The sequence below is a fragment of the Trichosurus vulpecula genome, chromosome 1 (genome assembly GCF_011100635.1).
Source record: "Trichosurus vulpecula isolate mTriVul1 chromosome 1, mTriVul1.pri, whole genome shotgun sequence".
Classification (NCBI taxonomy): domain Eukaryota; kingdom Metazoa; phylum Chordata; class Mammalia; order Diprotodontia; family Phalangeridae; genus Trichosurus; species Trichosurus vulpecula.
In genome coordinates this window covers 164053518-164341875 of record NC_050573.1, presented here as the reverse complement: position 1 = coordinate 164341875, position 288358 = coordinate 164053518, and the positions used below count along the sequence as shown (strand labels likewise).

The window sequence follows — 288358 nt, the reverse complement described above, 5'->3', positions numbered from 1 at the left end:
TGGCCAAATTGACTAAATAGTTGGGCTTTGCTCTGACAGTCACTCTTCTATTCAAGACTGTCACTGAGCTCCTGAATAAAATATATTCCCTGAGCCTGGCATTCAAGGCCCTCCACATTCTATGTCTAAATTATACCTTTTGGGGGGAAAATGTTACTGATAACTTTTATTTTATATCACAGTTGTTTCAAACCCTCCCTTCCTCCCTTTTGAAAAAGAAAATTAAATATTCACTCTAGTGACTATATCTGACAATGTATACAGTATTCTACTGCAGGACTCGTCCCTTGCTCCATGCCATGAAGATGAAATATATTTATTTCATTATTTATTCTTTGGGACTTTCCCTGGTTCTTTAATTATTCTAAGTTCAACTTCCTTTGAGTCACCTTTTGGCTTGCATTGTTGTAGTCATTGTGTACAGTATACCCTTAGCGCTCTCTCTCTCTCTCCCCCTCCCTCCCTCCTTCCCTCCCATTTAGCATCCCTGCATACAAATAAGATCCTAGTCTCAGAGGGACCTCAGAGACCGTCCGATCCAAACCCCAAACTCTTCTTTTACAGATGAGGTAACTGAGGCCCAGAGAAGTGATTAGTCAGTGTCACACAGGTAGCAAGTATATGAGGTAGAAATTTAATTTGGAGTCTTCTGACTCCAGGGTGAGAGTTCTTTCCATACTATTCTTGTGTTTTTCTCCAAATTCCTCATATTTGACATTTTTCACCATATAATTACATTAATGTAGTTTTATCAGAGATTCCACCAATTGATGGGACACCTGCTTTGTTTCCAATTCATTGCTAATGCCAGAAGTACAACTCTGGGTATTTGGGTTCATCTTGGACCTGCATTTCTGTCTTTGACTTCCTTGTAGTGAGATTGCTGTATCAGAGGGTCTAATCCTTCCAGATTTGCCTTCTGCTCTTCCCTTTCATGTGCCAAATGTTGCAGCCTAACTAGATTACTCTCTATGATCTTTAGACCTTTGTTCACATTGTCTCACATACCTGGAATGAACTGTGGAATCCTGGGTCTAGTGAGACTATAGTTCACGGGAGTGGGAGGAAGAACAGAGTTTTACTAGGTTAAGTTTAATAAATTTTTGTTGAATTGAAGTGATATGAATCAATATGTCAACATGACAGGACAACTAAAAACACTAACATGAGGCTTTATATAAAGGTACAGTTTGATCCTGCCATATGTCTGTTTTGGGATGCCATATTTTAAGAACTCTAATGAACTAGAAAGTGTCAGGAATGGGGCAAGTAGGAAGATAAACGATTTTGAAATCATAATATATGACATTCTATTGAAAGACCTGATGCCTTAGCCTGTATTACAGAAGCTTTAGGAAGGACACGATAGCTGCCTTTAAATTCCATGTGGAAGACACTTTGGGCTTGTTCTCAGCCCCAGAGTGTAGAACTAGAAGTAGTAGGTAGAAGTTGTCTAGGGGAAGATTTAAGCTTGATGTCAAGAGACTTTTCTAATAATTAGAAAGAATATTTGTAAATCACTTAGCACAGTGTCTAGCCCACAGTAGGTACCATATAAATGCATATTCCCTTCTCTACCCAAAAGTGGGGTGGACTTACTTCTCAGTAGGAGATGGGTTCACCATTGGTCATCAGTTGGAGTATGAATGGCTATCTACCACAGAGAACATGGATTGATTTCTATTCAAGTATGAGGTTGGATTGAATGATCTCTAAGTTCCCTACATATTCTGAGATTCCTTGATTCTGAGATCCTGTGTCTTTCTGTCCTTACCTCTATTATCTGAAGGGCCATATTAGTTGGTCCTTATCCTTCTTTTGAAGGATATGGCAATTTAAGTTAGATCTTAAAGGAAAGAAAGGACATATTTCAGTAGAGAAATAAGAGGACATTTAAGGAAAGAGTTAGGGGATAATCTTGGCCTTTCTTCCTTGCAGGCCCAACTCAAGGCTAATCTACTCCATGAAGCTCTCTCTAAATTCTGGCCTCCTCCAGCTGAAAATGACTCTTTCTTTTTTAGATTTCTTGTAGCATTTTGTCTGGACTCATTTACACTTATTATACTCTCCCATGTGTTGTATTTATTTATATATATGCCTTTTTCCCCTACAATATTGTAAACTTCTTTAGAACAAGGTCTGAAAAATCTCCTTGTATCACTCATGCCTGGCACAGAACCTGGTACAAAAGAAGTGACTAATAAATATTTGTTTAATTGTTGTTGAATTATGTGGGCACAGTTTTAATATTAAATCAGTGTGAAATAAACATTTAATAAAATAATAATCCCTCTACTTAAAATTCACTTATTCAGATATGTATTTAGTAATCATGTATTTTGTACATGGAATAATAATAGTTATGATCTATATTTTTTAAGAAGTGGAAGATTTTATCCCTACCCTCAAGAATCTTGCAATCTACATGTGGATGTAAAATTCACAGAGGTATACAGATGCAACTAGAAAACAAGAGTAAATGCATTGTAGAGACAACATCCCCATTATATTCTATTCTGGTCAGACCACACCTAGAATATTGTGCAGATTTCTGGACACTCCTTTTTAGAAGGGATATTCACAAACTAGAGCAGATCAAAGGAATTTCTCCAAATCCATATCTGCATTGCCTTTAACTGAATGTATACGTGTGTACATGTAAGTGCATGTGTGTGTTCATGTACCTGTATGCACAGGTGCATGTATGTTGGTGGGGTGGGGGGGACAGCGGGGCTGAGTGTGGCAAACATAACACCATAAAATGATACTACCTTGGGTCAATATCAAAACACCACTCTACTCAAGTTGGTTGTTTTTCTGACCCTAGAGTAGACGAACATCTTTGGTTTTTGACCTCAAACCATGTTTTCCTACCTCACCCTCACATTGGGTATCTTTTGGAAGGCCAAATTCCTGACTTTGAACTTTCTATTTTGTTACTAATTGCCCTGTGGGTTCTCCAGCTTCTGATGTACCCAGGTAATTCTATACCTATATCATCTGGGTTTGTTGACTCTCCTTATACCCCAGATTGAAACTTGAATAACTGCTCACTAATCCCCTACTGTGCTTGCCCTCTCCCCATTGCTGTTGAACACTATAAGGATGGTAAAGGGACTTGAAATAATGTCACATAGGGATTGAAGGAATTAGTCATTTTTAGGCTAGAGGAAAAAAGACCTTAGGGTAAACATAATTACCAACTTTAACAAAATGACGTGTCAAGAAGAGGATGGATTCCAGAGGCCAGATTTACAGAGAAAGAGTTTTTGTTTCACTATAACGAAGAACTTCCTAAATTACAATTGCCCCAAAACAGAATGGGTAGGGTAGTAAGTTTCTCATCAATGGAGGTATTCAAGTGAAGGCTGGGTGACCACTTGTTGCATGTGTGTCATAAAAGGGATCATAAAATTATAGATTTAGAGCTAGAAGGCTGTTGAGTTCAACCTTTACATTTTACAGAGGGGAAGCTAAAGCCCAGAACAATTAAGAGATAGCTAGCAAGTTTCTAAGGCAGGATTTGAAACCAGGTCTTCTGACTAGAAGTTCAATACATTTTCCAGAACACCATGTTACCTCATTCTGGTTCAGGTATGGGCTGAACCAGATGGCCTCTAATGTTTCCTACAACCCTGAGATGCTATGATTAATTCTTTAATGTGAATATAAAGTATTTACATATGGAGAAGATAGATGGAAGCCAGATTATAGGAGCAATGAACGGGGAAGGAATGCAGGCTAAGGTCTACCTTTTGATGATGCTTAAGCCAGGGAATTAGGCAGAATATGAAGCCATGGTTCAAAGGGACAGCAGGGTCAGATGTAGCATTTGCCTGTTTGATTAATAACAGAGGAGGCCTCAGAGTATTTAAGAAAAAAGGAAAGTGCTCTTGATGGGAATAGAAAGACTGAAAACACTGGAGAAAGAGGGGCTAAGTGCCAGAGCAAGGCCCCTCATGACATGGGAAGGGATGGGGTCCAGACCACAGGTAGATGCGTTAGTTTGAAAGAGAAATGGGAGGTTTCATCCATCGAGAAATCAGGGAAGGATCTACATACAGGAAGATGTGGGATGATCATGAGCCATTCCCTCCTATAATATTTCTTTCAGTGTTTCCCCTTAACCTGTCAATGGAAAATAATTATTTTAATTTTTCATTATGTTTTTTGGAATGAGTAAATGGGAATTTCCATAAAGGCTCAATCTTAGAGGCATTTGGATGGTCCTTGGAATACAGAAGAGGTGTTTTTATCTGATTATCCTCTGTGGGAGTTTCCCCAGTCCTGACACTGTCACAAGAAGTCTGATTTGTTAGTCTCCTAAAATAATTGAAACAAGTCTGAGGGTTAAAAGAAAAACACTGACAGTAAGAAACATAAAAATAAAGGCCGTAAGGTTTAAATTAAAACTATGATCCATGGTCCCTAACAATATCTACATGCTTGCCAAACCTCATAGAAAGCCTTTTGCAAAAACTCAATTTATTAGGCTTTAAAAAAAATTAAAGCAAAGATGTAGGGATTTTTAGCTCCGAGTTTATGAATAAACTCACATATTACTTTTTTAATGCACTGTGTGTTAACCCTGGGTATATAGGAAACCAGGAGCACAAATGTGGAATCCATCTCTCCTTCTCTCTCTCTCTCTTTCTCTCTCTCTCTCTCTCTCTCTCTCTCTCTCTCTCTCTCTCTCTCTCTTTCTCTCTCTCTCTCCCTCTCTCTCTCTCTCTATCTCCTTGGCTTTCTCTTTCACTTTCTATTTGGCAAACCCAACACAGCCTGCTCTTGGGAAATCTCCTTCAGACTGGCTGCAGCACAAGATAAGCTCTAGGTATTTATACTGGGAAAAAGTACCGGATTTTGACTCAGAGACTGGACTTTGCCATCAACAATCTGTGTTACCTTGGACAAATCACTTCACCTCTCTAGAATTCTATTTCCTCCTCTATAAAGAGAAGGTATTAAATTAGATGACCTCTAACCTCTCTTCCAGAATTAGCTCTATGATCTTACCTCCTTCCTTCCTGGGCCAGAATTTCTATGTATCTGTCAGGGTTGTTAAAGCACTGTACAAATGTGAATTATTTTTTTGTAGATCTCTGTAGGACTTTGCAGATAATAAGAGATTCCAATGTGCTTATTATCTGTTGACTACAAAAAGGTATTCACTTTGGTAAAGCAAAGTACTACCTTCCAAGCAGATATCTTCCATACATACATCAAAATCAAACAAGATTTCTGGAAAGATAACAAGAGAAATAATTTGCTTGATGACCCTCTGATTATTAATATCAAGTGAGACTTTTTTTTGTAAAGGAGACCATATACTTACCAAAGCTGGCTGCTGATGTTAAGGAGAATGTCTGATATAGAGTCCAAACCAAAGAGGGATTCCTTATAGATAGTGAGGTCTTTCAGATTCATCTGTTTACAGAAGACATTATATTGATTGCATCAAATTTTGAGATGTTATAGAGTTTCCTAAATGATATCCACACAGAAAAAACAAAGTGGATGAAGAATGCCTATTGTCCAGACTATAATGCACTATTGGATAGACAGCTTATAGAACTTATCCACCAGTATACATATATTCAACAGCCACATTGCAAATGGACAATAAGCTAGGGCCAGAACTGTGTAGGGCTTTAACCAATATTTTTAGCAGCAATTTTCCTTTAGCATTGTTATATAGCTATGAAGCATGGAGTGCTACCATTAGGAAAAATCGTATTTGATGACCATATACATGGCAATGGAGAGATTGCTTGTATGGTGGGGGACTATTAGGCTGCAACATTATAAACCAGGAATTGTGGGAAAAAATATAAAGAGATATTATTAGAGAAATGCATGACCAAAGAGAAAAGAAAAGAAAAGAAAAGAGAAGAAAAGAGAAGAAAAGAAAAAAAAAGATGGGCCAGTCATAACTAAGAATAAGTGATAATTTGTAGACAGCCTGCATCCTCCACTTGTCTCCATTCTGTGTCAGGACAAATTGAAAAAGAAATGCTGGGTGGACTCCTAGGAAGAATTTATGGATGGATGTGGTTAAGAGTCTCAGGCAGGGGTGTGCTAGAGCCAGCTTAATCTGGCTCATGAGAGTCAATTGTTCAATTTTCAATATGAGTATTTATACCACAGAAATAAAAAAGAAATTCTACAAATCAGGGCTTGATATATTGTTTTGCTGATTGCCTAAATTTGAGGAAATGTTGTAGAAAATCTTAATAATTCAGATCTAACTTAAAAGTATGTCATGAGAACATCCCTCCCCCCAACCCAGGCCAGTTGTTAAACATTTACTGGCACAGCATTGGTCTCAGGTTTTGATTGTTGTCATTTAAGCCTTGCATTCATGATGGTCTAGGCCAGGCCAATTGATTTGTTGCAGTTTCTTTGACCAGATCAATGATGGTGTGCCTTGGTCATCCCTGCTCAATATAGGAAATTGCCAGGGGAATATTCCAATGTGAGCCAACCAGTGGCTGTCCCAGTAGATCAGCAACTTGAAATAGAAAGACTTTAGGCAGAATTTTCCAACTCTCATGCCCGCACCTTCCAACCCATATGCAATCTCTGTAGACATCTTCACAAGCAATACTGAAGCAGCACTTAGAAGATGCAGGCATCCGTGAGTGGAGCCCACAGAATGCTTCCATGTCAAAATCTTTTTCCATCCCCACATCCCTTAATGATGCAGCTTTGGCTCAAATGAAGAGTGAGGTACAGCTCCTAACTCAGAAGGCTGTCATGGAGTTATAGGGTGGGAATCCATTTCCCCATCCTTTGGCATAGTTTGTGTCCCTGGATGGAAGATCCAATGTTCATGTTAGACAGTCATGCATTGATCTCCAAAGTGCTAAAAGGAAGGTTACCAGTTTAGATTCTAGCATTGATATGAACAAACCAAAATCTGCCCAAAAAGGAAAAGGAGACCACTAAACCCTTCAACAAGGCCACTCACCTGTGCATCAGCAGAAAGAACAGTGTCCTGGCCTACGCACAACTAACGTATCTGGACGACATGGACCAAAACAGCAGCGAGTATGGAACCACAGTGTATACTCCAGAGGACAGTGCCCTGATATGCCTGTTGGATGGGGCTGGTCAGAGGTCCAACTGCCCAGTCCACAAGAGGAATAATCAAATGAAGAGCAAACTGTGGAAACCCCACCCAAGCCATTAGCCAGTCCCAAACAGGGAAGCTCTGCCCACAAGGAAGACAAAGATGATGATAGTGATGAAGATGACCTAGGAGAAGACAAGAAATACCCATGGCAAAAGTGAGAAGAAATACCAATGATGGCTTTTAACATAAAGTGAGCTGTTGCAGATCCAGTTTTCTATGGAGTATAAATTGCCAGATAGGGGCAGCTAGGTGGCTTAGTGAGTACAGCACCGGCTCTGGAGTCAGGAGGACCTGAGTTCAGATTCAGCCTCAGACACTTGAAACACTTACTAGCTGTGTGACCTTGGGCAAGTCACTTAACTCCAATTGCCCTGCCTTCCCCCTCTGATAATAAATAAATAAATAAATTGCCAGATATTCTTTCTATGAAAGTGCTTACTTGTTCATGGAAAAGAACAAAACACACACACACACACACACACACACACACACACACACAATGGCAAATGTGGACAGTGGACTTGGATTGCATTATGGTTTGCTATGTAAATGTAGAAAAGAATTAAAGTTATTATCAGGGGAAAAAAATCTTATTTTAATGGATATCTCCAGTGACATGCCTGAAAGGAGGTTTTGAACGTTATCCCAAATACTTGATACTGAGTGTTCATCAACCAGGGCATTGGAAGGGAAGCAAACATATTGATAGGAATAATGATATCATTTCCCTCTCAGAAAATGGGACTAGATGGGAATATTTTGCATTTCTTGAATAGATTTTATCATGTTAATATTACTATGAAGCATTTGTTAAAATTTTTTGGGAAAAAACCTATGACATTGATGCACATAGCATTATCTAATCTCTCCCTCATTCCTGGTTAATGCTTTTGCCACACTCTGAAATTATTTTGTATTTACTTTGAATATATTTTGTATTTCTTTAATTGTATGTTTGCTATTTCTTTCCAGTAGAACATAAAGCACTTGAGGACACTAACTTTTTTTGTTCTTCTATCCCCAATGTCTAGCACAGAGCCTGGCATATGGTATGGGGCTTGATAAAGGCTTTGGAAACCAAATTGAATGATGGTTCTTATGTTTGTAAACACTCATTTAAGTGCAAAACTGTAGTTACTTCTCAAATCAGGCTATGCGTGGGAAATGGTTAGCTTGATTTAAGCCACATATAATTCTCAGCTTTAGCGCTGGCTGTCTCTGGCCACATTGTGATTCATTGCCTCCAAAGTTTTCATATTTTAACTCTCCATGGAGAGATTAACAAACCTGCTGATGATAAGTAAATGTCCTCTTTTTTATCTCCTCACTTGGGCCAGCTGCACATCTGTCAAATGATCGCCAAATAACTGTGGCCAAATACTCCTAAGAAAGTGAGTCTCAGTACCTATTGTGCTTTGTTCCTATAATATCTTTTTAAAGGCTGCTTATTTTTAAAAATCCATTTTAGCTATTAGTCAGGTGTCTGTTCTTTGCCTTCTCACAGCTTACTTACCTCTTTGGGTTTAGCAATATTTGTGGGAACAGCATGATTATGGGGAAAGCCTTTTGCTTTCCAATGATTTGTGATGACAAGACAACAGGTGTTGTGTGGGAAGACAGTCCCGCTTGTGCTATCTTCCTGTTACTCCTTCAGAGTCTGCTCGTGACTTGGATTCAATGCTCTTGGCTCAGTCCCTCTCCTTGAAAGTTTCTACTATTTGACTGTAGACACTAAAAATCACAACCTCTGTAGCATTCATTATTGTTCAATTATTTTCAGTCACGCCTGACTCTCCATGACCCCATTTGGGGTTTTCTTGGCAAAGACACTGGAATGGTTTTGTCATTTCCTTCTCCAGCTCATTTTATAGGTGAGGAAACTGAGGCAAACAAGGTTAAATGACTTTCCTTGCATCACATAGCTACCAAGTGTCTGAAGCCAGATTTGAACTCACAAAGATGAATCTTCCTCACTCCACGCCTGGCAGTCTGTCCACTGTGCCACCTAGCTTCCTCTTCATATCATAGCAAAACCAAACCAAACTAAAAAAGAATGATCTTTAAAATAACAAGCATTGTTCTATCAAGAAAGCATCAAAAGACAAGTTGCACGAAGTTCAGCTAACCAAATTGTTCTCTCAATGCACCATATTGGCATATACCAGATCCTCAATCCTAGGTAGCTAGGACAAGTAACCTTCTGCTTTTACCCCCAAGTAAGGCCTAATTACACAGAACTAGGGGCAAGAAAGGACATAGGGTCAGTGTGTAATACTTGCCACAGTGAACACAGATGAGATGTGTCAAGATAACTTGGTCGTTGCACTACTCCATGTACAAAGTACTAAGAGATCATCATGCTGGGTCCCCTTGTGGCTCACTAGAAAAGTCTGTCATCAACCACATCCTCTGTCCTAGATAGATATATTCTTATACCAAGGCCCTGGATAAGCTTTACTGTGGGAAATTAAATTCCCCTAGGTGTCAACAGGCCATGGTGGGATCAGGTAGGCCACCAGGGAAGCTTCCTCTTGTAGCTAATGCCTCCTCATCTGTCACATCTTCACCATGGTTTGGGGGCTGTTTTTTTTGTTGAAATCCTACCTCTATGGTCTCATTCACTTAGAGTCCATGTGGGAGCCACATCATCAGGTACTATGTCCCTTACAGCAATAAGGATGGTGGTTAGTTAAGAATATTTTACATTTGTACCCATCCACCCACACATTTTCCTTGCAGACATTATCCATCTTAATACCTGGGAGATCTGAAGGCTAACAGAATATAAACAGAATTATTATTCCTTTCATGTCACAGATGAAGAAACCGAGGAATGAGCAGATAAATGTTTTATGAAGTCTTCTGTAGAACTACACTGCTTTGAGTGAGGGGGACCTAAAGAATTCTATAAAGCAGGTTTCCTCTCTGAATAACAGCTGGCTTTACGTAGTTAGCATTGATTTAGCACTTCAAGGTCCGCTACAAACATTATCTCGATCTATCCTTGCAATAGTCCTAAGAGGTAGGTGCTACTATACTCATTTTTCAGATAGGGAAACTGAGGCATTATTGGAGGTTAAGGGACCTTCCCAGAGTCACAGAGTTAATGTGTGAGACAACATTTGAAATCAGATTTTCCTGACTCTGAGTCCAGCACCATCAACTTCTCTGCCTGTGGAGGGACAATACAGTTGACCCAAATTAAACCAGAGCATTTTAGAGCTAATGGATTATAGAGACCACCTCATATAAGATAGAAATAAACTATGAATTCCTTGCTGCCAAGCATACCAAGCCAAATGTTCTACTTAATTACTTGAATTTTGCTTCTGCAAAATTTGCAAATGTAGTGGTAATAGATATGGGAGAGGTTAATTCCTGAGGTGCTGATACAGGGTTGTGGTGTGTCCTTCACTCTTGAAGAGGATAACCTCAAATGGGGTCGTGAAAAGTCGGACACAACTGAAAAACAATTGAACAACATAGAATGATATGATGACTGTGATTTTTAGTGCCCACAGTCAAATGGCAGAAGCTTTCAAGGATAGGGACTGAGCCAAGAGCCTTGAATACAAGTCATGAGCAGACTCTGAAGGGGTAACAGGCACATAGCACAAGATACCAGGAAGGCGATGCCATGACTTTCAAGTGAATTGGATTTAAGTGAGGGAGGACTGTGCTACGGCAAGATATAGATCAGGACAGCTGGAGATGGCCCCCTGGTACAGGGGCATTTCATCTAAGTAACTAAAATATATGGCAGAAGAAGAACTGAAGGGGCATCTAGTTCCAATATCTCACAAATTCACTGTCCCTACAAAGGGATACCACTAAAAGACAGATTAAGTATGATTGCTCTGTAATTATAAGAAAACCTTCTTCTGGTTAAGCACATTCACATAAAACAAACTCTTCATGAAATTTCTTCCCACGACCAAAACAGACTCTTGTTTTTGCATTGCATGTTATTTTCAGAAGGCACCTTTTTATAACATCCTCTTAAGCCAACAAGTACAACAAGCCTAGAAGCATGCTGATGTCAGGAGGCGATCTCATGGTGCCTTGCAGCAGGAAGGGACTCGGGCATCATAACTTTGAAGGTATGGGTAGTTTTCAGAAGAAGAAATCAAAACTATCAATAGTCACATGAAAAAAGTTCTAAATTGCAAATAAAAACAACTCTGAGGTACCACCTCACACACCTATCAGATAGGCTAACATAAGAGAAAAAGAAAATGACAAATGCTGGAGAGTGTGGAAAAATAGACACACTGATGCATTGTTGGCGGAGTTGTGGAATGGTCCAACCATTCTAGAGAGCAATTTGGAACTATGTCCAAAGGTCCATAAAACTGTGCATACCCTTTGACTGATCAGTACCACTACTCAGTATCCCAAAGAGATCAAAGAAAAAGGAAAAGGACCCATGTGTACAAAAATATTTACAGCAGCTCTTTTTGTGGGGGCAAAGAAATGGAAATTGAGGGAATGCCCATCAATGGAGGAATAGCTGAACAATTTGTGGTATATGATTGTGATGGAATACTACTGTGCTGTAAGAAATGACAAAAGGGACGGTTTTAGAAGAACCTAGGAAGTTTGATAGGAACTGACGCGAAGTGAAGTGAGCAAAACCAGGAGAATATTGTACACAGTAGCACCATATTGTAATGATAATCAACTGTGAAAGACTGAGCTACTCTGATTGATACAATAATCTACTACAATTCCAAATGACTCACAAGGAGATGTGCTATCCACCTCCAGAGAGAACCGATAACTCTGAGTGAAGAATGAAGCATGTTTTTTCACTTTATTTTTTTTTCCTTTTTAAGAGGCAACATGGCTAATATAGAAATATGTTTTGCATGACTTCACATGTATAGTGGATATCATAAAGCTTGCTTTTTCAGTGGGTGGAAGAAGGGAGAGAATATGGAACTGAAAACAAAATTAAATTAATATAAATAAATAAATGGTAAATTGTAATTAGTCAAGTTGGCATGTTTTGATTGAATGTCATACTTTTTCAATCTTGTCTTTGCATCCTTACCACTTAACATAGTACCTGGCATAGACAAAGTAGTTAATATATGGTTGTTCACTAATTTTCTAATTTTTAATATTTCTTCAAGCTTTTTATTAATTTCCACCTTTCCTCTAACAAGTCAATCATTGGTCATTCAATAAGGATATAAGGAGATCTTATAGCTAAGTTAATGTTTACAGGTAGCCTAAAAACTTTGACTATTAATACCATCTTTATACCATTAATACCATCTTTATCACTCAATAAAGGTACAAATTTTGGACCTTGGAAGCAGAGGTCCCATTTTTTTTTCTTTTGAAAAAAATTATTTGTTTATTATAAGTAAAGAGTTTCAAATTCTCTCCTTCCCTCCCACACCTCCCTTGCCCACTGAGAAGGCAAGCAAAATAATATCAATTAAAAATACATGTGAAATCATGCAAAATATATTTCCTTATTAGCTATATCACCAAAAAAAAGCTAAAAGGAAAAGAAAAAGAAAGTGAGAAAATTTTACTTCAGGTCTCATCTTTTTAACACCAACCATCTTCTGATTTTGTTTAGTTATGATTCACTAAATGCTATTGTCCCTGAAAAAGTGAAATTGAGAATCATCAAAGTGACAGCGGAGAGGTACATGAACAGGCTGCAACATAATGTATGCTAGAGATGCAGTACAAATGTGATCAAAGATATATATGAGGGGAAAAGATGATGGGCTAGTCATAGAGATAATTAAGTCAATGGATAATAAAGGGGAATATCACTTACTGTGGTCTGGAGCAGTATCCAGGCCATTTGCCTCATTAGTATTCTTGCAATGTCAAGAGAGCATAAGGAAGGCCCTTAGTAAATTTGGTGAGATCCTCCCCCCTTCCCCATCCCTACTAATATCAAAATTTATGGCTACGCACGAACAAAAATTATTAAGGATGGCATGGCTCCAGGCAGGCTTGGGTGGGCTGTGATTATAATTTTGAAGGGAATGCCCATATCAATGAAATCACAGACCCACAAGGGTATATTTGGCTATAACATGAGTGAGAGAAATTCTTGATTTTAAGAAATAAATGTGTTTTTTCTTCTCCCACTCAAGACCCAGTTAGTAAGACTGTCTGTTCTGGATGGACACTGATAAATTTCTGTATGGTCAAATAAAGAGATGATAATCATGAAAAAAAACATCAGCCATTTAACAATATCTGGATGGTATAAAATAGAGCACTGAACTTCAAGTCATGAGACAAGTTTTAGTCCCAGCTATATTACCATCAATTGGTCAGTTGATACTGGACAAATTACTTCCTTTCTCATGAACTCAGTTTCCCTTCTCATGGACTGCAAAATAATAATAAATACTGACCTTTATAAAATATGTTATACTCATGTTATTCAAGTTTCACAACAACTTTAGGGGCTACCTAGGTACTATAAGTATTATAATTCCCAATTTACAGAGGAGGAAACAGGTCCATAGAGGATAGTGACTAGACTATGGTCACACAGTCACCTAAATCTGGGTCTAGGATTCTTGGATTTTAACAGTGGTTTTCAATGTCTTTTGTTCCATGAACCCCTTTCAACAGCAACTACAACTACTACAACAATGACAACAAATGTTGTGAACCTCCAGGGAAATTGAATTTACTACTTATAATATTCTTTACTATTATGTACTGCTTAAGGAACTATGGAAGAATTTTTAGTGTGAACCGCTTAGGATACTGTAGCAAACCCCCAAGGGGTTAAATAACCTCCAAATAGGAACTCCTGGGCTAGAATAATCTCAAAGGACCCTTCCTACTCTACCATTCTATGACTTTAAGGGAAGAGAAAATGTTAATGACTTTTTAATATTTTTTTTGAATGGGAATGAGGGTAGGGGGAAAGGCAAAAATCTCAATTTATTATCATGCAGTAAGACAGAATTAACCCCCTTGGTTTTGACAATAGTACACCTTGGGCTTTTCTTATGAGCAAGTACTCCTTCCAAAGGACATTACTAATCCAGGAGGCAGAGCTATTTTTAAGACTATTATGGTATGCTTAACTTTGGATAATTTGAACATCCAGAATGTGGGTGGACACTTTATAACCTTCAGACATTTCTAAATGTACATAACATCCTGAGGAAGCAAGTCTGAAAAGGGATTTTCTCATGCCGTATTCTTTCCAATTCTTAACATCATTGTGTATTTTTGACTATTCATGCAGTAGAAATGCAGCTGATAGTGGTCAACAAAAACAGTTTCACTTGTTGAGGGAGGGTGCCATTTGCTATGGCCTGGAGCAGTATACCCTATTGCCAAGATAGCTCCCACGCACACTCTCCCACCCTTGGATTTTATAGAAGTCACCAGTTCCATTTAAGATAAGAAATATTTTCTGCATACACAGAATAGCAATGTTAGTTCTGGATAGAGTTCTGGGTTGCCAAGTGTAAAATTGAGTTTCTTTGTATATAAATGTTTGGCTAATTTGGGATGTGACTGAATAAAAGGTCTTAGAAGCAGGAAGATGTCACAATGGATAGAGTACTGCCTGGACTCAGGAATACTTGAGTTCTAATCCAGGTTCAAACATTTGCAGTGTTTCTTTGGGCAAGTCACAGCCTCAGCTTTCTGATTGACAAAATGGGGATAATAATAGTACCTTCCTCCCAGTGTTATTGTGAGATAATTCTGTAAAGTGCCTGGCACATAATAGGTACTATATAAATGCTAGTCATTACTATTATTATTATTCTGTATCTCAGTTTTCTCATTTATAACCAATATCCCAGGCCTTGGTCTCTCAGCCATATTGTGAGGATTTTTGAGATTATTGGTTTATCTAATTCAGTTGGGGGCAAGCCAGGCAATCCAGTGTGTAGGTTTCTTTTTCCTAGTCTTCCTTATACTGGTTGATTGTACTAGTCACATGACATCTCTTCATTTCTCATTACTCTATATTCTTTTAGACTTACTACAAATTCTCCTTCATGTCATCACTTCTCCTTTCTCCACTTTTCAGACTGGTTTTGTGTTTTGTCTTCTCTCATTAAATTATAAGCTTCTTAAGGGCAAAGACAGTCTTTCATTTTAGTATTTGTATCCCGAGTACTTACTAGGCATTTAATTAATGTTTATTGGCTGACTGCCCAACATCTAACTTGATCACCAAAATAGTTAGTTGTCTATTTATCTTCTCGTGGTTGATATCAGCTTATCTTTGGCTAATCATAAGAAAGATGTAATCCAATAATGAAATATGTGAGTGATTTTCCAAGTTAGCAGGTCCTATGTGAGAAGTCTAAAATGTCACTGGTAGGTTCCCATAATAAGCTGGCCCTGAATGACTTTTGCCATCATGAAGGTTTATCGAGATATTCTGAAGACACAGGTACTAGAAAATAACCAGAAAATTTCAGTAATACTATTTCTGGGGAAGATTCATCTGAAACAATGAATTTTGAAAATATGATTTTTGAATAATGCAGTTATCATTTTCAAATATATAAGGCAATTCAAAGGAGGTGCAGGGAACTGATCAGGGGAGTCTGATCAACTTGATATGGTTATAGGGAGGTGAATCTTTTGGACTTCACATGTATCTATTTGAACTTGCCTTCAGACACACTCACTAACATATTGAAAAGACTGAAAAGGGTTGATGGAGGACATCTCCTATATCTGGAATATTTTTAGAACAATCCAAGCCTTATGGAGGATAAGTAACAAAGATGCCTCTTTCTTACCCAGCAAAAGCACTACAAGGCCTATATCCCCAAAAGACCAAGTTAAAAAAAATAAAAGGACCCACATGTACAAAAATATTTGTATCATCCCTGTTCATGGTGGCAAAGAACTGGAAGCTAAAAGGATTCTAGTTCTTAGGGGAATGGTTGAACATAGCATGATATATGAATATAATAAAAGACTACTGAATTAATGAAAGAGATGATTTCAGAGAAACCTGGAAAAACCTGTATGAACAGATACAGAGTGAGGTGACTCAAACCAGAAGGACAATTTATACAGCAGCAACAAGATTATAAAGATAAACAATTTTGTAAGACTTAAGAACTCTGATCTATGCAATGACTAATCAAGATTCCAAAGGACCATCGATGAAGAATGTCACCCACATTCTTAACAGAGAGGTGGTAGACTCAAGAAGAGAATGGGGGACATATTTCTCAGTATGACCAATGTAGGAATTTGTTTTGCATGACTGTGAATATTTGTTATAATTTCTTTTTTTCCCAATGAGGGGAGGTGGGAGGTAGAAAAAATAAATGCTCATTAATTGGAAAAAAAATTTAAAGATACATTTTTCTAATTTGGACTTTTTTATTGAAAGGGCAGAATTCTACTACTAGACATATATCCTGATTTGGGCATTAACCAAAATAAAAAAGTATTATATTTGCCAAAATATTTACTGTACCACTTTTCATAGAACCAAGTAATTGGAAATAAAATAAATTTCCCTCAATTAGGAAATGGTGAAACAAATAATGGTACATGAATGTAATGGAATTTTGTTGTGCTATAAGAAATTATGAACATGACAAATACAGAGAAGCATTAAAAGACTTACATGGATTGATGCAAAGTGAAGTAGGCATAGCCAGGAAAACTATATAATGCCTATGGCAATGAAAATAGAAAGAATGACAATTGAAACAATTGAAACTGAATACTGAAAAAGTACAAAGACCAAGTTTGGCCTCAAAGAAGTGATATGTTAGGGCACAGAAGTATGGCATATTGCATATAATATTAGATTTTTTTCAACATTTGAATGGCTCTCTAGGAAGGAAGAAGCATATAAGGGAAACCTGGGCTATGTGAAAACAAAAGACAACAATATAAATCTATTTAAAAATTCAAAAGAAAATAAAAAGTTCAGAAGGAGGCACAAAAAGGGCAATTTGCTTACTACCTTGTTAAAATTAGCATGCATCTTATAAGAACAATACCTAACAAAAGTTCCCTATTCATGTACAATGATTTTTCATGTTCTAATTTTTTATACTGAAATATGATTAAGTTCATAATAATAATAATAAATTTAAAAGAAAGAGGCAGGAAAAGTACATTTATGTACGGACTTAGCTCACGATTATTCTTGCTTTAGCTTTCTTGTTTAGAAAATGTTTCATAGTATCATCTTAGCTAATTTAGGTATGCTTTTTTTATGTCTATGAGAGAAAACATTTTGTTTTATTTTTATTTATGGAATAAAACAAGCATTTCCATAACATAGTACAATAAAAAGATGATTACACATGAAACTGCAAGTCTGCTATTCACAACTTCATATTCCTTTCAAATATACAATAAAATTATTATGTAAATTTCTTTTTTCTCTTTTTTTCTTCCACCCCCACCCCACCCTAGAGATGGCTACTATTAGACACAAATATATATATACATATGTAAAATTATTATATACATATTTCTATTTATCAGTTCTTCCTCTGAAAGCAGATAGCGTCTTTTTTCACATATTCCTTTATAGCTAATTTGGGTATTTATAATAGTCAAAGTGACTTATTCATTCAAAGTCACTCTTAAAACAATATTGCTGTTACTGTACACAGTGTTGTCTTGGTTCTGCTCATTTCACTTTTCATTATTTTGTGCAAGTCTTTCCATATTTTTATAAGATCATTGAGCTCATCAAATGGGGAAGATACCAGTGGGGGCTCAGGAGCTATAATTGTGAGTAGTAGATACATAGTTTCTCCCATCAAGATTATGTCTAGGGCCCAGAGAGTAGGTTGTATCAGTGTGGCTGCCACTTCTGGAAACACCCTGATCAACCAGTGTGCTACCCCAGGGAGAGAAGCTGGGGGTGGGAGACACAGCCTTGCTACAAATGATTTGGTCTCAGTTCAGAGAGGTATCCTTAACCTTCTTAGTAGAAATGTTAATGCACATGAATAGTTCTTCCTCTAGCTCCAAGAACATGTTTGATCTTTTTTCTAAGAGTCTGGTACTATCTAAGAACTCCCCCTTGGGAATTCTCTAAGAAATTAACATTAGTCAGGAAATTACCCTTTTACCTAGGAATCTGATTTGTATGGTTCTGTCTTCTCCTGGGACCACAATAGCTGAAAAACTCTGCCATTGGCTTTCAATGCCATTTCGCTTCTGCCTCTGCTTTTCCAAGACTGCTATCAATATCTCTCAGGAGAAAATCTATGCATATGCAATTCAATTTAATTCAACAAATATTTATTTAGAATGTTCTATGTGCCAGGCAGTATGCTAAGTGCTAGGGATACAAGTATAAAAACTCAGATCCTTAAGGAGCTTATATTACACTGAGGAGTGACATCTACACAGATAAATATATACGAAGGAAATATGAAGAAATTTCAGTGGTGGAAAATGAGTGAGCACTAACAATTGAAAGAATTAGGAAAGGTCTCCTGTAGGGAGTGGTACTCGAGCTGAGTCTTTAAGGGAGCTAGGGACTCCAAAAGGCAAAGGCAAGTAGCAAGAGCCTTCTAGGAATGGGGGCAGCCTCTGCTAAGGCATGGAGATAGAAGGTGAGCCGTTCCAAATGGCAAGGTCTTCCAAATTCCCCTCTCCCAGCACACAGGTCCACTTTTAGGTCTGCTATGCCACCTCTCCATCAGACACCCTATCCCTTTAATTGGCCCAGTACAAAGGTCTACAAAAGCAGCAGTGGACCAGAAATTTTTTAGACAATCAAATAATCCCCAGAGGTTGAGATGAATCCATTTATCCTCCACCAAGTGTGTCTATACCCTCCATAAGGACTTGGAATCAAATTCCCAAAGACTTACCTCCCTGTAACAACTCAAGTTGACCCCTTATGTAGCTTAACCATGTTAGCAAAGCAAAGTCACTGGGGACTGGAATGAATATTCAGGAGAAAGTACCTAATCTGACCCAAGGGGAAATTCCCTTAAACCTCTAGGACCTAGGCAAGCTGCAAATCAGGGTCATGTTGCCCCACTGAAGTCAGTGCTGAAGAGTTCCAAAGAGTCCATTCCTCACATAAGCATGTACTGCTGCATTCATCTTCTCTCTATCAATAAACAGAGTCTTGTGAAAAATATTCCTGGATTAACTGGAAACTCAAGTTTCATGTTCTAGCCACTGAGGAAAATCAAAAGATAATTAAGACGTGGTTCTTCCTCTCAAAGAACTTACCATCTATTTAGTATGGGAGAACACATGTACAAAAATAACCATAAAACAAAATAGAAGAGATAGATGCATTAGAGAAATATCAAGAGTTGTGTGGGTTCTGAAGAGAATGAGATCATTTCTTATTTAGGGGATCAAGGGAGGCTTTACAGAGGAGGTAGCATTTTGACTGGGTCTTGAACAAGATAGGATTTCAGTAAACAAAGACAGGTTGTGAAAAGGAGGAGCATTCCCAGGCAAAATGAAAAGTGAGAATGAAACATGGAGACTAAAAAGAAAGGATATTATAATAGTGATCATTAAAATAGCACTTTAAGGTTGCAAAGCACTTTAAATAATTCATCTCATTTGATCCTCACAACAACCCTGAGTGGTAGTTGCTATCATTACCGCCATTTTATGAATGAGAAAACTGAGGCTAAAAGAGAAACATCTCAGGTTGTATTTAAATTCATGTCTTCCTAATTTTAAATCCAAATCACTATCCACTGTGCTGACCTAGCTTCCTTTATTTGATATTATGTAGGTGTGGACAGAGAATTAACTTCTGTGCTCATAGAGGCATGAATTTCAAGAGTCAATCAATCAGAAAACATTTATTAAGTGTCTACTATGTGCAGAGCACTATGTTAAGTGCTGAAGTCCTCCAGCTCAGCAAGAAAGTCTGTTCTATGTTTGGAGATGAGACAAGGGCATAATCCATGAATTCCTTGGGGCATTGTTTTAGTGGGAGAAATCCCGAGTCTTTAATTTCCCAGAGCAGAAAGTTACCCATAGGAATCAGATTGGGAACTGGGGAACCTTCTTATTGGAGATTTTCCAGGGGTTGACTGTTCTGACATGTGGACTTTTTTCAATAGACAAAAATATTGCAATTAGTTTATGAATTATTTGTGAATGGTTGCTCATATTCTACTTCAAGCAATCAAAAAGTATTTCTGGAGTGCCTACTATGTGCCAGGTTGCATTTTAAATGCTATGTATTAGGTGCTGAAGATATAAAGACAAAGAAATACGTTAAGGAGATTATGCTTTTCTCCCTTTCCCCCCCCCTGCAAAAAAAAAACCCCAAAACACCTATTTGCACTATTATTTCCTTTCTTAGCAAACCACTTTTTTTCATAAAGAAAGCAAAGATCTAAAACATCCGACATCCAAAAACACAAGATTATCTTAATAAATGCAGAAAAAGCCTTTGACAACATACAACGCTCATTTTATGAGAAAGCAAAAAGAAATTCGGTTCCAGCCCCCAAACTCTTACAACTTTGTGAATGCACATTCTGACCTTTCCTACATATGAAGAGTTTCTATTTAATAAGGCATGCAAAATGACCACACATCTGTTAGAAGGACAAAAGCAGGCCAAAATGATAGTCCAACATCGGCATGGCTGTGAAGCAAAGTTTCATCAATGTATTATTGATTCAGGTGCAGATTAGGACAAATGTTTCGGAGAGCCATAAGCAAATGCACAGCGAATCACAGAAATGGTCTTACCTTCTGACCCAGGCATTTCATTGCTAGAACTTTATTACCAAAACATCATATAAAGAAAAAAAAAACAGTTTTTTGTACAAAATTATTCATGACTGTTCTTTTTGTTAACAGCAAAAATGTGAAAACAATCTACATATCTAATAAGTGGTGACTGACTGAATAAATTATGGTACATTAATTCAATGGCATATTTTGGTGCCATTAAATATTATTGTAATGGTTTCAACATTGGCCACTGGGACTCAAGCAGATTAAGTTCCAGGAATATGTTTACATAGATAAGATCTAGAACTTCCCACTCCAAGTCTCCAAGAGGTCTGTCATTCCCGCCTTTGGCAGAGTAGGAAAAAGAGCTATGGCTGGGCCTTCACTCCTCCACTCTCTTACTTCTTTGAAGGGTATTAGGTTAGAAATTATGCCTATCTATTACCTATCAGATATCTGTAATATAAGAGTATGACACTTTTTGAGGGGTTTAAGGTAAAAGCTGTGCTCTCTACTCTGGATAAAAATAATCCAAAGTTACAAATGATTTCTTAATTGCCAAATTTAATGGCTTTTTCTCACTCCTCATTCCTTTTGGCCTTTCTGCAGCCTTTGACACTGTGGATCACCCTCTTCTCCTTGGAACTGTCTTCTCTCTAGGGTTTTGTGATACCTTAGTTATCACTAGAAGTTGGGTCTTTCCAACTTCTCCTCTGACCTGTCTGACCATTCCTTCTTAATCTTCTTTGCTGGATTTTCATCCAGGTTGCACCTGTTAACTGTGGGTGGCCCTAAGGCTCTTTCCTAGGCCTTCTCTTCTCCCTCTGTTTGGTGATCCCATAAGCTCCCATGAATTCAATTATTATTGATCTGATCCTCAGATCAGATTCTCAGATCTATTTATCCAGCCAATCTCTGTCCTGACTTCCAGTCTCACATCTCCAACTACCTATATATCTCTCACTGGATGTTTTAGACATCTTAACTCACCATCAGGCAGAGTTAGACATCTCAAAATCAACACTTGTAAAATCGAACTCATTATTTTCTTTTTAGAGGCAGCTAGGTGGTAGAGTGGATAGAGTACTAGACCTGGAGTCAGGAAAATCTGAATTCACAGCTGGCCTCATACACTGACTATCTGCGTGATCCTGGACAAATCACTTAGCCTCTGCCTTGGTTTCCTCAATTGTAAAATGGGGATAATGATAGCACTTACCTCCCAGGGTTGTTATGAGGATCAAATCAGGTATTTGTAAAGTGCGTAGCAGAGTGCCTGGTATATAGCAGAGTCTTAATAAACGCTTATGCCTTCCCTCCCCTCCACAAGCCTTCTTTTCTTCCTAAATTCCCTATTAATGTCAAGAATACCACAATCCTCCCAGCCACCTAGGCTCACAACCTAGGGGTCATCTCCATTCCTCACTCTCTCACCTCACATATCCAAGCTGCCTATCCTACCTGCATAACATCTCAAATATATGTCCCTTGCCACAGCTATCATCTTGGTTCAGGCCTTCATCACCTTACACCTGGACTATTGAAATATCCTCCCAGTTGGTCTCCCTGCCACAAGCGTCTCCTTGTTCTAGCCCACCCTCTACTTAGCTATCAAACTGACCTTCCTAAAACTCAGTTCATCACGTCATTCACCCACATATTCAATAAACTCTGATAGCTCATTATTCATTCCAGGATCAAATGTAAAATCCTTTGCATTTTTAAAGCTTTTCATCATCTGTCCTCTTCCTTTCTAGTCTTCTTTTTTTTTTAATTAATTAACTTTTAGTTTTAGTTTATAACATTCAGTTCCTCAAGTTTTTGAGTTTCAAATTTTCTCCCTTCTCTCTCCTCACCCCCTCCGCACCCAAGACGGCATGCAATCCGATATAGGTTCTACATTTACCTTCAGTCTAAACATATTTTCACAATAGTCAAGTTGTAAAGAACTATAACCAATGGAATGAACCATGAGAAAGAAGAAACAAAACAGAAACAAAAAAAAAACCAAACAAATAAACAAACAAAAAGAGAGCAAATAGTTTGCTTCAGTGTACATTCAGACTCCGTAATTCTTTCTCTGGATGTGAATCACTTTTTCCATCATGAGTCTTTTGGAGTTGTCTTAGAACCTTGCATTGCTGAGAAGATTCCAGTCCATCAAAGTTAGTCATCACACATACCGTGTGTCTGTAATCGTGTATGATGTTCTCCTGGTTCTGCTCCCCCTACTCGGCATCATATCATATAAGTCTTTCCAGGTTATAATGAAGTCCATCTTCTCTTCATTTCTTATAGCACAATAGTATTCCATTACCTTCATATACCACAAGCCATTCTCCAACTGATGGGCATGCCCTTGATTTCCAATTCTTTGCCACCACAAAAAGAGCTGCTATAAATATTTTTGTACATATGGGTTCCTTTCCCACTTGTATGATCTCTTTGGGATATAGCCCTAGAAGTGGTATTGTTGGGTCAAAAGGTATGTACAGTTTTATAGCCCTTTGGGCATAGTCCCAAATTGCTCTCCAGAATGGTTGCATCAGCTCACAACCCCAGTAACAATGTTCCAATTTTCCCACATCCTCTCCTGCATTTATCATTTTCCTGTTTTGTCATGTTAGCCAATCTGACAGGAGAGTTGTGGTACCTAAGAGCTGTTTTGATTTGCATTTGTCTAATCAATAGTAATTTAGAGCATTTTTTCATATCCCTATAGATATCTTTAATTTCTTCCTCTGAAAACCGCCTGTTCATATGCTTTGACTATTTATCAGTTGGGGAATGACTTGTATTCTTATAAATTTGACTCAGTTCTCTGTATATTTTAGAAATGAGGCCTTTATCAGAGACACTGGTTGTAAAGATTTTCTCCCAATTTTCTGCTTTCCTCCTAGTCTTGGTTGCATTGGCTTTGTTTGTATAAAAACTTTTCAATTTAATGTGATCAAAATTATCCATTTTGCATTTCATAACCCTGTCTCTTGTTTGGTCATAAATTCTTCCCTTCTCCATAAATCTGACAGGTAAACTATTCCTTGCTCTCCCAGATTGCTTATACTATCAGCCTTTATATCTAAATCTTGAACCAATTTTGACTTTATTTTGGTATATGGAGTGCAATATTGGTCTCTGCCCAGTTTCTGCCATACTATTTTTCCAGTTTTCTCAGCAGTTTTTGTCCAATAGTGAGTTTTTATCCTGGAAGATGGAGTCTTTGGGTTTATCAAACAGTAGATTACCGTAGTTATTGACTACTGTGTCTTGTGTACCTAACCTATTCCACTGATCCACCACCCTATTTCTTAGCCAGTACCAAGTAGTTTTAGTGACTGCTGCTTTATAATACAGTTTAAGATCTGGTATGGCTAGGCCACCTTTCCTAGCATTTCTTTTCTTTAATTCCTTAGATGTTCTAGACCTTTTGTTCTTCCAGATGAATTTGTTTATTATTGCTCCTTGTTCTACCAAATAATTTTTGGTAGTTTAATCGGTATGGCACTAAACAAGTAAATTAATTGAGATAAAATTGTCATTATATTAGCTCGGCCCAAACACGAGTAACTGATGTTTTTGCAGTTATTCAGATTTGACTTTATCTGTGTGAAAAGTGTTTGCAATTATGTTCATATAGTTCCTGGGTTTGTTTTGGCAGGTATACTCCCAAATATTTTATAATGTCTATAGTAATTTTAAATGGAATTTCTCTTTCTGTCTCTTGCTGTGGGGTTCTTTCTAGTCTTCTTTGATCATACTCTTTGATTCAGAGACACTGGCTTCCTAGCTGCTCCTCACACACAGTACTCTGCCTCTTGACTGTATATTTTCATTGGCGGTCTCTTACGCTTGGAATTCTCTCCCTCTTCACCTCTGCCTAATAGCTTTCCTGACTTCCTTCAAGTCTCAACTAAAATCATTACCTTCTGTTTTTGTTAATGGTTTTTAAAGTTTACTCTAATTTGTTTAAGAAGACATGCAAAGTTGATCTTGAATATAGCAAGGAAATACTCACAGTATACACTAAGGAATAAAATTCACCTTAGGAAGGTAAGAGGTTTATGTGTGAATGGCTGTGAGGTTTAAATTTAAGTAGGTCAAGGTTTTTACCTTAAGAGTAAGGTTATTCAAGTTGTAGAAATCATTTCCATCTGAGGTTGACTCAGTGTCCTTCAATTAAAACAATTGATAAATTTAGTTAATGAATTGGTGTAAAAACAAAAAATCAACCCATTACAGTGTTTACCCTATGTTGGTGGTCACCACCCAGGCCATGAACTACTTAGGCACAGAGAGAGAACTATCTCCTCTGCCCCTAGAGGATTGGTTGTTTAAGTTCCAAGAATCCCCTTCCACTTGGCAAAGAGAGACTGGTGTGGCTCTCTCTGACTGGTAGGAAGGACAAGCACAGAATTTAGAGACCAGAGTCACTAAACCGGGATACTTAGACCATCAAATGCTACTTAATGAATTTTGTTAGAATCACATACTTTCTTCCCTGATTTAATCCTGTCTCTTTTATCTGTGTATTTCTCTGATTCTACCTTTATATTGTAAACTCAAGGAGAGCAGGAACAGCAAATTATTCTCCCTTATATCCCTCACAGAGGAGATACTCAAGAAATGCTTGTTGAATTAAGACCATAAACACAGAAATACACAAACACATACATACATACACACACACACACACACACACACACACACACGCGCGCGCGCGCGCACACACACGTATGCAGTGGGTTTCTTCCCATGTGTAAGGAAAACAAGAAAAGCCAGCATTCTTTCAAAGAATGATTTTTTTATCCTTTTTTGTTTTTAGAGGGGGAAGGCAAGGCAATTGGGGTTAAGTGACTTGCCCAAGGTCACACAGCTAGTACATGTGTCAAGTGTCTGAGGCTGGATTTGGTGCTCTACTCACTGAGCCACCTAGCTGCTCCCCAAAGAATGATTTTGCCTGATGAACGCGTAGATAAAGTGGAGGACATTTCATGTGAGTAAGACCAAACTCTAATGTTTCTTTGATTCTTTGGAATCATGTCTTTGTATTTCAAATCATGTGTAGAAAAAACCAACAACAACAAATTTGTTTTCCGTATAAGAGGGAGATGGGTTATGTTGCCAGTGACTAGAAACAGCCTGCCTTGGTCTTTCATACCTTTTCTCAGTTTCTCCATGTGGGACACACTGTGATAGTGAGGCCCATCGTACTAGGGCACATGTGCACACATGTGAGAGCATGTGCGTGTGCACACACACACACTGCCACTTAGTCTGTGACCCAAAGAAAGGGTCCAATGATGTCGCCCAATAAAGCTTGACTTCTACTTTGGCCATTCGCTTTCCTTTGTTTTTTATTTATATCACAAGGCTCTTTATAGGGAATTAATAAGCTTGGCCACAACAGTTTGGCAGTTGATACTAAAGGCTAAGTAGACCCCACTTGAGAGTTCAGTGTATCCTGAGAATTTCTGGGAAGTTCACAAGTTGCAGGGTGGTGTTGATTTCATCTGAGAAATTAGTTCAAATCGTGCAAATAAATAAAAGAAATGAAGAATCAGCATGGAGCTTATTGCTCTAGCTTCCAGCCTAAGCTCACATCACAGTTTCCAGAGCTTTTATTGGCCCTATTTCAAAATTACTTCTTTCTGGATTTCAGGGGGTAGGAAAAGGTGTCTTTTGTGGTAATAGAAAGTTTTTTTAATTGGAGTGTTACCACAAAATCCCCATCTATTCACAAGCTCGTGTCTCTGATTCTCCCTTACTGGAATGAGTGTTATCAGATTGGATTTGGGTAGCAACACAACCCAGAGAGATGGATAACAGGAAAGTTTCAAAACTCTGCTTTACAGATATAGAATGACTCAGGAAAGGCTAGACCAGAGTCATCGGAAAAGTCAGTGATAGAGCCATGGAACTCCCACAGCTGTGCATGACTCACTGGGCCATGTATCTCGAATGAATCTAAGATATAATTAAAATAAAGGGAAGAAAAGCCAATTTTTCTCTTGGAATCTGGTCCAGGGAAGGAATGCGGGAAGATCTCAGAAGACATCATTTCTGATCCTTTCCCCTCTGATGAAATATGGCCATCAAGTCTGCCACCCCATGCCATACACCTGCTTACCAGCCAGAACTGAAGGTCCTAACCCTGTGGCACCAGGCTCTGATTGAAGAGCACTTCACCTTATATGCTTGGGCCATTACCCTATTTTCCAACATTTCCATGACTCTTCATTGTACCCCTCCTTACTTTGCAACTCTAGCTTTCAAAGCAGTAATAGCAGCAACAACAAATAAGCAAATACATAAATAAATTTTTCAAAATAAATAAATAGCATTTAGGTAGTACTTACTATGTTCCAGGTACTGTACTAACTGTCTTACAATTATTATCCTGTTAATCCCCACAATGACCCTGGGAGGTAGGTGCTATTATATACCCATTTTAAAGTTGCGGACACCTAAGCAAACCAAGGTCAAGAGACTTGCCCACAGTCATATAGCTAGTAAGTGTCTGAGGCCAGATGTGAGCTCAAATCTTCCTGACTCCACATCTCACACTATAACCCCTCCACCACCTTGCTGGTCCCATTCAAATCATTCAAATCACTTCTGGTAAGGATGCGTCAGTCAATTGCCCAAGTACTTCAATCATCATCCTCTCAGACTTCCCTGTCCAAAAAACACTTCTTCCTGACCACCACTCCCCTATATGTATTGTCTTCCTTTATGAGAACATAAATGGGCAACTAAGTGGTACAGTGGATAGAGTGCCCTGGCCTGGAGTCAGGAACATCTGAGTTCAAATCTGGCTTCAGACACTTGCTGGCTGCATGACCTTGGCCAAGTCACTTAATCCTGTTTGCCTCAGTTTCCTCATCTGTAAAATGGGCTAGAGAAGGAAATGGGGTCATGAAGAGTCAGACACAGATGAAACAACTGAACAGAATAAGAATTTAAATCTTTGAGGACAGTAACTATTTTACTTGCTTATTTTTGCATACTCAGGGCTTAGCATAGTAGGAAATAGTAAGAATTATAGCAAATAGTAAGAAATGTTTTTAATACTTTTTTAAAAAATGCATTCAAATGTTATAGGTGACTTAGATATTTTTGGTTTGAGAGTGTTGTATCCTTAGATGAGAAGTTCTTAACCTGAGGTCTTTTTTTAAGCTTATTTTAAAAATTTTTATTATTTTTAATTTTATTTTTATTATTTTGGGTCTATTTTTTAAAAAAATATAATTGTATTTCAGTCTCATTGTTTTCTTTGCAACCCTACAAATTTTATTTTATGCATTTAAAAATATGTATTCTGAGAAGGGTCCATAAGCTTCACTAGATTACCAATGGAAAGAGATAGTTATTACCATAATGGGGGGAATTTAGGGTGAAGTTGGCAAACTTTACCCTATTCCTTTTGGTGTCCTTAAGTGCCTATTTGAAGTTAATAGCTAATAAGAATAATTAACATTTACATAGCACTTTAAGGTTCACAAAGTGCTTTGCAGATATTATCTCATTTTATCTTCAGAACAGCCCTAGAAGGTAAGGGCTATTATTATTATCATTTTATAGATAGAGAAATTGAGGCACACAGAGGCATCATGAAGCCAATAAGTATGTGAGGTCAGATTTGAACTCAGGTCTTCCTGACCCCAGGTCCAGTATTTTTCCTACTGCGCCACTAGCTATCTAGACAACGCATGGTCATTTGTATGGCTAGGATGAAAGCAAAGGGCATGATGGGAGACGAAAATAATTCATTCATCTTAATGCAACTAGGAGGAAGAGGACTTAGGACTCCCCTTTGAGATACAAAGTCAAGTAAATTAAAACAAAAGTCCTCACAGTCATCTGAGGGGCTGGGAATGACTATGTTTCCTTAATAGTGAAACTATATTATTGATTAGCTCACAGGTATGTTGGCTAGGCAGCTTCCCTAAAGACTGATAATTCTACCAGAAAGAAGTTCTACCAGATGATAAAAATAAAAATGATAATGTTGATGATAACCATTCACATTTACATATCACTTTAAGGTTTCCAAAGCACTTTACATCTGTTATCTCACTTGATATCTTAAGCTATGATTATCCCATTTTATAGATGAGGGAACTGAAATTGAAATAGGCCAACTGCTTTGACCGGGGTCACAAAGCTAGGTGGCTCAAGAACATGGCAGGAGCCCTTGGTGGAGAAGAATAAACTAGAGCAGCAAATGCCATGCCCAGCAGATGGTAGTTGTCACATAACAGAGAAGACAGCAAGAGCCCCAGCTACAGAGGCAGGATAAAACATCACTGATGCAAAATGTGTTATAAGGACCTGGAGCTGGGAGGAGTATAACAGCCATGATGCATCATTAGGAATATGAGTCAGCTGGGGAGTGTTCCTACTCCCACTAGCATGAGAGTCAGTAGAATATTGTACTTCTTCATGTTAAAGGGGTTGGGGAGTGGGTAGGGAGTGCTGGGTAATTTAGTGAATTCTTACCCTTGTTATTTATTTTACTATTCTGTCTCGGTTAAATTTGGTTTATGGTTCTTTGGTTTATTGGTCTGTTGGTAAAGAAAGCACCCAATGTGGGCTGAAGCCATATTTGCATAATTATGATTACTCAAAACATCTCATCAACCTGGGGTGGCAAGAGGTCCCAGAATTGAATGTGACCCTTGTTATAACAGGGTTATTGAATTTAGAGTCGTAAAGTTTGTCTAGTCCAATCCCTTCATTTTATAGACAAAAAAACAAGGGCCAAGAGAAATTGACTTGTACAAGGTTCCTCGAGTAACCAGAACCAGAGCCAGATTCTAAATCCCATTCCTCCAACTCCAAATATAGTACATTTTCCACTATTCTTCATTGCTCCTTGTTGCTGTTGTTCAGTTGTGTCTGACTCTTTGTGACCCTATTTGAGGTTTTCTTGGAAAAGATACTGGAGTGGTTTGCCATTTCTTCCTCCAGCTCATTTTACAGATGAGGAAATTAAGGAAAGCAGGATGAAGTAACTTGCCCAAGGTGACACAGCTAATAAGTGTCAGAGGCTGGATTTAAACTCAGGAAGGTGAGTCTTCTTGATGCCAGCTCTCTATCCACTGGGCCAACTAGCTTCCCTGTTTCTACTTATTAAAGTACAATATGGTGATAAAACTGACAGAATTGGGGAAATTAGGAAGAGCTGGTTTAGGAAAGAAGGCGATAAGTGCAATTTTAGACATACTGAGATGGAAATGTGGAGATGTCCACCAGGCAGTGAAATGTTCTAGGGTTTTGTACTGAATGGGCTTTCTTATTTTAAACGTTATACTATCCACTGCAAATGAATATGATGTTACTAGACCAATTTTAAATTTGAAACTCCTAAACTACTTCCCCCATTAGTATAGCAGTGTTAAAATGACATGGGGGCCACTAATCCATATATGAGGATCCCTAGGGCCTGCATATTGACTTAGTTATAAAATGTAATCTATATTTTATTGTATCTTTACTTATGTTGTTTAAATATTTTCCAATTGCATTTTAATCTGGCTCAGGCCACACTTAAGAGTGAGTGTTGCAGGCCATGTGACCACTGGCCTTGCATTTGATACCTCTGGCATATAATAGTAGATAGAAAGCAGGGCTTGGAGTCAGAAGACTTGAGTTCAAGTCTTCTCTACCACTCACTCAGTGTAAGACCTGCATCAAGTCATTTAACCACTCTGAGCCTCAATTTCCATGCCTGTAAAATGGATACAATTATACCTGGACTGCCTACCTCATAAGGTTATGATAGAGGATATAATTTATATTTATATATATATATATGTATATGTATATATATATATATATACACAGACACATACATATACATATAAATGTATATGTATAGATATGTGTGTGTGCACATATACATATATATTTATACACATACACACATATATGTGCATAGCATTTTGTAATCATGAAGAATGAAAGTAATATGATTTATTATTATTATATAAGCTTTCCTTAGGTTTTTCTCCTCTTCTGTATGAATGAATGAGTTAAAAAGTGCTTAAATGCCTGTAATATGCCAGCTATAATGCTAGGCTAGCAATTAATTTAAACCAATTCAGCCATTCTCTATTCATAGGTGTTCCTTGTGACAATAGGTGGCTTGGATTGGGTGTGTGTCCACGAAGCAAAATGAACTTACAATCATGAAGAGACTGAATCCTGGTCTTAATAGTAGCATCCTAGAACCTATTAGTAAGTTGACTGACTCTCAAACTGGAGTTCTTTCCACCCTCCTGCACTGTTTACAAAAGAAAGGTGTGTTGATGGTAAGACTGATAAACCAGTCCACGTGCATTTGTACAAATGTTCTCTTTCTTCAAAGGTGGCACAGTGGATATAGCTCTGGCCTTGACATAGGGAAGATGAGTTCACACATGGCCTTATACACTTGCTAGCTGTGTGACTCCTGGCATATCACTTAATCAACATTTGCCTTAGTTTCCTCAACCGTAAAATGGGGATAATAAAAGCATCTACCTCTCAGGGGGATTGTGAGGGTCAAATGAGATAATATTTGTAAAGTGCTTAGCATGGTGACTGGCACAGAATAGGTGCTGTATGAATACTAATTCTCTTTTTATACTTTTGTATCCCAGTAGGATATAAGATCCCTGAGGTCATGGACTGGTTTTTGTTTTTAATTTCCAACTTTGTTTCTCCAGAATCTAGCATAACAATAATACATATTTACTCAATAAATGTTTGCTGAATTAAATGGAATAAGTTAGTTCTTGAGAGAGCCAGATTTGCCACACACCATGTTAGAGGCCTAGCGGGCTTAGACTGTTCTTTTCCTATTTCCTGGAGTAGTGGAGTGGTGCTTCATTGATTTTGCTGAACAGCAGGTTTTCGGAGAAGACTATAAAACTGGAGCCTCTCTGTGACGAGGGGATCACTATGGGGTGCCTTTTGTAAAGAATAGAAAGGTCTCCTTGGAGCGGAAAGGAAATTATTCGTGGTCAATGGGTTAAAGTCCAGATGGTGAACTACCACAAAGGGCACACTTGCCTGTTGGCCTATGAGACAATTTACGTTTTTTTTTTTCATAGTGGTAGCGCTCATAGTAGGCAATTTATAGGAGTAATAATGATTTGCTTACCTAGAAACTCACCCTACTGACTGGGTATTGAACCAGTTTTTTTCTAGGATACTTTGTGAAATGTTGCTACCATGCAGATGCTTATGTGAAAGGTTGCAGATTCTGGGAGTTAGCCCATCTAGTCTAAGTTATACCTGACTATGGATCCTTTTTATATCGCTGCCATCAGGTGGTCATGTGATACATCATTAGTTTTCATGATGCCAATAAAAATAGGACTAATCTTAGCTATTTCTGTATACTGTTTAAAAAAGAGGAAGAGGCAACATGGAATCCTGGATAGGGGACTGGTCTGAGAGAAAGATTTGGTTACTGGCTGTGTAACCATGGGCAATATATATCATATATCTCAGAGGCTTAGCCAACTAAGAGGAAAATTGCACAGGAATTGTCGATCTACATGGCTAAAGAGAAGATGTTCTCTAAAACGATGAAATCATAGGTCTTGATCATTTAAAAAGGAAAATAATCTGAAAATTCCTGTAGATAAAATTTCCACTAATAATTAGTTTTGTTTGGAGAAGAAAAAGAAGAAGAAGAAGAGAAATTAAGAAGAATTTATTAAGCCCCTACTATATTCTAGGCCTTAGGGATATAAAGCCAAAAAGAAAACATAACCTACTTTTAATCCATCAGGAAAGCACATCATATATAAGTAATATTAAATATATAAATATAAAATATAGAATATTTTATAATGCAAATATAAAATATATATAATACAAATATAAATTTGGGAGAGGGGTTTAGAGGTGGAAAGTACTAGCACCTGGGGCAGCAGTATACTAGAACCAGCTCCTGCCAGCTCCCACAGCCAATTATTAAATTTTCAGAGTAAGCATTTGTACCTCAGAAATAGTCAAATGCTACAAATCAGGGTTTGATTTAGTACTTTATTGATTTCAAGACTTAATAAAGTCATGGAGAAAATAATTACAGACCAATTTTAAAGTGTATCTTGCTTCTTTTTTTTTTTCAGAGGGCCAGGTGTTAAGAATTTACCAGCACACCACTGAGCTGGGGGCTATAATGGAATGTTTCATGTGAAAGGTAGTGCTATATTGAGCTTTAAAGGAAGCCAGGGGTTCTAAGAGGCAGAGGTGAATAAAGAGATTTCTAAGCCTGGAGGACAAGAGAAAAAGATGGGAGGTGAGATGTTAGGAAGTGCAAGTAGGCCAGTTTGGCTGAATTACAGAGATTATAGAGAGCAGTAGGGTGTAAAAAGGCCAGAAATGCATGTTGAATTCAAATTGTAAAAGACTTCATGTGCTAAACACAGTATTTCGTATTTGATCTTAGATCTGCAGGTTGCTACTGGAGTTTTGGGGACAGGGGAGTGAAAAAGTCAGATTTGTGCTTTAGAAATATCACTTTGGCAGCTGTACAGAGAAAGGAGACCTGAGCCAGTGGGGCCAGTTAGAAGACTATCGCAGCAGTCCAGGAGACAGGTGAAGGAAGCATTTCAGACTTGACCAATAAACTTTCACTCCATTCTTTTCAATTGGAAACCTTACACTAAACATACAACACAAGAAGACACCTCTTCAAATGGTTAATTTGTTCTAATTTTATCATGTTCTTATTACTGCCTGATATGTCTTTGTTGCATTACATGGCTCTAATTGTGATTTCCCCCCCTTTCCCATTAGGTTTGTGTTCCTTTTGAAGTGAGGAAATGTCAGTGGTTTCTTTCAAGTGTTTCTTGTCCAGACTTCTTGAAAAAAAAAAAAGCAAAAAAAAAAAAAAAAAAAAGGAAAGGGCCATTCAGCTTATCTTGTTCACTTCCTGAAATCCAAACAAACTCTCAAAAACCAAATCACACCCTATCCATTCAACTTGTTTCTGTGCAGTACGGGCAGGAGAGCACCACAGGATTTAGATTTTATGTAACCTTTGGACCTGGTTAGAAAAGGCTCCAATGAATTTGTGAAATAAATTTCAAAACTTAAAATTAGTGTAGCTATTTCCTACCCCCTAAAGAAATGATTTAAAAAGTATCTAAAAAATGCCTTACAGTATGCCTTTCACAGCTGAGCAAGTTAAGCTCCCAAGGGGTTTATGCTTGGCCAATATTTTCTGAGCCCTTGTTTCGTAATGGATTACTCTCATTGATTTCAGGGTACCCTTTTCTCTCCACTGCTCCCCATTTCTCTCTCTGTCTCTGTCCCTCTCTCTCTCTCTCTCTCTCTCTCTCTCTCTCTCTCTCTCTCACACACACACACACACACACACACACACACACACACACACACACAAATGCTGCTTTGAGCTTTGCAAGTGGTAGGAAAACTATTTTAAAAAATAATACCTGGCATTTGCGTAGAACTTTAGAGCTACTAGTGGCCCTAAATGGAACAGTGGATAGAGCGGCACCAGACTTGGAATCAGGAAGATGTGAGTTCAAATCCAGCCTCGGTCACTTACTGGCTGTGTGACCCTGGGCAAGTCACTTAACCCTATTTGCCTCAATTCCTCATCTGTAAAATGAGCTGGAGAAGGAAAAGGCAAACCACTCCACTATCTTTGCCAAGAAAATCCCAAATGGAGTCATAAAGAATCGGACATGCCTGAAATGACTGAAGAACAATAAATAGCACTTTAGGGTTAATAAAGTGCTTTCCACTCATTTCATTTGATACAACAAAATAAACATTTATTAGGCACCTATTATATGCTTATTATGTGCCAGGTACCATACTAAGTGGTGAAGATATGAAAAAGAGGCAAAGGCCAGTTCCTGGCTTCAAGGAGTTTACAATCTAACGTGAGAGACAACAGGTAAATATATATAAAGCAAGCTATATACGGGGTAAAAGGGAAATGATTTAAAAAGGGAAATCACTGGAATTAAGAGGGGTTAGGGAAGGTTTCCTATAGAGGGTGGGATTTTATTGTTGTTGTTTGTCCTTCCTTCTCGAAGAGGACCATGACATCAGGGAGGTGATGCCATGACATACAAGTGAGTTGGATTACAGCGAGGGAGGGCTGTGCAAAGTCATCAGTCTCACTTTCTCCTCCAGAGCCATCTGGGTCCAGTGGTGAGATCAGGACAACTGGAGATGGCCCTTTGGTGGGATTTTAGTTAGGACTTAAAGGAAGCCAAGAAGGTCAATGATTAGGGTAGAGGAAGGAGAATGTTCCAGGTGTGGCAGACCAACCAGAGAAACTGCCTTAAAGTGAGAAATGGAATGTCTTGTTTCCAGTGTCGCTGGAATAAAGAATATGTGCTAGGGAGTACGGTGTAAGAAGACTGGAAAGGTAGAAAGAGGCTAGGTTATGAAGGTTTAATGCCAAAAAGAGGATTTTTTGTATTTGATCCTGGAGGGGATAGGGATTTTTTTGAATAGGGAGTGAGGGGTAGGGTGTTAGGGTGGGGTGGTGACATGATAAGACTTTTGTTATAGAAAAATCACTTTAGTGACTGAATGGAGAATGGACTGGTGTGGGGAGAAACTTGAGGCAGGCAGGCCCACCAGGGTATTGATCTAGATAGATAGAAAAGAGACAGACAGAATTTAGCTAACACTTATGTACCAGGCACTGCGCTAAGTACTAGGGTTACAAATACAAGTCAGACAGGCCTTGTCCTCCAGGAGCTTACATTTTAATAGGGCAATATAAAATATGAAGGAGGATCTGGAAAAGGATAATAAAGTACATGGCATGGAATGGAAGGAAGTGGCATGGTGGTCTGGACCCTGGCAAATTAAGTCGAAATCTAAATCTATCAAAATGGAAGAAGCCCGGGCAAAGTCAAGATTACTGCTGAGAAGATGACATGGCTGGAGTAGGGTAAAGCATTATCTCCTACATATATGTTACACATTATATTAATTATATGAATTAAGAATAACAATAACTAACATTTATATAGTGCATTAACTTTTGCAAAACTCTTTTCACATATTTGGTCCTCACAACAACCCTGGGAAGTGGGTGCTACTTATATGCAGATTTTATAGATGGGATAATGCTGGCTCCCAGAGCTTAAGTGACTTGTCCAGGGTTGCATAACTAATCTAATAAAAGTATCTAAGGAGGAATTCACTCAGATCTTAATTATACTACTCTATCCATTACAGTGCACTACCTTCCAAAATACATTTACTCTGAACACACAATATACCCGAAAAACCACTATGTGCATGCTAGTGGGGTTGGTACCATGCAAACTCAATTTTCCCAAATTGATTCAGAACTCTGAAATAAAGATGGGGGGGTGGGGGTGGGGAAGAAGGTAGGAAGAGCAAACTTTTATTAAACATCTATTAATTGCCCAGCACTGTGCTAAGGACTTTACAAATATTATCTCATTTGACAAAGCATTTTGGGGACCGTAGTTTTTCTTTCCTTCTTTGGGATTTGGAATTGAGGTATGGAATCTTGCATTGGAAACTGGAAGGTTGGGTGCAGCTGGGAATTCAATACTCTGGTCTCAGGGGTTCTTAACTTTCATTGTGTCGTGAACCATTTTGGCCGGCTAGTGAGGACTATGGACCCTTTCTCAGAATACTGTTTTTAAATCCATAGAATAAAATACACAGGATTAAAAAGGAAACCCATTATATTTAAATATAATTATTAAACTATTTTTAATTTCACAAACCCCAGGTTTAGATGAAGCTAAACAAACAAAAACATCATTCCCTGTTTTCCTATTCCATATTTCCTCACTCCCTTCACGGGAGTTTGTAATCCTGGTTCTTCTTTTTTGAAATATTTTTTTTCAGTTATCTGTAGGCTTCTCATTTCTTATGATTAGTATGTGCGTAGAAGAATAACCTTAGAAGTTTCTTTTATCTCATAGAATACATAAGCTAAAACCCTTCAGTTCTGGTTTCAGCGTTGAAAGACACCACCTCTATCCCTCAGTATATTGAGCTACAATTTAGTTTTATAAATAATCTGGTAATTCCCAACAAGTAGAACCTTAAAACTTTAACCCAAGGCTCACTTGGATATTCCCTAAAAGAATTAGTTTGTTGGAGCCAAGATGCTTCTAAGAGCATGAGAGTTCATATCAGAGCCTAAACAATGTCTCTTATACCCGAATGGCTGAGGAACAAGGAAAGACGAAATTAGAATACCCAACCTTCAAGCTGACCAGGAGGAAGAGTTGGGCATGGTCTTTGAGTATTTTGTTCCACCCCTTATAGTTGGAGACGGGAGTAGGAAGTGTCCTGACAGTCATGTTTCATGGAAACACCTAGAGGTTACAGAAGTAACAAATTAACTCAAAGAGAAAGTTTATTTATACAGTCTTAGCCCTATTTCTGGTCAAAGAAGAAAACCCAAATTCCAGGATTTCAAGTTTGACATTGAGACTAAATAAGAATAAGAAGTATATTCTAAGAATAAACCTAAGGTTTCAATTAGATTGAGTTTAACAAATATTTACTAAGTGCCAACTGTGTGCAAAGCATTATAGGTGATAGGGATACAAAAAATTAGTCCCTGACCTCAAGAAGTTTACATTCTTTCAGGGGAACAAGATATGAAAAAAGATATAAAGTCAAGGTAATTTGAGAAGGAATAAAATACTAACCATTTCTAAAACAGGGAAAGGTTTCTTTACAAGGTAGCGCTGGAGTGAATCATAGAGGAAGATAAAGATTCTGAAAGACAAGATGAGGAGGGGGTGAATTCTAGGCATGCAGCATATCCTTTGTGAATAGAGAGAGATAGGAAAATGGAATGCCAGCTTCAGGGAATTGTCAGTGGGCCTGTTTGTCTGGAACATAATGTGATTGAAGGAAAGTAATATAAAGTACTAGGGGGCAGCTAGGTTACTCAGTGGATAGAGCACTGGGCCTGAAGTCAGTAAGATTTGATCAGGTTCAAATCCAGCCTCAGACACTTACTGGCTGTGTGACCCTGGGCAAGTCACTTAACCTCTCTTTGCCTTAATGCACTGGAGAAAGAAATGGCAAACCACTACAGCACCCTTGCCAAGAAAACCCCATAGACAAAATTGGTGTGCTATGGTCCACAGGGTCTTGAAGAGTTGGACATGACTGAATGACTGAATGACAACAACAATATAACATAAGTCTGGAAAGTATAATTGGAATTAAGTTCTAGGAGACCTTAACCCCTGAGCTAAGGAATTTGTATTTTATCCTAAATACAATGGGAAGTCACAGGACATTTTTGAGCAGAGGAATAACATGACCATACTTGTGTTTTAGGAAGATTATTTTGATAATTACATGGCGGATGAAATGGAAACATGATGTATTGGAAGCAGAGAGACCAATTAATAGTCAACTGCAATATTCCAGACTAAAGGTGATGAAGACCTGAAATAGAGAGGTGGCAAAGTAGATGGGCCAAAAGAAACAAATGTGAGAAATGCCATGAAGATAGGCTTGGCATGACTTGGTAACTGGTTGTCTATGGAAGGTGAGAGACATGGAAGAGGATGGGATTATATACTTAAGCAACTGGGAGGATGGTGGTACCCTCAGCAGAAACAGGAAAATTTGGAGGAAAGCCTAGGTAAGGAGAGCAAAGAGCTTTCTGTGCCATAGAATGGTAAGCAGCCATTTATACACTAAGCAAAGATAATAGTCAAGAATAAAAAATGTTAATTCATCTGGGGAAGAAGAGGTAATGTGCTAATATAGTACTCAAATACTCAGATACCCAAATAGATCTGCCATTTCATCAATTTGGGAGTTGCTTTCAGTAATGTAAATTGAAACCCATCTAATGCCTGCCTGTCTAAGCATCTCATCCATGTTTTGTCTAACATAGTAATAAAAGATAATCATTCAATTCCTTGTCATCTTCAGATAATCTTACATAACAGATTATATGATACTGAGATCATTTAAAAATTATGCCATAGTACTCTGAGCGCTCAGGACTATAATTAAAAAAGTAAAAGTAAAGCTCTGATTTTATGCTCTAAAATGTTTAAAATTTGCATGTTCATTCCATGTCAAAATGTATTGTAGTTCTTATACTCTATTCATTTGACTCACCTAGGGAAAACCTTGATCTTGGTCTTGACCAAAATGTTACCTACATTTAGTTTTATCATTATTTGGTACAACTATCCAAGTCAAGTAAAATGAAATAGGTTAAAGTAAAACTGGAGTTTGAAGCTCTTGATTTAACCTTTTGTGATTCCAGCAATTTATATTCTTATAGGATACATTTGTTTATGATGGTCTAGAACTTGCTCTTGACAAGATGGACAGATGAATTGTTATGAGGAACAAATGAATGAAAATGCACTTATTACATGCCAACTACGTGCTAAACTTTGGTGATACAAATGCACACAAGCAAAATGGACCCTATCCTCAAGGAGCTTATATTCCAGTGGGAAAGATAAACACACACAAAAAAGTTTAAAAGGGAGGAAGGTTTGGAAGCCAGTGCATGGTTTAGAAATGGCTGGGAAGTAAGGTAGAGGACTGTCTCCAGGAAAGATAAGGTCACCTTCTCAGAGCCCAGAATCCAAGGGATAGAGTCTAGGATCCACTGGGACACGTATAAGGAGTATGATCCTGTTTTGGAAATGATCAAAAGTGATTTGAAAATAGTTTGTGGTCAACAAAGGCCAACACAAATGTTGTTCCTCCACAATAAGCATATTTTGAACAGCTCTTAAACTTTCAAGCATAGCTTTAGATTGACTTCTTCACTTACAACTTTCTCTCCTTCCCTCTTCCTCTGCCTCTCCCCACAATTCCTCTCTCTCTCTCCGTATCTCTGTCTCTTTCTTCCTCTCTCCTTCACCCTCCCTCTCCCAAATATACTCATTCATCAACTTAAGGTTTTCCAAGTCCTTGAAGCCAAAACAAATTATGGGAAATATGGAAAAGATGCTGGGTACATTACATAAAATAAACACTTAAGGCATTTTCAGTTCTGTGGGGGAGGTTTTTGTTTCAGTTCCTTCAGTAGAATCTAAGCTCGTCAAGGGCAGGTACAATTCTATTTTTTGCATGTATTAACTCTAGCATCTAGCAGTGCCTCATACATCATAAGAATTTGTTATATGCCATTGAACTGAATTTACTGAATTTTTACTCTAAAAATTTGAGACTTTAAAAAAATGCTTTGATTTTGTTAGAAATAGGAAACTTTTTTTAAAAAATTTTGTTTGAGCACGTGTTGTACTAATTGGAGCTAGCAGGAGCCATATCTGTGTTTCTTCTGTCTTTGGAACTAGTTACTTAAACTAGGCTTATGAATGTTTTTTTTTTCAAGGGCAGTTAGGTGGTAGAGTGGATAGGGCACCAAGCCTGAAGTCAAGAAGACCCAAGTTCAGTTCTGGCTCAGACACTTACCACTTATGGGACCCTAAGCTAGTCAGTGAACCTCTTTTTGCCTAAATTTACTCATCCATAAGATGGAGATATTAACAGCACCTACCTCTCAGGATTGTCGTGAGGATCAAATGAGATGATATTTGTAAAGTCCTTAGTACAGTGCCATGTACATAGCAGGTGCTACATAAATGTCAACTATTGGGATTATTATTATTATTGTCATTGTCAGACTCTTAGTTATTAACTATGACTCTCTTGTCTCTTCATAGTTTTCAGCTTTACTCGGTCATCCATAATGGGCATTGGTACAAAAATGCTTAGAGAAAAAGACCCCAAGAATATAAATAGATACAGATTATTTATGTGCAGAGTAACAATCAACTTATATAATTCATTATTGAACACAATCCAGCACCAATTTTAGATGAAAAAGAATGCCCTTTTCTACCCAAAAGGACATGTCTCTCCACAATAGCAGGATTCATATGTTGTGAGTGACTCACACAGACACCAATGCAGATGGGTTTTTGTTATGTGGGTTTCCCTGCCATTTGTTGTTGTTCAGTTGGTTCAGTAATGTACTACTCTTTATGCCCTCATTTGGGGTTTTCTTGGTAAAGATACTGGGATGGTTTGCCATTTCTTTCTCCAGCTCATTTTACAGATGAGGAAACTGAGGCAAATAGGGTTAAGTGACTGGCCCAGGGTCACACAGCTCATAAGTGTCAGAGGCCAAATTTGAACTTATGAACTCTTCCTGATTCCAAGCCCAGTGCTCTATGCACTGCACCACCTAGCTGCCCTCCTTGCCATTACAAACATGTGCATGTGCATGTGTATAAAATACACATGCGCACACACACACACACGCACACACACACACACACATTCTTCCTAGAATTCCAGGAAAATCGTGCTCCAACAGAACACAGTTTGGGAAATGTTGCCTTAAATGGTGGTTAGTTCATTGTTGTCCATCCGTACTTGGAATCAATCTCCATACACATAGTCTTGGAACTTAATCAGTGATCATGTAAAAGATGATCAATGTTACCTGGTTAAATGGAACTATGGTGCTAATGGCTAGTAGTCTATGTGGAGAGGGACGGGAGATCAATCACACTGGAAAGGAGGTTCAGGCTGATAACACTACAGAAGAGACACCCCCACCCCAACTTCCTCAGGAATATCCCTAGAACCCTACGGGAATGGATTAGGGGTAGGGGAGAAACAACCTTTCTTGTTCTGGAAGGTGAAGGTCCAGAGTCATTGCTACTTCCCAAGTTCTCAGCTGTAGTCTGAATTCATATTTGAGTTCATATTGTCAGCTAAATAGCTTACGAATTTGTGAATTGTGCTTTGTGTATCATTGCTTGAAGCTGTCTCTGAATTCATAGAGTGAAATGATGGAATAGCTGCCCAGGGTGGTCTAGTCTTCATCATGAAAGCAACATTGAAAATTAAGGCAATTTTCCATATAATTCAGGAAAGGAAAAATAAAATCATTGCTTGCAAGTAATTACTGTTTCCTGTCATAAAAACACAAGGGTCAGATCCTTATTTCATTCAGCATTGACTCCTATATGTTGAATTCCAGATGCTGAATCCATAGTTTTTGTTTAAAAGAATATTGATATTCGGATACATGTGGAATTTCAAATTTTAAACAAAAGAGCAAGATATTATACCTGCTGGTTTTCAAGATATCCTGCACATCTGGGCAAAATATGGGGTAGTCAGTGGTTCTCAATGATGGGCCTGCAGGGTGGGTACCATGAGATCCTTTGGCAGAGGAAGGTCCTTCAACTATCCAATGGTATGCTACCAGTTTGAGTGTATGCCCCAAGGGACTTCTGTGGCCCCTATTATTTTGCTTTTCACCGGCTCACATGGATTTCTGGATGATCTCTCCCTATATCTGGGCAGATATTGGAAGAGTATAAGGCAGGGGTGGGGAACCTGTAGCCTTATAAAATTGTAAAATTTGGATTCAGTCAAAAGGCCACACATGTGGCCTTAAGGCTTCTAGTTCTCCACCTCTTGTATAAGAAATGGTTATTAAAGGTAGTGGATCTCCAAGAAGCTGCTATTCTAAGCTCTCTATTCACAAGTGCCAGTTCTGCAGGGCCTCTGTCAAATATGTGGGTCACACTGAAGTTCAGCAGGGAGTAAGTATTGATGCCAAGAAGATAGAAAGATTTCTTGCTCAGTCGTGGCTGAAGAATGATCAAAAGCTGAAGACATTTATAGTTTTGTGGCTGTGATGAGACCAATATGGAGTCTGTTCAGGCCCCTTCTCCTTCTCCCCTGCACCAGAGATTACTTTTCCCTTAAAAGAGGCAAAGCTGTCCCAGGACCTGATTTGTCCCAGCTTCCTTGAAACATCTTCCTGGTCTTCTAAGGGCATAAAAAGTTCCAGCCACATGGAGTCTAGGCTTCTCAGACTCCTTGGGTGCCTAAGACCACATGAGTTGCTGTATCCTAATAACCTGCCTATTATCTACTTGTTTTCATGGGGAAACAAGGGAAGACTTATCTACCAAAGCTGAAGATAAATGCCACCATATCCTTGTTGCATATGCTTGCTTTGTTGGGACAAAGTAAACTTCCTTTTTGTCAACTGGTCAATGACTTACGTGAGCTTCATTTCATACCAAAATCAAATCTGAACTAAGAGTGTGGGCATTCTTACAGTGGTTATTAGCAGAAGTTTTTGAAGAACTGGTTGAGAAGAACTATAAACAGAAGGGCAAAAAGAAGTAATCTGTTTTGGATGATAGGCTACCTTTTGGAAATGACTAGGATGCTAATTCTGATGAGGTCTTAACACTTGCTTAGCTGTGTCACACAGATATCAGTGCTAGCTTTGCCAATTCAGGCAAGTCCTTCCTGTCATTCACTGGTTCTAGCTTAAATAGTTAGGGAACAATTTCTTCAATGTGTATGAGTGAGGCAACGGCCATATTCCAGAATGCTATGTGTAAAGATACTTGTAAGAAACACATAAAGCAAAGGCTATGGAAAAAGGAGAGTGCTGGGAAAGGGGAAATAAGCCCTTTGTATTACACAATGATGTCAGTGTAGAGAGCTGGGGAAAGTTTTGTTCTATAAGCATGATGGTCACTAGAAGCCTACTGCATTTGCCAATTGGGAATTCACTGACCCTAGTGAGACCCATTTTCCCACCTACAAGTTGGAATTCTTGGCCTCACAATGGGCTGTCACTAATAAGTTCCAAGACAATGTGCATGAAAATTGATTCCAAGTATGGATGGACAACAATGAACTGATCCATATCCTAACAAGGGATAAGTTGAAAATTCTTAGTCAGGGATGGTATTGACCAGCTATGAGTTTGCTATTTTTTGCCAACATAAGAGTGTGAATTGGGATATATGAGATTTCCTTTAGAATTTGCCATCAGTGGAAGTAAATGTGAAAGATTTAAACCAATACTCCAACCCCAAACTATACCCATCAAACCTGATATCATTTATTTGATGACTGATGCCAATATAAGTTGAAGTTGGAGAGTCTGTGAGTCAAGAGAGTAGGATATGACCTTCAAGGTATCAAGATTAGCTCCCCTGAGAGCACTATATTTTTGAGGGAATGGCAAAAATTTAGCTCTGATATAGAATACTGTACTAAGCTATCACTGATCTTACGCAAAGCATAAGACTGTAATTAACGATTAAATAAATTCTCAAATGGACCCATGACTTCATTGCTTTGGATGTTCTTGCTAATGATAAAAATGGAAATAAATCCATGCCTACCCATCCTGTGTGATTCCTGTGCATGTTCTCCCATAGTTCACCATGGTGAATCCAGCCAACATGTTAGAGGCCTGCCTCACTCTTTCCTGATAGTACAAAGATACCAGGGAGTACTTGTGTGATCCACCTATTATCCTTTGTCACAAGAGCAGACCAGTTTCTTTTATAATCATACATTTTCCTAATAAAGTCTTTTACTCTTATTCTACTTTGGAAGAAAGAAAGGAAGGAAGGAAGAAAGGAAGGAAGAGAAGAAAGAAGGAAGGAAGGGAAGAAAGAAGGAAGGAAGGAAGGAAGAAAGGAAGGAAGGAAGGAAGGAAGGAAGGAAGGAAGGAAGGAAGGAAGGAAGGAAGGAAGGAAGGAAAGAAGGAAGGAAGGAAGGAAGGAAGAGAAAGAAGGAGGGAGGGTAGTGAAGAGGGTTGGGATTGAGGGGTGCTCGACACCCCAAAATATCGACACACCGGGTCCTGGCGGAAGAATTCCACTCAAGCTTTCTCAGCCAAGGGAAAAGACAAAGTTTATTAAGAGTTAGCCAAATAGGCCTGCCCCAAGAGATCCCACCCCTTGTGACACCTGTAATGAAAGCGGGCCAGATCAATCTGAGCTAGATTGGATCTGACCACCTTCATGGAGACAAGATGGAGATTATATACACAATGATTGTGGGTGTTCTGGGGTGACCAGAGGAGGGGTCTAGGGAGGGACTTGAGGAGGAGTCTAAGGAGGAGCTTGAAGGGACTGGGATGAGGTCAGACTCCAGGGTGGGAAATAGCTGAAGGCTACATGGAAATGACAGACAATAGAGGGCTAGGGTAACAGAGCTAGGGTATAGATATTTTGATCAGGATTAAGTGCAGGGAAACAGCTGGACAATGGAGGGCTAGGCAAGGTAGACATTTGGGCCTAATGGTTATAACCTCAGGCCAAGGCCAGATCAAGTGGGAAGATTCAAGGAGAATTCAAGAGTTCAAGGGGTTCCCAGAGACTGTGCCCTCATCAGTAGGAGGAAGGCAGGATGAAAAGAGAGTAGAAAGGAAGGAGAACAGGAAGGGAGGGAGGACAGGAGGGATGAAGCCAGGAAGGTAAGCATCTACTATGCACTGGGCACTGCGCTAAATGATTTACAAATATTATCTCATTTAATCCTCATAATAACCTTGGGAAGTAGGTGCTATTGTTATATCCATTTTACAAATGAAGAACCTGAGGCAGATAATGATTAAGTGACTTGCCCAGGATCACATAGATAGTAAAAATGCCTGAGGCTAGAGTTGAATTGAAATCTTCTTGACTTTAGGCCCAAGGCTTTATCCCCTACACCACCTAACCAATTTTTTATCATTAAAAAGACAGGCCTTTTGGAAGAAGCTTGGGATCATTAAAGGATACTTGCAATTTCCTGAAGGCAATCCAGTCCACTTTCCTCCTCCCATTTAATTTGGGATCCACTTGGTATCCATTTGTACTTGCTGTTCCAGATATACATAAGCTGTCCATCCAACTGCATGTCATAACCTTCTTCATCCTGTATGGGACAGAATTTTTAAATAATAGGAGAGACATCTTTAAGAGAAACAAAGTAAGTTTATTCTACAAACCTTGCAAGATTCGGGCACACCTCCATAAGGGAGGAGGCCACGTAAAAGGGAACCTGCCTTAATTTATAGTATTAATGAAAAAGATTCCCACCCACCTCTATCCCTTCTCACCATTGGCTGGGAGGCGGGCTTACAGTCTAGGCGCGAAAACTACACAGAGGACCGTTCAGGTTTTTCCCTATCAGAACTCAACTGCCAAGGTGGCCTCTGAAAGTCTAGGTGGGGGAAGGAGAGACCCTTCCTGGAGCAGAGAACAAATAGCTCACAGGAAGTTCATTATCTTCTAACATCTGGGAGAGAGAGAGGGAAGGGCATGCCTTCCAAAATTACAAGGCCAAATCCCAAAACCTCTCCATTAGACACACCCTGTGAAGTCTTCACAATTATCCCATGCAATCCACATGGTTTTTCCAAGTGGACAGCCAGATTAAACTCTTTTGAGTAGTTATAGATATCTTCCAGGACACTATGCCGTGTTCTGGGACACAAACAGAAGCATCTGGAGGACCTCACTGTCCACAGGGAATCTCTCTTCAACTTGAACTCTACATTGGATCTCTTCTATCAGAGCAGTGAAATACCCTTAGTAAGCACACTTTTCCCTGTTTGAACAGAGGTTCATTGAGCAATCTTTCAAGGAATATTGATATTGATATATGGATAGCAGATAACTTCTTGGAAAAGAGACCTTAAGGTGGCTTTTTCTCTAAGAAATAAATTAGTTTTTTAAATCATCAACAAACAATAAATGTAATGGGAATTTGAGTTTGCTACTTCTTTTGGTCAAGTACATGATAGTAAAGTTGTATTCTACTGAGAAATCTCACTACTGAAATTCTGGCTATTCCCAAATAATACCCACATCAAAGATGCCCATGTGTGCAGATGATTCTCATAAAAATTAAATATGGATAGGAATATAGGCACATAAGTCAGTAGTTACTGATATCATCTTGGTTACCTGTTTTTTTTTTCGTTTGGTTGGTTTTTTTTGGTGTTAACATCTGAGATTTTCCCCACACCTTTGGTTTCTTCCCTTCCTTCATATACTCTGTGAATCAAGCCCTCAATGCCCCTACATTAAGGATCTAGTCAGTCAATATACTTTGTCTAATCTGGCAGATGTGAGTGCTAAGCAACACATATTGATATTTAATAGATCATGGAAAACAGGAAAGCTACTAAAGTACTGGAGACAATCGAATGCTGAACTCGTTTTTTGTTTTGTTTTGTTTTTAAGGGAAGAGAACCGAATCGGCAAACTATAAACCAGAGGGCTTGGATTAAATTCCTGCGAAAATTCTAGAACAGTCATAAAAGAGGTGGTTATTGAACATGTAGCAAAGGAAGCAATAATTACAAAGAACCAACATTGCTTCATTGAAGAAAGATAATACTAGACTACCTCTCCTTCAGATTATTAAACTGGTAGATCAGATAAATGTTGTAGAAAGAGTTTACCTAGATTTTAACAGAGCATTTGAGATAAAGATCCAGGAAAATCTGGATTCAAGTCCTCCCTTTTACATATACTAGCAGTACAATCCTAGAAAAGTTACTTATTCAGTCTGTGCTCTAATTCCTTAAGACAATCAAGTTGCAAAAAACCTAGCAAACTGATATTGGTAATGGGAGTTTCAATTGAGAGTTCCCTATATCAATAACTTCACAGGTCTAATCCCTGTCCTCTATTTGAGAAATTATTTCATATAATTCTTTTGGAAAAGGTAGAGAAAATAATGTAATTAGATTAGTTTCCAACTTGTTGAATGGCTGAACTCAAAGAGCAGTTGTTCATCGTTCAATATCAATTCAGCCAAAGGTCTCTAGAAGAATGCCCTGGGGATTTATCTTTGGACTGGTACTGCTTAACTTTTTATCAATGACTTGGATAAAGGCATAGGTACATGATAATTTGCAGAGGGTTAGCTAGCACAGTAAATGACAATCATGATCCAAAAAGGTCTTGACAAGCTAGAGTATTCGACTGAGTCAAATAAGATGAAATTCAATGGTGATAAATGCTATGTCTAACACTTAGGTTCAAAGAATTTACTTTATAGGTACATGGTGGAGGATACATGGTTATATAGCAGATTGTCAGCAGTGTAATGTAGTAATGCAAAAAGTAACATGATCATGGACTGCATTTAAGAGTGGCAAAGCCCCAAAGGCCTATAAAACTATGTGTACCCTTTGACAAGCAATACCACTACTAGATCTGTGTCCCAAAGATAAAAAAACAAAAGGGAAAAGGATCTATATGTACAAAAATATTTATAGCAGCTCTTTTAGTGGTGGAAAAGTTGGAGATTGAGGGGATGCCCATCAACTGGGGAATGGCTGAACAAGTTGTGGTACATGCTTGTGATGGAATACTACTGTACTATATGATTAGCAGGATGCTCTCAGAAAAACCTGGAAAGACTTACACAAATCGAAGCCAAGTGAAGTGAGCAGAATCAGGAGGACTTTTTAGACACAGTAATAGCAAGATGATACAATGATGAACTGTGAATGATGGCTATTCTCAATAATCCAAGACAATTCCAAAGGACTGTCCATCTCCAGAGAAAGAACTGATGTTATCTGAATGCAGATTGAAGTACACTTTTTAAAACTTTGTGTTTCTTGTTTGTTTGTTTTTTATCTGTGATTTCTTTCACAACTTAATATGGAAATATGTTTTGCATGCCTGCACACATATAACCTATATCAAATTGCTTGCCTTCTTAATGATGGAGAGGTATAGAAGAGAGAGAATTTGGAACTCATTTTTTTTAAATATTAAAATAGTTTTTTGTGTAATTGGGGGGAAATAAAATATTAAATAAATAAAAAGGAATTTATTTTTTTTAAAAAGTGGCATAGCTCCCAGGGAAAAGGAAATAATAGTTTCTCTCTACTCTGCTCTCATTAATTCAATTCAATAAATATTTATTAAGTGCCCACTATTTGCTAGGCACTGTGCTAAATGCTGGAGATACAAAAAGAGGCAAAAGACAATCCTTGCCCTCAAGGAACTTACAATTTAATGGAGGAGATAACATGCAAACAAATATATACAAAACAAGCTATATAGAGGATAAATAGGAAATAACAAAAAGAAAGCCCTATAATTAAGAGGGGTTGGAAAAGGCTTTCAGTGGAAAATTGTATTCAGTTGTGGGAACCACTGTTAAAGCAGGGCATTCTTAAGCTAGAGGTGATCCAGAGAAGGACCTACCATGATTGGTTGAAAGATCTGGGGATGTTTAGCCTAAAGAAGAAAAGATTTGGGGGTGGGAGGAAAGGTGGGAAACAGGACATGATAACTGTCTTTGAATATGTGAAGACCTGTCTTACAGGAAAAGGATTAAACTTGTTCTATTTGTCCCCAGAGGGCAGAACTAGAAATGGTGAGTGGAAGTTATGAAGAATATTTAGGTTTTCTGTCAGTGGGGAAAAAATCCCAACTTTCTAACAAGTAGAGCTGTCCAAAAGCGGAATAGGCTGCCTCCGGATCACTTTGCTTTGTTGGGCTTCTTGCCAAGCTTTAAACTGGTTTTATTTTGCATTGCTTCTCCTGCTGTATGAAGAGATACTGCATATAATCTTCCACTACCCTTTTCCATAAAATTTTGTACATTATATTTAGTTTACACATAGTTTATATTTTAAACTAGTGTCACCCTTGGCTGCCATTTCTTTCTGCTGGGCATCTCACTTCTCAAGTACTTCCTGTCCAAGGCACTTTTAGGGTCTTTTGGCCTCCTTGTTATGGAAATTGATTTATGTCTGTTAGGCTTCTATATGAAATTGCTATAATGGGTATGAGTTGTTTTTTTTTTCTATCCATTAAAGAATGACTCTAACATTAGAAACTAGTCATTTCTTATCTTTTAAAATATAATCGATTTCATTTTTCATGATGTTATTCACTGCTCTAGAACCTACTGATCCTTTTCCTGAAGAACATACTCATGATGTAGAGTCATGAGGCTTCCATGTAGCTCATTCCTTATTCCTGAGCATGCTTTCCAATAATTTCCAATATCTGACCTATTCCTGTATTTTTATACTGAAGTCACTGGTTTCAAAGCATATGATGATTTATGTTCAAGAGACTTACTGAGTTCTTCACAGAATTCTTCTACATTTTCTTTCTCTGAAACACATTGGTACATGAGCTGCAATTATTTTCATGACCTCTAGAGAGCAACTAGGTGGCACATTTGATACAGTATTGGACTTAAAGTCGAGAAGACCTGAGTTCAAATCTGGCCTCAGACCCTTATTAGCTCTGTGATCTTGGACCGTTCACTTAATCTCTGTTTGCCCTATTTTCCTCAACTATACAATGGGGATTATAATGGCACCTACCATCCAGGTTTGCTGTGAGGACAAAATGAGATAATAATTGTAAAAGCATTTAGCACAGTGCCTGGCACCTAGTAAATACTATATAAAAGTTAATAGTTATTATTATCAGTAGTAGTAGTAGTAGTGGTGGTGGTACTAGTAGTAGTAAAAATGGTAGTAGTATTAGTATTAGTAGTAATAGCTGTGGTAGTGGTGGTGGTCTTTTCCAATACTTATGAGCACTACAACACGAGATGACCAAACGATCCATGCCTTTGAGGCCAAGCTAAAACTAATCTCACTAACCTTTCTTTGCCTATCCTAAGAATATCTGTGAAGCAGCCTTCTACTTAGCTGTTCCTTAATTCTTTTTTATGGCATAAAAAGCTAAGGAAGGAAAGTAAGGTACCTCATTCCTCTCCCAAGATGCCAGGCCTCCCCTACGCTTGAACCTAATCTGGACATACATGGTTCTACAACTTTGAATTCCATAGATGAAAGGGAAAAGGTGAGCACCCCAGCAGCCCCCAACCCAGGTCCAACAGAGAGTTCTTTTGCTTATTGTTACACAAAGACTGTTCTCTTTGGCAGAAGGGGAAAAAAGCAAAAGAAGAGTGCCTAGATCTTCCATCTAGGACGTTCTTAAGAGTTTTGTGTTCTGGTTCCCTTTGGCAGTCTGCTGAAGCTCATGGAATAGTGTTTTTAAATGCAAACAAAATTACATTGGATTACAAAGGAAAGTGAATTACACTGAGATACAGTTATCATATATACATATATATGTATATATAATAAGTTCATGAACCCCAGGTTAAAAAAACCCCTGCCTAATGAAGGATGAAATCACCCTCAAAGCAAGTCAAGAAAGTATTATTTGCTCTGCTTTTAACAGAAAGAGAGCTACGGAAAATATCCCAATAATTTATGCCCTATCCCCCTAATACTACTATGTGGTTTCTCTGAGCCAGACTTGAAATGTGTTTCCATCTATTGCTTTTTCCTCTACAACTACTTTCTAGCATGTTCTGATACCAATATTGCCTTTAATCTTGAACTACACAGTCTCTGTCAAGCCTTCCTCCTTCTAATTCCAGAATTTTTCCACCCAAGTAAAGCTTCTTAATATACATTGACACTAGTACCCCCTTTCCTCTCACTTATCTGGTTGCTTTTGATTAAGATAAACTTTTCTAGCATCATATTCCTTGGCATGGTACTCAACACATAGAAGGCATTTAACTTGAATTTGAATGCTATTGAATATTCTAGTCACGGTTTTTATCCCATCAAGACTCACTTCAGTGCTATATATGAAATCAAATAATAACCTTATTACATTAAGGTCTCTAGTTCATCTTCATTGTTAGTCATACTTTGCATGTGTCTATATGCAAACACTTGAGGCCATGGTTTTATTACTGGCTCTATCAGTGTCCATTGTTAGAAACACATGTACTTCACTGAAGAATCATGAAGTAATCAATGTTAGAGCGTTAGAAGCAATAGGCCTTTTTATTTGGTTCATTTAAGGAAAGTTTACGTAGAGACACTCAAAAGAGCAAAGAGAGTAAAGCAGGACAAAAAAAGAAAGGGTACTAGCATAGCCCAGAAATCTCACTCAGACTGAGACTAGGACTGATACTTCTAAAGCAGGACTGAGAAAGGGCAGGGAAGGGATGTAACTAAGGATATCAGAAGGGAGCTTTAGGAACAACAATCTTCAGTACATGTCAGGAGGAGAGAGTCCACAAAACTCTTGGCTGTCCCTTTCCTCCATGTTTCAGGACAGCTCAAGAAAGTTCCAGCATTAGGGCAGCGCATGTTTTATGAGGGGAAGGTCCTGCTCAGGTGGATATGATTGGTTTCCCATCTCTGAGGTCACAGGTAAGAAGATACCACTTGTCTAGCAAATTGAAAGTTCCTTATCTGAAAGAGAAGATTCTGGATATGGGGTAGGAGGTGTAGAAGGAAGAGAGAGAATGGCCAGAGAAAGGAAAGGCATAAACAAGGGGTTTCAAGTAGGTAATTTGTATACCACTGGACAAAATAAAAAAGACTAGAAAAATAGAAGTTTTCCTAGGCTTTCAGCACTCTATTTTTCTTGGATTTTTTTTCTTCTGTGAACTTCTGGCTATCTCTACTGTTAACACTTTTAAACTATTGTGTCTTTTGTAGCTATGCTCTTTCTTATGGTATCTAGCTTGATAGATATACTCATGGCCGGCCATGTAAACTCTAAGGATACTTCTCTCAATTCCCAATCTCACTGATGAAAATGGTTCTCAGGCCTGGGCTGGCTACACCTCCCTTCCCTCATGCCCTGTGACATACTCTCACACAAGTACAGAGTCTAAAGGACCAGCAGTATCACATATGCTCACATGAATCACCCAAAGTGGGTTTCAATCTTTTGTTTTGATGAGTCTTTGGAGAGTGCCAGTTATGTCTTAAATACATGCTTTGAGAAGATAGCAGACCTCTTTTTTGTTGTTATCAGGCCAAAAAGCAATGGCTTCCGTACCATTCAGCTGGGAGTCACCAGTTGTCCCTACTCTTCCTTTCTTTGCAGACCCTTAATGGATGAGACAGCTTGAAGACCTGCATTTGAATCCTGTCTCATGTATTTACTAGCTGTGTGACCCTGGGTAAGGGTCACTTACTTTTCTGAATTTCATTTTTCTCATTCATCAAACAAAGGGATTAGGCTCAATGGTTTCTAAAGTACCTTTCAGCTCTAAATCTATGATTCTCTTATCTCTCGCCCAAAATAACAGCAGTTGCTTTCCCCATGAGCATATCAAATTCCTACTTCTTTGGGACAGCCTCATATCTAATGTTTTGTTTTGTTTTTTCTTTTTAGTTGCAAGTGTTTAGTGGTCATTCCTTCTGCTTCCTTTTCTCCCTTGTTTCAATCCAATAAACTCGTATTAAGTGCCTACAATTTGCTAGGCACTGTGCTGAGTGCTGGAGGGTTGTTGTTATTTAGTGTACAAATCTTCCTGACCTCATGCACCATAGTACTCTAATGCTTGCCCATAAGGTTTTCTTGGCAAGGATACTGGAATAGTTTGCCATTTCCTTCTCCAGTGGATTAAGGTAAACAGAGGCTACAACGCTTGCCCAGAGTCACACAACTAATAAATATCTGAAGCCAGATTTGAACCCAGGTCTTCCGAACTCCAAGCCCAGCACTCTATCCACCAAACCACCTAGCCTCCTCTAAGAAGTAAAGGATACAATTAGTAAAAAGAAAGACAGTCCTTGCCCTCAATGAGTTTACAATCTAAAGGGAGAGACAACATATAAAAAGGCAGGAAAGTGGCAGGGGAGGGGATGAGACACCAGGAGATACTCAGTAAGGGAAGGGGTGGTGGAGACCTATTTTTGTGGAGCTGATCACAGGCAGGGCAGCAGAGGCAAAGTGGAATGATCTCAGTGTCTAGTTTCTGCACTCTATAAAGGAAGGCATTGAGAGGAATTTAGTACTTTTCCCTCCAGTCTTCTAAACAGAGGGGAAAGGAGAAAGAAAAGTAAAGTCAACCATGGCTTGAGTTAGCAGCGTGGTGGCAAATTAAGAAGTAATGAGCTTGATATTTTTCGGGGGAGCCAAGATGGCCATGTGAAAACAGTGTCTTACCAGAGCTCTCTCATAAGCTTTCTCAGATACCTATAAAAAAGTGAATCTGAGCAGATTTGAGAGAGTTAGAAGCTACTAGCAGTCTGAGTGGGGCAAATTTCCAAGCCAGGAGAGTCCAAAAAGTAGACAGGACAGATCTGTAGGCTGGGAGAGCACTTGGCATGCAGAGCTGCACCAGACAGCACCAAAGCGGAAGCAGCTGCGGAAACCAGCCAGAGACACAGACTGGGAGAAAGCTGGGCCCCCAAAACCAGTAGAGATCCCCATGCCTCCCAATACAGGACAGGAGTCTGTAGAAGTGATGAGAGGCAGCCGAGCAATGCCAGTGGCCTTGAGACATCAACTCCTGAGGCTTGCAGCCCAAAGGTTTGAAACACATCTTCTTGAACTTCTGGGAGACATAATGGCCAGGTAAACAGCTCTAATCCCTGTCCCTGCCCCCGACCCAGAGAGTTCCTTGGGAAAAAACACTGGAATAGAGGAGACAGAAGTGGGGCTTCAGTGGCCAAGCAGTGGGAGTTCCTGAGTCCCAGAGGGGCAGAGCTAGCAGGGGTCACCACCAAGAGCCCAGATGTACATTTGCACAGCTAGGGAAAGTGGCAGACACCAGCACAGACAACAAACAGCTGAGACCATTGCTTAAGAGCAACAGTGCTGGAGAGCAGTCACAGGGTTAAAGGAGACTTCAGGCAGCCAGACCCCTCCCCCACACTTTAGGAAACTAAAGGCTACAATACACAAAGCCAGTAACTAGACTCACAATCCCCAGAACAAGAAACCTGGGACAGAGATCCTTGAGCCTCCAAAGCAGAAATTCACTATAAAGCCAGGAAAAAACTAACCAACATGAAGAAGAACATGAAAAAAACCAAGGACCATTGATTCTTTTTATGGAGACCGGGATGATCAAAATACTAATTTGGAAGAGGATAGCAGTGACACTATACCCACATCTGATACCTCAAAAGGGAATGTGAAAAGATCTCAAGCCCAAAAAGCATTACTGGAAGAGCTAAAGGATGATTTTAAAAACAAAATTAGGGAGGTAAAACAAAAAATGGAAAAAATGGAAAAAAAAAAAACCACTGATGATTAAAATCAAGTCCATAAAAAATAAGATTGGTGAAATAGCTACGGAGATTCAGAAAATTGGAAAATGGTAGGGCAGAAACTGGGCATAGACCAATATCTTACACCATATACCAAAATAAAGTCAAAAGAGGTACATAATTTAGGAATAAAGGCTGATACTACAAGCAATTCGGGAGAGCAAGGAATATTTTACCTATCAGATTTATGGAAAAGAAAATAATTCATGACACAAGAGATAAAGAACATCACAAAATGCAAAATAGATAATTTTGATTATGTTAAATTGAAATGTTTCTGTATAAAAAAAGCTAATGCAACAAAGATTAGGAGGGAAGCAGAAAATTGGGACAAAATCTTTACAACTAGTATCTCTGATAAAGGCCTCATCTCTAAAATATACAGGGAACTGAGCCAAATTTATAGGAATACAAGTCATTCCCCAATTAAGAAATGGTCAAAGGATATGAACAGGCAGTTTTCAGAGGAAGAAATTAAAGCTATCTATAGGCATATGAAAAATGCTCTAAATCACTATTGATTAGAGAAATGAAAATCAAAACAACTCTCTGGTACCACATCTCTCCTGTCAGATTGGCTAACATGACAAAACAGGAAAATGATAAATGCTGGAGAGGATGTGGGAAAATTAGAATATTGTTACATTGCTGGTGGACTTGTGAACTGATCCAACCATTCTGGAGAGCAATTTGAAACTATGCCTAAAGAGCTATAAAAATGTTCATACACTTTGACCCAGCAATACCACTTCTAGGGTTGTATCCCAAAGAGATCACACAAGTGGGAAAAGGACCCATAAGTACGAAAATATTTATAGCAGCTCTTTTTGTAGTAGCAAAGAATTGGAAATCAAGGGAATGCCCATTAATTGGGGAATGGCTGAATAAGTTGTGGTATATGAATGTAATGGAATACTATTGTGCTATAAGAAATGGGGAAGATACGGACTTCATAATAACCTGGAAAGACCTACATGATCTGATGCTGAGTGAGTGAAGTTTTGGCTCAGTTCCCTGTATATTATAGAGATGAGGCACTTATCAGAGACACTAGTTGTAAAGATTTTCTCCTAATTTTCTACTTCCCTCCTAATCTTTGTTGCAATGGCTTTTTTTATACAGAAACATTTCAATTTAACACAATCAAAGGACTCATGATGGAGAATACTATCTACATCCAGAGAAAGAACTATGGAGTCTGAATGGAGATTGAGGCATACTTTATGCTTGCCCTTTTTTTTCCCTTTTGTTCTTGTTTTTGTTTTGGGTTTTTTTTTTTGGTTCTGTTTCTTCTTTCCCATGATTAATTCCATTGGTGATAATTCTTCTTTACAACTTGACTATTGTATAAATAAGTTCAATGCAAAGTTATATATAGAAGATATATCAGATTCCATGCCATCTTGGGGAGGGAAGGGGGAGGGGTGAAGAAAATCTGGAACTCAAAATTATGTAGAACCTAGTGTTGTAAACTAAAAATAAAAAATCTCAAAAAAAAAAAAAGAAGTAATGAGCTTGTTGGGGGCCTCTTGTCCCATGGAGCTAAAAACACACAGGGAAGGAGATGCAAAGTGGAATTTCAAATTCTTCCATCCTCCATCATCTTGACACAGCTAAGGACTTCTACCCCCTTCCCCATACCCATTTCTTCTTTATTTTCACATTAAAGTTCTTCCTTCTTCCATTTTCCAAAAGGAATACAGTTCTTCCAGAAAAAAATGGGTTGTAAATTCATCTTTTTCATTTTTGATACTAGTAGCTTGGTTTTCTTCCTTTTTAAAAAAATCAAATTAGCTAATGATTTTTCTATTTTTAAACTAGCTTGTAGCTTTATATATTAATTAAATAGTTGGGGTATTTTGTTTGCATTCAATTTTATTAATCTCTTCTTTGATTTCCAGGATTTTTGTTTTGGTGTTTAATTGGGGTTTCTTAATTTGTTGGTGTAACAGCAAGCACCCTAGCATACCCAGGATGGCCTACTAGCACAGGTTCTTTGATCTGCTTTTAAAGGAAAAATAGCTTTTAAAGGGGTCAAGAATCTTACTTTAATTACATATATGTATTATTTACTTAGTGCAGGGGAGAGGTCAGTACCCTGAATGTCAGAGAAAATATAAACAGAGAAATTACCAGCAGAGAAAATAGCACAGATCTACAGACAGGGCTTCTAACTGTCTAAGAAATTAGCACAGAACAACAGACAGAGTTTCTAACTGTCTGACCAAAGCAATACATACATAGTTACCAGAGAGGAAAGCACCAACATCTGGATTTTCAAAGCCGGGGAGCTTCTTGATGGCTACGCAGTCTCATCTGGCCAAATTATACGAACATTCTTCCAATAAGTGAGCCCTGAAGCAAAATGCTAACCTCAGAATACATATACAGCCATAAGCCATCACAACCCTCTTGCTTCAGTGCCTAATTACCAAAAGGTGTGAAAGCCTCCCCACAAGCAAGGTTTCCCTTATGGAAGCTTCTCCCCCAACAGGCTTCACATGACTCAGGATGTATCACAGCTGTGAGCTGGAGTTCAAGGCAGCAAAACATCCATGGCTGAACACATGTGGTTATATTAGCCTATTAATGGACAGAGAAGATCTTCCTATTCCATTAACATTACATTCAACCTCAATATCTTTCATGTCCATTACATAGGCAAATTGTACCTCTTAACATCTCTTAAGAAATAAGTACAACATAATTCCCACAAAATAAACACCTCATGAACTTCACATTTACAAAATACGTAGCAACATAGCAACTCATTACCAGTGTGGCCACATGGCCTTAAACAAACACAGAATCTCATCTGGCCAAATCACATGAACATTCTTCCAATGAGTGAGCCCCAAAGCAAAATGCTAACCTCAGAATATATATACAGCCAGAAAGCATCACAACCTTTGTGCTTCAGTGCCTAATTAGCAAAAGGTGTGAAAGCCTTCAAGCAAGCAAGCCTCCTAAAAGCAAGCTTCCCATTTAAGCAAGCCCCTCCTCCAATGGGCTCCATGTGACTGTAATGACAATTTAGATTTGAAGATCTTTCCCACCCATTAACAGGCCATGTAACATGCTCATGTCACAGGAAGCCTAAGTCACATGTGGTGGGAGGAGCTTGCTGAGAGGAAAAGGAAAGTGTGTCACAGGAAATGCTGGCTGAGGAAAAGAGCAGACATGTGGTGGCTATGAGTGAGTTTTGGGGAAGGCCTCAGCAGGCAGGCAGATGGTTTTGGGATGGGGAGGCTTCATGCTGTGATATTATGTTTTAAGTTCTTTGCTGTTATGATAAAGTAGGCTTACTAGTTGTGGGAATTGTTGCTTGGTTATGGGATCTGGTCTCCTGGTGTCTGAATAAATGTTTTACTCCTTCTACCTTCTGTTCTATATGGAAAGTATCTCATATTTTGTGATACAGAACTACACAGGCATATTCACAATTATAGTTAATGTTGTGTTGATTGCCTTGTTAATATAGTGACTCAGGATGCATCACAGCTGTGAGCTGGAGTTTTAAAGAAGCAAAACACAGTGATTGAACACATGTGGACACATAGGCCTTATCAATGGACAGGGAAGATCTTCCTATTCCATTAACATTACAGTTGGTTCTCTAGTTTTTCTTATTTGTATGCCCAATTCATTGATCTGTTCTTTTTTCTCTTTTATTAATGAAAATATTTAGAGACATAAATTTTCCCCCTAAGGACTGCTTTAGGCTGCATTCCAAAATTTTAGTATGCTGTCTTATTATTGTCATTATCTTTAATGAAATTATTGACTATTTCTATGATTTATTCCTTGATCAACCCATTCTTTAGAATTAGTTTATTTAGTCTCAATTAATATTTAATCATTTCCTCAGGACCCTTTACTCTGTATAATTCTTATTGAATCAGGGTTTATAAAGGATGTTTTTACTATTTCTGCTTTTCTGCATTTATTTATGAGGTTTTTATTCCCTAATACATTATCAATTTTTGTAAAGGTGCTATACAGAGGTGCAAAATAAGTGTACTCTTTTCCGTTCCCATCCACATCTGCAAACATCTATCCTATTTAACTTTCTAAAGTTCTACTAAGTTTTTTAATTTCTTCTCTTTTTTGTTAGACCTATCTAGGTTTGAAAAGGATAAATTGAGTTCCCCCACTATTATACTTTTACTATTTATTTTTCCCTATAACTCATTTAATTTTTAAGTATGTCATATGGTGTATGTATGTTTCGTATTGGTATTTATTCATTATCTATGGTACCATTCAGCAAAATATAGTTTCCCAGTTTGTATCTTTTAACTGCCTGTTTTTGCTACTGCTTTGTGTGAAATAACAATTGCTATTCTTCCTTTTTTTTTTTTAACTACTGCTGAAACAGAATAGATTTTGCCAGATCCTTATTTAAATTTTGGGTAAATCTTTTGATTTCAAATGTGTTTCTTGTGAACAACATATTGTTTAAAATGTTAATTTCATAATCCATTCCATTATCCTTTTCTGTTTTATGGGTGAGTTTATCCTGCTGACATTCACAGTACTTACTGTGCTATGTTCTCCTCCATCCTCTTCTCTTATGCTTTTCTTTCCATTTCTTGTTCCCTCTTTATAAGGAAAAATAGGGTGCTAAAAGAGAATGAATGTGTTCAGTACCAATGTTGTAGGTTTGGTACAACCTGCTCTTGTTCCCCTGCCCCTCTTCCTTTTCTCTCACTCACATGCTATTATCTTTTTTTATCCTTCTCTTTTAAACCCTCCTCTTTTTTTGAGATCTACCCTCCTTAGAGTTTGCTCTGCTTAGAATTAATCCTTGCCTTAATCTCCCCTTCCACTTACTCCCCCTCCCCTTTTTTCATTTCCCTCTGGTTTTTCTGTTGATGAAATGTATTTCTGTGCCAAACTATATCTGTGTATTCTTCTTTCCCTTGGCCAGTTCAGATGAGAATGAGGTTCAAGTATGGTGGTTGCTAATTTGCATGTGATCCTGACTGTAGCTCCTCAGTACTTGAATTCTTTCATTCTGACTACTTGAACTATTATTTCTTTAACCTGGAAACTGGATTTTGGCTATAACATTCCTGGGAGTTTTCATTTTGGAATTCTATCAGGGAGTTAGTGATGTATTCTTTCTCTTCCCACTTTACCCTCTGATTCTAAGAGATCTGACAGTTTTCCTTAGTGATTCCTTGAAATATGATTTCTAGTCTCTTTTAAAAATGTTTTTAGTCATGGCTTTCAGTTAATTCAATGATTTTCAAATTATCTCTCCTTAATTTTTTTTCATATTCTATTTTTGCTCTGAAATATCTCTTTTCTCCCTAATTTTTGCAATCTTTTTGTTTTTATATTTCTTGTTGTCCCACTGATTCACCAGCTACTATTTGATCCATTCTGATCATTAGGTTTTTTAAAGTTTTGTATCTCTGGTTTTAAGCTGTCAATTCTCTTTCCAAATCTTTCTTCTATAGCTCTCATTTCTTTTAACATCCCCCCTGCCCCAGTATATTCATTTGATTTTAAAAGTCACTTTGACTCTTAAAAAACCAACTCTCTAACTTGTTCAGGAATTCTATTTAAATTTGGGCCAAGCTGTGTTTTTCTTTGAGGATTTGCCTGTAGGAGTTTTGAAATCATTCTTTTCTCCTGGGATTGTGTCATGGGTGTCACTATTACCATAATAGCTCTTTATGACAGTATTCTTTATCTTGTTTGCTCATTTTTCTAGTCTACTTCCTGACTTCAGACTTTATATTAGGGCTGAGCTCTGCATACCACTTGACAATGTCTGGGATGAGTTTATGTCCTTTTGGGTTATTTTGCTACTTGAGGTTATTGAATATTGTGTTATTCTAAGACTTCAAGGACAGCTCAGGGAGGGGCTCTGCAAGCTTCCAGTATTCCCAAAGTTCCCAAATCAAGTAAGACAATATTTACAAAACATTTAGAAAATCATCAAGCACATTATAGGCACTTAATAAGTGCTTGTGCTCTTCATTTACCTCTTCCCTTCCAAAGGAGGCTCATCCCTGGCAAAATCTAATCATTGTCCTCTTGGTCTAAGTTTTACAAGTTCCTCACCTGAATTTCAGTATGAGCAATACACCTGTGGACAAGGCCTTGGTTGAAGTCCGAGACTACTAATATAATTTAGAAAAGCTTAACTGGAGTGATAATACTGTTTGCTCTCCGTAGTTTTGTCATTACTACCCTAGTTGTTCCCCCTGCAAGCTCCAGACTGGGCTGAGGGCTGGAACTGTGGCCCTATTTGTCTCCTATGGTCAGAGGTGTATGGCCACTGCTTGGTTCTGACCTTGGCTTTTCCTCTGTACATACCCTAGAGCCTAGAATGTGACACTCCTGGCCCATTTTGTACCAGTTCCTGCACATTGCATACGGTTGTGCATTCCCTTTGGGGTCTGGGATCTCTTCTTACCCTAGTACACAGGACCTTTTATTTTTAAAGTTTTGACACAGAAAAAATCATTTGTATGATGAGCTTAAGAGGGAATTTTTTAAAGTTACAATCATCTTTAAGGTTGTTAAACTGATTGGGGTAGCTTGTAAACCACTTTAAAATTTTTTCTATTGGATTTGGATCTGGAAGGAACCTTTTGTTTTCCAGAGGAAGAAACTGAGGCACACAATATTAAAATAAGTTGTCAACATCACATAGCTATGAAGATAGAACAGTACCTCTTAATTAAGATAGACTAGTTGCAGTTAAAGCTTTTTCACTAAGGGAAAAAAGAAAATGTTAAGTTATTTTCTGCAAGATTAAAATATTTCCGAATATCCCAGCAAGTTGCTTAAGGACAAACTTGCCTAGGTATGTTTCAATAGAATAGGTCAAAGCTTTGGTGCCCTTCAGAGTAAGATCAGGCCACAAAAACCTCTGGCACTTCTACCAGTGGGTGAGTTAGGGAGACCCTGTCTTAAAAGTGCAAAGCTACAGAGTATCTCTGAGCCAGGGCAGGTGTTCTCTGGGGACCTTGTCTTGAGAGTTAGGGGTACTACATTTACATTAAACATACCAAAGAAAGAATGATTGCTAGGGGGGCATATATTGAAACATAGGCTAGGATTTTGTTTTGATTTAAGCCAGGTTTAGCTCCACTTTGTTGTGCCTGTGAAATATTATTTGTCACATGTATTTCTAAGATCCATAAAATACATATGATTTCTCACATCTGATTTCAGTTTGTTAGACTCAATGAGGACAGGGAATGTAACAGGTCAACAAGCATTTATTAAGCACTTACCAAGTTCCTAGCACTCTGCTAAGTGCTGGAAATACAAATAAATACAAGCAGGAAAAAAAAAAGACAGGCTCTGCCTTCAAGGAGTTTCATTCTATTGTCGGAAGAAAACATATGAAAGGAAGTTGAAGAGGGGGACAGCAGGTGCTCACGTCGGGGCATGGTGGTGGAGAAAGTCCAGAGAGTCAAAAGTACAAGCCTGGGGAAGAAAGACAACATGGCCGGCCTGAGAGTTTTCTTTAAAATGGAAGTTCTGAGAGAAACTAGCTAATTAGAGGAACATGAAATAAAATACACATTTGTGTCTCTTCAAATACCAAATACAATATTCCACATGCAGAGGTTGCTCAAGAAGCTACTGTTGAACTGAATTCTAGCTCAGAAGCAATCTGAGTATAAACTTACCTCATACTACTTTTCTGAGGATGAATGGGTCAAGTGGAAGCAGCTGAGTCCCACCCTATTCCCTGGTAATATAGAACAAAACATTTTTAAACACTTAGGCCCTACTGATACGGGAATTCAGCTGATTGCATTTGGAAGAACTCCTATAGTCCTGCTTAGGGTCCATGGAGTCAGTAGCAGATTTGTTTTTTTAGTATTAAAGAAAGGAGCAGAAACCATTGAATCTGGTTAAGTAATCTACTTTGGTGGAGTAGTTTCACCCATGGGAAATGAATGCCACTTCCTTCGCTCTACTGAGGACTAATCCCACAGTAATAATAATATTAATAATAATAACAATAGTTGATATTTCTTTAGCACGAAGCAGAGTGGTAGGTCAGACTTGAAAACAGGAAGATCTAGGTTCAAGTTTTGTTCCTGACAAACATCGGTTGTGTGACCCTGAGCAAGTCATTTGACTTCTTAGTGTTCAAGGCAACTCTCTAAGACTTTAAGAATTGCTTCTTTGCACTGGTGGAGTGAGTTTCCACACTACATCAGCGTTGTTCTAGATCAAGCCATTTTTATAGTGTTTTAATGTTTGCAAAATACCTCGCATTCATTATCTCTTTTGACCCTCACAACACTGGGAGATACGTGTGACTACCTCCACAATTGAGGAAATTGAGACTCAAAAAGGTTAATTGACTTTTCTATATCCACATAGTAACTATCAAGGTAGGATTCTTTCTAGTCTCTTCTGAATTCAGGTCCAGTGTTCTTTCTACTATATCACATTGCCTCCCTAAGATGAAACTGAAGGAAAAAAAACCCTGCTTTAAAAAAAAAACACTTTTGCTATTTAAATGTTATTTAATGATCTATTCTGGATAATCATAACCACATGATCGTTTGATAGACATGCCAGGTAGCAAGAGTGCAGTAGAGATAGATTTAGGGAGGTGAGGATTCTAAGGTCACTTGAGGTGGACTATTTTAAATAAATATTATTTTTAAAAAAGGAATGAAGAGTTTCATTTTTCATTCAAGGTGTTGAATGTACTAGAGACTGAATACCCCAGTTGAACCACAGAATATCTTAAGGATAAACTGAGTAGTGGAAATTTTTTCACCCAACAAGTCTATTGCCTCTAAAACACCAGAGACTGAGGAACACCTGTTGAAGAGGAGGATAAGACAGTACGAGAGAATTCAGCTGTTTTCACTTGTATGGGCTGTCACAGCCAGACTGAGGGTAATGTCACAAAGTGGGCACTTGGACCAATAGCAGCTGTATTTGGCGCTACCAGAGCCTGAACCAGAGAGCTGCCAGGTGGCAGAGCATTTCTCTCAGATCAAACTATATTTTCAATCTGGCTTCTGATAGCAGCCAACTAGATTATACAAACGTGTGAGACAAAAATAGTCAAAGGTTCCCTTGAATGCTAGACTTTAGGATTGTTTAAGAATGACCTGTAAGGAGGACCATTATATAAGCCCCCAAATGGAACTTGGTAATGGAAAAACTGGCACTGTCTGAAGAGAAGGTCTCACTACAAGGTTGAACATCATTTCATTTTTCATTTTCTTTTCTTCTTCCATCCCCCCACCCCCCACTTCTGGAGCCCGACCCATAGCAATTCATCTATTTCTATTAGTTGACATGTTAGACTGAGACAAATCCCCATGGCTAGCTCGCTGTCTTTTCCATTTTCAGTTTAAATTTCCCATGTGGACTTGTAATACACTCTCAGATCATTAATACCTTTCACTTGCAAATCCCTCACAACTTTCTTAGTACCAGAGCTTGCAGTCTACCTATCGGCTTTCATCCCCTTTGCCTAATGAGGAATGCAACCTGACTGCTGAGGTCTTAAGCTCATCTATCCTCCCTCCTTTCTCCTTCCAAAGCCTCCAGCTTTTGTTAATCCCACATAGTCCATTTAACCAGTGCTATTACATATGATCTATGAAATGAAGCAAAGTAGGAGATAGTCCTTTGTCCTCTGAGGCCTCCTTCAATTCTGACATGGCAGTGGCAGAGTTAAAAAATGGCGGGGGAGTGGGGAGATAGAGAGGGAATGCAAATGGTGCTCAGAATCACATGGTTTTTAGATCCCCTCTTAACTCTTGGTAATCTAAATGGGAGATTCTTAGCCAGCGACCGATGAATGTCTATACTACTGGAGAAACTAAATTATATCAGTCATGATATTCTCATTATAAATTTTAAGTGAAATCAGAATCAGAACGCAGAAGGCAGTTGCAACTAGATGGAAGGATGGCTTACAGGTTCTCCTCTGAGAGATGCAAAGGAATTGGCAGAGTTGGTTTAATTTTGTATCCAAAGGCTACAAGAAACACCATTTCATGGAATGTTTAGTGATATATTTGAGGTGCTTTGCAAACATGAAAGCCCTATAAAAATGTTTGGTCTAGAATAGCGCCTATGTAGGGAACTCCTAGTGTGGAAACTTCTTCCACCAGCATAAAGAATCTAGTATATCTCAATGCTTACAATAAACACTTGTAAAAATAAAGATTGATGTGCAGACAATTGCAATCTGGGCACAACATCTGTTGCAGAAGATGTGGAGAATTCTACAAATAATTGAGTAAGACCCTCCAAATAAAGTTAACATATACTTTAATACTCAATAACTTCAATACAAAAGGGGACATAAGGGAGACCAGAAAAAAAAGTTGAAAAATATGATTCATGAATAAAAATAAGAGAAGCAAAATTCTTTCTGATCCTATAAAAGCTTCTTATCTATATGCTGTGGATATTTTATTGAAGAAGAGAGTCAGGAGATAGTTGAAATAGCAAATGTCAAATTGCATAAAAATGAATTAATGAATGAAAACACATTAATAAAATACTTACTATATGATAATAGGTATGTGCTACACACTGGGGGATACAAACATGAAAAAACAAGACAATTCTCTTCATCCTTAAAATAAAGATGTTGGACTCAGTAGCCTCCAGTGTCCCTTTGTGTTTTAAACCTATGATCCTATGATCCCTGCCCTCAAAGACCTCATATACTAATAGGGGAAGATTATATATACATGCATACATACACACATACATATGTACATATTAACATATGAAATATACACATGAACATGTGTATACATATGTACTCATATATGTGTATGTATATACACACATATGTACACACACACACACATACACACACATACCTTGGGTAGTTCCAAGCTGTAGATGCCCCTAAGTGGGAAATAGATGAAAACCAATATTTACACTGATACCATTTTCTAAAGTGTTTAAGAAGTATAAATCAGTCACCTCAAGAAGGAGATCAAAAGATCTCAGGAATCATCTTAGCCACCAGCCACCTGCAAAGTTAAGTGGAAAGTTATAGATGACATGAACACCAATTCACATTATAAACTTATAAGATATTTCAAAGAAGTACTTCAAAAAGAAGTGTACAAAAAGCTATTTAGGAGACACTGATACACCAGATAATTCCAAGAACACTGAAGCTAAGATTAGAAGGAGACATGAAAAGATCTATCAGGATGTCTATAACAAAGTCTTCTCCTCTGTCAATCACAATGAAATCACCACATTTATACTCATAATAATACTCCATGTATATCTTAAGGAAGTAAAAATAGTCAGTATAGGGGGAAAAAAGACAAGAAAAGCAGCTGACCTAAGCTATGTACAAACCAACAGAACATGTTCTTGAGCTGACACAAAATTAAGGACATTGAAAAATTACCAATGTATCTAAGAAGAGAAGATATCAAACATCTGGGAAAAAATGCATGCCTTACTATTACCTCTAAATATAATCAGGTTAATATCAATAACTACCTACCCATGCATCAATTTTCATATGTCTATGAAACCTCTATGAAAATAATATGCATATGTATGGAGGGATCCTTGATGAACGTAAGTAAAAGGAACAGACAGGTTTTATAAAAGATTTTCCATAACAGATTACATAATTTCCCATAACAGTCACACACAAATTATAGAAAGGTAGAGCTAACATAAGATTGACCTGTACTTGTTTGTTGATTAAAAAAAAAACTTCTGATTTACTGGAACAAAATGCTGCCTGGAGACCTAAATTTCACAATGAATACATTGCTAGACCTAGAGTCAAGAAGACCTGAGTTCAAAGTCTGCCTCAAACACTAGCTTGATAACGCTAATCACTTAACCTACTTCAGCCTTCATTTACTCATCTGCAAAATGGGGATCATTTTAATATCTATCTAATAGGATTGTTGTATGAAAATCAACTGAAATAATAAATGTGGAGTGCTTTGCAAAACTTAAAGCAATATATAAATTATTATATATATATATTTTAGTATATATTATTAATATAATTCATCTGTGTCCTCACCTTTTTAAACACACCATTGCTTAGTTCTTCTCCTAAGTGTGGTGTCAGCATCTACTGCTATGGTTGCATCCCTTAGACAAGATAGGGAAAGTCAGAATCAACAAATTTGATTTTAGCAGTCACCTGGTGACCAGGGCTGCACTGACCTCCGATATAATAGATGTAGTCATCAGTGACCTTTCATTGATCTCAGCTATATGGTTTATAGGTTCCAATATGATTCTACCCATGACATATTCGAGAGCACTGTTAAGGCTTAGAATGGAAAGCAAGTGGTCAATGGAAAAGCCATTACTATCTTCCAGGAGAGTGACCCCACCAAAATTAAATGAAGAGATTATGGGGCCAAGTACATAGTAGAGTCCACTAGACTTGAGCTGACTTCTATCTTTATAAGAGACGGGGGCTCACTTGAAGGGTAGAGTTAAGCATGTCATCATCTCTGACCCTTATTCTGGTACCCCTCTATTTGAGATGGGAGTGAAGCATGAGAAATATAATAACTCCATAAGATTGCAATAATTCTTCCTGCACTACCAACTTTTTGGTTCACTGGCCAATGTGTGTAACGTTACTGCTACCCAGAAGACAGTAGATGGCCCCTCTGGCAAATTGTATTGTGGTAGGTGCTGACCAAAACATAAACCTTGCTTCCATTGAAGCTGCTAAGGCCATGAGCAAGGTCATCCCTGAGCTGAATGGGATGACCTGTGTTCCTACTCTCAGTGCATCTGTCATGGTTTCTGGAGAAACCTGTCAAGTATGAAGACATCAAGAAAGTAGCAGTAGAAGAGTCCCTCGAAAAGCTTCTTGGGCTATATAGAAGACCAGATTGTATCCTGCCACTTTAACAACAATACTCTCTCTTCTTCCTTTGATGCTGACACTGGTTTGTCTTTAATGGCCAATTTGTCAACCTCACTTCCTGGTATGACAATAAGTGTGGTCATAGCAACTATATAGTACAGTAGTGTAAAATCAAAAAAAGAAACAGATCACTGAGGGCCATATGTTGACTTAGGAAAGCACAAGTCAATATTATCCATGTTTTATTGCATTGTTAATTTATTTTGTTAAACACGTCTCACTTACATTTTAATCTGGTGTCCTCAGCTGGGAATTTGACACCTCTGGTGTAGTAGATTTCAATGGTCTATATGGCATCCAAGGAATAAAATAGAAAGCCATGGATCTTTATCCTCAACCAAAAGGGAAATACCATTACCGGGGAGCATACATACCAAGTCTATTGCACTATACTGTGCATTTCATACCCCACATACAAGTTCCTGCCCACAAGACACCCTGTCATTTTTGGAGAGGAAGGAGGAAGACCACGGTCTGCTCCCTTTGGACTGCACACAACGTTTCCAAAGTCGGTCACAGTTTGGACTCAGAACACTCTATAACCCTATGCTATATACAATCGTTAATAGCACCATATATTGGGGGAGAGGATGTCACTATGCCATAGACACTCAAACTACACACGGGAACATTAAAACTAGAAATAAACTCTTTTAGAGATGGTTTGCTTGATTACAAGTCTGGGTCTCTCCATGATATTCTGGCTTTGCCAACTCCATTTTCTCATGTTCTCCCTCTGACACCAAGGGTTATGTAATTTTCTAACCAAGACTTTTACAAAAACAACACACTCCCCTCTGATTTACCCCCTACTAATGATTTGCCCCCTTTTAAATGACCCAGTACAATATATTTATAATTCCTTTCAGCTGTCGTAAAAAGAAATCTGTTTGGAGCCTCCACCCTGTTCAGAATGATCTCGCTAGGCTCAGCAGTTCCGACACCCCCCCCCATCTCCCCATCCTCCAGGCCCTGCACTGTGGGCTCATTTGCATCCATTCCTTAAACAATGAGGACCACGGTCTGCTCCCTTTAGACTGTACACAATGTTTCCAAAGTCGGTCACAGTTTGGACTCAGAACAAGGGCCTCAGCAGGACTCAGGCTGGAATGTTTTGATTGTTAATGTCCAAAGTTGGTCTTCCCTCTATCTTTTATGGGAACAAATTCAGACATTCTACCCAACTGCAGTGAAAGAGAGAGATGTTTTCCTCCTGCTTATGGCTGACATGTGTTACCCTGCTGTTAACCTCTTCCCAGACCGCCTCAGGCCTCTGCCCATGCAGCCCCTTTTCCTGAATAGGCTTTCCTCAGGGACATCCACCTGCATGCCTTTCCCGGGGCCTGAAATAATATTTCAGACCACCATACACTTTGCGGGGGTTGCTATTTTTTGCATGTTCATGCTTTTGCGTGCTTTTCCTGTAAAGCAGCTTGGGGGAAAGGAAAAAAAACAACCTGCAGAGGAATGGTACTTTATAAATCAAAAAATAATACTAGGCTGTACTGTAAAAATTGGAGGCTGTAAATAGTCTGGCACACCCATGGGGCTGGAGGAGCATCTGAGACAGGATCTTAGTTCTAGGAAATGGCAACACTGTCCTCTAGTGGCCAGCACAGCCAGTCCTCAGAGTCTACAGGTCACCTTGAGTTTAGCATCACCCTGACCTTTCTTGACACACTGAATGATGGCCAACAAGAGTATTCTGTTCATGTGGAGTACTGCAAATAATGCTCTAAGACAGTTATAACCAGTAGGAAGACCACCAGAAGAGATCGGAAAATTTCCATATCCCAAAATAAACATTTCTGGAAGTACTAAGTTGTGTCTATTATTTGCTTTTAACAAAGAACACTATCATTTCTTGGGCTTTGTTAACACAATTTCCTCTTCTGAGTGCCATTCTATAACATAGATCGCAGTGTGCTATAGTGGAAGAAATACTAGATTTGGAGTTAGAAGATGAGGTTCAGGACCAGGTTCTTAACTACTTATTTACCTTTTTTTTATAAACAGGGAGGCTTGTCTTTTCTTTTACCTTTCCTTTACCTTCTTTTCTTCTTTCTTTTCCTTTCCCTTCCCCTTCCCTTCTTTCCTTTCCTCTTTCCTTACTTTCTCTTCCCTTCGCTTTCCATTTTTCCTTTCCTTTCCTCTTCTTTTCTTTCCAGTGACTGGGTCTCCCTATTTAATCCAGTCTGGAAGTGTAGCAGCCACTCATTATCACTATTACTACCCACTATGATCTACATGGAAGTTTTAACCTGCTCCCTTTTCTGATCTGCGCTGGCAGCCTGGTTGCCTTATTCTCTTGAAGGCCATATTGGTATGGGACTAAGTGAAGATACCAGGCTTTAGCCTACTATAGCTCAAAACCCCAGAACTCAAGTAGTTGATCAGCCTCAGCCTCCTAGAAGCATGGACTACATAGATGTGCCACCAGACCCAGCCAGGTAATTTCTTGTAGATAGGCAAGTGACTTTTTCTCTCAGAGTTTCACTTCTATAATGGACTAGGTGGTCTCTAAGAATCCTATCTTTTCTAAGTTCTGTGATCCAACTTACTTTGGAGTGGGCGGACTGGGATTACCTATGGGGGGGGGGGGGCAAGGTAATCTGGCATTGTATTTTCTTGGATTAAGTTCTCATTATGGTGGTTGAGGCTGTGAGGTGGTGTAGAGGTTATAGGACTGGGGCTTTTATGTCCTGGGTTAACTCTAACACAAACTAGCTATGTGGCCATGACCAAGTCTCTTAATATCTCAGTGCCCCAAGCAACTTTCTAAGATAATAAATTATGAATAAAGTTTCAGTCTGCATCATTAAAGGGACTTTTCATACCGGCAATCCCCTACCCAGAGGAAACCACGGGTCTGGACCAAAATAATAATAATGCTGTCCAGCACAGTGTCATGCTAACATTCAATATAAGTTTGATGGTAAATCCTATCTTTAAAATTTCAACAAATTTTCATTTAATTGATTTTTTTACTCTTATTATAAATGTCTCCAACATGGATGGTAAAAATATGGAAATTTTGGTGAAGTGTTATGTGGCCTATAATGTTGTAATGGCAAACAAAGTGGGACTTTTTGCTGTTTTTTCTTTTGGAGTGCTTCTCAGCACTAAGGCAGTCAAGTGCCTTTGATTGAGTCTTTGATTGAATCAAGAGTTTTTGATGACCTGCTTAAGTCACAAGAAAGCCTAAGTCACATGAGTTTGAGTTACATGGTTGTGATGCCCTCTGACCCTGAAGAAATGTATATATGCTCTGAGGTTAGCATTTTGCTTTGGGGCTCACTCATTAGAAGAGTGTTCATGTGATTTGGCCAGACGAGACTCTGGGTAGCCATTAAGGAACCCGCCCCACCCCCCAGCCCCCCCCCCACCCCCGCTTTGAAAACCTAGATGTTAGTGCCTCTCTCTGGTAACTATGTATATATTGCTGTGGACAGAAAGTTAGAAGCCTTGTCTGCTGACTTGTGTTAGTTGCTCTTTTTATATAATTTCTGCTTGTAATTTCTGTTTGTATTTTCTCTGAAGTTCACGGTGCTGACTTTTCCCCTTGAACTAAGGGAATGATACATATGTTTAATTAAAGTGAGATTGTAAACCCCTTAAAATTGCTTTCGTTAGAAAAGCAGATCAAAGAACCTGTGCTAGCAGCCCTGCTGTGTGCTGGTGTTATTGGCCTTACACCTCCACAGCAGCTACAAGCAACACTGTTGTTACGAATGTCCCATTAGAGGTTCTAAGATAGTACACATTGTGTCGTGTAGTGTCATTAACACTCTGTAACCTTGAATGAGTTGCAGCTTCCCTCCATCTCTCTGTAAAAAATGTGAATTAGTGTGTCTGCTACTTTCATGCCTCGTGAACATGTGATAAATAATAAGAAAATGAATTTACAAGATTCTTCAAGAAAGCAGTTGTTTCACAGGAAATGAATGCTCTAGGACTGAAAACAAATCTTAAGCATTGTGCCAGGCACTATGCCAAGCACTTTGCAAATGGTATTTCATTTGATCTTCACAACAACCCTGGGAGATGAGTACTATTACTATCCCTGTTTTACAGTTGAGGAAAATGAGACAGACAGAGGTTAAGTGACTCACACAGGGTTACAAACTAGTGTCTGAGGCTAGACTTGAACTGAGGTCTTTCTGATTCCAGGCCCAGCACTGTAGCTACTGCACCATCTATAATCTGAGGGACCTACCTGACCAGGGGGAAATATTGCATCAGGACATATTCCTTCACTGATGGGAATTGCTTTACACATTACCATAAAGTATTAAAAGTATCACTGAACCAGAAAACACAGAAATGATTCTTTCAGATGTTTTATATCACAAAATGTAAATTTAGTGAGAAGTGATAGCAGCCTGAGGAAAAGTGTTTTTCCATAGAATTTGTGTTTATCACAGCTAAGAGCAGGAAACCAGAAAAAGTCAGAGCTTAAGATCATAGACTCAGAACTGAAGGGGAATCTAGAGATCATCTATAATCCAAAAGCTTCATTTTACCAAAGAGAAAACAGAGACCTGGAGAGATCAGAGACATTGACCTGTCCAAGGTCACACTGTTAATATAGAGCATCACTGGGATTTGAATCCAGGTGCTCTCGCTCCAAATACAGCACTCATTCTATTCTACCACACAAACCCACAAAAGTTATGGGATAAAATAGCCCTTGCAAAAACACATTCTCTGACAAACTTCATTCAGCATTTGCCGAAAACCTGGATTTGGATTCTTCATAGAGGTGTGCTAGTAAATGTTTAACAACCCTCTCTCCAGGAAAAAAAAAGTATACAGACACACTCTTGAGATTAAATCTGTGTCATTAACATTTCGTCATCACTTTCCTAAGTTTATGCAATTATCAAAAATAAACAAATCAAGCCCTGATTTGTAGTTTGCCAATTCTAAGGTATAAATGCTCTCATTTAAAATTTATCAATTTATTCTCAAGCTGTTTTGAGTTGGTGCCAGCACACACCTGGTTCTGCAGAAAAGACCTTCTTTTTGGATAATCAGGCCTAGAGGTGTCCCAATTGTTTGTAGGCTGCCTAGTATAGTTGCCCACACAGATATATGCTTTGTCAGTGTTTTGCTAGTTAATCCTAAAAGCCAGGATTTAGTTATTCAATACCTAGAGTGAACAATGTTGTTATACTCACTTTTCTTAAATTCCTATTTAAGACGGTGCATTGGGAAATAAATATTCCTCAAACTAAGCTCATGAACATTTATGAGTACCGCTGTCTTGGTTACTGTGGGAACCCACAAGGGAAGAACTGCACAAGGAAGAAGGCCCACCAATCTTTACCAGCAAAAGTAATTAAAAAGAGAAGACTTGAATTGTCACAGATAGCTATAGTCAGTATTGGAGGAGCTCTGGTAGAGCTACGAATTGATGCATGCATTCTAAAAAAGCAATTTGGAATTATGCTAAAAAAACAAACAGAAAAACCCAGCCCTGGAAAGTCTATTATCTTTGATCCAAGACCAGGAATCTCACTGGTAGACCTACACCTCCAAGGAAACTAAACATAGAAAGAAAGATCCCATTTACTCCAAAAATATTAATTGCTGTCCTCTTCGAGGTAGCAAAGACCTGAAAACAAAATAGGTACCCATTGTTTGGGAAATGGCTGAACAAATTATGGTATGCAAATGTAATAAAAATACTATTTTACTGTAAAAAACAACAAATAAGAAAGAAGAGAACCATGAGACGACATAAACTGATGCAAAGCGAATCAAGCAGAGACAATAATATACACAATTATCAAAGCAATCTAAATTTTAAGAACAATTTTTAAAATGTGTAGTTATAATGATCAATCTTGGCTCTAGAAAAGATCTAAGAAAATATATCTCCCTGCCTTTATTTAGGAAGTGGGAGACTATGGGTAAGGAATAATAATAGCTAGCATTTATATGCTGCTTTGAGGTCTACAAATTGCTTCCCGATTTCATTTCATCCTTACATCAACCCTGGCAGGTAGGTGCTATTAGTATCACTACTTTACAAATGAGTAAAGTGAGTTAAGGTCTGAGGTCAAATTTGAACTTCCTGGTTCCAAGACAATCCATGAGGCAACTAGCTGGTTCAGTGGATAGACAGTGGATTTTGAGTTAGAAAGTCTTGAGTTCAAATCCAATCTTGGATGCTAGCTGTGTAACCCTGGGAAAGTCAATTAACATCTCTGTGCCTCATTTTCCTCAGCACTAAAATGAGGAAAATAATAGCCCCTACTTCTCAAAGTTATATTGAAGGTAAAATGAGATATTTGTAAAGTACTTTGCAAATTGTAAAGCACTATATAAACACTAGCTTTTATTGTATATTGTACTGCTTAGATGCCTCATTCGCAATGCATATTATATATATTATCTGATATGGTCAAAATGTTGGTTGGTTTTGATGAACTGTTTTTTTTCCTCTCCCTAAATCTTTTGTTTTAATGGAAAGTTCATAAATAGGGAAGAAAGGAAGGATGAAAAGAAAGAAGAAGCTTTTATTAAGTGCCGACTATATGCCAGGTACTATACTAAGTGCAGCTAAGAAGGAAGATATTTGGAAATGATTGAAATAAATTGGTATCAATTTTAATAAAATAGCAAAGTACTAGAGGTTTTGTCACCATGTAACAGGGAACTTGGGTTAAGGAGAATATGCCTCTTTTACTCGCTGAAATATAATGTGCTCCTTCATCTTTCCCTGGCTCCTCTCTTCCCTGTGTCCCATTTCCAGCTCTGCCCCTTAATGTCTATGTCGGATTACTTCAGCTTTATTGTTTGTAAAATGAGAGGCTTGGACCAGATAAATCATCATTACAGTCTCCCAGTTCTCAGCCGTGTAATTCTGTGACAAAGGCAAATATCATCCCACTGAGCACCTTGGTGTATCCAACACTGTTCTAGGTTCTTGAGATACAAAGAAAAAAAATTCCAAGGCAAATAGAACAGTCCCTGCCCTCAAGGAGTTTACATGCTACTGAACTAAGAAAGATGGCCCTCCTCATAAATAAAATTTGTTGGGTAAATAATGGCAGAGTTAGCTTTGGTTCCACCTGCACCCCAAACAGGGCTATGCCTCTGTTGCCCACCCTCACTATTACCCTGGAATATACAAGCACGCTTGGTATCTGGAGCTGGAGGTAGCTACCCCAGAAGCCTGGAGCAGAGGCTGCGACTTACTTGATGAACAGAGCAGAAGCTAGACCCCACAGTCAGGATTCTCACAGCTCTAACCCAAACAACCAAGGGGACAATTGGTGGTACCAGTGACCAAGACTTCTTTCCATGGCGTAGTGGTTTGGCATGTCCCGAGGCTGCTTGGGCAGGCCCTCCATTATGCTGGTGAGCAATCACAAAATGTTTTTCAGAGGAGCCTGGGAAAAGGGAGGGACCCTGAATTACAAGGGAAAAACATTCAGAGAAGCAGATCCTCAAGAGGCAAACAAGGCCCCACAAGCAAGTCAGGAAGTGGCTGGGGCAGGGTGAAACAGGGCTGGGAACTGGGTGGGCTGGGGAACCATCTCTGTTTAGGTCGTTTTTATCCACTAAACTGACAGTCATCATGGGCTAGGTTTGTATCAAAGTGGGTGTACCAGGAGGTCACCCCTCTCCCACAGCCCAGCTGAATGACGGCTCTAAGTGTGATTTCATCCCCAAAATCTCTTTAGTTCTAGGGAACTCTGAGTCAAAAAGGCAAGTTTCTGACAGAGTTGGAGCATCTCCTGTGAGGGCTTTGTTTAAAAAAAAAAAGGCACTGAGACTTAGAGCTGTAAGTGGAGAGAGGCATCCTGGTAGAATAAGCCCTGTGTCTGGGGTGAGAGCACCTGGAGTGGAGTCCTGGCTCTGACACCATCTACCTATCTGTGTGACCTTGGTCAACTCACTGAACCTATATGGTACTGAGTTTCCTCTGCTATAATGTGAAGTGGTTGGACTAGATCATCTCTGAGGTCCCTGCCAGCACCAAATATATGATCCTATAACATAAAATCTGGCTCTTTCATAATGATCAATCAATCAACATTTATTAAGTGCCTCCTGTATACCAGGCACCATGCCAAGAGCTGGGAATAAAAAAGAGGCATAAGACAGTACCTATCCTCAATGAGCTCACATTCTAGTGGGGAACACAACAGGATAACAAATATATACGAAGGACGCTACTTCATGATCTTGGACAAATCATATAATTTTTCTGAGCCTCAATTTCATGGTCTAGAAAGTGGAGCTAATGATCCTTATACTACTAACCTTGTAGAGTTGTTTTGAGAACCAAATGAAATAATGTAGATAAAATATGTTTATGAACTTGAAAACTATTCTTATTATTATTGAGTTTGAATGCTTGCCCTTAAAATGGAATAAAAACAATTCCTTATGGTAATTCCTAATTTCCTGTATCTCCATTTTTATCTGATTTATTCAGTTGCTTAGGATCATGGACCTAGAGCTGGAAGGCCCCTCAAAAACTGCATATTCTACCCTCTTTGTTTTGCAGATAAGGGTACTGAGGACAAGGGAGAATTAGAGACTTACCCAGGTCAAAAAAGTAGTAATCATCAGAGCTGGGATTGAACATAGGTCCTCAGATTCTAGAAATGGGGGCTTTCTCACTGTCCTGTGAGGCATCTCAGTAGATACCACATCCTTGGCCATTGATAGTGAAAAGAATTGTGAGTATGACTTTGCTGTCAGGTATGTGACCGTTGCTAAAAGGTGGTTTCAGGTTGGGTCCCATTCAGCCTGAGCAATCCGAAATAATGAGGAAGTGTCATGTTCATAGGAGATAGGCATTGCTAATGTCCACACCCTAAAACCTGAGTGGCCTCCCTGAAAAGCTAGATCCAGGGCCAAGCAAACCAGAAACAGTTCAAAGGGATGTCTTTATGAAAACAAGCCAGCACAGATAGTCCTGTCTGTTTTGACACAGGCAGAACTCAATCCAAACAAACATGCTCATATACTTTGGAAAGGTTTACAGAAACCTAGAGCGGGGAGTGGGTAATGAACCCACATTGTCAATTTTCCCGGCCTCCCTAGTTTTCCCTCAGGCTTGTTGCCCTGAAATTCACCCCAACATCACCATCTTCTACCTTTTCAAAGGTGGAGTCAGGGACTTTGAGAATGATTCAGTTACATATTCTGGTAATGAGAGAAATTGGACATTTTAAAAGGTGTTGATTGATGGATATAATTTTTTTTCAACTTCTCATGGTTAGTCAGAGTAAGGAAATGGTAAAAGTAGGGCCGACGCCAATCTTGTAATTGTAATGTTGTCAGCCTCAACAACTTTCCCAGTTGCAGATCCTCTGCTCCTCCATCCCACACCTTCCTCCTAAGGCAGCCAGGACCATAATGTGCTCTTATACCACCTGGCACTCCTTCTCCTACTTTCTATCTCCATCAATACTTACTTTTTGTTGACTTCTCCATCTTCTATTCCCATCCTATTCCACTGATCCACACCTCTGTTTCTTAGCCAGTACCAAGTAGTTTTGATGACTGCTGCTCTGTAGTACACTTTAATATCTGGTATGGCTAGGCCACCTTCTCTAGCATTTCTTTTCATTAATACCCTAGATATTCTAGACTTCTTGTTTTTCCAGATGAATTTTGTTTTTATTTTGTCCAGCTCAGTAAAATAATTTTTTGGTAGTTCAATTGGTATGGCACTGAATAGATAGGTTAATTTAGGTAAAATTGTCATTTTTATTATATTAGCTTGGCCTAACCATGAGCAACTGATATTTTTCCATTTATTTAGATCTGACTTTATTCACATTAAAAGTGTTTCATAGTTATGTTCATATAGGCCCTGGGTTTGTCTTGGCAAATAGACTCCCAAATATTTTATAGTGTCTACAGTAACTTTGAATGGAATTTCTCTTTCTATCTCTTGCTGTTGGGCTTTGTCAGTAATGTATAGGAATGCTGAGGATTTATGTGGGTTTATTTTGTATCCTGCAACTTTGCTAAAGTTTATTATTTCAAGTAGTTTTTTACTTGATTCTCTAGGATTCTCTAAATAAATCATCATATCAAACAGAGGTATGGATCAGTGGAATAGGATAGGAATACAAGATGGAGAAGTCAACAACTATAGCAATCTACTCTTTGATAAACCCAAAGAGGCCAGCTTCTGGGCTAATAATTCACTATTTCACAAAAACTGTTGGGAAAATTGGAAAATGGTAGGGCAGAAACTGGGCATAGACCAATATCTTACACCATATACCAAAATAAAGTCAAAATGGGTTCATGATTTGGGAGTAAAGGCTGATACTATAAGTAATTTGGGAGAGCAAGGAATAGTTTACTTATCAGATTTATGGAAAAGAAAAGAATTCATGACCCAAACAAGAGATAGAGAGCATTACAAAATGCAAAATAGATCATTTTGATCATGTTAAATTGAAATGTTTTTGTACAAAAAAAGCCAATGCAACAAAAATTATGAGGGAAGCAGAAAATTGGGAGAAAATCTTTACAACTAGTATCTCTGATAAAGGCCTCAATTCTAAAATATACAGGGAGCTGAGCCAAATATATAGGAATACAAGCCATTCCCCAATTGAGAAATGGTCAAAGGATATGAACAGGCAGTTTTCAGAGGAAGAAATTAAAGCTATCTATAGGCATATGAAAAAATGCTCTAAATCACTACTGATTAGAGAAATGCAAATCAAAACAACTCTTAGATGCCACATCTCTCCTGTCAGATTGGCTAAAATAACAAAACAGAAAAATGATAAATGCTGGAGAGGATGTGGGAAAATTGGAACATTGTTACATTGCTGGTGGAGTTGCGAACTGATCCAGCCATTTTGGAGAGCAATTTGGAACTACACCCAAAGGGCCATAAAAGTGTTCATACCCTTTGACCCAGCAATACCACTTCTAGGGTTGTATCCCAAAGAAATCACACAAGCGGGAAAAGGACCCATATGTACAAAAATATTTATAGCAGCTCTTTTTGTGGTAGCCAAGAATTGGAAATCAAAGGGATGCCCATCAATTGAGGAATGACTGAACAAGCTGTGGTATATGAAGGTAGTGGAATACTATTGTGCCATAAGAAATGGGGATGATACAGACTTCATAACAACCTGGAAAAACCTACATGATATAATGCTGAGTGAGCAGAGCAGAGCCAGGAGAACATTATACACAACCACAGATATATGGATTCCATGAGGACCAACCCTGACAGACTTCGCTCTTCTCAGCAACACAAGGTACAAAGGCAACTCCAAAGGACTCACGATGGAGAATGCTATCTACATCCAGAGAAAGAACTATGAAGTTTGAATGCAGATTGAGGCATACTTCATGCTCGCCTTTTTCCCCCTTTTTTTCTTCCCTTTTGTTTTTGTTCTTGGGGGGTTTTTTTGGTTCTGTTTCTTCTTTCTCATAATTCATTCCATTGGTCATAATTCTTCTCCACAGCTTGACTAGTGTATAAATTAATTCAATGCGAAGTTATACGTGGTAGTTATATGAGATTCCATGCCATCTTGGGGAGGGAGGGGGGAGGAAGGGGAGAAAATCTGGAACTCAAAGTTATGTAGAACCATGTGTTGTAAAATAAAAATAAAAATTAAAAAAAAATAAAATTCTCACATAATAAAAAAAAATACTTACTTTTTGACTGGTCATTCAGCCAAAAGTTATGGTAGCGTAAAGGGTAACCCTTAGCATTTTAGTAGGAAAGAAAAACATAAGCTAAAGAGATGAAATCATATGATCCTGCCTCTGACACTTATCACCTGTGTGACTTTTGAGAAGTGACTTGTTCTCCCTCTGAGTCAGTATCCACATCTGTAAAATAAGAGTAGATAACCTCTGAGGCTCCTTCCAGCTCTAGAACTATGATCTTTCAATGGAATTTATATAGGTAAACAGTAGAGAATAAATAATCCTGCTGTGATTGTTGTTCATTGATCATAAATTTTTTTTAAAAATTCTTTCATACCACCTTGAAGATTCCCCTCCGGCAAAGTGATACTCATGCCTATACTAGAATTGGTTCATTGGAAGGTCAGCCAATAGAATCTTGTTCTCCATTCTCATCATCAATATCCAGTTAGACAGAAAATAGACCAATGATTGCCAAAGATATTCACTATTGTTATTGAAGAAATCCAAGTTGAGGAAAGATTTCCAAAAGGTGAGGTCCTGCAGGTGCTCCTTTTCATAGTTGGCATTGCATCATGCCTGGAAACATTGTAGAACTTCTGAAATGAGATCTACAATCAGTCTAAAGCATTTGATATAATTGTAGACAGAAAAACAATCAAAAGAATGAACCATGTCTGTTGTCAATGGGGCATGCTCAGAGCTGCCCTACCTGCTCCTGACTGAGCTCAGTGCTCAGTGGCCACATGGTCAGCCAGAAGCAGGAAGGAAAACTCAGTGTATGCCCTGTTGCATCCTAATACACAGATAATGGAAAATTTGTAGATTTTATCAACCACTACATATACCATGGGCAAAACATAAAAATGAGCAACAAACTAGGCCCAGAATTAAACAGGAGGAAAAGAGTGGGCAAAGAATTGGCTCTTGATAATTGCAAAGTTCTTTTATTGACACTGAACTTTGAAACAAAGGCCCACCTTTTTAAGATGAACATCCTTCAAGTGTTGTGTGACTGCAAGTCATAGAAAATTAAACTGGAGAACTGAAAATGCGAATCACCCAAATGGCTATGGAGTAGCATGTAGTGGGTGTGAGCAAGCTGTAATATATCCCAAACAAGGAATAACAAAGTTATTTAAGTATTTTATTTCCTCTTCTGCTAATCTGGGAAATTTTTATTTTTAGAAATATTCATCCATTTCACTAAGATTGTCAAATTTATAGGCATACAGTTGGGCAAAATAGTTCCTAATTATTGTTTTAATTTCTTCTTCATTGGTAGTGAATTCACCCTTTTCATTTTTGATACTGGTAATTTGGTTTTCTTCTTTCTTTTTTGAATCAAATTAACCAAAAGTTTATCTATCCTATTGATTTTTTCATAAATCCAGCTCTTAGTTTTATTTATTAGTTCAATAGTTTTCTTAATTTCAATTTTATTCATCTCCCCTTTGGTTTTCAGCATTTCTAATCTGATATTTAATTGGGGATTTTTAATTTGTTCTTTTTCTAGCTTTTTTAGTTGCATGCCCAATTCATTGATCTCCTCTTTCTTTATTTTATTCATGTAAGCATATAGAGATAGGAATAATGAAGTTGGATAAAGTATATACATCATCAAAGATCCATAAGGTCAGAAAAGAAGATGGGCTTATCTTGTGTTGAGAATGCAGTATAACCACTGGATAGATAGCCTGTGTGCTCCATTGCTACCTTCACAATGTCAATAGAAACTGAAAAAAGCCCCTAGAAGTTTGGGTGGACCTCCTAGGACAAACTTATGAGAGAACATGGTCACTCAGGGGCCACTGTCATGGTCAGTTTCCAGTCTTTATCACTGGAGGGTCATATTCATTTGAATATCTATGGAGCCAGTAGTTGGAGGAAAGATTTGGAGAGGAGAGGGAGGCCTTCCTGGGCCCCAGAAACCAAACTACATGAGTGGCTGCTTTATTCTACCTAGGCTTAGAGTGAGTTCTGAGTAGGATTTCAAGGTCAACTGTATTTGTCTAAAAAGAGAGATTTATGAGAAAGGATCACTCTTAGAAAGATAGAGTTCAGTCCTACCTAAGCAAGCACTATCAAGGGTAAAATGGGAAGGGAAAAAGGGTAAGGATGAGGCTGCCAAGAGGCTAATTGAAGAATTTTTTAAATGCAAAGAAGAAAGGCCAGAAGAATCACAGAGAAGAAGAAAAACTTTGAAAGATACATGTTGAATTTATTACATACTTTAGAAGAAAAGCAAGTTCTGCATAATGGAGAATTGTAGTTTCACGTACAATTCCTTTTTTCCCCATCTTAATCCCTTTTCCCCCCATTCTATTTATGGGAATTCCCATTCCCATAAATGTTCATGTTATATTTCTTATTTCTATAGTTGATAAAAAAAATGAATCTAGGACCAAACCACTTACAAAGCTCAGTGAAGGTTATGGAAGTCAAGATCAGTAGCATAAAAAAATGCTCCTTGTGTCCTAGTATGCCACCATTTCACATCACCTTTGAAACTAGAAATATATAAGTTTTATGCTTATTCCAAAATATTCGGGCAATCTGTTGGATGGACGTTGTTGTCTAGTGTTGGGAACACCGTGCTGGGAGTTAGGAGACCTAGGTTTTAATCTAACTCAGACACCAACTAGCATAAAAACAGTCTGTGTCTTAATTACCTCATCTTTAAAATGGAAGACCTATAGATTTAAATTATTTATATTGGTATGTTTGCATTTATATTCATTTTTAAGAGCTGGAGGGAGCCTTAAAGATCATTTTGGCTAATTTCCTTGTTTCATATCTGAAGAAATGGGAGAGTCAGAGAGGTTGTGACTTACCTAATGATAACTAGTTGTAGAGTCATGACTAGAACCCAGGGCTGTGAGAGCTCTGGGCTGAAGGTTCAAGTTTTTACATATTTGTCTTGGCTCTCCTTTTGATGCAAATTCTTATTCAACTTCTAAAAAGGATTTGCTGGCTAGGAAATATGGAGAAATAATTTACGTGACCCATACACCATGACCCCAGGAAACCTAAGAATGAAATTAAATACTTTGAGGTTATGAGCAGAAAAACCTAAGAAAATGAAAAGCCATTTTTAGGATAAAGTTTAGAAAAAAATAGCACATCCCTTTATATGAACTGTTTTGATTTTTATTGCATTATTATTGATATACTTGAAGCTGGTCAATAAAATAAATAGTAGACCCCCCCTCCCAACTGTCCCATTTCTATCAGGGTCTTTTATAAGCATTCTCTTAAAAGCCTTTGACTGGTCTTACCATCCTAGGGTGGTTAGAGTCTAAGGGGAAACTTTGGTAAAGTGGCTGAATAATTGAAACCATCAAAGTTGATGGTCTAGATCTAGAAGAGACTTTACAAGACATTTTATAAGTGAGGAAACTAGCTTACCTAAGGCCATTCAGAGGCAAAACCAGGATTCAAACCCTTGTCCTCTGACTCCAAGTCTAAAGGATCCCATCATTAGTATAGAAGATATTATTCTCTCCAATGATTGGGGAACAGTTAACTTTTAAATCATGGCATGTCATCATCCTCATCCTTATCAATAAACATTTACTAAGCACTGACTATGTACTGGGCACTTCAAATGTTCATGCAATGAAGGATGATGGTGCTATAAAATTATTGTGCAGAAGAGAATACAAAGAATTATTATCTGACCTATACAAAGTGTTGCAGGGTGAAGAAAGCATATTCAAAGAAACAACCTTCTCTTGGGATAAATGAATTCTTCTTTATATGTTTATTTCTGTTGAAATGATTACTGGGATCATAAAGGTAGAGCTAAAAAGGATGGTAGAAGCCAGATTCTAGTCCAACCCCCTAATTTCATAGATGAGGAAACTGAGGCCCAGAGAGGTTAAGTGATTAGTCCAAAGTCACAAAGTTGGTAAATGGCAAAGTCACAAAGTCCAAAAGCACAAAAGTAGTAAATGGCAGTCATTAAGTCACTAAAGAACATTAAAAAATGTTCCTTCCCCCACCCCTTCCTGCTAGAAGAATGAACTATTACTCTGAATCTTCATATATTCCTGTGGAGTAGACCTTTGTTATATCTGGTTCCATTAAGTGTTTTCAATTGTATACAAAAATGATAAGCCTGACCCACTGTCTGTGGAGCATTTGTTACTTTCCAGTACTTGGGCTGGATTTATGTTGAGCTATCTATGTCCTCTAAACTGGTCTCTACTGTCTTTAAGTTTAAATTCCTCTTTGTTTATTGAGACGAATACAAATCTCAGTGGAGAAGTGCCCTCTCCTTTAGGGACTGCCTGACCAGTAATTACATCTTTGCTAGTGCCCCTGTGACCAATAATAACCACTTGTGAGACAGCTGGCCACGGTTAAAGGTTCAGACCTGTTAAGGGCTCCATCACTTGCCTGCATTAGAAGGTGTTGACTGTCCCCCTCTCTGAACAATGGAGGCCCAGCAATTTCAAAGTCTTCTATTTCTTCTAAGAGACCTGAACAGCTGCAGTAATGAAACAGTCCTTTGAAGTGGTCAGGAGAATAGGCAGACAGGCAGCTAGAAGAGTGGGCGTCAAACAAGCCCTGGAAGAATTCAGGGGGCACAGACAATGAAATGGAGAGGGTTGCAGCTTTTCACAGATTATCCAGGAGCTTGCTCCTGGGAGATAACAGAGTCTGGATAAAAGGGACAGTGCTGAGGAAGAACATCTGTTGCACTGGAAATAAGTGAAGGGGTTTCACATCTAACATGGGAAAGTGCAATAAAGAAGCACCCTTAACTGAAAACAGCTTTTATGGTCTGTGGTCCTGAGACTGGTTGTGGTTTAACATTTTGACTGCAATGAGCAAGAGATTTGGTAAAAACAACAGCAATAATCAATGATTTATAGATTTTTTTCCCCGTTGCTCATTCATTATGGGTGGCAGCATGGTCCATTGGATCTGAATATGAAAACAGAATCACACATAAGCCCTTGGGAAGTCACTTGACTGTCCTGGGCCTCAGTTTCCTCATCTGGAAAATGAGGGAGTTGAGTTAGGTGGCCCTCCAAGGTCCCTTCTAGAGCTACAATCCTATGGTTAGTTGCAATGACCAAAACAACTGGTTGCTTTGGCTTTGTGTGTAGACAGTTACATAACAATTGGAATACAGTAAAAGTTCAGATGAAATTAGGCTTCTAGTACTCAAAGGGACCTAAAATAAATCCTAGAAAGATCTTTTGGATGAGAAGAGACCAAGAAATATCATTTGCAGTCTAAAATTAAAAGGTAGCACTTGTCTTTTCTTTGAAGCAGCATGTTATATTGGAGAGTGCTCTGGGCTAGGAATCAGGAGATATGGGTAGTTAGTCCCAGGGCTGTCTGGCTCTGTGACCTTAGGGAAGTCACTTAACCTTTCTAAGCCTCAGTTTCCTCCTTTGCATAATGAAGAGGACTAGATGATTTCTAGGGTCACTTTCAATTCTAAAATTCAATCAATTATCATTCTGGGATGACTTAGGGCAACAATGCGCAAGAGGATAGACTTGAAGACCAATAAGATCTCTTTCAATCCTCTGATTTTATGATCCTAGAACATCCACCCATCCATTCATTCAGTTTGTTATTAGTTCGTTCAATGCAGGCAGTCAGTCAGTCAATAGTCATTTATTAATCACCTACTAAATGCTAGGGACAAAAAAGAGGCAAAAAACAATCACTGCCCTCAAGGATTTCCCGTCTAAAGAGGGAGACAACAAGCAAACAAATCTGTAACATGTTCCCTTCTTTCCTCCCTCCCTCCCTCTCTCTCTTTCTTACTCTTTTCCTTCCTCCCTTCCTCTTTCCTCCTTCCTTCCTTCCTTCCTTCCTTCCTTCCTTCCTTCCTTCCTTCCTTCCTTCCTTCCACTTTCCCTGCTTCCTTCCTTCCCTCCTCTCCCTCTTTCCTCCCTTCTCCATCCCTCTCTCCCTTCTTTCCTTCCTTCTTTCCTTTCTCCCTCCCTCCCTTCCTCACTCCCCCCCCTTCCTTCTTTCTTTCCTTCTCATCACAAATCATGCATAACCATGCATGGTGGATGACAGGCTTCTTTTTTTCTTTTAAAATATCTGCCTCATCTGGAAAATAAGAAACTTGAATTAGATCAGGAGTTCTAAACCTGGATTTTGCGAAATTTTTTAAAAAAGATAATTTTCCCCAATATAATTGGCTTTCTTTGTAATCCTACATGTTATTTTATGTGTTTAAAATATTAATCAAAGAAGGGGTCCATGACACAAATAAAGATAAGAATTCCTACATTGGATAATTTCTAAGGTACATTCTAACTCAATATTCTATAATCCTGTGCTCCCACCCCTTGAAAGCAAGTCAAAGACGTACTGCCCTGCTTTACTCTGTGTCTGCTAATAAAAGGTGTAAAATATCAGTGAAACTTCAATATAATGTAAGATGCCAGTATTTTTCCTACTGTAGGTATCTTCCCATAATGCGTAACTCTAAGTATCAGCCAGGTTGGATAGCAATGTTCCCAGTGACCTGAGGGATAACTATACCTTTTATATTAGGGGTGGGGATGGGGGGAGTAATAGTAAACAGTAAGAAAGGGGATGGGACCTGCATAAACTGCTAAGGTGCCTGGCATCACTCAAATGGGCCTGTTTTCCCTTTCCTCCTTTTGTGGGAGGTCACCAAACCCAGACATTCATTTAACTAATCTTTAAATTCATTCGTGAGGTAGAGATGGGGGAGTGGGGGATGGGGAAAAGATGCTAAGCCACTTCTCCCAAGGATGAAAGCCATTCCCTCAGTATTTTATAGAGGAGGGAACTGAGGGCAAGAGGATGGCTTTCCATAAGCCCTTAATAGCAAAGACCTTTTATAAGAGATGCTATTTTCCCAAGTGTCCTCCACCAAATTTCCAGGCATTGACTGAAAACTATGGGTAACTGAGAGGCCAACTGATCCCTAGAGTGTATTTGACACCCCATAAAAGTTGTGCTAAGTTAAACAGTTCCAGCATGACTGTCCAGTGAACAAAACTACAGGCTGATTGGCCATGCTGTACCTCCGGTTGAACTGAGCTCATTGGAGTTTTTAAAATTGTGAATGATTTTGAGCTGAAGAAACTATAATCATAGAAGTGTGGGGACAAACACGGATATCCTAACTGTGGTAGGTTTCCTAAAAGTCTAATCTACTTAAAGGTATGTTAACTTTTTTTAGAAGTCCAAACCTATGATTTCATTGGTGTGAAGAAGCAGATTGGCAGCTCCTCTGAGACTTAGAGATTTGATTGGGGGCATTGAAAAGTTAAGTGACTTGCCCAGTGTCACATAGCTAGTACGCACCAGGACAAACCCAGGTCTTCCTGTCAGTAAGATCAGCCCTCAATCCACTCTTCAGCCTGACGGCCCCTCCTGTGAGGTAGAGGTTATTTTTGCCATTATTTTTCAAATTTTGTTCAAGGTGATATTGAGGTAAAAGAAAAGGTGGTATGGGGCGGTATTTGGAAGCATATGGGGAAATTGGACCAGTGAACACAGATCTAAAAGATCCAAAAAAAACTGTTCTAAGTACCACCTAAGTATTGGTAGCCTTTATCTGTACAGAGGCCAATGACAGCACGTCAGAGACAAAGAAGCCATAAGAAATACTTGTTGATGACATTGTTGGGGAAAATGCAAGGAAAATATCTTTATACTCCACATGGACCAGGAAGCCAGCTTTTCTTAGCCTGCTTCCCCAATCTCTAACAGTTTGGCATGGATAGGTTTACTGGAGGGCTGTCAGGATGGGCTCAGCAAAATTGTGTGGTTATGCATTTGGTTCACTCTCCTGTCTTCTAGAGGGGTATCAGACTAGAATTATATTCATAAGCTTCACCTCAAATATCTTCAGTCCAAGAGTACAGTAGATTCAGAATAAAAGACACTTTCCCTGGTTACTCTCAAGGGGAGCATAACACTTAGCTCACTAGTATCAGATTAATCTCCTGTCACCAAATGCTGAATACACAGAGAAGAACATCACAGATATTCTCACTCCTTCATTTCTTTCTGAGCTCTCTTAACTCTCCAAACTTTTTTCCTCCAGAATTGTTCAGGAGCCTTCTCACTCTGGAAGAACCTTCTGCCCCTGTGGCTCCTTCATCTGATTGGTCAGTTCTTCCCAGAAGCTTCATCTTAAGGAAAGGGCTGACTCTTCAGACTTCTTTCTCCACCATGCCCCTGTGTTGGTATCACACACACACACACACACACACACACACACACACACACACACACACACACATTTTTCACCTTTCTTGTATGTGTTATCTTCCCCCATTGGAATGTAAGCTCTCTGAGGGCAAGGGCTGCCTTTCTTTCTTCTTGTATTTGTACTCCTGGCTCTTAGCACATTGTCTGTCACATAATAAATACTTTAAAAATTCTAGCTGACTTGAATTAACAAATACATAGTAAACCTCTTTATCAAAGTAAGCAGGAAACAGAAATTGGAAAAGTTATATGCATTAGAATATATGAATAAATAAGTAAGAATAAATGGGTTCTTCAAGTGGTAGCAAGATGAGAGCAGTTTCTCCTAAAGAAAGATAGCATGACTGATCTCTCTGAGGGGAGTCTGCTCTTAGCAGTCCCTCAGGGTTGCAGGAGCTAGAAATCAAAGTGAGGCCAGCTTTCCCATGAGTCTGAGCAGATTTCTAGTCAACCATCCAAAAGTTTATACTTGCTTTTCTTGACCACCTTTATCCAATTCCTTTCCTAAAATGTTCACCCAACATACAGATACTTTCTCAGCCCATCAGTAATTACTTTTCCCTCTACATACACTTCACACAGTGCAACATGGCTGTCCCTCATGGAAATTGCCCCAGGCTTGATAGAAGTGAGTTTATATTCATCTGTCCATTTATGTATGTATGTATGTATCTATCTATCTATCTATTCATCTATCCTTCTATCTATCTATCAGATTGGTCCTGGACCAATTTCATTGGCAGAAGGAACTCCTAGGTGGAGGGAAACTCATTCTACCAAAGTAAGTTGGAAATGTCTCTTCTGTTTATCATCTCAGAGACTTGCCTAGAACACTGAGAAGTTAAGTGACTTACTTGCCCAAGGTCACAAATCCAGTATGCATTGGAGGTGGTGTTTGAACCTAAGTCTTTTCTATTTCAGAGGCTCTTAAAATTCTAAAGACTCATCAAATTAATCAAGTCCTCAACCACTCCAACCCACCCCCTTCTACCCCCACCCCTCATCTTCAACAGATTTACTTTTTTGGCCAAGTTCAAATTGGGCCCAAGATGTAGCTAAATAAGTCTGATGCTCTTTTTCCAGAACTGTGATTATTTGCCAGAGCAAGAGAGCACCTTTCCCCCAATCTTCTTGCCAATGACTCCCTTCCCTTTCCCCCCTTCTGCTATACTCTGAACTCTATCCATATATGGCCATATGGCCAGGGACTCAGAACCTTTGTTCCATTTTGACCCTCAGGCCTCCAACTGACATGGCCACCTGTACTGATTGAAGGAGTAGAGTCACCCACTACAATCCTTCCAGTAAGACGGAGGACTACTTTATCTTACCATATGCCTTGCCATTTAATCCTAAGAAAGACTAGATCTTTCAATTCACCCTGCAACTAAACCATCTTACATGTGATGTCTCCTCTAATGAGAATGTGAGTTCTTTGAAAATAGGAATTATCTCCTTTTTCTAGTTTTATCCCCAGTGTTTAGCAGAATGCTTGGCATGTAATAATTACTTAATAAATGCTTTTTAATTGATTTTTATTCATTCCTCATCTACTGACCATTGTTGTGTATGTGAGATTTGTGGGCAACATGGGTATTGATGGGTATCCCAATGATACCTTGGAGCACCATAGTAGCACAAGCAGCCCAAATTGATTGAGAGCTGTCAGCCTCTAGTCAAGTATATCACTAATTTAATTGTCCAACAAGGAAGTATAATATCTGAATACAAATTGTCTGCCAGAGAGACCCTCAAACCAACAGTAAAGTGGTCTCATCAGACTCTCTCTAGACCACATTCACTGGCTTTCCATGCAAGTATTCCACTCTCGTTAGCTGGATAAGTTAAAACCCATGCTGGACAGGTTCTGAATTTAATCTAGAATAATTATGTGAAATGTTGTTCAGATTTGTCTTTTTAAAATAGGAAATCTAGGGTTTGCCCTACCCCCCTCTTCACATCTGGACTTTCCTCCCACTGTCAAAAAATGCCACCTATTCCCACATTCACAAACACAGACAAGTAACATACTATCACCATGTAACTTAATTTTAAAACAATATTTTATTTTTCCCAATTATGTGTAGCACTCTTTTTAAAAATTTTGAATTCCAAATTCTCTCCCTCCCTCCTTCCATTTCCCCCTCCCTGGAACAGTAAACAATTTGATATAAGTTATACATGTGCAATCATGCAAAGCACATTTCCCTATTAGTCACGTTGTGAAAGAAGATATAGACCAAAAGAAAAAAAAAGAAAAATAGCATGCTTTATTCTGCTTTCAGACTCCATCAGTTCTTTCTCTGGATGTGGATAACATTTTCAGCATATATCCTTCGGAATGTCTTGGGTCATTGTATCGCTGAGAATAGCTCAGTCATTCACAGTTGATCATTGTACAATATTGCTGTAACTGTGTACAATGTTCTCCTGGTTCTGCTCACTTCATTTTTGCATCAGTTCATATAAGTCTTTTCCAGTTTTTTTTATGAAATCCTGTTCATCATTTCTAATATCACAATAGTATTTCATTACAATCATATACCGCTACTTGTTCAGCCATTCCCCAATTGCTGGGCAACCCCTCAATTTCCAATTCTTTGCCATCATGAAAAGAACTGCTATACAAATAGGCCTGTTCTCCTTCTTTTTCATAGCTCTTTCAGATACAGACTTGGTAGTGCTATTGTTGGATCAAAGGGTATGCACAGTTTTATACACCTTTGGGCATAGCTTCAAATTATCCTCCTGAATGATTGAATCAGTTCATAACTCCACCAACGGTGCATTAGTATACCAATTTTTTCATATCCCCTCCAACATTTATCATTTTCTTTTTCTCTCGTATTAACGAATCTGATAGGTATGAGGTAATACCTCAAAGTTGTTTTAATTTGCATTTCTCTAATCAATAGTGATTTGTAGCATTTTTTATTTGACCATAGATGGTTTTAATTTATTTGTCTGCAAACAGCCTATTCATATCCATTGGCCATTTATCAATTGGGGGATGACTTGTATTCTCATAAATTTGACTCAGTTCTCTATATATTTGAGAAGTGAGGCCTTTATCAGAGACCCTAGCTGTACAAATTGTTTCCCAGCTTTCTGCTTTACTTCTAATCTTGGTTGCATTGGTTTCACTGGTATTTTGTATCTTTCGATTCTCCATCATTGTATATCTCTGTTATTTCTAATGTTATAGAGATCACTCTCACACACTTTCCGGAAATAGGCTCACCCCATTCTTCTGTGTTCCCAGGACTGGGCCTTCAATGCTCTGTCCACCATTACACTTGGGAAGGCTTTTATCAGGAAAGTTTTTGAATCAATAAAGACTAGCTGTGTGGAAGCCTACTGATTCTTTGCCAGTCATTGGTAAATTCAACAATCAGGCTGAAAAATAAGCTAACAGAAAATCTAAAGCTTACCAGGGTGTAAACACTAGCCTTCCCCTCCCCCTCCCCTTTCCTTTCCCCCTCCTTCTCCCTCCACCTCCCCCTTCCCCCTTTCTCTTCCCCTCTCCTTACCCCTCCCCTTCCCCCTCTCCCTCTCCCTCTCCCCCCACTGCTCTGCCCAAAGGAAGGTACATTTCAATGGCTGAATGCTGCCTCCTTAACTTTGGGTTTACTGGCTAGATTTCTTCCTCAAAAAAGAAGCCTTAAACCCAATTCACTCTGGAGCTCATAGATTGGACAATAGATCCCTGCCCTCCTAGCACAGAGTGAATGTAAATACTAAATATTAACTGTTTCTCTTTTGGGCAGAAACCCTGAGGGTCTTCCCCTTCCAGTTTGATTTTTTTTTTTTGAGTTTTGATTAAAGGAGCCATCCCTTGATTAACTTCTTAAAGAGCCCTATTCACTGAATGTTCATTCAAAGTGAGAACCTGAAAAATCCTTCGCCTGAAAGGGCCGGGGTCTCCCAATGCATCCTGGGCCATCTCCAGTCGTCCTAGTCAATGTCACACCACTGGACCTGGATGGCTCTGGAGGAAAAAGTGAGGCTGGTGACCTTGCACAGCCCTCCCTCACTCAAATCAAAGTCAACTGCAAGTCACATCATCATTTCTCTGATGGTCTTGGTCTTCTTTGAGAATGAAGGACAAACACAACTCAATCTCACCCATAATAATAACTATAATCATTAAGAATAAGAAATGTCTGGAGAAGAGGTGAAACTGTAAAAAAAACAAACCCAGCAGATCATCAAGGAAAAGAGCAATCACAAAGACAATGAGGAAAGAAGCTGGGTGCATTCTGGCAGAATGCTTTACTTGGCTTGGGAAATGATAGCATGAAAAGGGAACTGATGATATAGCAATGAGTTGTCAATATCCAGTTCAGCTTTGAAAACTTTAACCTGGGAAGAGAGTAAAGTTGACAAGGCAAGAATTTCATGAAATTATTTGGGGGTAAATTAAAGAATTTCAGTAAATGAATTCCAAATTACCTTTTCCAAAGACATACATAAAAGACCATAAAGTTGTCTTTAGAAACTTTAGTAGAACTTCAGAAAAAAATTTTTAATTTAAAGGTCATTTTTATTGAGTATATGACCAGGTTTAAAAATATTCCTGATATTAAAATTAATTTAAAATTAATTAAAAGTCAAAAAAGCCTTAAGAGTGCTTCCAAAGTCTGGTTAATATTGGACTAATATAAAAATTACAGAGGAAATTTTATGGTGAACAGGTGTTGGAGATAATTAAGGGAAGAAAGGGTTTAAACATTAATTAATAAGAATTATGAAAACCCTTGTTAGATTATTTTCTCCCCAGCTGACGTATTTCTAAATATATATACACAGGGATCACATTTTAAAAATCCATTTATTTTATGGAGACAAATAAAAAAAGGATTTTTATTTCTGAATATTCTGTACCTTACCCTGCAAGATAGAGACATGGAAGAAGACTGCAAAAGAAGAGTCAAAAAAAAGAGGAAGAAAAAGGCAGAATCATAAAATGGATAGAATTTTGTATTTGGAGTCAGGAAGACTTAGATTTGAATAGTGCCTCAGATATTTACTAATTGTGTGACCCTGAGGAAGTCACTTAGGCTCCCTAAACTTCAGTTTTCTCATCTGTAAAATGGGGGTAGCACCTACTCTTCAGGGTTGATGTAACAATTAGCCATAGTGTAAAATAAAATTATTTGCAAACCTCAAGCTGCTATGTAATTTTTTTTTGCCAACTATTCATGTCTAACTCTTTGTGACTCGATTTGGGGCTTTCTTGGAAAAGATACAAGAGTGGTTTGCCATTTCTTTCTCTATGCCCATTTTGCAGATGAGGAAACTATGGTTATCATAATGATGATGATGATGATGGGATAAATTCAAAATATCATTTGAAAGGTTTTTCAAAGTTTTGCAAAGTGCTTAAAGGGCTAAGAATTGAGAAATCCAACAGAACAGGGCTATCATTAATTAAAAGCAAAATAGATATTTTTCTTGGGAAAAATTCTACATATTTAAATATATAATTATATTTTGTCTTTATTTTTTTTACCAGGCTTGTGATTTCATCCGTGTCAGGAGTTCCCAATGACTCATTTCCTCTATCAATGCAGATTAGTCCTTGTTTTGAAACCTCTGGTCTTAGATCTTTGTTTTGAAACCTCCGCCAATGTAACATTGCCTCTCTAAGACCAGAGGCTTAAACAAGCTCTAAAAAGGCCAAGGTCTTCCACTGAATCCTGGGCCACTCCCAGTTGTCCTGATCTATATCTGGCAATGGACCCAAATGGCTCCAAAGGAGAAGAAAGTGAGGCTGGTGACTGCACAGCCCTTCCTCACTCAAATCCAATATACTTGCAAGTCAAGGCAACATCTTCCTGATGTCATGGTCCTCTTCAAGAACAAAAGACAAACCATTACTTTAAGAGAGGGAATGTGATATAGTGAATAGCAGAGCTAAGCTTCAAGTCAGGTAGATTCTGGGTTCAAGTCTTACCCTTGACACCTGGTGCCTGTACGACCTTAGGCAGGTTATTTAACCTCCCAGGACCCCCAAGGTGACTAAAATAATTGGGTGACACATACAATGAGCATGGAGATTTTAGTTAATCCCAAATCAAAATGGAAGAATTTAATAATCATAGGATTTTAGTGGTGGAAGGGACCTTAGAAGTCATGGAATCCAGTCCTTGAGTTTTGCAGATGAGGAAGCTGATGGCCTGAGAAGAGAGTTGGCCTAAGGTTTTACAGATACAGGTAGGAGAATTGAGATTCAAATCTAAGGTTCTTGAAATCCAATTCCTGTGCTCTTTTCACCAGAATACATTCTTATTATAAAGGTTAAACTTTCAAAATGAGATCAATTCTTATTTGTCCAGGATGACCTGGTAAGTACAAGGACCTATCTACTTTTGGTTAGCAGGGTATAGAAATGAGAATATGGTGTCTATAGGATAAGATAGGGATCCATAGGATGAGACAGGGTTCCAAAGCTTGGAGACAAGATGGGATGGGGCAGGGGTGAAAAAAAGGAAAAATATATTTCAGCTACAAGGATCCAATTAAGAGAATGAACCTCAAGGTGTTGGCATGTGTGGTAGTGGGGGTGAAGAGAGAGAGAGAGAGAGAGAGAGAGAGAGAGAGAGAGAGAGAGAGAGAATATGAATATTGTAACAATAATGTCCAAACCTTCCCTATTTATTGGCTCCTTTGCTAATGCTTACAAATATGCCAAGGTCTCCCCATTCTTAAAAACAAACAAACAAAAACTTCTCATGACTTGGAAGTATCTTTAAGCCATCATTCAACATTTCTCTTCTATTTCACAGCCAACCATCTAGAAAAAGCTGTTTCCACTTGTTACCTCTATTTGTTGTTTCCTCTTTTACCACTCCCCAAACCTTCACTCATATTTGTGGTTTGGGGTCCCAGAGAGAAAGAGGATTATCACTACCCTCCTGAGAGCTCTAAGGGTAACCTTGTGAAGCTGGCTCTCTAGTAATATCACTAATGAGACCTCACCAGTGTGCTCCCCACTGATTTTCAGCCAGTAGCCTCAATTAACTTTTAGCAAAGGTATTTACTGCTGTTTGTCCTTCATTTTTGAAGAGGATCAGTGACATCATGGGGTGATGTCTTGATTTGCACATGAATTGGATTAAAGTGAACCAGATGTGCACAAAATCATCAGCTTCACTCTCTCTTCCAGAGTCATAAAAACCCAGTGGCAAGACAAAAGTCAGGACAACTGGCAATGGCTCAGAATGTTGTGGATGAACTGTGTCTTTTTCAGTTGTCTTCATGGCCATTGTAACAAACTGTTCTTATCATGGAAGAACAGAGACATAGTTTCTCTTTTTATCAGAGACCTTCTATTTGTCTTTTATAAGTCTCTGCTCCTAGCTGGATGAGTTATCTCTTCCTGATTCAATTTCTGCAATACCATTTGCATGGTATGAGGGTGGGGGAAAGGGATTAGGTAGAAAGAAAGAATTTCTCTCTTCGTCCCAAGAGTTGTACTGAGAAGACCTGTATAAAAACAAAGCACTGACTGAGGTAAAGATGAAGTGAATTGTAGTCTATCAGCTTGTGGACATTTGACCATCTTCATAGTTGTGAAGGATATAGATGATAAATAATAAACCAAATAACTATCTGGGGACTATATGATAATTTTACTGTTGTGGTCTTCCTAAAAGAAAGGTAATTTGTTGGTTTTTTTTTTCAGTTTCACATCCTGAGGAAGCATTGGTGATTTGAGCATTGGTGACTGTAGGACAGTGGTGTCAACCTCAAGTATAAATGGATCCCTTCTGGCAGCACTGACTTAGAAAATCACAAATCAACATTATTGATATTGCATTGTATATTTATTTTGTTAAGCATTCTAGCTTAGTTCTGGTCTCACTTAGGAGTTTTGTGGGCAGCCTATTACCCATGGGGAGCACCTCTGACATCACTGCTCTAAGAGATGATAAAGTAAATACAAAAGATAGGAGAGGAGGAGGAACTGAGGATAAGAGAAGTCAGAAGAATCCAGGGACAGAAGACACAGAAAGCCAAGAGATAAACTGCTTAAAAAAGACAAAATATAAAAGTTACTAGGCAAGATCTACAAATATTTTGCTGGACCTATGCTAATTGAGAGGCTTTATTTTGTTGGGACCTGAGGGAGTTGAACAACTCAGCGTTAGAACAGCTTCTTTGGGCCAAACTGTCTTGACTGGTGAGTAAGGGAGTGTAAAATCAATTAGCCCACTCTATCTAGTAAAACTCTGACCACCAAAACAAACCATGCTTCACATCCCAACCAGCAGGCAATCTCCCATCCATACTGCCATCTCACATGGACTCCCCTACCTCTTGTTTTATGCTCAATAATCAAATCATCACTAGGATACTACTATTTTTCTTGTAAAGGTCTTGTCAACTGACCTTTTTGGATAAATTCATCATCCCTGGAACAACTCAGACATTCCTTTCTTTGACCAACACTCTCATAAATTTGCTATCTCCTTCTAGTAGAATGTAATCTCCTTGAGGGAAGAAACTGTCTTCCTTTTGTGACACTGAGCTTAGCATAAATGCCTAACATATAAGAAATATTTAAATGCTTTATCATTAATTATCAATTAATTCTTTTTTTCCATTTGGGACAATTCTTCAAAATCACATTTCCACAAAGTTCATTCACAACTTTCTTGATTTCTCTTTTGGAGAAGGGATCATTTGCCTATCTGATTTACTTATCTTTCCCTCTAACTTGTGATCAGGGTGTTTGATATTTTTGTGAATATGTGTTCATTTCATTAAAGTTTTAATATTGGTTAGCATACAGTCACCACGATTTGATAGTTTTCTTCATTTTTCTCTTTATTTGTTGGGAATGTCTACTTTTTCATTTTTAGAGTTGCTCTTACTGTCTTTTTTTAAAACTGGGATTAGCAAATGGCTTATCTTTTACTGATTTTTTCAGTACACTAGCTCTTAGGGGTTTTTTGTCAACTTAAGAGACTTTTTTGTTTTAAATTTTCCTTATATCGTCTTTGATTTTCAATTTTTTTGTGAGATTATTTTGTGAATTTTCTAGGTTTTTTAATTGTATGTTCAATTTATAGGATCATGGATTTAGAGTTGAAAGTATCCTTGGAGGTCATTAAGTCTGGACCCCTTATTTTACAAAAGGAAATAAGGCTCAGAGAATTTAAGTGGCTTGTTCAGGGTCACACAGCTAATAAGTAAGCAAGGCAAGATTTGGAAGCAAGTATTCCTGATCTAAATTCAATTGTTCTACCTGCTTCACTACTCTACCATTCTTTGGTATTCTTGGTCTCATTCTCTAATTAATTTAAATTCTCAGAGATGTAATTTTTCCTTCGAAAATTTTTTTAGCTTTATCCCATAAGTTTTGCAATGATGTCACTATTATTTTCCTTTAAGATAATTATATATTATTTCTATGATTTATTCTTTGGAATTATTTGACAGGATAACCTTTAGTTTCCACTTAGAAATCCTTTGATTATGTGTTCCTTGTTAATTTTAGTATTTGTTGTGTTATGGTCTTTTGGAGTTTTTATGCATGCACAAAAAGCTTAGAATGTAGAAAATAAGCATACTCTTTAATAATATTCTTATTCAATAATTATCTAAGTGATGACTCAATGAAAAGGGGGCTGTGAGAAGTTAGTCATGCTAATTCACATCTGGTAGAATTGTGAATTGGTTCACTATTCAGAAAAAAAAAGTTCTGGAATTATGCAGGAAAAGTTGCTGAATTGCTTGATCCTTTGACCCAGAATTTTCATTACTGGAACAATATCCCGAGAAAGTTATTGGCTACAAAAAAAGACCCATGTGGCTAAAAACGTTTATAGAAATTCTACATATCATAATACAAAGAAAGAAACAAAATGTTTGGCCATCTCTTTGGGAATAGCTGCACAAATTAAGGCATATAAATGTGATAACTCCTACTACCCAAGTTGTTGTAAGAAAAATACTTTCCTTTTTCACTTCCTAATCAATTTGCTAACCCATTCAATACAGCAACTATTCTAAACTTTCTCATCTTTCCTCAGGCCTCTCCTTTCTCCCATCCTCTTAGCTGAGGAATTCAAAATTCACTGAAAAAATTGAGTTCTTTCACCAATAGCTCCCTTTTCTCCCCTCCTCTGCAATTCGCATTACTCGGATATCAGTCTCCGCCCCCACTGCTCCGTCTTTTACACTATTTCTTCCTTCACACACGATTTTTTCCTTCACTTCTAATTCACACAAAAAGCTGGCCCCTCTCCTTGCCAAGGAAAACCTTTCTACTTGTACCCTTGATTCCATCTTCTCCACAGAATGTGTAATTTCCATTCTCTTTAGTCTTCATTCTTTCCCTATCTACTGGATCCTTCCCCGCTGTGTACAAATATACCTACCTCTCCTCCATCCTCAAAAAACCCTTACTTGATCCATTCACTACCTCTAGCTATCATCCTATATTTCTTCTTTTCTTCACTAAACTCTTTAAGAAAGCCTTCAACACTAGGTACCTTTTATTCTTCTCACTCACTTCTCATCTATATTGTAATCTGTATTACAAGCTTGTCATCCATCTGAAACTATTGCACTCTCTCCAGTTACTAATGATCTCTTAATGGTTGAATGTAATGGTCTTTTCTTAATTCTTGTCTTTTTTGACCTCCTGTAAAGTTAATGGGGTGTAAGATCTTTCCTGCCCATCAATAGGCCTCATGTGGAGCCCATTAAGGGAAGATTGCTTGTAGAAAGGTTACACACCTTTTGTTTATTTCTAATTAGGCACTGAGCCTAAAGAATATAAATTCCAAGAGGTGAGCTTTTGCTTTGGGGGCTCGCTTATGAGAAAGATGTTGTGATTCCCTGGTCAAGACTCTGACTGGCCGTATGTTCAGAGCTCCCTGACTTCTCAGAGGTAAAGGCTCTCTTGAAGCAGTGGTGGATGTAAAGCTTTGATTCAAACAGTAGAGCCCTGTCTGTTGGTCTTTAGTTTAATTTGCATTTTTTTCTATGTAATTAAAGAAGATCATTGACCCCTTTTAGTTGCTTTCCTTAGTAAAGCAGATCTAAATACCCGTACTAGCAGCCATCCTGGGTATGTCAATGTGGTTGCCGTTATACCTCCCAGTAGCCTTTGACAAAATCAAGCATTCTCTTCTTTTTGGACATTCTCTTTTCTACAGGTTGTTGTAATACTGCTCTCTCCTTGTTCTTCTCCTATTTGTCCGATTACTTCTCAGATTCTTTTACTGGTTCTTCATCTATGTAAGGACTACATGTGAGTGTTTCCCCAAGACTCTGTTCTGGGCCCTCTTTTCTTCTCCCTCTATACTATTTTGCTAGTGATCTTATCAGCTTCCATGAATTCAATTATCATCCCCATCCCAAATGATTCCAAGATTGATATATGCAACACTAATTTCTCACTTGAACTCCAGAACCAAATCACTAACTGCCTTTTGGACATCTCAAATTGGATATTGTAAGACAGATAACACACAGGAGGGCTAGCACAGGTTCGCTCTTGATCTGGTCCGACAGGAAGGACAGGAAGACAGCTTTGGAGGGGTTAAGTTTACTTTAGTCTAGTCTAGTCTTCTCATAATGCTGATAATGGGAGCACCAACTCCTACTGCATTCCCTAATCACCCTTCTTGCAGGGGCCGACAAGAAAGGGGGACAACTACCCCTACATCTTGATGGGGGATAATCAAGACGGACACAGCTTGTGTACTTCCCTAAATCCCCTCAAGCCTCAACCCCCAAGCCTGGGGCTAGTTGAGGCAAACACAGATTTCCCCCAAGCCTTGATGGGGGTTGATCAAGGCATGCACAGCATTCCAGCTTGTACATTCAACCCTAAGGATTCTCCACTCACTAACGAGTGCCCACTTGCTTTATAGGGCAATAGACAAACAAGATTACATTATTTCACCGCTATATCTCACTGTTCAGTTGCAGTGGATACTTACAATTTAAGCACAAAGGTTTATATTATTTATCATTATATAATGATACACAAGCATGGTAGAGGTGGTTTGAACCATGATTTTGAGAACTTACATACAACCACTAAGAAGAAGATATTGTTATGGCTATGGATCCTGGGAGCTAAACTATAAGAAGGAATAACAAAAATCCACATTACATACACTAAAATCTCCCTTATTTACACGTATCTTGTAGGTATCTCAAACTCAACATGTCCAAAACAGAACTGATTTCTTTGCCCTCAAACCCTTCCTTCTTCCCAACTTTCCTATTACTGTTGAAGGTATCACCACCCTCCTGGTTACTCAGGCTCCAAACTTAATGCCATCCTCCAATCCTTACAGTCACACACACAGCCCCTTCCATGTCCAATGTGTTGCCAAGTCTTATTGGTTCACAGAATCTCCACTCACATAGCCAGCATCCTGGTCCAGGCTTTCATTACCTCATGCTTGGATTCTGATTTCCCCCACTGCCAATGACTTTGTTTTGAGATTATTCCCCATTTATACTGTATGTATTTTGTATATTCATGGTTCTTTACAGATTGTTTTCCCCATTAGAATGTGAACTCCTTGAAAGCAGGAACAGCATTTTTGCCTTTCTATGTTCAAAGCAGTTAGTATAAATCCTGGCATATAGTAAGCACTTAATAAATGCTTATTGACTAATATTTTAGCATTTCTCTGTTCTTCTTCATTTCCCCAGTTCCCTGTCCAGTGTCTGTCCTTAGCACTGGCAAGGGCTGGCTCTGTCAGCGTGGTCCTCTTCTACCCAATTTCCAGATGTTGCCTATCTGTCTAGACCCAGATATCTTTGAGGTGGATACTCAGAAAATGCTCTAGAACCAAGAGCTTTAACTAGATTTAGAGTCAGAGGACCTAAGTTCAAATCCTATCCCTGCTCACATACTGCTTGTGTGTCCTTGGACGGGTGACTTAACCTTTTCTGGGCCTCAGTTCCTCATCTACAGAATGAGGGAGTTTGACTAGATGGCTTCTAAATCCATTACTGGAACTCTTGTGTGGCTCTCCAGCTACAATGAGCATCTGCAGGGTGTGGAAAAGGAACCTTGGGGGACCTGCTGCTGGGATGTTGCCCCACCTATAGGAACCTAAACTACTGACATTGGAGAGCTAGAGACAGAGAGGAAACAAAAATACACAAGCCCTGGGGTCCATTGTCAATGTTTCCTTCAACTTGCTATTCTTTGATAGGATTTGGAGCACAAAGGACCTTAGAGATGATGTATTTACACATGAAGAATCTGATACCCAAGGGGCTAAAATGATTTGTCTAAAGCCATGCAGGAAATTGTCAGAGCCAGGACTGATTTCTCTGAATCCCAAGTTGAGTGTTCTTTCTAATACACCAGCTTTCCAAAGGGCCATTGAGGTCCTTTTAAGCCCAAGGACAAATAAGGAGTTCTCCTTTGAGGAAAGGACATCCAAAACTATTGTGAGAAAACTGGAGGTCTCTCCAGCTAGTTGGCATTTACTCAAGTATAGTCTATGAAAATGACTTCTTAAACTACACAGATGTTTCTTTGGGAACAAATGGACTCCACTTTAGGAGACTTTGGACTTACATTGTAGCCAACACATTCAGAAGTATTATGTCACTCACCACCCCCAACTAAATGGAGTCCTATTTCTGAAGTTTCATGTAAAAAAAGGACTTTGTTGAAGGAGTTAACCAGTGTTCTACTCAGGAGGGATTCTCAAGCCTTCCTCTAAGGCACGGGCTCTTAACATAGAATGCATGAATTTTTTGTTAATATTTTGATATATTTGGTTTCTTTCGTAAGCCTGTATATTTTATTTTATGTATTTAAAGACATTGTTCTGAGAAGGGGCTCACCATGATTTAAGGTATGAATAGATGTAGGTATCATCCCACAAAAAGATGAACCTGTAGAATCCAGAATGGGTCCATCACTTGGGCAGTGATAATGGGAGTTGGAGGAAAGCTAGCTTAGCCCAGAGTAAGCAGTGCTATAATCTTTGACAGAATAATTATGACAACATAAGGCTGAGCATAAGTAAATTTTTGTAAGACACAAATCTTTTCTGAAAACAAGACATTGGAGATTGCTTGTTAAAGGGACACTGTGGGACTTTGAATTACTGTCCTTTGCCTTTTGCATACTATCCAGTTCTTATGGTTTCCCTTTCTACTTCCATTATGGCTGGGGTTTTTGCAAGAGGAGCGGGAGACAGATTATTTGGACCTTCCAAGGTTTCTGAGTAGGGATCTCCAAACCAAGAAAAACATCATACCACTAATGGGTTACCTGAATGCTTTTTGCCATGGGCATCTCTGACCTTACATTATTTGCAAATAATTAGGACGTCCTACTTATTAGAGTCCTTCAAATAAATACAGCCAGTCCACCAGCCACAAGGTAAATAAAATCTCTTTATTCTGTAGTGGAACATATAATAATCACTTGTGTATTTTTATGTTGACACAAAAAAAACCATTGATCTGACAAAATCCATTTTAAAAACTAGAAGTACATGCAACACAAGCAATCTCTACATTGCATAGCCTTTTCTGTATATCAGTTCTGAAAAAATACCACCAGTTGACATGAAAGCCCTGATGTCATCACTGTAGGGGTTTTTGTCAGCTGTGGCTGGCTACACAAATGTGACTAAGCAACATATTTGCATTCAGGTGGTTTGACATAATTTTTTGCCCCTTCATTTGATAATGATTGAACTATCAGCCTTCATGGAAGGTGAAACCAGCCATCAAAAGACCATGCACACAAAGCAAATTTCATTAGTCTGAGCTCAAACTAGTAGGGACAAGTAGAACTATAGAGAGATACAACAACTCTTACTTTAGGAAACAAGCTACAAAATGTTATGCAAAGATATAATCCTTAACATAAAGGCAAGCCACCTTTACCAGCCTGGCTCTGGAGTTCCTAGTGGGTGAGAAAGGAATTCAATTGTAAAGGAATAATTTCCCATTGAGTCTTGATTTTTTTATAATACACCTGGACACTTTGGTTAAAAAAACAAATTTCAAGGAGGGATTAAAATTTAGAAGTGGTTGAGACTTGGAAGGGAGGAGGAATATAACTGTAACCTGAAGGAAAACGAGCATGAAGGATAGAAAATAAAGGATGGGTCAAGAGAATAAAAGGTAGAGTTCTGCGTAATGAGAACTTGGATGTAGGGGGCCCAAAATTTCCATGGTAGCTTGTAACAGCTAGAGAAGACAGAATTGGGTAAGAACTCACATTTTGGAAACAAATCAAGAAAAAAAATGATACAACCATCTTTGTAAGATAAATAAGATGTAAATAACCACATGCACACACATTTTCCTCTCCAAATTACATTCATATCAATGAGCTGGATTATATATATACATATATAGATGCAGAATTCTCTTTTGTTAGTGTTGAAGGAAAAAAATGAAGTCAACACCAAGCTAGATAATGAATTATTAACAATAAATGCAAAAATATGTACAGTGACATAGCAGGCCAGAATTACAAAGTTAGCTCACGCAGGAAACTAATGAAGGGCTACTTATGCAGCAACCACAGGACTATGAATCATCTTCCTGTGTACGGAATCTGGATAAGTTTTAGAGATTTATAAACTACAAATGTGCACACTTTTCCCTAACTCCATCACAAGGTATGTCTTCCCTATGTTCTGGAACGCAGCATCAAGGTTCAACTTTAACCATTTGCCAAAGTTATTCGATGGAGATGTCCAATAGGAAAGCAAAACAAAATAACATATATGTAAAGTGCTTTGCAAACCTTAAAACACTATATAAATGCTATTTATTATTATTAAGAGTGAGGGAAACTTAAAAAGAGCAATAAGGCTTAAATTTTTTATCAAGAGGGTCATTTTATCTCCTTGGAAAGTTGATCACAATGACTCTGTTCATACATAATCTGCTCTATGACTCAGGTCCTTGCCTATATTTGTCCTGGTTCATCTGCTTTGCTACCCCACACCCCCACATACATCCCCGACCTGCTGGAACAGTAGAACATTGGGCAACAAGGACCTATACTTGGATCAGCCCCACAGAAGTACAGAGTCACACAACATAGCTCCAACCAATCATGGCACATTCCTCCACAGCCCTAGACTGAAATAAATTAACTATAAAACTAACACTTCCAAACTTCCTTATTAAAAGCACTCAGCTGGTGTTGGGGCACTTTCCCACCCAACTGTGGATCTTAAAACAGAAATCTAAACAAAATGCATTTCCAAAGTAGAGACTCATTTCTAAACACCTAAGTACTTCACACCCAGGAACCATTTGGGGTCATCACTGATGAATTTCACAAGGCTAGAACTCCTCAGTTTGACTTGGGGCATCTCAAATTCATGCTAGGATCTATAGAAATGGAGCTAATAAAATGGATCAAAATTTGAGCTACAACCAGTCAGGCAAGAAAATATCTGGGTAGACTTCCCTTGCTCCATAGTAGAACGCACTGTTCCATAAGGGGCTTAAAATCAGACCCTTGTGTCCTATTTAGCATTTGAATGAATGCCAGGACCCTGTGGTATATGTGATAATTCATGCATGCACTGGCTTATAACTTTCCAAATACACTGCATATCATCAGCTAAAGATAGCCCAGTAATATAAGACTTCAGGCATACAGTTTCTTTCTCTTTTTTTCCCCATAAGGAAACCAAATTAAACATTGTAAGCATAGTCATGTAAAAACGGGAGGGGAAATCAAGACTGGAACAGAAATGAATAGGCTAGAGGAAAAAAAGGAGAAAAGTATGATGGCAAGAACTTTGGAAAAGGGAGGCAGTTTCATGTCTGTCTCACCCAATACCTTTCCATGTAACCTTGGCCAAATTCCATAATGCTAATTGCTTACAGTTCCCACAAACCTGTAAAATGGGAATAAGCATTTTATTCATATGTCTTTCTTGAAGACATGTTGGAAGGACTTGCCAGACGGACATTGGAAATATGAGGGATGTCAAGAAAATTTAATCACTCTTCAATGCTAGTTACCAAATTCTTTATAAAGCAATCCCCTTCAGTATCAGAGAAAGAGCAGTGACCCAAAATAAATACATTACTGTAACTGACCCCAGCACAACAGCTATTTGGAAACACATATATGGAGGAGGTAACTGAACTTAACATTTGATATGGAATTTAGAAAGTGATATAGAATTTGGAAAACATCTTTTATTTTTAAAAATATCTCAGGTTTTTCTTTTTCAAGACTGTGGCAGGAGTTCTGCTTTTTTCTAAAAGTATAATTTGTGTGCAAGATAGCTTATTAGTCACAAGTATTTCCTTTATTCAGTATCTAATGAAATGGCTTAATAGATCAGGGAGTAGGTAGAAGCTTCTAACTGGGAATCTGTCTTCCTTGTACAGAAAACTTAATAAATGCTTCATCTTCATTGGCCAACAAATCAATGTACTGATTTTCCTTGCTTTTAAGTTATAAATTCAGTTTCACGTGTGACCTGTCATAGTTAAGTTTATTCAGACATTTGGGCTCCATGCCCCAGATCACTCCAGGACTAAAAGCAATGCCCTCCTTACCCAAGGAGACCTTGCCAGCTTGCTGCTGGCATTCATTGATGATTTCAGAACTCCTAACAAAATTAGATCAAAGTTTGGAATCTAGGGGGATAACAGATCCACTCTTTGACAGCTTTCCCCAACTCTTTCAACATGAATGAACTTTCTATGATAACAAATCAGGTGTAACAGAAGCCAAAGTAGTAAGTTTCCTGAACACACTCGATTCAAAAGAACTTTTGCCACAAAAATCTCCATTGTGTAATACTCATAGTTTAAAATTTGTTAGCATTCTTTTTCTCCCACTTCAAACATAATTTCGGGTTTGAAAATCTCAGATCATTTCAGCTCTAGCCCACCTGCCTAACTGAGCAACAGCTAACATTATGGCAAGCTCCATCGATAGCAGAGAAAGTTGTCTTCCCAAAGTAAACTACTGCAACCATCTCAGAGGTGAGGTAAAGGATGTGGGGCTCTGGTATTTACACCTCCTTGGGAACAACAGCTCTTGGTTTCCTCTTCTGGAAGCTGCCTGACTTGAAATTTAAAAAAAAAAAGAGGTGGAGTTACTACATTTGGTAAATGCCTCCAGTCACTGCTGGGGTCAAAGCATCAGAACTGCTGATTTTTCCAAAATGTCCTCCAAAGGGCAGCAACCACAGCAGTTTTCCTGCAAAGGAAACAAAATAAGGATCTTGTTGATTCAGCAGTACTTTTAAAAAATAATAATTACCTGGTTATGCTTCTTCCTACCCAGGAAAACACACACACATACATATGTATGTATATGTGTGTGTATGCATGTGTGTGTGTGTATGTCTCTATATAGATGTGTGTATATACATATGTATATATGTTGTTTACTCATTTTAGTTGTGTCTGACTCTTCATGACCCTATTTGGGGTTTTCTTGGCAAAGATACTAAAGTAGTTTGCCATTTCCTTCTCTGCCTCATTTTACAGATGAGGAAACTGAGGCAAACAGGGTTAAATGACTTGCCTAGGGTCACACAGCTGGTAAGTATTTGAGACGAGAGTTGAACTCAGGAAGATATCCTCCTGCTTCCAGTGCTTTATCCACTGCACCACCTAGCTGTCCCACGTTTGTGTGTGTGTGTGTGTGTGTGTGTGTGTGTGTGTGTGTATGAAAAAGAAACCCCTTGCCAAATCCTACTGCTTACCAAAAGTTTAAATTTTTACGCAAGATATTTTAATGCTTCTTATAACAATGAAGGCTAGATAAGGGCTTCATTTAATGAGAACTGGGGGAAGGGACAAATTTTTGCAGGACTAGCCACTCATTTCATTTTGTTTTATCTACACCCTGGGGGTCAAAGTGCAGGATGGCCATCATGCATTGGAGTGTTTCCACTGATCTGTACAATCACAGCAAACACTGAACAATCCAGGTCACAACCATCCCCTATATAAAATGGTTATCATGCCTCTGAAGCAATGCTCATAAATGGACCAAGGATATAATAGCAAGAACTGAAATGTTGGTGAAGTTGATTTTCATGGCATTTCCTTCTATACATCAAACTGCCTCTAACAAATTGTAGGAAATTTATATAGTCTAACTTACAATGTGGATTTTAAGTCATATTCATATGGCTTAGAAAAGTCTTCTTTTTTCCACTGGAATATTTATTTATCACTAGATATTAAGAATCAATATTATCTTAAGGTTGTAACATACCTTGCCAAGAAAACAATCTCAATGCTGGTGGACAGTAATATAAAGCATTCTCTTTTTTCTTTTATTTGGACTAAAGTTGCTTCAAGCACTAGTAGCTTGGATTTGCATTTATTTCACACACATACAGAGACCACAAACAATTAAAAAAAAACCCAACAGATTAAATATTGAGCAATAGACCTCCCTGGTCCTTAATGGTCAACCAAATGTCTCTGAGAAGCTGCTGTATATTTCCATTCAGTGCTAACAGTAGCAATAAAGCTAACAACCACAATACAACAGAAACATACAAAATGTCTCTTCCCAGGGTTGTGGTGGGGGCTTAGTTGATTTTCTGTGGTACAATGTGATTTTTGGGAACCCAGGAAAAGTGGGTGGCTAGTGCAAATGACCAGGGCAAAAGAGTAATGTGTTAAAAGCTCAAAATAATATCTTGTTCCAAAAACAAATTGAAAATAAATCTAACCATAGAACTCAAATACTGCATTTTAAATCAGCTCAAATGCTTAACCCTGCCCCAAATGGAAGTTCCATTGGTCTTGAATTTGATTTCAAGAACGTTAGCCTTTCACATTCTTTTCCCCCACCTCTCCCCATTCCCTACACAACCAGCCCTTGGTAAATGGCTCTTCTAAGACTCTAACCTCACTTTCTCCCACTGGTTTAGTTCCCACAGTGCTTCAAAGGTAGCACCCTTCCTTATGGTGGGAAGGTGGTTTGCGGTGAACCCTTAGGGTTTGTGGCAACTGGGAATGGATGGTTTTTAAGTGGCTGAGAAAATGCTTCTGCAATAGAAGGTGAGAGAAGAAAAGGGCAGGGAAACATGTCTAGTGTCACACAGCCCCAGACCACTTGGAGTGAGAACAAGAGTGTACAAAACTTGAAGAGAGCATAAATTCAAGAAAAGGGAGGAAAGAAAAAGAGAATCCAGTCTTTTTGTCCTGCTCTATATAAAATAAAAATAAGTCCCCCCTCCCTAATTTCTAAATTTTAATTTCTTCACATGCCTGACAATCCAGTTCAGCCATTCCAAATCTTCTTTTACTTTCCTTTAGGCCCATGAGCCAGTGATCACTAAAAAAAAGGCCAATACATATACAACAACATAATTCAGAGCAGCATTCTTTGGTAGTAGCAAAAAAACAAAAAAAAATAGAAACAGAGTAAGTGCCCATAGATTGGGGACTGGCTGAATAAATGGTTGCATGAATGCCATCAGCTATTACTGTGCTTTAAGAATCAAGGAAGAATTTAGAGAAATGTATAAATTGACAAAGAGTGAAGGAGAACAGTATGCATATGACTACAAGATAGATGAAAAGAACACTAAATCAAAACCAAACATTGAATAATTGGAATGAGCAATCTTGGCCTTGGAGAAGAGGTGATGAATTGTTGTATCCTCCTTTCAGGAGAGTTGTGAGCATTTCAGGGATTGTGAGAATGGAAATTTGCATCCACTGTAAGAAAGGGTCACTGTGTTGGTTGGTTTTACTTATCTGTGTCTTTTGATTAGAAGATGGAGCTTACTGGGTGACTGAGTGTATGTGGAGGATAGGTCTGGAAATTCTGAGGTAAATATAAGAGTCATCAATCAAATTTATTAATTCAAAAAATCAAAAATAAAAGGAGAGGGGAGAAATCCACAGTTGAACATCAATTTTACTCTCCTACTCAATAGATATAAAAGACCTTTGTATCCAACTTGTGGTATATAAAAAAAAAAAATAACCAACACAAAACAAAACACAAAGGCTCCTTTCTTAATTCTTTTCTAAGCCTTCTCTTTCCCAAAATAAATTAAGCTAGCTCTTAGTATGTAAGCTCCTAGGGGACAGGACTGTTTTCTATTTTCATTTTTCAAATATCAAGAACATGTTCATTTTGTCTTTGCATTCTCAGTACTGAATACAGTACCTTGCTTGGAGGAAGAGCCAAATAAATGCTTGGTGACTGGATTGGTTCAATCCAATCTGAGTTCTAGGATTTTTTTTGATAAATACAGGGAAGCTGTCACTGTAGGGCCATGGAGTAAAAGCAGGGCCTAGAGTTGGTGCGAAGATACTACTTTATTTTGTGCAGGAAAGCAGGCAGGTGACCTGTGTTACTGTCCTTATCATCACCATTGAGAATTTATAAGGACACCCTCCCCAGATATTCTTCCTTTTTATATGAAAGAAGAAAACTGGAGGGGCCTAGACAAACCTTCCAAGTTGGAACACTCTTCAGCAGGGTCCTCAGCCACCAGCTACTGAGCTTTGGAGCCTTGATTCTTCTTCTTCTGGGAAAGTCACAAGACATTTTGGAAGAGATTAGAGCTCTTGCTTAACTTTTCACTTGTGATATAAGCACATTTTCAAGTCATTTGCTATGGGGTGGGAGGTGGGGTATCTCTCCGTTCTTGAAACCCAAAAGACTTTATGCCATCTCCTTCATAAAGCCTTCCCTGATGTCCTCTATCAAAAATGACCTTGTACTTTAGCACATCGCATTTTGTTCCAAAACTCTCTAATGCACTTATCATACGGTATTATATTGCCTATTTCATATCTTCTTCCTAGAATATAAAGCTCCATGAGTTTATAAACCATGTTTTCCCCACATTACCTAGCACAGTGCTCTGCACACAGTAGGTGTTTAATATTTAATGAATGTACTACCATTGTGTTTGTAGTTAGTACCACACAAACACAATTGTTTTCTAGTCATTGAATGCATGTTAATTTTGTTTACCAAACTAGACTGGAAACTGAGAGAGGAGAGTGCATGCTATAGAATCATTTTATGTGCCTCCACTGGATCTAGCACAATACTAGACACATAGTAGGTACTTAAGAGGTGTGATTGACTGGCTCACTTGGTAAATGGTAAATTGGGACTAACTCTTAGTTAGATCAAAATATAGCATGGCAAATAATTTTAAAAAGGCAAATAATTTTAAAGAAACTAGTTTCCAAGGATAACTCCTTCTGAATTCAGCAATAGTATATATATTCCGAATTTCAAACATAAGTATTGAGAAGCACCCAACAGGATGCCTTGTACATTGTAGGCATTTAATAAATGTTTGTTGGATTGAATTTGTTGAGGGCATAGTATGGCTAAAGCTTTACACTCATTTGGTCCTATAGGATGAATTGACTCTAAGTAAAACTAAAAGCATTTAACATTAAGATTTTAGATTATAAGTGACCTTAAAGAGAATCCAGTTCAACTACATAGAGGAAGAAATTGACCCAAGGTTGCCAGCTAAAATTCCTACTTTTTCAATGTAAACTGAAATCTTGTTTTACAGAATAGATCAATGACCAACATTATTTCAAGAATGAATTTTTGGGGTGGAGATGAAGGAAGTAAATTGGCAAATAAGAATCTTATTGAAAAACAATATTCTATTTCATTTGAATATTGGTTAGAGATTTTGAAAAAACACATAATATGATACTTTTCTTCATTTCTCTTAGAAATGAATTTAAATGACAAAATTCACTAAAGGATTATGGGCAAATCCCATAATTCAAATCTTTTTCTTTATAAACCATTCATTTTATAAAAGAGGATTTTACTCTATTTAGATTATTGATTCTACTCTGTTACTAGTAACTGGACAAAATATCCAAAGTAGTAGGTTTCTTATGTGATTTTTTTCCTATACTGCATCTTTTTTTTCATTGTAGCTCCAGTTACCACCTCTTGTAGTTTCTGTATTTTATGTCATTGAGTCCAGGGACATTCAAATTCTGAAGAGTACTAATAGGAGAGGAAAAAGCCTACTTAGCTTGATGCTCTGATAGATCTGTGAACCAATGAGTGATATTAATACTCTTTTCTCCAGAGCAGATCACACTTCCATGTCATTTTATCCTAAGCATTTCTGGTCTATCACTTTCAATATATGCTCCATAGAGATTCTACCCATTGTGTTAAAGAGCTTTACGGTGTCCCAAAAATCTTAGTGCAGTTTTAAGCTATTAATGCTTTTTAAGCTTCAAACTGCATTAAGACTTTTGGGACATACTATATTTTGCAGATACCAATGTATCGCTTGGGCTACTAGAATATCAGATACTTGTGTGTCACTTGGGATACCAGAGTTATCACTAATGTATCACTTGAGCTGTTCATTCTTCATCCCCTTGGTTTTTCCTTTCTGGATTGTTAAACCAGTCTTTTCTGAATGATTAAAGATCTCCACTGAGCTTGGCCCTAGTGTTCTAGGACTCAAAAAGTAATCAGTACTATGCCACTTATAAAACACCTAGAAGTAATTCCTCATCTATTTGGATTTTGACAGGATCAAAGACGGGTACAAATACCTTTGGCAAGCTTATGTCTCTCTGTTTTGTGCATCATAGAGGCAGCTGAGTTCAAATTCAACCTCAGACACTCACTAGCTATGTGACCCTGGACAAATCAGTTTATTTACCTCAGTTTCCTCATCTGTAACATGGGAATAACAACCTCTCGGGATTGTTGTAAGGATAATGAGATAGCAGTTGTAAAGCATTTTGTAAACCTTAAAGGACTATATACAAATGCTTGCTACTATTGTTATCGCTAATTTTTTTATAATCAGGTGATTGTTAAAAAAAATTATATCTATTGTTGTATCAAAGAACCATGTAATATTTTAACATTCATAGAAGACTTTTTTTAAGAAACCCTTTAAGATTTCATCTCATTGTGCTGGACAGTGGCATTCTCAGAGAGCTGGGCCTAGAGTGAAGAAGACCTCAGTTCATATCTGCCCTCAGACGCTTACTAGCTATGTGACCCTGGGCAAGTAACTTAACTTCTGTCTGCCTTAGTTTCCTCCACTGTAAAACAGGGACGTATTTTATAATAGTACCTACCTCTCAGTGTTGCTATGAAGATAAAATGAGATAATATTTATGAAATACTAAGCACAGTGCCTGGTGCATAGTAGGTTCTGAATAAATGCTTATTTCCCTCCTTCCTACCAAATCAAATGGTATATTGAAAAATTTTTAAAGCTATAAACATATACTCTAAATGCATCAGCTAATTGTGTGACTATGAAGCTATAGTATATGATAAAAAATTATCTGTAAAAGTTTACCTATTCCCTTTTCATCTTTATCACAAATAACCTAAACATATGCAGAAATCATTATCAAAGATTTTCCAGAGATGCAGTTTTTTTGGTAATAATGTGATGTGCAATCATTTTCAACCTTTTGTATTTGACTTCTAAGGCCCCCTTCAGCTCTTAATCTTCCTCTTTCAGATATCTTAAAAACCAATCACTCACATGTAATTGGGGAAAGAATAAAATATTATAATAAAAATCATTCAGTGGTTTTAAAGTTATTCCACGTTAGGGACAAAATTTTATACATATTTGGTCATCTAGTCTTCCCAACTTCATAAGTGCCTTGTCTACTTCCTCACATGGCACACTGGATTTACTGAAGTGGTTGATGCCAAGTGTTGTGGTTCCACTATTATCCATCCAAACCGGCCTCCCTTCTGATCTCTAAACTTGAGTGGCCATTTCTCCCAAATGTGTCTTTGTGCAGGCTTTCCCCCATGCCATTAATAAACTCTCTTCTTTTTAGAACTCTTCCACTCTCTGGGGGAAGGAAGCCTTCCCCAGATCCCCCTCCCCTCAGCTGCTACTGCCTTCCCCACTCAGATTGCGTTCCATCTGCTCCATACATATCTTGTATGTATCTAGTTATTTAAATGTTGTCTCTTTCATTAGAATGTATGATATGTAAAGACTGAAACTTTTTTGCCCTTCTTGGTATCCTCAGTACTTAGCACAGTGCCTTGATATTATTTGGTATTTTTAAAAATCCTTATTCACTGATTGGCTGATGAAAGGTTCCCCTCCATCAAGTTCTCCTCCAGTGATATCTCTCACAAAAAGCTTTCACTGATGCTCCCAATTATTATGGTTCTCTACTTCTCTAAACTGTACTTACTAATCAGTGTAAGTGACTTGAGGGCAAGAATGGAGCCTTATTTCATTTTTATGTGTTAATTTCTAATACTTAGCATGAGTTCCTAGACAGAGTTGGGCTTTAAAAATGTTTCCTGTAAGAAATAGAAAAACCCTTGTTCTGGTCTTGGGTCCACCATTTACTAGTTGGATCACTTGGATAATTCCCATCACATCACTGGATCTCAGTTTCCTCCTATATAAATGATGGAGGTGAACCAGATGAAGTCTAAAATTCAGTCTGGTTCTAAAGTTCCATGAGTCTGAAACTATCATGTGCTCAAGAACTCTGAGTTTAAAAAAACAAACAAGTTTTAAACCATTTGCATCCAACTTAAAATCTGGTGGCTAATATGACACAAAGCAATGGAAAAAACTTCAAAACAGATGCATGTGCTTCTAACATCTGGTCAGCAGAGTAAAGAGGAAGATTTTTAAAACTGCAAGAAATATAAAAGTTGGCAACCTGTGAGCTGAGTCTGCGATGAAGACTGTGGTCTGACAACCATGGATGCTTCAAGGCTTCACTTGCACTTATTCTCCAGCTAAAGGGGAAAATAAGAGTTTTGTTAAGTAAGTGAGGCATGTCAGTCTTGGAATTCTGAGGTTCCTGAAGGAGGGAAGACATTCACCATCTGAGCACTCCCTGGAAAATAGTAACAAGTAACAGAAATATCATGAATTTATATTGTGTCTTTACCCCCATAAGAGCAACTGTTTCCTCTTACTGACTAGATTTTTATATTCACCCTCTTCCTGCAAAATAAGCATGTCATGGGCAGTGTCAGTGTTGCTCGACGTTGACCTAATCACTGAGGGGATAAAGGAATCCTGAAGCAAGGGATGGGGCAAAGAATCTCCATTTCTGGAGATCTTTTTATGATGGAATAAAAGTTATCTACCCTGAAAAGTTTAAATTAGAGCTCCCTTATTTTCCTTTTATTTTCTCATCTGTATGTATGCCCAGTATCCAATTCCCCTCCCACCCTGCATTAGAATATAAGCTCTTTGAGATCAGAGGCTGTATCATTTGCTTCCTTATATTCCCAGTGCTACTCCAGGGGAAATCAAGCTCCCTAGCACCTTTATGCCTCTCAAATTCAACTCATAATTCGGCTTCACTCTTTTCTGTCCCCCTGAAGTATGGATTAATGATGGTTTAATATAATAACAAATAGAAAGCTTATCACTTAAGTACTTGGCTAAATTATTTCTTGGCAAACATAGAACTGGAGCAAATGCTGCCAATAATGTTCTATCTATAAAGCTGCACCAAAATTGTAAGTAGTGCTGAAATCATTTGGTGATTATTAGGCTGAGAGTTCCTAAGAATATTTCATGGTGAATTGGCCACCAATGCACTTCAAAGTTTTGCAATTAGTTAGGATTACCTCTTCTCCTTAATCAGAAGTTTAGAGATGAATTCCTTGCCCTCTTCAGAAGTGTCTTGGAATTCTTCTTCGTCTAAATCCCACCTACAAGCCAAGATGTTGTTTAGTGTCTCAGCATCATTATCGCCCAGGAAAGGAGACAATCCACTGAGTCTGAAAGACAAAAACAGAGAAATTTTAGAATGCCTACAGATATGTTTTTCCCTTTGACAATCATGGTATAGTGGATAGAGCCCTGGACTTCAAGTCAAGATGATCTTTGTTCAAATTCTGCCTCAGACACACTAGATACTTGACCCTGGACAAGTCACTTATCTCTCTGGGCCTCAGTTCCTCAATCTGTAAAATGAGGTAGTTGGATTAGATGGCTTCTAAGGTCCCTTCCAGTGCTAAATCTATGATCCTATGAATTCAATTCAGTTTAATGTTCATTAAACATCTGTTTCAAGCCCTGGGGAAAAAGATAAAAATAAAACCATTCCACCATGATAGGTAGGGCAGTGGAAAGAGCCCTGGGTCTAGAATCAGGAAGAGCTGAGTTCAAATATGATCTTAGACACTTGCTAACTGTGGGACCCTGAACAAGTCACTCAACTTCATTCTGCCTCAGTTTCCTGAGCTGTAAAATGAAGATGATAACAGCACTTACTTCCCAGGGTTGTAGTGAGGTTCAAATGAGATATTTGTAAAGTGCTTAGCACAGTGCCTGGCACATAGTAGGTGCTTAATAAATGCTTGTTTCTTTCCTTCCTTCCATCCTTAAAGAGCTTACATTCTGCTAGAGAGACTAAACTTGTACACAGAAAAGCAGATACAACGTGATACTAGAAAGATAATGTAGGAGATGGTACCTGGGCCATATATCGAAGACACAGATCACTTGAACAAAGGCACAGAGCTGGAAAGTGAATTTGTTGTAAACCAGAGAATTGGCCAGGTTAGACAGAATGGAGAATGTGTAAAGGGGAGTAATGAGAAATCAAATTGTAAAGGAAAATGGGAGTCACATTGCAGAGTGCAATAAATGCCAGCTGAGGATCTTGTATGTTAAAGGATATGTTTCTATGTTATATATTTTGTAGGTATATGTTTGTGTGTTACTTTGTATGTCATTTGTATCTTAGGGGTAACAGGAAGGCCTTGAAAAATTTTAAAGGACAGTAATATGATCAGAACTAGCATTAAGGAAGATGGGAATTAGGGGCTAGGACTGAACCTGTTATTATATCAAAATGAAGAACTACCTAATGAGTACCTACTATGTGCCAGGCACTATGCCAAGTGCCAGGGATAAAAAGAAAGGCAAAAGATAGACCCTGTCTTCAGGGAGCTCATTGTCTAATGAAGGAGACAACTCACAATATGTACAAACAAGCTATATACAAGATAAACAAGAAATATTCAACAAAATTAAGAGCAACTGGGAAAGACTTCCTATAGAAGTAGCTAGGACTTGAAATCAGGAGGTGGAAATGAAGAGGAAGAACATTCCAGGAATGAGGGGAGGGACAGGCAGAGAAAATGCCCAGAACCAAGAGATAGAGTATCTTGTTTGTGGAACAGCTAGGATGCCAGTGTCACTGGATTGAGGGGTACATGTTGTAAGAAGACTGGAGGAATTGGGGGCAATTAGGTGATGAAGGGCTTCCGAGCACATTTTTTCTGATATTTCCTTTGTTTCTTTTGTCTCTTCAATGTAATTAAACTTATCTGTGTGCATATTGTACTGCCCGAGGGACTGTCATCTCTTTGAGGTTGAGGACTATTGTGCTTTTCTCTTTAATACCCAATGCCCAGTGTAATATCTTGCACGAAGCAAACAAACCTTTAATAAATATTTTTTAATTGGATTGAACACTAGACTTGGAGTAGGGATCTGATTTTATGCCCCATTTCTGACACATAATCTCCTTTTAGAATGTAAGCTCCTTGAGGGCAGAGATTTTTTTGCTCTTTTTTTATTCTTATTCCCAGCACCATGCACAAGGCCTGGCACATAATAAGTCCCTGTTGATTGTTGATTGATGGATTTGGATTGGTGTGACCTTGAACAGTTCAATTGACTTCTTTGAGTTCAGCATTCTCATTTTTTAAAATGGGGATAATCATGCTTACGCTCCTGACTTCAGCGAAATTGTAGGAGGAAAAGGCTTCATAAACCTTAAAGTGATAAATAAATGATTGTTGAGTTGAATATACAGGTGAGTTATATCAACTGACTGTAGCTCTTTAAAAATAACAGTTTCTATTACCTAAGATGTAAATCCTAAATAGAAAATATCTGGTGATTACTGTGGCACAAAGTGAAGGGAAAAAAAAAACCTCCCGTGAAAACACCCTTCGGTGACTTCAGAATTTTCAGTTCCCCTGAAACATCTAACCTTGTGACTGGAACATGCAATCAGACAATGATCAGCTAACTTGTTTTGCAAATGAGACTTTGGGGCATATCCCAGTGTTCATCAATGGGGTTCCCGCCTGTCACATGCACTTTTCAACATCCTGTTGTTAAAGTCAGCTTTATTTCCATTTTTACTTTCTTCCAGTAGACCTTCCCTTACAAATGAAACTTACCACTCTTAAAATCTTTTTTTTTTTTTAGGGCCCATCAGGCAGTCACAGATAGGGGATTAGATAACATTCAAATCTGCCAACGCTATCTAGAGCTGTGTGACCATACTGCTCAGAATGATAAGAAAAGGCCAAAAAAAGTGGAAAGAATAAATAGGAAATGATTATTAAAAACAAACAAACAAAGCAGCCAACCAGCAAGGAGCAACTGATAGATTCTAGGTTATATCTCCTGACTGGTGTCTTCTTATCCTGCTCTTATATAAACTTGGCTTCTAAATTTCTTTGACAAAAATACACACTTTAGGATGAAATAACAATGACAGAAAACTATATGAGGGATTTCATTAAAAGAGTGGCCAGAAAGGTATCAAGAGAACCAAAATAGGGCTAGATCTTGAAAACTAAGTTCAGAGCAGGTATGCAGTAGAAAGCGTCAGTCAATAGAGGTAAAACTTTGTTCATGTTTCCCTGGGGGAAATTACTTTAAATAGTCAGTCAACTAGTATTTATCAAGTACCAACTATGTGCCAGGTACTGTGATAAGCACTAGGGATGCAAAGAAAGGCAAAAACTCAGGCCTCGCCTTCAAGGAGCTCCCAGACTAACAAGGGAGACATCATGCGAACAATTATGTACAAACAAGATATAGACAGGACAAACTGGGGGTAATCTCATAGCGAAAGCACTAAAATTAAGGAAGACTGGGGAAGGCTTTCTGCAGAAGGTAAGACTTTAGCTGAGGAAGCCAGGGAAGCCAGGAGGCAGAGATGAGGACAGAGAATGTCCCAAGTATGGGAATGAGGATGTATAAATTTTCCTGATGACATGTAGTGTTGCTGAAATAAGAGGGACAGAGAGGCATGTTCTCTCCCTCCTCAAATTACTTTGCATTTTTATTTATCTGTAGAGTGGCTTTATCCAGCCTCCACCCTCATTCCCCCCCCCCCACCCAATACCCTTCCCCCCACCCAAGGAGAATATAAGCACCTTGAGAGCAGGGACTACTTTTCCCTGTACCAACATGGTGCCTTGTACATTTTTGGACTGGATCTAGGATGTCATCGTTGAAGAGAGCTCCTGGTGAGGGACTTGATCTACCAGTGGAGATCAGCTCCTCAGTTGCCTATGGCAATGAAAGCTTAAATAACTTGCCCAGGGTCACAAAGCCAGTTTATGAAAGAGGCAGGGCTTATATCCAAGTCTTTCTGAATCTGAGGCCGGCTTTTTCACTGCCTATGCCACATGCTGCCTCTCACATTATTATGTTTTTCGATTGAACTGAGTAGAGTCTGCAGTCCAGGAGAGAGAGGCTTCAGAAAAAGAGATGTATCAAATTATGTGTGGGAAGTGTCTAAGAGGAAAACAACTACTCTTATCCACCTAGATCCTCCTTGCCTTTGCCCTGAGAAGAGTGCCAAGCACACAGTAGGTGCTCAAAAAATGTTGATGCGATTTTTTCCTATCACTGATGCTCTAAGTCAACCCTCCCTCACCTGTCACCAAGGAACGAGATACGCTAGCATATTCTTAGCTACCTGAATTAATGAACTAAGGATAGGGCATCTGAAACAGAGGAATGCTAAGGAAACCCTGCTGACCTCTACCTACAATGACAAAGAAAAAATATTGTAAGGAAAGAAATAAGCATTCATGTAGCGTCTTCTGTGAGTCTGGCACCAGGCTAAGCAGTTTTAAAAAATAAATATTATCTCATTTGATTCTCATAACAACCCTGAAATTTAGGTGCTATTATTATACCCATTTTACAGTTGAGAAAGCTGAAATAAAGGTAAAGTGGCCCAGAGTCACACAACTAGTAAGTGTACTCCAGGTTCAGCAGTCTATCTACTGCACCACTATCAGGAGAGGATCCCTCAGTGCATTGTCATTTAGCCACAAACCCACCCTCACACCTAGGATAGGAAGGTTGAAATACAAGTTATTTGAACCATTTTATAGTTTATTTTGGGGAGGCTTTGATGGTGGTGGTGAAATGGAAGGAGGGCATGGGCTGGGGTGTGAAACTGTAACTTCCATCACATGGTACCTACAGGCAGTTACCTGGTCCCTTTGGTAAAGGCAAACACCTTGGTTATAGTGTCATGGATTACTGGAGGGGCACAGCTACCCAAAGTGCCTCAGGAAGAGTCTGAACAAAAGAAACCACACACAGAAAAAGACTTTCCCAGGAGCCCTCGTGTGAGCCATTCTCTTGTCCAGGCCAGCCAAACAGTACCGGGATTTTCTCAAATCAGTTAATGTCAGAAAACCACAGGCAGGTCAGAAGACCAGCTTTAAGACCACCCTGAGGCAGATCCTCAAACAATATGGATCAAATGTAGGCAATCAGCAGCCCAGACAGCAGCAGACAGAAACACCAAGCCCACAGACTGCATAACAAGCAAGGCCTTTAGACCAGCCATCAGCTGAAGGTCACATAGAAAACAGCACAAGGGCTTAGTCAACCTTGACTGAAGCCACAAATCAAAGAATAGCCCTCACATGTTCTGTATGTGGAAAGTACTTTCCACACACACCCACACACAGATAGCGATCACCCATCAGTAGTGTCATCTGAACATTAAGGTCAGTAATACTTATTTGTCTATGACATCAGGAGGCTATTTAGTAAATTGTCCCTTTCTAATGAATCTATTGCCTGCTTGGGAGTAGGAGGACAAAAGGAGCTAATCTTTGCCAGTAAGTTAGCTGAGAAAGAATGAATTCATGACATCTGTATATTGGTTCCTAGAAAGTAGTATTTGTTCTCATCCACCTCAAAATTACTTTGTATTTAAGGATAGAAACCAGAAGTGTGATTTCATTCATATAAGGAATTCCTAGATAAGAAAACTCCCTCCACAGTGCAGATTGCCATTTTCACTGCAATTTGTCTAGGAGAGTTGCCTATGGCACTGAGAAGTTACCTCCTCACACAGCCAGTATAAGTCAGAGGCAACTCTTGAACTGGGGTCTTTGTGACTCTAAGGACAGTTCTCTGGACCGTATGATACACTGACTTCGCTTTAGATATGTAACCAGGGCTTGTCTGTCCATGCTCAGTCCTCCTAACATGGAGGTACCCCACCTCCCACCAGGGCCTTCAGAGCAAGGCCAGATTGCCCAACAGGGAGGCCTCTGAATCCCCTAGCACCTGGGTGGGTATAATCTCTTTTGACTGGCTGTCTGTACCTTTAAAACTGGAGAGACTGAAACAGTCTCACTTTTCAGTCTCTCTTTTTCTGTTGCTCCTTCCAGTTTCCTCTGGAAGGTGAAGATCCCAGTTCATATACAGCACGAGAGCCATGAACTGAATAGAAAGATGGACATCCTTCTTCTGCTCTCTCTCTTTTACCCCAACTCCAAGGAAAGGGTTTGGAGATGTTTATTTCTGTTTTGTTTCATCTGTCCTCAATTTCAGGTGCCAACAGCAATACTCACTGGAAATGGAAGTTCAAGTCATGATGACCTTGGAGCTAGGATTAAAGGCAAGATTAGGGCAGCCAGCCCTCAGCATGGAAGCCCTGAGAAGCCGAGGTGCCAAGGCCCCGAGGAGGGTGGGAGTAGAGTTTGGACTTAGAACCGGGACAAGGCCCTATAGGAACTGAGCTAAACTATGAATCTAATCCCTTTCCCCTCCTCAGAGACTAAGGTGGTACAAGGGAAAGGGGGAATTATGTCTTCCACATATTGGGGAAACAAACTTGCACAATTATGATTACACCTTTTGAAGTAAAAATTTCTGTATAAAAGCTAATCTGATTGTTTGTAGCTGATGGAACCGGAGTGTAGGGAACCACCTGTTCCATTTGGAGGAAACACCACTGATGGGGCCAGAGCCATAGGCAGAGAGCCTAGATACTCCTAATCTCTTTAAGGGTACTGGAGAACCCTGGGGGGAAGGGTGAAATCAAACAAACCTTGCTTTTTTTTTCAGGTACCTTCTCCCCACCCCCAGCTTTTCACTTTCCTTTTGTGTTTTGTGCCTTCCACCATAGATTGTAAACTTCTTGAGGGCAGGGATTGTCTTTCTCTCTTCTTATTTGTATCTCCAGCACTTAGCACAGTGCCTGGCATATAGCAGGTGCTTAATAAAGACTGTTTGACTTTCCAGGAAGTTTGTGAGATACATACATATATGGATATATGTATTACATGTGTGCATACACATCTGTATATATGTATACATATATATTACATATATACATATATTACACACATATATTACACATATTATCTATAATGTGTGTATACATGTGTGTATATGTATGCATGTATTATACAGGTCTTCTGTTTATTCATCTTGTACATGTTATATACGCTACTCTAACACACTACACACACACACACACATAATTTAACCTCCCTGAGGGCAGGGACTATCTGACCTTTTCTTTGTATCCCTAATGCTCCTAGCACAGTATCTTTCACAAGATATGCATTTAATAAAATGCTAATTGATTGGTCTCTGTAGGCATTTTTATTTAGTTATTTTGTAAAAGATATTAACCTGCTATGGGACTTCGTGACTCAGTTTTCTCTTTTGTAAAATGATGGGGCTCAAATAGGATTTTTTTTTCCCAAATCCTCTTTCAGCTCTAGCTTTTATGATACAATCTATTACTGCTTTTTTTCTAGAACAGCAAAGTTTACTGCATAGAATAGGGATGAGAACAGTTTTGTAGATTCTGATTCTAGGCCTACTTACAGCATGTAGGCAATCACACCAATACTCCACATATCAGTAGGGAAAGAAACAAAATCATAGTTCACAACTTCAGGAGCAAGAAATTCAGGAGTCCCAAAGTTCACTTTCAGCTTTTCTCTGGGACTGTATCTGCAATTGAGAAGAAGAGAACAACAACATCAGAAATCGTTAAAAGCTTGAAATAATATTCACTCTAGCTGCTGTGACTGAAATTGAACATCAGGGGAAAACACCTTTGACCAACAACTCTCTTGAGGGTTTCCATAGAAATTGTGGGAGTTTTAAGTGTTTATTTTTTACACCAGATGATGATAAGGACCAGGCTTGTGATTTCATAAGTATAAGGAACTCCCTGGTAAGAGAATTCCCTCTATCAATGCGGGTCAACACTTTCTGCACAACTGATGGCCCTAGAGACCTGATTAGTACACTGAGTGGTTAAATGGTACACCCAGGGCCCCACAGCTCGTATTGCATCACAGACAGGACTTCAACCCAGGTCTTCTTGGCTCTAAGATTGGTTTTCTACCCACTGCACCACACTGCTTTCCTTGAACTATACCTGCAGGTGCTGCTCTCATTACCTGGACTGATGGCAAAAGTCTAGTGTAAAGATGTGTCACATCTTCTACAGCCTCTTTCCTCCCCCTCAGCTTGAAGTTCATTGTGCCCAAGGCCTGACAATATCCCTGCCCCTCCCAATACAACTCTGAAAGTGACACCTCTAGTTTGGGGTTTGGGGCTGCTGCACAGGACATGTTCCTGGTTGTCCCCATCTCTCCTTCTATGCTCCCACCCTGGAGCATTTTGAATTAAACGATATAAGCTTCCTTCATATAAATTAAACATGGCAAATAAAGGTCTATTGCTCTGTATCACTGGCCATTTGGTGTAATTTTTCTCCAAATTCCCATTTAAACTTAAATGCCAGGGTAGCTGCAACCTAGTGGGATAGTCTATATCCAAGATGTCCACAAAATCTATCCTATACACGCATATATTTATGCATACTTACTTATGCAATATATAAAGATATGTGTGTATGTTACTGTGCATGTAAAGCTAGACATGATAAAGATACATAGATATATAGAAAAGTAGACACAAGTGCCAGATTGATAGAGATAAGAAGAGAGAGAGAGAGAGAGAGAGAGAGAGAGAGAGAGAGAGAGAGAGGGAGAGAGAGAGAGAGAGAAGGAAGGAGGAGGGAAGGAGGGAGGAAGGAAGTAAGGAGGGAGGGAGGAAGAAAGGAAGGAAGGAAGAAAAGAAAGAAAGAAGCTCTTTCTTTTATTTTTGTATCCCTGATACCTAGCACAGTATCTGGCACATAGTAGGTATTTAATATATAGTACATATTTAAACAAGTAGGTGTTTAATTGACTTACACATATACAGAGTGTTCCAAAAATCTTAGTGCATATAGCTAAAAACTATAAGACTTTTGAGACACCCTATATATGACCTGATATTTCATAGTAGCACCTCCCTCAAAGGGCTGTTGTTAGGACGAAATGAGACAATATTTGTAAAGTACTCAACACAGTGTCTGGCACATAGTAGGTACTACATACTTGTTCCCTTCCCTCTCCTATGTAACATATATGTATATAACATATACATATATTATATAGACATCATACACCTATAGGTAGATGGATCTACAATCAGAAAGTTGGCTTGTCACTCTTTGTGACCCCATGCTTTTCTTGACAAAGATACTGGAGTGGTTTGCCATTTCCTTCTCCAGCCCATTTTATAGATGAGGAAACGGAGGCAAACAGGGTTAAGTGATTTGTCCAAGGTCACACAGCCAGATCTGAACTCAGAAAGATGAGTCTTCCTGACTTCAGACCCAGTAGACTATCCACTGAACCACCTAATTGCCCCGCAATCAGAAAGACAGTTCAAATCCCTCCTCAGATATTTTAGCATCTACAACCCTGGGCAAGTCACTGAAGCCTGTTTCCCTGCATTTCTTAATCTGTAAAATAGGAATAATAATAGCACCTAACTACCAAGGTTGTTGTGAAGACAAAATGAGATATTTGTGAAGTGCTTTGCAGACCATAAAGTACTACGAAATGCTAATTATTATTATTTTATGTGAAGTTACATATACATGCACACAGTCTCTGGAAGTACTAATAAAAGACTACCAAGTAAGACCTCATTAAGCCTGCTTTAATTCATTGATAAGGTTAGGCAGTCATTAGCAACATTCAGTTTCAAAGAAATAACTAATGTGCTAAAATCCATAAAACTGCCTGTTTCCTTAAGCATGTTTCACACTGTCTTGGAATCTTATTTGTGCTATTAATTTGCTTCAGCAGGCCCTCTCTCTTCAGAAAGAATAAAGGAGAATTTTATACCCAAGGCAAATTATCAAATATTTTGAATTAGTGAAGCCTAAAATAATACAGATTCATTATCACAAAGTGCTTCATGTTTCACATTTGAAAACATTTTCAAATGACGGAGTGATTTTTTTACACATTCAGAGAAGCACAGGACTAAGAATGATTTAAGTGTGTTCTAAGTGGATGTATGAAAAAAAAAAAACATTTCAAACCTGAGTAAAGTATTTATACTACTCCTATAATATAACAGCTAAGTACACATAGACGTACCTTCTTGCTAATCCAAAATCAATAATTTTTATTTGTTTGGCGTCTCGATTCACACACAGGATGTTCTCGGGCTGCCAGGAGAAAGACATTAGAAAAGATAGCAGTTATCATTCAACTGAATTGTACTTGAACCGTGACTAAATATAGGACCATACACAGGATAAGCCTATCAGGGCTTTTGGTCTGGCACACATTTGTTTTTGTGGGTATTTTCTTCTTTAATTATGTGGCAGCTGAGGTTCTAGGTAGTCTGCCAAGATCGCCTTCTCCTCTTCATGGTTTTGCCATTTAACGTAACACATAAGTTCAGACATAGGCCTTCTCTAGGGAAGTGAGGGAAGGGGAATATTACTAAGATGTTTTCTCAGATTTGACATTTAACTTCCAAAATTATTAAGTATGATTTCTACTCTAGTTGGAGGAGAATTCTCACTCTACAGACATATGTTTTCAACATAGTTCTAACGGACAGCTGGATTTCCTTATTAGCCACACTGAAAAATGAAAGAAAATTTTTTATATTCTTTTGACATACAGACTTGCCTCTGGAGCCCAAAAGAGGATGTTTATATCAATTTTTATCCATTTTCACATTTTTACATCTATGGTCCTAATGTTCATATCCTAAGCACAAGTCTTTTCCTTGAAATGTGGTACTAACTCTGATATCTGGAGTTCATTCAGTGAAGCAACAATAAAGAAATGTTAGAAGTAACAGCTCTCAGACTTTGTAGGCCATCTTTCATTTCAACATTGACACAATTTGTTCATTAGAATGATCCTCTTAGGCTAGAGGAACTCAATTACATAACCAGGAAAGGATTTCCCTCATGTTTTTGCACTGAAATAAAAGTGGACCTCTAAACCTAACTTGGAATTCCAGTGGAGAGTACTTGGGATTTCAATGAGGGCATGGAGTCAAGTTGATGAAGCTTTGGGTCTTTCTTCTGCTATGAACTAAACCATATGAAACTGATGAACATCCTTATCCCTCACTTTTATCATTTGTCAAGTGGTTAGAATGAGGTTGACCCTACCTGTAGTCACAGGGTTGTAGTGAAAACTAAATGAGAGGATAATAGACATAAAATTGGTTTGAAAAGTGAAAAGCCCTTTCCAACTGCAACATATTATTGTTAATTAAAAAGCTATACAGTATTTCCCTTTCAGTACTCAAGACTTTCTCTCCCTTGAACTGAAGTCAAGTTCATTGAGTTTTGAAGGCTTTTATTAGAATAAGTTTAAACCACATTGTGTGTAGATGTTTAGACATTAATTATTTCTACAAGCTACAGCTTCACTCTCCAATGACCGAAGGACAGCATGGAACAGTGGGTCTCCCTCCACTGGAATTGAGAATCAAGAAGACTGGGGTTCAGATCTTGCTTCAGATGCTCACTAGTTATGTGACCCTGGGCAAGGGACTTAATCATTCTGTGCCTCAGTTTCTTCATCTGAAAAATGAAGGAGTTGGATATGATGGCCTTTAAGCTTCTTTCCAGCTCTAAATCTAAACTCCTATGCTCAATCATATTGAAAGTTTTTGAAATATTAAGAAATACTTTTGCAGAATAACTTTACTTTTTAAGGATTTTGGGGAACAGAGCCATCTGGGGCACTTTTCAATGTCTTTTATAAACTATGAAGGTTTCTTCTTTGTTATTTAGGCCCAAGAAAGCCTTGACCAAATGGTTGCCTGACTGTATAGCCCACAGCAAGGCCTCAATAGTTAACATATTAAAACCTCCATTAGGAGTCATTAGCTCTACATTTTCTATTTCCAGACAGATCAGTGTCCTTTAGGACTTTCTGTGGAATATTCACAATGAATTAATAATGCTTGGCAAAAGCTCCTAGAATTATGCTGTGTTCCTAACCAAATGTTCTGAAGTACTTGTAAAAATCTCTATATACCCTTACCCCTCAAAATGAACTAGGAATAGGGAGGGACAACATATGTACACACGGGGAGTTCAGAGCCAACTTAGAGCAAGAAAGTTGAATGTGAAGGAACCTATTTAAATGGCGTAGAGTCATTTAGTTCTGCAAAAATATACATTCACTTTTTTTTTCCTTTCTTCCTTCCCTCCTTCCTCTTTCCTTTTCCTTACCTTCCAATCTTAGTAAGTAGCTCTTATGTACATAGCACTGTGCTGGAGGATACAGAGACGTAACTGATCCCTGCCTTCATGGAGCATGCATACATATTCAATTGTCTTAGTAGCCATGTAACTGGTATGGATGTGTATGAATATGTATGTGAATATACATGTAGTTATGGTAGCTAAGTGGTATAATGGCGCATTGTTGTTCATCCTTCGTTGTCAAAGAGGACCAACAATATCACAGGTGATGTCCCGACTTGGACATGAATTGGATTTAAGTGAGGTAGAGCTTCACAAAATCTTCAGTCTCACTCTCTCTTCCTGAGTCATCCAAGTCCAGTGGTAGAACAAAAGCCAAGATGACTGGAGATGGCTCAGTTTGCAGTGGATGACCTTGGCATCTTCAACATCTGACCAAGCTCTAAGCATTCCACAGCACTTGCTCCAGCTACCTCCCTGGACATTAGAACAAATTGTTCTCATCTGCCCACTACGCCGGGGAAGTCTTTACATGCTTCAGGTACACCCCCCCCCAACTCACTGACAGGTCTGAGACCTGTCTATTACCTTTAACCTGATTTAGCCCATATGCCGAGACAGTTTACTAAGGGGTGGCCACTGCTTATGCTACAGCTTTTTGGAGCCGCAGGTGAGAGTTGGGTGGCAGGTGGATAGTACTAGACTTGGAGTCAGGAAAACCTAAGTTCAAATCCATTCTCAGATACTTACTGTCTTGTGTTAACCTCTCTCAGCATGTTTCCTCCTCAGTAAAATGGGGATAACAGTAACCACCTCACAGAGTTGTTGTGAGGGTCAAATGAAATCACATACATAAAACACTTTACAAACAAGTGCTATGTAAGTGCTAGCTATTATTATTATCACCATCATTATTATTTTATCATACATTGTTCCTGGTTCACTGTTATCAGGCTGGTGTAGACCCAGAGTTCTGAAAATGTCTGATCTATTTACATTCAGAGCTCATGAGCTTTTGAAGTGGAAGAAATCTGAAAGATGATTAACTTCTATCCCTTCATTTTGTAAAAGAGAAGATAACATTTATAGTGTTGTGTTCCATCAGGCTAATTCACCAGAGTGGAGGGAATGGGTTTTGTCATTGTTTACTGACTGTAAGTAGTTGTTTACTGATTGTAAATCCAACTCTGAGGCTGGAAGTGAGGGGAACGACAGACAAAGTAGAGGAATAAGTGAAGGGGAAGGAAGGCCTGCTTCACTCACCTGTAAAATGCCCTCCTTGCTCTCACTGGCAGCCTGATGCCATCCATTCCTCTGCCCGCTTCTGTTCTACTGGCTGGCATTTCTGTAACACGTGTCTAGCTTGCCTATCTTCCTATCTCCCCAGCATACTATTCAATTCTCTATCATCCCTGGAAATCAGGAGCCTGGAAAATCCTTAGAGATTCCTGAAGATTCAGAAGAGTTGGCTAGCCAGATTTCAACTAGGAAAACACTGATTTGTTTGAAATCCTCCCCCACACACATCTGAAAATAATGAGGAAAGGCACTCAGGAGACTGCTAACCATTCCAGCCAGGCCTTTCGTATTCATGACATTGCCATGGGAGCTGCAGAAAGGTAGAGACTGTGTTGTATGTGAACTCTGGGTCACCCTCAATACAAAGCCCAAGTTATTTCACAGGTGCTTAATTCAATTGTGAAATTGTTTGTTGAATTGGACATTGGGGACTCCTAAAAATTGGCCCTGAAAGATTAGTATAGCACAAATAAGGGTGGAAAAAGGTTCAAGGAGAGGGTTCTTATCTCCTAAGTTAGCCATGATATAAGTGGGGTAAATGTGCAAGGCATGATGCCCCACAGAGACACAAACTGGCCAGCAAAAGGTTAACATTTTGCATGATACAAAGCACATACTCTACCTTCAGGTCTAAGTGGAGGATGTACATCTGATGCATGTGTTTTATCCCCTCACAGATCTGCTTAATGAACAGAATGGTATCCAATTCACTTAAATTGCAGTTTTCGTCAATGATTCGATCAAACAGTTCACCTCCATCCACACTATTGAGAGAAGCAGTGTGAAAAATTTAGGGTGTTTTTTAAGCATTCATTGAGTGCCTCATAGAGCACTGAGTTGCAATTATAATCCATATCATATAATCCCTATTATTATTATTATAATACCTAATTATCACTATAGAGAGGCAGTGTGTCATGGTGGAAAGAGAGCTAGCTTCAGTAATGCAAACCTGGGTTCCAATCTGGTCTTTGCCATATCCTGGCTGTGTGACTCTAGATAATGTGTCCCCAGGCAACTATATAGGACTAGTGCTGATCTTTACTGGGAAATGGGATTCCCTAAGGAAATCTCAGTTCCAAGCACTTCCAAAAAACATAGCATTCCCCTGCCCCAAGTCATTGGCCATGTCTTACTAATGGCCTTGTAACACTTTTTTGTTGGTTTTTTTTTCTGTTTTTTGTTTTGGAGGTAATTTGGGATTAAATGATTTGCCCAGGATTGCATAGCTAGTGAATGTCTGAGGCTGGGTCTGAACTCAGGTCCTCCTTACTCCAGGGCTGGTGCTCCTAACACTTTCTAATAGGTACATTTCTGTCTCTGTTCCTTTAGCAGCTTATCTCTTTTAAAAGGAGGTCAAATGAAAGTCCTGGTTTCGCGCATTTATAACATTAATTTCATGGATGCTAAGACTACAGAACTTTTTGTGCAGTTAATACAAAACTTAAGTGAGTCCTAATTTACTGTGTTCTAAGTAAATACTGAATCCAAGAACAGCAGCCAGGATAAAGCCTGAGGGAAAGACTAAGTTGCAGGTGGAAATTAGTAGAGGCCTGCTTCAAGTATGTTAGAAAACTATAAAGCATGAGGTGGTACGGGGGTTAAAAATGCTGGATTTGGAATAGATAATATAAATGTTATGGTTTCACCTGAGGCAGCGGATCTGCTAAAGTCCTACTCAGGTGTCAATCAACAAGCATTTACTAAACGTTTACTCTAGGCCAGGAATTGAGCGCTGGGGATTCAAAGAAAGGCACATGGTAAGTACTTAACAAATGCTAGTCATTGACTAACTAAGTGATGACTAACCTTTGAGGCTTGTGACTAGTAGACCAGCATGGGAAACAGTGACAGGGAAGCTGGGCTTAGCTGAATCAATTCTGTATCCTCGTTGAATATCCTTTCTCTGCTATGGCTAAATAAGCCTCCTTTTGGTAACTATTAGATGGATGAGTGTTTTATCTGATTCCAGTCTTGAACATGAGATAGCACAACATGCCTGGACTATGCCAAGGTGCCCTTGGGTCCTCAAAGGCTATGTCAGTGACACCCAAGTTCTGCCAGGATATATAAAGATAGAAAACCTTTGATTGTGACCCTGACAAGAGATAGTGTGTCAACTGCCTGAGGACCAGCCAAGATAACTTCAGAGAGGCTCATCACCCCAAAGTAATAACCTTTTTTGGCCACAGTAACTCAAGGATGGGCAGCTAGGTGGTGAAGTGTATAGAGTTCTGACCCTGGAGTCAGGGGGACTCATCTTCCTGAGTTCAAATGTGACCTCAGACTCTAGCTGTGTGATCCTGGGCAAGTCACTTAATCCTGTTCGCCTTGGTTTCCTCAACTATAAAATTATCTGGAGAAGGATATAGTAAAAAACCATTCCACCATCTTTGTTAAGAAAACCCCAAATGGAGTCATGAAGAGTTGAACATGACTTAAATGACCAAACAACAAAACTCAAGGACAAAGCCTACCAAAGCATGTAAGGGTTATGATTTCCATCAGTGGATTGAGTATGTAGACTAATGAAACGGCAGAACCTTGGAGTACTGAAGTCAGAGTAGGATGAAAAAAGCACTGGGCCTGGAATTAGTGGACCTCAGCTGCAGTTCATCTCTGCTACTTCCTCAGTATCCAGAAATCGCTTAACCCTGTAGTCTTCAGCATACTCATCTATAAAATGAGGGAGAGAGGTGAACCCTTAAGTCCCTTCAATTCTTGATTCTATGATCCCATAAATACAAGATCCCATAAGTATCCTACAAAATATAGAGCATATAGGTCTTTGAAACAATCACAGTCAGTCAATAAGCATTTATGAAGCACCTACTACGTGTCAGGCACTGTGCTAAGCATAGTCCCATTTATTACACATGGAAGCATTTATGAACAATTTCTCCAGAGCAGTGGAAAGACTGCTGGACTTGGGGGATATGAATGCAAATACCTCCTAGTTGTGTGACCCTGGAGAAATCACTTCACTTACCTTTCAAAGAAAGCCACATCTAAGAAAAAGGGCGAGGGAATAGTGCTACCTATTTTACAAGGCTGCTATGAAGAAAGCACTTTTAAAACCTTCAAGTACTTTGCAAAAGTAAGCAACTATTTCTCAGATCTTATCATTTTCTTAAAAGTCAGTATCAACAACCCATAAATCCTGCAGCCTCTAAAGGGTTACTGAACTACAGCAATTATTGTAAAATCTGGTGGAAAAATATTATCATTGTGGCAATCTAAGCTTTGAAGGGGAAATGGAAAAGGAAGAAAGACAGGGAAAGTCAACAAGGAAAAGAAAACACATACTATTCCATCACCAGGACAATGTCATTCTTGGACTCAAAAGCATCATAGAGTTGGATGAGATTCACGTGGTCCAGCTGGTTCATGACACTGATTTCATTCATCACTTCATCCTGGAAGGAAGGAAGCAAGAGCTCTTAGACCCAGGGCTGTTTAAAATGTAGCAAGAATGAGGAGGGGGGCAAGTCCACAGTACTCAGAACCTACTTTTTCCTTAACCCCTCTGGTCTTAATGATTTTGGCTGCTAATTTCAGGCCTGTGGATTTTTCTTCACATTTGTGTACTTGGCCAAACCGTCCCCTAGAAAATAAAAATGGAGCATGAGAGACAATGTGGTCCCACAGGTCTAAGCTCTAGTGGTCAATCTGAAACATGGCAATAGTTTCCAATTAGATGTTTCCATGTGTTCTTAATGAACAAATCAAATGAGAGCACTATTATCCTGGTGGTTTTGCTTCTGAGGCCATATGGGCAGGCCAACAGCACATATCCTGTACCAGATTCCATCCAGTTTTAATCTTCTAGATAAATCCAATCATACTGAACATATCTGGATTTAATAGGGATAGCTCTGCTTGCATTCTAATATAATCACTCTTGCATGTGGACTTGAGCTTAAAATGCAAAAGGTTGAGATTTCCGAAGTTACATAAGACTAGGTCCCTTTGATCTCATCTTTAACTTTGCAAAATAAGACACAGTCTGTAACCCAATGAATTCCCCAATTCTAAATATTGTTTCTCAGTTTGTAAGCCAAAGAACAGGACAGTTTCTAACTAGGCTTGAATTGGTTTGGTCTCTATCCCTTTCAGAGATAACAACATCAGAGATGAATCAACCTAATAAATGCTACATTTAGCCACTGCCATCCCATTGACCCAGTCAACATCTGTTTGAGCTTGAGAGTGATTAAGAATCCTTTTAAAGTGTTTGATTATATAGCATATTTGGTTACCAGTTCTAGGCTGGCATCCATTTAAGAAGATCACGAGATTTTTCTTCATCGACACTTCTCTGCTGCATAAATTCTTGTCATTAAGTATTGCTTACCCTCCTAAGATTTCCCTCCTGTTCACAGTATAGAGACTATTGATTGCTATCTGTCTGGTTGTGACAATCCTGTGATCAAATGGGGCGGGAGGAGCAGGAGCATCTTCTACAAGAGGAAGAAAAAAAGAGAGAGAATCATCTCTTAAATTTCCAGTTCTTCCAGTAGCACCTATGAATATGCTTCGTGCTGAAAGTTTCCTCATTTCATAATCAAATGGCCACATTTTATTACTAGCAAATTAGAACTTTACATACACATTTCATCTTTAATGCTAACATCATGCATTACAAAAATAGAAAGCTTGACGCTGATGTTTTGAAAGAAAGCATCTCAGGATGAATGAGCCAATCACTGTCTGCACTGTCTTTAGGACTCCTAGCCTTCCAAACGTCAAACAGAATTTAAGAATTTACAGTCTGAACATTATTCCATTGGATACCCCTCCCAAATTCTAGACTATTTTGAACAAAGGATATGAAATTATTTGGAATATCATCAAAAGCATTACTGAAACTGTAAGTTATTTTAATCAGAGTTGAGAGAAAGAAAAAAAATGTAGGGTTTCTTAATGCTATTAATACTTTAAAAATTTTATAGATCACTTTCCAAAATATTTTAGCCTTTAAATAAAGTCCAAGGCACAAAACTGATTTTCCTCTTACTGGAAATGAAACACCCTGTAAAATTGGATAACTTCTAATTCTAAAAACTGCTTAAGTTTTCATAGTCTCTACCCTTAGTCTCTAGTGGGAAAGCAACCTGCTACAGCTTGAATTCAACCAAGTAGCATCACCAGGTAACAATAATTCCTTAGCAGTCATTTTCTTTTCTATTTCTATCTCTTTTAAAAGCTGGTAATTCATTCTTCATTCATCACTCATGTATCCATTAATTCATTCCACTCATTCCTTCACCTTCATTAACACACACATTATTTCACTCATTCATCCCTTTAGTAGGCAACTATTAAGCATTGACTGCATATATATTATGGGCCAATACAAATTAAGCAGTCCTTCACCTTCAAGACCTTCCAGTTTAGTTCACTGATATAGAAAAATCCCAACAATCTAAAAAGAGAAGAATCAAAGCCATAACTATAGGAAACAACTGATCCTTTTCCCAGATGGGGGGTAGGGATGGGGAGAAGACATCATTGCCATTTCTCTGCCTCAAAACATCCCTAAAGGGATTAGAGGAGAAAGGTAACCCCTAGAGAAAGCAAGGTAGCAGACAAGTTGATGATGGGGGAAGAGGTGAAGAGATTGGGCTGCCCCCTCTATTGGCATGACTGCTGCCATGGTTGAACTGTCTCTTCAAGGGTCCACCTACACTGTAATAATACACACTTTCACACTCAAACAAATTTTCTCCAGGTGCCAGTATTTCTAGTTATTGTTCTGATTATATTTTCCACATTTAATTTTGACGCTTCAAAAATTCTCAGTGTGATAGAAAAAGGAGATTATCAGAGAACTATGTGATTGGGTTCCATCTATCTCTATATATTTTTAAAGTTTTAAGAATATTTCATTATTGCCTCTTTAGACTATTAGGCCAAGTACAATTTAAAAAAAAAATGATTGTTGAAAAGGGTTAATACTGGAAAATAAACTATTTCCTACCGAATGGTTTCTCCAGAGCTTTCCCTTTGGCAGTAGGCTTTGCTAGATGGCCATTTTTAATCCTGGGTGTCTCCTGAAATTTGCCCAATAGGCTGCCAAGGGATTGTTTTGTCTTAGTGGGCTCCTTGGTTTTGCATTTTTCATCTGTGCCCTCTCTATCAACTCTACTCTTCTTCTTGTCATCGACAAGGAAGCTTCCATCATTCACTCTTCGCTTACTGCTGTGGTCCGCCAAAGCAGCTAGCTCAGCATTCTGGGAAAGAGGCCTCGTGGATTGGCCTCCTCGGGTTATTGCTGGAGAATTATTCTTTATATTGTCATTCAACCTGAAAAAATACAATATTGGTGAAGCTCTTTATTCAGAAAATAAAGATAAAACATCCTAGAAATGGATATCCATGAAATTATATTACTCAGAAAGAAAATGCTAAAACAAAATAATAATCTTTTCTATCTTTCGTAACAAACAGTATTCTTACAGATTTAATTCTTAGACACTTTTCTCATAACAATTGTATGTGTAGATAGAGAAGCATAGAGAGATATAGGATGTATATATCAATCTATCTAGATATATCACATATATACTACACACACACACACACACACACACACACACACACACATATATATGCCAAATATACATATATAGGAGATACATATATATGGAGATACATATAGATATCTCTTACATATATACATATATGTGTGTATATATGTCTATGTATAACTATACAAACACAGAGACACACTGTCTTCCTCCAATGTAAGTTTGTTAAAGGCAGGGGTTATTTTGTTTTTATATTGATATAGATATAGATACAGATTTCAGCGGCTAGGTGGCACAGTGGATAGAGTGCCCAGCCTAGAGTCAGGAAGACACTGCTTTCTGACTTCAACTGTGGCCTCAGACACTAACCAGCTGTGTGACCCTGGATAAGTCACTTAACCTTGTGGGCCTCAATTTCCTCATTTGTAAAGTGACCTGGAAAAGGAAATGGCAAACCACTCTAGTATCATTGCCAAGAAAACCTCAAACAGGGTCACAGAGGGTCAAATGTGACTGAAATGACTGAACAAAAACAAAAAGATACAGATCTCGTATATATGTATGTGTGTCTGTATATGTAAAATATATACAAAGCAGACACAAGGTAACCTTGTAGAGATGAAGGGATGTTGGGGGGTGCAGGGGGAAGAAAGGAAAGGAAAGACCAGAAAAGGCCTCATGCAGAAAGTATCACTTGAGCTGCTCCTTGAAGGAAACCAGAGATTCCAAAATGCAAAAACCTAACTTCTTCCAAACCTACTAATTTTACTATCATCTAGACCAGAAATGTCAAACACTAGGGCATCTGTAATAATCTCAAACCAGATTAAACTATAATTGGGAAATATTTGGCAAAATAAAAATACGATTGAACATAGACAATATTAATATGTGGTTTTGTACTAAAAACAGTACATGTGGCCCTCATTTCTATTTGAGTTTGACACCACTGATCTAGAAAATATCTTTCTATGTTTTGCACAAGAGATTTTGTTTGTCAAAATATTTACTTATAAAAACCTTATTAAAACCTAGGTAAACTATATCTATAGCATTCCCCAGCTTGAAAAAGGAAATTGAGTTGGCCTAGCATGAACCGTTCTTGATGAACAAGATATGAATAGTTTCAGAGAGATGAATTACTTTGAGAAGGGTCACACAGGAATGATAAAATCATGATGCGTGTCACTTTGATTGGTTAATTTTCATTAGATTCTCAAGCTGAATATATATATATGTATATATATATATATATATATTTTAAAGCTTAATATTAAAGATAGCAACTTAATAAATTACTTTTTACTCAGTCATAATAAAGTTTTGAAGTAATCCCCATTACGAGACTCAGAGTGACAGAAATTCTTTAGATACAGATTATCGAGCTATAGCTTCATCTAATCTATTCATTTTATTTTGTATTATAGGCTAGATTTGCCCTACAATCCTTAAAACAAAACCTTTACTTTTTCTGTTTGCAAAACTGACCAATATCAATTTCACCAGTTTCTGTAGAACCCAACTTTCAGGTGCCACAGGGGATAGAGCACTGAGCCTAGAATCAGTTAATACCTAGGCCAAATCTGACTTCACATAGTCTACTAGATCGGTGACCCTGGGCAAGTCACTTAACCTTCGTCTGCCTTAGTTTCCTCAACTGTAAAATGGGCATAATAATAGCACCTACCTCTCAGGATTTTTGTAAGGATAAAATGAGGTAATATTTGTAAAGATCTGTGCAATGTTAGCCATAACAATGCTGATGTTGATGCTACCAGGTGGGAGAGAGGGTTTATTAGGCAATGAAATAGAGAAAGGCAGGAAAAAAAAGAAAAAGTAGCAAAAGAAGATGGATAACATCCACAAGAGATGCACAACCAGCTCCCAATTACTGAGGCCATGAGTGTCATCTCTTAGACTTAGATAATTACTATCTTTAGTGAAAAAAAAAAGTATAGTATGGTGTAATGGTAATAGAATGGGAAGATCCATCCATTAATAGGCCTGTGTGACTTGCTTTGAGCTTGAGTCATATTAGCCTGACTCACATGGAGCCTATGGTGGAAGGAGCTTGCTGAGCAGGTGGAGCAGGAAGAGAGAGTGAGGCAGAGCTGGGAAAGGGAGAGAGGCAGAGCAGCTAGCATGAGTGAGAGAGGAGTTTTGCCTAAGGGAATTTGTTTGTGGGGAAGCCTGATGGAGGGAAGGCTTGGGGATGGCTTGGGATGGCAGTACTCTCTGCATTGGTAACGTGTACACACTTCTTTGTTACTACGGTGGATTTGGCTTTCTGGTATCTGAATTAATATCTTGGTTTCGAAAGTCTTTGAGGAACAGAGTCTGTTATATTTTGCAATTCAAATGTGGAAATATGCCTGCATATTCATAACAGCTGCTGTGGGTTTCACATTGGCGATATACATGGGATTCAGGATAATTTGGATTCTAGCCCTGGCTCTGTCACTCAACAACTGGGTGACCTTATGCAAGACTTTCCATAGGATTTGGGGCTGGAAGGAATCTTAGAGAACATTTAGTCTAACTTCCCCATTTCATAAGAGGAAACCAAGTTACGTGACTTATCTAAGACAACACAGGTGTGAGAAAGATAGTCAAAATTTGAAGCCTGGTCCTCCGACTTTAAATGATTGATACTTTCCCCACTGAATAATGACTGCCTGGACCTCAATGTCCTCATCTACCATCATTGCCTAGCTCTCAGAGATGGTGTGAGAATCCAATAAGATAGTATAGACAAACACTTTATAAGCTACAGACATTAAAAAATGGCATGTAAGTCCATATTGGCACTGCTATTCATTTAATGCCTGAAATTGTAATAGTACATGTTGTTTGTCTTTCGTTCTTTAAGAGGACCATGACATCAGAGAGGTGATGCCATGACTTGGAAGTGAATCAGATTTAAGTGAGGGAGGGCTGTGCAAAGTCACCAGCCTCACTTTCTCCTCTGGAGCCATTTTGGGTCCAGTGGCCAGATATAGATCAGGATGACTGGAGATGGCTCCCAATTAGCACATTGGACTATTATAGAACAACAAGACAGTCTGTGCTTTAAACTAGAGGTGTCAAATACACAGCCCACAACACTGCCATGTACTATCTGAACCTGATTAAATGTAATTAGGAAATATTCAACAAAATAAATTAAAATGTAATAGGACATAGCTTATCTTAATCTATGCTTTTTTCAGTCAATATGAGGCCAGCAGGGATCCTTATGTACTGTTTAGTGGCCTCTGTTTCTGTTTGAATTTGACACCACTGATTTAAACCTGACCTTGCACAGAATTTCTTCCCATTAGTTTTATCAACCTGTTGTGTTGGAAGCAAACTCTTATACCTTTTGACTGTTTCATTTATTGTAGATGTTGATCCTTCCTCCCCAGTTTCTTCTTTACTGGCATCTCCTTTAGCATGAAGTACATTTTTCTCTCTTTTGAAGACCAGACTGTCTTGAGATCCCTTCACATCTCCCAAAGCTTTGAGTTTTTCCACAATGTCTTGGTTATCTCCTCGAATGGTTACCTCTTCTTGTCTCCCCGTCTTTGATGAATCTTTTCCAATAGTATCCTCTCTACACTCTTCTCTGGAAGTAAAATCTTCTACCTTGTTTTGAAATCTTCCTCTAGGAGAACCTTCCTGAATGAAGGAGGTACAGGCCTTTTCAGCATTTTCCTTGTTGAGTTTATGAATCTTTTCTTTGTCTGAGCAGGCTTGATTCTTCTGAGCAGATCTCTCTAGACGCCAGTACAAAGCACAGTTATTTTCACACAAGATTCATGAGATTAGTATAATTTGATGACACGATGGATTACCACCCCCCTTTCTCTATTTCTCTCTTCCCCTTCTCCCCTGTATATATGCTTGTTTATACAAATATTAACATATATTATGTGCATATATATACACACATAGACAATCACATTTATATATAGTTCTGTGAGTTCTATAAGTATAGAGAACTAGGGCCTCCTAATGTGGAAACTCCCTCCCTTGATGCAAGATCATCAATAACTCATCTATAGCTTATAGTCTTAGGGGGTCCCTTAGAGCACAAAGGGATGGCTTAAGCGATTTGTCCATGATTATACAGCCAGTGTGTGTCAAAGGAAAGACTTGAGCTCAGGTCTTTTGGACTACAAGGCTAGTTCTGCCTTCCATCAAATACAGCATTATACATCTTAACCACACACACACACACACACACACACACACACACACACACACACAAATATTCATGCATATACACTTTTTTTTCTCTTCGAAAATATGAACTTTAAATGGATCAAGGTAAAGTAAGATGATGGAGTAATTGCCAATTAGTTGGTTCTTTTTTTAAAGTTTTTCTTATATGCATTCAACAGGGGCAGGAAGCCAAATAAACATAAATCAAGGAATACAGCCTCCCTAAATCATAACTTATAAATGTGTCTTTCATGCGGTCAAGAACAGCGATTCAGTTCAACAAAAATCTTTTTATCATCGAATTCTACCTGTGGGGTCTAGAGTTCTCTTCTTTGTAACACACGTTTCCTTCAGGCTTAAATGATGCCACACCGTCTCCTTTGCCTGTGGATATACAATTAAGATATTACAAAATGCACTTCCAGATTCAAGGAAATGCTCCAGAGTCATTGGGAGGAAGTTTAATCTGAAGTATAGAATAATTTAAAACAAATATAACATTATTACTTTCAAGTAGCAAGATAATAAGATTTTGAATTGGCACGGACCTAGGAAAACTATTCCAACCCTTCCTTTTATAGAAGAGATTGAATATATACGGCAACTAAAATGTTATGATTTATTATTGCTTAGTGGAGGAGGCCCAACTTTAATGAATAGATAATGATTTTTAATTGACATATTCAAGTATCAACCTGAGTAATCCTGTTGTTGTTCAGTTGTATCTGATTCTTCATGACCCCATCGGTGGTTTTCTTGCCAAAGATACTAGAGTGGTATGCTGTTTCCTTCTCCCAGTCATTTTACAAATGAGGAACTGAGGCAAACAGGGTTAATTGACTTGCCCAGGGTCACACAGCTAGTAAGTGTTGGAGGCTGGATTTGAACTTATGAAGATGAGTCTTCCTGATTTCAAGCCCAGTGCTCTATCCGTTGTACCACCTAGCTGCCTGAGTAATCCTGACCTGTGAGTGCAAACATATTCTTTGAACATAAATAGGCCCTTTTAACCTTCTAGAGAAGTAGTTTTCCTGGGCAAATATTGCTCTGACAATCTTCTTTACACTGTTAATGGGCTGTGGCAAATTCTGTTTACGAAGCTGGAACTAAAGTAAACATTAGTTCTTTGCTGTGTTTTGTGAAGTTAAAATTAAATGTGGAAATTCTTTTTTGTGTATGGTTTGGATACACTTCATAATAGAATCTAATTCTCTTATTATTGATGTATTCTCTCTCTCATTCTGCCAGGATGTTTTAATAAATGACAACTCTCAATATATCAAGTAAAATCAAAACTCGGGGTTACAGTTATCACTCTTTTTTATATGCTAAACGTTCTACAAAAAGTTAAATTAGACATGGTCTGCTTCCAACAGTTAGTAACCTTAACCATCACCTATCTGGAGGGAGGGTGGTACAGCGGGAAAAGCTTTGGATTGGAGGTTGAATTCCATCTCTCCAATTTACTATTTGTGTGACTTAGGATACTTAACATCTCTGGGCCTTGGTCTCCTCGTCTATAAAAAATGATATGGCTAGATTGGATGATCTCTAAGGTTTTTTCCATTGATGAAACTTTGATCCTATGATTGTTAGAAAATATTTATCAACCACTTAGTAATGCATTCAGTTAAACAAGTAATTACTAAGCATTACTATGTGCTAGGCACCAGAGATCCAAAGGCAAAAAGAAACAACCTTTGCCCTCAAGGTGCTTAAAGTGTATTGAAAGTGTTCAAGATATATGCATATAAGTAAATAGAAAATCTATAAACACAAATAACTTTCTGGATGCAGAGGGGAGACAGAATTAATAACGGAAGGGGAAATCAAGAAAAGCCTAGTGGTAGAAGCTACACTGAAGTCGAAAGGGTGTTTTGGAATGAGTTTGACAGAAAGGGAGGAGTGCAAAGATGTATTAGACAGAGCCAGGAGCTACGATAACCCGGAATTTCTACATACAGATTCTAAGAAGTGGAGTTAAGGAGGAGCAGCATTCCAGACATGGAAGATAACCTGTGCAAAACTTGGTGGTGGAAGACAGAATGTTGTGTATAGTGAAAGATTGTCAAGCAGACCATTTTGACTGGAATGCATAACAAATGAGAAGTAGAGGGAAAAGGTCTAGAAAGCTAGGCTGCGGCTACAATGTAAGGAGTTGTAAATGCCAAACAAAAAGCCCTTTTTTGTACAAGGCACTGCCCTAGGTAATGTCTGTGATGCAAACAAATACAAAATGTGGTTCCATCTCTCAATTGGGATACACACAAAGTAAAGAGACCTAGGGGAAAGCATCTAACAAGGCATGTAGAATACCTCTAGGGAGAAGGTGAAGAGAAGATGTGATTGGCATCACTGAAAGGAATGATCGTATCCATCAGTCCACAGATCCATCAAAGCATTTCTAGCATCTAGAAGGGTCTTGAGTAGAGTAGGCCCTCAGTATGTTTGTTGATTTGAATTGTTGACATGCATAGAACAATGTAGAAAAAATAAGTAACATAATCAGGCTTCCATTATCTTAGACCACCTGAACCCACCAGGTGCCAACCTTGATTGCCCTCCATGGCAGTTTTGTTCTCAGGTGAATAAGAAATGAGTCTGTTAACAGAACCAGTGGGACACAGGAGAGGTCCAAGATTTGACCTTGCATATAGCCACGTGTCAAAACAGCCGGGCATTAACCAGCCTCCTAAGGGATGAGAAAGAAGTTTTTTTCCACTGGGTTAGAAGGCTGTAACATCACAGAGCCACAAACAAAGGTCAAAGAAGGATTTAGGTTAATTAAGTTTCCAAGTGTGAACTAATAGGTCAGTAAATGAAAGTCAGCTACACAGGATTAAAGGATAGCTATGGGTACTATGTTTCACTCAAACACAGGCTCATAAGTCACCTTTTTGAGCTATTAGGCAAATCCTTGGCCATGCATTGCTCCTACTCAACCTGATGGGTCATAGCTGACAACTAATACAGCAATAGATTTGGAGTCAGAAGACTTGGTTCAAACCTTAGATCTTTCATTTACTATCCAATGTAGCCTCAGGCAAGTCACATGACTTGCCTGGACTTCGATTTCCTCATCTATAGAATGAGAAGGTTAGATTAGTTAATTTCTTAAGACTGATTCTAGCATTATGATCATTTGAGCTAGGATTGGTACAGTTAGAAGTATCTCAACACTAGCTTTACTATAATTTTTAAAGGCCTTCACCCAAATCAGTAAAATAAGAAATTTCTTTAAACTTCTCAATGAGCATTTGTCTTAAGAATCATCCTATATGTTTATAAGAAGTATTGTTGTCACTCTTATGGAATTTATGTAAATTCATGGGTGGTATTTATTTTCTATGGGGGTATACACAGTAGTTTGAACATGGTGCTCCTTCCCTACTTCCTTCTCGAATATGCCTCTACTCCTTTCCCCAACTGGTGAATTCCAACTATAAAACATCCTTTGAAAAGTGCCCAAGCTCCCTTCTCTCTCAGCTCCTCTCTACCTTGTCCCTTTTTGAGCTCCCTTTTTATGTATTGTCTTCTCCCCACTCCAATGTAAACTCCTTGAGGGCAGGAACTATCTTGGGTTTTGCTTGTATTTGTAATCCCAGCACTTAGTACCTGGCACATAGTAAGCACTTAATAAATGCTTTATTTATCTATTTAATATTGAAGAATTAGCAGCAACGATTACCTTCTTAGAAAAACATGAAGTTAAAAATTTAGTGCTAGCATCAGACAGAAGAGAACTGAGGTAGGTGTTAGCCCTGCAAAGTGTAACACCCAGCAGAGCCATGAGCAATGGAACTAACGGTATGAATCATTGCACCTTCTTTCTCCTGGTATACAAAGACTCTTCTGGTAGATGAGGATTAGATTTGAGACCAAAAAGAAATAACAAAAAGAGAAGAAAGTAGAGAACTTATGGTTTACCCCTTCTGACAGAAATCCAAATATACAAATGAGGCAGAGAGAATAGTTGGAATAGCCATTAGCACAAATGTTCAGAGAAAGGTAGAAAGGAAGATCTAGAGAAAGAGAATGCTGAACATGGTGATGTGAGCAATTTTACTGATTTTCAGCAATAGATAGAAGCAACCATTAATTTGGGCATCTAAGGAAAAGGAAGGTGAGTCCTTTAGCGGTCAGACATTCCAGTCCCCATAAATAAATATGAGTAATACCTCCCCACAAGAGGTTATCATATGTGACTATCAACGGGTGGAATGACTTTGCTTTAATTAATAAATAAAAGTTATTTGTAATTAGTACATCAAAGTACCAGCCTAAGCAGAGCTGATCTCAGTATGCTGAAATGATATCCTTTATAAGGGGCAGCTAGATGGTGATGTAGTAGATAGAGCACTGGGCCTGGAGTCAAGAAGACTCATCTTCCTGAGTTCAAATCCAGTCTCAGACACTTACTAGCTGTGTGAACCTGGGCAAGTCACTTAATTAACCCTGTTTGCCTCAGTTCCTCATCTGTAAAATGAGCTAGAAAAGGAAATGGCAAACCACTCTAGTATCTTTGCCAAGAAAACCCCAAATGGGGTCGTGAAAGTTGGTCACAACTGAACAACATTCTTTGTAAATGAGTGCTTTTAACCTTCTTGCAAATATGAATCTCTTAAGTAGAGAAATATTTCTTTTATAATTTCACTTACACCATGCTGATGGATGGAAGCTGGCCTCAGTCCTGTTACCTACTGTCATAATTGGCTTCTCAACAGAAAGAGACACTGACCCAAACAAGCCACTGGGGAAGGAAGGGCATAGCTGCTCTAAATGCGTTATGAGGAGTCCTTTATGATGTTGGTATTTCAGTGTGACCTGCCCCATGGACTGGTGCCTTGCAGGAGAAGGTAGGGGTCCTAGAGAGTGAGAAGGCAATTAACTGTGTCTGTTACTCTCACCCTCAGGCAGCTTATGCACTTGGGTTTTGTTTGGTATCCATCCCAGAGTAATGGGTCTGTTCACCAGAAGGGCATGTCTAATATGACATGGTAATTCAGACACAATCCAGGCCTTATTCTGCAAAGGTAATTGGTCTGAGATTTTGCCCATCCTTCCAGAAGCCTATTTGAGAGCCCCAGTCATAACACCAGAAGCCATTTTCAAATCATTATAGTTCATATAGTTTATAGCTGTCTCTAAGTGGAGTTTCTGAAAGCTGTGACATCATTCTTGATCCATAGCAGTCAGACATTCCAGTCCACATTTAGAAATACAAGAGTAATACCCTCCCCCAAAGAACCACTGTACATTAATAATGTCACATGTGACTATCAACAGGAAGAATGACTTTAAAATGCAGTCAATGCCATTTGTATTTTCTGATGTAATACTGACATCTAGAGGAACTTGGTACTAAAAAGACTTCCAATAGAAAGAAAACTTTTTTTTTCTCTTTTTCTCATTACACTAACTAGCTTATAGAAAATTCAACATTACGTCATTTCAGTTGCTGTTTCTAAAGTATAAGATAGGCACTAAAATAGGAAAATAAGACATTTAGGATACTCACAGTATGCTGCTTTCTATAGGACATGGCTCTGGAGTCAGGGGGCCAGATTCAAATCCTGCCTTTGAAGTTTATTATTTGTATATTGGGTGGTTCAGTGGATAGAGTGCTGGGCATGGAGTCAGGAAGACTCAAGTTCAAATCTGGCCTCAGACACTTAGTAGCTGTGTGACCCTGGGCAAGTCACTTAACCTCTGTTTGCCTTAGTACACTGGAGAAGGAAATGGCAAACCACTCCAATATCTTTCCCACATATGGGGTCAGGAAGAGTCAGAAACAACTGAACAACAACAAAAAAAAAACTGTGTATTCCCAATGAGTACACCCAGACCAGCAATTGCTAATGATTATACTGTTCCTATTATTTTAAAAAGGTAAACATTTAAAATAAAGATACATAAACTCCACCCCCATCGCCCTTCCCCAAAGAAAAAGTCTTCAAGCTCCCATAAAGGAGCTCAAGGAAAAAGGAGATACAGGGTCACCTAGGTGTGAAGAGGAAAAGTTTCACTTTCATTGTTTCTACCCAGACACACCTCATTCTAATCATCCCAAGCTGCCTCCCTCCCAGAGTCCTGCCCTCCTCCTCCCTTTTTATGCTTCTCAGATCCAACTAGCTCCTTAGAGCTTCCTTTTCTCTAGATGTCTAGGGAAATGTGGCATTATTGAGTGCAAATGGCAATGGATTTGGAGGTAGAGGTCTAAGGTTCTTTGGGTTGGCCTATCAGGATCTAGGTTCCTCTTTGAGTCTCTCTCCTTGAATCAGTTAAATGACTTATCAGGATCCCTCTGAGATATGGCCTATCATTCTTTATGCAATCTGTTTCCTTTCCTATTAATCCAGAAGACTAATTTGCAGTGCGTGGTACAAAGAGGTCACCTAGTGAGGCTGCATCTTTTATGGTAACTTAGTACTTTATTGACATCCCTTTCCTATTATTAGGTCTTGCTTTCCCTCTGAGATTAAGGGCAGCTAGGTGGCACAGTGGATAGAGTGCTGGACCTAGAGTCAGGAAGACTCATCATCCTGAGATCAAATCTGACCTCACTTACTATTTGTGTGACCTTAGGCAAGTCACTTAACACTGTTTGCCTCAGTTCATCATATGTAAAACGAGCTGGAAAAGGCAATGGCAAACCATACCAGTATCTTTGCCAAGACAACCCCAACTGGGGTCATGAAGAGTTGGACACAACTGAAAAACAAAAAATGTCTGAACAACAAATCTCTCTGAGATTACTTTCCATCAATTTTAATATATTTCCTAAGTACATAATTATGTTCATGTTGTCTCCCATTAGAACATGAGCTCCTTGAGAGCCAATTTTTTGCCTTTCTTTGTATCCCTACTAATTGGCATATAGTAGGAGTTTAATAAATGCTGGTCGACAGTGGGATGAGTGGTAACCTACTGTATTTTTTTTTAACAGGGCCTGTGATTTCATGGATACAGTTTGCTCCTGGGAAGGAATTCCCTAGACCAAAACAGATCAGCATCTGTCTAGTAACTTGTAATCTCCCGAGGGTTGCCTAATGGCACTGAGAAGCTAAGTGATTTGCCCAAGGCCACATAGCAAGTATGTGTCAGAGGCCAGCCTTGAATCAAGTCTTCCTAATGCAGACCAGCTCTCTATAAACCCATTAGGCATCTCAATGACAACTTTCTTTAAGGTTCCCTAAGAGATTCACCCACTATTATCTGGTAAATAAATGATGGCCGCCAGGGGAGAAATAAAATTGCTTGAGGTTAACAAGCACTAGAAATAGGATCTGGATTTCTGGCCTCTCTGTCCTCTTTTCTAGGCCTTGCTGTTTTTTTCAGAATCTGTTTTTCTAAAGTCTGTATTTTGTGTGAGAGGCTCTTACTTGAGGCAGTAAGGAGCAGAGCACCCAAAATACATTTATCGGGTTTAGAAAAAACAAAACATTCTGCTTGTGGTTTAGAGTTTTTTTTTTAAATTTCTGAGAAGCATTGCTTCCTTTAGAAGTTCAACATGCCACATGTAAATGTACATTTTGTAATAACAGTAACAAAAAATGCACAAAAGAAAATGAGATTGGAAGGGGGTATGACAGTAAACAAGACATTTTTGCTATTATTTTGTTTAAATGACTGTATAACATTATAGATTAAATGCTGGAAGAGACCTTAGAGGTCACCTCATCTGACTCCCTCTTTTTACAGATGAGGAAACCTAAGTGACCCATCAAAGATTATATAGGTAGTTATTGTTGAGTCATTCTCAGCCTCTTCATGACCCCACTGGGAATTTTCTTGGCAAAGACACTAGAGCGGTTTGCCGATTCCTTCTCCATCTCATTTTACAGGTGAGGAAACTGAGGCAAAGAGGGTTAAGTGACTTGCCCAGAGTCACATAGACAGTAACTGTCTGAGGCAGGATCTGAACCCAGGTCTTCCTTATTCCAGGCCCAGCGCTCTATCCACTATGCAACCTAGCTGCCCCACAGCTAGTTAGTGGCAACAGAGCTAGACTTTGAACCTTGGACCTCTACCTCCAAATCCATTGCTGTTTGCACTGAATAATGCCACATTTCCCTAAACAGATTATAAGTAGTTTGGATTTTGTAGTTGTTTCACACCTGATATCATTTTTCTTTAATTCAGTTTTCTTAAATGGGGGTTTGATAGTAAAGTTTATCATTTCAGAACATCAGTCCAACAAAACACCAATATAAATTTGACAATAAAGGACAGGCATGGGACTGCAATCCCACTTAGACAAGAAATTCTTTCAGCTGCCTTGCCTGAACAGGAAAAAAAATCTGTATATTGCAGAGGGACTCATTTCTGCTTTACCTGAGCCTCCCAACAGGACTAGATCTCTACTGGGTGGCATAGTGGATAGAACACTGGACCTGGAGTCAGGAGGACCTGAGTTCAAATCCAGCCTCAGGCACTTACTTATCCCCTGAGTGACCCTGGACAAGTCACTTGACCTCTCTCAGCCTCAGTTTCCTCTTCAGTAAGATGGGGACAATAATAGCACCTACCTCCAATGACTGTTATGAGGATAAACTAAAATGATATTTCCAAAGAGCTTTGCAGACCTTAGGGTGCTACAAAAATGTGATCTGTTTTTTATTATTCCTTTTCCTCTGCTCTTAGTTATCTTCCTTCTAAGTTGAAGGGCAATAAAACAGGAAACTGGACAGAATTTCTAACTTAAACCCACCCAAAGACTCTTTATATAGGTCACCTGAGCAAATCAGACATTGGTCACATGATCTGTTGTGCTAGTTCCATTAATCTGTATGTTTTATTAAAGTCAATTATGAATACGAATCATCAAGGACAGATGGTAATAAAGTTTTTCTGTTTGGGCCCAGAAGATAGAATTAGAAGCAATGGGTGTAAATTGCAAAGAGGCAAAATCCAGGTTTGCTTTAAGGGAAAATTTCCAAATGACTAAAGCTATTTAAAAATGGAAAAGGCTGCTTTAGGAGGTAGGGGGTTCCCTCTCATTGGAGGTCTTCCATCGAAGGTTGGATGAATATCATTGGGCATGTGTGAATTCTTTTTTTGGACAAGATAGCCATTGAGGTCCTTTCCAATTGAAATTTTGTGATTCTGTAATATACTTTGGGAATCTCAACTCTTAGTGGTATGAAAATTGTTTTTCAGGCTTTACATTATTTTGTATTAATATACTCATGGTAGAAAGAGAGCATGGCATAGCGGAAAGAAAGACAGTATTCAACCAGAAAGACTCGGGTTCAAGTCCTATATCTGACACATACTGGCAGTATCACCCTGAGCAAATCACTTAACTTATAGGAAAGTAAATATATTTCTGTTGGTAGAGAGGGTTTCCAAAGTGGGAGTTCTTCATGCTGATGAAGTAATAGATCCAGATCAAAAAACCTCAAACAAAATAATCATGGTTAAGAAACAATGGAAGCACAGCAGATAGAACACTGACCCTGCAGTCAGGAGGACCTGAGTTCAAATCCAGACTTAGAAACTTACTAGCTGTGTGACCCTGGGCAAGTCACAACACCAACTGCCTCAAAAAAAGAAAAAAACAATTGGCATGACCACCAGCAATCAAGTATGTTTATTGTCAGAGGGAGGCAGGCTGGTAGGGTAGATAGAAAGCTGGCTTCAGGGTCAAGATGTGATTTCAAGTTTTTCCTCTCACACACTAGATGCATCCTGGACAAGTTACTTACCATCTCAGCACAACTCTCTCTTCAACTATAAATAAAGTCACAGAAGAGATGCTGACCAGCATTGGTAGAGGCAATTGTAGACGCTGACCTGCACTGGTAGCTTCAATGGGTGCACTCTGATACCCACAAAATCACAGGTTCAGTCCAAAATAAATTGCCAAAGGACATAAACCTCTTAACAAGATAGGCACTTTGGTCCAAAAACTGGGTGTGATATCTACCTGGGACATGGATTGACCTGCCCTCAATCCCATATTATGTGTCCATCGTGTCTGTGATAATATAGTTGATGTTCTGAATTCCCAATCTGAACACAAGAAGCATTCTGTTACAGAGCACACTAGGATCCATGTTTTCCTATACATAGTGGAACCACTTAGAGAGAGACTTGAGCTCCATGAGAAAAAGTTTCTGAGCCCCTCTAGCAATCCCACTGGACCAAAGGCATGCTTTTCTCACCAACTGATGTAGCGACTGGGCCTTTAAAGAGACAGACCTCACACATCTCTTTTGATGTGATTATACTCTAGTCACAGAGCCCCAGAGCTTCCCTGCTTTCTATTCATTACTTGGGCTAGCTACTTTCCAGCAGTCAATGCTTCTCAAACAGCTGGGCTATGTTGGATACTATTTGGAATGCCTTTTTTTTTTTTTTTTTTTTGCTCTGAAACCCCTGGCTGAGGGCAGAAGTCACATGCCCTTGCCAGATGCCTTTAGGGGATCTTGACATCATTTCATGGGATGCCTAGACTTTCACACACCTCACAGTGCAGAATCAGCTGCAGGACATTCCTTTCGACCTTCTAACATCTTCCAGACTAATGATTTACCTGCCCTGTACTGTGTGCCGTTCATATGACTGCTTAATGAAATTCGAAAATGAACATGCTTTTTTTTGAGCATTTGGAAGTTAATATACCAAACTTGAAAACTAAGGAAGAAATTGTGGTCATTTATTCTTATCTCATTAAGTCTCTAGTAAACTCCCAAAGGGTGAAAGGGGAAAACAAATCTTCAGAGAAAGTGAACAGAGGAACGATAAAAGTAGGAGTATTTTCAGGAGAAATATTTAAGTTTTGGGCACTTAAAGATGATTCTGTAAATTATTTATATAATAACCCTAATAAATTTCTTCTGTATGAGCATTCATTCCCCCTCACAGCAGATTCTTAATTCCCTGGACACTAAAATAAAAAAAATCCCTGACTACTGAGTGTATCATAAAGGAGAACCATAGTTTAAGGCAGGACAAGATCTGAATGATAGGTCTGAAAGGCAGGAAATTCTCAATGTTCTCTGTAAATGAATCTTCACTGGGCTATTCATGACCTCAAATGTAAGCAATCTCAACTGTGTAAGTAAATAACTCAGGCGGGAAAATTAGAGCTTTATGATGCATCAGCAATTAGGAGAATCATGCATCATTCAGGAGCCAAGCAAGAATGTCTCCATTCATTGTCCATGTACTGGATATAATACTATAAAGGTTCTTGAACTTTAAGGTATTGACCTCAAGAGTTAATGACTACTTCTGTCAAATTATGATGCCTATATGATTTAGCTATGTCAATATCATAATACAAATCACATAATACTTAAAGCAATCTATCATTGACTATCTCTTATGAGAAAAGACTACAATCCTTAATTAGATATATTTTGGAAATGTCTGTTAAAATTTAGGGTAACCCTTGACAGAGAGTGTTTTTTAAAGCAAAAATCAATTTTTTTAACTTAATAAGTTCTCTGTCCATGAAGATGATATACAAACTCTGAAGATGATAATTGGGTCTCTAAGAAGTAAGATTGGGCAGCAGCTATAAACAGATGGGTAGTAAATGGGGCTTACTGGGTAAACAGAAAGGATCAGGGAAGCAAATTATAGAGCATATTTGATTTCCCTCTAATGACTTTTCTCTTTTTCAAATATCTAGTCTTTCTTTGTTAGTTTCAAAAGGGCAAATGAGAATGTATAGGATAATGGAAAGTGCACAGACTTGATGGGAAATGAAATGGCTATGAGTTCCAGCTAACCCATTTATGAGGAGTGTGACTTTGGGCAAGTTACTTAACCCCCCGTAAGACTTGTTTTCTTCATCTGTAAAATGGAGATAATAACATGTGGTCTATCTCTCATAGCATTGTTGAGGAAGGTGATTTTTAAATGGTCAAGTATCACAAAAACATAAAGCATATGTGTGGGTGAGGAATTTGACTTTCCCTGTAGACATATAGTGAAAACATTATCGAGCATTGTAACTGAGAACATTTAACAATATGTTGAACATATTCTTCCCTCTGTTATTTAATTGATGGTAATGGATTTGCTTAGGAAAATAATTTTATTTTTAACTCATAATTTTCCCTCCTTTAACACTACGGAAGACACTGCAACTTCCCAACTCATGTCTATACCAAGAAAGGAATTCCTTTGTGCCTTTTAATTTCTTGTGGTTCTTCTATCTACTTCACAAACAAATCTTGTCATTCCTCCATGTTCAATATTATTCCACCCTTTCTGCTTGCATTACTTTTCTTGGGTTAGTCATTTAACCACTTGGAGCCTTGGAGTTTCCGTATCTCTAAAAAGAGATGGCAATATTTGCATGACGTAATGGATAGAGAACTGGCCTTGGAATCAAGAAGACCTTGGCGCAACCCTTGCCTCTGACTCATACTGCCTGTGACTCTGGGCACTTAACTTTAGTGTCCTAAGCAATTATGTAAGGTTCTAAGATACATATGAATTGACCCCCAACAGAGGGTGAAGGAAATTGCTACACTGGGAATCCCCTCCACCGAAAGTTCCCCACTCTGATGAAATCACAGTTCTGGCTCTTCCCTTCCGCCTCAATGAAATGATTTCTCAACCTCTTTGAAATATTCTATTTTCCTTATTTGCTTCAAAAGGTTCCTAAAATCTGCAGCCTTATAACATCCTAAAGGATACCCCACGTCCTCCTTAGATACCTGATAAGGCCCCTATTGGCCTATGCTTATCTGACCTATAGCTACTAACCTATAAATAAGGAAGGACTTTTGGACCTCTAGTGGACACCAGTTATTATAGTATTGTGCTTAAAAGGATATATAAAGAGTATATGTTATACTAGGGATTTTTTTCAATCAAATGAGATTTTTTAAAATTATGGCTTTAAATCATGCCTGAGTTACTTCAGAGAGTATGCAATAAAAAACTGATTAATAAAAAGTAGCAATTTGAGACATGTATCCATATATATGGATATATAGCCATCTGTGTGCCTATACACATACACACACATTCCGTTTCATTAATCATTTTAAATGCAGGTAAAAATTAAGTTATTGTTTCTTTATGAACATCTGACTTTTAAAATAAGTCTTACCTAATTAAATTCTGCTTTTATATAGTTCAAGGATTAACCAAGGAATGTTTTTACATGAAGCTTATAATGTTTTTTATTCACCTAATAAAACTCTTTGATTTCTTCTCAGTACAGATGGTTTTATAACAAGTTATTTCACATAGTGTTCCTGGTTTACATTTTAGTTTTTATTTTAAGGTCTCTTTTATCACATCTATCTCTTATCTCCTGGTTCCCAAAGTCATGATTCAGGGCTTCAGTTCTCTCTCTCTCTCTCTCTCTCTCTCTCTCTCTCTCTCTCTCTCTCTCTCTGCCTCTCTCTCTCACACACACATACATACAATGGGCTAACATATCCAGGAGAAGGTGCTGGTGATTCCTCATGGATTTCTGATTTTCATAAAGTGAAAGTGGCATGTGATTTGCTGGGGAGTTAAGGACCTAGGTCTTGTGGTCTTTACTCTGTGACTTATTTTCTTTGTGACTTCAAGCAAAATACTTAATCTTTTAGCTTCCCCTCATCTCTCCAAGTGACAAGAATGTTGTGAAAGTGAGCCTAGCCAAGATTTTACAAATAAAATATCTGTGATGATTAATAAGAAGCTGTCTTCTAAATGTTCCTGTTTCAGGCCAGCCCCCTGGTAGGTTATGTTTGATGGTGGGATGAAATGAGAGATTCATAGCTCATGCCACAGTGAAAAGAAATAAATTTACATAGCAGAAAGGTAGTCTACAACAGCATTGTCAAACTCAAATAGAAATGGATCAGTGCTGAGGTCTATTGACTTAGAAAACCACAAATTAATATTATCTCTCTTTTATTTTTATTAATTTTGTTAATCATCTCCCAATTATATTTTGATCTGATTCAGGCCCTCTGCAAGGTTGGCAACTCTGGTCTAAAAAGATGTGCACTGAGGACACCTTGAGTTTATTCAGCTGAATACAGATCCCCATTTTCCTGAGATACCCAAAGTGGTCCACCAGACAAGTGTCAGAGTGTATCTGAAGCTCTTTGTGGTTGTTTTGGACAAAGAGGACCAACAAAGTGATAACACTACCGTACTTTTGGCCCTCTCAGTCATTTAAGCCTTGAGGATGTTTTTAGGGGCTTTTAAGTAAAAAGTAACCTAAATTGCCTGACGAGAATGGGAGAATAGAGGAAAAGTTAGGACATTATCCCTACCCCAGGATCCTTGGAAAGCTTTTAATTTCTCTAAAGGAAAATGTATTGATCCTCCACTTAAAAGAGCCTTATCCAGTGACTCATAGTGGCCTATCCTCTTGGAGGAAGAAATTACTAATGAGTTAGGTCGCGCCTCTCCATGAATAAGCAATACAGCTTCAGGCATCTGTTTCTTCCTGTGTGACTTTCTCTGTGTTTCTGGGGAAACCTTAGGTGCCAGGTCATGCACTGAGATCTTGGGTACAAACCACACCGAAAGGTTTGGTGGTAATGAATCTTGACAAAACCACCTCTAAAGTTCTCCCTGTTTTTCTAGAGCAGCACTTCTTAAACTGTGGGTCTCAAAACCATATGGAGTCAGGAAAAATCTGTCAACAGTAAAAGGTTTCTGAATACACAAGGACCAAAGATTAATTCAAAATCAAATGTGTGATGAATCTGGCAGCGCTTGACCACGTTACATGGCCCAACTTGACAGCAGCCTTGGTTTCCCACTTTGCACTGTGTATGCCTTCAGGCCATGCAACGCCAACAAAGGCTGCTAAAACAGGAAAAGGGATCCCTGTTGGGAAAAGTTTAAGAAGCCCTGTTCTAGAGCATGATTATTTCTGAAGTCAGAGATCCTGGAAGTCAGAGGTCACAGGACCCTGACATTCACCTTCCTCCCTTAAAACACACTATCTACATAGAGTACCAATGCTATATTGATTTGTCAGCTTAATGCTTTCATTCTACTATGTTTATCTTTTATATGAATATTGAAACATATTATGTTTGAAAATGTGTCTAAAATCCAGCACTTAGGATCATGTGGCTCTCATTGGGTTGAACATGATCCCATACAATTAGGTTTTTCATAAATATATTTTGATGATACTACTATATTGTGTTGGTAATTTTTAAATGAAGAAAAATTCTTGATTTTGAAAGCCTTAGAAATATGTACAATAGTAGACTACTAGGGAAAAGTCTTGAATATGACAAACTATTTCATCACTTCATTTTCATAAATGTATTTTGATTACTATATTGTGTTGCTTATTTTTAAATGGAGAAAATTCTTGATTTTTGAAAGCTTTAGAAATATCTACAATAGTAGATTACCAGGGAAAAGTCTTGAACATGACAAATTATTTCATCTCTGCCCAATATGGAGGAAAGGACAATAAAATTAGGAGTCATAATACCTCTTGTGTTCTTTGACTGCCGTTTTCTACTAGTATAACCTTAGAAAATTTTTTAACTTCTTCAGTGCTCAGTGTCTCCATCTATAAAATGAGTGACTGGATCAAATGATTAATCCATCAACAAATATTCATTAATTTACTACTCTAGCAAACCACTATTGGACACTGTTGTAGTTGGGAGATGCAAAGTTTAGATAAACTCTATACTCTATCTGTTCATATGTCTTAGCACCCCTCTAGTTCCAAATCCATTTATAATCAGCAAAGTCTGTTATTTTCTCAGCAGAGTTGAGGTGAAATCTCAAGCAACACCAGATAGCATATTATACATATATCTAAACCATTAGCTGGGGGATTCTTTTGGAAAGCAGGCCAGAGCCATCTGTTGCTCCTGTTGCCACTCCTTTTTACTTATGATTATGGAATTACATTTTTTTCCAGAGGATATGGAAAACTTGGATGTGCTTTCTTAAAGATATCTTTTAAAATCACATTTGTATCACTGAGTCCAGTGCTGCCCATGAATTGGGGCTTAAAATATGCTTTGGTTTCCAGCTATGACATCGGACTTCCAAAAACTTATATATTCCCCACTGGGGTATTCTGCAACATTTTTAATGGGATTGAAGCAATCAATATTTTTTTTAAATAAGTTTATTTATTTTTAGTTTTCAACATTCACTTCCATAAGTTTTAAATTTCCCACCCCCCTTGCCCTCCTCCCCAAGACAGCATGCAATCTGACAAAGGCTCTAAATATACGTTCCTATTAAACATATTTTCACATTAGTCATGTTGTATAAAAGAATTAGAACGAATGGGAGTAACTATGAGAAAGAAAAACATAAAACAAAACAAAAAAAGAAAATAGTCTGCTTTGATCTGCTTTCAGACTCCATATTTCTTTTTCTGGATGTATATGGCATGTAATCAATATTCTTGTGTTATCCTTTATGGAATGATAGAAGAGGGCTGATTTAATCGGCTCTCCTGGAAAGTATGAAAGATTAACATTGACACCTTCAAACTACTTAGCATGGTGGCTGCTCCGATGGATTGCACCTTACATTGTGTTGTTGATCTATTATTAATAAGTAATAATAATATATTGTAACATAATAATGATTATAATATAGCTGGAATTTATATAGGTTTGCAAAGCACTTTGCACGTATTATCTGAGCTGAAACTCACAACAGCCATGTAATTTAGTTGCTATTATTGTGCCCATTTTACTTACGGGGAAACAGAGCCTAAAAGGGTGACTTTCCAGAGTCACACAGCCAAGCCACAGTCATTTGTAAGAGGCCACGAGGCATAACCAATAAAGTGGTGGACTTGGAGTCAGGAAAACCTGGTTTAGATCAGGGTGGGGAACCTGAGCCTTGAGGCCACATGTGGCCTTCTAGGTCCTCAAGTGTGGCTCTTTGACTGAATCCAAACTTCACAGAACAATCCCATTAATAAAAGGATTTGTTCCGTAAAACTTGGACTCTGTTAAAAGGCTCCACCCCTGCTTTAGATTCGCTGCCTCTAGACTTACTAGCTGTATATGAGTAAGTCAAAACCTCCACATGCCCTAGTTTATTCATTTGTAAAATAAAGGATCATCTGGACTTTGATGACCTCTGAGGTCCCTTCTAGCTTTGAATCTACGATCCTAAAAAGCATCTACTTTGTGCCATTGTCATAGCAAATAAGCATAATAGCTAGCATTTATGCAACATCTAAATATTTGTGAAGCAATGTATGTATATATAGATACATACATATATATTTGTATATAAAATGTCATATGATCTTTATAACAAGTCTGTTAGGCTTATTATTATTAACCCCATTTTATAGATAAGGAAACTGAGGCTGAGAATGTAAGTGACTCGCCCAGGATCACACAGCTGGAGTCTGATGAAGGATTTGAACCCAAGTTCCAACCTCCAAGTTCAGTATTCTACCCACCATATCACCTAGCTGCCTATTATGTTAGAGACTTCTTCAGGTGATTTAGTAAATGCCAATTTTCCATGGCCAATAGGAGACATAATGAAAGAAACATTATAAAGCAACTTTGAAGCCCCTTTAACTATCTTTCCCAATTACTGTTCTTAGTTGCTAAGCACAGGATGAGAAGATTTCAGGGATCTCAGTCAGCCATCTGGTCCAAATCAATCCTAGGCAAGAACCCATTCTACAACATACCCAATAAGTTGCTTAAAGACCTCGAAGTGAAAGGGAGCACAGTACATTGTTGGATAGCTCTAATGGTTAGGAGGTAGTTTCATCAAACCCAAGTCTGATTCTCTCTGACCTCCCCCTATTGCTCTTGGTTCTTCCTTCTGGGGCCAAGCAAAGCAAATTCTCCTTCCAAATGTCAAGCTTGAAATACTTGAAGAGAGCTATCATGTTCTTCCTAAGTCTTCTCCCTAGGACAAACATCCCCAGTTCCAGTCGTAAGGGGTGGGGTGGAGGTGGGGGAGAAGAGATTAGCCAGTAGGGGCATGGTCTTTAGAATACGGGCTATATGTTCTACCTTTTGTGTGTACCCTCAGTTCCAGCTTTGAGACTCTGGCTAAGGAAAAGAAGGACCCTTCCTCTGCTCAAGCCTTCTTGTGGGTACAATCGGTGCCAGCTCAACCTCCAATTAAAAAAGGATTTTCTTCAACACACCATAAGCCAGTAGGAGATAGAGAAAACCTGAACATACTCTGAATCAGAAAGGACCCCTCCATCGTCATTATATCATGCATTTCTTGAAGCAGGCTCACCAAACCTCTAGGTGGATTGATGCTAGGCAGAGCTGATTGTGTATACTCTAAGATCAAATGAGAGAAAATTTGCAAATCTCTTAGCACCCGTGCCTGACACATAATAGGCACTCAATAAATGCACTTTTCTCTTCCCTTCCCCCTTTGTAAGGACTGGGCCTTCATTGGCCAGTCTCCCCTTTACACCATAGTTCAGCCATCAAAATTCAGGTATTATGATTGCAACATATGAATTACCTCCCAAAATGTCTCCTCAAAAAAATTATTGTCATCAGTCAGCTGGTTTAATAGCTGAGTGTTTTGTTTCATCTGCTTTATCTGTTGCTTGGAATAGAAAAAAAAATAGAGTTGCCTCAAAACTTTTTGCTTTCCATTACTGGGGGAAATGTACCAAGATCCATATTTAAATGTATAAAAGACTATCATCTAAGGATAGTGACTCATTACCTCACCTCTGTACTGAGTTCGGAACCAAAACTCAGCTTAAATTTCAACAGAGGGGACTTGGGTTGAATCCCATCTAAGAGTTGGAACAGCCCTCAAAGGTCATCTGGTTCAAGGCATACCTGAGCAAGAATTCCATCTATGACACCCCCGACAAAAAGTCATCCAGCCACAGTTGAAAGACCTCCAGTGATGGAGAACTACCTCCAGATGGAGCCCACTCAAATTTTGAGCGGCTAAAATTAATTAGATTCTTCTTATATCAAACTGAAACTTGCCTCTCTGTAACTTCCACCCATACCTGCTAGCGCTGCCTTCTAATAGTTTAATTTCTTTTCTCTATGACAAATTTTCAAACATTTGAAGGTGGCTTTCACATCTCTCTCCCTCCCCATTCCCTCCAAGAAGTTTCTTCTCCAAGATAAACATCCTCAAAAGAACTCAGTGAGGGCACTAACAGCTGAGACCAGGTCAGTGCTGCAACCATCTCTAGAGGTGCATTTAAAAAGCTGTCCATTACAAAGGCATACCAAATAATTTAAAGTTTATGAAAATGACACACAAAAGCAAATTTAAAAATAGATCTGAGCTCAGATAATCAGAATTGGGGGGCTGGTAGAAACTGTGAGACCAAACTGAAGCATTGGAGGGTATTATGTAGGGATGCCCAGACACCGGCTAGAAACCTTGGAGCCCGACTCCTTGTTACTTAAGAGATAGCAAGAGACATTCCTACTAAGTAACAGGCTAAAGGCTTTCTAGTCTGCTGCTGCTACAGTATTTCTGAAGGTGACCATGCACACTTTGTGTTCTGAAACTTTATTCTTGCCACTTAATATTTCTATAACCTTAGGCAAGTTGCTTAACCTAGAGAGATTATAAGGGTCTCGGTTTCCTCATCTATAAAATGGGGGAGTTGTACCAGATGCCTCCTAAAATCTGATCCAGCTCTAAATGTGTGAGCTTATATACATCTAACATCCTCCAAACTCCCTGCAAGGTCTAACACTGACTGGCTGAGTTGTCAACCAGTACTGGTAAAGCACTCGTCTGTCTTGAGACTTACCTACTGATTTTGGAGTCAGAGGGCCAAGGCTTACCTGTGTCATCTAGGATAAGTCACCTAATCTCCATAGGATTCCATCTCCTCTTCCATAAAACAAAGGGGTTGGACTAAATGGCCTCTGAGACCCCCACTAAGTCTGAATCTATTATCCCAATCAGTGACACTGATGAAAAGAATGATCTCCTCTACCTACATTTTAATAGGTCCCATAACTATTGGGGGAAGGAGTGTCTCAACAGTATAAAGATTCTGCATATGCTTCTACTTAGAGAATGTCTATTCCAGATACCTTAATTTATGAAGGTCTACTAGTAGTGAACATTTCTATTTATTTTCTACAGAGATAAGTATTTGTTGCTTCTAATTTCTCTCATAACTTTTTCAACATCTTCCTATTCTCTGAAAAACAAAAGGAATAATAGAACCTCCTGATTCTAACCTGCTGTGTGGTCACTCCATTTGTCCTTATTTTCTATTATTAAGCATTCCATTCCAGGCAGCCACCAAGCCTGACCAAATGGGCTCTCACAAAAAGGACTATGTCTTCATCATGTTGAAAATCATCTCTAAATATAACAAACTGGAAAATCATAGAAGGGCCTCAAAAATATCAGTCCAACCCCCCTCCCATTTTATAGATGAGGAAACATCCTAGACAAACAAAAGTGAATAGACTGGTGTTACGCTGGTCAAAGAAACAGGCAGGCACACAGAATGGCATGGGAGTTAGATGGCATATTAGAACATCCCTGAAAATTGCTTACTTTTGGTACCAGAGTGCTATAAATATTCCATGCGTATCACGGTTGGGTAAGGTAAGCCACAAATCAACAAGGTGAGGCAGGAACCAAATAAACTGTGGACCTTGACAAAACCAACAAAGCCCACAAAATTATACACCTGCTATTTTTTGAATATCATTTTTAATGTTAGAAGGGAAATCTATGAATGCAGGCCTTGCAAAGGGTTATGTTTTCTGTCCTTGACTTTATAAAAGTTCCTCTTTGTGCTATTTTTAAGATCAAACGCATTGCTAAGTGGGCAATGGAGAAAGGAGACTAGACTCTTCAGTATTGAGTATATTATAGTCCTGGGTAGTTCCAATTGGATTTGAATCTAGGTTTTCCTGATTTCTAATTCAACATTCTCTCTACTAGGCCTTGCTGTGTTTTCCAGTAGTTGCATGGGGGTAGTGAAAGGGAGTCTTACTTCTCCTACCATCTCATAGACTATTTGCTAAATGACACCCAAACCAGCAATAAATAAATAAAAGCCGACAATGAGGTGACAGCTGGCCTCTGCACCAGAAACATACAATCACAGATGGAAAGTCCAACTACTAGTATTCCAAACACAAAATTTAAGTCTGTTTTGAGTTAGGAACCCGTTATAAAATTGTGCTCAGTCTATGTTTACTGCATGCAGCTGTAGCTTTCTCAAAGTGTCTTAATGAACTTTTCCTTCTATTTTGCAAAGGCAATAGCAAAGAAAAAGCATTCCACAAGAAAACAAAAATATTGACCTAAGATCATGTTGGCAGTTTAGATGTATTCATCTGTCTTTCATTCATTGAGGCACTAACTAAATCATGCATTTGTAAAATTAGCTATTTTATCCATTTTTCAAACCATGAAAAATAAATTGGTGGGTGAGAAACTGCTAAGGAGGTTGGATATTATAGTATCGAGAAAGCGTGATATCATGGAAAGAAAAGTATTTCTGAAAATAGAAAATCTGGGTTCTAATATTGGCTCTACTACTAACTACCTTTGTGGGCCTCAGTTTTTTCATCTATATAAATAAAGAGGTTGGCATTAGATGATATCTAATATCATCTAATAATGTATGTTTGCCTAAAAGACGATTTTATGGAGAATTCACACAAGGCAAGCACTCACATGGAAATCAGAAGAAGCAATACAATGGCACTTTCAAGGTCTCTCTGACAAACTTTGGAACTGACTGTAAGACACACAGACCCTGGCACAGGACCACCCAACATGGCGTGCCATATCAAAGAAGTATCAAAGAAGGTACTGTGCTCTATGAGCAAAGCAGAATTGCAGTAGCTTAAAAAAGAAACATGAGATGCACAAATTTAGATTCATCTCCAATACGAATGAACTATTTGTACCCAACCTGTGGAAGAGCCTTGTGAGCTCGTATTGGTCTGATCAGCTACAGTGGGACACACTATACCTTGGCCCCAAGCTAGAGATGTTATTTTGGTCCTCTTCAAGCATGAAAGACAACAATCTAAGGTCCAAAAGGCAGATGAGAAGTAAGGATCCAATTTGGGTTAAATTATATATAAGTTTCATTTCTAAAATCTATAAACCTAAATAGAGAATAAAGGGAGGCAGGGGCCAGGACTAGCAATCTTCCATCCCTAAGCAGTTAGAAAAGAGTTGGTTTAGTTTAAGCCATGGGTGTTAAGAGTATTGGCCATCAATGCATTTGCTTGATTTTTGTCCTGTTTTTCTCTTTTAAGTAAATTATTCATTTTCATCACTTCAATATAATTTCATGAAATTGACAGTAAAACCATTTGGTCTTTTGATTGAGAAATTCAGGGAGATTAAGTTCATGAGCATTCGAAGAGATTTAAACACTAACCATGCTCCAAACCTGGAAAGAGGTAGGGGTGGCTACGTAAACTTGATTTCAACATGACTCTAGAGAAAAACTTTTGTTACATGTCCTGATTGTGATTTGCTGTCTGACATTTGCCTCAGAAGACCAAAATTACTGTGCAACAAAGGAATTTGAGAGGGCAGAGGTAATAAGAATTAGAGTTAACATTTATACAGTGCCAGGTGCCAGGCATTACGCCGAGCACTTCACAAATATTTGATCCTCACAACAATCCTGGGAGGTTGGTGCTATTTTTAGCCCTATTTTACAGTTGAGGAAAATAAGGCAAACAGAAATTAAGCGACTTGCCCAAGGTCACATAGCTAGTAAGTGTCTGAGGTAAGATATTAACTCAGGTCTTAGTTATTCTAGGATCATTGCTCTAACCACTGAGCCACCTAGATGCCTCTATCAGAAAAGACCGATGATGCCGATATGCTTTGGCATCAACGCTGCTGTTTATTCTGGACATGTATTTAATATGCAACAGAATTCATGGTTTGGAATGACTAAGAGGATGGCAGGGAAGGGAAATTTGAATGTGCGTTAAAGAAAATAAAAGAAAAAATGTAGCCAAATGAAAGTTGTGCAATTTAACTAAAATTCCAAGAAGCATAATTTCAAAAGGCAATACGAAGTGGACAAACATTTCTATATAGCAACTGAAACTATTGCCCTGAACCTATTGTGTCCTTGCCAAAAGATACTAGTCTGAGGTCCTGCTTCAGTACTTTCATTATAAGAAATGTAAGATACTTGTGTGCCATGGAGATGAATATACTCTGGAAATATTTCAGGCACTCTTTTCCAGAGCTGAATGGGGTAGTGTGGAATAAAGTACAATCATTTCCTTACTAATACTCACTGCAATTTAGACCTCTGAGCTAGTGAAACAATTTCCTCTACAATCATGCCTTAAGTGTGTTCCGGGGGCTCAACTAGTAGCTCACCTGATGAGATGACCTCTCCCAGACAGAGTGCACCTATCTGATGAGCTGATTCTCTTTCAGATCTCACCTGCTGTGCTCATGAGAGTCCCCAGCTCTGAGAGAATCTAGACTAGCTCATTTAGGGCAGCCTGTCTCTAACAGATCCCATGTGTACGCCAGTTTGTCAATCTCTGGAAAACAGCCTGATGAGCCACGCTCTTATTCTGGAAAACCACTCCAAAACAGGACCAAGAGAACTGCCACCACCCTCTTTGAAACAAAGTCTGTCGTGATGTAAATGATCAAGGCCTGGGTTGGAATCCTAAATCAATCACTTATTGTGTGAACCTGGGTAAGTCACTTAACTGTCTGTGCACCTTATTCTCAACTGCAAAATGAGGGAGGTGTACTGGATAATCTCATAAGGGTGGGGAACCTGAGACCTCGAGGCCATGTGTGGCCTTCTAGGTCCTTGGGTGCCCCCTTTTGACTGAGTCCAAGTTTTACAGAACAAATCCTTTTATTAAGGGGAGTTGTTCCATGAAGTTTGGACTCAGTCAAAAGGCTAAGGAAAAAAAATGAATGAAAACGAATCCTTTAAAAGTACTATTTGAAAATAAATAAAAAAGAATTTTTTTAAAAAAGAAATTCTGAATCCTTCAGAATGTACTTATGAGACATTCAGGCTTAAGGACTTGGCATAGATAACTTAAAAGTGGCAGCAGAACTAATTTCTAAAGTAAGCTAAATGGAATAAATAAACTCCTGCCATAGCTAAGAGCTCTAATGGTTTGGCTAACTCTAAAAGGTTCTCTCTCAAGTTGGACAGGGTCCATCTTAGTTGTATCTATCTGCAAAGGACCAGATTTCTGTATATAAACTCAAATACATACAAGACCATATGGAGACATGACCAGACACAATATTCACTGCCACCAATATTGTGTTGAGACCCAACATTTTACTTCCAACCTTAAGGGAACAATGGTCAGGTATTCCAAATTCCCAAAGGAAACAATTTCAGTGCTTGAAAAATATCTGAGAAAAAAAATCAACTATTGAGTTCCTTTATGAAGAGAGCTAGATTTTATTCCCATTTCTACTAAACAATCTGCTACATAATCTTGAATAAGTAATTTAATGTCCCTTTGCCTCAATTTTCTGCTATGGCAAATAGGCATAATATTAATATTACTTGCATCTACTTCATATCTTTGTTTCATGGATAAAATAAGACAATCAATGTGAAGGTAGCTTGGAAAGAAAGAGTACAGTGTAAGTGCAAATTATTGTTAACATGACTAATGTTATTGACTCACCAAACAAAGATTTATTAACTGTTTGTTAATGCTCATGTGTAATGCTTTATTAACTATCTTCTTTGTTGCCACAATAGTAGGCCCTCCTCACCTCTGAGTAATGAAAACTTTTGTTTGTCTATAGATAGCTTCTTTGTCAACTGGGACTTGTCACCACTGCTGAAATGTAAGCTGCCTCTATGTGTGACCCTGAAATTTGGAAGAACATTCTCCCTTTTACATAACAGACATTGCAAAGCAGTCACTGGTATTATGTTAGAGCGAAGGTCTCCCTGTCACTGGCTTGGTAGGAGAGACTTTAATTTAACCATGAGCAATCCATGGAGAATCAACTGAGTTTTAACACGGACAGAATTCGGGGGATAAGGAATTTATGTCAATACTTCTTTTGAGTCTCATGCTTACTAGACTGTAAACTGCCAATAAGCAAAGGATTGTTTTTTATTTCTCTTTGAATACCCTAACATTGCGTCTTCTATACAGTAGACATTTATTAAATAATAATAGCAATAGGACCTGAGATTTCATTAGTATAAGGAAATCCCAAATGAAGGAACACCTTCTACCTATGCAGGTTGGAACCTTCTCTGCAATTTACACTATAGTCCCAGAGTTATCTAGAGCATTGTGAGGTTATGAACTTGCCCAAGGTTACTCAACCAGTATGTGTCACAGACAGGCTTTAACCTGGCTCTGAGACCAGCTCTCTCATCCACTACAACATCCTGCCTTTCATAAGAATGAATGAAGAATGATATACTTATGCAAGGCTAAAGGTTTACAAATCACTTTCTTCAAAACAACCTTTTGAGGTCTGCAGTACAAGTACTATAGTCCCAATTTTATAAATAAGGAAAGAATTTCAAAATATTAAGTGCCTTTGCCCACAGTCCACACAGCTAGTAATTTTTGAGAGCGAGAGCTTGAATTCTGGACTCTTTCAAGTCCTGTGCCCTTTCAAATACACCACAATGATTAACTTGGGCAATGTCCTGGAATACCATGAGAAGGCAGGGCATCTGAACTTAAAAAAAATACTTTATAATCCCTCTCACCCTTGCCCAAGATGAATAATTATTTCTGAGGCAGAGAATGCTGATTTCATTCATCTTGCTACCTTCTGAGGAGAGAGCAATCTTAAAAGAAAAATTCCCCTAAGCTAGTAAATCCTTAGTTCTAGTTTTCAAGGCTATACTGAAGCCTCATACATGCATATCTACTTTAGGGAGACAGTGACACTGATAAGGGATCAAATCTCTAGAAGGGAATGTGAGTCGTGCGTGGAGCCCTGCCAAGTTCCAAGCAAGAACTGGGTTTATGTCAAGTCTCTAAAACGTGTTGTCCATAGTCAATCATTCTTGAACAATGATGCTCTTGTCAAGTCTATGCATGCAGAAGTCTTTGCTTGCCTTCCCCTTCCCCTTTTCCAAGAGCTCCATATGCTTGTTCCATATGGAAAATGAAAGGCTTTTCTATGTCAGTGGATGAGATGAAAAAGTTTGAAGTCTGCACAGGAAAGTTCAGAACTTGTACCAACCTGAGGTCCCTAGAAATTAAAGATTTATGGACCTTTTCCCTTCCAGGCACAGGAGCCCACAGTTCGTTACGTGTCACCACCACCCACTCCACCAGGACTGCTGCCATTTGAGCATCTACACACATTCACCAAAGGTCTTTTTTTTACCCCTGTGAATGCTCCTTTGTAGGACCAAGAGGACAGTGCTGAGTTCTGAGTGACTGAGCTGCTTACAAGAGCCTCGCCGAAGGCACTGCCCATGCTGGCTTTGTCGGCTAGAGCAGAGTGAACCATAAATAATATTACAGGGCGTTGAATTCAGGAGAATTACAAAAAGAACACAGATGGACCAACACATATGAATCACAGTGCCTCAGCCTGTATTTCTTCCCTTTTTAGGCTTTAAAAATAACCTCTCTGCTCACTCACAGAGGAGGGCTGGACACCACTGACAACCCTGGGTAACCTGAACTTCTGAACCTTCTTTCCAGAAGTGTTCTGTGGAAACAAAAAAGAAAGACCAACTTTGTTCATTTCTGAAGTCCAGTGTATACTTCAGGTGATGTCTGACAGTCATTATGGCATTTCAGACTCCCTTATTAAAATTTCTCTTTTATGGTCTTCTTGAAAGAAGTTCACACCTGATCAAACATCTTTAAATGAGCTAATATTTTTTTAAAAATAGAAAAAAAAAAAGGAAGAAAAATGCCCAAATATATTATGGCAGATGCCTAAGCAGACCTCCAGAGTACAGGCTGGAGGTGCAGTTATCCCCATACTTGTCACAATCTAAATGGCACCTGCTCCTGTGGTGGGCTTATTTGTGGTATAAATGCTTTGCAACAAAAGGGAGATGTATTTGAGAGATAGCCTCATAAACCTCTCCTTACCTCTGGATTCAGTAAGCAGGATTTAGGAGTATGGCTTAAAATACCTGAATTCCTTATCTAACAACTCTGCCCTACATCTGGTCTTCTGAACCAGAAACTCCTCCCATCATTGGGAATCCTATTATAGATAATAATCCATTAGCCTCTCTCTCTATGTTAATTAGTATGCTTGGGCAGAAGGACAAAAAAACTCCTTGTACCACATCACGGTCTGCTTTAACAGAAAGGGTACTAGACCACAGGTTTAAAGAATTGGGTTCTAGTCCTGGTTTTGCCATTAATTCGATGTATGGTATAAGGCAAGGAATTTACCTACTCTCAGCCTCAGAACTGTCATATGTAAGATAGGAATAATCACATCAGCCCTTCTTACAGATGATTTTTTGTAAGATCATGTAATGTGTATATGTGCTATCTGTTTAGATTATGTATCTGTTTATGTGATTTATTTAAATGCAGCACACAGGGAGATGTGAATACTGTCTCTGGAATTTTGCTCACCCTTTCTAAGGAAGACTTTGATTCGAGATGGGCCAAGAAGCTGGCTGTTCTGTTTTCCTCAGAGAGGGGGAATCAAGGTAGAATTATATCTATCTGCTCGCCTACATATTGTTAGACTAGGGGAAATAATTTTGCAATCCAGACCATTCTCCTGATCACTATCCTTAAATGGGGAAGGAGTAACCCAAGTTATATCCAAAGGCTTGACTCTTTTCTTATCAAATGCTAATTACACAAAGGACATCACAAATAGTGAATAATAATAAACCCATTTATCCAAGCTAATAGCAAACAGAAATCAGAGAAGTTACAAATAAAAATATACAAGGAAATGAATATATAAAATGAATGAGCTTTCCCACCAGGACCTTTTGTCTTTGTACTCCTAGTGCCTGATACAAAGAAAGAGCTTAATAAATACTTGTTGATTGATTAATGCAATTTATATAAGTTTTAGATATCATCTAGTCCTACATCTCATTTTATAGATGGGGAAGCTGAGGTTCCAAGAGTTTCTGAATTACCCAAAGTTACCCAAATATTTACAGGGAAAGTCCTCACTATCCAAGTCATCTGATCTTTTTATGACATTATTTAGTAGTGTAGTATAGTACAGCAATAGATTATACAAACAGAAGGTATGACTGAAAACCAAAGAACGCTGCAGTCTCCATGTATAGCAAGCATTGAATATGTCTTATCTTTTCAGTTCCAGTTGTCCATGTGTGGAAAACTATATATCATGTTATCTTCACACATAATGGACAATAAATATACGTTTGATAAATGCAAAAGGATAAAAGAAAAATTTTCTTCAAAAACCATTGGGGAGTATTAAAAACCTACACACAATCAAAACAGAACACAAACATACATACAAACCACAATATGTCAATAGATTTCGAGCCCCAGGCACATTTCCCCACATGTTTTATATTAGTACCCAGAAGAGTTAGAGAAGGCCACCATTCCATGGGTAAAACTGTGAGGTTGAAAGTAATTAAATCTTGACTATTTCCCACCTCCTAACAGAAGTGACTGTGCCAAATAATTTAGCCTTAATTGACTGTGAACATTCATAGCATTTAATAGCCCTCGAATTTCTTCCCCGTGTTAGTGAGTTGATGCAAATGGTACATTATATTTCACAGCTCTTCTTTCTACTATCTCCATTACAGTAAGCCTTTATTAATTCAGAGTAATAGGTCGTGGGGGAGCACAATGTGAATTAGTGTAAAGCCTTAAATGCATTCAAAGCAATGCATTTTCATTATTTTCAAAAAATAATTAAATAGTACAAATAGCTAAGCATTACCAAATAGAGGTCCTACCAAAGCTACTTTTAAAAAGCATCCTTTTTAATTAGGATATGATTTCTAAATGCACAATTGATATTAAAGTACAGCCCCTTTACATAAAAAAAAAATCATATAAAGTAAAATTCTAATTAAGCCTGCCTTGAACAGGGCACAATTCCAAATTAGTGAATTAGTGAAGTCAAATTTAAAAGGTTTTTACTGTTTGCTGATTTTGGTACCCAAGCTCCTGTTGCAAAAGAAATAAAAAGGTAGGGTGCGGAGACATAGGGGATAGAGAGCCAGCTTCAGAGACAAGAAAACCTTGGTATAGTTCTGCCTCTGACATAGACTGACTGTGTGATCCTGGACAAATCATTCTCAAAGCCTCAGGCAACTTTTAGGACTAGTCATAGGTTCCCAAAGTGGGTGATACCGCACCCTGGGGGGCACTGGAACAATCCAGGAGGGCTGTAGTAACCTTGGGTGCAATTGGGGGGCATCGAATTAAAATAAAGGGGGTGGTGGAAGCATAAGAAGGGAAGAGAAGAAAATTTTGAAAAACTGTACGTGTTTCATCTGTTGTAACAGAGTTAAAGTCGTAGTGATTACATTATTTTCCAAATAAACACACAAAACACAAGTTATAATTTATCAGTGGTCAAGTCCACTGACAGATTTTAACAAGCAGGTATTGGCAGGTGAATGTGTTACGCATTGTCAGGAAGTCCAGCATGCATTGGCAGGCATATGTACATGTAATAACTTTTTTACAATACGATACTATATGGTTACCTGATGCAATATTGCATCATCAAAATTTCAATGCAGGAAAAAATAAATTTACAATGAATTATTAAATTTAAGATGTGTCTTTTTTTAAAAAATCATATATTTTAAAATTATGCAAATTTCAAAAATGTTAAAGGGTTAAAGAAAGTAGATTTTCAGGAGGGCCCTGAATAAATGTTTTTGAAAAGTGGTAGGCCAATTAAGTTTGGGAACCTCTGGACTAGACGAAGAACAGGTGCTCATCTACGTTGAGAGAAGGACTTTGCCCAAAAAGATCTTGCTAAATCAATAAAATCAGAGGGCTAAGGTTTCTTTTACCTTATCCTAAACATGCTATCCATTTATTATGGGGGGGGGGGGATAATGAAGCACTATAATAGTCCAATAATTCGGTTCTTAAGAATTAGAGCCATACTGCGTTTTATTATGCTTCACTTTATTTTGCTTCACAGATATTGTTTTTGTTTGTTTGTTTTTAACACATTGAAGGTTTGTAGCAACCAAGTGTCAAGCAAGTTTAGCAATACCCTTTTTTCCAATGACATGTGCTCACATCATGTCTCTGTGTCACGTTTTGGTAATTCTCTCAATATTTCACATTTTTTCATTGTTACTGTAGCTGTTGTGGTGATCTGTGATTAGTGAACACAGTGATGTTATTATTATAATTATTTTGGGACACTATGAACTGGACCCATATAAGATGGCAAATTTAATTGATTTATGTTGTGTGTGTTCTGAGTGCTCCATTGGCCCACCATTCCCAGATTTTCTCCTTCTCCTCAGGCCTCTCTATTTCCTGAGACACAACAATATTGAAGTTAGGCCAATTAATAATCCTACAAGGGTCTCTAAGTGTTTAAGTGAAAGGAAGAGTCAATCAATGTAGGAAACTTCATTGTTGTCATATTTTAAGAAATTGTCATACCCACCCTAACCTTGGGCAACCACCACCCTGATCAGGCATCAGGCATCAACATCAAGGTTAGACCCTCGATGTAGACAGCTCCACCAGCAAAAAGATTATAACTCATTGAAGGCTCGGATGATGGTTAGCATTATTTAGCAATAAAGCATTTTTATTAAGGTGTGTGTTCTTTAGACATAATGCGATTGCATACTTAACAGACTATAATATAGTGTAAACATAATTTTTATATGCATTGGGAAACCAAAACATTAGTGTGACTTGCTTTATTGCAATATTCACTTTATTGCCATGGTCTGGAACCAAATCTGCAATATCTCTGAGGTATGCTTGTTTTTTTGTTTTCTCAATTATTTATGTCCACGTGTTTATAATTTTATAAGCTTTTAAAAGTTTCAGCATCTAAACCCAAAGATCAGACAAATTTTTAAGAAAAAAAGTTTTAAATGGAGCCTCAAAATACAATTACCATACTTTTTGGTTACCTGATGCAATACTGTATCATAAAAATTTCAATGCAGGAAAAAACCCCACAAATTTACGATAAATTATTAAATTTAAGATGAATCATTTTTTTAAAAAAATACTTTATGTATTTTTAAGTGATGCAAATTTCAAAAAAAAACTGTTAAAGAGTTAAAGAAGGTAGATTTTCAGAGGGGCTTACAATACCTTTTTCCATTGATTTTCTGATTAAAACTCTGCCTCATAATTCCAACTTATATCATGAAGAACTATTTCAAGGCATTAAGATAAATATTATTTTCCAAGCAAATCAGTATCTTAAGCCACTGGAAGAACAAAAGGAGATATAATCATCTCCAAGTAAAGACTTACCACATATCCTATATAGATGAGTTTGGAGTTCTCATTTCATAATTCCACATTACACCTCTTCCCCCAATTACCCTGCATCTGTCCTTCCATTTTGGTCTAGTCTTTTTCACATTCCCTACTCTATTTATTCATGGTCCAGACAGAGCACCTCATAAATTTATAGCTGTTGGCGTCCAACATTATAAGAAAGAGTTCAAGTGGAAATGGCTGAGTAGTAGACTTTAACTCCAATAGTCTCTGGCTAAAGTCCCTGAATTGGGTTAAGTAATAACTCATAGGAACATGGATATTACTGCCACCTGAGGACACTAACTCTAACAACAACAAACCTGTCTTCTCTACTGAACACTTTGACCACCTGTGACATCAGTTTCCATTGATTTATTGTTATCAAATACATTTTCCACACTCCTCCTTTTCCTTTTGCCAGAAAATTGGTTCCCTTTTCCTCTTCTTCCCACAGCACCTGCTACAGATGAGGAAGTCCACTGGCCCAATACACATGGCACACTCTAGATGGTGCTTAGCCACAGTAGAGACATTCCCCCGCTCTCATGCCATTTCTGTCCCTAAGCCTCTATGAAGTGAGTGTGAAAAAAGAAAACATGTCTTGGGGAGTTTGGATTTAAGAAAATTAAGGATGGACTACCGTGTTCTAACACTAGTGATGAGAAACTGGACCCTCATTCATGTAGGAATTGATTTAAAGAGTCATTTCTCATCCCTAATGTAGGGATAGAAGATATATAGAGGGATCAAGTTTCAGAGCAGCATCCCGAGAGAAAGATTAAAGCTTATAGTTCTTTTGGAGGTGAAAATTACTTGAGAGAAATCCACTTTTAATCAGAACTCTAAGTACTTCGGCTGAGTAATCCAATCAGAAGCACTGAAATGAAATATCTTGGAAGTTTCTTCCTAATCCCTAGACCAAGGATTATACCCATGTAATTCTCTGGCATAATACCACAGAGAAAGTAGTAATTGGTGAGGATTACATTTAATACTGAAATCCTCAAATTAAAAAACCTACCTATTAAAAATAAAGAATTTTCCATATCATTCTCCCTTTCTCTTCCTCACTCTTACACACATACACACACACACACATCTTTAATCTTTCACTCTCTGCTACCTCTTTCCATTCTGCCCCCAAAATATGTAACTCCTATCACTAAACAAACTTGTTCTTGTCTCCCTTGTAGGCTAGCATCCTCACTCTCTAGAATTCTCTATTTTGACCATTCCTACTTCATCACCTGTTCACATTCAGTTCTCTTTTGTCTTCTTTATACTGAACCACATGGCTTCTTGACCATCAAAATTTAACTTTGTCCACTCCCAGCCCTGGATGAAGCAATACACAGCAGCTTCCTTTTCAATGTTACTTTCAACAGCACTTGACTAAAACGTCTCTTTCCAAGGTCACCAATGATTTCTTAGCACTCCCTCCTTTATTCATTCTTCATATGACATAGTATCCATTCAGGTCACTTGCTTCTAGGTAGACATTACTCTGACAATATTCCTCTGATACTCAGAACTGAACACAATACTCTGGATGTTGGGAGCATTGATAACCTCATGTGACCCAACACCATGCTTCTATTAACACAATTTAGTATTGTCTAGATTTTATACCAGAGTTCAATATATGGGAACATGTATAGCTCACTATTTCAACACTAAAAAGAAGAGGGTTTAACCATATAGAAAGTAATAGTGTTTAAATTTAGGCATTTGAAGAACAGGTAATGCAAAAAATCAACTTGAAAGATTTAATATTTGATTTACTTTGAGGTTTATAAGAGCTTCAACACACACACACACACACACACACACACACACACACACACACACAATTTAATCCCTAGAATAATCCTTTGAGGGAAGTACTACAGGCATTTATCTTCCCCATTTTGCAGATGAGAAAAATGAAGATCAGAGAGGTCCTAACTACAAGGCTAGCCCTCTCCCCACTACAAAATGCTGCCATGAATTTGAAACATTCACATTTGCTCTAATTAAAATCCAAGGAAACTAAAAGATACAATGACAAATTTTCTTAGCTTGAAAATATTCTAATACACAAAGCAGAGTAAGACAATCTACACACAGAATCTAAAGTTAATGGAGCATCCATTCTTAAGTTTTATACTATTGTGTATAGGTCTATGCTTAGAAGTAGTAAGCATTCCTGTTTCCCCATCAGGTTTCTGAAGTCACCACTGGTGAAATCACCAAACAGAGAATAGAAGTCTTTCAATGTGGTTTTTAAGGAGTTAATTTTCCTGCACTTACTCAGCAATTTCAGTCAAAAGAATCGGTCCAGTGTGTGAGCAAGGGTAGTGGATGAATGGCACAGTGTGGGATTCCCCTGATACTAATGACATTAATGCTAGCCAGTATATCCATAGGGCACCCTGTACTCTTGAAGAGGGAGGGTCTTGCCCTGTCCTCATACTCCCTTTTTTCCTACTCATTTGCAGGGTGGGGAAAAGAGGTTGAATTTCTACACCCTGAAAAAACATAAAGTGAAAAATTATCCACTAGCCCTGCAAAACACTATTTCCAGGAAGTGGGTTTTAAAGGAAAATTCTTGACGTCCTGAGGCTAAAACCAGGAGGTGTCATAACTTTGAAACTGAAAAATGAAAGAAGTACTGTCTCCAGGTGCACTGAAGGTTGTACCTCATTTCATCTGTGAAGGGAGCCTGGTTAAAATCCTTGGTCATGATCCAAAAAATACCCTGGCAGTTAGCATCCTGCATTAAAATTTATAAACCACGAAAGACCTTTTCTTACAGAAAAGTTAATTCAGGATGGATAGCCTGAGTAAAAAAAAGACTTGAAAGGGATAATCATCAGAAGTGGTTATATGGAAAACTCGATGTAAGTAATGCCTTTTACTCCACCAGAGTGAACTAAAAATACTAGCACTGGGGATTTCAGCAGGAGGGGGAAATGCACCAAGTGCAATTTCATGTCTAAAAAGTTACAGGAAAAGCTTATTTTGGAACTGCCAATATTGACCACTAGGGATGACAAAATGATGGCAAAAATTAGCAGGAAATCAATCCCAACAAAAGGATGGAAACATACAATCATTCATGCGGATCCACACTGAGAAAGGCAACCCACGCCAACTCCGCAGTCTTGTTTGAGGCTGGATCAGTCCACTTGGGCTGGTATGAGACAACAGGCCACTTCAGACTATATGACATTTAGCTGCCCTTCAGGTTTACTTATACCTTTGCCTTTACCACTTCAGGTACCCTTACTGACATGCATCCTGTTTGGTTTGGGGGGGAGTGGACTAACAGAGGTGAGTCTTAAGGGGGTGGGAGAAGTGTGGAAAGAGGAGGTGAAATGAGGTGGCCACAATGCTTCCCATACCAAATTAGAATGAGATTACCACAAGGCACTCAATATGGTGGCCCAAAAGATCAACAATGCTGTTGAGTATTTCTTGGAGGGAAGACAAAAGAGAGGGAATAATTGTGACTTGCCTCCCTAGGGGTTCTTCTAAGTAGCCTGGTTTCAGTAAAATATACCTATCCTATTTCATCAAGGTCATCTGACTCTACTCCCACTCTCAAAACCATCCTTGTTATATACTGCCTAGTCGTATTCTCCAGTTATTTCAAGTATTCAACTTTTATTTCCTCTGTTAGATCCTAAAATCTTCAGGAGTAGGAACAATGTTTATGACTTCATTTGTCACCTCCACTGAGCCTGGTACAATGCTGGGAGTATTGTGGGTACTTAATAAGTGCTTGTTAACTTGATCCAACAAGAAAAACATAAGATTCATGAGCTTCTCTTCTAACCCCTTGTCCAGAAGGCACTTGGAATTGCATATACATCTGTTTTGGGTCTTGAGGCACTAACAGAGCTCATATGGTCATTTACCATGGCCCTAGAAATTCCAGTCCATGTCACAACATCCTATATGGAAACAAACCTTGCAAAGAAGAGATGGGTTGGGGCAAGTGAATTAAAATACTGGGAGGATTGTTGAATCCCTGGATTAAAGCTACTAAAATTCAAAGTCAAGAAGGCTTTGGATGAAATTCCCAGAGTATTAGGTAAAGCATAAAAGCATAGCTTTGAGCTGGAAGGATCTTTAGGGTTAAAGATCTTCTAGTCCCAAACCCTTATTTTACAGGCAAACTGAAGCCTAGAAAGATAACATAACTCTCCCAATGACACACATGTAAGATAGAACTAGGGTATAAACTTTGGCCTTCTGATTTCAAATTCAGTCTTCCTTCCATTACTTCCACTATACCTCTCTTGATCTTGCTTCTACTGAAGGTGTTCCCATTTTCCAAAAAAACCTGTGTACCATTCTTCCTTCTAAAAGTTCCTTCACTTCTTATGATCAAGCATCTAATAAACCTTTGCCCAAACCTGAATCTTACAGTGTGATAGTAGGTCAAAGTGAGATCCATGAATCTTCTGTAATTCAATTCGATTGGGGTTACAGCCCATAAGGAGAAAATATAAAATGATATCTACTCATTTGACTAAAGGGTTAAAACCAGCAAAAGGAAATTTAAAAAAATTAAGTGCTTCCCATTACTTTGGGGTTCACAGTTAATTTCAAAACACAGAAGTTGAAGTGTCATACTATCTTTTGAACACAAGAGGGCTTAGGGATAGGATCTGGCAGGTGATTTTCATTAGTTTAGGGATCTCCCAAGTGAGGAAATTCCCTCTACCAATACAAGTTAGTACCTTCTCTGCAACTTAAGTCTTATTAGTGTACCTAGAAAACTGAGAGTTAAACTATTTTCCTAGAATCACACAGACAAATCCACAGAGGTGGATTTGAATCTAGGTCTTTTTGACTTTTACCTTCTATACCCTTTTGCCTACGCAGGGGTGTGCTAGGGCCAGCTTAAACCAGCTTTGGGGAGAGCCAACTGTTAAATTTTCAGTATGAACATTTATTAATACCTTACTCAAATACTCAAACACTACAAACAGGCAGGTCTTGATTTATTGTTTTGCTAATTGTCTAGACTGAAGAAAGTGATGGAGAAAATGTTAATAATAAAAATTAAACTTAAAGGTATATACTGGTCACATTGTTTTCTTTTTCCAAAGAGTCGGTTGTCAAACATTCACCAGCATGCACCTGATGCTGTCTGTCCTGAGCACAATAAACATTTTTAAAAATTAATATTTTAAGAAAGGCTGTAGCCAGACAGAGTTAGGATGACACAGGTTCAGGACTTGTTTCTGATGAATATTGGTTAGATGGCTCTAGGCGAATCCCTTAACTTCAGCCCTAACCCCCACCTCCTACCCCAAGTCCCTAAGATTAGAAAATGTATAATAGTTGAGAAAGCATCCTCACTGGGATGGCACCCTCAGTATCAATGAAATTACAGATCTGAACTAAAATAAAAAATATCAGTCTAACACACACACACACACACACACACACACACACACACACATGCATGCACAAATTATTCTATCACTGTTGTTGTTGGTAGCTTTGGTTTTGGTTCATGATTCATTTCATTGTTTTTCAATCTCCCACCCAGTTTTTTTTCCTATATTTGGGTAGGTTCTACCTGTCAACAGATGGTTTCTACACATGAATGTGCCTCCATCTTTCAGATTTTGGCAAATTTTCAGTATGAAGGGGCAAGTAACAGAGATAATGAGTTATAAGAACATGTTATATTCATAATGCATTTGTACTTTCTAAAAGATGAGCCCATTTCAAATTTGAGTGGATCATTTTGCAGCTTACAAATTCTACAAAACTTTGAGCAGGTTTACTTGTCCCTCATAAAGGATGAGGCTTTGAGTAGCTCATTAGCAAATGAAAAGGCCAGGAAATCAAAAGAGCCAGCTGACAGAGACCAGGACATAAATTACCTCTATACCTTCCCTTCCCCATTTATTTGCATGGACCAACAGGAAAGTTTTAGAGCTTAAGAAATTGGGGGATCCTGAACCCCAGAGTCACGTGCTTCTGGCCTGGGCTACAGAAAAGAGGTGGGAGATTTACTGATCATCACCATAGGTTTGGGTGACCTTTCTCACCAAGGAGAGTCAGTCTTGTACCAGGAAGAGATAATGCCTGCAGAACTGGGCAGGCTTCTGTTGATCCTAAAGCAAGAGCCCTTACCCCTTCTGAAAGACCACAGTATTACCCCACCTGATGATCACAATTGAGCCTGAGGCTGAAGGTAGTGGAGACTACAGCGATGTTGGGGGGCAGGGGTGGAACCTGTCCTGCAGAAATACCACACCCTGCGGGAAATAGTGCAAGGAAGGAGAAATACCTCAAATTGCTATAGTCCCAAAGGTATGGGGTGATTTGGCCATATATGTTCTGTATATATGAATCTACACTATCACTTTGCCCATTTTCCCATGTAAGTTTTGTGTATTTGTGGGAGGAGGTTCTCCAGGTTTATTGGGATAATGTTTTGTAGCTTTTCCCTCATACTATGTATGCCTTTTAAGTAAATGCCTCTGTTCTGAGTAAGTGCATCTGTTCTGAGCCAATCATATCTACTGCTGATTGTTAAAGAGAAACATACCAATGGGGGCTTGTAAGCTGTAATGTTAGGAATGCAGAACCAAAAGGCTACTCCCTAGAACCTTAGGTAATAGCTACCTAGTCAGCTGCCAGACAGTGCAGTGGATAGAGTGCTGGGCCTAGAGTCAGGAAGAACTGAGTTCAACTCCAACCTCAATGCTTGTTTTATCTTTCTTGATCATAAGTGAATAAGTATTTGAGATGGATAGACCATGTTATAACTTTATGAGCCTCTAAAAGTCAGAAGAGCTACCAGAAGCCTAGCAACTACAACCCATTGAAGAATCAGCAAGTAGCCACAAGAGCTGAGTCTGGCTAGGAACCAGCTACGAGTAACAGCATGCTCCAGCCAGTCCAGCAGTGAATCAACTCAACATATAAGACACTGTGCCCTGTAAGCAAGGGAGCCACTTGTCCAATGGCTAGTTGGGGAGAATATTTGGCAATTGCCACTTTAAATCAAATCTACTCTTTCCAGGGGAGCAAGTGGGTATGTAGAAAGGAGGAATGTTTTGGAGCATTGGTTGGAAAGGATGGTTTCTTATTTTAGCTCTTGCTATATCTTCTCAGTAAATAACTCTTTGTAAAAGCTAATTGACGTTAACTGATTAAATGACTTTGCGGAAAGGATAATGGTTCAGATGATTTCAAGTGGAACACACCAGATTTTTTTTTTTTGAGTGGGAGGAGGGTCATGAGCTAGATATGTACTACATAACCACAACCCTTCAAAGTTACCTGCCCACAGAATTCTGGGGACCCAATCTGCCAAGGGGACCCAACCTGCCAGGGGACCCACCTGTGAGGTGGGGTTAGGAGATACCTGTTCTCTCAATGCCCACCTTCCTATTCCTTAACTTGCACAAGGGGCAACAGAGAGTTTTGTTTGTTTATTTTGGAAGAAATTCCCTGCTGTCACACCATATTCAGCCTAATTTACTTCTATTTCTCCTCAGCCCTGCTTACTACTGTTACTGGAATGAGAAAAATGGAAGAGCAGAGAGGGAGAAAAATAGAAGTTTATTAAGTGAAAAAAATTATAATATTATGTTCATATAATCTAATAATGTAATAATTTATTTAATAATATTATATTATAATAATGTATATAATAATATTATTGATGATGATTATAATAGCATTTATATAGTGAGTACTGTGTGGCAAACACTTATGATAAGCACTTTACAAATATTATCTCACTTGATCCTCACAACAACCCTAAGAGGCAGGTGTTGTTATTTTCCCCACTTCCTAGTTGAATAAACTGGGGCAAACAGAGACTAAATGTCTTGCCCAGGATCACATAGCTAGTAAGAACCTGAGGTTGGATTTGAATTCAAGTCCAGCACTCTATCCACTGAGCTACCTAGCTGCCTAGAATATAGAGAAAATTGCTAGAATACACAGAAGACCTCACTGGAGAGCTTGGAGAGCTGGAGGAAAAGGCAGCCAGAATACCAGTTGAGGGGCAGAGTGGAAAAGCAGCCTACTGAGTGCACAGATGATTGAAAGTTGAGTCTATTTTTCATAGCACAACCAACCAAAATTAGATTTGAATCAACTGTTTCTACTGTCACAGTATCATATTCGGCAAAATGCCATAGGTTCAATTTAGGTCAATCTTAGGTGCTGATAGGCAGTTCTAAATATAGACTTATTAACAGTTCTATCTTTAGGGATGTCAATCAACCTTTGATTGGAGGGAGACAGAAAAAGAAGGAAAGTAAATTAAGAAGTTTAAATGTCAAGAAAAGAAAATAAAATCTGAAGAAAGCTGTGTTAAATTAGATGTCTAAATTACTTTGTTAGGAAAATACGGTGACCATATTTTTTTAATCAATGTGGGGAAATCCCTTGGAAGAACCTTACCAGTGAAAGTCAATATCTCTTCTACAACTTCTAGCTTTAAAAAGCCGCCTGGGCCAGATATTAGGTGACTTGTTCAGGGTCACATTTGCCAATCATGTTAGAGTCAGGACTTTGAATCCAGATCTTCCTACTCTCCTTACAATAATATCCTTGTAATGTCATTAAACAGCTTCTTTAGAATGTATCCAAGGTAAAATGATTCCTACCCTATAGTCTGTAATATTCCCCAAGATCTTCATTAATTAGTGAACATGGTAAAGGACTTGAGGCCGAGAAGACTCAAATTCAAATCCAGTCTCAGTTACTCACTAAACGTGTAACCCTGAGCGAGTCACTTAGCTGGATTTTTATCCAGGTCATGCCCAGTAACCCTGGGTGTCTCCCAAGATTCTATCTTGGGCAGTCCTCTTCTTTATTTCACTCTATACTATTTCCATCTGTAATCTCCTCAGCTCCCATGGATTCAATTAACTCTATGCTGATGGTACTCAGATCTACTTATCTAGCCCAGACCTCTAATCTTGTACCTCTACCTGCCTATTAGATATCTCAGACTGGATATCTTGCAAGACATCTTAAACTCAACATAGCCAAACCTAACTCATTGCCTTTTCCCCCCAACCCCTCCCCTCTTCCTAACATTATTCTTACTGTCAAGAACACTCTCATTTTCCCAGTTATCCAGGTGCCATCTTCGACTACTCACTCTTTTTTCTCCCCATATCCGATCTTCAAGTTCTGTCAATTCTACCTTCATATCATCTCTTGTAATGCCCCCTTTTCTCCTCTGGCACTGCCATCGCTCTGGTGCAGGCCTTCATCCTCTCACTACTGGACTATTACAATAGCCTGCTGGTTGGGCTCTTTGCCTTAAGCCTCTCCCCACTCCAGTTCATCCTCCACTCAGCTATTGTTTTAAGGATGATCATATTACCCCCATATTCAATAAAATCCAGTGGCTCCTTTTCACCCCAGGCACAAATATAAAATTCTCCATTTGGTGTTTAAAGTCCTTCATGGCCCAGCCCCCTCCTACCTTCTCAGTCTTCTTAGACTTAACTCCCCTGTCATGTCTTCTGGGATCCAATGACCCTTGGCCTCCTTGCTGTTCCTTGCACTAGACATACCATCTCCCAACTCAATGCTATTTTACTGATGGCCCTTCATTTCTGGAATTCTCCCTCCTCCTCTTCATCTCCTGGCTTTCCTGACTTCCTTCAAGTTCCAACGAAAATCTTACTTTCTACAAGAAGCCTTCCCTATTTACCCTTAACGCCCTCTGTTAGTTATCTCCAATTTACATTGTGTGCATCTTTTTGTGCATAACTCTTTGCATGGTGTCTCCTCCATTAGACCGTGAAGTCTTTAAGAACAAGAACTGGTTTTTGCCTTTCTTCGTATTCTCAGTGCTTAACAGAGTTTCTTGAATATAGCAGGTGTTCAATAAATGCTTGTTGACTGACAATTTCTCAGCCTCAGTTTCCTCATCTTTAAAATTGGAATAAGGATAGTACCAACTTCATTAGCACCTAACTCCCACCCTGAGCCACATCACCTTCAACATTTCTATTCATTAATTGTTACTGAAGTGAATACCATAAAATTTCCTGTGCCTAATTTTCCCTTTGTCACAAATAGAATCCATTTACTAATGATAATGATGGTAATAATAGCCAACTATTATGAGGACCAAATGAGATGATGTGTGTATGTGTATATACACACACACACATACACACACACATACATACACACACACACACACACACACACACACACACACACACGCCACCTCTTCTTAAGGCCTAAAGTGCTATATAAATGCAAGCTATTGTTATCATTTCACAAGGCCAAAAACGAAAAGAAAAATATATTGGACTTAGTGTCAGAAGTAACAAGAGTTCGAATCCTATCTCTGACACTCACAAGCTGTGTGGCCATGGGTAAATCAAATCATTTACTATTTCTGAGCCTGTTTCTTCATCTTTAATAATACTAACAATAATACCTGGACCATCTACCCAGGAGGGTTACTGTGGGGCTCAAGTAAGATAATATTTTGAAATGTTTTGTAAACAAAAGTACTATCTAAAAGTTGGCTATCATCATTAATAATTTGTGACATAAGGGAAATAAGGCACGGGGAATTTTATGACATATTCTTAAACAATGGTTAATTAAGATAAATACTAGATGTAGAATACCTCCAGGATGAGGTTTGGGGTGAGGTAAATACAGCAATTGGATAGGAAAACTTTATTCTGAAAATTGATAAGTCCAAACTTCACTATATCAGTTACTATTTGAAATATTATTATTATTTAAAATATAATGGATGAGTATCAACAAAGTATACATAATATTATGCTAGCAAAGTAGCAAAGTTCAGATCAATATTATTTTAGGATCTGCGTAGGCTAATTTAAGTAGGCAACTTCCAAAAGGAAAAAAAAGCACAAAAGGACAGCTGTCAAATTTATTTTTAGGGTTTATTCAAAAAAGTTGTAATCTTCTAAAAAGACCAAAGAAGTTAGAGTTGGGAAGGACCTTAGAGATCACATAGTCTGCGGATCATCTGCCTATCCTATTTTACCTACGAGGAAACTGAAACCCCGTATGTTAAACCACTCACTCAGGATTACAGAAAAAGCTAGTAGTTATGTTAGGACTAGAACCCAACTCTCCAGTCTTCAAGTTTAGCATGGCTTCCATTATACATGGGTATATTTGTACTTAAGTGCATAGTAAGACCTATAAGGGTAGTATCTAGGGACAGGAATTCAAACATACTTACCCCATTTCACTATACATATTCCTGTTTACAAATCCATAATAGACAACACCGGAGGTATTTCCAGGAGGTGTGTCTGTTTGCCAGGAGTTAGAAAGGCACAGGAATTCAGTGGGGACTCTACAACTTTATGTGTCTTAGATTAGACCTTTCCTGAAATAATCTGCTGCTTTGCTGACTGTTTTAGACCTGGGAATTTCCATGATGCATGATCTCCGTCAGCATCTCTTTGCCGGTCAATTATCTCTTAAATGGGCATAGAACTTGATGTCTGTATCACCCCACAGAGATTACCAGCCTAAGCTTAACGGAGAGTGCAGTGTGTGCCTTCCTGTCACTTCATAAACAACCCAAGATTGGTCACTTACCACTAGCTTATCAAACTGGCTGTAGTACAAGTTCTGAATTTTGTCTGCCTGGGAAATCTAATGGAGACAACTATTAATAGGCATGTTTATTTTATCACAGAAAATATGCCCTTAATGTTCAGGAGAGGGCAAAGAAAAGTTCCCAAGGAATAGTCTAAACAGCATTGGGACAAATGTATACGTGCACTTACAGGAGGAGACAAAAATGAGCATTCGATCTTCTAAATACATGAATCCATTTTTATTATAACCAACTAAGGCAGCACCAGTTGCTTTGAAGTTTTTCAATATTTGTTTTTAATGTAAACTCTCTGGTTAATAGAACTCTTGATCAATAGCCATGCCAGATAAAAACAATTGTAGTCCATTGGACCTAGACCCTGACGAAACTAGAGTGATCATTTAATTCAATTTCCTCAGTTTATAGATGAAGAATTGAGGATCAGGGAGAGGTAAAATGATTTGCTCAAAGTCTTATAGGCAAATGGTGTTAAATTCAGATAGAAACAGGGCCACTAACTCACACATAAGGTCCCTGGGGGCTGCTTATTGACTTACAAAACTACATACTGATATTACATTCTATTATATTTTTATTTATTGTGTTAAAATTTTCCTAATTACATTTTAATTTGTTTGGGGCCACACTCAGGATTGTTGTGGGCAGCAATGCTGCCAGCAGGAGGCATGTCTGACCCTTCTGATGTCAGCAACAGGAACACAGTAAGGATTTGAGCCCAGAACCTCTAATTCCAAATTCTTTCTACCATGCCCCTGTGGCAGAAATTTCTGCCACACATGCATGGCCAATTGTCTGAGAATTAGCTCATAATACAACACACACATCACTGAGATTAGTTTGAACAAAAACTTTCTTAGAAGATTTAGAAGTTATTTCAGGGTTTTGCTGTGATCATTATGAAAGTCAGATACCAGTAAACCACAACTGTGCAGAAGTAACAATTAATAGAAAGTTCCGGTTAACAACATGCCAGATTTTAAAAGTTCCTATATTTTAAAGCAATGGTGGCAAACTCATATAGAAATGGTAACCAACCTTACATTAGGATCCCTGATGGAAACATATTATCTTGGAAGACTACACATGTTTGTATATTTATTTTTTAATTAATATGCCCATATATTAAAATCATATAGGGACTGCATTTTAATCTGATTCTGGCTGCACTGGGGAGTGTGGTGAGCCACATGGAGCTCATGTGTTTGACACCTCTGCTTTGAGGTACATGTAGAATTCTACCCATTTTTTTTCATTTTATGTTATAATACTTTGGCCTTAAAATGAAAAAAGATTTCTGTGTAGCCAAAGTACCTCACCTCTCAAGAAAAATATTGCTAGTCTAGAAACAAAATGCTTCACATATAACTTAATTGTGTTATCTTGGAAAAGTATGAAAGGGATGCTTCCTAACATTCCTTTATGTTGAAGTTTGGCCTTCCTTTTTATTTGCATGCTTAAAACAAGCATTGTAAGCATTCTCCTTTCATTATGTGTCCTGAAAATATAAACTACATGCAGGGTTTGTGGGCAATAACTAATACACAAACGACAGAAAGTTGGAAGATGCACAAGCCCATGGGGAGCTGTCCAAATTAAGGCACTGCTTCTGATGTATGTGGCCATGCTATCTGATATTTTTCTTTGTGGAATTTTTTTAGTCAAACTAAGAAGTCCATGTGAAGATTACCGGCTCTCCTATATTTTCTGCCCTGGTGGAACTTGTTCATTTTAAGACACGTATTTTTATATCAAATTATTGAAATAAGAGTTACATAGCCACCTATTATTTAATTACATTTGGAAAAGCTATGTATGAATATTTTTGTAGAAATTTTTCATCTGAAATATTACTGATTAAAGGAGGTAGGCCATTCACTTAGCAAAAGTCCTTTAGCTTCTAACACATTACCTTGCATTTCTATTATAGGACCACAGATTTAAAGATAGAATATACCTTTGTTTTCTTTAAATTCAACCTCCTCATTTTCCACATAAAGAAACTGAGTCCCAGAGAGGTTAAGTGATTTGCTCAGTTTCAAACTATAAAGTTAATAAGCCTCTGAGGTAGTATTTGAACTCAGATCTTCCTGATTCCAAGCCTGGTGCTCTATTCCATGCTGCTTCTTAGTGGTTTAACAAATGTTTGCTGAATTGAATTGAATCAAACTGAACTGACAGTCTGAAGGCTATACTGTTATTCATAAAATATTAAACAAGAGAAAGGTCTCTGGCACATTTGGGAAATTGTCTGCAGGATTTACAGTAAGACGTAGACAAAAATCACTCAAGACACTTCCTGGAGGTCTCCCACTTGGCTTCTTCTCCCATCCCCAGAATTTATGCCAAAAACCCTACTATGCTTTCAAGGACAAGAAGGCCACCCGGGGTCTTCTAGAGGTTCTCCAAAGCCCCAGAATGCCAAGATCGAGCTGACTTCATCCACTAGAAATTTGTGGAACACGACACTTCAGCCAGGCCCTTGCTGCTTCTCGGCACTCCTTCTATTCTATCTTTCTTTATCAACCCCAACCTCATTCTCCAAAACTTCTACTCCCAACCTTGGCTTTTCTCCCTCCACCAATTGTGCCCTTGTTCTCATAGCCTCCTACTTCCTCAAGAAGACTGAGATTCCAGGCCTTCTGATGTGAATTCCCTCTCTTTTCATTAATGTTTCTCAACATCATTACCTACCTCCTCCTCCTTCCCTCTGATCTGGAGAAGGGGAGGAAGGGAGGAAACATTCACACAGCACCTACTATGTGCCAGGCACTGTGCTAAGCATGCTTTTTACAAATATCATCCCGCTGGATCCTTATATAGGTGGTGTTATTATTATCCCATTTTGCAGATGAGAAAACTGAGGCAAATCAAGGTTAAGAGCTAGTAAGTAAAGTTAGATTTGAACTCAGGTCTTCCTGATTCCAGGCCCAGCACTCTGTCCACTAAGCCACCAGCTGCTGCAGCTGCAGAAGTGTCCTTCTTCCTCCCTAAGGCTTGATGCCTCAATCTAATTCCTTCCTGTCTCTTCCTGTGTCTTGTTCCATTCATAATTCCCTCATTCATCTTTCTATTTCTCACTATCCACTGGTCAGACATGAATGAAACAAATGAACAACCAAAAACCCCAAAGGGCATTATTTAGCATTTCATGGCAAAATGCATTTGACTATAACATAATCATAATTTGGGGCATTCCCTCCATCACCCAGCTAATTCATGCTTAAAGAATATGAAATTGTTTATTTGTATGTGCATGAAATAATTTTATTAAACTTCTTTTACTACAAAATGGACAACAGATTTAGAAAGCATGGGTGGGTTGTGATCTGCCCTTATAGAGGGAATATTCATATGGACAAGGTCAGAGATTCACTGAAGGATTGAAATAATCATCTTTAATTGAATGAAGATCTGTTGGTCATCATTAAGTAAAATACATTTGGGAAGATAAAGCCGAGGCAAAATTATGTAGCTCCCAACAAATGAAGTGCTTGTTTGTTTGTTGTGGATTATCAGAGGTAGGTGGCACTGGATATGAAAGTCAGGAAAACGTGAGTTCAAATCCAGGTTGAGACACTTACTGGCTGTGTGTCCCTGAGACTCTGTCTGCTTCAATTTTATCAACCGTAAAATGAGGAAAATAACAAACACCCATTCCACAGGGTGGTTCTGAGGAACTAATGTGATATTTGTGAAGCACTTGGCACAGTGCCTAGCATATAGTAAAAGCACTTAAATGCTTATTCTCTCCCTCCCTATTGATGCAGTCAGTGTAGACATATAAGATTTATTCTGATGTTACTAAATGGTAATTATGCATAATAAACCATGATAAAATCCCAAAGAGAGGGACAGGTAGGTGGTACAGTGGATAGAATGTCTGGCCTGGAATCAGGAAGATTTATCTTTCCAAGTTCAAATCTGGCCTCAGACACTTACTAGCTGTGTGACTCTGGGCAAGTCACTTAACCCTGTTGCCTCAGTTTCCTCATCTGTAAAATGAGCTGGAGAAGGAAATGGCAAACCACTCCAGTATCTTTCCCAAAAAAAACCCCAAATGTGGTCACAAAGAGTCAGACATGACTGAAACAACTGAACAACAAAAAACCCTCAAGGGCATTATTTAGCATTTCATGGCAAAATGCATTCAGAATGTATTTTATGTGTTCTTATTATATTCTTGAGAGAAATCGCTAATTCATATTTTTCATTTGAGGTTTCTCTTATCCAGGGGAACTGTGTTATTTTGGTGGTCCTTTTGTGTATTTCAATAACCAGGATATCCACAATTAACTTTTCAGTTCATTTTCTTACCACTAGAGGTCATTGTAACGCCTTAGTACAATGTGGTAGTAGCTGACCATGAAAACAAAAAGGAACCATAAGATTGATTGGAAAGAAGCTAAATGTTCACTATTTTCTATTCTATGGAAACAGCTCCATTTCTTCATTCCAGCATCTGATGACCTGGACACACACACACACACACACACACACACATACACACACACACACACACACACATATATACACACCCCACACACATAGAGAGAAATATACACACACATACATACAAACTACCTGCTTTCAACATTTTTCCAAGTGATGACAGATAGCTTTCAAACAATTAATTCCATGAGATAAATGATGGACAGTATGAATTTATGAATCCTGGCAATCTGAAATACTGAAAGAAAAAGTAAAAGTTCTCTACCTAATCTCTCTTATTCGTAGATTCTTTCTCAACTAATCATTCATTGAGCCCCTACTGCGTGCCCAGGAACTATGGGGACACAAAATTAAAATAGTCACTGCTCTCAAGGAGTTTTCATTACAGAGACAATTATGGTAAGGTCATATCATAAAAATAAAATAAAAAGGAATTAGAAAAAAAGCAAATCAAGTACCTTTCACTGCTATGGCCAAGAGAAAATTCTCAACCAAACAAGGCATAGAGGCAATCATAAAAGATAAAATAGATGATTTTGATTACATGAAATTGAGGATTTATAGGAAAACACAGACAAGAATTGCCCAGGGTCACACAGCTAGTAAATGTCTGAGGCCAGATTTGAACCCAGGTAGATAAGGCTTACTAATTCCATGCATGGCACTCTATCCACTGCACCAACTAACTGCCACTATTAAAATACTCTCAAATTAACTTTTTCAAAGAAGTTTGGTGGAGAAACAAAAATAAACCTAAGATAACCAATGCATATCTGTGTTTTCATGACAGATCTTACACGGTCATTGGGAAAGGACAGATTTGGCAACATCTTATAAAGACTGAGAAGAAGCCTGTTTATGTACCATCCTCATACTGAAAGTTTCTAAATCACTAACTCCAACCAGCCAGGCTGAAGGGGAGCTCCAGCAAGCAATATTTGCATATTTCTGCATCAGGTTGAGGTCTAAAATGATTCATTACTGCTTACACTTTCAAAAAAATGACTTGTTGGTCTATTTCTAGATTATACTTTTGTAAATGAATATTAGGAACCAAGTTTACAAGTACACTTTGAATTTACAAATCTTGGCTTTTTTAGCCAAAGAATTAAACTCAGCCAACACTTTCCTAAGGAAATACCTGTGATCTGTATAGATATGAAGTCTTAATTAAACTAATATTCAGCCTTTGAACCTGACTGATTAAACAACTTCATCAATTCATCTTCCGTTTATACTTCAAGTGTTTAAGTACCTTCTACATCCCCAGCCCTAGGCTAGAACCTGTAGGAAATACAAGTAAATATATAAAAGGGAGCAAGCCTGCTATTGATCTTTTGTAGCCTAAAGTTATAGTCATTTGTAATTAGAATATGATTAACAAAAAATTAACAACTTCTAGACTTCAATAACAGAAGCTAGTAATTACCTTATGTTATGATCTAGGCCTATAATCATGCCTTTCACTGCTCTGGCCAAGAGAGAGTTCTCAACCAAACAAGGGAAAGAGACTATCACAAAAGATAAAATGGATTATTTTAATTACATGAAATTGAGGATTTATCCTGGGGTTTTTCATTGCTTTCTCTGGGTTCTTCCACCCTTCCTGTATGTGAAGCTGGATTAAGTACAGATTCAGTGACAATTTTGCTTCTAACTAGGGGAGCAAGTCTCAGAGCCCAGACTGAAGCTTGATTTGCATACTAGGTAATTACTGGAAAGATACAAGCCTACCCATTTACAGCAATCCTACAATATCTCGCTTCTTTTCTTTGATAGACATTAGTTGGAATCCTAAAAACTGACAGAATTAGTTACTTGGACCTTGACCATAACTATACTGTACTGCATTTTTGTTTTAGTACTTCCAGCCATTTATGATTTTATTAAAGTGGATATTCCCTCCTTGGCTGCAGATTGAAACCCCTTTACCACCAGGCACCCTTTTAGATTCTGGTCTCTCTTTCCCTCCATATAGGATTTACTCAATGTTCAATGTTGCATGTGGTCTCATTTCTCAAAGAATGCGTCAACTCAGAGTTAAGAAACAAAAATTGAACATTTAGGACTAACAGTGGTTAGCTACGTGTAGACTAACAACTATATTATTCTGAGCATACCCTTCCCTCTTTTCCATGACTACAGCATTGCTACTGCTTATAGGTGCTTTATACAGGGCTAGGAGACATTTTATATGTTCCATAGGCATCAGTGCTCCATCTTTCCCTCTCCCCGCCAAAAAAAATCATCCATTCCTCTCATATTCACCCTAGAATCAAAACTAGCATATTTTTAAAAATATAGTCTCAACCGAAGTACTTTTTCCTCATTACTATTTTTGGAGGATGACAGGGGTGAACGAAGGTAAGTCTAAATTTCCCAGTATGCTATGAGTCATCCCTAAGTTTATTTGATTAACAACTACATTTCTCATGGGCCTCCAGGTCCCAAATGATTGGCCTGATTGGAGACCTTGAGTTTCTATAAAACATTGTGATGGTAGCACAGGCGTTGTCATTATAGTGAGGACATACACTAAAAAGGGGTCAGCCTCACCTTATGGCAAAAAGAAATGATTCCAAGTCATGGAACCAACCAAGTGTGGAGTTGCAGTTGGGCTTAATGAACAGGCTGCCTGGCTAAATACTGTGCATAAACACACATACTAGCAAAATACTATGTATAGGAATGAAAGTAGAAGTGGCAAGAGGGGGAAGAACATGAAGAATTTGAATACAGATAAATGCTAAAAAAAAAAAAAAAAAAAAAAAAGATGTTTCCTGAAAGTAAAATCTTGCCCTACAGTGAATATGTTGCCTTGCTTATTTCCAGTCCCCAACAGGAAATTCAACCCTTGAAAGTCACTTTTACTGAAACAGCATCATCTCCCTAGTGTATTTGTGGAACTACCACCCTGTTACCCTGGACATCCAAAGGGAGCAATTGTCTAGAGTCTAGGGGTGGGGAACCTGCAGCCTTGAGGCCACCTGTGGCTGAATCCAAACTTCACAGAACAAATCCCCTTAATAAAAGGATTTGTTCTGTAAAATTTGGACTAGGTCAAAAGGCCACACTCAAAGACCTAGAAGGCCACATGTGGCCTCGAGGCTGCAGGTTCTCTATCCTTGACACATCTTCCTATTCACATTATTGGGCCTAACTGGGGTAGTTGTACTAATAAGCCTTCTGGGAGTGTTGTCTTTAATGGAAAACATCAAAACATCTACCCCAAAAGATATTCCTAAAGCTAAGCTTTTAGATAGCTTGAAAAGTTGTCTCTACAATTTTACTTGTAGAATGAAACTTTGTTCTACAGGGAAATTTGGAACGAAGGAGATATTTAAACACTAAGGGGAACAAAGATACTATTTCAAATGAAGACTTCCTGATCAATCTTTCCCTCCATGTATTCCTTCCTTTCTTTCCACTCCTTCCCACTCACAGTGTCCCAATCAATACTGATCTCTCCCCCACCTCCTCTTGGATCTCCCATAGTTCTTGGTTTTATTCTCTCTTCTATACTCTCTATGTATTTTTTGAATTATTATTATACCTCACAGATCACATTATCATAAATTTAGGCCTGAAAGGGAACTTCCACCCTATCTAAGTCAATGTAATGCCAAGCAGAGTGGGACTTTTTGTTGTTTTTTGTTTGAGTGCTTCTCAGCACTAAGGCAATCAAGTGCCTTTGACTGAGTCTTGCCTTTGTTTCAATCAAGAATCTTTGATTGAATCAGGAGTCTTAGATGACCTGCTTAAGTCACAAGAAAGCCCAAGTCACATGAGTTTTAGTCACACGGTAGTGATGCCCTCTGACCCAGAAATAGGGTATATATACTCTGAGGTTAGCATTTTGTTTGGGGCTCTCGCTCACTGGAAGAGTGTCCTGTGATTTGACCAGATGAGACTCTGGGTAGCTGTTATTAAAGAGCCCCCCTGGCTTTGAAAAACCCAGATGTTGTTGCTTCTCTCTCTGGTAACTATGGATGTATTGCTATGGATAGATTTGCTTGTGTTATTTGCTGTTTCTATAATTTCTGCTTGTGATTTCTGTTTGTGTTCTCTCTGAAATTCAGGGTGCTGGCATTTCCCCCTGGACTAAGTAAATGGTATATGTACGTTTAATTAAAGTAGGATTGTTAACCCCTTAAAGTTGCTTTCCTTAGAAAAGCAGATCAAAGAACCTGTGCTAGTAGCCCTCCTGTGTGCTGGTGTTGTTGGTCTTATATCCCCACAGCATCTGCAGGTAGCATTGTTGTTACAGTCAATCCCTTTATTTTATAGGTAAGGAAAATGAGACCAAGAAAAGTTAAGAGACTTGCCCAAGGCCATTCAGGTAGTAAGAGCTGAATTTGAGTCAGAGTTCTCTGCTTCTAAATCCAACACTCTCCCTACTGAGCAGTGCTACCCATATGTTTCCTAACCCCCTATTTCAGAGTTCCATGATAACAGGAACCTCTTATCTAAACTCTATACTGTGCCAGTCACAGTGAATTGCACATGGTAAGTGTTTAGTAAATGTTCAGAACAATATTTTTCCACAGATAAAAGATGCTTAATAAATGTTTGTTAGATGGAATTGAACTTTGAAACATGAGAATTCCCGGTGCAAGGCTGAAATTCTTTCACTGTTTTTGGTATGGAAAATAAATAGGAGAGAAACCTGAGACTGAAATCCTGATTGCAAACAACTGACTAGTGGTGACTAGTGGAACATTCAGCAGAAGCTGTCAATTACACTAACACATGCACCCCACAAAGAGAAGACAAGGTTGGTGGAAACATTTCATGGCAAATACATTCCCTATTTTTAGACCTTTCTTTCTCTACCTGGCATTTCCCTGTTGAACTCCAGTAGCTGACATATAAAGTTCTCCTATCTGTACACAGGAGGATTCAGCGGGCACAAGGACCAAGCAGTGCAAATCCCAGACATTTGTCTGGCTGCAAGGGTATATGACACATCAGCCAAAGTGGCCTAAGCCCAACTCCTAAGGCTGCACTCAGTCTCCCTTTCACAAACATACCCTTCGTCATTGCGCTTTTGCTTCCTCAATCTCACATTTCACAATTGAACTTCTGAATTTTACCTTTATCATTGTATTCTGATGGATATGTTTAATGGAAACAACTTGGCCACACATATGTATGTGTTAATTATATGTTAACAATATATTATTATATAGCAAATTAATATAAAATGTATAAATAATATATAATAATATGTTGCTGTATTATTTTCTGTATATAGATTTGTATATAATTTTCTATATGTATATAATTTACAGATTATATACATACATATGTGGAATGGAAACTTGGCCTCTGAAGCATGTTGACCATTTTCCAATTTAAGAATTCTAATTTTAAAATGTATATTTAAGACTGATTTTCAGAGTAAAAAAAAATACATTTATACATACATACACAGAGCTAATTTTTTTTCCTCTCTCTCATCACTCCAAATAGCAAATTAGGCATGTAAATATCACATTGTGAGCTTCATGAGAGTAGAAACTGTCTTCTGGTTTCCCTTGTTTTCCCCAGCACTAAGGACAGAGTAAGCACTTAAAAAATGCTTATTGACCTGACTAGAATTTCTCCAGAATTCTCAAACAACACAAGTTTATTTCTTTTGTGCCCTCCTGGCTCTAACTCTAGGTGGAAGAAGGACAGTCCTGCTATGCTGTATATGTCAAAGGAGACATGACTCCAAATTGTTGGAGATAGGCTGAGTATGATGCTGCACACCTGGATAAGGTGCAGAACTGGTGCCTGAGACTCTTCAGAAAAGACATATGGAAATTGAAAGATATTGGAAGCTACAGACATGCAGGGGAGGTGGCCTTCTCTCAATACGTTCCTGATTTCCACCTTGCCTCCTCAGAAACTTGGGAGAGAGTTTTCCCTTGGCTGAGATCAGGGCCTCTTTCTTGGCAGAGCTGAAATCATATCTTGGTCCCATCTAAAGAGATCATTCAGCTTATTTATTTTCTGGTGCATTTTAATTTCTATAGCTGTCTTTATTTTTATTTGCTGTTTTCCTGGATAAGCAGGTTTACTAGCCATTTGCTATTTGAAATCATCTTTTTGGGGATAAGCATTTGGTGGAAAAGAGTTAAGCTACGGAGTGTAAGCTAAGCGCTACCCTTCCCCTTGACAGGGACCAGGAAAACACCTTTTGTTTTGAAATCTTCTCCCCAGGTCATGCCCCTATATTAGCAATATCTGAAGATGCGAAGGGACACAAATCCAGCCCAATATCTCTCTTGGAGATAATTGAGGGAAGGACAAACGTCTAACCTAGGTCATTCTGTTGTTCCCTTCAGGGTGGAAATTGTAATATCCCCGGGATAAGGGGTGGGACAGATTCTAGAGACACTGATACAAAATGTCTGAGAGGCATATGTCCATCCATCTAGACAACCCATTTGAACATGCATATCTTACATGGGCACACAAGTTTTATACTTCATTTCAGACAAGCAAGACTTTTGCACTACAAAGCATTAGCTTAGAGTCCTGGAAACTCTATTTTAAACACTTTATTTTCTGAATTGAAAGACTAACCTCATCACATGAAACAAAAACGATTCCATTATTGCTGGACAAAAATCTTGAAAATATATGAAACTGTCAAGTTTGTGTAGATTTCTAAGGAAGACAGTTTAATCAAAGAGCTAAATTCAAACTGGTGACGGAAAAAGGAAAAGGATATATGACGTTGTTGTTCATCCTTCATTTTCAAAGAGGACCAATAACGTCTCAGGGTGATGTCTTAACTCATAAATGAATTGGATTTAAGTGAGGCAGAGTTGCACCAAGTCATCAGCCTCATCCTCTTCCTGAGTCATCAAAGTGCAACGGCAAGACAAAAGTCAAGATGACTGGGCAATGAATGGCCCAGGATGCACGGATGACCTTGGCATCTTTGATGTTTGACCAATGCCTGCTACAGCTGCCTTCACAGCTCTTGGAACAAATTGTTCTCATCTGCTGATTCCAGCAAGGGAAGTCTTCACATGCTTTGGGTAGGCATCCCCCTACACTGATAGGTTTGAGGCCTATTGATTACCCTCAACCTCATTTAGCCCGTCTGCCTAGATAATTTACCAGAGTATGACCACTGTGCATGCTACAGCTTCTTGGAGCCACAGGCAAGAGTTGGGTGATGGTAGACACCAAAGTGGATAAGCAGCCCTGAAAAGGCTCAGCAACTCACCCATACACCCCAGATATATAATAGAAACTAATTAAAGAGTCACTTCAAAGATATTTGTTAAATAATAGTATTTGCTGATAATGATAATTAATCATATTAATGGTGAGAACTCATTTCTACAGTGCTTTGCAACTGAGAAAACACTTTGCTATAGTATCTGTTTAGACTAAATGAAAAGAACATGTTTACTAGCTCCAAACCCATGGACTATTCTAACCATGCAATTCAGGAGAACAATTTTTTTCAACTTGCCTATGTTACATTTATTCCAGAAGATGAGTAGGATCAAATAATCAAATTCAGTCAACCATATGCAATTTAAATACGATTGCTGTTTGAAGCTAACCATGCAGACTTAAGGGCAAGTGAAAGGTCTTAATACAATGTAAAAAGAAATTTCTCTGGCAGTTTTAAAGTGAAACATTTTTGGAAAACAGTTAAGAGAATCATTTTAAGAAAGGAGCACAAGACTAGTCAAGCATAAAGAAAGGAATACTCCTTGTCTTTCTTTCATCTTTCCTAGTCTTCACTAGGAAAGTCTTCACTAGAAAAGTCAGGTCAGATGAATGAATGAGAAATCACCACAAGGAGACATAGTCAAATCATTTCAACTCGAATTCAATGTTCAGAAAAACCTATCATTTTTCTTTGCACAAAAATCAATCTTCTCTGTAGTCCAAAATAGATGAACTAACATTTTTAAATGATACAAGCCTTTCTTTATATAGAACATAATGCTTTTCTTTAAAGAAGCCCCAAATGAGAGAGGTAGGTGGCAAGTACTATTTTTATTTTCCCATTGAGAAAAACTAAGACAGAGAAGCTAACTTGCAGGGAGTCCCACAGCAAGAGAGTACGGTCAGGATAGAGCCCAGATTCTTCTCTCACCTCTAAGTTCACTAGCCTCCTTGTATGCTGAATTGGCCACATCTTGCTTTAAACAGGATGTAAGTACAGTATATTTATATAGTCATGTAAGTGTATGGAACATATTACAGAAATGCACTTTACAACTATATAAAGCCATTTTCACACAAACCTACTATGCAGAGTAACTTACACTTATTAATCAATCAACAAATATTTATTAAGAGCCTCCTACATGTGAGCCACTGTGTTAAGGGCTACAGATACAAAGAAAAACATTAAATATGTTTAACAATACTGTAACGTTTCTTCAACTTTATTTTGTTGTTTTTAATATCATCTATTAAGTGTCGGTGGACTACAAAGTTTCTTTCAAACACATCCTCTCACTAACAGACAGCAGGCATAAGGCATAAAGTGTCCGCCCTTCGCCATTCACATCACGGGGAAAGGTGAAAGCTATGTATGTACCTCCGCCATATGCCAGCAGGAGTCTGAGGATAGCGTTTGTTGATGTTGTACGTAAAAACACCAACAATACACTTCATCTGGAGTTTGCACAACTACTATTTAGATGAAGATATGTATCTTCGGCTTTAGAAGCTATTATATTGAATCGAAAAATGGGTATTGTGAGGACTTGAGAGAATATAACTTTGAGTGATCTTACAAGTTTTAAAAAAGTTTTACTTGTGAAAAATGTTTATACTACTGTCATTTCCCAATATACCCACCATCACCAAAAAATGAAACTGACCAATCTGGTACATGTAAGACTTTGTGCCAGTAGTTCCCCACCTTTCCATGGTGAAAAAGGAAGAAAGAGGAAGTTTAGCTATCTGTTCTCTGGGCATTTTAATTATTCTGATTTCAGCTGCCTTTTAGCACTATTTTCATCTAGCTTCTTTTCAATGCTTAGACACTTTAAAATGCATTGCTTCACCCCCCAAAAAGTAATTAGGAATGTAAAGATGAGCATATCATCGCTATTTGTTGATACCGCACCATAAAAAGGCTATAAAAACCACCTAAAACATCCACTCAAGATCTTTGAAATAATAAGAAGGAATATTGAGAATGGGGCTTCTTAAACTTTTTTGTGTCATAGACCCCTTTGGTAGTTTGGCGAATTCTATGGACCCTTTCTCAGATGAATGTTTTTGCCTATATTCATAACTGAAGAAAATGCTGAATTTCAGTTAAAGGTTAGTGAATATAAAGCTGTACTTTTTTTCCTATTCAGGTTCACAGAACCCCTAAAATTTATCCATGGTCCCAAGGCAAGAATTGACTTAAGGATTGTCTTATCTAAGGATGCCAGCTTCTTTTAGAAAAATACTGAAACCCTGGGGGTCTACATTCTTTCTGTTCTCTCTGACTCCTCCTTACCATTTTCCTCCTTAGATTTTCTCCTGTGTCAATTAATAGGAAAGAGTCAAGGGAAACTGCATAGAAGGCTCTACTTGCCTTTCTCAGAAGATGTCACTATTGTTTAAAAAAAACTATTTCCGCAAGAACTCTATTTAATCAATGAATGAAGGGAGTGGGAAAAGGTGCCATGAAAAAGCAACAGGATAAGGAGACGTTTCTATTTTTAAAGCTCTGACAAATAATGTAATTATATTATTTATATTACTACTCAAATACAATCAATGAAGAGTTTGGTGGTTTCCAGGAAGCTGGCAATGTGCTGCATTGCTGCCATTAACACCCCCAGCATTTCCTCAAGTGATAATAATTCAGATCTACATATTATTTTCCTCAGAAAAATCCCATGAGGTGTGCCATACAAATATGATCACCTCCCATTTCAACTCCTTGTGGGGTTCAACCAGTATAATCTCTATTTTATAGCTTAGCAAACTGAAGTTCAGCATGCAGCTAGAAAGTGTCAGAATAGGGACTTGAACCCGCAGCTTCCCCTGACTCCCAGGCCAGCATCTTTTCCACACCACATCTGCTTCCGATAACGTCAGACATAGATTTACCTAGGGGCATGCATCCCGTCTCACTGAGTGAGCAACCCTGTTGTAGTTGGAAGCATCGAAACTGACATGTGAAACTAATCTACCTTAGTTAAAAACATTTCTACCTTTGCATCTTCAAGCACTGGAGTCTGTCTGCTTCTTTCCCGGGTTAGCACAGACCGGAATATGTGCCAGATGAATGAAGAGCTTAAAAGGCATAAACTACCTACAATCAAAATATCTTTTCCTTTAAATGACAAATCCATTCTCTTTGAACCACTCTATAAATCACTTAGCTTGGGAACTTTATTATTTTTTTCTCCCCTGATTTCAGCAAGAAGTATTTCCCAAGCACTGATTCTGCCCTACCCTGTATAGTAAATGTGGCCTCCTTGCTGAGGACACATAGCCTGGTCCTGGAACGGATATTTCCAGTGACACAAATCCACAAACGTTCTACACCTTTAAAAGGAAAAATATGACAGTCTTGTGATAGCATTGAAACAGGTGCAGGAACAGAGAGCTGAGACACTGAAGATAATTTACACTACCATGTTGTCACTCGTTCAAGGACTATTAGCACCAATGGTAATTGGCAACTGACTGTTCAGATGACTGGTCAGCTGCCAGGACTCTTTGCCCTTCCCCCTCCCACCACCTATGGGTAACATGAAAGGAACTGGAGGTCAGAGAAATGAACTAAAAACAAACAAAAAACTTTTACTGTTAGCAAAGTTATTTTGGGAGTTAAACTATACTCATGAACTTTGCAAATGGTACTGTATCATGAATGCCCAGGAAATGCTATCTCCCAGGCAAAATCACTAACTACTTGGCCCTCAGTTCTAGTTATTAGATTAATTCAGGAGTTCTGAGCAATATCTCTCTCCCACTGCATCCAACTCCACTCTTCCTCTCAGTTAAGAATCTTGCCCAGTCTTTTATGTCCTTGTTCTAGGGAGTTGAAAAGTCCTGTCATTTTTGTGTTTGGCTTCTCTGTCAACACTGCATGTGTTTCCTAGCCCACAGCTGCCCCACATTCCACTGCCTTGGACATGGTAGGATTTAAAGTTAGTAAATGTAAAGGATTTTTTCAGGGGAGGGGGTGTTTCATGTCTGGTGGAAAACAACATCTTCAACCTCCAAAAAGTCATCCCTACACAGGGTGGCTTTTAACTGTTACTCAAATAGAATTTTCTGTATATGTATACATATATAGTATGTATTCTCATTCATTTCTATTAGGATAACCCTATATTAAATCCTTAAACAGTGATCTAAGAGCCTCCAAGCATGTTATAAAGAACCTTATTCATCCTCACAGATTGTTTTGTTTTTAATTCTAATAAAATGGGGATATGTCACTCATGAACATTTGGGTCTTAAAATGTATTTCTTACTAAAAAAACAGATCTAGAGATAAAAGACACACAAGAGTCACAGATTCAGAAGTGGTAGGGATCTCAGAGCCCTCCTAGTCCTATCCCTCTCATTTTACATATGAAGGTTAAGTAATTTGCCCAAAGTCACACCACACTTGGAACTTGAACCTAGGGCTTTACTCTAGAGCAAACGATCCAGCCCAACCACATCAGAAAATAAGGAAAGGGTGAAGTGACTGGCTCAAGAGCATGCAGGCAGTAAATTAAGCCCAAGCCAGAATGTGCACTCCAGTTCTCTGATTTCAAATCCATCTTTGTTTCTGCTGTACCACAGACTTTTAGAATTGCAGGCAAGCTCAGAAGCTGATGTTTAAAATTTCAGTAAGGTTAAAATTTCAGCAAAGCAGCAAAAGCTACAAATCAAACCTTGATCTATTGATGGTCTAGACTTAAGAAAGTGAGAGAAAAAATGTGAATAATGCAGATTAAGATTATAAGTATAACCTGGGTATTTTTTTTTGAGAGGCAGTGGTTAAACATTTGCCAGTACATCCCTAACCTCAGGAGACTTAGAGATCATTCTAGCTCATTGCTTTCAGTTGGGCTCTAAAAAGGCTAGAGAGATGAGGTCACTCACCCCAAGTGATACAATGTTAGAACAGGGACTAGAACCTGGGTCTCCTACCTTCCCGTTTGGGGCTTGGTGTTACTGTCTGATTTGCTGCTGATTGTGTTGTGGATTTCCATTGTTTAAGGTAGTCTGAAGAGTGGATATGAGGACTCCTATATTCTTGTACCTGACCACATGTCACTACTTTAAAAACACAGAATCTCAGACTTAGAGCTAGGAGGGACCTCAGAGGCCATCTAAACCAACCCTGTTTCCCCATCTGTAAAACGAAGGGGGTTAGATTAAATAATCTCTAAGGTCCTTGCCAGCTTTAAATCCTGTGAAGCAGTGTCCCACCAAAGACCTGGAAAGGACAGGCAAGTTTCTTACCAGGTACATTGTGGCAAAATGATGTGGCTTCTGGGTTCTGCCACTCTTGGCTCCTAAGCAGAACAAGAATGTACAATGTAAGGCACATTCTCCAGACATCACTACCCTGGGGAGAACATAGCTCTGGAAAGGCAATGGCTAAGGAACAGGGTATTATCTCCTGAAAAAGTGGTGAAAAATCTATACCTTGTAGTGGCATCTGGCCATTCTAGATTTAAATGTTGTCATCATCATCATCATCATCACCACCATCATCATTATCACCAGCATTTATATAGTATTTTAAGGTTTGCAAAGTGCTTTACAAACAACTACTTTTAGTCTCACAGCTGCCATATGTGCGCTTATTATCCCCTATTTTAAAGATGGGGAAATGGAGGCAGGCAGGGGTTAAGTGATTTGCCCAAGGTCACACACCTAGTAAACGTGTGACTCCAGATTTGAACTCAGGTCTTCCTGACTCCAAGTCCAGCATTCCATCTACTTACCTGCCTTCTAGATACCTATCAATGAGAAACTGAGTGTGTTGAGGGGAAGGGAGAGAGGGTCAGGACTCACCAATATTGCTAAGGATAAAATGTAAGTTGTCACCCTTCCACCCACCACCTCCTTCAGACATTGATGCCCTCCTTCCTTTCTCCATTGATACTTCTTTGCTTTAATAAACTTTAATTATATGCATATTCATATGAATGAAGTTTGAGATGCTGAGGGTTTCAGGTCCATTTCCAAGAGCTGCTGAGGAGCAATTGAAAGTCATGGTTTTCTCTAAGCCCTATCCCAAAGTTCTGAAGCCAGCCTTTGCCTGTTCAGAGCTTTCTCCCTGTCTGGTTCTCTCTCTGTCCCCTGCCCACCCACCCTGCCTCCCACAAAAAAAGACCCATTACTTCTTCCACTAAGACTCTCAAGGATTAGGAATTCAGAATGTGTTCTTGCTATATACCTTTGGCCTAACTCTCACCCCTACCTCAGAATTGTCTCTAGGAGTAAAGTGGTCAAAAAATTAGAGCAAATTTTGACCTGGAGTATTCTGTAGACTTTTGTCAGCTGTCTGGTTAGGTGTGGTATCCTATAACCCTTGATTATGCATAGCCAAAAAAAAAAACTTTAGTTCTTCCTCATCAAGGAGACACTAGCCAGCTGAAACATGCCGGCAGATGGTAACAGACCATGAGATACCATGTCCAATAGAGAGAGAAAGAAATGAGTGTGATAACATCATCAGAAGACATCAATGGCTCTGCAGACTCAAGGGTATGAATTTTCCTGGCTGCATATGTGCACTGACCATACATGTATGTGGCATGTATGATCTTTCACATGCTTCTAGCCACACATGTTCCCTACATATGTATTCCCTGGCCATGTATATTCTCTGAGAATGTGCCCTCCCACTCATTAGAGTATGATAACCTTTCAAAGAGGGTACTCTTAGGGAGGACAGTGGGGAGAGGAGGGAATCTATCTTGTACGTTGTTTTGAACTAATCTGTCCCCTGACCTTGTAAAAGAAATATATTAGTGGAGACTAATGAGCTACGGGTTCAAGTGATTACTGACTCTTATCTACAACGTTTTAAATCTGTTATAATGTTTAGGGGGCCCCAGATATGTGTTTTGGGAAGAATAGTTCTATATAGTTATCAAAGAATTCTTTTAAAAAAGGATCTAAATTCTAAATGTGGTTTGCCTGTATGTCACACTAATTACAACAGTGTATATTAATGATTTATTATTATAACTAATTACCTTGTGACATATCATCAACATAGATCAGGTCAATTTTGTTATAAGTTTTATTTTGTTTCAGCAATAAACCGTGTGTATACTCAGTCTCCCACTACCAATATAGCATAGTTGCCGACTGAAAACTTTAAATTACAGGGAACTTGTCCACTAGATTGCAGTATCTATAAACACCTTTAAACACAATTTAAAATAGGATAATATAGATGAAATTTTAAAGAAAAAGAATGAAGGTAAAGTCTGTAAGAAAATGAAAGGAAACAGTGTGGAGCAGTGGGGAGAGTCTTCAATTTGGATTTAGAAGACTGGGTTCTCTTCCACTTGTATCTCATATGGTCTTGGGCAAATTATGTATCTTCTCTTGGCTTCAGTTTCCTTATCTTTAAAATGAAGGAACTGGTTTAGGAAGGACTTCTAAGACCTTTCCATCTCTAAATGTATAATTTGATGAATGAGGGGGAGATAGCAAAAGACAAAGCAATGTAAAAGAAAAGAGAAGTTAAAAAAAGTTGAGAGAAGGAAAAAAGAAATGAGAGAAAAGTTAGAAAGTGGGTAATCAAGGATAAGAACTAAAAATAGAAAAGAGGTGATATAGTCTGGAATTTTAATTTAAAATTTCATTATGAGCATAGTGTTATTTTATTTATAGGTAGGATTTTTACATGCAATCATCCTTTTTAAGACCCCTTGCCCCCTTTCCCCAAATTCCTTCTTACCCCACCTCCCCAGTAAAGCTGATATGTCCAGGGAGAGCCTCAGATTCACAGTAAATTCCATACAAAGCACCTTTTGACAGTGGCTGATGATTGCTGCTATGATTAACAGTTCTAATCTCTTCCCAAGGGAAGAGATATCAAAAAGAAAGCACCATAAACAGAGAAATTTCTGTGAAAAGCATTTGTGGTTTTATTTTTTTTAATTCCTGGAAGAAAAAGGTCATATTTTAAGGATTTATTCCTTTAGTCAGAGCAAAAGATGGAGACATATTAATCTAGCTCTGTCTACATACCTGGTGACATCTGAGCTGCTGGAATGAATCTCACCACCTACTGCCAGCCTCTGCTGGCTCCTCTGGCATTCATTCACTAGGAAAGTAAAGACCCCCATTGCCTGTCATCTCCTGGCTTCCATGCAAAAGGAAAAAGCAATGCATTCCTGTCACATGTTCTCATTCCTCACAGTCAGGGAGAAGGAAAGAATAGGCAATTTATTACTGACATCTCTTGACCGAAACACTTGGGACACATGGACACACTAGTTACTCTGCTTCTTCGCATCTATATAAAATAACAACAGACCAGTAGAACTAGGGCCAGTGGATACAAAATGCCAAAATCTAAATGGGCTAAAATTTGTAGCCTGATGCTTCTTTATAGGATATTTGAGGACAAATATAAGTTCATTCAAATACAAGTTCAAGGCCCACAGCCTTATGATCATGGCAAATTTCCTCACTTCTCTGAGGCTCATCTCTAAAATCTGTGACTTAGCACATGTATTCTGTATACCCATGTATATACAATATAATAGCATTTGCACTTAGAGTTGTTTTGTAGGACTTTGAAAACCTCAAAGCACTACAAAACTGTGGATTATTGTCATTATTCACTCATTATTAGGAAAAACTGCATGCAGTGCAGCAGAGGAAGACTAGAACAGTTGAGAGTGTTCAAATCCCACCTATAACACTTAGTTTTGCAACCATGGACAGTTACTTTATTGGAGCCTCAGGTAAGTTGAAATCATAGGCCCTTATGTAATGAATGCCCATGCCCAGTGTTAATTGTTGTGGAAGACTTGAATAAAAAACACTCATTTTCTCACAGAAAACATCTAAAGTAGGGATTCTTCATTTGTGTGTGTGCGTGTGTAAAAGGTTCCTTTGACAATTTTGTGAAGCCTTCTCAGAATAATGGTTTTAAATTTATAAAATATATGATTCCAATTATATTAAGATAAAGATGTAGTTTTTTTCTGATCCAAGTTCATGGACACCCTGAAATCTAAATGTTAGAAGCCCCTGATCTAAAGAAACCATTTTATTCATTTTCAGAAAATATTCTGTGCTTCAATGTAGTATGAGAAAATCCCCCCCCCCCAATATGTATACTGCATCTGAGCACTGCAGTGCTTATTGTGAACAAAATAAAATCATAAGTTGGGATTATAATGGTCTTTCAGAGACCATTAGAGTTTACCTAAACTATTTGATCATATGGATGTCTTAAAGAAAAAAAGTGCATGTGTGTCTTCTCTTATCTCAAAGAATCAAGGTAGAAGCTAATTAAAATGATTACTAACTTTAGTAAAGTAGTGGGATACAAAATTAATTCACAAAAAGTGACTGGTATTTCTATACAGGACTAACACAACCAGGAAGAAATGATAAGAGAAGGTTCATTCACAATAACTACATAATTTATGAAATATCTGAGATTTAACCTATAAAGACACATAAAGCTATATATAAATACTACTATAATACACCATAGAAATAAAGAGACAGATTCTTGTCTCTTCACAGGAGACCGGACAGGAGAGGCATTCACTGTGCATGACTGGATTATGCCAATATAATAAAAATAGTAGTACCTAAATTATAGATTTTATGCCATATCAATAAAATACCAAGGGGAAACTATATAGAACAAGACAAAATAATAATTAAATCAATCTAGAGGAACAAAAAATTTTGACTCTTAAGGGAAATAATAAGAAAAAGTAATAACTAAAGAGAAGATAGCACTATGAGAACTCAAACTATAACATGAAGCAGTTGTTATCAAAACAATTTGACAGTAATTAAAAAAATAAGAAAGTAGATCAGTAGAACAGAATAAGCAAGAACTAAAGCAATACAAAAGAGTAGTGCAGTGTATGGTAAGACCTAAAGCACAAATTGCTAGGGAAAGGATTCTTCATTTGATGCAAACTGATAGGAAAACAGAAGATCAGTTGGGCAAAAATTAGATTCAGAACAGCATCTTACAGTGTGTAAGACAAAAATTTTCAACTTGACATGTGGCCTAAATAAGTCATTAAAAATAGAGATGAGAAACAGGTATCTTCCACAAACATAGACAGGAGAAATGTGCTTAACAACAACAACAAACACAACAACAACAAACAATAGAGGTATTCATTAAAAAAAATAAAATAAACAATTTTATAACATAAAACCAAAAGGCTCTTTCATGAACAAAATCAACATAAAGTAAGAAGAGAAACTGTAAACTTGGGAAAAAATCTTTTGCAGTAAATGTTATTAATAAAATTTTGATATCCAAGATATATAAGAAACTAACAGAAATATTTAAAAGATTAGGAGCCACTCCTCAATAAATGAGGTAAAAAATATGAATAAGCAGTTTTCAAAAGAATTGCATACTATCAGTGACCATAAGAAAACATATTATGTCACTGATAATAAAAGAAATACAAATTGAAACAACTCAAAGGTTATGCTTAATTTCTTTCAAATTGGCAAAGTTGACCAAAAAACATTATAGCAATGTTGGCTGGAGCCATGATGGTGGGGTAGGAACAGGAGACACACAGGGGAGGAAGAGAGGTCTTTTGGAAAAACCAGCACTGTGCTCCAACCATCCTGGATAGAATTTGGAATTTGCAAAAATGGCGATTACCTATTTGTTTTGATCCAACAATCCCAATGCTAAGTATATAACTCAAGGTCAGAAATTCTAATATATATCCAAATATTCATAGCAGAACTTTTTGTGGCAGTAAAGAACTGGGAACAAAATCAGGTACCATTGATTGGGGAATGATAAACACACTGTAGTATATGAATACAATGGAATATTACTGTGGAGTAAGAAATTATGAATATGAGCATTTCAGAAAAAAAATGGAAAGATTTATAAGAACTATTGCAGAATGATTTAAGCAGAAACAAAAGAACATATATAATTACTACAGAAATGCAAATTAAAAGATAACAAAAAGGAAGCCAACTCTGAGTAACTGAAAAACTAGTAGTGGTACCAGAAAATAATGAAACATATATCCCTTATCCCAAAAGAGAGATAGAGGATGGGGCAGCTAGGTGGCGCAATGAATAGAACACCAACCCTGGAGTCAGGAGGACCTGAGTTCAAATTTGGCCTCAGAGACTTGACACTTACTAGCTGTGTAACCTTGGGCAAGTCACTTAACCCCAACTGCCCTGCCTTCCCCCCTCCAAAAGAGAGGGGGGGGTGAAGGGAGAGGACTATAAGGACAGCTTGTTGTATACATTTGTCAGATGTAGTAACTGAATCGGTTGTTTTGCATAATTTTTCCCACTTTATTACAAAAGTGGGTTCATTTCTGGGGATAAGGGATGGGGCAACATAGGGATATTGTAATATTTGGAAATAACAGAGATGTAAAAACAAAAAAATCAATAAATCTTAAAAGATATATAATCTCTGGATAATTAGGTGAAATGGTTCTACCCCTCCAGGTGTCATAAAAATTAATTCCCTTCCCCACTCCAGTCCTAGTCAGCAACATCTTTTTTCACCCCATACTAAATTCCCCCTACTGTAATTTTCCCTTGTTCTATTCTGATTATATTGACTCAGGAGAGATCATAGACTGAAATATCAGTGGCTGTAGTATATAAATGGAGGAATAGCCTCTTTATTTCTAAGCTATCAGTTGAATAGAAATGGGCTAACATAGTAATTCACACATTATAATTTTACTGAAAACTATAGCTGTCCTAATTCTATTCTTCCCAATGGCTGCCTCAAAACTTGTAGAGGCTGATAAGCCCATAATTTGGACTTGTAAGATTCTCAAGAGCTGTCTCCCCTTCCTGCTACCTCCAAGCTAGGTTATTATTCTTAAAGTTGAAGCTTGGGATAACTACCCATTACCATTCTTATTCCCAGAGGAAAGGTTCTGACAACTCTCCTTTTTTACCCCATAGTACCCTATGGCTGGTTCTGCTTTTCACCTCACCAGTCCCAAAACAGGATTCTCTTTTGAAGGCTCTGGCAAGAATTTCCTGTCTAGAAGTTAAGTGCTATCATGGGTGTATTCTTGTTGTCACTTTTATTTGTCACAATTACACCAGGGGACTACTTACTGTATTAAGATTTTATGCTTCTTTTTAGTAAGGACCATGGTTTCCCCAATGGGTGGCAGACCAGGTTAAAGATTCAAAGGCTTAATTGTTCAGGAAACAGAGGCAGTAAGCATAGGTTACCAGAAACTCCTGCTATATTTGAACCCAACTTGGTTACTCTCTTTAAAGTATTTAATATTCCTTTAATAGTCTCTCTCTTCAACAGCATGATGGGAGTGGAGGAGGCAAAGGGGCTGGAGTACGGCAATCAGTGGTTTCCTTATTTTCCTTCACTGGGAACTTCATTCAGAAATCATAATTTTCTATAAATATGACTACGTTTTTTTCATTCAAATTGAGGTATGAGACTGGGCCAGACACCAAAGTGTGAAATAGCAGGGGATGAGGAAACCCTCCATATAAAAAGGCAAACTTTCTTCACAGGGATATGGTTGAATTTCTGTTTGATCATGTAGAAAACTACAAAACCAGAAGTTTAGATTTTAACCCACAGGTGGTACAGTAACTAACATTAAAACTTGAAAATTTTCCACTACAAACTGAAGTTAGCTTTCAGGAGAGCCCTGACCAGAAGCCATAAGCCAAGGTTTTCTGTCCATCCTCCTACACCTTCCTGTGGAAACCGCAGAGAAAAAGAGTCTTTTCCAATATGATCACTAATCTCTCCCTCCACAGTGGAATATAAGTTCTGTCAGATCCAACTAAGCTGCAAAGACTTCTAGTACAGGCCTAGCTTCAACTATATATTTGTTCTTCCACAACCAGCTCAGTTAAATTCCAAGAAGCTCATCACCCAAAGGGTGGTCACTGGGTGGTTGGTTTGTTTGTTTAGCCATCACAATTCATGAAGACTCTACTCAGGTGTAGAAGATTTGCAATCTATTTGGAACTATGCCCAAAGGGCTATAAAACCATGTCTACCCTTTGACCTAGCAATACCACCACTAAGTATCACAAAAGAGATTAAAAAAAAAACAAAAAGGAAAAGGACCTCTATGTACAAAAACATTTATAACAGCTTTTTTCTGGGGGCAAAGGATTAGAAGCTGAGGTTAGGCCCATCACTTGGGGAATGGCTGAACAAGTTGTAATGTATGATTATGATGGAATACTATTGTACTATAAGAAATGATGAGCAGGATGCTCTCAGAAAAACCTAGAAAGACTTGCATGGGCTGATGCAAAATGAAATATGCTGTGTACAAAGCAACAGCAATATTGAAAGATGATTAGGTGTAAATGACTTAGCTATTTGCAGAAATACAATGATAACTCTGAAGGACTTATTTTAAAAAATGCTATCTATCCCCACAGAAAGAACTGATGGTATCTGAATACAGATTGAAGCATACTTTTTTTAAACTTTCTTTATTCTTCTTGATTTTTTTTTCTTTTTTGCCTATGTTTTCTATCACAATATGACTATTATGGATATGTTTTACATGACTACACATGTATAACCTATATTGAATTGCTTGCCTTCTCAATGAGGGTGGGGATAGAGGAGGGAAGGGAGAGAATTTGGAACTCAAAGTTTTAAAAATGAATGTTAAAATTTGTTTCTACATGTAACTGGGGAAAAATAAAATTATAAAAGCTAAAAACAAAATAAAACAAAAAAAGAGGGTTGCAATCTGCATTAGTGGAATGAAAGCCTACACTGATGTATTAATTGCTCTTTTCAAGTATTAAAGTATCATCACAACCATTTATGAAATACCCATTTGCAAAAGGATGTGTGTTTACTAAGCATTCCAAGCTCTGTAAACAATATGGAATATTTTGGTGAATCAGTAATGGATCCAAGAAAAGAATCATAGGACTACAAGCTTAAAAGGGCCTTAGAAGTTAAGTTTTAGAGGCCCAACATTATCACTTTTTTTAACAAAAGCAAAAATTGAAACCCTGAGGCTGGAAAAGGAGAATCGCCAGGTCCAGTTGAGTCCTAAATTTATTTTTTCTGTTCTAAGATGTGAATACCAAGAGATGAAATTACCATTTACATCTGGAAAGCAGTCTCCCCAAATCTCTAAATGAAGAAGCTAAGGGAAAGTTTAAAGTTGTCCTAAGTCACCCTGTCTGAGTACAACTAACTCTAAAAGTGCTAAAGCTGCTTTCCCACCAATAGGGGCTTTGAATCCCAATTAGCCTCCATTCCACTTGGGATTCTCCCATTCCTCACCCACATGAATCAGCACCAGTCCCCAGTTCCAGGATTCTCTCTCCCCATTGCCTGGTCCTGTTAGAACCAAACAACAACCTTCCCCAAAAAGCCAACAGATTTTACTCATGGGGAGAGAGTGCCTCATTTCCTCCAGGACCCTAGGGGGTGAGGTGCCCAATTTCACCCTGACGGGCACAATGGACCTGAACTATTTCCATCATTCTCCCTGACTGCCATTCATTTTGTATCTCAATAAAATGGACTTGCTTTACTGTCTTGTTGAGAGCTCCAAGTTTCCTTGTACAAAACGGTGGCATTCCAAACCTTCTTTAAGTCTATGTTTAGAAAACATCTAACATTGCAAAAAATATTACAAAATCCTAAAAAGACACAGAATATGGTTCATAAGTTTGTGTGTCTGTATGCTCCAAGTCTTGCCTTATTGACAAATATTGATAGTGTGTTGTTGCTGTTCAGTCGTGTCCAACTCTTCATGACGCCATTTTGGGGTTTTTTTGCCAAAGATACTGGAGTGGTTTGCCATTTCTTTCTTCAGCTCATTTTACAGATGAGGAAACTGAGGCAAACAGGGTTAAGTAACTTGCCCAGGGTCACACAGCTAGTAAGTGTCCAAGGCCTGATTTGAAACTCGCAAAGATGTGACTTTCTGACTTCAGGCCCAGCACTCTAACTAACCACCTAGCTGCTCTATCGATAGTGTGAAACCAAACAAATCACTTAATCTCTCAGTGCACCATGCAACTCTCTAAGACTATAAATTGTACAAGATGCAGATCTGCTTTAGTAGAGGGAGTCACTCTCCTCACTGAGAGTTCCTAACAACCAGTGAAATCATGGGTTGCCACATAATAATGTCCAAATACTCTTGGTATTAGTAGGTAAGTTCTAGGGAGCTGACTGAGGGAAATAAAGGGTAAATGATTTGCCCAGGGTCACACAGCTCATAGCTATCAGAAGGGGGATTTGAACCCAGGTCTTCAAGACTCCAAATCCAGCACTCTATCCACCATACCATACCACACTGTCCCCTAAATATAAATATACAATCACTAAGTCATAATGTTCTTCTAAAAGTCTCTATGCAATGGGAAGAAAACATATCTGGTGTTTTCAACAAACAAATGATTATGTTGTATTTCCCAGTTAGAAACATCTGGTAGACTTTTATCCTATATAGCTCTATGTAAAAAGGATTGATGTTCATAAAGGGAACCCTATAACAACAAAACATAAAGAAAAAACCTTCATATGTGAAATACTACTCTAGAAAATAAAGTTAACTTGGATTATGTTATTTGATATTTTTTACAAATGAAAGAGACAGGCATTTAATTGCCCATGTAACAGCAAATGTATTGGATCTCATGAAACTTTAGATATAGTCACTGCAGCTCAACAAAAGTTTTGCTCTATTTGAGAAGTAGCAATTGTTCTTTTGAGTTTGTTTAGAACTTTCTGATCACTAGTATTTGTGTTCTTTTTTATGACAGTCTTATGGGGGAAGTTGGAGCAGCTAAGTGGCACAGTGGAGGATAGAATACCATGCCTGGAGTATGGAAGACTTAGCTTTCTCAGTTCAAATTTGACCTCAGACACTTACTAGCTGTGTGACCCTGGGCAAGTTACTTAACCCTGTTTGCCTCAGTTTCCTCATCTGTAAAGTGAGCTTAAGAAAGAAATGGCAAACCACTCCAGTATCTCTGCCAAGCCAATGCCAAATGGGGTCACAAAGTAGGATGCAACAGAGAACTAATGGACAACAGCAATGGGGGAAGTAATTTTGTGTCTTTAAAAAGAGAGAACTGACACTCTGAGACACAGCAATCCAACAAAGAACTAAAATCCAAATTCCCTAACTCTAAGTTATTAAATTACCTAACTCTACATTCCTTTAGTCTGGTATCATGGCTTGAGCCTCCTCTCTATATCAAAATCAACTATAATTGCTTCCTAAATTTTAAACCTTTGCTGTATCAAAATTGTTTCCTAACTTTTAAACCACTTCCACAGCCATTCTATATATTTCTCCCATAATATAATTAAAGAGATTTTTCTAGCACTATGAAAACTTCAAAGCAATTTAGAAGTTAGCAAACTGTATATATGCTTTAATCCAGGCCAAGGTGTATGTGGGGGAGCAAGCTCTAACTGGTTTGCTTTACAGATTGATAAATTATGTGAACATTTATACTTCAGAAACCATCTATACAAATCAGGGCTTGGTTTATGGTTTATTGATTGCATAGACTTAAGAAAGTCTTAACAATAGAGATTAAAATTAAAAGTATGTGTGCATACGTTTTAAACATTTACCCAGCATGCACCTGCATGGCTCTATAAATATTGATTAAATTTAGCAATAGAGCAGAAAGGTCAGGGAACGAAATCATCACTGCACCAGAGGCTAATAACGATATCATATATAAATATGTGTTGTATATTATACTGTATATGTATATTGTATCATACATAATATGTGATATGTTATATAGAAAATATATAATATGTAATTATATACAATTATATGTATTATATGTAATATAATAGAACACACAATCATTTAATATATACTATAAAATAATACATAATATAAAACTATTTAAATATAATTATGTAATTATATCACATAAATATATAATTATATATAATTTTATCTAGATAAATGCAGTTGTATATTATACAATTATAAATAATCTATAATGCTATCATATATAAATATGCATTTATATATAATTATGTTATGGTATTATATAATATATTAATAATAAAATAAGTGACAATTATATAATACTTTAAGCTTTGCAAACGGCTTTATATTCATTATCTCACCACTATGATGTCTGTACCTCAAAGAAATAAAGGAAAGAGGGAAAAAATCTACATGTAAAAAAATATTTATAGTAGATATTTTCATGGCAGCCAAAAAATGGAAACTTTGAAAGTGTTTTCCTATTGGGGAATGGCTAAACAAATTTGGTATCTGAATATAATGGAATATTTTTGTGCCATAAGAAATGACGAAGCAGATAATTTCTGAGAAAAGTGGGAAGACCTTTAGGAACTGATACAGAAGGAAATGAGCGGACCTAAGAGAACAATTTATACAATGATAACATTATAGAGAAAAGCAACTTTGAAGGACTTTAGAACTCTGATCAGTGCAATGATGAACAATGGATCCAAAGGCATAAAGATGAAATATACCACTTGCCTCCTGACACAGAGGTGAAGAACTTAAAATGCAGAAAGAGATATACATTTTTGGACACAACTAAGGTGGGAATTTGTTTTGTCATATTATATGAAGCTCTGTATTGAAGAATTTGTTTTATGTTTCTTTTTTAATAGAAGGAAGAACAGATTATTTTTTTAAATAATTGTTACTTGAAAATTAAAAAAAAATTTATGTGTTATCAATTTACCAGTCTTATATGGAATAGCATTAAAAATACTGGATTTAGGGTCAGACGACCTGGGTTCAAATCCCCATTCTGCTACTTACTCCCTGGATGACCTTAATAGGTCATTTAATCTTTATGAGTTTTGGTTTCCTCATCTATAAAATGAGGAAGCAGGATTAGATGACCTCTAAAGCCTCTAAATCTATGACCATGGGATCCTGGGATCTCAGACAATCAGACAATAGCCTGATGATGTAGATGGTATAGCCATTATTACCCCCACGTCATAAATTAGGAAAGCAAGGATCAGCGAGTTTATATGATTTGCCCAGGGGCATATAAGTAGCTAAACTGAGAGAAGCTCTATCACCAATTTGGCTGCAGGATGACGATTTTGTCATCCACAGAAACTCATAAAGAGAACCTACAAAGTTGATTGCTACTGCATCAGTGAAGCAAGCATCCACACCTACAAAATCTCGAAGATAAAGCACTACTCGTACACTCATATGTGAATTCTACCCTCTCAATGCCCAATGCGCTATTTAAAGAAGTGGAAACGGACAGTCAAGATAAATTCAGAGATCCTGCTGGAACAAATCTGCACTGGAAGTAAATTTAAAAAAAAATACCTCAGGATTCAATTTTCAGATATTTGTGAGACTAGAAGATTCCAAAAGAATGAAAAAGGTGGCATATGGTAATCATGAAAACTAATAAGAACAAGCAGAAACTACTCACCTCTACACCTATTTTCTTATCTTTACAAACTTTTTAGCAGAATGATTTGTAGCCTTCTCACTCCATCCTCCCCACCAACTCCATTCCAACTCCTGACTCTGTGTCTGCATTGGTTGTCCCCCAGGCCTGGAATGCTTTCCCTTCACACCTCCGTCTCTCAGCTTCCCTGGCTTCCTTTAAGATTCAGCTCACATTCCTGCCTCTTCAGGAAGCCTTTCCTGGCTCCCTCAGCTACTGGCAACACCACCTGACATCTACTTTGTATATATCTTGTTTATACATAATCAATTAGATGTTTTCTCCAACTATTAGAATGTGAGCATGTTGATGTCAAGGACCAGGTTTTTGTCTTTGAATCCCTAGCACTTTGACCAGTGCCCTATACATAAAAAGTGCTTAAAATACTTATTGACTGACTAGTTTTCATGATGAAAGCATGGGTATGGAAAAAAGTCTTTTATAGATAATTTTCTACAGCAATCTACATATTCACACAAAATGGACTAAATAGTACAGATAATACACAATTCCTGTTGTACATATTGCTTGTTGATTCTACACACACACACACACACACACACACACACACACACACACACACATACACACTCAAATTCTTAAAGGTTCCCATCAGATAATGTCTCCTTGTTTGATCTTATGTCAAGATCCTCTAAGATTCCAATACTGTTAAGATCATAGCAATAACTTTATTTAATGGTTCACAAATTTTGTAATGACTAATTGTAAAAGGCAAATGTTAGCTCAGGCCAAGTGTCATGGAAGGCTTGAATAGCTCACCTGTAATTCTCCTTTAGGATTCCTATACATACTTGTTTACAGAAACTCTTCACTTTACCCTACAACTTAAGAAAGCTTTGCATTATTTGATGCAATTACCAAGATATTCTTGCCTTTAGTAAAAACAAAACAAATAAAAACAAAACACTCATATTTATGCATCTGCAGGGTTTTTACTTGGAAATATTTCTGAAATGTTCCTGAAAGGGCCCCTATGTAAGAAGGGTCCCTATGTAGTTTTGCCAAAGCATAGGCTATATGCTAAGAGGCATATACATAATCAATTAAAAAGCAAAAACAAACAAAACAAAACAAAATCCTAAATCAAAGACCTGAGAAGTGGAAAACAAGAGAAAATGCCTTATCTCCCTACCAATTATAATATCCTAGAGTCCAAAGTGGATATTGAAAGATGAGGACCAGAACACCAAAATATGCGTATATATATGTATGTATATATATATTTATATATGTATGTATATATATGTATATATATAATAGAAGTGAACAATTAGACCTATACTTCCTCTGTTCATGAACATGTGAGCATTTTACCACACAGGCCCAAGAGACATGGATTCTGGGATGGTGAACTAGAATGTGTGAGGGAGGGGATATGTGTGTTTCACCCTTACTGTTCATTTGTCAAATGTGTATCCTTGTGGGTATCATGGAATAAAAGTAGAATTAAAGACACATAAATGTATACGTAGTGTTATTTCTGGACTAAGTGTTTCACTACTAAATAGATCTCAGAGATGAGGACTGATCAGCCCACTCACCTTGGCTGAGCATGACATGGTGCTTGCCCATTGCCCAAGGGCTATGAACTATACCTTCACTACCCCAAAATAACTATCAACACACACATACACACACACACACACACACACACACACACACACACACACACACACACATCAAAGTTGTTTAGCCATTTCACGGGAGCTGTTCTAGGAAACATCCAAAATCTTAGAGAGATTTCCTATAGAAATATTCTCCAGACGCTGCTATTTGAAGAAAGCATTATGTTGACTGCATCAAGTTCTGGAATGCCATAAAGAATCCTCAATTAGATCTACATTTACTCAGAAAATCAGTCTAGGCATCCACACTGGAAGAACAAAGTAGATGAAGATTGCAATATTGTTCAGATTATGACATGTATTTGGATGGGAAGTCAATTGAGTTCGTTTATCAGTACACACATGGCGGACAGACATTGCAAACATACAATGAACTGAAATAAGAATCGAAAAGAAGGATATCAAGCTATTGAATTAAATTGTAAATCAATGTCTCACAGCTCTTCAGAGAATAGTAGACTATAATCTCCTTGAAGGTAGGAATTGAATTCATCTCAAATCCCATCAATCACATCTTGTCTACTACAGGAAATCATCAGAAAGTGTTAGATAATGGATAGGACAACATACCTTTAAATTAAAGATGAACCTGGATCACACTTAACAAATTACAAGGCACTTGAAATGATATCAGCTTGATCATTGCTACATAAACTCATTTTTTTTCACCACCATACTCTGTCATAAAACAGTACAGATATGAGAAGAACCAAAAATTTCAGGTGAATCGAACAATAATAGGAAAATGCATGGTGGTTGTAGGTAGATTAACTTGCCGAGAAATGGCAATAGAAGAAATTACCAAGATATAGATGACTAGTCACAAAGATGGAACAGCCCAAAGGTCAGATTGAGGTATGGAAGCTCATCTGCTACATAGATACCTTCTAAAGTATTAAAACACTCAAAGGAACGATGCTAGCATACCCACCTTTCTCCTCTTTATCTATGTAGGATCATGGGAAAAATAATTGACAAGAATCTTACCAGGTGGAAAGTGGGAAGGTCTATTATCTGCATGTGTGGGGAAGGAGGGCTCACACCGTGACATCATGGATACAGTAAAGCACTAAATAAGTACTACCCAAATAGGACTAGTATTTCTTTGATCTGGAAGCACAATTCTTCAAGACAATGGCTTTAACATATAGTGAAAAGACAGATAGCCTTGGAGTCGGAGGATCTAAGTGTGAATCCTGCCTCTCCTTGATATCTGTGTGCAACCTTGGGCAAGTGACAGAATTTCTCTGGGCCTCAGTTTCACTGTCTGTAAAATATTGGGTTTAAAGCAGATCTCTACCCATGTTCCTACCAGCTCTTGATCCATGATCCTATGATAAGAGGGGAAAAAAACCTGTCACAATGGAGGAAAAGGGAATTCAAGAGGTTTACTTTTCAAAACAAATGCATCTTTTTAAAACATAAAATTTAGCACAGTAGATGGCGCCATCTAGAGGAATACAATATTCTTGATTTAACTGTAGTTAAATGCTTTAGTAAGATTCAAAATTAAGCTTTCCCTGTCAAGTGGCATCGCACACAACTTAGAACAAAACAAGCTTCAGTTTCTGCATCTCTAAAATGCAGACAACAATACTTGCATGATGTATTGCATAGAAGGCCAGCCTTAGAGTCAGAAAGACCTGGGTTCAAATTCTGCCTCTGACACAGAAGAGCCAAGGGATCATCAGGAAGTTAATTTCTCAGTACTCCAGGCAACAACCTAAGTTGTGCACTAGTGCAAGGAATTTTCCAGAGTAGGAGTTCCCCATGCCAAGTAAATTATAGATTCAAACAACTCTCCTCTCCCAAATTAAGACTTTACTAACATATTGTCATTTTGATAATAGCAAGTGACAACTTTTTCTCATCGGTGCTTGGTTCATTATTCCCCTCAATGTTATTTCTCAGGCAAGTATTATCAGAAAGACAGCCAATTAATCTTCCTGTTTCACAGAAACCCTTATTGTTCTGTAGCTTTAGAGTATAGTTATAGTTAGCAAAGGCCCATTGGTTCCTTTTTTGGGGTGCTAGGATTAAAAGTGGACTTTTATAAACAAAGGCTAAATTCTACAATATTTTGTAGGCCCAAATTTAAATTGGCTATACCTTAATTCAGTGAAATAAATCCTAGATTATGTATTCCATCTCTTATATATAACCCTAGACAAAGTAGGAGAGGTAAAAAAAACTTGATTTATTTTGAGAGGAGAAGGAAGGTTAACTTGTGGCCAACAGCTAAAGTCCTAGATTCAATGAACTGTGTTCAATCGTGAGGATGCTTTCCCCAAATTAGTCTTTGGTTTATTTCCCCTAAGAGTTTACTCTGAGAATTTGGCTCTACAGAAATTGGCTCTACAGAAAAGGTCCTCAACCTTCCATGTATGGAATTTTGAACAATCTTTATTTCACCCCAAAGAAAGTACATAACAAAAAAGTTTCCTATCTGAGCCTATAAATCACATCATCAATCGACAAGTAATTATTGAGCTACATTAGTCAAAACAATTCCCTCCATCCTTCCCTGACTCTTCCAAATTCTGGTCAGGTCCTCCTTCCCCAGGGCCCTATGTAGTCATTAAGACTTATAGCTTTCAGTGTTTTGGTTATCTCCCCAAAGGTAAACAAACTTGGAGTTAGGAATCTTCTCTTAGCTCTGCACAGTTCACATAACTCATAGTCATAGTGGAGACAAATGTTTAGGTTTGCTTCTTCACATTGTAGCTCGGTACCTTGCCCATCTTCTGGCTCTAGGGTCACATGGTGGTTGTTTTACTTTATAGGAAGCTGCCTCCAAAAATTCTTTGGTTGGGGGTTCCTCTGCCACTGCCTCTTCTCACCTGCCATCTCTGGGATCCAGAGGTTCACTGGGGAGTTCTATATAGAGTAGTTGTTCTTCCCCAGGAACCCGAGTCCAAACTTTGTATGTAGTCCCTCCCTGATCTTTGGTCTTCCTACGTCCCTTTTAAAAGTCATCTCCATGAATGAATCTCAGATCTAGAATAGCCATGTCTCCATTAATCACCCTCCATAGGTAAACATGACCCAGGACAAGGGTACTCTCCACATCCCCACTTAAGGAAATGTCATCAGTCATCTCAAAAGTGGTATCCATGGGTACCTTCCATGGGGAGATATCTTCACAGCTAAAACAAAGCCCTCGTCTTTAGCTTTGCTAATCAAACAGATTACTCTGGGTCACAGTCTCTGCATTTCATGATTTAAGATTGTATAAAAGAGAGTTGCTTTCTCTTCTTTTAAAGGACAAAAAAATCCATTAATATTTTGTACAGTGAAAGTTCTCAATACATGTGCTTTGTGTTTCTCTCCAAGCTGTAGTTTTGACTCTATGGACTTCACCGTCATGGCCCCATGACAGTAACTTCCTTCCACCCCCACTCTTACCATTTGTGCTTCATCTTCTCCCATTAGAATGTAAGGTCCTTAAGGGCAGAGACCATCTTTCTTTTTGCTTATATATTTATATCCCTAGTGCTTAACAGTGTCTGGCACGCAGTAAGAGCCCAATAAATGCTTGTTGCCTTGCTTTGCCATTGCCAGAACTGAAACATTTCATTTTGGAGATGAAGAGTAGTATAAAACGAAACATCTAGAAATAAATATTATGTAATACTGGAATCCTCCAGTAGATCTGGATCAGCTGGTAGATCTCAAAGCCTCACCTACTCTGCCTTCTTGGAATGTCTAACTTCCTTTAAGACTCAGGTAAGGGCCAACTCTTGAAGGAAGCCTTTTTCTGACCCTTAGATGCTAGTGCCTCCCCTTTAAGGTCACCTTGTTTCTACTATATCTTTATCTTGTATGTATTCATTTATTTCTATGTTATCTCTCCCATTAGAATGGGAGTTTTTGAGTATAGAGACCTGTTTCATTTTTCCTTTGTATCTGAAGAGCTTAGTTCAGTGCCTGGCACATAGTAAACACGTAACAAATGCTTGCTGATTGATTGATTATCTGATGGCAGTTCAAACTAGTTACCCCCTGTAGAAGTCCTTTCTCTTCCATACCTATGGTACACCCCAGATTTCCCAGGAAAATCCCAATTTCTTTCTTTCTCCTTTTTTGTTTAAAGAATGGGCCCTTAAAAAGACTCCCTCCCTCTCCCACCAATGAATCCTTTCTTGTAATAAAGAAAAACATTCAAGCAAAGCCAACCAATAGAACAGACACATCTCACAATATATACTATATCCCACCCCTTATCTACAGTGAGGTGGAAGATAAATTCCTTACCAATTCTCCAGGACCGAGATATTTTAAGAAGGTGTATTTTGAATGAAGTATTTCAAAAGGAACAGTCTTTATAAGTCCTGTGATCCAATTTTTTGGTACAGAAAATATGGTCACTATCTCTCTAGCCCAATCTCTATTATTTCCCAGAATTCCCTGCAGAAATAATTATGTAGAAATGGCACCCCTTGCTCCCACTCTGCTTAAAAATTTTATTATCTCCCCATCCTCCCTCAACCTCCATGCAGTTTCAAGGCTTTAGGGAAATTACAATTCACAACTCTTCACCAAAAGTTGAGAGACCCCACAGAAGGAAAATCTAATTCAGAAATCCTTTCTGCCTGTCTCTTTTTGAATTTTGGGTTGAAAGTGGGGGAAAGGCACTGTTTTCAATATTTTTCTTCTAATATATGAATGCAAAATAACTTTTTTCATCTTTCACTAATTCAATAGCATTAATTACAATTTGTAAAAAGCTGTTAATTCAAGGTGGTCTCAAAGGCTTATTTCTAAATTTACCAAAAGCCTAATCCTGTTATTCCAACTTCGAATTTTTAATTAAATGAGATTTAATATTTCATTCTTATTAACTCTTTATATCAAAACAAAATGATAATGGTTATTATTTTAAATGAATGAGTTAAATGAAAATATTATACATTAGAAGTGAAATATGTAATTGATATTACTTTCAGGGGAGCAAAGTAGGATAATGAAGTATTTTACCTCATTCTCTTCAGCTCCTGAATCAAGTTCATTGGTGTTTTCCTTCAAAAAACACTGTAGAGTCTCACCTTTTTCTACACACTGAAAATAAGCCATTTTCTCCAACAGGTTACTATTATAACATGCATTTATGTCTTCCAGCCTATTCATTTTTAACATCTTGCTTGTGAGTCTGATTAAGCTACTGTCTGGAGTGTGATTTTCATCTCTCTTTACCTCTGATTTGTAAATCATAGCATAGTCACGCCCTTTGATTTCTCCTGCCTCTTGGCTGTAATGAAAAGAAAAAAGAAAATAGGTATCAGTAATTTTTCATATTTTACTTTTTGAGCCAAAGTCTAAGAGCAATGTTGAGGATTCACTCTACTATTAAGGCTGGAAAGAATAAGTTAGTGGTCATGGGGACAAATGATGACATCACAATCCAGTATTAAGAAATAGCATTTTCCGTTTTTCCACAAAAACAAAAACCCAAGGAGTAACCCTAAATTTTGTTCAATGACTTCATTTTTTATTATTTTAAATAGCAAGTGAGTATCAAACAACCCATATAACTGTAAAAGATAGGTTTTTGTCTGTTTTTTTTAACCAAAACCATTTTTTAAAAATCTACATAATGAAGTATAAAAATGTAGGATAGAGAATTACAAATTTAATACTATAGGGACCTTAATAATCATTTACTCCAACCCCTTCATTTTATAAGAGGAAACTGAGGCCCAGACAGTTTGTCCTTTGTAGACACAAAGAAAAGACATCAGCAATCTCAGTAAAGATTATTGAGAAACCCTTTTTAAATTGTGTTTTTATCACATGATATATATAGCATTCCTAATGTTTCCTGGACATTATATGTGGTTAATATATAAAATATATATTTTAATATGAGATGCATTTTCATGGCTAAATTCTGAGGCCCTCTGTTGGGTATTTTCATTTAAAAATCACTCTTTTCTCAGTCACTTACCTAGCCATAATTGTGCTAGATGGAATTTGGTCTTGCTTCTTTATATAATAACTATACAGCAAAAAGTACCTACCCCTCATTTCCACAGAATTTGAGTAATGAAATTCTATACAACTCTAATTAGTCACAAAGCACTTGAATTTTTACTCAAAAATTTCCGAATATCACTAGCCAGAACTTTATACATAAAACGTACACTTAGTATTCCTCTCTACTTACCCTAGGTAGATAGACCCATATCTATTTCCGAGGTTGATTTTGATTGACATATTCTATTCAAATGCATTTGGTGCTCCAGTTTGAATCAAAGAAAACACAACATATATTTCTCCCACAAAGGAATGGCTAGCAAAATTAGAGACCTTTTTGGTATTGCAAACTAACAGCAAACATTTAACACAGAACTGATGATAGGAAGAACTTATCCAAGTCAAAATAAAGAGAGAAAGAGACATTCATTCTAAGGTGTGAGATAAAAACAAACAATTTACATACTGTAATTACCACAAACATGAGGGAATTCCCGTGTTAGCATCATTGCAGGGGTAGAGTAATAACTAGTTCCACAGGAAAAGGGAAGTGAAGAATTCAACCTCATTAGGGAACTCATGGGGTGAAAGTCATCATTGTCACTCAAAAAACCTTCTGTAACCTTCTCTGGAGTACACTGCCTTCTCTGAATGGACGTGCCCTTTCTCTATAATGTCATTTTGAGCTCCTGTTTAACTAATATGGCCCTTGATCTCATATTGCTCAGCTGTTACACAGTTAGTCAGATGGGGAAGATTTTTAATTTTAGACTCCAGCCTTTTCAAGGAGGTCAGGTAAGGAGAGGATGAAATAGGACCATTGGATGAAATATCACCTTCTCCTGTTCTCTCCTCCTCTCTGTTGGAGTAGGACACAGCTACCCAACAAAACTACTAATAGGCAAAGGGTCCTTCTACAACAACAATGGCCAAGAGTGGAAATCACAGACTCATAAAGCTGGAGAGAATGTTAAGAAAAATGATTTAGTTCAGCCCCACCTTCCTCCATCTTCCTTCAAGTAAGTGAATATCCAAGTATTTGTGGTTCCCTACTTAAAAAAATATCCTCTTGCTGATTCCAACCAATGAATCAACAATCATGTCTTAAGCATCTAATATGATCAATGCTGGCCAATGATGAAAACAAAACCGTTTCTGACCTCAAGGAACTCACATCTGTATTGCATCACAATTATGACTGCTAAGTTATCTTGTCTGACTTCAATGCAAGAGAATAATCTTATTTTTCCCATGGTGTTGAGAACTGGGGACAAGAATGCTTAAGCAATTTTATATTTTAGGATCATCAGACCTTAAAGCCATTTACTAAGAGAATTCAAAGGATTTAACCAGAATTGCCAATAGATCTACATTCTAATGCGAAGAGGCATTTAGATGCCTATAAAAGGTAGGAGCTCATTTTTACAAATCTTCTTTGCCTGAACAAGCAATATCAAGAAATTTTTTTATCTTCCCTCATTTTCTGCAATAGTACTAATTCTTCCCTAGAGGAGAGCCTAGATATGTTATGGCCATACCTATCAAAGCTATATATATATATTATCTCACCACCATGGGGAAGATCTCAAATTGTAAAGATTACAATCCATTCTAACCTTCTCCTGTGGGCCCCCCCATCAGTCTTCCACAGATGCCCTGGAGGCCTTTCTCTAGATCCTTTAACATTTCTCAAACTCGAATCATGAACAGCCTACTTCCATATATTTCCTTGATAATATCTTATATACTGCTTCTATGCAATCCTTGTTTTATTAACATGCTTATTGCATACCTTTCTTTTGCCCTTTAAATCACCTACAATTTAGATTCTTCAGAGATTGTGGCATTCCATTATTCACAGCCACATAACATTATTCTACAGCATTAACTAGCTGTGTGCTGTGAGTCTAGAGCAAATCTCTGGGTCTGATTTTCCTTATTTTTAATTCTTGAGGCTGGATTAGTTCATCTTTAAGGACCTTTTCAGATCTAACATCCTATATTAGATATTTGTAAAAAAGAAAAAAAAGTGCCTAGTGTTATACCTGGCAGATAATAGACTCTATAGAAAAGCATTTTCCCTTTCCCTCACAACCCTAATGAAATATAGCTAGATAGACAGACAGACAGATAGATGGATGGATATAGATATAGATATATAATATCTACCATGTGCTATACAATGAGTACAACAAGGTCCCCAGCCTTGGGTAGCTAATAATCTAATTGTAACATGGACAGCATGAATCAGTGGAAAGCACTAGAGCTGAAGCCAGGCCCTGCATTTCAAAATGAACTCAACTTACTACTTGTATGACCTTGTATCATGTAATCTCTTGGATTGGATAACATCTAAAGTCACTTCCACCTCAGAACAGATGAGCTTATAAGGCACTAAGTGATATAATGCATAGTGCCATGTCATGCTATGGTATGGAACAATAATCGTAGTAACTTTTATAGAGCATTTAACATATACTGTTTCATTTGGGTCTCACAATGGCTGTCTGAGGTTGGTATTTCTGGTATTATTATCCCCATTTTACAAATGAGAAAAGTGGCAAGTTACTCACCCATGGTCACAGAGCTAATAAATATCCAAGACATCATTCGAATCTAGGTATTAATGATTCTACAACTAATATTTGTTTCCCTATACAATGCCTTCCCAGAGCAAACAGAAATAAGCCAGTGAACACTGCAAGGCTCTATGTCTGGAGGCAGTGAGAAGTAAAGCTCCCTGGATAAAGACTCAGGGTAGTCACAAAGCCCAAGAGAGGTCAGTAACCCATGGAAGTAGACCTTGAAAGACCTGGGGGAGGGCCAGCAACCAGTACCATGGCAGTACTCAGAAATGCACATCCTTGATCCTTGACCTGGGAAAGGCCAAGAAGAGATGCCATTGAAGGCCCTGAAGATATAGCACTCTAAACCTCAAAGAGGTGGGTAAGGGTGGCCCAGAAGGTGGAGGTCAGTATAAGAACTCAGAAAACCCACAGCAAGGGAAAGTAGGCCCAGTCATCCTACCTACAAGCACAGCAAGAAGCAGAAGCAGGCCATGGTACAAAGTCCCAGTTCAGAAACTGAAGCTAGAAAGATGAAAAAAATATTAGGAAAAAACCACCACTATACAGAAACCAAAGAATAAAAAAAATATGATTACAATTCCAGCGATGCACAAAAATCCAACATAGAAGGGTGTAATGCTAAGACTGTAAGCAAAGACTCAAAGGAAGGAAAATGTGTTTTCCATCAGGACTGCATTGACATCTAGGAGAAATTAAGCAAGAGATTTAAAACATAAAATAAAATTGGTAGAGAAAAGACTTGGGAGGAGAAAAAATAGCTCAGAAGAGAAAGTGATAAACCTAACCTAAATAACAAACTCCACAAAAACTAGATCAGACCAAAGAAAAATCAATGAATCTATGAAACAGAAATATTAGATAATCAAAGATTTAAAAATCACATATCTGATATAAAAAATAACTGACCTAGAAAACAAGGTACCAAGAGAATTTAAGAATTTTTGAACTTCCTGAAAACTGTGAATTAAAAAACAAATATGGATACTATATTTAAGAAATCATACATGAAACTTCACAGATATATTTCATCCAAAAAGGGAAAGTAAAGATAAAATCCACTGATCACTTCCTGAAAAAAAACCCTAAAGGAAAAAATACTCTTGCATCATTGCCAAAATCCAGAGCTCCTATGTCAAAGAAAGAATACTATAAACATCCAGAAAGAAGCACTACAAGTACCAACAAACCACAGTTAGGACTACACATGACCTGGCTGCTTCTGCTTGAAAGGAAAGAAGATCTTGGAATATGATATTCCAGAAGGCAAAACATAAAGGCTTTCAACCAAAAATAACTTATTCTGCAAAGCTGAGTATAATCCTAAAGGGGAAAAAATGTATTTTTAATGGAATAGAAGATTTTCAAGCAATTATGTTGCAAGGATAACAACAGATAAATAGGAACTTTGAAATACAAGTACAAGACTCAAAAGAAACCAAAAAAGGTAAACACTTTTGAGCAATTGGAAAGGGTTGTTTAATGACAGAGTACTAATATTTTAATAGAAGAGAAAAAACATATGTCCCTTCACAACTCTAATGGCTTCAAAGCGTATAGAATGAGTTAAATGAGAAGAGCAAGGTGGGGATAAGGGGGAGAAAGATTTTAAGAGGAGAATGAGAAGGGAGGGTCAAAGTAATACACTAGTTTTAGTAGTGTAAAAGGAGGAAGAAGGGGGTGGAACTTGTCATTTCTCATAGTTGGAGTATATAAAAAGAGTATACAAACATGGAGGAAGAGCTGGTAGGAATAAAGGTTGAACACAAATAGCTAGCTCTGTGTAGAAATATATCAAACTTAATAGGGAAACAAGCCAGGAAAGAAGGTGAGAGTTAAGAGGGAGGCTAATTACCAGGAGATAATTGCCATAAGCAAAACAAAATTCCTGCTCCTAAAGGCAAAAAAAAGTAAAGAACCAGACTCTAAGGGGGTACCCACTATTCATAGTTGAACACATTGTGCTATATGAATGTAATGGAAAAATGACAAAAGAGATTATTTCAGAGCATCCTGGGGAATATGGATTTATGCATATATTTATGCATATTGAAGGAAGCAGAGCCACAAGTACAAGGACAACAATATTGTAAAGAAAATACTCTTGAGACTTAAGAACTGTGATCTCAATGCAGTGACCAACCAAGTATCCAAAGGACCGAAGTAGTAAAGGACTCAAGGTGTAGAGACATTTTGGGACATTGCCAACATATAGATTCATTTTGCATAATGGTGCTTATATGCTACAAGGGTGGGGGGTTTTTCCTCCTTTTTCTTGGTTTTTAAATGGGGAAGAGGAGGAGAGTCAGCCACAGTGATGCCAAAAAAGAGGGCCACTGAAATATATTTTTAAATACACAGAAGAGATAAGAAAGAAATTTAAAAGGAAGCACGGACACATAGGGTAGTTTTGAAAGTAATGTTTGGAATTTATTATTTATTGTTTTTTAAAAATGCAAATAATATTGTAGGCAGTATGTGTGGGTAGGGTGTTTTGCCCATGTAGGTTATTTGTGTCCACATGAGTTTCTATAGATGTGGCTCACAGGGAGCCATGAATTGCTATCTCTGGAGTTTTCTCCCCCTACCATTCTCCAAGGGGAAGTAGGGGAAGCAGAAAATTGTGTTCAGAAGCTGGCCACTCTTCTTTCCTCAGAGAGAGAGTGTACAAGGCTAGAAATACATCTATCTGCTCCCTTAAATATTTGTAGTCTAGGGAAAATAATTGTTAGATTCTTGCTGCATTCCTGATGGCTATTTGTCAATGAGGAAAGAAGACCCCCAAGCTATATAGCCAAAGTTCAACTCCCTACCCACGAGATGTGAGTTTCACAATAAACACATGTAGCAAACAAGCTCATTTACTCAGAAAAAAAAAAAAATATATATATATATATATCTTCTTCTGGAGTCTTTCTCTCCCTTCAGGTTGAAGTCTTGTATTTTGAGGTCAGAATCCAGAAGACCAGGATCTCTTTCAGCAGCACCCCCCCCTTTCACCAACTACTCCCCTCACACAGGTGTAGAGAATCAAGCAATCAATCTCAACCACTGAAGATAGTCCTCATACAAATAGGCTTTGAGGCTTAGATTACAGTATGACATGGAGGTCACAGTTTCATACAAATCTCTTAGCATTTTGCTGGGAATATGGAAAGTTTTTTAAAAAACATTATATTTGAAAAAATGAAAAAAAAATACTTAATAGTGATCAGAAGATAGGTATGAGGGTCATTGGCTATTAGTGTCCTCAAACATTTTTTAAAATGATATAGATTAAATGGATTTACCAATATCTATATTTCACGCAGGCAATGCAAATAGATATGGCCCTGGATCCAGATGAGGATGAATTGAATTTTGAAAAATGCTCATTATAAAACCCTATTAATTTTTTTTCATTATTCATCTATTCTCTCTCTCTTTACACACCCACACCCACACCCACACCCACACCCACACACACACACACACACACACACACAGTGTAGGGGTATCCAGTGAGGACTAGCATCTCTGGTATGAGGGCTTGCCAAGCCCTGTGCAGGGCTGCTCATCCACCTTTGGTGTCCACCTTCACCCAACTCTTACCTGTGGCTCCAGGAAGCTGTAGCATGCATAGTGGCCACACCCCAATAAACTATCTAGCAGATGGGCCAAACTATGCTGAGGGTAACAACAAGCCTCAAACCCACTGGTGAGTAAGGGGGCAACATATGAAGACTTCCCTTGGCAGAATGAGCAGATGTTGCAACAATTCGGCTAGCAACTGCTGTGGAGGTGAAAGACCAATACAAGCCCAACAACAAGAATGCTGCCAGCACAAGTTCTTTTGATCTGCTTTACTAAGAAAAGCAATGTTAAGGGGTTAACAATCTTACTTTAATCTGACATATACATATAAACTCACTTTGTTCAGGAGGAAAAACCAGCAACCTGAACTTCAGAGCAAATACAAACAAATTACAAACATACACAGTATAAACAGACCAGATCACAATTCATAGTTACCAAGAAACCATCAACATCTGAGTTGACAAGCCAGGAGGCTCTCAGAGCAGCTGCCCAGAGTCCCACATGCCAACACTCCTCCAGGAGTGAGAGCCTCAAGCAGATAGCTCTGTTCTCTCTTTTTATACAGTTTTTGGATGTCATCAAATGTCATCTGAGCAACCAGAACTTAGGCACTCTGGTCTTAGTAACTCCCCTTAGGGCCCTGGGGGCTTCATGCCCACATGGGCTTAGTACCTAGTAAACAGGGGTTTAGGCCTGGGCTTTGCACCTAGTAAGGCTCAATCAAAGACAATTAATTGAGCATTCTAAAACAGTAAAAAGGTCCCACCTTAATTAATATTACAGCAGATCAGAACAATTTGTTCCAATGGCCATGAAGGCAGCTGAAGCAGGTGCTATGGAGCACTTAGAGCTTGGTCAGAAGTCAAAGATGCCAAGGTCATCCACTGCATTCCTGGCCAACACCAGCAATCCTGACTTTTTGTCTTGCCACTGGACTTTGATGACTCAGGAAGACAGTAAAGCTTATGACTGCACAGTTCTGCCTCACTTAAATCCAATTCATTTCCAAATCAAGACATCACCCTGTGATTTGTGATGTTATCGGTCCTCTTAGAAAGGAAGGACAGACAACAACATACATACATTTATATGTATATAATATATATGCATATGTATATAGACACATACATATCTCTTGTAAAGTGGATAGAGTGTTGGACTTGGAATCAGGAATACCTGAATTCAAATCCCAACCGGACATTTCCTAGCTGTATGATCTTAGACAAGTCACTTAATCTCTCCCAGCCTCAGTTTCCTAATCTGTAAAATGAAGATAATTATATTCCTACCTCACAAAGCTGTTGTGAGGATCAAATGTGGTCACAGATGCAAAGGGCTTTGCAAACCTTAAAGCACTATATAAATACTTGCTGATTCTACTTATTTTAACCTAATTATTTACATGTTGTCTTCCCCATTAGAATCTCTTGGGTTGTTTTGGTTTTTTCCACTTCACTCTGCATCAGCTCATATAAGTTTCTCTGAATCCGTCCCTTTTGTCATTTCTTACAACACAATAATATTCCATTGCATTCATATACTGTAATTTGTTTAGCCATTCCCCAGTGGATAAAAACACACCCTTTTTTAACCCCAGTCTCCTGATACCTACTCCAATGCCCTTTACATGATACTACTGAGGAAACACATTTTAAACCTCATTCACAGTAAAACTGAAAATACTAAGAAATAACATTTTTCTCTAAGGCCTTTCCAGACTCTTGGGAGAAAGTTCTTTGGCAAGGTGAGTAACATGTCAGTATATTAGATAAATCGATTAATGATAATACTCCTACTTACTCCTATTATTGCCTCCCCATTCTCCTGAAGTGATTGTGACCAGCACCTACCATTCTGCATTGATAAAAGATTAAGATATCAATGGAAGAGACCAAGTTTAACTCCATGATTGAGAGACCTGGGGGAGAATGGAACGATGATGTGGTTACTCAATAATTCTATAATATTAACCTACTCTGTTTTAAGATATCTTTTTCCTTGTTCAAGTTTCCTATAAATATTATCTGAAATTGTCTTGAGGCACAGTCATTTTGGAGCACATGAGGAACTGTATCAGTTTGGACATCTCTCTTTTCATATTAGACATAGCTTAGATACAGATTAGGTAGTGCTGTGGATAGTGCTGGTCCTGGAATCAGGGAAATCTAAGTTTAAATCCAACCTTAGCCACTTACTAGCTCTGGGACCCTGGGCAAGTCACTTAACTTCTTTTTGCTTGTTGCCTCATCTGTAAAATATATTAACATTTTAATTGTTATTAATTAATGATAGCGATTATTTTTGAGATGATAATAATAGCATCTACTTCCCAGGACTGTTGTCAGGATCAAATGAGCTAATATTGTGGAGTGCCTAGAATACAGAAGGTACTATATAAATGTTATTTATTATTATTTTATTGCTATTATTACGTTAAATAAAATTGCTTCTGGCAGATGAGGCTAAATCAAAGAGTATAATATTAAGACTAATAGTTTTTCTTTGACATGTTGTCCCTCTCTTGTAGATTGTACTTCCACTTACTAAACTGCAAATCCAGAACTATTCTATGCCAGAATCTACAATATAGTGGATTGTTAGTGCCTCTACAAGTCTTTCATGTTTAGCATTTCTTTTATGCATAAGAATAAATAACCATGCTTAATTCCTATTGTACATTGAATACATTTTTATTCTCTTCCCCATCCTTTTTGAGGAAATCCTGGACATGAGGTATAACCTAAGCCATAAGTGAATTTCTCTCTGAGGTAATAGAGTAGGAGAATCTTAAGAAGTATGAGAAAAAGGAGCTTAACATCTCTTATTAGAGACCGGCTCCTCAGTACAGAATTTGGTCCATATGCCTGATTAAAGAACTGAGAATACACATTGCCTCAGCCTTTGTAAGCCAGCCATGGTTCCTCTTGGTTAGATATATGTTAAAATACTTATTACATAAAGCAATTGGGAGAATGAAAATAGGTTTGATTTCCTCATTTTGATCAGAATTTCCTTATCTTCCTTTATTCTGAGAATATTCCCTACCCCAAAGGTTGGGGATTTGCATTTGGGGCCTTTGTCAATAGAGTTCAGGTTCCAAAAATATCCCATGGCTCAATTTTGGTGAAAATGTCACTAGCCTTAGATAGTATAATTGAAATTCCTTCAAAATGAAATCTTCAGAGTAAAGTTTATAAAACATGTCAACATGACCTCATTTGATCTTAACAAAAACTCTGGGAGGTATAGAGGGCAGAGATTATTACCTCATTTTGCAGATGAGAAAACTGAGGCTCAAAGAGGCTTTCCTAGGGCCAGAAAGTGGCAGAACTGAGTCACACCCAGATCTCCTGATATCAAGGACAGTGTTCTATTCATTATAAGTCCAGCTCTACAAAATACTAGCAATTCCATAGGATTTAAGATTCTATTCAGGTACAGTTTACCAATATTACAATATGTAACTGTAAAAGTTTCTTCTGTCAAAGAGAAATTCTGAGAAAAAAAAAAGAGGCATTTCTCTGTCAACAGCTGTATCTCCTGGAGTTGGGCCCAAGTCAGGATGGATTTCAGTAGCATAAATATTCTCTTTACGCATAATGTCATCAGAACAATTAGGATTGGAACTCTACTCATCTACCCGGTGCATGTGTGTAAAGACAGTATGGCACACTGTTACCTAATGCTAAAATAGATGCTGCTGCTTTTCAACTTAATTCAACAGGTAATAAGAGCCTACTAATACTAAGCATTGAGCTAGGCACTTAAGATACAGAAACAAAAAAAAAAAAAATGAAACAATCTCCGGCCTCTGAGGGCTTCCATTTTCCTGGGAGTAGGGAGTGGGGTATGCAAATCAATAAACACAGGCAAAATCATTTCAAGAATGAGAGTGATAACTAAGGCAGTCCTGAAAGCCTTTATGTAGGAAGTGGCTCCTGAGTTGTGTTTTGAAGGAAGCTAGAGATTTTACTCTGGAGCACAGAATTGTTTCATTTATTTTACTACTCGCAAATCTCTCCACAAAAAAAATAAAGCAAAAATCACTTCTGAAGAGCTTGTGGAGAGTTGGTCCAAGTCACCAGTGTTGTAAGCCAAGGAGATAAAAATCCTTCCCCACAAATCCAGGTCATGGGGGACACAAGCAGAAAAAAATTGAAAGAGAAGCAGTGAGAAGGGGAAGACTTGGTAAAGTTGTGTCTTCTTTCCTTAATTTAAATGCTATTTCACTGATAGGTTTTGTGTCTAATATAAAAAGAAATGATTGCCTCTGACTGATTTCTATTTCACGTGTCTTGCCTGCAGACTAGATAATTTGAGCATGGAGGCTGGTAGTATTACAGTGTTCAGGCTTGTTTACAAGTCAGTTTGACATTAGACCCTTGAAACTTTCAAGTGTCAATGAACCAGTTGCTAAATTGTGACTAGTCAAAACTAAAAATATAATAGAAGGGCAAAAAAGGCCAGGAATGGGAAAGAGGGGGTAGAAACAGCAATCTTAAAGTAATCTCATCCAGAAATTTTGAACAAAGCTTAGTTTTTTTAACCTTCACAGTGGCTGAAAAATTCTTCTATTTATTATCTATCTAATGTACTTTAGTGCAACATGTAAACAGATGCTTTGTGATAGGTTATTGAGTTTGCCCACTTGGGGGAAGAGGAGAAATAACATGTCTAAGTCATCCTTAGAGAAAAAAAAGTCCTGCAGATTTTATTAACAAATAATTGAATAAACCATATGTTCAAATTTTAGAATAGACTTTGATATCCTATCTGCAAAACCCCAATTAATAAATCAGAGAACTAAAGGTAGAAAGGAGGAAATTCATTTTCTCACTCTAATGTAAACCTCCAGCTGTTTTTTTGTAGTCATTAATAGCTGTTGTATTTACTTGGGAAGATTTCTGAAAAATTTTCCTTGCCCAATTTTATTTTTTTTCTTTTTTAAATTCTGAACTTAACAAACATCAAATAAAATGGACACTTCTGTACACATATTATAAATGAAGACTATATATGAAACTGCTTATCTTTATTATGTATAGCTTACTTTTCTTTTAAATATATAATAAATTCAGTATATAACTTTCCAAGCTGCCCTACTTAGCTGTATTTCTTTCTGGACTTCTTTCTATTCTCTTCAGGGTATTGAAAATGCTCATGACTTTTTCTTTTTCTTTTTTTCTGGCTAATCTATCTAAAACTTTCATCCCTTTCATCAAGCCCTACCATTGCTAGGAAAAATGGGGAAAGGAAAAATAATGCCCTTGTAACAAATATGACTAGCCAAGCAACACAAATTCCTACACTGGTTATGTCTGAAAATGGATGTCTTATTCTGTAGCTTGGACCCATCACTTCTCTGTCAATAGATGGGGAGCATGCTTCATCATAAGTTCTCTGGAATCATGATTGGTCATTGTACTGATCAGAATTCATAAGTCTTTGTTCTCACAGTTTTACTCACTTTACTACGTACCAGTTCATACAATTCTTTCCAGGTTTCTCTAAAACTGTTCCATTTCATTATTTTTTACAGGTCCAATAATCAATTACTTATGAAGTACTGACTATGTGCCAGACACTCTGCTAGGCTCTGGAAATACAAGGATAAATAATGAAATAACCCTTACATTCAAGGAGATTACATTTTCATGGGGGGAGAAAACAAGTATGCAAAAACTACACAGCATAAATATAAAGTTTATAAATACCAATATGTACAATATGGTTAAATGCAAGATAATTTTAAAGAAGGCCCTCTAGTAGTTGGGGAAATCAGGAAAGGCAAACAGTACCCCCTGAGTTGAATCTTTGAAGGACAGAGGAACTCTGAGACGGAGGTAAGGAAAAAAATGCATTCTAGGCACGAGGAGTGGTGGATACAAAGGCATGGAACGACATGTGAGGAACAGAGAGGTCAATTTTGCTAGATCACACCAATAAAGTTGGAAAGATAAGATGGGGGCAGGTTGTATATGGATTTAAAAGCAGTTTATATTATATGCTAGAGTCAATAGAAAGACGCTGGGATTTTTTGAGTAGGGGTACAACATGGTCAGATCTGTGTTTAAGGAAAATTACCTTGACAGCAATATGTAGGATGTATTGAAATGGGCAGAGACTTGAGGCAGCAAGACCAATTAGGAGATTGTTGCAATAATATTCCATTTCGTTAAAATATCATTTGTTTAGCCATTCCCCAATTGATTGGCACCCCATCAGTTTTCAGTTCTTTGCTATAACAAAAAAAATTATTATAAATTTTTGGTAGGTATGGGTCCTTTTCCTCTTTCTTTGATCTCTTTGTGGTGTGGGCCTTGTAGCAGTATCTCTAGGTCAAAGGATATACACAGTTTAATGACTTTTTGTACTTGCCCAATTAAAAAAAACCAAAAAACCACCACCACCACTATCTGTCTTATAGCCTAAGCATGAATCCTGATAATCTAGTTTTTTAAAATGGAAAATCTGAACAGAGGAAGTAATAATTATAGCAATAATAGCAACAATAATAGCTAGCAGTTATGTAATGCTTTAAGTTTTGTAAAGCAGCCCTTTACATATGTTATGTCATTTGATTCTCACAACAACCCTGGTGATGTTATTATCCCTAATTATTATCCCTAATTTTAGCAAAGCACTCTAACCACTATACCACCCAGCTGACTATAAGTAGCAGAGTATGAGGTCACAGAGATGTGCAAAATAGTAGCCAGGCTACCATGGACAGAGATTATCCTACTTTCACTGAAGGAAGAAGCCTTCCAGGGAATAGGAAGAGTGAGGAGGTATTTGGCCATTGTATATACATTCAGACATGTCAAAGTTAGAAATTCCGTTGATAGATTAGGGAATAAACTATATTTTCATTATCATTGTCCAAATAAATGATTGCTATATTTTGCTGGATGCTACCTTTTCAAATAATTTTTAAGGTGTTCAGAAGGGGAAAATGCAAAACTCTCAGAAGAGAGGTTGCAGTAGCTTATCACATATTTTAAAAAACACATGCTAATTTCTGTATTTTTCTTTCATAAAAATAAGTCTAGCTATTTTTTGATTTTATATCATCTATACTTCCTTATATATCCCTTTGTAGAAAGCTGACTTTTTACAACCAAGAAATACAAAAGAGAAAGAAAAAACAGTTCAGCAAAATTAGTCTACATATCAACCAAGCCTGACCTTGCATAAATGTTCCATACTCATAGTCCCTCTTCTTTGCAAAGAATTCTCATATTTCTTCTTTGGGGCCAAGCTGAGTTAGTAGAGTATCACAGCATTCCTTTTCAATAGCTTTGAGGTTCTTTTCATTTACATTATTAAAATCATTGGGCATTTTTTTTGTTTTCTTCACATTCTCCATTTTGCACAGCAAAATAGCATCCCATTACATTAATGTACTTCAGTTTGTTTAGTCATTCCCCAATTCATGGGTGTTTCTTTTCATTCTACTATAAAAAATACTCTACCAATTTTAATGAAAACAAAAGGGGAAGGATACCTCACTTTCCCTTCTTCATGTTTTTTCTTCAAAATTTTCTGTGCACATTCAAACATATATCCTCCCTAAAGATTCCATCTATTCATGTGGAGGTCTTCCCATAGGTATTTTAAAATTTCTTGGGTACCAGTGCAACACTGGAGTCATCTATCAGTCTTCCCTCTTGCCACATGACTGTTCCACTTCCTTTCTCATTTGTGTCACATATTGTACACTTTATTTGTGTCCATCATACATACCACCATTATCCTTTTGTGCTATCCTCATTCTTTTGATTCCTTTGAATTCTGTGGCATTGCAAGATTTGCATCCATAAAGCATCCCCAGGCTTTGTGTGTTGTTTTTAATGATTTTTTTTACACCAAGGATCAGCTTTGAATTGCCAAAGAACAAGAAAAAGGTACTACACAGTTTTCCAAATGTAATCTAGCATGTGCCTTATTACAGTTCAAATCTGAGACCAACCCATTGTCCTTTTGCTGCTCCAATTCCACTTTAATACTGTAAACTCAATGAACTATATGTCATTGTCTGGACAATAGGTAGTTTTTAATCCATAGAATTTTTTTCTACATGGATTGTGTGAGAAATAAGTATTTTTCTCTTGTATTTAATAACTAATTATTGAACCAGAACCAAGGTTTTGCCCCTTTTCTACTTCCTCATCCAGAAATCAACCAGTGTGAGAAATCAAAGATGTATCCGGGCCAAGGTCTAATCAGAGAGTGAAAGAAATTCTAAGTTTGGGCTAATGGATGCATTCCTGTGTTTGCTCAGACACATCTGGGGAAGTGTTGATCCTCCCTTTTGTCAGACAGGTGATATGGAAATTACTAAGTCTCCTTGACCAAGATTTGGATGACCCAAGTCACATACCCTAAGACCCTCATTGTAATATAGTCCAGCCTCTCATTATAATACTCATTTTTTCATTAATTGTTAACCAATCAGAGTTGATTGTTACCACTTACTCTTTGAAGGGCACATAAAGCCCACCACCATAAGGGGTCTTTGGTCTAAGAAAGACAGCCAAATGACAATCCTTTTATTAATAAACATGCTGGCCTTATTAATAAAATGATTCAATTACCCAGAAACTATGGCTCTCAGAACTTTTTTAATCATCAAAATTGTCAGGCTGATCTCTTTTGGGTAATCATGGATCTCGTTGAGAAGAGCTCTAAGTGTTCTAGGAATAAATGCAATCAATGCAATAGCCTATGTAAACAGGAGCATCTGGATGACCTCACCATCTAAGAACAGCTAAGCATCAAGGTAGCGTAGTGGAGAGAGCACTAGACCTGAAGTCAGGAACATGAGTTCAAATCCAGCTGCAGATACTAACTGTGTGACCCTGGGCAAATCACTTAAATTGTTTGTTTCAGTTCTCTCACCTCTAAAATAGGGATAATAACAGCACATACTATCCAGTCTTGTAGGAAATCAAATCAGGTAATATTTGTAAAGTGCTTTCTTTTCGAGACTTAAAATGCTCTGTAAATGCTGGCTATTTTTATCTTTAGCAGGGGTTCTGACATTTTAAAATATTTTTATAACTGTATTTCAGTATAATTGGCTTCCTTCGTGATCCTATGGATCTTATTTTCTGAATTTAGAAAGACTTTCTGAGGTGGGAGATAGTAGCTAGGCTTCAGCAGAGTGGCAGAAGAATCCATGACAGAAAAGGTTAAGAACCACTGATCTACAGGAAATCCATCCTATATTTGTATTTCATGCAAAATATCTTCTACGAGAAAGATTACAATTTTCATAAAAATCTATCTCCCTGATTTATATCTCAAATGATATCAAAGGGTATATTTGACACTCAAAATATACATGGAATTGATACACATTAAGAGTTATTCTTCAATTCACTAAGTGGTTAAAGGATAGGAAAAGTTTTCAAAAGAACAGCAAACCATGAATGACCACATGAAAATATGCTCCAAATCGCTAATGATAAGAGAAAATTTAGATAACTAATCTAAACAAATTTAAATAACTAAATTTTTACCTTACAACCTGCAAAGTGGCAAAGATAACAAAAAATTAAAACAATGTTGAAAAGGTATGAGAAGACAAGCACACTAATACACTGTTATTGGAACTGTGGATTGGTCTAACTCTTCAAGAAAACAATTTGGAATTATATAGGTAAGGTTGTTGTAGTCTAAGGGTGCTGGGAACCCCCCAAGTTGCAAGATCCCAACATAAACCAAAATATTCAAATGGCATTGGTCTGCCTTGAAAGAATTTAACCACTCAAGCCTTCTTTCAGTCAGGGACAAGGTTTATTATGTCGCCAATAGAAGTAGGCAGGATTTTAAGAATCTGCATTTGATAGGGACAAGACTGACTTTTTTTATATGGAAAAAGATTGTGGGAAGATTTGGATGTGATCAAAGAGTGGCAAATAGCCTGGGGTGACCTGGAGGCAACAGAGAATTGGAAGGTTGGGCTGGGTCAGAGGTAACAGAGAATTGAAGGTTGGGCTGGGTCAGGCCCACAAGGAAAGTGCTGGGGATGGGTTCTGGACCCCTAAAAGGAAATGACCATATCTTTGGGACCTGGACCCCAAAGCCCCTGAACCCAGGCCCCGTAACCCATCAAAGTAATTACATAATCACAGCTTTTGATCCATGTTTAACTAAGCACATGACCCAAGGACAGTAGAGAAGACAAGAAACAAGATCCCAACATAAATCAAAATATTCATAGAAGCACTCTTTGTGGTATCTACTAACCACAAAGTGGACACCCACTGGCTAAATATACAGTGATATACGAATAACATGGAACATTATTGTGCAGTAAAGAATGATGAGAAACTGAAAAGAACTCACTAAAATCTGTGTGAACTGAGACAGAGTGAAATGGGTTGAACCAGAGGAACATAATGACTATAACAGTGCAAATGAAAAGATAACTAAAAGAAAACTGAACTCTGAGTAAATGAAAACAAAGCAAAGCACTAATGGTCCTCAAGAACAAATAATGAAACATTACTCTAAGGAGAAAGGTGGGAGACAATGAGTGCATAATGTTGCACATGTTGTCATACATGGTCACTTTATCTACTGTTGCTTAACTGTTTTTTGTCTGTTGCAATGGAGAAATCAGTAGCGGAATAGTGACGGTATATCCAGAAATGTCAATGATGTAAAAGCAAAAAGAGTCAATGAACATTTTTTTAAATTAAAAAAAAAACCATTAATGGTTCATTGAATAGTTATTTCATTGGTTGTACTTATCAAAGATTCCTCTTGTATAATCTTAACACATTTATGAGAAATTTGTTGGAGATGAGTTATTAAGACTTTTGCTCTGAGTGAAAATATTTTTGCTAGTCAACACAAAATAAATGCAGTGAAGTCTTGTATGCTCTGTACCTTCCAGTGTATCACTGTGTGCCTGTGAAGCAGTGCAGGGAATTATTTTCAGAAATCTATCTGTTGCCTTCTCATGTTTTCATCAAGTATACCTTGAATGTTTACATAAAATATTCTCAATAGTAATTTTTAAAGATGAGAAAGTAGGCATACAGTTTGACAGTTATTGATGTTTTGTATCTCTGTGTATGTGTATTTAACTCATTCTTTCACTATTTTCTCCTCCTCCCTAAGGGATACTGAAAAGCTGTTAAGATTTGGGTCATCTTCAACGAGTGTTTCCCTGTACTAGGTCTGGTCCAGTCACTCTTTCCAGAATTGTTTTCTCAAGTGTTCTTTCTACTCCTCAGACCAGCAGTAAGAGACTGAGGTGTTGAATTTGAATGTAGTAGATTCTCTGCCACTGATAATCAAATGAATTGTTACAGAAAATGTTAACAATTTGTTCCATTATCAACCTCTTTGCTATCTTCCAACAAGTTTCATCTTTGATCTACATTGGTTCAGTTGGGTCTCAGGCCAAGCTATTTGTAAAATTATTTTTTCCTTTTTCTGCTTTTCAATGTTTTACAAGGTAATGCTGCTCATAGTATTTTATTGTCTTCTTCAGCTTTGTGTCCCAACCCATTATCGCCTGCTCTATGAGGATCAAGTGTCTGTTTCTAATCTTGTTTCTGAGATCTTTTAGCCTTCTTATTGTGGCAAGTGTTAAACTTTGTAGGAAATGAAAGTCAGTGATCTTTGCCTTTTTCTGTGTTCCATTTTTTGTCATCAATTATTCACCTTGAATAGGTCAGATTTAAGCCATCGCAAATGTTCCCAGTCTTCTCATATTAGCCTTCTTATGTTTTAAATTTATTTTTATTCTGAACTTAAACATGAAATAAAACCTTTATTTCCATGTATGTGGAAATAAAGATTTTATATACATATATGTCAGAAAGAAGATCTTCCATAAAACTCTAGGTCTTTATTAGGTACAGCTTGCTATAATGCCTAGCACATATTAGGTGTTTTATTTAAAAAGCCATTTGTCTATGCTTCTTTCTGTTCTGTTCTCTGCATTTTTTTTTTCAAAAGATGGATCGATGACCCTCTTTTCCCTTTTTTTTTTTTTTTGCTATCTTAATCCTATCTCCCTCAATCTCTTCCCTACTGGAAAAGAAAAAAGAAAAACAAATCCCTTGTAATAAATACATATAGTAAAGCAAAACAAATTTCTACTTTATTTAGCCTTTCTCCCAATTAGATGTTGCTTTAAATTTGTTTTAACTAACCAATAGTCAGATTACAGACACCTGATTATGATGTGACTCATACCAGTAACCAATTGTTTCAAGTCTCTTAAGATAGAGTCACTTTCATTTGTTTCTAATGCCTAGGCTTTCTAACTCTCTTCTGGGAGAAAGTGTTCATGATATGCAGGTGTGAGGGTGCAAAGAGTTAGCCCATCTCATTTTTCAGATGAGCCATGTTTTCATCTCTCTTACGTCCACCTTCACCTTGAAGTTACCTTGAAGTCATAGAATATCCAAGCACATATTAACTTGATAATATATGAATGAAAACTATATGTATATATGTGTATGTATACATATTATATATATACATATATAACACCCTCTTCATCCTCTGCTATACATGATGTTGAGTAACCCACTTTCCCTAAGTGCTACTTCTCTGTATCCTTCAATAGTCCTGCATCCTCTCCTGGATCCCTTTACCTGGGAGATGTCTCCTTTAGTTTCCTCTTTCTGTACACATTTTTCCTTAGCAATCTGATTTACAACTCTGGCTTCAAGGACTGCCTTGATGTAGATGATTATCAAATGTTCCTCTTCAATTCCAACCTCTCTTTTGAGTCCCTTCCTAACCAACACCTGGGGCTGTCAACTGCTGACAAGTCACCTGCACCTGAATGCCCCACTAGTATCTCAAATTCAGTATATCCCAAACTAATTCAAGTCCACAGGTGTTTATGAAGTGCATGCTATGTACAAGACACTAAGCTAGGTGCTGCCCTCAAGGTGGTTATACCTGCAAGGAGGGAGATGGGGAAATATATGTTATATAGATAAGTAAACAATTTTTAGAGTCCATATAGATGAGGTGTTTTGCAAACCTTAAAAGGTAGAATGTGTTAACTATTATTATTATTATTAGTGGACAGAATGCTGAACATATAGTCAGGAAGGCCTGGTTCTGAATCTTGCCTCTAATATTTACTAGCTTTGTGGCCTTGGTAAAGTCACAACCTCTATAATCGTGCTTCTTCTGTTTGTAATGAGAACATTTGTCATTGTTGTTCAGTGGCATCAGTCCTGTCTGACGATTTGTGACTCCATTTAAGGTTTTCTTGGTAAAGATACTGGAATAGTTTGCCATTTCTTTCTTCAGCTCATTTTTACAGATGAGGAAGCTGAGGCAAACAGGGTTCAGTGACTTGCCCAGGGTCACACAGCTAGTAAGTGTCTTGAGACCAGATTTGAACTCAGGAAGATAGTCTTCCTGACTCTAGGCCCAGTGCTCTATGTGCTACACCATCTTCCAGCTGCCCTATGAGAATAATAATACCTATAACTACCTACCTTACAGAGTTGTGCGGTTCAAATAAAATGACGGATGGATATATCAATAACAGATAGGATTTATCAAGTGCTCTCTATGTGCCAGGCTTTGTGCTAAGCACTAGGGATACAAATGCAAGCCATATAGTCCCTGGGCTCAAAAAGCTTATGTTCTAATGAAGAAAGACAACAGATAAAGGGGAGTTAGAAAATAAGAGGAGGCAGGAAGAAGTGAATTGCTGGGAGATGTCCGGAAGTGAGTGTGAAGACCTAGATCTTGGCAAAATCTATATATGCAACCAAAGATCTTTGCAAACTTTAAAATGCTATGAAATCTCAGTTATCACTATGACCACTGTCACCATTCTGTACAGTTTGCCTGGACTTTCCTAATGTGTCCCTATGCTTCTATTTTTTTCCTCCATCCAATCTGTTTTTCACACTATTCCCAGAGCAACCATTCTTATTCCTTAATATTTGCTCTTCTTGTCAAAAACCTTTGGTGGCTCCACTACTATTTACTGGTGAAATTTTCCAAGCTCTTTTTCTGACCTTCAAAGTGCTCAACAGTTTGGTATCCCTCTAGCTTTCCAGTCATATATTTTACTCCCCAGCAGACTGTGGATGCAATGCCCTCCACACCCCACTAAGCCTAATGTATTCCTACCGGAACTTTAAAGCCCAATTTTAGTACTACCTTCTCAGCAAAGCCTATCTGATTCCTTGAGGTTATTTAAGACTTCTTGTGCTTCTAAATGTTTTACTGTTTCTCTCTTTTACCGTTGTTAGTTAATAGGGTTGTTGTGAGAATCAAATGAGATGATCTTTGCAAACCTAAAAGCACTATATAAATGCTATCTGTTAACATACTTATAAGGTAAAAGTGTTGATTTTATATGGAAGTGTGTTTTATCTCCCTACTCAAGGGTTAGCTCCCCCAAGGTAAGGTCACCTGTGTGCTAGGGTCCAGCACCTAGCTCAGGGAGGCCCTTGTAAAATGAAGGGGTTATGCTAAAAGACAATCTAGGATCTCTTATAAGTCTAAACTTATGATCCTACGCTCTGTACTCTGGCAGCTAGGTAGGGAAGTGGAGAGAGTGCCAGGCCTGGAGTCAAAAATACTCATCTTCCTGAGTTCAAATCCAGCCTCAGATACTTACTAGCTGTGTGACCCTGGGTAAGTCATTTAACCCTGTTTGCCTCATTTTCCTCATCTGTAAAATGAGCTGGAAAAGGAAATGGCAAAATATTCCAGTATCTTTGCCAAGTAAACCCAAAATGAGGTCATGGAAGAGTACCACCATGACTGAAAAAAAAAAACAATGAACAACAATAACATACTTGGGTGGTGACTTAAATGCTGTTGAATTGTTGAATGGGATACCCAAGGAACATAGAAGATCTAGAACTGAAAAAGACCTGAGAGGTCATCAGGTCTAAACCCCACATTTTACAGAGAAGGAAACAGCCTCAGGGAGGGTACCAAAGTCACCCAAAGTTACTAAAGGAGAGAGAATACAATCACTCTGGGGACATGTTGCACAATAGACTCCTGTTCTGGTAGTGTTCTTACTGTTATTAGATGATCGGACACATTCAGGGGACCCCTTAACAATGGAGAGGTATCTTCTAATACCGAGGGTCTGTGACATGTAGAACAAGATAGGGCTTGGCTTGAAAATAGTTAAAGCAACTTAATAATTAATGGCTTCGGCGACCCCCGGGGCAAATCATTTTTTCTATTCTAACCTTCAATTTTCTCATTCGTATATTGTTAAAATAATAATAATATTTGGAAAAATTAAGGTCATTGTAAAGAAGATGCTTGGTAAACTTTAAAGCACTCTCTAAAGATGCAAATATGTTGCTGATGATGATTTTTATAATACACAAGATGTGTGCATGTGTGATTTAAAAACATACTATATTCCTGCAAACCTCAACTCAGAGTGCTTTCTCTGATTCCCCATCTGTTCCTAGAAGTTCAGGGCAGCTGAGAAGGATTAGGAAAAAAAAAAACTGTCAAGAGTAAAAGGCGGACAATAATACACTTTTACCCCTGCAGCTCCCAGCCCAATCTCGAAGCTCTCGAATTTGAAGCACTTTTTCCCTCCTGCACGCACACTCACGCTCCGAGCCCAGGGGAGGTAAAGAAAAGACACAATGTAGCGGCGCTTCCCGCCAAGACCACCCCCGGGGCTCTTTCCCCCCCGGCTGCGGAGCCAGAGCAGGAAGTGGGGCTGGGCGCGGCCGAGCCCGGGCGACGGCGGCGGCGGCGGCGGCTGCGGCGGGACTACAGCTCCCGAAGTGCTGCTCGAGGCGCCGCAGGCCCGAGCCCGGGCCGGGACGGGAAGTTTGGAGTGCCCTTCCTTCCTCTCCCTCTCCCCTTTCCCAGGCCCGTCGCCGGCAGGGCTCCGGGAATCCCAGAAGCCGCCCTCCTGCTCTCGGCCCCAGGGCTCCCGGAGGGGCCTTTGCATCTTGCAGGGCCTGGGATCCCGGGCGGGTTCCGGCGGCGGCCGGGGCGGGGGTTGGGCGAGAGGAAGGGCCGCGATGGAGGTGAGCGGGCCGGAAGACGACCCTTTCCTGTCGCAGCTGCACCAGGTGCAGTGCCCGGTGTGCCAGCAGGCGCTGCCCGCCGCCCACATCAACGCGCACCTGGACAGATGTTTGCTGCTGCACCCGGCCGGCCTCTCGGAGCCTGACGACGACGAGAGCCTCGGCTCCGCGGAGCCCGGGAGGAGGCCGAGCTCGCCGCCGCCGCCTCCGCCCCCGCCGGGCGGCTGCAAGAGGAGGCGCCTGTCCGGGGGCTCCCTGCGCCTACCTCCCGCCACCCCGACCGGCGAGAGCAGCGACGGCGAGGCCGACGAGCCGGACGAACCGGGGCCGCCCGACGGCAGGGATCCCTACGACCGCTGCCCCAGCCCGTGCGCCGGCGCCCACGGCATCCCCGCCTTCGCCCGGGGCCCGGCCGGGAGTCCGCTGCCCCTGCGGAGGAAGGTGTCCAGCAAAAGGCCAGTGGCGGCTGCAGCCTCTGCGTCCGCCGCCGCCTCCTCCTCGGCAGCCGCTGTCTCTGCAACCCCGAGGTGCTGGAAGGAGAGCGAGCGCTCCGAGGACGACGAGGATGAAGACGACGACGAGGCGGCGGCCGCTGCTGCGGCGGCGGCGGTGGCGATGGGCGGCGAGGACGACGACGAGGACCGAGAGGACTGGGAGGCCTCGGCGCCCTCCACCGCCACCTTCCGGGAGAGCGCCGGGCACCTGGGCCCCGGGCGCGCTCAGCCCCGGACCCCGGCCCGCGAGGAAATCTGGCAGAAGCTGGTGGGCAAGCCTCTGGCCGACAAGATGCGCCCCGCCACGCTGCAGGAGTACATAGGACAGAACAAGGTGGTGGGCCAGGAGACCCTGCTGAGGTCCCTCCTAGAGTCCAACGAGATCCCCTCCCTCATCCTCTGGGGCCCTCCGGGATGCGGCAAGGTGAGTGGGGGGTCGCCTTCGAGGAGGAGTCGAACCCTCCCTCGCCCCCCTTCCTCCATCTCCTTCCTAAGCTTTCATTCACTCTGTGCCCCAGGACCTATTGTTAGTGCTTTTTAAAATGCCAGAGTTAATACAATGGCTCAGAGGCCTAGGCAGCTGCTCCTAGGAGGAATGCAAAGGTTTTGCCCGAATGGTGCAGAGAATATTTTAGCTGAAAGTCCTCCCCTCCTCTCCCCTTTGGGTGGACAGCAAATGCCGAGTTGGAGGTTTAGAATATGAAGGATCTTGGAGTTATTCTAGTCCCACCCCCTCATTTTACAAATGAGTCAGACTAGGCTAAAGAAGTTAAATGATTCTCTCTCCCCCCAACTAGTTAAACAAAAAATGCTGGAATATAAACCCAGCTCCAAAATCTGATTCCAAATCCTGTATGCTTTGCCTCTGGCTGCTACTGATAATTCTGTAAATTTCTATTGCTGTGAGACTTAAAGTATAAGGTGGCAAGATACTGAAATAGAGCAGTCAACATTAAGTGCCCCCTGTGTTAAGCGCTGGGGATACAAAAAGGCTGTCCTCTTGGAGTTTACAATCATTTCTAATGGAGCACACGGGGCCTAATTTACAATTGGGACCCGCAGCTTAAAAACTTGAAGAATAACTCATCAGAAGATACCAGTGCACTATTTCTTCTTCATCGCCCCACCTCCTTCAAAACTGAGATAAGATAAATAGGAGGGAGGGAGATAGGATTTCGATATACAAGTATTTTGAAATTCTAGGTATACCTTCCATTTGTACAGCAGTTCTTCATTCTAGTTTATGTATCTTTTACGTATATTATCTCACATGCCTCCTCCCACAATTGTAAGGTAAAGAGACTTTACAGAAATAATATTTTATAATAATAAAAGTTACTGTGCCCCTTTTACAGAAAATGAAATAGAAGCAGAGGGAATGTGATTTGCCAGAAACTACAGAGCTAATGATTTCAAAGCTGACTCACTGGAACCCACATTTTTTGCCTATTGATAAGGTGCTCTATCTGCTCTTCCATCCTACCTTTATAAGAAAGAGCCTTCTAACAACTACAGTTGTCCAGCAGTGGACCATGCCATGCTTATATGTTGGGTATGAATTATCTGGATAACCATAAGTTAAAATGGAAGTAGGGGAGATTTCTTACATCTAGTGGAAGGTTGGATTAAGTGGCTTCTAGAAGGATAGGCACTGAACTCGTGATTTCTTTGGTTTAGGGAACTCCCAGGTGAGGAAACTCCCCCGATAATGCAAGTGGGTACTTATGTGGAACTTAACTGTCTACTACACAGAGAAGTTGAACAGATGGCCCAGGGTCAGACAACTAGTGTGTTTCAGAAATAATACTGGAACTTAGGTCTTCCCTGGCTTTCTGTCTGGCTCCACCCATTACTCCACACAGCCTCTCTTTAAGATGTTAATCTATTTTAAGCAGCCATTTAATTAACTCTTCAAGTGGCCTCCCTTTGTTGGTTCTTCCTAAGCCTAGTTTGTGACCTGGTTTAAACTTTACTGATCGAAATTACTATTGCTTTGTTATGTAGACAGGAAATTTATTAGGACAACTGTGGACTGCATGGAACCAATGTAAACCAGGCCAAAAGTACACATGAGCCCTTAATGGCTCTCTTGGGTGGCAGACATAAATAAAATAAGACATCTCCAATGTTATCGCTGTCTTCAGGGATCTAGCTTCTCAAATCCAGATTTGCTGCCTGTGCTTGCAACCTGAATAGGGTCTCTATGGCTTACAACGTAGGATGCGTGGGAATACCAAATAGGGAAAATCCCCAGGTCCTATAGGATAACCTTATGACAGAGTGAATGCTGCTGAATCACCCTCCATCTTCCCCTCCCGCCTCCCATATTTCCATTTGATACGAAGAATTGGCATGGAAACATGACCTTATCTTTACATTTGAATTGTCATCTTTTAACTTTAACCAACAGAAGACTCTAGGTCAGGCATAAGACACAATAGGATGTGTCTTTATTTATGTTAAAACTTAATTGGATTCATTAAACCAAATGTAATATTCATCCTTTTAGTTACTTGAAAGAGGCAATTGTAGGTTCTATGGAGCTAGCCTTGGAATCAGAGGGACCTGATTGGAAATAGAGAGATTCTTGGCCAAATGTAGCCAGGGACATTTAATGAATGGAGGGACTCTGGTCATTTAACTATTCAGTGCTCCTGGGAATTTACTTAAGAGTTTAGATTGCAAAACTGTTGGAGTACTGCTTTGGTAGCAGGACTTTTCTCTGGGGAGCTTAATACATCAATAAATTTATTTAATACACCAGTAAAATTCAAATCACAGCCACAAACAAAATTTACATGAATTTCATTATTACCAGAAAAATGAAAGGTTCACAATCTGGATTCTGGAAGTTTCACCTTGCCAACTTGACAGCTAGAGGCGTCTGAAGACCTTGGTTCAAGTCCTGCTCTTTGCCATGTGAGCATGGGCTAGTCAGCCTCAACATTCCAGGCTACCTTCTAGGTATAAATGGATGAATTACCAGACTGCATCTGTGGAGGGAATTGCTATCCTGGGAGTTCCCATTACTGGTTAAATCATAACGGGTAGACCAAAAGAAAAGTCAGCTTTACGAGGAAGGAATTGCCTTCCCAGTTACTTAATTGAGTATTGTTTTACTTTAGGACAAAATAAATAAGCACTCTTTGCTAGTATTTCAAAGCTATCTTTTGCTAACTGATTATTTGCCCATAGCAAATGGCTATTGGCAAGTCCAGAGTAAACATTTAAAAAGTTGGATGGGGGTGTTCTTTAATGTGTTAGGGATGCCTTTATTCTTTAGGTGACAGCTGTACTCTCAGTAAAGAAAAAAAGAAAATTCTCTCACCCTCACTCTATTTCTCCTTTTGGCAGAAACAAAGGAAGAGATACAAGGGATACCACAGTACTTACTTAAGTGACTGGGTAACCCGTTATTTGCACTCCTTTGTCACCAAATCTACACTAAGCACTACACCCTTCCCTGTCCCCTTTGGAAGGAGGAAAAACACATTACTTCCCAACCCTCTTGGTGTCAAGAGCAGGTGCTAGGACTTTTATCAGAAATGGATGTTTATTGAAATTTAAACTCAAAACCTTCTCTCAGGTGAGGTGAAAACAACCTATTTTCTAAAGAGATGTCCTAATAAAGGAGAGGAGGGGAGTGATGACTGCTGGAATTTTTTATGTCTGTCCTGAGCCAATTATTTTTCAATTCTAAAATTCGATGTTTTAAAATGATGGACAACTGTTCTTTGTTCCAGCCTACTCAGTATCAAAGCTGCAGCCTTCTAGTCTAAATAAAGTCGGAAGAATTTAGTGACCATTTCTAGATTGCAGTGCATACAAGCCATTGCTAAGTGCTAACTAATGTGGCAATTCTGTTTGATAGATTTTGTCTGCTTTAGGAACAGATTGGAGCCAACTGGATCTTATTTTGTATTTGGTACCATTCTTGCATTATATAGATAGCAGTGTACGTATTTACAGCAACAAAATGCTATGAGTAATTGGTACTATTACTTGTAATGCCCCTACGATCTTACTAGGATTCAAGGCCTCTTTTTATGATAGATGAGTTAATTACTAAACTTCTTGGGAAGTTGATCTTGTCAACCAAACATCTCTAATTTAACTTCTTTTTCTAAACATCTTGGGATTATTCTACAAGCACATTGGCCTATTCATTTCTCTTTTCAAATGCTGAGGTGCCTTAATAATTAAATAGGATCCAAAAGTGACAGCTTGGAGGCAGATTTGTTTCCTTTTAATTTTTGTTGTTCCAGACTGACTTTTGTACTTTCTTTGAGGGCACTCCTAACTTAGAAATTGCCCCAACCATGGCAGATTGGCTTAGGCAGTTTTAGGAGAGTTGCCTGGGGGCACTGAGAAGTGTAGTGATTTCCCCACCACCACCACCCCTTTCCCTGCCAGGTCGGAGGCAGGATTTGAACCCAAGTTTTTCTGACTGGTTCTCTGTCCACTATACCAGACTGCCTCCCAACTGGTTCTTTGCAAAAAGAAAAGATTGAGAGGGTATACCAGTAATGTTTCATCTTAGTATGATCCCTCCCACCCCCCACCACTTAAGTTCCAAGTTTGTCATTCTTTCCTTAGCAAGCCCATGTAGGAGAAAAGGTCAGAGGTCAGGAAGATGTCACAGGTATGCAAAAGAAGCTACCTCCCTAGCTCAGACTAGGAGGTCAGGAAGCTAGTTTGGGCATCCAAGGAGGTTGAAAAAGCAGAGTTTTCAGTTAAACGTCTTTTAAGCTGTGCCACATTTTTCACTTTTTAAAAACTTTTAAGACTTATTAATTTGGAAGGGAAAACAGAAGTATGATTTTATTGGTTGACAAAATTCCCTCAACCAATGCATACTGGACCTGTTTTGCTACTTCTAATCTTAGGGAATTGCCTGGGGGCTCCTCGGAATTAAATGATTTGCCCACAGTATGTATTGGAGAAGGGACTTGCTCCAAGTCTTTCTGACTGAGCTCAACCTTCTGAACTGCACCTCTGTTTTTTCAGTATTGAGTCTTTAATTTCAGTTTCTCATTTGGCGTTTTATCATCTGAATTAGCAGTTTCTATGTATGTAGATCAATTCAAACCTCCAAATAATTTTTTTTTGTTTTATTGTAGTTCTGAATATCTTTTCCATTGCTATCCCTTCCTGGCTTCATTTCTTTCTGTTGGGGACTAGGGTAGAGGAGTAGATGGTGGAGGGGGTGGCATGTTGCTTTCCAGAAGGTTTACCCTTAAGCTTCTCATGGATTACCACTAAAATGATTGGTCTGACATTGGTGCCCTCATGTGGTAAAGAAAGGGCCTTTGGTGTTGTATTGGCTCCTATTAGGAACAATACCCTGTGAGAGGAAATTAAGGAAGAAGTGAGCTCATGGGAACATGCCAGGCAAATAAATGGCTTTGGGAGGGCTACTGCTTATGGGATGACTGGTGACTGACCATTAATCATGGCATATGTGGTGTATATTAAGCTGGGTTCCCAAGGTCAGGGGGTGTGGTAGAAGAGTAGTAGAGGCTCTATTTGAAGACTTTAAATTTTAAACTCTGAACAGTCCTTTAAGGTCTAGGTTGCTGTTAACAAGGAAGGGCTTTTGCCTTCCTGAAATAATCTCCTCCCCCATCTCCTTTCTTCAGCCTAGACTTATCTGCCCATATCTTTTAATAATAGCAAACTGAGTTGTTATTAATTTTTTGCTTTGAAAGGAGGGAATTGAAAAAAATTTTTGTTGTGATGGATGGCTTTCTAGGAGAGGGAAGAGGGATACAAGAGGAAATTTTGGCAATGTAAAGATGATTTCAGTGAAAACTTATTTTAAAAAAGAAAAGTAATTGTCGACATTTAGAGTCACTTAAGTGACTAGATGGTATGGGCTAGCTATAGAAAGTTTACAGGTTTCATCTAAACCTAATATCACCAGTTTCCCCATCTGTTAATTAGGAGATAGGAAGGCAGTGGAAGGAGGGACTCTTAAGTCCCATCAAGTTCTATGATACAGTGATCTTTATTTCCTCCCTTGTATCTTTTCCCTTGTTTCTGCCAAAAGGAGAAATAGGGTGGGGGTGGGAGAATTTTCTTTTTTTCTTTAGTGAGATAGTACAGCTGTCACCCAGTGCTAAATCAGGACACTGGCTCTTTTTACAGGGATACCAAAGATTCTACAGGCCTAGAAAGGGGAGGTAGGAAGAAGAGGATTCAGAGTCAGGAAGAGATTTGGTTGCTTTCCTGTTTCATTTCACCCGATTTCTTTAGGGGGAGGGAGGGGTGAGAAGGCTGTTTGGGCATTCGAGATTGTTATCATACTGCTAAATTCCTTTTTAAAGCGTAGGGTCAGCTAAATTGTTTTGGCTTGCCTTTCTGGGTTGGCTAATGCAGCAAGTGCTTCTTCTCTGGGTTGAACCAGTGACTTAAGGTTTCTGTGCTTGTCATCTTTTTCAGACCACCTTGGCATATATCATAGCCAACAACAGCAAGAAAAATAGCATGAGGTTTGTGACTCTGTCTGCAACAAGCGCCAAGACAAGTGATGTCCGAGATGTCATAAAACAAGCCCAAAACGAAAAGAACTTTTTCAAAAGGAAAACCATCCTCTTTATTGATGAGATTCATCGTTTCAATAAATCTCAGCAGGTACTTAATGTCTTTCCCTCTGTCTCAGGGTGACCCTGAGAATTACATATGAAGGGACTTAGATGAGTCAACACCTTTGAAGGGACATAGAATGTGCTACACAAATTCCAGGTAATGCACGAGGTAATGAGTTTGAAGTACCTACATTTAAATCCCAGCTCAACTACTTATCACTTGTGCAACCTTGAGCTACTCTCTGGGCCCTGGTGCCTCATCTATAAAATGAAGGCTTGGACTAGATGACCTTTTTTTTGTGCCTTCTAGCTCTAAACCTGTTATCTTATTACTTCAGAAAAGAAATATAAGACAGGTTTATCCAAACACTTTTAAAGGGTCCAGATTTTTTTCACCCCTTCAGAATGTTTTGTTTACTGACTTGGGAATGATTTCTCTACCTGGGAATTGAAATACTTAACAGATTGATGAACTATCAAGAGTAAAGAAGACTACATTAGACTAATATCCATTCTGTAGGATTTCTAACTTGTACTTTGATTCATCTTTTTTAGTAATTTGTTTCCAAAAGCATTATCATTTTTTCCCTTAGGTAAAGTAGAACTTGTATCTTTGTCCCTGAAGGGTCTGCATTTTCTTCCCTCTGATCCCACTCTTTCTTATTAAGATAACGTCTCTAAGGTCAGGTGTTTAGATCTTTATTATTAACTTGTCTGGTTTTCTGAAATAAAAGTGAAGCCAGGTATCACTTAGGCATTAAATGCAGTTGGGGGAATCTGCCCCAAATAAAGCTGAATAAAAATTTTTGTGGTTGAGGAATTTTTTTCTTGAATATTTTTTATTTTAGTCAGGGGTAGAAATTTTAAATTGAAACTGAAAATTGTTCTCTAAGAGGACTTACTGCTTTCAAAATGAAACAAAAGCAGTCTTGGGATCGGAATGCTGATTGGCTCAATTTCTTATTTACAGTTTTTTTGGAAGGGTTTGGACCTTGCAGTACAGGAAATTCTGGGTGCAGAAACCTTTTCCCACCTATGCAAATTAGCAACTCATCCATAATTTGTAATCTTGAGAATTGGCATGGGCACTGAGGAAATTAAGTTACTTGCCCAGTAGGTGTCAGAGGCAGGACTAGAACCCAGCTCTTTCTGACTTCAGGGCCAGCCCTCTATCCATTATATTTCCCTGCCTCTCCATTTATAAAATAGCATATAACAACTACATAGCCCACAAGAGTTTTGGTAAGGATAGTAACATGGTTAAATAGGTTACAAAGGGAAAAAAATGTGTGATTAGTGAATGATGTTTTTTTTTTTTCATCTTTGTATTCTTCTTGGGGGAAGAAATAGAGAGAAGGTTCTGGTTTTAACCTTATTGTTCCAGTTCAGCCTTGGGCAAGGCCGGGATGGGGTGGGAGGGTACAGGGGTAGTAGCTAGGGAGAAGCATTACTGACCCAGAAAAAAGTAACATTTATGTCAAAACTAGATTAGCATTCCACATATATTAGTTTTGCTATCGGCGGAGAGCAGGCTCATACATTTGGTGGCTCACAAAGTATTTTTTGGACTCAGACAAGGGCCCAACTCACCAAATATTGGTACCCACATTCATATTTCACTAAGTAGAGAGTGATGCACTTAAACCCCACAGACAGAAGCTGAAAAGTAGGTGATGGTAACTAACTCACATAGGTTTTTGCAGGTTGTCATTAACTGGAATCAGTTTCTTCTGCTTTCCTCCCATGGCTAGGACACTTTCCTTCCTCACGTGGAGTGCGGGACGGTGACCCTGATTGGAGCCACTACGGAAAACCCTTCCTTCCAGGTCAACGCTGCACTTCTCAGTCGGTGCCGGGTGATTGTCCTGGAGAAGCTCTCAGCAGAAGCAATGAAAACAATTTTAATGCGAGCGGTCAGCTCCTTGGGGCTCCGGGTGCTGGACCAGGGCAGGCCCACGGACTCTGTGAGCCACGGCAACAGCAGCAGCTGCAGCAGCAGCAGTTCTGAGTAAGTTGACTATGAGCTGTGGCAGGACACATACAACCCAAGGAATCTCTTGGCAGGTGGCCAGAGAGGGTGGGGACAGTGGAGACGAAAATAAAAGGAGCCCTGGGGAAGAGCAAGGGATAGAAAGTTGTCCTGACCAGTATCTCCAGAAAATAATCCCCTTCTCTAGATCAGGATGCAGTTTTATAGTGGAGTTTGTAGTGCCTATGTCTGTAACTCTCATGGGTCAGTAGCAAGGCCTTGGCACTTATTCTTTGCTGTGATTGCCTATGCCAGTATCACAGGGTCATAGGAGGAAATTGCTTTGTAAAGCATAAAGCCTACTATAAATGGGAGCTGCTATTGTTGATATTATCAATTTCAGTAATAATGATGGTGATGATAATAGAAACATTTGGTCATTTGGTTCCTAAAATGCTTTAGAGAAGATTGCAAAAAATTTTAGTGCTCCATCAGGAAAAACAATAAAACTAGTAAAGGTTTATTTATTAAGCCCCTCCTGTGTGCAAATCAGTTTGCCATCATCTGGGAAAATGAACATAAAGGAACTTAATACATTCTACCAGGAGAATACAATGTGTACATGAGAAGTATAATACAAAGGGGGCATGTTAAGGACAAAGATCCAGACCAAGTGCATGCGGGAAACTTGATGGGAAAGAGGACACTTTTAGCTGAGGGAATCCTGATTTATTTTCTAGAAATGCTTCAGTGTGTCCATGTATTTTGTGTGAATAGAGGACTTGTAGAGAGAAAAATATCTTTACAGTAGAGTGGATCAGTGTTTCCCAAGCTCATTTGGGAATTAGGAATACATTGGTAGAACTAACAAGTGTTAGTCACTTGGGGTGTGTATGGATAGCTCTGTGGTGTGATGTTTTGGGAGGACTCGGAGTTGGAAGGGCCGTACACTGGGGGAAAGACAGTGATGTAGCTCTGAGGCCCAAGTTTTTGGGGCAGGATCCCCAGACTCTCAGCTCCCAGATGTCCCTATGTTCTTGCAGGAAAATGGGGACCACACTCAGCCACTATGATCATATTCTTCAGTCTCCTCAAGATAGCTCTTATCTCTGATTAGGAGGTATTCCATCAGAACTGGCATTTAAATGTTTTCTTGGAATATTCTTTGGAATACCAGGGTTTCCTAGTTCAAAACCTGTGAAACACACTGTAGCTCTTAAGTGCAATTTAGAAAGAAGAGGTCCTTAAGATTTTTTAAAACTTTTATTTTTTACTAATTCTAATTCCTTGTCATTCGAGAATTTACTCTTTTAAAAATGATAAATACATTGAAATGGAAGTTCTACTAAACATGTAATTTATGAATGTATTTTTATTCTTTGAATGAATCCTCCTAAGATGGAAATTTATGACTATAAAGGAATTTCAACTAAAAATGAAATTCTGGAGAACATTACTTTTTTAAAAAAAATTTTTTAACACAACCTTCAGTTTCCTAAATCCTCATTACTTTTTGAATTTGTAGTGTAAGCAGTGTGTATTGGGAATTTTAAGCTGGATTATACAGTTTAGATAGTTTCCTCTTTGTTAATACACGTGATCTTCTTTAAGCCACCATATCACATATAGTTTACTCACGTGTCATTTGAAAAAGTGTAGTGGAATATAATCTGGGCCTAGGAAGAGGTTAATGCTGCTTGGTCCGTGTACCCACACAGCTGTGTTAGCGGCTGCCCCCTGGCTAAATTTTGGAGACTCTCCTTTCTGTAGGGATTAAAGTACAAGGCATAGTTTCAGGCTCCACTTGTCAGGGTTTGGGTTTCGCCAGTCTCTCTATGTCCCTGACCTCCCCCACTTGCTGTGTCAGATCTGAGAATTATGCCTTGCTTAATGAAAGACTTGAAACATTTTTGGCCCGTTGACCATAGGAAGGATAAGGTAGGTTCATTTCAGAATGGAACTGTAATAGGATATTGATGAAGCATGAGCAAGAAATGTGTTCAAACATTTTAATATCCATAATGTACACTAATATCTAAGGGCCCACAGAGTGCTAGCTAACTGGGCATGAAAGGTGAAAGGAGTTTATATGTATTACCTTGACGATTGTCATATTAGCTACCTAAAGTTTGGGCAGATGAGTGCTGTCTCCTAGCAGATAGTGTGGCCTTTCTTTCTAACTTCATAGCTATGGGGAATTGTTTGAGTTGTTGAAATATTCCCATTTTTTTTTCTTACTGGTTTTAAGTGAGGTTAGAATTCACTGTCTTACAATAAGATTTGGCTTATATTCAAATGGGGGTGGGGAAGTAGTTGAGATAAGATATCCTTCCAATATGTATAGATTCATGATTATTTGTGACTGACCAGACAGATCCTGTAGAGAAACATGTGAACAAGAGATTCAAATTGATTACCTTCATTTCCTAAAAATGAAGAGAAACCATTCCAATTCCTTTTGGAAATGAAAAATAAAGACCACAAATAATACTTAGGCTCCTGCTGCTAATGGGATCATCCACAGGTGATTCACTTCCACCAATATCATTGCCGACAACTTAGAATTAATTAAGTTCTTATTATGGTTTCTTTCCATCCTGTGTTCCCTACCATTCCTGAGCTATACCCTGGAAAGCTGTCATTAGGAGAGAAATGAAAGTGATCTGGTTTCTGACTACTAATAGTCAGCTCGGGATGGCCATGGGTGGCCAGCTCCTAAATTATCTAGGATCTTGAACGCTTTGAAGTCATTGATTGGTGATGATGATGCTAATGACTCACATTTATAGCACCCTAATGTTTACAAAGCATTTTCCTCACAATCTGTTGTTTCTTTTCTTACAAGAAGTGGGTAGGGGAAATTAGGAAATTAAACTCATCAATTAATTGTGCTTAGTGGCTCTATAATTGTACTGGTATGGGCACTCCCTCCACCAAGGCTGATGTTAACCTCTGCTCACCTCCTTATCCTGTAATTCTTGTCCAGGTTCTCACCATAAATCCTTCCTAGAGGAACTACTCAATGTGCTGGAGACCTTCCTTTTGTTCTTATAATCCCTTGGAGGTACCCATGTGTCACTTGCACTGTCCATCTATTGTCTCTTATTCTCATTACATGACCGACCCCACTCCTTCCTTTTCGAAAGGTCATTCATATCCTTGAGAATGTCTTTTATGCCTCTTCTTAATCACAAGTAATATCCTGCAGCCTGTTGACAACCACTGTGTATCTCTCCATTGCTGTTTTGGGTTACTTGTCATTTAATTCCTTTGGAGATCATTTTGTTACATAATTCCTAACCACACAGCAGCATCATGATAATAGTGGTGTTAGAGATGGCCTTTTGCAACATTGTGTATTTTGGAATCATGGAAAGCACTGTAGGGTTTCCGAAAAGTGATTTATCTTGGTCACTACTTACTGTTCAATTCTGGAACCAATTCGCTGTGCATCTATATGTAGTGCCTGCCCTAGAAAATTCATATTAACTGACTGATACCTCTCCAACTACATGCTGTGGTAATATAACATTTTAAGATTCACAGAGCACCTCCCCCCCCCATAGCAACATTTGGTAGATGATGCAAACATCACCACTTTCAGATTAGGAAACTGAGACTCAGAGGCCATCAGGGTCTTGCCCATGTAAACTCTCTTGTTGTAAACTCAGGACTTGTGACTCCCAAATTAAATGCTTTCTTAGCGTGACCAGCATGCAAGTTAATCTGCTTTGTTTTTTTCTTTCATTCACTGCTGGATTGAATGAAGTAGATTTTTAGTGTGTTTCAGTACAGTGTCATCCGGAAATCCTTGTTAATAGGAAGCCATTTTGTTTGGATTTTATGTTGGCTGTATTCTGTGACAGAGGGAATTAATTTGTGTAAAAGTGCTTCTTGTATTTAGGTACTTTACAAAGTGCCATGGATGCAGTTTAGGTTAGGAGTTTTTTCATGGATTCATTTTTTAAAGTGGAGGGCTATTTGTGGACTTAGACATGTCCAGACCAGGGGTGGGGAACTTGTGGCTTCGAGGCCACTTGTGGCCCTCTAGGTCCTCAAGTGTGGCCCCTTGACTGAATCCAAACTTTGCAGAACAAATCCCCTTAAGAAAAGGATTTGTTTTGTAAAACTTGGACTCAGAAGGCCATACCTAAGGAACTAGAAGGCCATGTGTGTCCCTGAGACCACAAGTTCCCCACCCCTGGTCCAGACCATGACATACAGTTGGCTGGCCCATCCATTAAGTAGTCTCAGATGGATGGTGTGTAGGACTTGGAGTCAGGAAGACCCAGGTTTGAATCCCATGTTAGACGCATACTAGCTGTGTGACCCCAAATAAGTCACTCTTCTCTCGGTTTCATTTTCCTTTTGTGTAAAATGAAGGGGTTGGACTTCATGGCCTAGAAGTTCCCTTCCTGCTCTAATATACACTCCTATAATGATCCTCTGATCTAGGACAGATAACTAACTACAGATGGACCTGGAGCTATGCCCAGAGTTCAGGAGGCAGAAGAGTAGTCTGGATTGCATTTGGGAACTTGCAAGCTGCTTTATAACAGTCCTAGGCCTGAGAAACATGCCTCCTTCCTTCCTTGCTACCTTCCTTTTTTCCCCCTCCTTCCTCCCTCCTTTCCTTACCTCTTTCCTTTCCTTCTTTCTCTCCTCCCTGCCTTCCTTTCCTTTTTGTTGATTCCTTTTGTAATTTTCCCTTTGTAATTTTTATACTACTCATTTCCCGATAAATCCCATACCCTTCCCAAAGAATTTCTTCCTGACAACAGAGAGGATTAGTTAAGCAAAACCTTCTGACACAGCAGCTGCAGAAATCATGCATGCCACATTCTGCCCCTGTAGAGCTTCACCTCTCCCCTGCCTCATTTGCTCTTAGAGGGCCCTATCCTTTCAAGACACGCGTCCTCTGCATATGGTTAAAAATATAGGAAACGGAGTCAGAATTGAAGAAATGCATAGGGAGAGCAAGTACTGGATGCAGTAGAGTTCCAGTTATTATGTACACTCGAGAAGAAGCAAAGGGATATGATAAAGGAAATAAATGTGTGATTGGAAAAGGAGTTGGGCCAGTCTTGTGTGGGGAAGAGTAAAGGACGATGTGTATACATGGGCTGTACCGGTACCCAAAACACATAAGAAGACTGAGGCAGACCCCCTGCATTTGGCCATGTCCCTAATGGACAAGAATCATAGAGGATGAGAAGGTATTGATGGCTTGTGAGTTACACAGATTGAGGGAGCACTTACATTGATGAGATCACACACAGGTCCTGTGAAGCATCCAGGCACTATTTTCTGACCCTGTTGCCATGGATAACTTGAGAGTTGGTAATACTTTCTTTCGGTTAGTTGAATTAAAAAGTCTTACTCTCATTGATGTTGGCAAATTCTATACTTAAATGCTTTTTTGACTACAAGAGCTTCCTTTTTTCTGCCTGTGGTGGGGGACTGTAGAGCTGGGAGGGGGCTTGCCTAGAGATGATCTAGCTCAACTCTCATTTTGCAGATGAGGAAACAGGTCCAGAGAGTGACTTGCCCCTTAAAGTAGTTACTGTTTGGTGCTGGAGTAGGGACTAGAGCTCAGATCCCTGGGTCCCAGATCTAGATCTAGAAAGCACTTATTTAGTATTTACTAGTGCCGAGCATTGTGCTAAGGCTGAGGATACAAATATAAGGAACCCGTATTCTAACGGGGAAGACCTGGCAGAGGGGGAGAAAGGTAGTATATGACATGACTGGCCGAGCTGCCAGGAAGGAGGTAGGAAAGTCTAGACAGTGAGAAATAGAACTGGTTGTCAGCTAGAGCTAGAAAGGACCTGAGAGTCTTATGTTTGCCACCCACAAGGATGTTTAAGCCCATGTCCAGAAAAATGGTGATATAATAATTTTTGTTTAATTTTTGCTTTTGTTGTTTAGAATATTTTGTGGATGTGATGAAGAAATAACATTGGGTCAGTTTGTAAAAGAAGCCAATATCTGAAACTCTCGGTCGGGATAACCTCATCTAATTAGTCTCTGTTATTGTGTGGATTTAACCTAATATTAATAGCTCGTATTTGTACCTTGAGTGGAAGAGGTGGCAGGGAGAGGCATAGACTTCTTTCAGGGAGGGTGTGGTTATTTAAGTGAAAAAAGCCTCTCAGAGACAGAAATACATACTTCCCAAACAGATTTTTTTTTTATCTTCCCTGCAAGAAAGAAGAAGGAAGTGATTTATTTTTGTACTTCCTTCTCTGAGCTAAAGGGAAAGGCAAGAGACCTTTTTAGATGGGCAGTAGCACTAGAAAGGTTTTGATTAGCTTTGAAACAGTGGGCATAGGTCTCCTGTGAAGAGACAAAGAATCTCAAATGGATACCAAGTTAAAATTCAAAGTAAATATAAAAGTTGTGTTTTAAATTTTTATCCTTGTGGCCATTGGGTAAGATCAGAGTTAGAAAAAATTTGTAGGAAGTAGTAAAGGAGCCAGGCATGGCACCTGCCTGCAATCCTTGCTAGGGGAAGCTGATGAATTGCCTGAGTTTAGGAGTTGTGAACTGCAGTGTGCTAAGCCACACTAAGTCCATACTAAACCTCCAACCAGTATTGTGAGTTCCTGAGGGTGTGAAGGGAGGTACCAGGCTGCCTAAGGAGGGGGGAACCGTCCAGGTTAGAAAAAGAGCAGATTAAAGCTTCTTTGCCAACTAGCAGTGGGGCTTTTGGTCTTCGAGTAGCTGCTGCACTTCCAGCCTGGATGAAGAAGGAAGATCCGGGCTCGCATCTCCTATCTCTGCGCACTCACCTCAGTAGTAAAGGATTGATAAGGAGAGATGTGTGCTTATATCATAGAGCACTGAATTTAAAGTTAGACAGCATGGATTTGAATTCTAACCTAAGTGAGAATTTTTTTAAAGTAGGTACATCAGAGATGGTCATTTGGAGTTTTTGCATAAGACAAGGAATGCAGCAGAACCTATACTTTGTTGGGTTACTTAATTCAAGGATTCAAAATTTAGTCTGTGTTCGTGCCTGCTCACTGAGGCAGATCAAAACCCCCTCCACATGTTACCATGGTCAAGAACATTGATTACCTGATGGCCAACCTCTGTATGAAGGGCCTATACAGACTCAGCCAGGCTTGTCCTCAGCTGATGGCATCCTGTTCTTTACCAGGGCGAAGATGAAGCCTTTACAGCTTGGGAGGATTTTCTAGAGTCTACAGACCAGGGATAGGGAACCTTGGGTTCAGCCTTTGGACTAAGTCCAAGTTTCACAGAACAAATCCTTTTATTAAGGGGATTTGTGGTGTGAAATTTGGATTCAGTTGAAGGACCACATTTGAAGACCTAGAAGGCCACATGTGGCCTTGAGGCTGCAGGTTCCCCACCCCTGGTCGAGACCTTGTACATCATGTCTAGAGTCTTTAAGGACTCAAGTCTCCTCTTCATGAGGATGAGACTTTGGGATAGCACTCCAGTAAAGATATACTTTAGTTAGGAATTTTAAAATTCAACCAAAGATTCTGTTTTTACAAAGTTGTTCTGAAATTATTCTTAGCATGTATGCCTTTTATTAGTAAAAAAAAAAAAAAATAATAATTTTACAAATTGAGGAAGTTGTGAACTTTTACCATGGGACTCAATATTTTGAGACTATTCCCCCTTCCTTCTCCCCTCACCCCACCAAGCACTTTTTGTATTTTTTTAACAATAAAAGATGAAAACCCCCTTTCTTTAATCTGAATTATAGAAACCAGCTTTGGAGTTTGAAAAGACCTGAGTTCAAGTCCTGCCTCAGACACAGTGGTCTCCGTTTAATTGTTCCTCTCAACCCAGACCAGCACCTTCTATAGATTCTAAATTTAAGAGAAGGTGCTGGTCTGGGTTGAGAGGAACAATTAAATATTTAGTAAAACTTTTAAAAAATTAATAATATAGATATATGTGAAGCTAAAGTATATTTTACTGATTGCCTTTTTTGATATAGAGTGACTGAGTGTAAGATTATTTTTATTGTGGGACAGCATGGTGAGTGCTATGGGGAAGGAAACGGCAAACCACTCCAGTATCTTTGCCAAGAAAACCCCAAATGGGGTCATGAAGAGTCGGACACAACTGAAACAACTGAACAACAAAAATAGTGAGTGCTAAGGGGAATGAGAAGCAGCCCTTTGTTACAGCCTTAAGTAGATGCTCAAGTTTGCCTTTCCACCTAGGAAGTTATAAAAAAAAGTTAATAGTCACATTCACTCTGTTCCCTGCTTTGTAATTCAGGGGCTCATTCTAAGTCTTTTGCAAATTTAAAGTCAACAAACATAGCTCTTGATGAGTTAAATACTAATTATTCAGTTTGGAGATTATCAAGGCTCCTTTTGTTTTCCTTCTTTCTTCCACCTTTCTGGCCATGCACTGCTTCTTTCTATTAGGAGTTAGGCAGGGGTGGAGAGTGGAAATCAGTTTTGCCACTAATGGAGCCAAAAATCGTATCTTAAGGTAATCTGTAGATTTTAATGACCATATTTTCCAGGAGTAGAGAGCTGACTATACATAATTAGATCATACATGTTTAAAAAAAATTTATTGATGCCTTTTTTGGGGCATCCTGATAATTCTCCCACATATATAGAACCCCTCCATGTAATAAAGTTAGGCAAAACACAGTTCAGTAGCATCTGGCCACATGTGCAACATTCACACACACATACAAACACACACGTATGTTTCTTTCCCTCTTAGAAGCTGTATTGGTTATTGCATTTGATCTTGAGTTCACCTGCCTTTTTTAGTGGTGTTTTCATTTGCATTGTCATCGTCATTATGTATTGTTTCCTGGATCTCTACTTTGTTCCGAACCATTTCATAAAGTCTTCCTAAGTTTCCCTTAGTTCTTCATACTCATCATTTCTTACAGCATAGTTGTTTTCTCTTGCATTTGTATACCACCAGTATTGGCTCTGTCTTTACCCAGTCAAAAGATACCTACTACCTACTATGTTTCCAGCTTTCTCATGCTTTTTTCTATTAGCTTGTGTTCTTACAGTGCAATATCTAATTCTGATCCTTAGAGCAAAGATTTTCTTTTGTCTTATATTCAGTATCTATCATTCTTTTAAAAATTATCTTTCAGAAACTGTGGTAGCACATTTTGGGTGAGGAATCGACCCCCAATCTTTGAAAAATGCCAGTTGAGTGGCACTCAGTGTCTGATGTGAGTATTCTCTTCAGCTGTTTGTTGATCGAGATTGAGACATGGAAGGAGAAAGAGTAATTGCTATTGAAGTTGGCCTCTTGCCATAGTTGCACATTCAACTAGTATGACATTTGTTACAAATGGTAGAGTAAACAAGCCAGATGATGGAAGATTAAAAAATCAGTGTGACTGCAAACCTTGGCGATGTTAAAGGAAGAGACTAGGTTAGAATTGCGGTATCTGCGTAACTATTTCAGTGATACAGATAACTGCAAATGAAGTTGAAATTCTTCAGTCTGGCATTCCAGGCCCTCCACAATCTGATGCCCTCCTGCTTTTCCATGCTTATTCCATACTCTTCTCTTCCCTGTAATTTATATTCTACATAAGTTGGATATTCACCATCTCTTATACTTGTTCCATACTTTCACACCTCCATGCTTTTCCTCACACCTGGAATGTTCTCTTCTTCCCTTGCACGTTCCATTCCCACTTGTTTACACCCTTCTCATCTTTTAAAGCCTCACTTAGATGCCACCTCTCCCATGAAACTTTCTTTGATCTCCGCCTTCTACGATGATCCATCAGGGTCAGAACTGTGTTCTGTCAAATCTGTTGATCTCTTCTAGCACCCAGAAAAGTGCTGTGCACATGGAAGATTATAACAAATGTCGAGTGTTTTAGTTCACATAAATAGGGTCATAGATTTAGAGCTGGAAGGAATCTTCAGGGTCATCTAACCAAACTCCTGCTTTTACCGTTGAGCAAGCTAATTCTTACGCAGCAGAGAGGGACTGGGAGGGATCCAAGGTTCCATACATTTCAGCCTCACTCACCGTTTTAGGGTTTGATGGTTTTTCGCTTTACTATTTTTTCTTTGGGTGTATCATATCTCCAGGAGCTGATCTTAATTTTGTGTTTTTAGTGTTGCTTCACATTATATATTAATAGATACTTCTGAGAACTTGTTTTGAGTAAAGCTCCGGAGCAGTTAATCATGCATCTGTATTAATAGGGGTCTGTCTCATGAGTAGAAAATGGCATAGTTAAAGCTATGCTTGTTAAATTTTTTTTTACTTAATTACTTTACAAATGTGCAGCAGCAGCACATGAGGACAGTGATGAGCCGTGACATCAAGTTCATCATCATCACTGTCCAGTTACCTTTCTCTTTGACTGAGAATGTGTACGATATTTGTTAAAGGCCAAAAAAAGATTTTTAAAATTTTTTTATCTTTTTGGACTTGACCTGTGATTTCAACCTCCCTATGAGGAAATACCCTGAACCTCTGCCATTGCAGGTCTATGCCTGCTCTGCAGCTCACAGTCATAAGAAGGTTGCTAACTTTGCAGCTAGCGTGTGTTAGAAGTGGGACTTAAACTAAGGTTTTTCTAACTCTGAGGCCACACTGATACTGACTAGAGTTCACCCCTGTATGGCCGTTCTTAGGCAGCTGAACAGAATAAAAACAATAAACAATTGTGTTTTTAAAAAAAAAAAGTTCCACGAGTGGCAAAATCTTATAAGAGTGCTGGAGTTGGAGTCAGAAAAGCCTAGGTCACACCTACTAGTTGTTTGGCCGAGGGCAAGGGCAAACCCCTTCTACTCCCTCAGGCAACTCTCTGGAGTAAGTAGGAGGTTGCTAATATGTTGGTAGAGAGAAGTTCCATACCAAGTTCTCCATATTAAAGAAGTCACAGGTCTTTTGTGATTAATTTTTTGTGCCAGATAGTAAAAGGCTTTATTTTTTTAAAATAATGATATATTTTGTTTTTAATGTCACTTTTCCAATATGTCTCTTTCCCCTCCCCAGCCTGTCCCTTAAAAAAAAAAAAGAATAAAAAAGAGAGGAAGAAAGTCATTTGCCACTACTGACCCATTAACGAGGTCTGCCATTTAGAAGTTTCCACACCCATAGTGCCCCACCTCTACAGAAAAGGGAAGGAAGTAAATTTTTCACTCTTCTTCATAGCATTTATTTTCAATTGTTCTTTTCATTTGTATTATTTTAGTCACTGTATATATGTTGTCCTGGCTTTGCTTACTTCACTTTTTATCAGTTCATAAAAGTCTAACCATGCTTCTTTGTATTCTTCATATTCATTGTTTCTTGCAGCACGGTGATATTTCATTTTATACCACAATTTGGATGGGCATTTACTTTGTTTGTAATTCTTTGCCTCTTTAAAATATGTTCCTGTTAATACTTTGTTGCATATGACACCTTTATTTCTATGTGACTTCCTTAGGCTTTATTCAGATATTTACTTTGAATGGAAGGAAGCAACAAAGCAAGGTCTGAATTCCAAGTATAAAGTGGAGTCATGGAATAAGTTTTCTCACTGATTAAGCTACTGACCTAAAACAGTCTATTTCTCTGGTTTTGAGTTTCTGCAGGAATTAATATATTCACTTGCATCTGTTTACACAGTTAGAAGTTGAAATGAAAAATCTTATTATTTTGGAGTGATGACATTTTTCTACTTTAGGCAGGATTCCAAAGCTTTCAGAAGGAGAGTTCAGAAAAATACTTTTACCTGCTAGGGTTGGAGGTCTTAATTAGGGGTTTATGAATTCATGTGTTAAATATTTTGATAACTATGTTTCAATATAATTGACTTCCTTTTTGATTCAACGTATTATATGTTATGCATTTAAAAAACACTCTGAGAAGGGGTCTCTAGGCTTGGCTTCATCAGTCTACCAAAGGGGTCTAGGACATAAAAACTTAAGAATCCTTATACTAGGGGAAAGGTGATGACTCATTTGAAAATGTTCCTATTGCATGAATGGAGTATTGGTGTTGTTTTCAGTAGTATCTTAGAATTTGTAGAGATAGAAAGAACCTTGGAGAGCATCCAGTTCCATTTCTTTTTCAGGGGAGATCAGGAACAGTTATGTGGTTTGCTTGGATTCCTGTAGCTAAACAGTGTCTCACAATTAGAATCCAGGTCTCCTGACTCTTAGTGCAGCATTCGTTTTACTGTTTCTCTCGGGTAAACTCCATTATATAGGACCTAGTTAGTTCAGTGCCATCGATTTGATTAATATATTACAGACTTGGAAGGGGACTGGACTGATTAGTCAGGAAACCTGTGTCCTTGAACCTTAGGCTCCTCTCATCAGTCAGATTAGAAGATTGGATAAGATGATCTCTAAATTCTCTTCCAGATCTGATATTTTGTAGCACAGAGAATTATGCACTTGAACACATAAGCCTAGCATTTTCTCTGCATTATGGAGGAGATTCTATTGCTTGTCGAAAGTGGAAGCCTCCATTAAGAAGGAGGACTTATCCACCCTCTGCCATCAGATCACGGAAACCCAGCATTGAGAGTAAATATACAGAACCCCCCACTGCATCCTTTACACATGCCATTGTGCTTGTGCAATGAAACCCACAACCCAAGTGAGTGGAAAGAAAAAAAGAAGCAGCCTAACAACATACCCTGAGCCCAACAAGTTTTATGAAAACTTTGTTAGGAAATGAGATTTCCAAGGTGATGTGAAATGAAAATATATACTATGAGCATGATGATAATTAGTTCATAATTCTGTTGCAGGCCCCCTGTGTACATAGAGGACAAAGCTGTCAATACTCTAGCTTATCTCTGTGATGGGGATGCCAGGACTGGACTGAATGGACTGCAGTTGGCAGTCCAGGCCAAGCTTGGCTCAAGGAAACCATTTTGTAAGAAGACCGTACAAAATTATTCTGGTGAAGGAGTTTTAATCACAGAAAATGATGTGAAGGAAGGCCTGCAGCGATCCCACATTTTGTATGACCGAGCAGGTGAGTTGTTGACACGATATTCTTGAAAGTACTGAAACTGAAATTTAAAATGACTCACAAGTAGCAAAACTTCCAGACTTTCCACTGTGTCTAAATAATACAAGATATTACCTACACGATTTCAGATTTAGGAGAGTAGAATAGTTCCCCAAAGTGACTAAAATCTGATTTGAAACACTTTTCAACCCAACTACTCTGGACAAAGATACTAAGGACACAAAGCTGAAGCAACTCTGTTGCAATTTAGAAAGTGTCTCTGTGTAAGAAATTTAAAGTTTCAAATTTATACCCTAGAATGATTGGATTTTCAATTTCAATTACAGATCACAATAGTTTTCATCTAGGTAGGTATTTTTAAGGGCACATTTGCCGTAAAGCTTTGCCCGATAACCTTTTCGGGTGGTAGGTAGAAGGGGAAGGAACAAAGGTGTCCTGGACCTTTGATGAATTTCATTAGTGTGGTGAATTTCTGGGATGGAAATTCTCTTCACCTATGTCATTCATCACTTGCAGTTTATTCTCTATAGTAGCCTTAGAGAGTTGCCAGGGGCACTGGAAGATTTGTTGACTTGCCTGTAGTCACACAGCTAGCCAGAGTAGGTCATAGGTGAGACTTGAACTTTTTGCCTCCACAGCCAGACTTTGAGCCACCAAACCACACGGCCTATTGATTTCTCTATACTAAGTGGTTAGGAGTTGTGTTTGTGATCAGTGTTACTGAGCATGAGAAGGAACTCCTTTGCTTTTATCCCTTTCATTGGTGATAAATAAAAATCTCTATTTTTGCATCTTCTTTGTAAATACTAGGACCTAAAGTTTCTCCCCCCTCCCATTCAATTTGGTTGGGTCCTGATGCTTTTTATTTTTGGAAAAGCTTTTTAAGGAAATGAATTTTGCAGTTTGCACTTGTCAGGAGGTTTACATATAAGTGCATTTACAAATAGCAAATCTGATACTAGCTCTTAATGAAATTCGTGACTTGGCAACATCACATGTCACAAATAGGGCACATTTCTGTCTTTTTATAAAAGGAGGTAGGTGGGTGATAGAGACCAGCTTAGACTGGTCTTCTGGTGCTTAATGTCTGTAGGATCTTACTTCAAGTAATACTGCCATGAATGCAGATCAGATTTTCGACACTTCTGTTAGCTCTGCCAGACTAGGAAGCTGATAATTCAGTGTTCTGACATATCACATGTTCTATATATCCCAACTTTCTACAAGGTATTACCAAATGTTGTTTGGAGGGAGTGCTGGGTAGTGGTTAGAACTGGGAACAGAAAGTAAGTTTGATTCCTGGCATTGCATCTTGACTCATCTTTTGACCTTGTTTATGTGACGTAAGTATTTCAGCCTATGTTTGCCCTTCCTGATGGCAGGCGTTGTGGTGGGGCTTATCTGGAGTTAAGAGCATTTACGTAAAAAGTACTGGTAAGCAATCAAGATTACTGATACTAATATGAACTAGGGCAGGTCAGGGGCAGCTGCCTTAAATGCCAGCTATTCAGCCAACTTTTGACCGATCAAGACACCATATGCCCCCCTGAAAAGCTGTCAAAAAATCTCAGACAGAACATACCACATACCAGAATCCTATTTTCTTTTTACCCACATTGAAGAACTTGGAGAGTCAAAGAAAAATTTCAAAAGTAACAAAATTTCCACTCTGAAGTATAGACAGATAGCAATATGCCTCTGGAGTTGAACAGAGTGTCCCCTTCCCCTCTTGCACTCACCTCACCCCCTAATCTGAAGCTCATGAAAGCCCATCTTTATTTCTGGCTGTGCTGGCTAAGCATATCCCACCCAAGTAGAGCTATCCCCCTCACCATTTGTCAGGATGTTCAAGCACTCCATCCTTATTGCCTTCAGATTTGTCCTCCCAGGGTACCACTTCCTGAGAGGAGAAACAACTCCCTAGGTACGTTAGGAAGCTCTGATCCTAGAATTTCCACCCACGTGACCCACAATAGACAGGATGGGAATCACTTTCCACCTACTTCTGTATTAGATCAGGCAGGCCTGGGAATAGGATCAAAATTGACTGATGCTAAAGACCCAATATGCCAAAGGATGGAGAGCCCTAAGTTCTGCATAAGCCTTCACACAATGATACCGAAGTCCTTCTATAGTATTCTTTAAATTTTTTAAAAATTATTTTAACATTCTTTTTCATTTTTGAGTTCCAGACTCTCTCCCTCCTTTCCACCCCTCCCCTACCCTCTGAGAAAGCAAGTAATGATATCAGTTATACATATGAAATCATGCAAAACATTTCCATATTAACCATATTGGGGAAAAAGCCCTATATAATATTCTCCACTTGCCCTCTCTTACACTGTACTGCCTTATAAATTTCATGTTCACATAGCAAGTACCATGCAGGGCCCTAGAGAGCCACAGACCAAGGGCATGGGTGTGACAGCTCAGGACATTCTGAGGGACAAGACAAGATTGCTAGAATTAATGGAACACTGACTTCTGACAACCTTTGTTGTGGGGTGGCACCTATAAAGTACAAAACTGCACTTTTGAGATGCCCTTTAGTTTTGTAGACTGTCCACACCAGGCTAGAGGTCTTAATTAGCTTTTTTCAGATGTTGTTTTTTCTTTGTTTAAGCCAACCTGTTGAGATTCAGTAGATGTTCTCACTAGTTCAGCTAGCTCAGATCCTGTAACTCAGAGCAAAGGTATCTCCTTCTCTTGAGTACTACTAGAGGGTAGTGAGTAAGGTGCACCCTCTCTTGCTATAGAACTTCCAGTGTATTGAAGGGGTCAGACCTGAGTGTGTTTCAAAATTTCAAGGTAGGAAATGATAGTGTAGAGGTCCATGGCACAGTTGTCTTCTGATTTAAATAGAAATTTTAGAAGAGTAAACCCCAAACCCTTGTTCTCTAATATCATTCTGGTACTTACTCATGGCATGGAAGAGTTTCAGGGAACCACAAACTCCATATGAGTCAGCAGTGTGGTGTATAGCAGCCAGAAAAACTTAATGTGCTTTGGGGCCGATTTAGGAGGGACATAGCTTGGAGTAGTAGAGAGGTGATTAAGTATCTTCTTACCCAGGAGTTCAGCTGCTCAGATTTGTTACTGGGGCTCATAATGCTTTGGAGAAGAGTACACTGCCCTCTGCCCTTTCCACTCCTCCTCTGGTATTGTGTGGTCAGTTCTGGAGACTGTAGTTTTTAAGACGGATTTGATAAGCCAGAGAGTGCCTAGAGGAGAGGCAACCAGTATGTGGAGTGCATTGAGCTCATGACATAGAAAGCTTGGTTGAAAGAACCGGGCGTCTTTAGCCCAGAGAAGAGAAGACTTGGAGCACATCCTAGCTGCCCGCCTGTGGAGGAAGGATTAGACTTGTTCTGTGTGGACAGTAGTCTCCTCTACACCACCCTGTCTCCTTGTCCCAGTGGTCTTTACAAGGAGATTTTGGTAAGGCCATGTTTTTGGAACAAAGCGTACAGAGCATGAGGTGCTGGGTTGATAGACTGGAGAAAGTGTGACAGAGCCATCTGAATTTAGCCTAGGACACTGGCTCTCCCCACAACTCTCCTTGGTACTCAGACCTAAACCATGCCATTGGGAAAGTCCAATTCCACTTGGGATAAGTGATCATCTTGGATTGTTCACAGTAACCTGATAGTTGTGGAGAAAATTCTTTACTTGCCTTAGCCTTGCTCTGAGATCAGAGGATATTGAGTTCTCTCTCTCTAGTCAGCCTGACTGCCCTTTTCCTTTTGACAGAGCCCAGTGTCTTATTGAAGGCCCTCTTACTGAACCAAAAAAGACTAAGTATCTCCTTACCAGGGAGCTCAGCTGCTGGGATTTGTTCCTGGGGCTCATATGCTATGGGGAGGAGAACACAGGCACATTGTTTGTGCTGGCCTCATGATGGGAGCATGCCAGGTGCCTCCCTTGAAGGGATCACACTCTTAACACTCTTAAAAATAGCTGGCTGCATTCTCCTGCTGGTAGTGTTGAAGAACACCCTTCTGCATGCACAATCAGGATAATGCAATATACAACAGGGGAATGCTTTACAAATTCCACAGCCTCTTTGCTAAAGCTTTCTTAGCTAGCTCTAAGTTCCTTTTGTCTGTGGCTTATTTTTCTTTTTCTGGAATGTATTTTATGAATGTTTATAGATCTTAGAAAAAAATGGTCATAGAATTGATTGTGAAAACATAAAACACCAAGGCCTCGGTTTGTGCTACAAAAGACACTGACGTGTTATGTCTTAATGTTCTTATAACATAACTGAGGTCTTAATGCTATAAGCTTCCGCAGGATCAGATAATGTATGTAAGCTTTAAAGATCTGTATAGTGTTATTATTTTCTGATTTCTTTCTGCAGATATTCACAGATTTAGGACTGACACATCCTTTAGTACAACTCTTATTTTAGAAATAAAAAAATGAAGGGCCAGAGAAATTAAATTACTTGCCCAAAGTCACACAGGTAGTAAAAGGAAGAGTCTAGATTTGAACTCAGCTCCTCTGACTCCAAACAAGGTCATTTTTCCGTGATACCATGGTTTAGGGTAATGTACAAAGAAGGTTAGTAAGATGTCCTCGTAATGCCCAGAGTAAATGAACTGTTCTGTGGGATATTGCTGTATTGGAGCTCCAAGCATCGTGTTATTGGATGTAGGTATCTTTTTGCACCCCCCCCCATTTTAAAGAAAACCTGGAAAGGGGCTACTTAAGAATACATGGGCAGCACTGATCTCACCACTCTGATTCCCATTGTGATCACCAGCTCCACATCCAAGCCAGCTACAACCACAGCACTTGCAGTTTAGGCGTTAGCATTTTCTTTAGCCGTAAAGTAGTAACCAGTATTAGCTAAAGCATTGGCATTGATCTCCCCTTTCCTCTTACCTCCAGACAGAGATCGTAGATGTCGACAGATCTGTAGTTACCCCTTCAAGAATACCTTTCCAAAAGAATGTTTTCTCCTCCCTCTGTGGAGGCAACTGAGATATCCTCAGAAATGCCCATTGCATCCACCTTCCCTGAGTGGGAATAGGAGGTGGAAGTGAGAAGAGCTGGAATTACCAAAGAAGTACACCCTCCAAGAGGTCACATGACCTTAAGCACATCCCAAGATGCTGCACCAATGGCATTCGCACCATCTTGCCCATTTAACCAGGGCACAGTCTGAGCATGCACCCTCGCTTTAGAGAACAGCTGTCAACCTTATTTTCCTTAGGCTTTCCTCATTAGCTTACTATTACTGAAAGCATGATAATCAGCCAGTTGATATTTATTTATGGATTTGTTTATGCGCTTGTGAGCCTCATGGTTTACCTTCTCCATTCCTTATCTTTCACGGGTTTTGTCTTCTGATGTCCAGGCGAAGAGCATTATAACTGTATCTCTGCACTCCATAAGTCCATGCGTGGCTCAGACCAGAATGCTTCACTCTACTGGCTTGCCCGAATGCTTGAAGGGGGTGAAGACCCACTGTATGTAGCCAGGAGACTGGTGAGATTTGCCAGTGAAGACATAGGTGAGCATGATGGGATGGACCCATTGCCCTTTGCAAACATTTCTTCCTTCCTGATACCTTCAACCCTCAAGTAGTTTTTAGCAGAAGACTGTTTGGATCGTTGTACTGTCAGGAGGGACGAGAGAATTGGAGAGATTTTAAATGATACATAAACATTCATTTTGTGGTAAAGTACTTTTACTTTTTATTTGTTATTTGTTACTCCAGTAACTTCTGCAGCTCTTTAGAGTATAGGAGTCCAATAAATACTTGTGGATTTGTATTCAAGAGTACAAATCCCTGGGGTCAGGGAGTGTGTCACATGTAAACCTGTAGGTGCATAATAAATGTTTGTTGGATTGAACTGAATTGCTGTTAGACAAATGCTAGAATAGGAATACAGAATCCTATATATTAGGACAGATCAGACTCAGAAAAACTGTCTCAGCTGTGGCCTTAGCAGACTGCTGCTTGTGGGTTTTTCTCAAATTCATCCATCCATGTGATTTTATACATGCCATTAGTTACCAATTTACTGAATACATTGTATTATCTTAATTTTGGGGGGTTAGTCTGTAAAAATCTGGCTGTGGGTTTAGCACGTGAGCAATAAAAAGTGGATTCCCCATAACAGGCATACAAATATTTATTCACTGAATGGAAGAAATAAGTTAATTTGGGGGATGTTTGTTTCCACATTTGCATTCTCCCTTCAGCAGAGAAAAAGGCAAAGACATTGTATTACACACCTGGTGCCTAGAGTGTCAACAGATGTGTTCTTCCCTGATAGTAGTGATACTTGCTTATACAACAAACTGTTGTCATTTTACTAACTTTCTCTTTATTGGTTTGGGTGTATTACAGGCCTGGCAGATCCTTCTGCGTTGACCCAAGCAGTGGCTGCTTACCAAGGCTGTCATTTTATAGGGATGCCAGAATGTGAGGTACGATAATCAGTTTAGCTTTGTGAAAGTTAATTCATTTGTTTTGTGTTCTTTGCCTTCCTGGGTATGAATATGAATTCTCTATTTTCCTCTTTGCTATATGTAGTCTTAATAAGCCACTTGGATTTTGATTTTCCATTAACTAGTGTTTTTTTAAAGGGGGCTAATTACATCCCTTCAAGATGGAGGGAATTTTATGATAATGTAATTAATGGATTTTGAAAAACAGATATATTAGTATTCTGTTGTTGTTTAGGCAGTCATGTCTGACACTTTGTGACCCCATTTGGAGTTTTCTCGGCAAAGATACTAGAGTGCTTTGCTATTTCCATTCTGTAGCTCATTTTACAGATGAGGAAACTGAGGCAAACATTTAAGTGACTTGCCTGGGGTCACACCTCTAGACAGTGTCTGAGGCCAGATTTGAACTCAGAGGGATGAGTTTTCTTGACTCCAGGCCCAGTTCCATCAGCTGGGTCACCTAGCTGCCCCCTAAGTGAAGAACAGTAATTCTAGAATTATATTTTTGTTTAGTTGTTTTCAATTGTATCTTACTCTTTGTGATCCCATTTGGAGTGGTTTGCCGTTTCCTTCTCCAGCTCATTTTACAGATGAGGAAACTGAGGTAAACAGGGTTAAGTGACTTGTTTATAGTCATACAGCTAGTAAGTGTCTGAGGCTGGATTTGAACTCAGGTCTTCATGATTCCAGGTCCTGTATCCACTGTGCCACCTAGCAGCTGTATTCTAAAGCAACCTAAACCTAAGTCGTGACATTCTCTCTTCTGTGTTGTACTTCTGCATAGGTCCTTCTAGCACAGTGTGTGGTTTATTTTGCCAGAGCCCCAAAGTCTATTGAAGTGTACAATGCCTACAACAACGTCAAAGCCTGCTTGAGAAACCACCAGGGTCCTCTTCCACCTGTCCCCATGCACCTGAGAAATGCACCCACCAGGCTCATGAAGGACTTGGGCTATGGCAAAGGCTACAAATATAATCCTGCCTACAAGGATCCCGTGGAACAGGAATATCTGCCTGAAGAATTGAGAGGAATAGACTTCTTTAAGCAAAAACGGTGCTGAACTTTAAGATGTTCTAAAAGGGAGGGCCAAGAAGGAAGAGCCCCTGGTTTTTTTTTTTGTTTTGTTTTTTTGTTTTTTTAGTTTGTTGCCTGTTTGGGAGGGTGGGAGGGTAGGGGATGGTTAAATTATCAACAGTTTGTGCCAGGACTTTAACTCCTTCAAATGGGAGGCAAAATTACTTCCGTGACCAAATGCCTGACCTTGAAGTGCTGTTCATTTGTACTCTGCAAAGCAATGCTAAGGAAAGAAACTGGCAGCCATGTGCAATGAGTGAGTGTCAGTCAGTAAGGAGCTAGCTATTTTGTCAGAGTATTTAAGTTGCAGATTCATTTTGTAATTCAGTTCAGTAGTATGATAGTTGTTTTCCTTTTTTAAAAGTGTATATTCTGGGTAATTTTAACTGTTAAGAAAAAAAAAATTACGATTTAATACTGCATAGTGTTTTAAGTATTTTTTTTATATGGAAAGGTCTTATGAACCAATAAAGCTATTTCAAAGTATTCTCGAATCTTTATTTTCCCTTTTCATTGACCCATAAATGAGACAACCAGAGACGCGGCTTTTATTGCAATATTTTGTTTACTGGTTAAAAGCTGTAACAAAGGCTAAGGCCAAGAAAAATAAAACAGATTGGAGAGCCCAAGAGGCCGTGTTTTTCCAAAAGGCTCACTTTTATGTATCTTAATTTTAGGGTTCATTGGTGTTCTGACTTAAATACCTTTTTCTAAGGGAATGATAGGGCTGCAAATATGAAAGACAGCAATATAACGCAACCTTGATGGGGAAGCATACTATGAAACCAATTCATCTAACAAAACCTTCAACCTGTCTCTTCTTCTGTGCCCCGATGTATGGAGCATGGAGAGCAAAGAAGCAAGTGCCAAGTGCCCTGTTGTAGAGATGGTGAGCAGAGCATCATGATCAATGGCACAGTGGTAAGAGGGCATTTGTGATGGACATGAGTCACTCCCCTTCAGAGGAGGGGTTTGGAATTGTGGATGGATCCTGCATATTGTGTTCTAAGAAACCCTTCTATGTTCTGCACGTGGGGGGAAAAGAAGAAGAAAAACATGTCCGTGAGAGAACTATGGCGTAAATGATACATTCTCCACCAGAGTATTAAATACAACAGCATAAATAGATGCAGCGTTAATTAAATGCTCACTATGTTTGTGGCACTGTCCTAAGCACTAGGGATACAAATGCCATTAAAGATACACATGCCCTCAGGGAGTTCACATTCTAATATGGAAATATAATTTATATATTAGTAGCTGAAAAGTCCTAGGCTGGAGGAAAGGGAGTGAGTGACATGGTATGGGAATGGTTGGGAAGTATGGCAGCTTAGCTTTGAACAAGATAAAGGGAAAGCACCTTTCAGAGCCTGGGTTTCCTTTGAGGGTAAGATGAGGATGAAAGCCAGAGTAGGCAGCATGCTGTGGCAGTAGGTGTATCCAAATACTTTTTATATGAAACTGTGAAAATACTTAAAATCTTCTTTTGGTCCATAGTTTCCCAGCTGCCTCCTCATTCTTACGGATTCCATCAATGTATGTCAAGCCCAAAAGAGTTAAATGGTCAAATTATTTGGAATATTTTGTTTAGTGGAAAGTGGGACACCAAAAAGCCACTCACCTACCACTGATTGGCTTAGCCAATTGGGAAACATCTGATGGCTGCTCTTACTGGATTAACATAATTATTACAACAACAGGAAAAGAATGAAAGAAGTTATAGTGAATTATCATTGGCTAATTCAAGGGAGACCTCATTCCTCAGTTTTAAGTTTAGTATATGAAAACACTTTTGAGTAGGTCCCTGTTCTCAACATGCAACATGGATGAAATTTAAATAGCAGTGTTCACTGGAAGATGCTAATAACTGATGAAGATGAGACAGCTCACTTGAAACCAAGAAATGATGTATCACACACCACAGAATTTCGGATGGGTCCTCAGCGTTTAGGGCAGTTACCGGGTTTTAAGGATGATAAATCTTTAGGCCCAGTGAAAATCATCAAGTCAGAGGAACATTAGAAATTGAGTCCAACTCATTCTGACATTAGGAATTCCCTCTATAACATTCTGGCAAGTGGTGTGGTCTTGAGGCTTTTTACAGTTATTATAGCATGGCTTCATCCTGAACAGGTTGTATGCCAAACTAGCCTGCTTTGGGGCGGGGGCGGCGTTGTACAGGTTTATAAAACCTGTAGATCAGGGAAATGATGTTATGTGGATGTGGACCTAGATTTTAACAAAACCCTTGGTAAGCATCTGTTCCTTTTGTGGAAAAGGTAGAGGCGCATGCCATTAATGGTTCTTACACTTACATTCCAAAAAGCAATTTTAGAAGTATGGAAAGGGATGTGAGCCCTGAATTCTCTTATTAAGTAGAGTAAGATTACATTAGATCTTGTGCCCACCACATCACCTACTAATTGATCTTATAATGTGATGGGTCAGTCTCTGTTTTTTTTCCCCACAAACTTTCTAACCCTATTTCCCAACCCATTTCTATTCTGTATTCATGCAGGCCTTCTTAAGCCTAAGTAAAAGATGATATGTTTATACCTGTTTCTACCAATGTATTGTCTGTGCTGCTCCTTCCTTTGCTCTCTGCTGTGTTTCTGGTTAGTGGATTTTCACACACAGATGAATATTTTATTAGTAGACAATCTGAACAACAGGTTATACCCTCTTACTGGCATGATTACAGCTTTGCACCAGGTCTGGAATAGGACTCCTCTTCTCTGACATAACCACCACTCAGGTGCAGGTCTTCATCACTACATACCTGGACTACTGCAATAACCTGCTGGTGGATCTGCCTGCCTCGATTCTATCCTCACTCCAGTCTATCCAGTCAGCCATCGAAGTGATTTTCTTAAGGCAAAGGTCTGACCATGTTCCCTCCCTGCCCTCCCCCCCAACTCAATAAACTCCAGTGGCTCCCTGTTACTTCTAGAATCAAATACAAAATCCTCTGGTGATCAAAGCCCTCATAACAGCCCAGGGTGTGGCCTCAGGTTCCCCACCCCTGACTGTCTTTTCAGGCTTCTTACACCTTCTTCCCCAACACATGCTCTCAACGTAATGACACTGGCCTCCTGGCTGTTTCTTCCACAAAAGAATTCATTTAAGTCTTAGTAGTGGAGCATGGTTCTTAGGTTGACAAGTCTTGGGAGGTTCTGTTTCACATCTTAAATGCTTGCCTCCTAATTAACGGCACACTTTCTAAGTTTAAAAGTCAGACATCTGACCATCCCTCTGCTGTCCCTGCTCTCCACTTCTCAATTGGGTATGGGGGTGTATTGGGAATCAAGATGAGCTCTTAGCATTTATTCAACCAAGTGCCTTTGAAAAGTTTGGCCTTTGTTTCCTTGATTAAATTAGGAGTCTTCGATGACCTCCTTGCCTCAAGGGAAAGCCTAGTTTACGTGGGTTTGAGTGACATGTTTGTGATATCAGAGGCTTTTAGACCACGTGGGATTAAGTCGCAATTTTGTGACGATTTTAGGTCATGTGGGTGAGTCGCATGTGTGACTCACCTTTGACCCTGAACAAGATATATAAAACCAGAGGTTGGCTTTCTTTTTTTGGAGCTCTGAGCTGCAGCAGTAGTGATGCATGACTCTGAGCCAGCCGTTGTCGAGCTCCCGGCTGAACTCAGATGTTGGTAACTATGAATTGTATTTGGTCTGTTTATAAATGTATGTTTGTAATTTGTTTGTATTTGCTCTGAAGTTCAGGGTGCTGGCTTTTTCCCCTGAACTATGTGAATGATATTTATATGCTGGATTAAAGTAAGATTGTTAACCCCTTAATGTTGCTTTCCTTAGTAAAGCAGATCAAAAGGACCTTGGCTTGCAGCGTTCTATGAGCTGGTTGTTGTTGGTTTTACACCCCCACAGCAGTTGCTAGCCAGATTGTTGAAACAGGGCAGAGGGAGCTACCGTTAGCCTCTTCAGCATTGTGGCCCTGGTTTGCATTCCTGCCTCACTTTCTGGATCTTTCTTTCCAGCTTGATAAATAGTACATAATACTCCTTAATATGCTGGAGAGCAGATATGATCTTGCCGACTTGCCCCAGGTCCCAAGTCTCCTAACTCCATGTGCAATTCTCTTCCACTGCGTCAAGTTTCTCTGACTTCGGTAACTTACTCTTGCTATCCATCTTCAAGGGATGTTTTCTTCTTAGTTTTTAAGTTCTGGTAACTTTGTATGTGGATAAACTATTATGTATGGTACACACATGCCTGGTACCTAACAAAGATATGGTTGGTTCTTGTGTGGCATGGATAGATACCTGATCTGGAATCTGGCCCACAGCATTGCCAAGAAAAACTGCAGCTTCCACCATGGCAGAAACCAGGAGGAATGCTGTGCTCGTATTAATAGGCTAACAGGAGAGACAGGTAGAATCCAAGACCCCTCCGTCTGGGTGCTCTCTCCACTTTCTTATTTCCAAGATGGTGATACCGAGCTTGAATTGCATCTATGTACCACACATAAAGTATTTGTATTCTGGACATGAGGGGTTCAGATAAAAGGCATTTTCCTTAATTGTTTGGGGGATGGGCAGGCAGGGAAGGACATAGGCATTCATTAAGCTACTACTGTGTGTGTCAGGCATTGTGCTAAAGGCTTTACAAATATTACCCTACGTAAACCTCATACAATCCTAGGAGGTAAGTGCTATCATTTCCATTTTACAGTTGAGGAAACTGAGGCAGACAAGTTAAGCAACTTATCCAGGGTCATACAGCTAGTAAAGACAGGGTTACAATTAGCTTATTGTCCCGAGCTTACTTCCCTTCCATCAAACTGGTTACAAAAGAAGATCATCACAAATAACTAGTAAACCTCACTGTCAAAGTAAGTAGTAAATGGAAACTGGGGAAGTTACATAGTTAGAAGAGATCAATGCACCGGAATAAATGAGTTCTTCAGCTGGAGTGAGATAAAATCTCAGCTCAAACAAGGAAGGAGAAAGATGAGTCCATTCTCAGCAATCTCTAGTTTCTCATGTGCTGGGCATCAAGGGACATGTTGAGGGGTGGCTTCTCCATGTGTCTGTGGCTCAAGGGAGACCTCCAGTCTCATTCTTATACACAAGTTCACTTGCCTCTACCAGATATCTTTTTACACCTTTCTTAGGAGTTTCTGAATTGTAAACCCCCTCACCTCACCCCCACTCCTACCCCAACCAGGCATTTGGAGATTCCAGGTAGCTAAGAGTTTCTTGCTACAGAAACTGGGTCTTTCTTAGAATAATTCTTTTTTCTTTTATAATCAGGACTGGGGATAGAAAAGCAGTGTGGAACTAGGCAAAGAGTATAGATTTGGAATCTAAAGACCTGGGATTGAGTCTAACTGTCACTTAATGTGGGGCAGCTAGGTGGCATAGAGGATAGAGCACTAGGCCTGGTGTCAGGAAGACTCGTTTTCCTCAGTTCAAATCTGGCCTCAGAAACTTACTAAGCTGTGTGACCCTGGGCAAGTCACTTAACCCTGTTTGCCTTAGTTTCCTCATTTATAAAGTGAGCTGGAGAAGGAAATGCTAAACCATTCCAGTATCTTTGCTAAGAAAACTCCAAATGGGGTCGGACTTGACTGAAAAATGATTGAATAACAATTGCCACTTAATAGCTGCCTTTCTTTAGAAAAGTTACTTAACCTGAGCCTTCATTTTTTCACCTGTAACATCAGAATAATACCGTATTTGCCTTGCCTACCTCACAAGATTTTAGTGAGCGTTTAATAAGATAAATCTACAAGACAGAATTTTGTAAAGTGCTTTTTATACAAATATAAGTCAGTTGAGAAGCTCACAGGTTGGAGTTCCAGCTTTCTATTGCTGAAAATATAGTAAAAATAATTTACCTGTAAGTCATTTTTGAATCTCAATAGAACCGCTGCTGACACTTACCCATACAAGGCTGTTCTGGTAAAATGCCATCCAGCTCCAGAGCAGAAACTCAACACCTTCAATGTGGCACGTACTGTAATAAATTTATGTGGAAGTTGGCCAAAATTTAGGAAACGGCCGAGTAAGTAAGCCAACATTCCTCTGAGAATAAATCAGATCTCTTGCCTGTTTACAATGGAATTTAGCAAATGGGGATTGCCCTTCCAAATGGAAACTTAGCCAATTGATATTGTATTGCTGACCATTTATAGATTCAGGGCGAGAGTTACCAAAATCTTTATCCATAAGTATTGAAGTTCTTGTTTATAGTTTTATTCTTTATTTAGCATTCACATAAAGGAGTAAAATTAGGAAATATAGAGCATTATCTGAGCCAACCAAATGGAAATGGATGATTATGAGGAGCTGAAAACCGAAAATGATCACCATTCTTTCTTTTAGATTACAGTATCAAATTTGAGTAATTAGCTACTAGTGAGAAATGTTTCAAGTTTTTTGTAACATGAAATGGCCAGAACCTATTCTTTCACAGGAATACTATTAATGATAATTGTAGCCATTGCCCGTAGTTTATAATAATCACCTATATTTATTGATAACTTTAAAGTTTTCAAAATGTTTTATAATCCATTATCTCACTCAATCCTCACAAAACCCTCTAAAGCCTCTGAGGCACAAGACAGGAAAGTAAAAGCTTGGCGCAGTGAAACCAGCTTCAGTCTGCTAACAGATGTGTGATGGGGGTTTGTGTATTGCTGGGTTGGGGGCAGAGGAGGAGGAAAGGGGAAGAAGAGGCAAGTTATAACCTCTCAGAGCCTTAGGAATATTTACACTTTTCTATCTCGTTGTTGTAGGAAAACACTTTGTAAAGCTTAAAGTACCATATATGAGTTTTTATTATAATTATCTCAAGTTTTAAAGATAAGGAAATTAAGGTTTAAAGAGTGACTAAATTCCTAAGGGGCAGAGCTAGGACTTAAATTTAGGTTTCCTAAGTTGAAGTCTAAAATATTAATATATTTATATATAATATATATAATAAAATATTATACCTCTGAGATGTGCAAAAATTAGGACACTGATACATTGTTGGTGGAGCTATGAACTGATTCAAGGAGTGTGGAAAATAATCTGAGATTATGCCCAAAGAGTTATAAAACTGTCTACTCTTTGATCCAGCAATACCACTATTAGGTCTATTTTCTAAGGTGACTAGGGGAAAAAGAAAAGAACCTATATGTTCTAAAATATTTACAGCAGCCTTCTTTGTGCTGGCAAAGAAGAGGAAATTTGGAGGATGCCTGTGAATTGGGGAATGGCTAAACAAATTGTGATATATGACTGTGATGGAATACTACTGTGCTATAAAAATTGATGAGCTGGTTGATTTTAGAAAAACATGGAAAGAACTTGCACAAAATAATGAAGTGAAATGAGCAGAACCAAGAGAACACTGTATACAGTAACAGCAATAGTGTTCTAAGAAATTTGAATGACTAAATCATTTTCAGTGTTATAAATACTCAAATCGACTACAAAGGACTTAGGAAGGAAGCTGCCATCTACATCCATAGAAAGAACTGGTCAATAGAAGTATGTATAGCATGGTCTTACAGTATGTGTGTGTGTGTGTGTGTGTGTGTGTGTGTGTGTGTGTGTGTGTGTCTAATGGTAGCCCTCTCGGGTTGGGGTGGGGAGGAAGGAAGGAAAAGAAATACAAAAGACAACTTGGAAAGAAGCACAGAAAAGTAGGATAGCTTTGAAAATGAGGTGTAGTATTTATTACATAGTTTCTCCTAAAAAAGTAAACAGTGTAAAATGGAAATTCATGGTTTTATTTTGAATCCTCTTTTTATGTTGTGTTGTGTAGTTGGAAATGTCCCTTTTTTTGTATTTTTGTATTAAGTTAAAAATGAATACAAACTTAAAAAAGAAAAAAGCATATAACAGATTCAACATGTTACTTTCAATAAAAAAAATATATATTTCTGAAAGAAATAGACATAGAAAGCAGGTCCTGCTCCCAAGGAGCTTGCAATTTAAGTATGAATCAAATATAAATAGCTCATTGTCATTACCGCCCTATGGAAGCTAAAAAACAATAATGTTAAAATCAAGCAAATTAGCAGACTTAATAACAAATGAATAAAAGAAAAGCAGTTACGGAATACTTGCTGTATGTTAAGTATTGGGACGGTAAATGCAAAATCAAGACAGTTCCTGCCTTTAATGAATTTAACTCTAATTGGGGAAGGTGTCCGGAGAAGGTGTTTTGGTCCCACCAGTCACTGGGAGAGTGAGGTGGAGCTATATGGCTATATAGAAGTATATAGAATTGACTGACATTCTCTTTGCAGAAGCCATAAGTAGTAAGTGATTTGATTACAATTCACAGAGCAAGAAGGGTAGGTGTTTGGCAGACAGCAAGAAGTTGATGGGGTGGACAGCTGGACTCATCGTCTGGTAGTCTGGGAGTCCATCAGTGTGGGGGCAGGCTAATTGGAGTGGGCTGTGAGAGTTTGCACTCCTTGAACTCACTGATCTGAACAGCTGGGGGCCAGGGTGAAGGTTCCAAACCTGAGTGGATTAAGTGCCCCAGAACTTGATCTCTGGAGGCCTCATACACAGCACAGCTGTAGGGAAGTTAGAAAAAGGTTGGCCTGGGTGGGCAGCTGGAACCATCGTCTGTGGTCTAGGGTGGCAAGACACAATATAAAGAAGGGTAGGAAACTTTTGGGACATTGCCCCATTTGAGGGTACCCAACTCTTCGGTGGAAATAACGCTTCTCCCCACACGCCAATTGCTTATGTTTTTGTGTGCCTTATAGCTATTTCTGAGGCCTTATGATTGTCCCTGACCACACATGGGGCTTACCATACTTCTACCACAGTAGTCTCTTTCCATAGCATTTGAAAAAAAAGGAAATGACCTTTGCTGTCCTTACTTTTTGGTGGCCATCCACTGGAGTGGAGGGAAGGCTTTCAGGAGGTGGGTGGTAGCTGCTTGTCGCTCTCAGTGCTCTTATGTGAGGGTCACCTGCATTTATAGAAACCTGTCAACTTCAAATTCATGCTAGTTTATTTCCTTGTAAGGCATAGATCCTTAGACGAACAATACCGAATAAAATCTTCTTTGTGCCTCAAATGGGACTTAGCCACAAACTAAGCATTCACCTCTTTAGGATTTAAGTTGTGATAATTTTAATGTTTAATTCTGATGACTTCTCATGAGAGCTTTTCTGTTGTAAAGTATCCCTCTGTACTTCATGTTTATGACCACAAGAGGTCAGACGTGAGCCACGCTTGAATTAAGCTCCTCCTGACTTTTCTCTGCTAGCAGCTGCATTGTGACATTTTCCTGTGAATGTAATTTAATCAAGACAACAGAAGCCACATAGAAATGGCACACGAAGGGAATAGCATGTTGTGAAAATTTTAAAAACATTCAAACGCCTTCCTAAGGAAGGTGGCTTACTGCCTGCTTTGATTAGTAAGTTTAAAATACCAGGATGTTTTTATTAATCCTTTCCTTTAAGGGCTTCCAACCTTTAAGGATGAAACATAATGTAACAATAATCAAATATAAATGCAATCAAGTTAAATAAGCATTTATTAAGCACCTTTGTTCAAGGTGCTATGCTAGGCACCGAGGATGAGACAAAGGTAAATAATTGCTTCCTTCAAGGAGGAATATCTATTAGGGGATAATAGATAATTAGGGGAAGTAGGATATGTTCACATATAATTAAGATACAACATGGAATACGGTAGGGGTATAAGAGAGGTAAAGTAAAGGGCTTTAAGTAGTCAATCAAAGAGGAACTACTCCTGGCTGATGCTGATGAGAGTTTCCTGGAGGAGGGGGCATTGGAATCTGGGCCTTGAAGAATGTATAGAATTTCAGTGATAATAATAATAACATTTACATAGTGCCCATTATGTGCCAGGGGCCTTACAAATATTATTTCATTTGATCTTCATAACAACCCTAAGAAGTAGGTGCTTTTATTATCTCCACTTATGAAGAAACTGAAGCAAACAGAGGGTTAAGTTACTTGCCCAAGGTCACACAGACTGCATTCAAACTCAGGTTTTCCTGGCCTAGCATCCACTACTCTGCCTAGCTGCCACAAGAGAACAGAAGGTGAAGTGGGAATATGTCGAGAATGTTAGAGGAAAGGCAATGGCATTCCATCTGTAGGGAACGGCATAGGCAAAAAAAAAAAAGGCACAGAGATGGAAAAGCATGCAAAATTTTGAGTCAGTAAATATTAGTGTCTTCAAGGTGCTGGCACTGTTCTAGCCTCTGGAGGTACAGAGTCAAAAAAGGAGATGGTTCTTAGCCTGAAGGAGCTGTCAGTTTACCAGAGGAGACAAAAAAAATGATGCCTTTATGGGCCCCTACATCTAGGCCTGGCCCCAGCCATGTTTCACTTCATTTACTTCACTTCACTCACTTCAGGCCTTCTTGGCAGTTGACTCAATTAATACTTCTCCCTCCTCCTCCCCACCCTGCCTCAAAGCTGTGGAACTGTCATTGCTCTTGGGGAAAGGGGGTGTCAATCTATTCTCCTCATCACCCCAGTGATTCTCCAAACCAAAACATCGTTCCACGGCCGCTGCTTCTCAATATGTTTTTGTGTCCTCCCCTTAGATGGTAAGCTCTTTGAGGTCAAGGACTGTCTTCACTTTGGTATTTGTATCCCCAATGTTTGACATATAGGAAGTTCTTAATAAATGGCCATTCATTCATTCCTTCATTCATTTGTACATCCATTCTGTGCCTGAGTTGGCCATTATATTCTGGGTCCCAGACAGGTAGCCTGTTGTAGTGGCTAGAGTGTCAGCCTTGGAGTCAAGAAGTCCTGGGTTCCAATCTTGATTCTGATAAAAATATTACTTTAGTAACCATGGACAGCTCATTTTAAACCCTCCTAAGGTGGTGAGTTACAGACGAGTTGCTGATAGCTCAACTTTATTGGACATTTAAAATACTTCATAATCTGGCCCCTTCCTACCTTTCCAAGTCTTCTTATATTTAACTCTCCTTCACACCCTCTATAAAGAAGCAATAATGGCCTAACTTTTAATCCCCGAAACCCTAACCAGGGATGAGGAAACTGTGGCCTTGAGGCCACATGTGGCCTTCTAGGTCCTTAGGTATAGCCTTTTGACCGAGTCCAAGTTTTACAGTCAAATCCTTTTATTAAGGGGGTTCTGTGAAGTTTGGATTCAGTCAAAGGGCTGCACTTGAGGACCTAGAGGGCCACATGTAGCCTTGAGGCTGTAGGTTCCCCCTCCCCAAATAGTTCAAATCCTATCTCCATGACTTTGCACAAAGAGTCCTTGATGTCTGAAATGCTCTGCCCTCTCACCTCCTTTGACTTAATTTCCCTGACATCCTCCAAGGCTCAACTCAAATTCCACCTGCTCCAGGGGGCCTTTCTTTCCCCCTAGATGCTGCTGTTGTCACTCTTGGTCTTTCCAAGACCTAATCACTTTAATCAGTTTGGTTTGTTTGTAAAATGTATGTGTATGCATAGAAACATATGAGCAGGCCACATTTAAGCACCACGGTGTGTGACACAATTATATTTTGAAAACCTTAATGTAAACTACATTAATAGATAACACTACTGTACAATTGACATGAAGTACTATAGAAAAGGAATTGCGTATTGGGAATTCTTTTACAAGTAACCTAGTCCAATATATATATGATTTTATAGTAGGTGTTTTCTGCTGTCAGAAGTGAGGGTGGAGGTGGGGGAGGAGAGAAGGCTTTAGTTAAGAAAAGTGGCAACAGCATGAACAGCTATTTTATTTTCAACAAAGTAGATATAATTATGTCAAAATGAAGAGAAGAAAAGGGGAAAATGTATGGGGAAAAAAATGTTGCTAGCTTTACAGAAACACATTACCAAATCCTATAACTTGAATTTCATTCATTTCATTTTATTCATATCCTGGATAATTAAAAGTAGTTGTTTACAAAGTTTCTTCTGAGGGCTGAAAAAACTTAGATCCAATGATTATGTGCCTCTGCTAGTGGAAGGCCAATGAGAAATAAAGATAAAATACCTCTGAAGATCTCTCATTTACAGTAGTAACAATTTATATTTGCATAGTGACTTTACATTTTAAAAAAGGACTTTCCGCAGAACAGTGCTTGGCAATTACTATTGTCTCTAATTTTACAGATGGAGAAACCGTTGTGACTTACCCAAAGTCAAATATTTGGTAAATATAAGATATGTGAAGTGAACCTGGTCCAAGTGCCCTTTTTACTACTTCATTATTCTCTATCTCTCTATCTCTCTCTATCTATCTCTCTCTCTCTCTCTGTTTCTCTCTGTCTCTCATCTCTTTTTATTTGTCTGTCCCTGTCTGTCTCTGTTTCTGTCTCTCTCTCTCTGTCTCTCTGTCTCTGTCTCTGTCTCTCTGTCTCTGTCTCTCTGTCTCTCTCTCCCTGCTCCCCTGCCCTTTGGAGTACCCAGTTTGAATGGAGTATAGAACACGTAGGAGACAATGCTAAAAAGGTGAGTAGGAGGCAAATGATTAAAGACCTTTAATTCCGGACTAAGTAACATAGATTTAAAACTGGAAGTGGCCTCAGAGGTTACCTAGTCTGACCCCATTATTTTATAAATGAGGAAACTGAGGCCTGGAGCAGTCCTGCTGCTTACCCCTAGTTGCATGTGTTAAGTAGCAGAGCTGAGATTTAAATCCTGGTTTTCTGACTCCACATCTAGCATTCCTTCTTCTGCACCATGGTGCCTTGAAGAGTTTAAGCTTATGGTATGCCATTTGGAGCCAGTGAAGTCCTTTGAACAGCAGAAAGAAGATATCAGAAGAATCCATTGGGAATGTTAATTTATTAGTGGTACTTATGATGAATGGGGAGACTGGAGGCAGAAAGCCTAGCTAGGAGACTACTGCATTAGGTCAAGGCATTAACCATCTGTCTTCACACACTAGGGAAACAGCAAGAATGACTATTGATGCTCTGTATCTACGTGAGTTAGTGCTCTAAGCTTGGGCAAATAGACAAGTAAAAAGAATCCTAATGTCTTTTGCCCTGAGCTAGGCATTTACTTAGAATGTGCATGCTAAAGCTGGGCAGCCATATCTATATATCATAATAACGTTCTAGATTCCTACTCAATCTAGGGGTAAAAATTAATTCCCTAAGAACAAAACAAAACTTATCCTTGGCTCAGCCTTCATCCTATTTGGCTCCCTGATCCCTTTGTTTCTTCTTGGCATGACCTCCAAAAGGATTCTCCTGAACTGACATTTAGATGAAAGTATATTTTCTTTTTAAAACAATTAATTAATTAATTAATTTTTAGTTCTCACCATTTACTTTTATAAGAATATGAGTTCTAAATTTTTATCCTTCCCTCCCTTCCCCCCTCCCCAAGATGGCATGCAATCTGATATAGACTATACATGTACAGTCATATTAAGCATATTTCCATATTAGTCATGTTGTGAAAGAAGAATCTGAACAAAAGGGAAAAACCATGAGAAAGAAAATATGACAAAAACCCCAACAACAACAAAAGAGAAATTACTATGCTTCAATCTGCATTCAGACGCCATAGTTCTTTCTCTGGTTGTGGATAGCATTTTCCATCCTGAGTCTTTTGGAATTGTCTTAGATCATTGCATTGCTGAGAAGAGTTAAGTCTATCAAAGTTGGTCATCACACAATGTTGCTGTTACTGTATACAGTGTTCTCCTGGTTCTGCTCACTTCACTCAGCGTCAGTTCATGTAAGTCTTTGCAGGTTTTTCTGAAATCTTCCTGCTCATCATTTCTCATGGAACAATAGTATTCCATCACAATCATATACCACAACTTGTTCAGCCATTCCCCAACTGATGGGCATCCCCTCAATTCCCAATTCTTTGCCACCACAAAAAGAACTGCTTATAAATATTTTTGTATGTGTGAGTCCTTTTCCCTTTTTTTATGATCTCCTTGGGATACAGACCTAGTAGTGGTGGGCTATGCACAGTTTTATAGCCCTTTGGGCATAGTACCAAATTGCTCTCCAGAATGGTTGGATCAGTTCACAATTCCACAAACAATGTGTTAGTGTTTCAATTTTTCTACATCTCCTCCAATATTTATCATCTTCCTGCTTTGTCATGTTAGCCAATCTGATAGCTGTGAAGTGGTACTTCAGAGTTGTTTTAATTCACATTTCTCTAATCAACAGTAATTTAGAGCACTTTTCATATGACTATAGAAAGCTTTAATTTCTTCATCCAAAAACTGCCTGTTCAAATACTTTGACCATTTATCAATTGGGGGAAAGTACATTTTTGAGGCAGTTAGGTAGCTCAGTGGATAGAGGGAGAAAGTGAGGGCCTGAAGTCAGGAAGACCTGAGTTCAAATCCAGCCTCAGACACTTACTAGCTATGTGACCCTTGACAACTCACTATCCATGTGGGAAGGAAATGACAAAGCATTCCACCATCTTTGCCAAGAAAACCCGGTAGACAACATTGGCACGCTATGGTCCATAGAGTCATGAAGAGTTGGACTGAACAACATTAGCTGAAGCAAAATTGAAAGAACCATGGCCTTCCCCCACCCACCACCAGGCAGTGGATCCCGACCTTGCCTGAGAAAGAGACTCAGCCTGAAACTCTAAAAGAGCCTTAGGACTTTCCAGCCTGACTTCGTGTGCCTCCGAAGCTCTGGCCCCAGCCCTGAAATGAAGGACAGATAATAAAGCTTCCTTGTAACAAAATAAAATAAAATGAAAAGTCAAGAGTGTTCTGCCTGAGGCACAAGCCAAATCTGACCTACTTCTTGAAGGAACTAGAGGCACAAGCACAGGTAAATAAGGAGATGACAGAATACCAAGTATGTTAGTACAGAGCAAGCAACAAGGCCTCTCAGATAGATTAAAGGTTAACCTCTCTGGGATAAGAGAAATAGACAAAGTGACTCATTAAAGTGCTTTGGGGACCTCTCTCCACCTGCCACCAGCCCCTCCAGCATCTTACACAGTGAAAAGATAAGCACCCAAACCTTAAACCCTTTTCACTCCTGAGCTCATAGATTGGACCACAATAGGTCCCTGCCCAAGCTCCACTTAATGGCTATTTTTTGTGCCTTTCTGGCTCAGAGTGAATGTAAATAGTAACTGGTTCTCTTTGGAGTAGCAAGCCTGAGGGTCTTCCCAGTTTGATTTTTTTGAATTAGAGGTGCCATCCCTTGACTCACTTCTTAAAGAGGCCTCTTCACTGAATGGGTATTGCCTCCCTCAAAGTGAGAACCTGAAAAGACCTTAGCCTAAAAGGGCCAGGGTCTCCTAATGCATCCTGGGCCATCTCCAGTGGTCCTGCTGAATATCAGGCCACTGGACCCAGATGGCTCTGGAGGAGAAAGTGAGGCTGGTGACCTTGCACAGCCCTCCCTCACTCAAATCAAAGTCAACTGCAAGTCACGTCATCATTTTCCTGATGTCATGGTCCTCTTCGAAAACGAAGGACAAACACAATCTCTGGAGGTGGACAGCATTTTTCATCATGAGTGCTTTTGGAATTGTCTTGGATCATTGTATTGCTGAGAATTGATAAATCATGCGTAGCTCTTCATCATATAATCTTGCTATTACTATGTACAATGTTCTACTGATTCTACTTGTATTCTTATAAATTTGACTCAATTCTCTATATATTTGAGAAATGGGACCTTTATCAGAGATACTTGCTGTCAAAATTTTTCCCTAATTTTCTGCTTTCCTTCTAATCTTGGCTGCATTGGTTTTATTTATACAAAAACTTTTTAAATTTAATATAATAAAAATTGTCCATTTTATATCTTTTAATACTCTGTGTATCTTGTTTGGTCCTAAATTCTTCCCTTATCCATGGATCTGACAGGTAAACTATTCCATGCTTCCTTAATTGGCTTATGGTATCACACTTTATGTGTAAATTGTGTACCCAACTTGACCTTATCTTGGCATAAGATGTTTGTGTATACCTAGTTTCTGCCACACTATTTTCTAATTTTCCAGAAGTTTTTGTCAAATAGTAAGTTCTTGTCCCAAAAGCTTGGCTCTTGGGTTTATCAAACACTAAATTACTATGGTCTTTTACTACTATGTATTTTGTACCTAAGCTCACCCACTGATCCACAATTCTATTTCTTAGTACCAGTGTTTTGATGATTACCACTTTAAAATACAGTTTGAGATCTGGTATGGTTAGGTGACTTTCCTTAAATTTTTTTTCATTGATTTCATTGATATGAGGTGAGGACTTGCCTGGGAGTACTCTTACCTGGTATTGTGGTTACTTTCAGTGAGTGGGCAGGACTCTATAGGGCTACTTCTGGGTTAGGTGTGTCTAAGCAGGATGGGAAGGAATAGGGAGCATGAGTGTTGGGGTGGGAGGGGAAAAGAGTAAGTATTTATATAGTACCTATTACATGCCTTAACACTGTGTTAAGCCTTTATAAGTATTCCTCATTTGATAATATTTGGGTGGCATCCCAAGACCCCTTTAAGTAGCAACAATGAAGGCTCTCCCTAGTACTATATTTGTGGGACCAGACAGCCATAATGAAGTACAGACTTCCACGCAAAGAACCCAAATTTGAAAATTGGTGATTGGACAAAAAATGACTTATAAGACTATTTTTGGGGACTATAAATCAGAAAAATTTGTACCATCTTCTAGCTGGGTGGCAAAAACAGAGGTTAGGGAAAAAAAGAGGAGTCTCTTCCCACTAAGTATGTCCCCCCATATCACAGACTGTAAGACTGGCCACAGTGAAGCTAATCCCAAAAGCAAGAAAAAGCCTGGTAGTAGAAAAAGGCCCATAGAGACTATCTAGTCATCCAATCCCTCATTTTACAGAGAAGGAAAATGGAGTAAGACAGTAAGAAAATAAGGATGATTGTGGTAATCTTCAAAGGATTCCTTTCAATTCTAATTAACATGCAGTATGACAGAAGGGCCACTAGGTGGCGCCATAGTGTATAGAGTGCTAGGCCTGGAGTCAGGGAGCTTTTTCTTTTTTTTAATTAGATTTTTTGTTTTTAGTTTACAACACTCAGTTCTACATGTTCTTGCGTTTCAAATTTTCTTCTTTTCCCTCCCTCCTCCCCCAGATGGCATGCAGTCCGATGTAGATTCTATATAGACCTTCACATTAAACTTATTTACGTAATAGTCAAGTTGCAAAGAAGAATTTTGACCAATGGAATGAATCGTGAGAAGAAGAAAGAAAACCAAAAAAGAAGAAAGAAAAAAGAGCAAATAGTTTGCCTCAGTCTGCATTCAGACTCCGCAGTTTTTTCTCTGGATGTAGCCAGCTCTTTCCATCATGAGACCTATGGAGGTGTCTTTGAGCCTTGCATTGCTGAGGAGAGGCAAGTCTATCAAAGTTAGTCATCACTGAATCAATATATCTGTGGTTGTGTATAATGTTCTCCTAGTTCTGCTCTGCTCACTCAGCATTATATTGTGTAGGTTTTTCCAGGTTATTATGAAGTCCGTATATTCCCCATTTCTTATAGCACGATAGTATTCCATTACACTCATATACCACAACTTGTTCAGCCATTCCCCAATTGATGGGCATTCCCTTGATTTCCAATTCTTTGCTACTGCAAAAAGAGCTGCTATAAATATTTTTGTACATACAGGTCCTTTTCCCACTTGTGTGATCTCTTTGGGACAGGGCCCTTGAGGTAGTATTGCTGGGTCAAAGAGTATGAACATTTTTATAGCCCTTTGGTCATAGTTCCAAATTGCTCTCCAGAATGGCTGGATCAGTTCACAACTCCACCAGCAATGTAACAGTGTTCCACTTTTCCCACATCCTCTCCAGCATTTATCATTTTTTCCCTTTACATCTCTTAATTATGTTTTTTTTTTATGGCTTTGATTTGTTTATTTATTTATTT

The 288358-nt window shown here is 38.6% G+C and overlaps 2 protein-coding genes across 4 annotated transcripts; one reads left to right on the top strand and one right to left on the bottom strand.

The window, feature by feature from the left end:
• Positions 1-101883: 101883 nt before the first annotated feature.
• MYLK4 (myosin light chain kinase family member 4) lies at positions 101884-249788 on the bottom strand. 2 transcript variants are annotated; one of them, XM_036740888.1, is made up of 15 exons: positions 249721-249788; positions 217772-218042; positions 138422-138497; positions 137269-137665; positions 133361-133686; positions 131735-131840; positions 130891-130984; positions 130687-130796; positions 128003-128144; positions 123998-124068; positions 121371-121499; positions 114089-114241; positions 113164-113242; positions 108938-109013; positions 101884-105703 (listed from the first exon to the last, which is right to left on the bottom strand). In XM_036740888.1, exons 1-14 carry the CDS (start codon positions 249774-249776, stop codon positions 108981-108983), a joined length of 2043 nt encoding a protein of 680 aa, XP_036596783.1. In that variant the 5' UTR covers positions 249777-249788; the 3' UTR covers positions 101884-105703; positions 108938-108980. The 2 variants fall into 2 exon arrangements, with proteins under 2 accessions (XP_036596783.1, XP_036596784.1); XM_036740889.1 differs by lacking the exons at positions 108938-109013; positions 217772-218042; positions 249721-249788 and adding an exon at positions 195707-195864.
• WRNIP1 (WRN helicase interacting protein 1) lies at positions 240708-270991 on the top strand. Of its 2 annotated transcripts, XM_036740886.1 has the most exons (8): positions 240708-241868; positions 247886-248077; positions 249783-250039; positions 259116-259196; positions 262743-262972; positions 268332-268487; positions 269331-269410; positions 270216-270991. In XM_036740886.1, exons 1-8 carry the CDS (start codon positions 240945-240947, stop codon positions 270489-270491), a joined length of 2196 nt encoding a protein of 731 aa, XP_036596781.1. In that variant the 5' UTR covers positions 240708-240944; the 3' UTR covers positions 270492-270991. The 2 variants fall into 2 exon arrangements, with proteins under 2 accessions (XP_036596781.1, XP_036596782.1); XM_036740887.1 differs by lacking the exon at positions 259116-259196 and having other exon boundaries at positions 240776-241868; positions 270216-270577.
• Positions 270992-288358: the final 17367 nt, after the last annotated feature.

Bases quoted from the DNA above. Each gene is read 5' to 3' on its own strand.
- WRNIP1 (XM_036740886.1), top strand. From the start codon at position 240,945: ATGGAGGTGAGCGGGCCGGAAGACGACCCTTTCCTGTCGCAGCTGCAC. The intron at 241,869-247,885 runs GTGAGTGGGGGG...CATCTTTTTCAG, and splicing joins GCCCTCCGGGATGCGGCAAG to ACCACCTTGGCATATATCAT. The intron at 268,488-269,330 runs GTGAGCATGATG...GGTGTATTACAG, and splicing joins ATTTGCCAGTGAAGACATAG to GCCTGGCAGATCCTTCTGCG.
- MYLK4 (XM_036740888.1), bottom strand. From the start codon at position 249,776: ATGGGAGGAAAGCAGAAGAAACTGATTCCAGTTAATGACAACCTGCAA. The intron at 218,043-249,720 runs GTGAGTTAGTTA...TTTTCATTACAG, and splicing joins GACAACCTGCAAAAACCTAT to CCAAGAGGCAGGAGAAATCA. The intron at 138,498-217,771 runs GTAAAATACTTC...GTATATCCACAG, and splicing joins CAGGAGCTGAAGAGAATGAG to GCAAAGGAGACGGTGTGGCA.